This window comes from Anopheles gambiae, chromosome 2 (genome assembly GCF_943734735.2).
Source record: "Anopheles gambiae chromosome 2, idAnoGambNW_F1_1, whole genome shotgun sequence".
NCBI lineage: Eukaryota > Metazoa > Arthropoda > Insecta > Diptera > Culicidae > Anopheles > Anopheles gambiae.
In genome coordinates, this window is record NC_064601.1 from 76,017,696 (window position 1) to 76,243,133 (window position 225,438).

The window sequence follows — 225,438 nt, forward strand, 5'->3', positions numbered from 1 at the left end:
ATAGAAATACCTTAGTTTGTGATTATTTCATCAATGATAACAAGTTGAAAATGTTTGAGCTTTTTTGTGACTTAGGGGTAACTCTAGATTCACAACACACTTCGAAAATATGATATTCAAAGCAAATAAGACGTTAGGTATCATTTTTAAAATATGCAAGGATTTTGACCCGTTCTACATTAAAACGCAACACACTTCGAAATGTCAGTTTAGCCAGGCCGGTCTTAGAGTACTGTTCTGTAGTTTGTTGCCCTTATTTTGAAGTCTGGAATAATAGGATAAAACCAATCCACACTATGCTATTCGACACCTCAATCTGGAGCGACAGGAGTATTATACCTACATATCACGCCAGGTGTCTCCTATTTGGGATCGATACTCTCGAAAATAAGCGAGATTTGGATCAAGCCTTCTATTGTGCGAAAATATTACTTGGTGATATTGATGCAGCTGCAATATTCAAATACGCAGGATGGCGTGGAGGCGCTTGCAATTCAGGCCGGGATAACAGATTGGCAGTCGAAGGCGCGAGACCGTGAGCAGTCTACAAGACCGCAAAGCGGTTGTAGCGCCTTTGTTATTAGTTATTAGACTTCCTTTGTTATTAGTAGATCGTCAAAATACATGTTACGTATTTCACAATCCTATAAACTCCATGTCCGATACTCTAAATCATCTAGGAATGTTTTTTGACTTCAATGAATCGTTTGAGATGTTTTGATACCGAGCACTTAGGTAAGATTAGTATAAGTACATATTTATCGGCTACTAAATTACTAAATGAAACTTAAATTTAAGAACCTTATTGAGCCAATTAAGGTTGATAAGTTGAACGTGAAATACAAATACAAATTCTGCGGATTTGTATCGCAAGACTGCAACAAATTTTCTGGAGCACACTATTTGCACACCAGGGACAGGCGGTTTGACAGCGTGAATCTTAAAATTTCATCCACCGTTTGAAATTTGAATATCAAATCCTAATACCTTTTTAATTATTTGTGACCGAATTAATTATTGATGCGCACTGTTGGTTGATCATATTCATCTCAAAAGGGTCTATAGAATACAACCTAAATTTTGTGTTTAAATTAAGCGTTTGATGTTTAAATAGGGGCTATGTTTTAACTAATGAATTACTCAACGGTTGCATTACCGATTTTTTCCATCGAATAGCTAAGGATTGTACTTTTCCAGTCCGTTTTCCGTTTTTTTTATCACTGAATCTTTTTTATTTGGGATTAAGTATGTTTTTGATCGAGTGGTATAAGAATGGTCTTCACAATTTCTCAAACATTTTCCTGCCATTTCCTTTAGCTTGACGTATCCAGTTCCGAGAATGATAAAGTAAATCAACGCATCGTAAGAAATGATAAACGCTTATCGTCTAACTGATTACGACTGCTTACTCAGCATCATTAGTGCCCAGCATATTAGTGCCCCATTACCTAGCCATTAGTAAAACACGGTACAAATCACTGCTCATCAAACCGTCCACCCCGTCTGCCCATCGTACGCCGATAGTGATCGTGTTCACGGCTACCGTGCACCGGACGAACGACCATCGATTTCGCGCTGCAATCGCTGCATGGGCTGGTGCTTCTGCCCACTGCGGCAGACAACCTTGCTCACAACAGTAGCCACTCAGTGTGCATGCAGCAAGTTAGTGAGCCGCGTTTGCCGGGATGGGATCCACTGTTTGCCGTGATGATCATGTGAAGTGATTTATGAGTGCATGCAGAAAGCATACCGATGCAACAAACAGCTGTCATCGATGGTTTTCTAATGGTTCAGATCGGGCGGTGCGCGGATGGTCGTTGCTTAAGGTATGCCGGAGGAGACAAGCTGCCATTGAGCTGACTGATGGTGTTTGTTTATGAAGTGTATTTGCGCACGTAAAGGCCCTGTCAGTTTCGAATAGATAAATGAAAGAAGGGAGCAAAAAATCGTAATAAGCACACTGGAGAGATTAAGTTGTTTTTCGCAATAGATGCTTTGCTCTAAGACAAACATTGGGCGGAAAGTGTTTGATTAGTTTGCCTGCGCCATCCTTGGCGTGAGCACATCGATATGCAAACGCGACTGCAATGCAACGAAATGCATTAAGCTGCAAAACGAAAACACGTCGCAAAAATGTGCATTTTTTCTGCAAAAAAAATGCATTTCAAACAGTTACTTTGGGTGAAATACTTGATTGAACCGTTTTGCGCGAAAAGCACTTAGATGCAAAAGAATTGGCTCAATTAATACGTATCACATCATTTCCTGTACCCATTATTAACAACATTACAAAACCGATTTACCTTTCGCAGCAGTAGATAAGCCACCAAACATGCTGTTTGTTTTGCTCTCTGAACGATTTACGATTCCTTCCAGCGGTCAGCAGTCGTAAATCGAGGTCTTAGCGCCATCGTATCCCTTTTTGCATGCCTTGCGGAAAAAGGGGAATCATTTCCCATATGTTTCCTCACCGCCATTTGACTCTTTCGTAACGTCAAGAAGAAAACAAATTCTCCGAGCGTGCTGAAATGGCCGGAAGGAAGATGCACAAATAAATTCCCAGCTTAACGAAAGGCAGTGCAGCGGACCAACAGTATCGTCACGCTCGGGGTTCAGTGGTGTATTCTTCCGAAAAGCTGTCGATGGTGTAGAAATAACTTATCGTAAAAATCGTAAACAAATGAAGATATGAGGATTTCCTTTCTGCTCGTACCTTATAAAATATTGTGTAAATCAATTACGACCAAACGATAGAAGGGGTTTGCAACGCTTCGCCACAGAACGTTACCAGTTTGGTTCGCTGTTTGCCACGGCATCGTACACAAACGATCTGCTCCACACGTACACGAGAGCAGTGTGGAGCTGACGTCGAGCCAGTAATCATGGCACGATCATCTGCGCTATCATTATGGATTATTATTATTTTGTTTCGATTTGTTGCATTACACCTTTGCTATTGATGTTTGTGTGGAAGAATTTGTAGTTTTTTTTTATGTTCAATGGAAGAGAGACGACACATTGCATCGCCAGAGGGTTGGTAAATATTGTTTTGTCAAACAAAGCATAATATTGGTGGAATGTAATGATGCTTTAAGTTATATTTAAATAAGATTTCAATTTTGCTTTGAAACATGTGTAGGAATTGAGCAATATTTTCCATACAGCCGAATTATTCTTGAATTAAAAGAATGGATGAGAAGAAATAATATCGAAGCTTTACTAAATATTTCACAGATTCGAAGATGCACTTTCCTGAAACAATGCAAAAAGTAAGCACAAAACCACACGAGACATTAAATTGTAGGGTTTTTTTCTCTCTCTCGTGTGCACCAGCCATTCAGCCGGTGCACGTTCCATCCGGGCGCATGATGAAGATCGCAAACATCCATTTATTACGGCCCATAGACAGGACGCCGTCGATAACGATCGAAAAGTTGGCAGTGCCGTCGAGAAAGCGGCCGCCTTGTAGTGCAAGGGGGGAAAACGACCAAACCTACCAATACCTTATTTCACGTATGCTTGTGCGGTGAATGATCATCATAAAGTTGTGGCTTTTGGACACACGATGCCGGGTTTTGAGCAAAAACACAATAAGATCGAAGATCACTAATTGTTTATCCTTGTGCGCGTGGGGGCGGTCTGGACCGCGTCGGACCGAATGGCACCGAATACACCGGGGCAGAGTGAGAGGTCTCCGGGGTTGCGTTCTGCGACTACGATGTTGCGATATCGATATTGAGATGTAGAGATGCTGCCAGAATCATGAAGCGATTATTGCGGATGGAAAGTGCGCGTGGCGTTGCGTTGCGATCGTGCCATATTTCGCCATCGCCACCCATTTCACTCGGCCGGGCCGGATACTTTTTCACCAGCAGCAGGATGTGCATCGCAGTCAGCAATGATTATGACAAACATAAACCTTCGTAAGAGGAGAGCTGGGAGGGTGCTTGGAGCTTAAGGGTCAGCTTGAGTCTGTAAGGCCAGTCTGTGTGTGCGCAGTATAAGTGAATGAACAATTTAAGGCAGGAGGGTTTTATTATACCTCCGGGTGATGTGGAAACGTACCTTTTTGAATGTGATAGAGGAACTGAGGCATAACCCTTACGAGAATGAATGTCAGATCAGTTGTTTTTTGCCTCAAAGTGTATTTGTCCAGTAGAGCAGTGATGACCTTTTTCGATGCATACGATGAGAGAGCTTTACATGTGAGGATAAGTTTTAGGAACACTTACTTTATAAAATCCTATGCGTGATTATTTGAGGCATTAATAGAAAAAAAGTGTAATAGGTAAGAAATATTAATAAAAAAATGCTAGAAATTTCTTAACATTATGCACTAGTTTCAGAAGATTGATACATTCCGATTGCTAGGTTTTAGTTTGCACAGGTTTTAATTTGTATAAATATTGTTTTCTTACTTTTACGCCTCCTGTAGTAGAACAAATTGCATCTTTCTTTTCGATCGGAGAAACAACAATAGCTCTCATGTCTATGTTAAATTTTATATATGTCCAATCTACATTATACCAAACGAATTGATGAATAAATTTAAAGAAACAATGAGTTAAGCGGTAAAAAAAACCTAGGCGTTGCCATATTGCAAAAATGAAAAAGTCCTTGTTGTTTGAAAAAGAATAAAATTATTCTATTACCTTTTCTCAATGAAATTTGGTTAAGTACAATGTTCAACATGAAAAAAGTAGAAAAAATTATAAATCGATTGTCTGCAACATATCTCTATTTGAAATATTGGAGCTCGATACAAACCAACTGATTCCGGTTATGTCTGTTGCAACCATAATGTTTTGCGTAGGTGTGCTGGAAATTGTGATAAAACTTTGCTTGTTTTATTCAAATAGTCGTAATAGTGTGATATTCTCCATCTCATTAAATACTTCAGAGGCAATAAAGACTAAATAAAACACGTAAGTTCTTTTAAACATTTATATATTTGAGACAAAGTTGAAACATATTGCGCGACAAACGCTCTTCGATTCGTTTCGATTTACTTACACAGCTAGCTTATAAGGTATAGTTTTTACCAAGTTGGTTTTTGTTTACGCATAATACACATAAAAAATAGACAGTAAGCAATGAAGGATCAAACGTGTTTTGTTTAGAACAAATGAACGAAAAGTTGTGCTCACAATAATTGAAGTAAACTAAAACTATCCAAAGAACACTTACACAATAGCGTTGCATAAAGTATGATAGGGAAGCAAATCAGTGAAATAAATTTCAACTTAAAACGGTTCTTTCCGTTCCGGTAGTGTACTAGTGGCTAGCAAATTAAAACAGCAATAAAAAACAAACAAATAAACATACCAATAGACTACGTTAATCTATACATAGGATCATTACACACGGTTGTACGAGGTGATTAATAATACTATGATACTTTGTTCGAGGCCCTCGGCAGCAGAAGTGTTCAACTGTTTTATCCTCATTCGCTGTGATCTCTGTGTTGTACTTGATTGCTTTTTGCTATTTAAGAAAGATTGATTTTTTTTGCAAATTCCATTTTAAAAGAGAATATTGTTCATTTTGATGCATTAGTCAAGGTGCTCATCACGATTCCGTATCCCCTCTATCCACTAATGGCAACTTAAGAACACACAAATGTCGGTCTTGAACCGAAACGATGCACACTTAATTTGGGGAAGCATTTGCGTAAGTACGTTAATGCTGAGCCGGATCTGTAAGCCTATTTACAAATATTTACCGCTACGAAACTGTAATCATACTGTAATTTGATTTACCTTAATAGGATCACGCAAGTGCTGGTGCTATTCTGGTCGAACTTTAAAAATCGGTTTGATCGTCTTAAGTTAACAGTAGTACTTTAAAATTGTTCGATAAATAAAGTGTATGGTAACATTTGAAGGATGTTCTGCACAAACAACCTAACCTTTTGGTAGCACTTTTTAGCAAAGGAGTAGGTAAAATAAAACACAATTAAATACAAAGTAATTCTATCCTATCACTAACGCTCAGTAAGAAAAGGCCATGGATTGGGGGAAAGGTTTGCAAGAGAGCAAGAGATGCCAAGGGTAATAGAGAGACAGGATAATTTTGTACGATTGTTTAGGTTCGAAACGTGATTGCATTTGAGATCAGTTTGTATAGAGCGCTTTTGTTTTCGGGAAGTGTTGTTTAAAAAAATCATATTTTATGCATTAATAGTGACTGCTAGTTTGTGTCAGTGTTTTTGTTTTGCTAGCGTTGTTTTTTGTAAGAGCGCTTGGAATGTTTAGCATAATTACTACGCGTTTAAATTTATACTACAAACTATTAAGTACCGTTTTGCAGCTTCATCAATCAAATTAACTTCATTAGATTTGAAACGTTTAATTTGAACTAGCAAATACAAACCAAATGTGAATATAGTACTTTTTAGCACTGGCAAGGCGTTTAGTTTTTCGGGACATGTTTTATGTCATGGACTCATGTACTGAGTTTAGTTTGATGACTCATGTTTCTTCAAAGATCAATATTGACTTGAGAGAAATTCCATCCATTTCAATTAGTTACTTTTCAAACCTTGATATATTTGTGCTTCTGTAAACTATATTGAAATTTGAAGCCATTTGAGCAAGAAATTAACGATCCAGTTCTAGTTAATTGTTCCACAACCGATCTGTTTGCTCGCAGGTGTAGGCGTTTTGGACGCGAAATGCAAGATGTGGGTGATCTTTTATTGTTAAATTTCGAAATACGGTCACAGTGAATGGGTTCCGGTTCAAATTATACAACAATACGAATGTTACGCTGTGCTGTTAGTTTTTCCAAAAAATATTTTCACATCCACATGGAAAGTGTGCCAGCGGGTTCGAGCGTTGGTGGGTGTGGAAAATAAGTATTGTATTGTTGTGAAGGCGTTTTTACATGTTTGATCATTTTTTACCAAAGCTCCGAAGGCCTGTCCAGAGTTTGCTATTGTGAACGCAAATTTTGGGAACGCAAGTTGGGGAGGAATCCGTTAGGTATCGGACATGGCGCATCATTCGACAAATATTGATGCAAACTGTTATCGTTTGTCGGTTGCGAGCGGTATCGCACAGAATAGTGCGGGTGGCAAGTTCATTGCATTGCAGAAGAGCAACTTTAATTTGTAAATTAACAGACCATAGAAAGGGTGTTTGGTGAGAAAAAGATAATTAACACCGTCGGTGACTGTGTCAGTTACCTCATGCGAGAATCGAGCCGATGGTAAGCATACGTATGTGAGCTGCACTAACGGATCGGCTTGCGTTAATTCGGTGGAGGAGTCATACTAAAGAGGCATTAGCATGTTTTACGTACTCAAAAGTTGTTTGTTAACCGATTGACACAGTTGTTTGATTTTGGGCAGGAAGCTGCTCAAGTGGGTGGAAAATACATATGCTCTATACAGTTTTGTACGTTATGAAGAAAGTTTGCTCCGTCTGTTTCCAGCGGAGTCACCATCGGCAAGTTTGGGCCGAAAGAAATGAGAACTGACGGAGACGTAAACAGATATACAAACTTCTAAATCTGCTACGCTTATCAACTATTACTTATTTTTTGGTAAATGCCGCTTCATGTGAAGCGCTAAGTGATCACTGCGGGCGAAGCTGCGCTCACAGACGATGCACTTGAACGGTTTGGCGCCGGTGTGTTTGCGGTAGTGACGCGTCAGCTCGTCGGATCTTGCGAAACGCCACTCGCATTCTGGCCACTGGCAGGTGTACGGCTTCTCACCTGAAAGTAGAAAGGAGAAGGACGAAATGATGCATTAATTTGAATGGAATAACCCGGGGGTAGGAAATGCTAGGAAAGGAAACACAATAGAACTTGACATGATCACCCAATCATGCCTGCACTGATGTCTATAATTTCTAGCTTTATTATCAATGTCGCCTTCATCATCATCGTCGAAATACACAAACACATTGCGTGTCACTTTTACTTGCGGCTCGCAAGACATCGAGCTAGAGACAATCGATACGAATCATTGATTCGGGTTGACGACGTGATGCTATTCTTGATGTAAGAAGGAAGACTGCCGCCGTTGCACAAGCCCACGTAAACTTAGCGCTGAATGCAGACGCACGGCAAGAATTCAAATGGAGTATCAATGTTGTCCCATTCTGGAGGACAATTGCACTTGGTGTTTGCGAATGTTGTTTCGGTTTCATTTTCTCCGAAGAGATGCCATTCGCTTTGCCATTGGACCGATGACCCTGCACGGTACCGTATGCCAGGTACGGAGTGTATGCGGCACTTCGCTTGGATGTTGGATTTATGGGATTATTAAAAGATTGCACAGACCGTTAATGGTCGCTTGGACACCTTGGAGGGATCATTGTCCGTAGTTGGATGCTGAGAAGTGGCCCAAAGTGCACGTGGTGCGAATGTTGGGCAATCAAATGGTAATGAAGTGTGCGATGGGAATCGGTATAAAGAGGAATCACAGGTATTTAGTGTCTTTTGATGCTTTGTAGGGGTTTACTGTGTATAAATGGTACAATGCCATCTTTAATGATGATTTTAAGCTGTTTTAACAATTGTTTACACGTACCGTAAATAATTGTCTTGATGTTTAAATCTTTTTCTTTGAACTATATTTGCTATAGCATATCATTGTTAACATGCAATTTATATCACAATATCGGAATAATAATAACTACACGGTCAATATATTTTTACACACCGTGTTATTTCATTCAAAGACAAACTAAAACATGATTTTTATGCCAATCAGATGTGAAGAGCTCTAGGTTAATTCATCCTAAAGATGATCACCACAAAGTAATATTTTTTATTTGACTGTGTCATAACATTTATGATTAAATATTAAAAATATTAAACGGAAGAAAAAAAAAGTTTCCTCAAATAATTATTTATGTTCGAATGAAAAAAGAAATGAAACATATAATTTAACGAACCGAATTACTCGTAATCTGCCCAAGTGTAATCTGATATATCGACCAGCTAATGCGTTCTGAAGACATCAGCATACACTTGAATGTCATGTTTTTTTAGTTAAATATTAGTTCAAAAATGCATTAGTTTGGCTTTATGTTGTAATTTTAGATCTTAATTTATTTATAGACTACGATACTGACTTCTGTTATCGCATTTTAAATATTAAGAATCGACCGCATCAATGTTTATTTCACATTTAATGTGTTAAAATCGATACAATTTGCTTCAAGACCAGAGACACTTTCAAACCCACGTAACTCCGAATCCAAGTAAGTCGTGATCCCTGTAACTCAGCAATGTTTTAAATATTCCGCAAATCTATTACAGATCATATGTTTAAAACTATACAAAGTGTGTCAAATAGCTTATTTACAGTGAGCATCAGTGAGGATAATCCCAATCAAATTTATAAATATGTTCCTAACATGTTCAACTTTGACACCATAATCACCAAATATGAGTTTTCGTGTGATTCAAAGGCAAGAATAATTGAAAAGAAAATTATGAATAAGATTTAAAATAAACTATTTATTTCATTTCTTTAGAAACGAGCGAAATATCCCTTACTCTGTAATTGGATGTGCAATAAGGAATCTTTGTACAATTCTTTATAATGTATTTAACAGCACAATATCAATCAGCTGCTTCAGTTATATATTCGAATAAAAATTGTCAACGAGATACTCAATATGCATTCTTCAAGCTGGACCATCTATTGATTCGAAAATGCACTCAGCTACGATTGGTCGACGTGGAGGAACGGATAGAATCGATGCTAGAAATTCCAAGGGGTACTTAGAAAATGTTATGCGCAAAAAATCACTGCACAGTTACACGCGCCGATCTATGGCGCAGGTTCTGGTTCCTGGCACCGTCGCACAAGGTATTGCAACTTTAGCGACGAACCGAATTGATGATGATGATGATGATGATGATGGTGCCGCGATTATGCGCTGCACTGATGGAAGGGGCAGATCGCTATGCGTGTGAGTATTTAACTTATTTCAATCACGTCGCCAACTAATGCAAACAAAACACTCCGCGAATGCTGATTGGCAATCGCACGCCGCAGTTTTCACATGCCACCGAAGTCGCAGCGGCAGCGAAGAGTGGGGATTTAGGCAGGGAGCAGACGAAGAAAGAAGAACGAACGAATAAAAAATCACACACATACAAATAGGAATGTTTCGTTCAATAATTGAATAATAATTATGATCGCGATTATCGATTATATTTTGCGGCGATCGTTTGCGTGGTGTTTCTTTTTGTTTCCCTGCACATCGCAAAGCGGTTTCGCGTTATGACCTATCGTGGGGGCACGATTCAAAGTGCAACGAATTTTGCGGCACAAATGAAGTGCTGGAAACTACCGACCCTGCGCAGTCGGAACAGCTTGTGGATGCCAGTGTAGAATGGGAGTTTGGTTTTCGTCCGTGCGTTCATCACCTACTCGTTTGAACCTCTGATCACCCATTACGGCATTCGACTGTCGATCAGCGAGATCGAAGATTCTTCAGAATTTTTAGCGTATTATTTATGAGCAACAGTGTTACGGCGGGGGTTGCCATAGGGATGTGTCTGGCGTTAGATGGCAACAGTCTCCCGGTGGAGTTAGTGGCACCAGCGTGTGAGCTTCGTGGGTGACAGCATCGCCCGAGTGTGTTTTTCCTTCTTATCCGACACACCGATCATCCATCCACCGATCAGCCATCTGCAGTTGTTAGCGGGAGCGCTCGAGCGCCTTACCGTTTGCTGACGTGGCGTACCGCACGGTTTCGCGCACGAAGCGCATTCAGTCCAGATCGGCCCCCGGGGGCAATGCGCGTCTTGTACGGCATTGCATCATGTGCGAAAAAGTTTGTCAGAAATGCAGCAATGCATTCAGAGAAGCAAAAAATAAAAGACACCACCGTATGTGCTGCGGAACGAATTCGGAACGGCGCTCAACTTTGACATTTCCACAACAGTTTGTGGGTATGTACAACGCATTGCGCTTACGGGCTGGACGGCCAGAAAAGATGACAAATGATTTTCTAATGCAAATTCACGATTTCATCACTAACCCGTACAAAACCGCACATACGATGGACTGTTGTAAAAGTTACAGAATCCATCCCGCGACATGCTCCGTTGCGGGAGAAAATGGCAGGAAAAGCCGATCAGGAACCGCAAAAGGTGAGCTTATGGATATGAGCAAAGGAGTGTGAAATCTTATCATCCAATGCCATGTTTGCAGCAAGTTGGGATTAAAATGTCACTTTCCCATCGGCACAGGAATACACGCGTGTTACATAATGGCTTAAACAAAGCGCCTTATGTAACGCACGTTCTAGAGCAGGGGTTTCTTGTGCAACAGTTCATCGAAGATATGCACTTTATTCTAGAACATGTGTGTCGTATAATAACAGCTACAAAATATCGAGCATCTTAAGCCAACGGCTGCAGTGTCTGTGCATAAACTTATTGCAAGTTGTTGCTGAGACACTTTTCTTTTCTGCTAGATCATCTTAAGAACGCGCGTGGTGGAATAGAACGCGAGCCACGCGGGCAGGTACGTATCAATTATAGATGCAAAGTAATACAGAAGCTAATTTTATTTGTTCAACCTTTTCGTTTCCTCGACCGTGTGGCGATTCAGGCGGTAATTAATCATTCACTACAATTCTTAAGCTTGTACGACTGATTAATCATGCACGATCATGTCAATTAGTCTGGTGCTAAGGTTTCCTGTCCCAGCCCGAACCGAAGGCGTCCTCCGCAGTAGACCACGGCGTCATCACATCACTTGTAATCGATCAGAACACCTCGCCGATTAAAATGGTACCGCTTCCCATTCGGTTGGTACATGCGCTAATGATAATGATTAATCAATTATTTCATCAAACTATGATTGGAAATTATAACTCTAAACTGGACCACGCGAGCGGGGGGAGCCACCGTGCACGAATGCGTACGTCAAGTGAAGGCCCTTGAAAAGCCAGGTTGCTTCGGGGTTTGGTTAGGGGAATGGCTCCTAGCTCCAGCCGATCTCCACCGATGGTGTTGCGCCAGTGTGTGGTGCAGCGAAGCGGCCGGGAATGTAGGGCACGCCGATGTAGCCACTGGGCAGGGTGGTAAGGTGGACAAGGAATTATTGACTGCAAATCGAGCCACCAGGTGACCCGTCACCAAACGCTTTATGAGCCGGAGATGACTTGATTCATGTTCTTGGCGCTGTTGCTGGCTGCTGTGTTGCTGCGCAATTGACGCGCCAAGATCATTGCAGAAGCTAGTTCGGAGTCCCCGCTGTGGGGCCTTCGGTAGGCATCCCTGAATGTAAGGTTTGGGTAGAGAGTTGTGCCAGCGGGCAGCGCGTTGCTCGCCTTTGGCTGGCCAGGCACCAAGGAAGCAGACTGCGAAACTATCTTCCAGCACTGGACCGGTCCAGATGCGGCCCAGGCAAGAGGAAGTTTGATTTATGGCGGTGAGATTTTCATAGGATGTGTGTGTCTGTGTGTATGTGTCGATGCCTTACAGCTCTGTACAGGACAGGAATGTTTGCTCAGAAGCGGTGAGGTAGTCGACGCGGCAGACCCTGACAGCCTCGAGGCTTAGTAGTCGCACCGTTTGACATCGCGCAACGGCGAACGGGATCAATGTGATCTTGATTGTTGTTCAAGCATGTTTTTTTTCTGTTGCGTTCATCAAACAATCGCACTATGCAGACTAGAATTCCGTAGGACAAGGGAGTGTGTGAGTGTGTGTTGTAATACAGTGTGAATCGAGTGCTTCGATGATCAATATCGTCGATGATCGCATGCGCGCCAGTATTGTGTGGACAGGAGAGGAGCGGCGGTCAATACGGCAGAAGTGCAGGGTTGATGCAAGAAGCGGTACTCAAATGCGCAAGCCATCTAATAATAGAAAGCTCTCGACGACTGCACCAAGCTGTTAATGCCAGAGTAACACCTCTGCACTAACGCTGACTGTTTTCGCTCAAGAATACATTAGCACCGGAACTGTTTTGCGGATGGGTTTGGTGCGATAGCTAATAATTTGCCAGCGTGAGTAATCGAGTGGGAGATGGCTGTTAGCAGGAGTTGCGAAGATTTCGTCAAAACTGACATCGATCAACGCTTATGAGCAACACCCTGTCATCACTCAGTCTGCACGCCGGCTATCCTGGCATCGTTGCGGGATGCGTTTCTTCAGCTGAGTAAGACGTACCAAGCACATATCGAAGGCTGTAGGTGGTAGATCCTGCACCAAAACCAAAACAACCAAATCCCGAGACCCTTAATGCGTCGAAAAGACAATTACATGGGTCGCTCATTGTGGTCATATTTCAAATCGCAGCAGCAAGCATAATGGCGCAATGAGGGAACGTGTGCGTGGTTCCAGATCGACAACCTTACTCTCCCCTCCGCAACCCGGCCCCAGCTCCCCCTTTCGTACTGGTGGGAGGTAAAATCCCTGCTAGGCTTCATCAATCATCTTTGGGCAATGTGTAATCAACACGCCTCTGAGCCGTTGTTGTGGCCGTTGTTGGAGGCGACTCCACCGTCGTCCGTCTGTCGGACCCGCAACGTTGGTGATTTGCGGTACAGCCTACACGTGTGCACACCCCCTTTGCTAAATGTGCACGCATATCAGGCGCACACATCGGGCGAGGTGGATGGATATGTCGTGTGCTGTGCATGTGGTTTTATTCACCTAAAACAAACGCACTTCACCAACCACCAGCACACCAAGGTTACACGCGTGGAACGGGGTGATAGCAGTGCGTCACGCTAAAATCGATGAACAGTGAAGAAGGGAGAGGGGAGGGTGGTATGGGAAACGTTTGAAGCGTTAAGCCGGGCAGCCTCATGTAAGAAACACACGCATCAATCCAAGAATTAGCATTAGAAAAATCCACTTAGATCCTACGCAAACGGCTCGTACGCGAATCGATACGCGAATCGTGTCGATTGCGGTCGTGGTTCAGGTTGGGCTGAGAGGAGCGAATGGGTGAGTATCGTGATTTACGGTGAAAAATGTTCCACCCGGCTTCCTTGCCCTTTCGTCAAGTCGGAGCGAATAACTCTGTCGAGGTGCCAAATCTAGGCAGCACTGCTGGCCACGGTGCAAAAATGTGTGCGGTGAAGGTGCGAAAGAATGAGTGACGAGCTGGCAATGCTGGCTGCTATTAATTGCTTTTCATTGTTTTTATGGTAATTAATTCCGCGTGATTGAGGAAAAAAGCTTCGCAAGAGACATAAATGATGGCGGTCTTCAAAGTAGTACTATGCAAGAATGTGAGATTTGAAAGCTACATGAACTAAGTTAGATTATGTCTTAATAAACCAAGTTTTATTTGGTATCAGGAATTTGAGTTCAATTTCTAAAAATAATTGTGTTTCTTCAATATTCATATTTTTTACTTTTATAATATTTTTACTTTAGTAAAACGATACTTTAACAAGGCCAAGAAACACCAAAAACGTTTACCCTTCTTCACAAATAGCATTAATAGACACATTTTAAATAAAAATTTAGTACTTTTTCCTAATACTGTGAAGGCAGTATCAAAAAGTTAGCAAACCACTCGGATGTTTGAAACGCCCCACTGGTATTTCCACTATGTTCCAACACCTCCACCGGCTAGTAGCAAACGATTCTAATAGCCCCGGCAAGTGGAAGTAGCCACTGCAAAGCCACCGAAAGTGGGTCCACTCGATCGATATCTTGCTAACAGGCGAGGACACGGGCAGGATGGCAAAGAGATTTATGGCCAGCGTGTGGTTCTGCCGGCATACCGAAATGCTGCCCTGGTGGCATGGGGTACGGGGAAGGGCAGGAAGGCAACATGCAGGACGGCGGAATTGCGGCTCGTGTCGAATCGCGACGTGACCGGCCAGGGCTCCTCCTTGTGGAAGGTATGCTAATTGACCGTCATCGTCATCGTTTTTAGTAGGTTTATTAAACCAATAGTCACAGTGTGTCAGACAGGAACATGCGGAATAGGTTGAGTACTATTAATTGCACTTGCCTGAAGCCGAAAGGACTTTTGTTCTCATCAGCAACAGGGGGGGGGGGGGGGAATGAAAACGGTAAGCCATTTTGTTGCCCTCCTCCTGGTATGTCAATTTGTTCACAGACAGCGCGGCTCGGTCGTCCGGGTTAACGGTTCGGTTTCGTTCGATTTGCGTTGACGCTTCGCTTTGTTTACCTTTAAGGCTCGATATTATTGATTTGTCTTCATTTACGTATGCTAAATTGATTTAAAACCAAATAAATATTGCCGACGAGCAGTGGCCAAGAGCGCAAACCCCTTCGGGGGTAGTTTGTCTTGTTTTCGCTCTATAGCCGTGAGCAATGCCGGGGCTCGATGATGATGGTGATGGCAAAACGCGACTACTTAGCCACACGGGAGCATAGATGGCGAGATGTTGGGCAAGGGAAAGAAAATAAACAAATGGCCAAATGGTGCGCTGGGGGACGAGAAATGCACCCGGCACGGGTAACACGGTAGCACACCGGTTGAAACATGCCAGCCCTACCGTGGTGTCCCTGGCCATGGAAATCAAGAACGGTAACGCGGTAACGAGGCGGTCGGAGGGCGGTCCTACACATGGAGCAGTCGTAATTGGAATGGAAATTTATTCGCGAATATAAATGAATTTGAATTCTAGGAAATTTTTCAATTAACTTTTTTCCTGCTCAAATGCACGTATCGCTCTCTTTCACCTGGTCGCATTTTCACCCCTTCGCGGGGCTGTGTGACACCGCGGTGGTCCAGGGCGCTCTCTCTCTCGCGACTACGAGATCATCCGATCCCATTTGCCTTGGCGGCTGGTGTATTATTAGCCTATTCGCGTGTGCCACGGTTTGGCCGTCGTTTTCATTCGCTAGTTTTTATTGTTGCTCAGGGTGCTGCGGCTGCTACATTAACCACTAGATGCAGCTGCATTGCCTCCACTTCCCCGTTTCGCGAGCGGCTTGCTGAACGGAGCTGTCAAAATGGAAGCGTACATTGACATAACGAGCTTACTGGCCGTAGGTACGGGTTACCTCATCGCGATGTCCATCCTTGGAAGTGAGAAACGCCGTGAAGGAAGCGCTGATGGGTGGAAGACGCCATATCCCGGCTCGTACACCCGTTTTACTCCACCTTTAACGCTCACTGCTAGCGTTCGCTGCGAGTACAGTGAGATTAAATGGGTGGAGAAAACTTCCATTCGCGAAAGTGGACTATTGCCAAAATCGGAACACTTTTTCTTTCCCCTTTCTTTCCTGCCCGTACAGTAGGCCTTTCCCGGTAAGGTATCGTGGGGTTCTTTTTTGCAAAACGGTTTTTCATGCAGCAGCAGCAGCAGCTGCAGCGGATTCCCGGGTGTCGCGTACACATACATGGCATTTATTTGGTGGTCGCTTAATTAGAGCACCTCGTGGTCGTTAATTGAATCGACTAAATGTGGACAATTTATATCCCAATAAATCACTACAGTACCGGTCGTTTGGTTCAACCAAATTTATCAATTCCAGCCAGCAGCTGTGGAGACGCAGTGGCGTCTCATTAGTGCAAGCGATCGACGATGATTGGCTCATGCTTTGGGAGAGACATTATAGCACGTCGATTTGTCCCTGGCAAGAGTTTCTTGCTTTATGTTGAGAAAAATTGTTTTTAAACTATTAATTATATTTATTGTACTTCAAATGAATCTAGCTCCCTTGCTGCTAAAGCATTTCTATCGATATTTCAGTTAGTTTTTTAGTCAATACGTATTATAAAGCGCCTCATTAATCGCGTGTCTTGTTAGGAGGATTAGAGCAGACCTTCACTCCCTGGAACTGTAACAAATTGGCATAACTTGCATTCAGTGTCATTGGATGCATGCCACGGGGATAACGCGGGAAAGTTTATCACATGCCGGGAGCGTGTGTGAGTATAATGATATGCTAATGATTGCAAACAGCTTCCATTCCTTACGATTTCCTGGTTGGCATATTTTTTGCACCTTAAAGTTCCATGCATTTTTATCACACTCAAAATAATCTTATGCACTTTACAGATCTTGTTGAGCATTGATACATAACGTTTGAACGAAAGGATTTCACAACGATTTGATTGGTATAATTTACTTGTTTTTTCTTCTTTTGAAGCAAATAAACCCAACAATTTCCCATCACATTCCCTTTCATTGCATTGACCAGTCTAGAATCAGATGAGCTGCACAAGAATCATACGATTAAATGCTAATGTGCGTCACCCCGTCTCAAAAGGGAGAGCGCAATGCCAATGCAATCGATCTCTGCATCAACGTACTTGCACATGCAGATGGCTTGCAAGCAGAAATACTCTCAACCCCCTGCTTCCCTCTCTTCATCTCGAGCGCAAGGTGGCCTTGGTTGGGATTTGCGTGATGAAATTGTAGCAAATTCCAGCGCACGTTGGCCTCGCTTTCGTTTGTGGAACAGTTTTTTTTTCCTTCTCTATGACCACATTACATCCCGCTCCTTAGGAGCTGCCGGGCAACGCTGCCAAGTGCTGTCACTCATCGATTATTTATTGCCTAGCACGAGCCTCCCTGAAGGATGGCGGGGGGTTTTCCTTTCTGCTACCGCAGCTACACGCAGGGCCAGGGCCGGGAGGTACTATTCATCTATCCATCCAGGCGTTCATCCATCTGAATGCAACCTATTGATGGTGGCCGGATCGATGGCATCGATGGTGGTTGAGTAATAGGAAGCATCCAGCGAGTGGGGGCTACCATTTGGAAGGATTGCAGGCTTTCGGGAAGCTTTGATGGGTGGCAAGGTTCGCATATTCGCTGCATGCCGAGTGTGGTGTCCAACTGAAGCGAACGCTTGCCAGAGGGCCGTGTGCTACACGTCGCAATAATTGATCATGAAATTTAAATTAAAATAAATCAATTTATTGCAATGCCCGGATCACGGACATCAATAGGGAATTTCATGATCTAAGGCGATCAATAGCAAATAGGTTTCACTAGATTTTGCATTCAATTGTGCCGTGTTCAAGTGGGGGTGTTTTATTTGTATTTACTTTAAATACGACACTTTAGAAATGTGAACAATGCAGCAGAAAATAAATAAAGTGAACATTTATTTAAGTGATCATTAAGATGACGTGTGTGGCAAAATATCAAACGTTAAATGTATTCATATTAATGGCTAATTGTTGCACACTGCTCTTGAGTTCATTTTTTTACCACCCTATCCTATGTTACTCGTCAACTGAAATTCTCACCGATATTCGATTTGGTACAATTAACATACATCCAACATGTAGAGCAAAAGTAAATGTAAAACCAACCGACATGTACCGTTAGCGGAAAAGTGAAGGATTGCTTGTGTCTGATCTGCTAGCGAAAGTTATTCCACCGCCTGCACTATTAATTAGGCGAGCTTTTTTTCTCCCATCGATCCATCGTTCTGTAGCTCCGAGACCAATCATTAGGTTAATGGTTCAATAGCAGTATCGCGCTGAGTGTCGCCCAACTATCCTCGAGCAGCGCCTACCCTCCCGGGCAGCGATAATTTTCACATTTGCCACCCGGGCTTCCCCTTGTTTTAACTCCGTTAATGACTAATTACACCGATCAGTGATCGGTTTGCTGAGGAGACCCCGAAGCGTACCTCGGTCCGCCCACTGACTGATCGCAAACAATTAGAGCATCTGAGCGTCCCGTCTTTTGCCGTCCGCCAGCTCGAATTGTACGTGCACGAAACGTGCAACTGGCGCGGGCAGTTGGAAGGGAATTCTGAGGGGGGACGGAAAATTTCGAACATGTTCGAACCCGGCTATCGAAACACAATCGTGCCGCAGCGTGGTTCAGGAAATGGTTCACAGGATGGGGCTCGCGCACGGCCGCCCGTGGACAATTATTCAAAGCGGCCTGTCATAATTCATGCAATTGTGACAATTACTCTCGAACGCATTCAGACGCCCAACACGACCAAATCAATGTTTTCTGTCAACCTCTGGCTCCTTCGGGGAGCTAGTGGTTGGAGCGGGCGACCGATCCGATTGACAGTATTTGTCATAACAAACAAGAGTAACTACAGTGCTTATCAACGGCGGCTAGTCTGTTACGCTGGAGCTATGATAGGCGCTAGCTTTATGGCACAACATAAAAGCTAGCAATTGTTCCCGCTACGGCAATAGCTGAGAGTGATCGAAAACTTTGGCAGGATATGTGTAGTACCTTCTCAGCCCTTTTCAAACGTACTCTGACAGTTCTTACCGCGCTGGCGGGCAATCATGTGCGTGCGTCATGACGGGTCGGTTGAAAATGCTCACAGCTCGACTGTGTGCAGTGAGCTTTGCACAACGGATTAAGCTTGGGGTGTTCTCGGTTGTTATTATGGTATGTAAATTACGGTAGCTCCAGCGTCGGCAGGGCTGCGTCACTTTTTGCGGTGTCATTTGCGTGTCCGGGCGCTTGCGGGAGAAACAGGGGAACCAATCGGTATCGAAAGTATTTTTACTGCAATCTTTCTCAGCCTCGCCCCCGCGCGGAATTGGTGGAAAGGAATTTGTCGCGCATTTTTTGTTATTAGTGTGTGCCTTTTTTCTCTCTTCCACTGATGTATCCTCCGCCCCTGGGACGATGATGCCGGCGACCCAATACTTTCCATTGCATTACTGGCAGGCTGGCGACGGTATCGCTGGTGTGTCATTTTGCTGCAGACGACCATTAGGGTGACCGATGGCGCTAGTCGGCCAAGTCCTCGCGAACCATCGCCCATTCGGGTGCGGGACGGGAAGAGATAATTCATAATTATTAATTATAATGGCAAAGCAAAGAACTAATAATTCACGCAAGCGGTAATACCCGGTCAACTGATGGCGCAAGCGCAGTAGCGTCGCAGAAGCAAGGGTGTCTCCCTGCGCAAAGCGTCCCGCTCGTCCAGGCAGAGGCGAAAGCGAAAAAACTAACGGTACGGACTCGAAATAGGCGGTGACATAGTGTGCAGCCATTGCAGTCTTGGCAAACACGCCAGGACGGCGTTAGAACGTGTACCGGGCGCTGAGATACGATCTATATTTCGCAACGGCCCCTGACCTTCGCGCTGGAAGTGTGATAGAAAAGCTGAAACACACAACCACATGCACGTAGAACCCCGAGAAATGAACTTAATTCCGTATTTACGAACAATTTTAGAGATCGCAAATAAAATAAATCATAAGAGCTCCGCAGGGTTGCGCCCGACTGTTGTCCGGTTTCTTAGTCACAGCTTGTACAACCACACCGTCGTCGGTTTGCCGGTATGAAGGAGCGGTACCATGTCCAGGTTGGCAGGCAGAGAGGTAGGCAGGCTGGAGTTAACCTCCAATTAGAACCAAGGTTAGGTCGGTAGCAACTCGGCTGCCCATTGCTTCACTCCAGTCGGCAAGCCACACTTGGGCAATTTGCATCGGTTGTTTCGATACCTTCCGCGCTGGAAGCATCAGGGCAGCAAGGAAGGAACCTCGGGAGCCTACGAATTCTGTTGGCGTGCCAGCTGACCGTCGATGGTGCGATCGCAGTGTTGGATTTGCCGTACCATGCTGACCATGGTGTAGCTTACTGAAAATTGCGACCTTAAATGAGTGTAGTGCAGTTTGAATTCAATCTACTCGGGTACCGGTTTTTTTTTCGTCATGGTGATTATTTGGTGTCAACAAGGGAGGGGGAGGCTTTGGTTTTCATCGCCGTTTGGTTCAGGAGTATCGCGTTCCCTTTACATTGATGAATTGCGACTAATGGTTTCGGCGAGGTTTTCGGCTCGATAGCCTTTTGAAATGAATGGTATCAGAATTGACCTTTTGGGAAACAAATCGACCCAGAGAGAGATACCGCGGATTGTCGCCGCAATTGATCAGAGTGTGCGCAGAGCGTGGGTTACGATTGCAACGCAAGGGTTTTAAGCATTTTCGTCTGTGTATGTGGTGGTGGATTTAGCTTATGATTGGATATGACCACATTAGAAGATTTACTGTCACGAAATATAACGCAGCTAGTATGTAAAGTAGGCCCAACTGTAAGTTTATGCCGTCAAAAGTTGCTTTCAATTAAAAGCCCCATTAATGGGTCGGGACAACGAGCCTCCAACATACGTCAAGGTGAGAAGAAATCGTGCATGCATGCCACGCCACGCCACTGCCTGTATGCTACTTTCCATGTGCCAAAAAACACCCTTCCTACACTTCCCTATCGCTTGTCGATCGCCGCCGTTACTTCCTTGTACCGGTCCGTAGAAGGAAAAGCACGATCATTTATCAGATCGCTTTTATCAGTGACCGAACGGAGGAAGGATCGAGCTGCGGGAAAGGGTCTCTCCAGTTTAGCTCAGTATGCATGAGGCTGACTTGAGCGTGATTGGACACTCTACCGGGTGTCGACCGCTGGCTGGCCATCGGCAAAACCCCCGTCGGGCTTCCCCCTTTTCGGGACTGAACCGATTTGTGAAATATTGCACTGTCCTTCGTATTGATGGCTTCGATGACGTGTTTTGGGCGATCGGGGCTGTGATCGATTTAGTGTTTCGCTGTATGTAAACATCACTACCCGCTCACTACGGTCAATGCAAAAAGCCATACGCGCAGACATGTGCCGTGCGTCGTGCCCGTATGGTGGCTGTTTTGATGTTATGCTGATGGAGGCTGCCAGCATGCCGGCATTCTATGTACGACACCGTTCGCTACCTTTTCCTTCGATTCGCCATTAAACGGATCGAACGGGTGTCGGGGCCCATGGCTGCCCGGGCGGGTGTGAGTTTATAAATCAAAAACCCATTCAGCTTGTCTTTCGCTAACGTGGCCTCGCTTCTGAATCGATATTGTTTGCTACGGTAGAGCACCGTGGCGTTGTAATTTGTTTCTGTAACGTCCAGTATCACAGGGGTTACCCTTTTTTTCGTGCGTTTCTATTGACCCGCTGCATTCCGCTCTCAATTTGTGATTAATTTGTATGCTCTTGGGTACTGTTGGCGAAATAATTGCTTCGGAAGGTACGACTACAATTACACGGGCATTAAATTTGTCCGCTGTACAAGAGACGCAACAGGGAGGATGGAACGTGTGAATTAAGAGGTATGCTAGACCTAATGCCAAGGAAACATTTGATCAGTTTGTGTTCAGCTTACCGAAAATTATACATTTGGAATAATAATTCTAAAGAATTCTTTTGATATTTCAAGAGCATCAAGAGACATCGTCTGAACTTTGTGATGAACGACTAAAAAGACTTTACATTTGTTCCAATAACTGTGCTCTAAAGTTCATATTCAATTTAATGTGCGTTGGTAGTGGGGTCTCGGGGGTTTGCCTTTGACTCATTGGAATGTTATTGTTTAGTATCTTTTCACTGAAATTAATTTGAAAAATGTATTCTATTTTTTATAATTTTACGACTTTTGAAATGATCAGTTGCTAACTCAAAAGTGAGAATACTGTTCAATTGCTCAAAATATAACTAAGCAGATGTGCCCCAATATGTTTCAAGAGTGACCACTGGCAGAGCTTCAAGTCATGCAGAAGAGAATGCTTTTTGGTAAATGATATGTTTCGAAAGCAAATAAATGATATATCAAATGACATAATTCATGTATACAACCCGTTTGACAGTTCGGTCATTAAGCGGCACGGTTAATGATATCGCTGTCAATTTGCTCGTGGTCTTGCAGTTCGCTCGGCAAAAGCGTTGCAGGACGGAATCGACCCAGCTCCAGTACCGGCCGAACAATAATAATCGATGCTTGACAGAGTGATTGAATAGAACCGAGACTGGCTTTACATGTAAAATAATAATTTTCGCAAACGATAACGAAAGAGAGCAAATTGGCAGTCATGCCACGAAGGATGGCAAGTAGATGTAAATTACTTTAAAAAAAGAAGCCGGCATAATGGGACCGCGATCGATCGCACTGTTTCCAGCGCTTTCTTATGCTGTACTAGAGCGTTCTATTTAAAAGGCGCTCGCGTACTTTCGCCCCGCGTGATTAATGATAAACGGCTCAGTTTTGATTGAAGTGAGTTGTGATTTTAGTTTCCTTTTCTTCGATCTCTACCAATGTGTGAGTGTGCTAGTGTTTCCCGTTCCCCGCAAAGGTACCGGGATCGAGTTTGGTCAAGAGACGACTCGGGGGTGATAAAATGTTAATTATGTTCGCGGTTCAGCTGCAAATGGATCTGACGCTTGACGCGACTTGAGATCTTGCAATCATTTTTCTTCACTTTGCTAAACCCCCAGCCGTACGGTGAAGTACTTCGCTGTGAAGGTAAAAAAAAATTATGAACCCCTGCGCAAGGGATAGAAGCAGAAGTGAAGATGGAGATATCCACTTGTTCGTCTATGAATTAAATTTAACGATGACCGCAGTGAGTGAATGGAGCAGGCGGATAATATTTAGCGGAGAGCGGGACTGGGACGAGGTCTAAGCGACCAATGACGCCTATGATTAAGTGGATTTAATTTAAAAACGATTATGTGACCGCTGAACTAATAATCCGCACCACCGGCACCACAAGTGAGCATTAAACGATCACCTTTTCTTCCCGCCGCCGTCCGTGGATCGGGACGGGATCGACGGATCGGGTCAAGTTGAATGATGGCTTTGACCACCCATTGCGAACCTTAGTTTGGGGAGATTTTAGGCTGAGTGAAGCAGGCGGAAGAAGAAGAGGAGAAAAAGCACAAACGCACTGGCCCAGGGAGCAGAGTGACTATGGCAAAGGGTTGAAACGGACAGCATAAAACGGAAAGCAAACAGCGCGAAACACGCCGATTTGGCGGAAATGTAAAAACATCGTCCCAGAACGCTCACGGGAAGAGGGTATACACGGGATTTTGTTTCTTTCATTTTTGTTAAAATATTGAGCTGAAGAAAAAGTCTGCGTTGGACGCAGCGGTCTGTGACGGAGACGAATAATATCGTCCCTTAGTGTGTTCTTATCATACTGTAAAACCCATGGAGCATCGCGTCGAGTGTTCGTAAGCAAAAAGGACAATCGACATCTCTGAGATTAGGACACATAAAATGCATCATGAGATCATAATAATGTATTGTGCATCTTTACCCTATCTTCATTTTGTTGGTTTTGTTCTACTGGGAAAAAGGGCAACATCGAACGCAAGACAAACGCAACCACCGGCAATGACGACCATTATATGAACCGTGGCAAATTATATTCGACTCGAATGGGCTCAAAACGCTGTTTCTTCTACCCCGTATACCGTATCAACAATGGGCAGAGTCTGGGGCATGGAGAACAGCAAAACACAAAAGATGCGAAAGGAATCTTTAATATGCTTCTACAAGACACCAAAGGCCGACCAAAGGCAGACGAGGTACGATAAGTATATCGTAAAGCATGTTTCCCTGCGTCATGAAGCTATAGAAATGCTTTGCTAGCTGCAAGAGCCCACGTGGGTGTTGGAAGGATGATTGCCAAATGACTCTTTTTTATCTTTTTCGCATGAAGACATTGGAGCTGGACTTGACCCACGTAGCACGTGCGAGATGCGTGTGATAATCAAGAGGGCGTCAGGTGAAAGCAACCATTTTTGGAAAATTGCTACATTTCGATACACCAATGGTACACAGCGAAAAGAGTATGCGCAATGATTAGGTATCATTAAGGTTGATGTCCGAACGACTTTATTTCCGTTTCAAACCAATACAAAGATTTGTATTTTCAGTTTCTTGTAAGGATGTCTGGCATGTGTGTCTTCTTGATGTAATTATCATGTGATGAATTAATATTATCATCATTAAAACCCTTAACAGTATTGTGGGCCATTTTTTTGCATCAAAAAATACTTTTTTTTAAAGATGGTAAACAATTGCCGATCTTCTTTCTCTTTCTTGGTGATGGAAGTAAAACAAAGTGAACCTTACGCAATTTGGAGGCTTCTTTTCGCAGGTAATAATAGTACGTAGCTGCAGAAATAAAAAGCAATGAGAAATTTGAAATCACCTCGAAGCTTTTGCGTGGGCGCTCGGCTCGCCCATGCCCAGACCCGTATCGCTTAACAAAATGATCCATTCTCCTTAATCGCTTCGTGATCATAATTGCATCAATTGCCCGCCATACTATTGCTGGTCCGCGTCCGCGTTCCGGGAAATGATCAACCGCCCTTGCCATCGCAAGCTGAGCTGCGGAAACATTGCCCCGCTGATGTCGTTTCCGTTTGGTGTACACGCGCGCACATCGGCAAATAAAAACTACGTCAGAATGAAAGGATAAAAAACCGCACGAGCGAGCAATCAAGACAAACGCTGAAGCTTCCTGTTGCAAAAAATAAAAAAAAGAATGACGCGTGTAGAGCATACGACGCAGAAAATTCTTTCCCGTGTCGTTGTCAACTTGTCATCGCACAGCGCGATTTTCTTTCGTTCATTTAAGCTCATCCATTTGCCGTGGCCCGGTACGGCCGGGTACGGGTCGCCAGCAGCTTGCCTGAACATCTTCCGTGGGCTATGTCGTGCGATCGTTCCATGCGAGGAGACAAGTGCTCTGCCAGCGAACATAGTCCACGAGGCGTGACTTGAGAGGCACTTTGGCACTTGCTGTTGGTGCACTTGCTTTACGGTGGCTTGTTAGGTGGTGACTTGGATGTCGCTGCTGTCCATCCGCCGGGTCGTGTTGCTCCAGAACGACGGGCAACTATCACTGTAAAAAGGCTGCAGCAGGCCTACATCGTGATCGTTCTTGTGTTTGTACCTCTTGCTCACCTCTGCTTAACGCTACACATCTCCATTGACACAATCTAGCACGAGCTTCCGATCTAGAGATTCCCTAGATCTCGTGTCCTTCCACTGCCATGTCCGACAAGCAATCGTGACTCGGTGGCTTTCTGCAGCCGTGCTCCCGCCGAGCTAACAAGAGATATAGGGCTTATCGGAGCAATCGTTCATTAACGGCTACTATCGATCGCGCATCGAAGCAAATCTTGATTGCCATTATTTCACCCGATTTCGAGGCTAATGCCGTAGTTCGGCGCGGCCAAGCGGGCTTCCAATTTCGCTTTCCTTCGACGCGCCGCGTATCAGGTGCGCTTTCTTTTGTTGTCTCGTTGCACCGCACCGCGTGCACAGATGCTTAACAACCGTTGCAAAAAGTGGTAATGTTTGCTTTATCAGCAGGATCGAATCTGTGTCAACGCGCGCGGCTAAAGCAAACCGGTTACCCGCGGTTCGGGCCGCGCCATAGCCCATTGGTCAGTAGCAACGGGCAACAGGGTTCGGTGAAGGGCACCCGTGCACGGAAGAGGGAAGCTGCAGCACGGAAAACGGTATCTCGTATCTCGTACGTGAGATACTTAAGGTAATTTTATTTCGCAGATTCTCGACCGGGCAGACATGGCGATGCCCCCGGGGTGTTGACTGCGTGTTTTACTACAGTAATTAATTGTTAACGTTTGGCGGGCTCTTTCCCTTTTCGTGCTGAATGTTTTCGGCCGTTGTTGTGTGTGTGTGTTTTTTTTGTGCGCATTCTCTTCATCTGTGTCGTTTCCCATCTGGTGCTCGGTTAATTTGTCTACCATTTCGAACATTCAATGGAAAGTGACCGCTCGCGGTTGATTGCGTTTGGGTCAAGCGTTTGCTGAAGGACCGGGGGAGCCATAAGGGAAGGAAATAGTTTAAGATCCCCGAAAATGAACCATCATGATCTGGCTACTGAGCGGGGACGGTTCGTCGATCGATTGATACCTATGCTTATGCCTCAACCGTTCTCGTACGTAATACACACACACACACACGCACACACATACAAGCATCGAAACCACTTTTATGTTACGTTTCCTAGCAAACCGTACTCATTCGGCATCGGCAGTAGATCTAGTAGACGCGGTCGGGTCCGCTTGACATACATTAACACGATAGCGATCTCGCGGAAAACGGGCGTTTAATTAAGCTTCGAGAGCTAGGATAGTGGGTGGGTTCGGGAGACCCGTCAAGACTGTTATCACCCGACACATTCGCATGGCGTTTGTTTGCGTTGCGCCCCGAAGCCTTGTCGATGTGCTGTCAACGCGTCGAAAACTTTTGCACCATTATGTGAGTGTGTGGGCTTCACGGAATGAACAATTCAGTTCATTAAGGTGGACATGTTGCCAAGGAAGTGAGTGCAATTAATGGCAGGATGTTGAAACAGCCATCAAGCCGCAAATCGGATGTGATTTTGCTTAGATTTTGTTTTTTTTTCACTATCGCAGTCACCGCCCTGAAAACAAATCAATGCAAAAATGTAACATTTTCATTGCAAAACGAGTGTTGCAGTTGCATATCTTCATTTGACGAGTAATTTAAATCGTAATTTAATATCATATCGAGGGTGAATTGCTCACGGCCACAAACCAGCTTTATATGAACAAAATCAAACTTTGCTGCTTCTTGCGGTGGTGTTGGTCCAGGATTGGTTGTCCTTAGTGACTCACGAAGAAGTTTTTTTCAATGTTACCGGACTGGAGTCATTGGTTGCGTATGGGTTGATACTGATGAATGGTGCGATGGTGCGATTCTGCGTTGGAATGCGGTTTTCATTGGAAGGCACTCGACAGGGAACTGTTTTTTTTTATTCAAAATAGTTTGCTTGTCGTAATGAATAAGAGTATTTTATCATTTTTAACCATATTTACTGTTTGGCTTTGCATTTTGTATCGACTGTTTCGAAATCTATAGCCATTTAACTCTGTGACACGGTAGTGTGTTTCGACAAGAAAGAGAATAAAATACTATTAGTTCGTTTTGCCATGTTGTTTTCCATGGTGGCTTATTGAAGAGCAAATTTTGTTGTCTAATCTTTACACAATCATATTTAAAAATGCAATATAAACATATAACATTTTATTTGAAATAAAGCTACATGAGATAGTACTTGCTATTAGATAGTAACGTCATTTACTGCTTATTTTAATCGATCATTGTAAAACTGACTAAGAAATGCTAGAGTTAATTCGTAGTTGTTTGTATTTTAAAAGTATAATAATATATTAAAAAACATCAGCAGAACTTAAATGATGTTAAGCTCACGGTACGTCTCTTCTTTTACGTTCCATTTGGCCAAACGTGATCTAGGATTTGGAGCATTTTCGTTAAGGAAATAATGGCACTGGCAGCGAACGACAGGCCGTGGCAGCATAGTTGCAGCCTCTAGTAGCAACAATTTATTCGCTCTCATTCATTCAATTATTCAAAGTCCCTTTAGGGATAAGCACCAGCTCCACCTATACCTGTGCCTGTGCATCGAATGGCACGGGGCCTGCCCGCGCGATGGCGACCGCTCTTCGGTACATTCGGTTTTAATTAACTTTTGGCATGTCCCTCAAAGCCTTTGCCGCGGCCGCGATCGGCTCGCACATTCGCGGCCAGTCGCACGTTCACGAATCGATATTTATGAACTTGTTGAACGGTCGCTTTAGTGGCGGCGTGTGGCATGCGCGACCGGCCCGGGTCAGGCACTGTGCCAGGAAGCAAATCGGTCGAAAATGGGTAAAAAATGACAAACATGGGAACCCAGGGGCCGTAGCCGTAGCGAAATATGATTAACTGCATATGTTTAGTGCTTCGTATACTCCCTTACTACTCTATCGTACTGTCTCTTTCTTTTTCTTCATCTATCTCGCTCTCTCTCTCTCTTTCTCTCGCTCTTCTTGCAACTGCTTTGATATTGCACAGTACGGGGAAGTCATGGCGAGGATACCGAAGGGTAAGGAAAAAATGACCATGTTGAAGGTGTATACCAGACAATAAACCGACACTTGCATGCTGTATCGTCATTCGTCTAGGATCGTCAGGACCGTAGGTTCGGGGGCGAGGACGGTGGAGACTGAGGGAGTGGGAAAGCTAGTTTGGAATTTACAACCGCCGACACACACGCGATTTGTTAATGAGAAGCATAGCAATCGATTACGGGTACGACTGAACCGGAGTATGGATCGTGCGCAATAAATTTCAACTAGGAACTGGCAGATGAAAGCTTCTCAATGCTCTTTTCGCTCGTAATGTTACACGCAGTGAATATTTTATTTTCGTGTGTTACTCGTTCCTGTACCTTTTTTTCTTCTGTATCTTTTAGCAAATGCACATGTTTTGCGTCATATACATAGATGCACCAGTGAATGAAGAATTTGTTGCGCACTACATGTGTATCATTGAACACTAGTTAAATGAATTTATTTGCACCATATTGCACATGCTATCGATCAGGAACTTATCAGGAACATACTTTTTCTCTAGTATGTATCATACATGCATCTTAGATAAGTATTCAAAACGTGTGTGTATTTATGTTATATAGTTACACATAATTTGTCAACACATTTACAAAACCTTGAATTGTATCAGTTTTTAGCAGTAAATTTAAAGCCTATACCAACTGTAAATGTAAATTGTTCAAGATACTAATAAATATTTATACATCGAAAAGAAAAGATTTGAGCGATTAAAGTTTCGTTAAACGGATTAATTCTATTGCCGATTTTCCCACGAGCTGACGTACAGATGTTGCATAAAACGTAGCAAAATCAAGCTGGGACACCTGTATTTTCTATCGCGCAAAGCCAACTCAACAGATCACGGGCAGCTTTATTAACTTGACCCTACTTAAAGAAGAAACCAAAAGTGAAACCACCGACTTGATAAATGTACACCCCTTCGATAAGCATCGCCGATCGCCGAGAGGTCGTCCGTTTTCTTTCGCCAACTGTACAGTACACCCTGGTAGTACAAAATGATCGCCTAGCCAAAGGGTTGAGGATCTACCCGGGGGTGTCCGTAGCAAGACGAAGGCAAGAGAATTCGGTTTAGTGCTGAACGTAGCGCACTGGTCGATAGGCTACTTTGGGAAGAAAAAAAAATCCACCTCCACAGTTTATTTCGGTCACCTCTGGTTGCCACTTGGTGTCTCTTAGCGGGATACCTCTAACCCTCGAACACACAGTACCATAGTGGTGGTGGAGTAGAATCTGTAGTAAGACCGATTTATTAGTATTTTTGATTTATAAACACCGCTAACGGCGAGTGGTACACAACGAGCGTACCGTGTTTGTTCCCCTTCTAGTGGTTACTTGATATCGGACACTTCAGATCCACTCGGCACTCTGCATGTGTAAACGTAAGAGCACTAGACATGTCATTTTGTCACTTTACAGCTCCTCCAGCACCAAACGAAAAGGAACGCGTGTATCGAGGGACGCGATGACGGCGAAAAGTGGAGGTTTTTTTCCAGTCCTGGGTCCGTTCACCCGTTGCTAACGACTTCTGGAACAGTGCTTGTTGGAGGTGGGCAGGGATTGCACTGGATGAATGGACTGTGTCGTACAAGAGGGCAGCCAATATCTGCTTAACAGCTTTTTAGGGTATAAGGCAGCAGGGATGGCAAAACTTATTTTGACCGTTAGCGAGAAGAGTAAAAGTGTATTACAAAAATCAACATCGCCAGCACTTGGTGGTGGATCGTCCCGATGTGTACGGGGGTTATTGTTTAGCCACATTCGGGGTGTTTAGTAAAGCGTACCGACCCGTAGAGTGGAAACAGACAAAGTCAAACAGACACGTTTGCTGGCGTTTGGTTTGCCGTAATTCGTAATGTTTTGAGTCAACCGAGTAGTCAGAAGCTTCGGCACTTTTATGATTTTCACCTTCCGTTGGCGCCAGTAGCGGTTGAGTAATGTGGGTAGCTACGGTGGGTAAAAAATGTCTTGCACGTGTAAAATGTGTTGGAATTAATAAACAAAATTGAATAAAATGAATCGAATCAGAAGGAAAAAAGTAAAATCGCTATTTATTATCGCGTCGTATTAAAGTTTCCAATACGTCACTATTTTCTCCAGCAAAAGTGTCCCGTAAGCGAACACGTACAAACAAACAGATCATGAAACTGGTTTTTATGAAAATATGAATTTCATGTAGGCTGCGAACCCGTCGCCAGCCGCACGTCGCCCGATCAGGCTCGTTTGTCACCACCAGCAAGCTACTCTATCGCACCGTGTTGCCTTCGAGCATAAATATGATGCGATGCTGAAAACACAGGAATTAATAATAATAGAAAACCGATGGACAAATGCGACAAGATCCAAGTGGTACAAAATTAATGCGCGACACTAGCGCGGACCCGGTTACGATCGCGGGTACGCGGGAACGCGAGCGTCTATGAAGTTGTTAAATTTCTCACGCTCGTCGCCTGATGCTTGTTTGAGAACAACAACACTCGTTGAAGTCACTTGAAACCGTTGTCGCTCGATCGCTCCAGCAACGGCTGGTACGAGCTGCTGAGGTAGCACTGCTGCTTACATCGTGTTCGCGCTCTCGCGCCAGCTCAAGCGGTTGTCCGAAATATCATCATTCATCATAAAAGTGGACAAAGTACAAAGGCATTTAGGGGCTTTATTCTTTGGGGTAGCGGTGTTTTAGCTACTGGATTATTTCACTAAAAGCCTACGGTGCAGCACCGGTGCGAAATGTAGGACACCGAGTGCTATCGACACGATCGCTTTCGGAAACAACCCTGATGGAACCATGGGCAAACTAGACACACACCAGGCCTTCTGACTTCGTGTGAGGTTTTGTGTGATGAGGTCTCTGTAATGAGTCCGAAAAACGTTTGAAACAACACATCAGTGTAGTCTTTCAGCGTCCAATCGATTGAAATGATCTTTCCCTTTGAAAGATTCAATCATCGCCCGAAAAGTGGATCGGTTTAGCCTCGCCGAAGGAAGAGCGGACAGCTTTTGGGGAGGTTAATGTTTGTGCCCCATCCACCTCGCGTGGTGTCCATATATGGAGCGGTTTGTCGACGTGGCTGGACGTTGATTTATGTATTGCTCGTTCGCCAGGAAGCTGTTTTGCCGGCGGCGAGGTTAAATATCCTTTTATTCTAAATTATTGAAGAAAGGTGACACTGGCTGCCGAGCGGGGACGTAAATTAACAAAAATAATGATTTCGAGAGGTCATATGTCAGAAATCGCGATGCCGATACGTGCAGCACTCAGGCCAGGAAAGTCAAGTCAGGGACAGATCATGACCAACGGCTTTTAATGTTTCACCAAAGGCGGAGAAGTTAAATGCTGCCGGAAACAATGAAACGTGTGAAATGTTTTGAAGGAGTTACCGCGGGTAGCGTGTTGCATAAAGAAGGTTAATTATCGTTTTAAGACAATTCAACATAAACGCTATGTGGATAGTCCTAAGGCAGAGAGTTTGTATTTTTTATGTAAATTACATATTTTCTTCTTAAAAACAGTAAAAAATAACACACAGCACTGCTTTCTGAATGAAAGCAACACTAACAAAGCTCTGTGAAACAGGTTCAATATGAAGCTGGAAATTTGTCCTAACAGCATCCTTAAGTTATTCGTATGTTTGTCTACCTTTAACTAATTTGCCAATACACAAAATCAAATCAAACACAGCAGGGCGCAAACCGTACTGTGCGGTCCCTGTGCAGCCAACCTGCCAATCGACTGCGTTGTTTCGGTTCCTTTTCCTATTCGCTTCTCTTCAAACTACACAAACGATTCGACTGCTCACCATGACCAGCTTCCAGAGGATAATCAGAAGTTGTGATTTCAAAGTTTGGCCTGCGGTCCCCGACGTGGCGCACACGGCTGGACTCGGTGTGAGATAAATGGATTCAGAAGCGTTAAATAATAGATATGAACCTCGTCACGCTTATCACGCCCGGTGCGCAGGTAGACGTGGGATAAATGAGAGCACAACTAGCCAGAGGCGAGATGAAACTGGTTGGAAAAGAAATGCGCATCGGTGTCTTGCGGAACGCGACACAGACAAAAAAAAAACGGCCGGATTCTTATCGCGGAAGCATGTGGCAAGGTGTGCGGAGAGTCTTCAGTCACCCACCAACGAGCCTTGTTTTTTTTCGCTTAACCCCTTCCGTGAATAAAACGCGACCGCATGAGCATACTTTAAACGACTATAAATATGACATAATTTACGATTATGGATTCTTATTGAATTTTCTTCATCGCCTTTCATCTGCGGTCCCTGCGGTTTCTATCGAGCTTCCAGTTTGGGTGGTTCATTCAAGCGGCCGGAGCAGCAAGTGCGTGTGTAATCGTACGCATGTATATGGCTGAGTGTATGTGTGCACGCGAACAGCTTCTTCCAGTAAGGAGAAGACATCTACTTAACTAGATTTTTTTAGACACCTCAAACGCCGGCATCGGGCACGATCGGACTGTCGGTCAGTTTATGAGCAATAAAAAATTTAATTTATGCCTCGATAAGTTTGGATTTCTTCCTCCTTCCACCCGCGGGAGCCTCCCCGAACAGACGAGCGGATATCATGTCCAGGTGACGCTGATGACGATTTCCGCTGCCAGTTGACCAGATCCGAGAGCTGATCGGGGGCGCGAGATTAGAGGCGCGAATGGAATGTGCCAGCCGAGGTTTATTATAACGAGCCATGGACTTCTCTGCCCTGCGTCTCTCGCTCACTGGAGGCAGAATTTGACCTTACTGGTCATCGTCGGGTTTATGGACTGGCAAAAATGTTCGCCTAGACATTATCTATTTTTGAGCCGCGGAAAGTGGTGATGAGTAAGCGATCGTTTTATTTCTAATTTACCATAGAGCAAGGGGAAACTTTGTCCATTTTAAAATCGATAAATTGCTATCGGCAGGGTGACATAAATATGAGAATAAAAATGTATTCTGATGCTGAATCGTTGTATCAGTTACTAACGTGTGCTAACCGTACCTGAAGTGCAAACGATAGCACGCGCTATCTTGGGTGAGTTCACATTTAACGGCAGGAAATAGTGCGATCGCGTGCGCGATTAAGGAACAATGTATGCAATCGTTTTACCGACCGGTTAAGATAATGTTCATAATGTATCGCCCGTGGGTTTCTCCTTCTGACACATTACATATTGCACAGTTTTTCATCATCATGCGCAGGTAATTATGTTGCATGATATTTCGTTTCTAATTTCCCTCTGTGGGATTGACCCAAATCACCACCTCCCGCGAGCAATCGACTGGAAGCAGGAAACGAACACACAAAGTTTGCTTTGTTGATCATCTGCACAGGCGATCTATGCAGGTGGGTTGAACGTACTGCCGCGGCGGGCACTGTAAATAATAAATTAGTCAATCGCAAACCGAGACTGGTGCAATGCAAAATGGTTAAATTGTACGGAAAGGCACGGTATGAATCATCCACACGACGTTCGTAATATCTCTTCGAAGCGATCCAGTACGATCGCCTATATCCTCCGCAAACTTCACACGATGTCACTCCGGCGCAGAAGACGTTTGGCCGCGCATTTGAGTGTAGAGAAAATTCATCATCAATCTTTTTGCGATCGCGTAAATCTTCCTGATTTCATCACTGCCTCTAACGTACGAGGGCGCGAGGTCTCGGGACAAACTCGGGGGTGGGCACACCAACTATCCTACCGATCAGAACTGTCAACTGTCATCTGGATGAGTGTGCCAGAGCCCCAACAGTGGTATACAGTCGACGAATGCGTCCTAATGGCAAAACAAAACAAAATTCAGCGGGACTCGTCTGTGGCTGAAAATGTAGTGAGCGAGTAGCGCAGTAAACGAGAAAATCATCCACCACTAGCCAGATACCGCACAATCGGATCACAGTGGCTAGCCCCGGCGAATGGCGGGAGGAAAACACGTCTCCCTTTACTCAATTTCCGTACACATTGCTACCAGCCACTTCTCGCTGGCAACGAATCGAGGGTGCAAATGCCCACTGTAGCTACACCGGGGGCATTAGTTGCAGCAGTTTCATAGGGAATCATGAGAAGTTCGAAAATTGAAACACCTACGCACCGCTAATCAGACAGATCATTTTTAATCCATTTCCATTCCGTACCCCTAGCTCGGGTAGTCGCGAAGTTTCGTGCGTCATGTCTCGGCTGGTACACACTGTCTGCTGGTGCAGGATCATTAGTAATGCTTGTTGTCGTCGTCATTGTCGCCAACAGCTATGAACGTGGATATGTACTAAAAAATTGTGGATGTTCAGCAGAGTGTCTATCGCTTCTTCTTACGCCTGTTTCTCAAGGGAATGACAATTTGTGATTTATCAACGAGACACGATCATGATTCGCTTTTCAATCAGAAGCTTGCTGTAGTTTAATAGCTTTTTGCAGGATTCAAGAAGACTCGTGTTGAACGTCAAGTAATTTTTAAAGCTTCTTGCGTATATTTAACGAAGAAGCATAACACATTTTAATAAAGAAATGTATGTTATGATAAACTTTGTTTAAAATGGGATCTAGGCGTTTTTACAAAATATACGGAGAAATAAAAATATGTAGATAAATGTTCTATTTAAATCTATACAAATTCAAATTAAACTCAGTTGTCTTTACGCCAACTTTAAATGCATTAGCAGTTTACGCCAATCATTAATATAAACCACACAACAAACTGTAGTAAATTGCGTTTAAATCTCGTATTTAAGACTCTTCTTTTCTCATATCATGTAGTAAGAAAGCTCATCAAAGCAAGTGTAAAAATGACACCAAATATGAAGGAGATCTCAATTTTGACACTCTACCAACATCAAATTAACCGAGTAGCGATGCGATCGAGATAGTTTTCTTTCTCTCTCTCTCTCTCTCTCTCTCTCTCTCTCTCTCTCTCTCTCTCTCTCTCTTTCTCTTTTTTTTCTCTCTAAAAACGAGGAGATAACAAGATCACGCACTGAGCCGGCACATTGAACAACATAAATTTTGGGCCAATTATCGTGTCCATCCCCGGGGATGAACACTTTCCATATATAGCGCCGTGGGTACGCAGCGAAAATAAAACACTCGTTATTTCAGTGGGTATTATGTTTCAAAACATTAAATAAATTACCACCATCCTCCCTCGGGACTTCCCTCCTTTCCATCGAGGGAGGTATGCTTTTGGTGACACTTTTCGGGTTTAGGTGCACTCAAAACGGAAGAAAAACAGGTATCTTGAACAGGTCCAATCTGAACATGTTGCAATTTTGGCTCGACTAAGAAACGCCGAACGTGTACGGGATCGCTATCACGATGTGGTTGGGTCTTGATGCATCGGTAAATCGTTTAATATGTAGCACCTTCCGCTGTGTATGGCGTTGGCTAGTGCTAGGTGAAGAAACTGGCAACTGGAAATGGTACAGACGGATCGCCTCATTTTCCCCGACTTTCATCGACACTCGTGGTACGTAAAACGATCAGCGCTTGGGTGGGATTGCACAGAATGGATGCATTTAGCGTTTCTTGAATGAAGATGAAACCTGTTTGAAGCGTAATGCAAAGATTAAGATAGAAAGCTAAAAAAAAACCTACACATTTCTTCTCCCTGTTTGTCACCAAGTTTACCGCACACTTGGCACTACTATTCTCCAACGACTAAGCGTCTTTCACCTTAACCTGTGCCAGTGGCACTCCAACAAAATGTAAACTTTGAGCAGGGGGACGATGAGCCGGTTCGGTTTGGTGAAGGCGATGTTGGTGAATGACCACCAAATAAAAATAAAATAAGCTCAGCTCTGCATGCTCTGAACATGCCGCTACGGGTGGACGGGTATGCAAAGCGAGGAAAGACAACACACCACGTAGAAATCGACGAATGGGACGGAACGGACCGTGAGGAAATTGATGAAATCCCCCACAAACAAGTCTCGAACGATTGGAATGGAATGGATGATGGAACGAGGCACTGATAAGTGATGTGATGCTGTGCCTGCTGGGTGAGCTGGTCAGGAAGATCGATCTAGTGGTTTGAAGGTAGCTGGAGAGTGAGGAAGCGAGAGGCAGCAGACGAAGAACGAATGGGGAGGCGGGATGTAAGCACCCAGATGGTCCCCTTGACTAGGCGGCACAAAACAACGGAACATGGAGAGCCGCCTGGTGTAACCGGTGAAGCAGGAAATGTTGTACAAATTCATTCATTTATTCCATTCATTAAATCTTCGCTGAGCTTTTTCGCTCGTTCCGTTTTCTGTTCGTTGTCGGTTTTACACTTTTTTTCGTACTTTATTCTTCTTTTCTTTTCTTTGCTGCTTCGCTTCTTTATTGTTGCCATTCTCTTCATCGAATCGGTCACTTTCTTTCTCTCTCATTCTCGTTTTGATGTTGATGTCTCGGGTGTTCCCTATTTAAAGGTTTTATGTTTACGTTTTCTATTTCTTTCCTCGATGTGCTCATCTTTTGGCTTCAGGCGAAACGCAGCCGAGTGAACGCCCGAACGCTTCGAAGAGTCTCTGTACATCTTTTCCATTCTATGCCAGCATTCGATTTCTGCTCGATCTTGGTTTCGGCCGGCTTCCGGCACAAGAGCCTGCGCGTGTGTATGCGTGCGCGAGTGGCCACTTGAGTGACTCTCTCTCGTGGTTCTGCTTTATCGCTCAGCTAAGAGATGCGTTCAAGGCGTAGGGGAATTATTTATTGTGCGATATTCGGTGATCTACGGTTGACATTGTGACCCCTAAAGCATGTTGAACATGGTCGGCTCCGCTCACCCGAAAGGAGAAGGCGAAAAGCAAGCACATCTTTGGCATCGGGGCGTGTCAAGTGGTTGGGGGGCTTGTTTTTTTATTATTTTCGTATCTCCATTGCCTCTCTGTTGCTATTTCAGCTGATCTGATCCGGTCGGTTGGCGAATGACGAGCGTAGCATTTATGCGGGGGGCGAGTTTGCGATGGGTTTAACATTTATTTGATTAAGCGCGCGTTTCGAATCGGTGTGAGATTGGATGCTGATAGTGTTATGGAAATTTATTATCACAAATCAATTTAAAGCAACGCTAGCTGGTCGAGATTGCGGTGTATAGATGCTTTTAGCTGGGTCAATTATCATTTGCTTGACAAACAATGACACGCATAGTGGTGAGTGTGTGATACAAGTGTTCCAAATATTTACAAACATTGAACAGGACAGACCATTATTTGAGAAAAAACTAGTTCGTAGCTTCTCTGAGATATTTTTTCTAAAATGATTTATTAACCGCATCGAATGAAAACTTTTTACGTACATTCTATATTATTATTATTTTAGCTAATGTTTTATACCGAAACGAAAGATTTCTGCAAATAAAACTGGATGGAACTTAAAACACTTCTTTCTTAAACACTAAATACTCTTAATATTTTATGTCTTATGCGTTGAATATAGGCCCTAGTGTTATTTACTTAAAATCACCTACATTTTTAGGCATTTATGGCTAAAACTATTTTTTCTTTGGAAATAAACTATCAATGATTTAAGTTTTTTTGCAGTAGATGGTAAAAACTCAATAACAAACAGAAAAATCAGTAGGTTTGTAGTACTTTTCTCTACTCAACTAACTTGTTTATTGGATAGCTGTACCGATTTTGGACATAAGAGACCATCGTGACAAACATTTGACCCGGCACTCGAAAATGTCCCTTAGCGCCTCCAAATTTAAAGCGCGCACATCACTCAGAAAGTAAACTCAACTAGCGTCGGTTAATCTTGAGCGTAAGTGCAAACAAACGGAATCAACAAAGCTGACCCGATCGAAAGCAGATCAAACCCCTCGTCCCGAACGCGTGGGCCGTGGGAGAATGCGCCCATGCGGTAGAAAAAGCGATTGGGTTTCCTTTTTTTCGCCTCCCTTGCGTCATGCTAGCGTCGAGATGCTTTAGGAACAAATTGGCTCCGGGCAGTGCACTCGATAAACCGCTCGAAGAGGTCTCCGAAATGCTGCGGCAAAGCGGCTTAAAAGCCGCGACGCAAGGTCGGTGGAAGTTTTGGGGCCCGTTAAAGGCGCGTAACTTGAAATAGCTCAATAATCCAGCGCCAATCGATCGGCTGATGTGACCGGGAGGTGGCAATGAATGGTGAGGCGAGAGAGAAAGGAACATGAACGATTTAAAGGCGAAAATCCAATATAAATTATCGATTTCACACCTTATTGACATGAACGAGCTTTTTGTTATGGGTGATTTTGTTTTTTGCCTTCCAACCATCGTGCAACCCCCACACTGTAGGGCACTCAAAGTCGGAAAGCTTTGAACGTCCCAAATGAGGGATGTGTACGGCCGGCAAAGAAAATGTTACATTTATTGTGACAATCTTGTAAAGCGTCCTCTTGAGACTCAAATAGTAAAGCTTGAAGTGTTTGTGGCCGATTGTCGAACTTCGAATCGATAGCGCGAGAGAGAAAGTAGTGCAATGAGCAAAGTATTATAGATGGCTAGACGACACAGCGGTCTTCTTGTGAGTCTCGGTTGACTACACTGCAACACCGAAATGAATGCTAGTTGCATTAATTTGCACATAATTTACGATGCATTACCGTGGGTGAGCGTGAGACATTTACCGTGCGCCTCGCATTACCAATTATTACACAATTTATTGCTAATCGGACAAATTTTTACGACCAAACCGAAGCGCAAGATATAAGGCGAGATCAACCGTATGCTAGCAAACGTGGAAAAATTCCAAATAATAGGCTATTTCATAGTACAACATAAAAAAAAATCAGCGGGACCGATAAAACAGATCCCTGCACCCTGTGAGAGGAGAACCTATCGTAAAGTTTTATGGGGTGGCTTATGAGGTTGAAGTTCTGGAAACTGGTCAAGGCATTTTCGAGCGGACACGAATCATCGATACGGCTGGGAGTCGGAATAGGGCTAAGCTGGCGCGTAAATTGATATATAACAATAAAATTGTTTTTATCTGCTTCTTTCCTTCCCCCAGGGTGCTTGGGTTCGTTTTCGCCCGCAGCATCCTCGCTGGAGGTGAGCGTTTGGGAAAGATGGAAAAAATGTTATATGTTTTGATTGCATTGTGTGACGAGTAACACTCATAGCAAAAAAAGCAACTGAGCGTAAAGGGGCGTATAGGAGATTAAACATTTTATTGTCTTCGCTAGGTGTTGTTGGTCGAAGGTTAAGGATCAAACCTAGAAGGGAGCTAGAAAGGAGGATTAAAGAGACAGTTTTACGTTGCGTTGCAGGGAGAGGTGGGTGTTTTGGTGGGCTTATATGCTTCGAAAATAGTGTAAAATGGAGCTACCCCATAATTGAATATTCAAATGTAGCCTCCAACTAACGAACGACCGAACGAACAAACGGGGTGAGTATTGTGTTGCAGCATATGAAGGTATGAAGCTAGACGTGGACATAAATCATCAAAGGCGCAAGTCAAACGGTACAAATTAAGGGTTCACTGTTCGCAGTTACATTTTTATGATACCAGCAAAACTTGCAGTCATCGACTAGGATATTGGATTTGATTTTTTTTAAATTTTATTCCCGACCGTTGCAGGTTGCTGACTTGGCTTGTTGATGATCATGGCTTAAGAGCAAGACCAGCCGATATTTTCCTTCAAGCCCCAATATTCATCACTGTTTTTATTTATCAATATTTCTTGTCCTTCCCAAATTACTCACTTAATAGAGAAATTCTCTTATTACTTAGGATTTTTGCCAAATAATGCTAAACTACGTCGGTTTTGACACATGGATGACATTTTGACATATTACGTAAAATGAAACGTAAATACGTAAATGATCTTATCTTACTTGCTGATATCACTTTGTAACCATTAGGCTCACGTTGACCCATATTTGACTTTCTGATACTCTGATACTGAAAATACTCAATTTCATTTCCAATGGGGACCGTTTTAACATTTACAAGTGAAATAAAACGAAAAATCAGTGTCTCAACGATCAGGTCGAATCGGACCGTGTCGAAAGCGATCCAAATTGTTGCTTCTCTCCCCCCGAGGGTAAGATATCATTATTGCGCCGTGTGCCAATTTTATGGCCCATATTCACTTTTACCAGCCGAAAAAATGGAACTTCATTAACCGTGTATCTCGAATCTCGTGAGTATCCCTTTTTATCGTCATTCTTACATTTCCATCTTGTTGAACCAGCAGCATTGGGCTGCAATTTGTACTGAGAGATTTTTTTTTGTTTTTGTTTGATCTTTCTTTCTCTCGATCTCTCTGCCTTCACGGATGATGAAGTTTGAGTGTATTTTTTCATCGGTGTAAATTTTGTTTCCCCACCATTATGGCCCTACCCCACCCGGGGGCTGGTGAACGGCATGCAAAGTATTTGACGACTAATTAAATGTTGTTTTATTGTTTTTATAACTGCCCGGAGGACGTGTGTAGGTCGGTCGGGTTGGGTCGGTAGCACGGAAAACCGAAGCATTTAGCCATAAGGAAAGGAGCTAGATTGAGCGGGTCTCCATAGGTCACCGAAACGTAGGCCTAATTGATCGAGCCTCGTCAAAGTTGGCACTGGCCTCGACGAACCAGAGCAGCCGCGTGGCGAGGTGGAAACAGTCTCCCAGACGAATTGGCATATAGCCGGGAGCAGTGTTGAGATCGAAATTCCCTTTAAATCGATACCGATGGCTAATCGCGAGAATAGCTCCGGGGTGTGCGGAACTCTCAAATAACTGATCGCGATAATGGCGTCAAATCTTGACACCCATCGGGATTTTTTGGAGCTTAGTTTTTTTTTGTCTGCTTCACAAATCCAAGAATCAGCTCGAGCGCCCGGAAAGAAACCCTCGACTCAGGCCTGTTAAACAACAACAACGGTTGATTGTGAATGACCGAAGTCGGCAAAGGAAGGAAAGGAGGAGGGGATGAGAGAGAGAAAAGGGAACGGTACAGGCTTATGATACTTATGGTTGTCGAGGGCTGCCGGTGTTGCTGCGATACTGGAATATCATCGAACCGGAGACAGAATGCCTCCGGACAGCACGCGGCAGCGATCAATCATAATTCTTGAGTGTGCGGTCTGCTGAGTGTTGGAGGCTGGTTATTGCCGCGGGCATATTCCTTTCGCTTCCAAAATCACTTAAACATCACCATTCCTTCCCTTGACGCTGAGCATACTGGTAGGCAACTTGTCGAATACTTCTGTGCGTTGGGTTACTTTTAATCTCCTGCTTTCTTCTTCTAGCGTCAGCGTTCTTGGGCAGCAACAAAACATGCTAGAAGAACGATTGGTGTGAACTACAAAAATTGAATTCACAACTGAAACGATCGAATGGACCTTCTCAGTTACGCAAATGGTGGTGATATACGAAACGGCCATAAAGGGTAGAAAATGTTATGAATAGTTGATCACCTACGACCACCCGTTGCTCGTTGCCGTCCGCACTCAGGCTTGAAAGCAAGGATATGGATCTTACTTCGTTTCTGTTTGTGTTGCCTCGCACACATCGGTGAGCGATGGAAAAATGCTGTTGTGACGTAGCAGTATGTGTAAACCGCAGCTCTTATAAATGGAAGTTTTGCTCTATCCAGTCGGCTTCTCGGCATCTTAGATCCACGAGATAAGGATTTGGGTATTGGAGGGCTTTTATTTATTTTTTTACCATTTTTTTCTTTTTTCAAAGCAACCTTCACAGAACAGTACACCTTTTGGACTGTATCAGGTATACTTTTCGTTCGCTTTTCGTTTATCGCCATCACACGTAAGAGAATTCATTAATCTATCGGCTGCAATCGATTGCAGTGTTTATGCAGTGAAAAGACAGGTATTGCTTACTGGTAGTTCACACTGCACGCGCACATAACATACGCGCGTATGTGATCGCACACGTACAAACACTCACACACCGACACATCGTGGCCAAGCGCTAACTAATAGCAGCAATCAAAACGGGGGAGAATAATCGCTAGCCCTCTGAAACAGCCGCAAGAGGGCTGCTGCTCGATAAGAACGAACGAACGTTGGTCGGTGTTGGGCATGTCCTTCCTCCCGTTTCAGTCCCCGGGCTACTACTACTGATTGAAGCGAACGTGGAGTCTGAAAAGTGTGGCAAATTTGCGTAGTTAGCACTGGTAGCGTACGATCAGGGCGCAGAGGGAGCGGAGAGGATGTGGAAGGTGGCTACGAATTCAGTTCCGCATTCGCGCGGAATGGTTAGAAAGGGTAGATCACTCGATCGGTTTCCATTGGCGGGTGCGTGTAATGGACGCCGTTCGATTGTCGAGACCCCTTCGTACGGCGGTGAATTAATTATTGGCAACACTAAATAAATGTTCAGCGCTTTGATCGCGGAATGATCACGACGGATTGCGTACGAGCAAAGGGTGGTGCGTGATGTGTGCTGGACGAAAGTGTTTTTTTTTTAATTTCTTGCTAAAAAGCGCTGTCGATAAGTGTCTTAGGTGTTTGTTCCAAAAAGTGTAAGGCTTGTTTCGATTGTAATCTTAAAGGAGGTTGTAAATTCAACACAGCAGTGTGTTTCGAGTCTTGTTTGAAAAGTGATTGGGCTTTTCATTAAGCGCCGTACAGAGAAATGTGTATGCAATTCGACGGACAAGTAGAGGGAATACGTAAATTGAAAGATTGTTGTACTACATGCAACAAATTCTTCAAAGAATAAGCCATTGGGATAGGAAGTATTCTGATATTTATTGCAATGAGTCACTTTGAAATGGTTCATAAGCTATAAATCCAATTAATGATGTAAATGAAAATAATGAAAGAAGTAAACACAACATTTTGCTAATTTTTTTGCGATTGTTGAAATGGTTTTTTTCTGTTTGTGACATAATTGAACATAGTTAAATATCGATATTGAATATCATTCTCAAAATGCTAGTCGGATAATATTTTTTTCCTTCGCAATAAATGAAGAGCATGATGAAAGCTCATTCTCGCTATAAACTATGCTTTTCTGTCAACGTGTAACGGAAACTGGAAAATAAATTAAAAAAAACTACTCATAACAAACCTTCAAAACCGGATTGTAAAACAAATGGTTGGGCTCGATTGTTCACTAGCTGCCTTTCAAAATTAATGCTGTGTGATATATCTCCTGCTATCAATCTTCCTCTCGCTTTGAATGAACCCCAAGAAAAGAAAAAATGTAGCTCAGAAAACAAGAGTACTCTTCATCGCATTGCATGATTACGTTACGAGGCGGAATTTCGTCCAATTGCATTAATTTTTTTTCTTCACTCCGCTTTTCCAAAACATCTCAATCATGCACCTTTCGTGCTGGTGCTACTGCTGGTGAAAACATACTCCAGCACCGTTTAGGACACACCGGTAGCCGGCAGGAATGATGGAATCTACCTCATTTTTTGTTCGTACCTCGCTACAGCTCTCTTATCACGCACCGCGTCGGTTGGCGGGACGCGGCCGAGCTACAATCGCTGTTACTTTTGCTGGTGCGGAAAGATTTCTCTTTCCTCTTTCCCCTTCTTTCTCTCTGTCCATCAGTCGACCATTGAGTGCTCCATGGTTCTGACCATTTTCCAATGCCAATAGCTGTCAAAACCATCCGCTGCTACCGTCAATCATTTGCACAGCTCATCGAAGATAGCTCCGATGAAGGCATTTCTTTAGGAGGCGCGAAAGGCTCTCGACATGATCGGGTGGGGGCCCAATTTCAATGTGGCCGGGATGTGTACAGGACGTCGCGCAAGCGCAACGGGCACGGGATACCCCTTTTTGCGCAAAGATGCCGCCCGGGCACGGTCAAGCCGAGCGTGTGAAGCAAGTGAGTGAAAGACTGCTTTTATTCTTTTGTTGCCGCAATCCACCGTTTTCGCAACCGGGTCCCTATCGGGCCCGGCACCGAACAGGTACAATGGGAAGAATATACCGTCGGCTCACAATTGCGAATGACTTTCACTTGACAGACGAAATCGAAAATTTCGAGACAGCGGCGGACAGCCGCTCGGGCCTCGATTGATGGAGGAAAGTTTTCGATCGATGGCCGTTCGCCTTCGCCGTCAGAATCACGCAATGATACCCGCCAGGCCGCCCGGGATGGATGTAAAACCGGGACAAGAAACAATTCGTTCCTCTGACGGGGGTCAAGCCACCCGGCATCGTCAGAAAACGACTCCCTTCCGGCGTGCGAAAGAAAAACCGTTCGTGCTCGTTTACAATCGTGAGCGGGTGCGAAAATACTGTGATGCGTTTCGTAAGGGAATGGTTTCGTGCGAGACCTATTTTGGAGTCGGCCTGGATGTTTCTTTATGATTTTGGCAATGCATTTATACCTCGAGAAAAATGTGATGTAGCCAATCGAAGAGAACTGTAGAAATCAAAGTTGTAGTGACGGTGTTTTATTTACATCGGAATTGGAAAGCCAAAAATTGATTATCAGTCTGTAATGTTTGAAAACTTACTTCATGTAATTATTATATATTACGTATCATGTGTAAGCTTTATGTAATGAATGCTTCATGTATGAGTGTTATCGTTTATCGGTCACTGATTATACCGATCAAAGTGATTGGTGTACTCAGTCAAGGCTAACAAAGTTAATAAAAATTAGCCCACATAAACATGTAATTTTTGCTTATTGTACTCATATTCCCGAAATTACACACCATTACTCTTCTCAGTAACATATGTACACCTAAATAGCGGCTTCAAAAAGCGTAAAGTCTTTCATTAGCTTTGTACAATGGCCAAACGGACGCTAAATTAATTTCACTTACCGGTATGAATTCGTTGATGGGCCTTCAGATGCGAGCTTTTGGTGTAAACCTTTGTGCAGCCTGAAAATGAAACAACGTGAAGGAAAATGTAATGAAGCAAGTAGGAAATAATGCGTGAGCTAAATCGACACTAAGTGCTTGCAAATGATGCGCTAAATGGCGGTTGAATTGAAAAACGACTTCGACGCTGCGGCAAGCGATGAACGCGGCGCAATGCCTACAGCTGAGAAAGCCGTCATTTTCGCCAACCCAAGCGTACACTTTCGGTCAGGAAAGTAAGCCGGTAGCGATGTTTTATTAAGATGAATGACAAATAGCATTCCAATGCCGCAAAAGATCGTGTACGGTGTCTGTGCGCGCGTGTACCAGATTTGCCCATGCGATGCGTGCGTAGGTCAAGATGGAAGTTAATTAAAATTATAACTTTAATTACACCGCTCATAAAGTCACTGGCCACGCAGCATCAACGCCAATTTTACGAATCTGTGTGTTTGGTGTATCATTTCTATGGATCAAACGGATGGGGTGCAGATGAAATCGGATGCCGGTCGTGCCGGCATTTTCGGTACGGGAGCCGATCGTAAAGTGAGCAGTTTAAATGTCAAAGTCGTTCGTTACGAACTCCAGTGTCAGGTTGTGGACGCAATAGATGGATGGCCAGAAAAGCGACGTCAGCAGTTCTGAATGAGAGCGCAGTTTTATTTTCCATTTTTTTTTGCAGCATTCACGCTTGCAATCCGCCTGAGTGCACTCCGATATAGGCCGTGATTCTGTGGAGCAGGTGGCCAGAATGCTCTATACGCGAGGGTCTCAACGACTTAATTATCTGTTTCACGGCTCAGCATTAAATGGTTCACCGATAGTTTGAATTCGATAAACGGCAGCCCGTCCGTTCGGTACCGTTCGCTAAGCTGCAGTGCAGGCAACATCTGGTCATCTGATTTGCGATTCACCTCGTCGGGCTTGACACTGAGCAGCACGACTGACATCCTTCTTGATGCTCTCGATCGCTTGCGCTTGACGTTACCGGGCTGTGAAGTTCAAGGGCATCGAAAACGAAATGAAACAAACATAGCTCACACACAAAAATACTGCCGGCAACACATCCGTAGGACCGTGGACTATTTTTGAGGCGCTGGGACGGTAATAACTAAAGACTCCGAACACTCGAACGCCAGCATTAGGATGCCGGATAATTGCAGTGCAAGCCGGGTGCCTTTTCTTTACCCTTCCATCGTCGCGCACACACTCTGTCCCCTTTGCCCGGTATGTGGTGCGCCGAGGTGCTGGCGTCGACGTCGTCATGTTTACTAGTAATGATGGCCTTACCGGCTGACAGATAGATTAGACGCTAAAGTCAAGGATTTTCATGACCACGCGGCCCGCTAGAAGTGGCGCTCGATGCTAACTGCGAATCATACTCATAACTGTAAATATGATTCATGGCGTTCATGCTGAGATACGGGGGCAGAATTCAAGTGACGCCTGCGATGTGTCGGTAGTAAACGCTGTGAATTTGAGAAATGTCATAGCATTGGCCTCGGATCGGTAATTTAGTTTGTTTGGTTTTATGTCCATGATGGCAGTGTGCATCTTTGTTGGAAGTATTGGGACATCTTTTGATACTGGTGTCATACAGAGTTATCTGATCGGTGCGGATGTATAGATGATGGATCTATATACATTGCACATAACTTACGCAAAGTAACCTCGAGTTGAGCAAACTATGCGAAGTGATACCCTTTTATTGTTCAAACTAAATGTTATTTAAAATATTGTATTTTATTGCATGAAATTGAATGAAAAAATACAGATTTATTGATCCAATAGTTATGAGATAAGAAATGCGACCGTAACGAACCGTCCTTCCGTAAATAAATAAAATAATATATTTAAGAGCTGATGGTATTATAAGAACTGTTATTTTGTATGTCGGATGTAGACTGTGATTGGAGTGGTTTGTACTATTATCTATGCAATGGATAGTATGTAACATTTGCATTAACTAAATGGATGTCAATTTGTAGCTTGATTACCATCTCATCTGAATTACAAACACATTAAAATTAATTCCTTTGTAAATGCATATAACATACACTATTAAATTGTATCTAATTTTAATGCTATTATATTCGCGTGTATCAAATAAGCTATTTATACCTAATGTATGTAATATTAATTGCTTTCTAAAGCTGAATATTTATTCCTGTGTAGACGGATTGCTTAGTTCACTAGATTGTGCTAGTGTAACATTTAACATATTTAATTCTCGCCATATGAATGAGCAACATGGACCACACTAAAGGGACGCTGAACAGTCAATCGAGAATTCTGTTTGTTATGTCAAACTATTATTTTAACTCAATAGTAAGCTTTAAATTGAAAAATATCCTCAACTAATTTTGTGTACAAGATGGTTGGCAGGGCCAATTGTAAGATGCTGCGCTAATTAGTTGGCAAAAAATCGCCATCACGACGAGATGTGGTAGAATAAACACACCCAGCTTTCCGGATAGATTCCCACTTCCTATCGTGCCCTGACAAACAATATGGGGCGTGAGCTCGTAATGCACCTTTTGCCGCGGGTTGAGCAAGTGGACTCACGAACTAAATCTATTAACCTCTCGTGTCGAAGCTAATGGCACATGGACGATAAGTAATCGTGGCAGTAGAAAAAGCCAGCCAAACGGGGGATGGTTTGCCGAAGATGCCCTTCGATGAGCTTAGATATTTTCCCAATCACAAGGGCAAAAATTAATTCACCGTAAAACTTGACGGCGTGTAGCTGAGCTGGTAGAAAAACGGTTGCCCCGTACGGGGTGTCTATCTATTGATTGTGGTATTAATTATCAACGACTTGAAACGCTATAGAAAAAATAAATAGAGCAAATATCACTTCAATTGCAATTGTCTGCAGTGGATTGCAGTGGAAAATCATACCAAGATCCAGTATTAGTTCATCCAGACGATGTTTATTGCGCGCGGTTCGGTTGTACTTCCCCCCTCGAGAAACGTGTTTCTGTTTTACTCTTTTTGTCTGCTACTATCGATCGATGCTCACCTATCTAGAAGAGCAGAGCAAAAGCACCAACAGGCCAGGGCACAAAATAAATAGAAAAAAAAACACATACACACAGAAACGATCGACACAAAAATCTCGTCCATCGTTAGCGTCCGTCTGCAAGCATGATGTCGTGATCAAAGTCTGGTTTAGTGTGGAGCCAACTTTATCACCACTGGACATGCGGCCTTACCGAAGAGATCCACGCTAACTCGGTACAGTCGCAGACACTCCACCCAAAGAAAGGTGCTTTTCGCCGTTCTGTTTCCCTTGCCTGGCCCTCGCCGGCGCGCAGGAGTAACAAAATCGTGGCAAGTGCGCACAATTTGTTGTAGAAATGTTTCAGCATTGCTGCACCGGTGGCTCGATGCACTCGAGCGGCAAGGAATTTATACCTGTCGGCTTTTTTTCTCTCTATTACTTTGCTCCCTTCACGCCCAGTGCAAGTCTGGCAGGTTAGCAGCTTACCAGCTGGGTCCGTGTGTCACCGCACAGCCCCGGGGGCAAATGAGCAAAACTGAAGGCGATCTATATACCTTTTTTTTTCGGCGAGGAGGATGATTGCGCCTCTACTAACCGCAAGTAACCGGCTGAAGTCGGTCGGTTGGTCACTGAATTCAATTTACTTTTATAATTTAATTTAATTTAATGAAAATAGTTGTACCGGAGAAAGGAGACGATCTGCTGCTGCACGAACTGTGAGTGTATGTGGGGCTGCTACAGTGGGGCGGTATAAATCCCAATACAGCGTGCTCCCTGCAGCATGTCATGATGGCAAGCTCACACACGGAATTGCATTCGTAGCGACTGGGGATGGTGGGGAAGGACAGGGGCACTCGGCAGGCTATGCCGCGCACACGAGAAAGAGAGCACCAGTGCATAATACCTAATCAAAGTAGCATAAATGAGGGAAAATTATCACCAGCATACTATCACGCCACACGCGACAGCCGGCAATCTTCTTTGCGCGGCCGACAACAAGGCCCGACCTAGTGGAAAACGAAGAACAGCAGTGGAGAAAGAAAGCGATGCGGGGAAAAAATTGTTCAAGCCATTTATCCAAACATGGTGTTAAATTGTTTAGCGAACGTTTTCCCTGTTTGGCTGCCATTCAGCGCTTGCCTTGCTTTGGTGATATTTCGATCGCACGGGTCACCAGCATGCTGCGTGTCGTGGCGGACAATGCGGTGAATGCGAGCACAACTTCTTACTTCGTGCCATTGTGCTCTCGATTAAAGGAGACGTAAGAAAAGCTTCATTTGCTAATTGTGTAATCATGAACAGCCTCAGTGTTGCGATGCTGCAATAATAGAAAATTTCATAAAGTAACCACCGAGCTGAGTGACAGCTTTTTTTACACTAAGTGCTTATTAATCTTACAATTCAATCTTGTAGCTTGTAACGAAGTAACGAGGTAAAACAAGAGTAAATGCAATCAGGCAAACACCCTTAACTGTAGACCTCGGTTTGTGTGCTTGTTTGTAAATAATTTTTGGTCTTAGTTGAGTCAAGTTCACCCAAAAGTTTTATCATATTATTTAAATTTCAATTACACAAATGTCTTCTAAAGTTAAGCAACAATCAACACCGTGGTTTAAAAATCTTGATTCTGTATGACAACCCAATGTTTTCAACTTAATCAAACCATCCCTTCAACGGTATCTCCAGTAAATGCAACGTATCCGGAAAGAGTTTGGGCAATGCTTGTATTGCATCAATTACACAGCAGGCAGCAATTGTGCGATCGACCCAGCCGTGTTTGTAAATATGAACCCACATTCCAAGGAAACGCCCGTGACTGTGCAGAAAAAAAAACTCGCTGTCTTAGCATGTCTTAGACTGTCGTGGCGTCGTATCAACCCAATTTCGCAGCACCCAGCCCAGCGTGTATGATGCGGAACGGACGCGTCTAGCTTAATGACGCGTTGAAAGGTAATAGTTTACCAGATTCCAGATTTCGTCGTCGCGTCGACGGTGTAGGTACGCGTCCGGCGGTGTTTTCGGTTGATTTGGAGCTGTTTTGCTACCGCCATGACTGACGGTTGAACAAAGGAACCAAACGCGCCCGGCGAACGTGGCGTTCAGGGCGCTGGTGGCCGAAATTATGCGCTCCCCCAAGAAGCAGGGTGGCAAACGGCGACCAGCGATCAGCATGCTGGCTGATAATTAAGGTCACTCGTGCTCGGCTCGGAAAGGTGAACTATGGTTCACTTTCGCTTTCGTACACGGACGTTTTGCATCGTCGGCTGGGCCAGACGTATCGGCACGCTCCAAACGGTCATTATAACGATGTTGTCAAAGTTGGTAAAATCGAACCATGCATCCAACGCCGACCGCCAGTGGCCCAGTGGGCTACGATGTCTTAATTATGCCCTGTTGATCCATCAGCTGTTTTGTGCGAGGAACCAGCAATGGTGGTTTAGAGATCCGACACAAGTCCCGTTTGAAATGAAATTGACACTCCAATAAGCAGCAACATAATGGGATCGTTATGCGTACGATCGGGCCCTTCGCCGTGAGGATTCCGTACCCTCCTCGTTGCTCCCCAAAGCATTACCAAAATCATGCAGTGGACGAGAGGCGACGAAACGAGATCAACCCGAAAATATTTTAATAGCCTTTTGTGCGTCATGCATCCTTCGCCAACCTTCCTACCGGCACGATCGGACGAGCTCGGGGCGATAATGGATAAATGGTTTATGGTGCTGTGGAAATCAATCAATTCGCTCTTGTTTGCGGCCTGAGCGAGTCAAGCGGTCGATGTATGCATGACCGATATCAACCAGAAGTTCCTCTCGCATGACCGCCTTGGATCTGTCTTTTGCAATCATCTGCACGTCCCGGTCAGTACCGTTCCTCCCACGTGCCGCGTGTGCCTACCGTACAGCCTGAACTAGCGCGGGCCCTGCTGCGTGGTGCCCGTAGTGCAATCGCAATTTGATCTCAGTGGGATAAAAATCCAATAAACTACAATCTATTCATTACCTCGGTGCTCTTTTTGGCATTCGCTGGCCGTACGGCGTGCAGCGGTCCAAATCAGGCCAATCATCACATGCAGAGCAAACATGAATGAATAAGACTGACGGGGCGAGGCAGCTCTGGTCCGTCGTCGCCGTCATCTTCGTCTATGTATGTGTGTGTGTGTGTGTGTGTGTGTGTGCAGGACGTTTGAAAGGAATAGCGCACGTCTAGGGTGCCCTCTCCCCGGTTACGGCGAGTGGTGATCCAGTTTGAACTACGCTTTATTTAGTTGCAGGTACGATTTTTGTTGTTGCTGTTGCTTTTTCCTGCAAAACGTCTGCAAGCCACTACTCCGGTTTATGGTTTCGTGGCGGTTTTGCATGACCCATCGAAGGCTACAGCCCGGGCAGCATACCAGCTGGGCACTTCGTGGCCTCGGGACCAACAACAATGCGAAATAAAAATAAAATATTAAATTTTATAACTTATTCTGATCATTTATTACCGCCAAGTCTAGCGGCCGCCACCATAAGTAGGTCCAATGCGGTGACGCGTGAAAGCAAACGTGCCAATTCAAAGCCGATCAAAACCGAAATAGAATTGTATCAAAAACCTCCTAGCACGGTTGGCGCGACTGTTGATAAATGCGTACGATCATTGGAGCGCTGAAGATCATTTACCAAACTTCACCACTCGGGTACCGAATCTGTAACCTTTCACTTTTTTCACGCTTCCCCCGATCTTGCATTGCTTCGATACGGCGCCCATGGTCAGGGTGACTCAATTGGGAACGATTTCGGTGCAATTCGAACCGTTCAAACGATCCAATCGTCACCAGATTGTTTGGACGTTAGGCATGACGGGCGTGCAATTTGTGTCATTATGCGACTAAACGTAATCCTTCCATGTGTATGTGTGTGAAGGCCTTTTTTTCTTTACTCATTCCTCGGAATGTTTCCTCAACATTGAGCTTCCCCGGACCACTGATCTTTTTGCGCTTGAGACGAACCCGTAGCTCTCAAACGTCTTCAGAAATGCAATCGTATCCGATTGGACGCTTTTGCAGAATGTGGCAAGGTACGGCATGAGGCACCAGCGGGTGGTCGTAAACTGAAACGGTTATTATCAATTGGCCAAGCGAAATGTGTTTCTGTGTGTGTGTCTACGTGTGCAGAGTGCATCGTAGAGGGCGCCGTTTAGAAATGGAAGCTAATTAATGATTCGGTCATGAGCGCAATAAGGATTAATTAAATTTTATCTGATGGTGCCCCGCGACTTATGGGACACGACCGTGATTCGCCAGCTTCTTCTGCTTCCGGCAGATTTACTATTAGGCGGGCATTTGGACCCGAGCTTCGTGAGGATTACCCGAACCGTGGAAAAAGCAATCGACCCATCTGAGTCGTGATAAGGAACGTCTTCGGTACGGTCTGATGTTTCCGGCTGGCTAGTTGAGCTCGAATTTATAGCTGCGTTTAAGAATGAATCCATTCCCTGCTAGGTTTGCTCAAAGTGGCTTGCCTTAAGTATTTTTGATATAATTTTGTTCGACAATTTTATTTTTAAATCTTTTTCAAACAATAACCAATACAAGTGTATGTAACATTATACAGATGTTCTTCGAAGCAGTCAGCTTTGTAACCTTCTTGCTCTAATACGGTATAATGCTGGAGATTAACCTTCAACATTAACGAAACATTGTTTTGCGCTCAAGTTAACAATATCCGGTTTGTAGCAACAGATACGAGGTACCATTTTTTCCACTTTTCTGTACATAACAAAGCTCCCTCTGACGAGGGCAATGTGAGCAGCACAATTTGGTGGTTGTTGTAAATAAAACATGTTCCCATACGTTCAATTCCTTGTTCTCAAAACCATTGAACTAGAATCGAAGCCGTAGCGATCTGCTCCATGCCAGTGGAACAGATTAAGGGCCGTAGCAAACAAATCCGAACAAAGTCCCGGAGCCCCAGAACGAAACACTAGATCGATCGATAATGTTCGTCCGAAACCGTATGCCATATGCCACAGCGGGGTTGCCTGTCCGTCCTCGCCGATCGTGTCGCGTAAAAACTGTGTATCATGGCTTTTTGATTGATTGGTAAAGAAAAATCACGTCACACTCTCGTCAGCCAAGAATTTGATCTTGATTCACGATCATTCGTCAGCGGACAAAGCACCTGGGTGACGAGATCAAGATTCGGTTAGCGTTCGTTCTTGTACGTGTAAGCAAAAAAAAAAAGGTAGAGGTAAAAATAAGACACCACCCGGGCTGGACACCCTCGACCGGTTGCGGATTGGATTGAAGGAGAAAATCCGAAGTTCAGAAGTTCAGTAGATCCCCAGACCCCAAATGGTCCGGGTGGTTGTTTGTTTGCCCGGGTGCAATTGAGTGACCCCCGCTGATATGTCCTCGACACGACCGTAACAAACGAACAATTGCGACTGCCTAGAGCTTCGAACTAAACAGCCTACTGGCGGTTGGCCCGATTCCAGCGTATTAATCATAAATTGTATCGACAAATTCAATTGGATTGGAAGTTGTGTAAAGCGCGACTAATAACAGGCAGCAAGCAAACATTGCGCGTTATTAATGATTTTTCAATTTACGAAACCCAGGACCTGGCCCTATTTGTCCTAGGATGGAGCGCCAGGGAAGTTTGTACCGTTGACACGGAGTGTGTGTGTGTTGCGAATCACGGTAATGTAGTGTAACATGCCAAAAGCTACAACACCACCAAGCGCAACACAGACAGCGCTGACAGATGACACGATCCAAGGTGGCTCCTCGTACTGCGTCTACCCGCAGAGCCTAGAGACCCCCAGTGTCCCAGATCCCGGAGATCCATGTTTATTTCGGGCTCCCACCGCATGTCAGCGGGATTGTTAGTGGGAGCCCAATGATTATGTTGCTGCTGATCTAGCTGCCAATGGGTTCGAAAGATGATGTGTGTTCCCTTGCAGTGCCTGGCTGTGCGCTTGCTATGGCTGCACGTGACTGTGTGGCAGAAGATATGTGGAACTAGTTCGAACGGGAGTGCATCGCTCACTTCGCGCAGAGTCGCGCGTTTCTCACCACTCTATATGGAATTGAAACTGATTCGCTTCGATGACAACTTTTTCACCCACCTTCCTGGTGCGCGGTGCGCTTACACTTCTTTCCCAGCTGTCATGCCACGAGCTGGCGCGGGCAAGATGGATGGCGTGTGAAAGGGGAAAGTACAGCACGAGTTGGTTTAGAAGTGGCGCGTACTCATGCAGTAGCGAGAGAAAAACAAAACACGAAAAGGAATCAATAAATCATTGTTCCCTCCCGCCCTGGCACAGACTCTATTGGGACGCAATTATTAAATCTTATTATGTGATAAATCATGATTAAAAATTCTGTTCCTATGGCCTAGGTATCGTCCCAGGGGCTGGACACCGTTGGTACACCGCACGGTAAAAAAACCAACGTGATCATTGCACGAACATCCGGCAACGGGAGACGTGCTGTCCTCCTGCACCGAGTGGCTACCGATCGTCATTAATTGATTTAATTAGAGAAAATAATTACGCGCTTCGTTAGGACAATTGTTGCCCGCGGTGCAGCTTAAGGAAGGTTAATCAGAAAAAAAACAAGATCACCAATCGAGGTGCTCAAATGCACACGAGCTGAAACAAAAACTAGCGTAACATCTGTCTCGACTGTGTCGACTGATCGTCTGTTAAATGGACCACTTCCTAGTAATATTACAGAGCTCTAGTACAGCAAGGACTTGCGTACCTGCGCAGCTTACGAGGGGTTTCACTTTTGTCCGACAATAACTTCGCAATTCGATTTCGATCGCGCGAAATTGGATCAGGGTGAAAATTACGATTAATTGGCTGGGTATCGCTGTATGGGTGATAAGTTTTCCACTCAGCGATAACTTTGCACACCTTCTGGCTGTAACAGTTGTGGCGACGTTTGATCGACGACCCAAAGACGTTTGGTTCAGTCGGGCAGGGATGGGTGATGGCGCATGATGGAGGAATTATTCTGTCGCGACTGGTAGCCTGATTAGCTGACGAGTTGATCGAGATAGTGACGGGTCTTAATAATCACCAACAGGCTGTTCAATCAACAGCATAAAATATACGACTGGTAGGTTAAGCATTTACTGAAAGCGATTTTGTGCTGATTAATTTTATATTACATGGATACACTTTCATTCCATTCAACTAAACCTTCTCAGATTTTTACATTTTAACAAAACAAAAAAAAATAAATTGAACAAGACGTTTGGCAAAGCTGTTCAACGGTTATTGTTAAACAAAAACGCGAAACTAAATCAAAATGTTACATGATACTTATTTGCAGCAACGTGTTAGCTATGCTGTTCTACCCATGCCAGCACTAATTATCTCGCGTTTCAATATCGACGACTTTCCCGTACTGCCGTTCGAGCACCGCTGCCGTAGAAGGGTACCTTTACAGTGGAGTGTCGGCAAAGAGTACACCGTACGGGGCTGGGAAAAATGCGTGGAAAGTTTAGCTCACGCAGCCTGCATTATACATCCCTTTTTTGGACGTGGGTGAAAATGAAACTTTGCGAGTCCGGTAAGTTGGCTACAAATTGATTCATCAGTCGTTGTCGGCTAGTTGCCGTGAAAGAATATCGCACGTCCGAGCGATCGCGCTCGCCTCCTACTCTCTTTCCCGCGAGACGCACACTCGAATAAGGTAACTTCACGCTTAGTGTTGGCTACCACCCTTTACGCCCTGGATCGCGATCTGGGTGACACAGACGACCACAACGACGACGACGCCTAGGACTGAGAGAGTGATAATTATCGATTTTTAAATGGCGCGTACGCAAAGGAAAAACGAGCACGTCTCCGTAGCCATGGCTGTTACCCGCTCCTGCTAAGGGATCTCGCCCTCGAACATCATAATCAAAAGGGAGGAGAACTAATGAATTATCGCGTAAATGTCTTAATTTTATTGCGGCACCAATGCACACGCCTCATGCACGGCGAACTTCTCTAGGGAATGGGCGCATATCGGGCGCATTTCGATAGCTACCTGCCACTTCCCAGCGAGGGGCTGGTGGAAGAAAGGGTAGTGAAAAATTGACGGGTGATTTTTCTCACATTCCGTTTATGGATGGCACTGGAACCGGCCAGCAGGTCGCAGCCAGAAACGTTTACCAAGACATCCGTCAGGCATGGGTACGGTGCTGATTACTGTCGATCTATGTGCTGACGATGGCAACCTCACCTAAACGTGAAGCGAACGTAACGAAGCGCTTGTGTACAAAAATTATCCATATTATTAATTATCTGCAGCGTGCAATCAGATCAGCACGGGGGCATGCATCGGTTTGATACACTGACGACAGTGCACCACCAAAATAGCTGCATTTGGCAAGGGCTGTGATCAGTGGGACACATATGCTATCATTCCATACACATCACCCGGCAGTCGTGGTGGGTCTTAGTGGAAATGAACGACGCACAGCAAGACGGTACCGATTTCATGGGAATTAGTGCAACACGCATGAAATAGGAAGCGAAAGCCAAGACACGGGACAGTATGGTTGTACTTACCGATAAAATCACAGTGGTGTATTCGCCGTTTCTCTAGCTCCGGATTGTTGCGACGATTGTAGCGGCCTACGATGTGTTTCACTACACCAGCGCTGCTCAGCACGCTGTTGATGCTGTGTGCGGAACTCTGCCGCTTGGAACTAGAACCTCGCGAGGACGATCCGTTGCGTGTGGATGCCGATGATCCGCCCGTGTTGCTGGTGTTGCCGGAACCAGTGCTCGTACCGGAGGTCGCTGTTAGCGAACCGATCGCGCTGGGCATCGATGGCGTGAGAGGGTGAAGGGAACCGTTGGCGGTTATTGCATTTGGTTGCGTAGGCTGAGCAGCTAAAGCGGCGTTTGGCGGGAGCGGTTGCAGTAGTTGGGGCTGGGTTGGACCCGCAATCGATTGCGCACTGACCATGCCACCGTGCGAGTGATGATGGATGTGTGTTCCTTGCAGGACCTGCTGCTGTTGATGTTGTTGCTGTTGATGTTGTTGTTGCTGCTGATGGTAAGGAGGAGGTGGGGTTCTACGAGGAGGATTCTATGCGGAAGAGAAAAAAAGTTCACTTAAAACGCTCACAGAGGTGCATCGTTTGTTTTATGAAACGAGCCTTGGAACTACACCTACCTGAAGATTGTTCCCTGGACTACCGGGGTCGGAGTTCGGTGGTGTTAGAGGCGGGACGTACATTAGCCTGGAAATAGGCGTTGCACACACACTGGAACTCTGCGATGCTGCATATTTGCCGTGATACATCGGACCAGGAGGTTGATTCAATGTCGCTGCACCACCTGTCCCCGTAAGGCCTTGCTGGTGTTGCTGCTGAGGCTGCCAGTGATAGTAATTATTGTTTTGATTCACCTGCAAATGTTGCTGCGGGTGATGTTGGTGCTGATGGTGATGCTGCTGCTGCTGATGCTGTTGATGCTGAAGGTGCGTGTGTTGTAGTTGATGGTGTTGCTGTTGCTGCTGCTGTTGCTGCTGAAGTTGTTGAGGCTGATGATGCTGCGGCTGGTGTTGCTGCTGCTGCTGCTGCTGCTGCTGCTGAGGTGGATGATTAGTAAGAAGCTGCAGACTAGAACCACTCCCATTCGTTCCAGCAAGATAGCCATTGAGATTGTGCTGATTTGCATGACCATGAGCTGTTGCAATGCTGTGCGTGTAGCCGGAGCCATTGTTAGAGAGGAAATTATTGCTGCCATTGTTGGTCGCGTTACTATTGTTGTTACTGCTAGCGTGACAGCTTGTGACGTCGCTGTGCATATGGTTTTGGTGGATGCTGTTGTTATTGTTGTTGTGTAGATGGCTAAGGTTGTTGTTATGGTTGGTGGCGCTTTGCGCCAGTAGGTTGCTCTTTTCCGTTTTGATCTCAAGCGGGCTGAGCAGTGGCGAGGACAGCGGTTCCAGGAACGGGTCGTCTACGGCTTCCATCTTGACCTGCGGTATGCCATTCATGGTTCCGAGCATGATGGCATTCTCGGGGTCGATGTTCTGTATCGAGCTGGTGATGTCCTCCCACAGTGGCGGCCGTAGAAACGAATCCTCCGACTCCGCACATAGCATGTCGCGATGTTTGTTACCTTCGGGAAATAGACCGTAAGAAAGCGTATTACGAAAAACAAAAAGATTTGTTTTATTAATTAATATTGTATTCGATAAAACAAAGCTCAGCTCGAAGCGAAGTTGTTATCGATTTAAGCAAATGTTTTCCATTACAGTAGCCAACATGGAGAAGCTTTCGGAAAGCTTTCTGGAATAATTTTGACACACTGGTGGCGTCTTGTTTTTATGTCGACAGCCAACCGTGGGTGATACGTACCGAAGAAAAACTCCTTTCCATAATGCTCGTAGTTCTGGCTGGTGTAGCTGGATAATCCGGACGACGACAGCGGTGAGCTGGATGATGGATGATGCTGACTACCCGGTACAACGTCCAGCTCGACATCGGTTTCCAATTTATTTATGCGCCCCATCAGCTCATGCCGAAATTCTAATTCTGGTGACTGAAATTAATTGAGCAGATGATAAACGAAAGGGAGAAATTAATGAACGTTGTCCTGCTCGGTACTGTCACGGTGATTCGATGGCGGCGGCGGGGAGAACAAAAAAAGAACACTTTGCGTGAAGAATGCTTCGAAGGCCGTCTGTACATAATTTATGATAAGACGTTTCATAACTACAAATGCATTTAGCGTGTTGTCAAAAATGCACTGCTGACAGGATTATACATTAACGACGGAATGCTTTCGAGGAGGAGCCGTTAAGTGCACTGTTTCAGAAGATGAAACACTGTGCAGAACCTACACGGGTATTGAACCTACTCGTTAATATTTTACACAGCATTCCATACACAATTCACAGTAGAATTTTAATAAAATTTGTAACAAAAACGATTCCACCGTCGATAAAACTTTACCAGCATTTTTCGCCTAGAAAACATAGCAGCAATCAACTGTTGCCGTGTTACGATCACCACACAAGCAGATGATCGTTTCTCAACGATGCACCCCACAACGATCCTCGCGCGCTGTCAATCCAAATCATTGAGAACATTAATTTACATAAACACAACCATACCCTACCTCCTCGCTTGAAGAGGGGCCATCGACCTACAGCAGTTGTCTTGGCAGATGGTCGCTAGTGAAAGCTTACACGACCAAGCAACACCGAGCGGGTTGTGTACGGGTTGTTGCCGTGATCTATTGGGGCCCGCTAGAATCCCTGGTGAGACTGTGAGAAATCTGGGGAAGTGATTAGATCACTTGATGGACGCTAAAGTGACGGTCCGAAATGCTACTTGCCAGCGCGCACGGTGTTCGTGTTGGTTCGGTGCAAAAACAAACGTTTCCCCACTGTTTGCAGGAGCATCTATCGGGCAAGGAACGATAATCACCGAGATTATAGGCACTGACTCTGGTGTGATTGATTTATATAGTGCTAGCGCAGTCGTAGCTATTTTGCAATTAAATTCCCAGCGCTGAGATCGTGATGCTTTCGTGATGCCAATGTCCTCTCCCGCTCGTTCCCCACCTACACGGCAGAGGTCAGTGGTAGCAAGTGGAATCACTACCAATGAGGATTGCAATACGGATCGGAATCTTTGCAAGCACCATAAATTGCAGAGTTTTATAGCGCCCGAAACGGTTCGCATTGCAAGCTGAATCCATGCAGCTTTTAATATTCTAGATTACATTAGAGTTTAATGGTTTATGTAAATATCGTCGTAAACATGCGCATCTGCTGTAGTAACATATGTCCCAATTTGGCCCCCGCCAGTTAATAAATTCGCCGTAAACATGCATTTTTATCACGTTTGCAAATGATCGAGCGGACGTTTGCGTGATGTGCGCGAATGAAAAATGGTTCCTTTCGTGAAGCGCAAGAAAAACGGCACACCGGCCGAGGCGATTGAACTGTACGCAAAAGGGCACATTAAACACTGACCGAACGGCATGATACGTTAATACTTATGAGCGCGCTTGTGCTGAGAGGGTGGAAAATTGCAACTAAATAAAGCAAAATGGAGGCAAACAACTGCGGTGCCTCGGCTACATTCCGGTACGCATCCATTGCTTGCCCTGTCCTCCCGTCTCTTCCCCCATTCGCCGTCACATATTTGCATACAATTGGCCGTAAAAAAATTATCCACTCGGATATCGGCTAGGCAGCGCACCGCGATGCATGTGAAATGCTGTGCGGCGTTTTGTAGTAGAATTTACGATCGATTTTATATTATTCTTCGTCACCCTTTGCCGATCGGCACGCACGTATCGGTGGAGCATGTTGGCAGATTGAGGTGAGATGACACTTTAGCAGCGTCTATCGAACACTTTTATGCGATTCCACACGGTACAGAGGAGGGTGGGGGGGGGGGGGAGGGTATCGAGGGACTATATGGGAAGACAGTAGGGAATGGTGAGCTGCAGCTAGAATATTAACTTCATATCTCAATTGCTTAGAATTCGCGCATTACCGAATGCATCGCGCAAAGAGCGCGTCTGGTTGGAAGCGTGCGATATACGCAACGGTTACCTATATAGTTTTAGCGTTTTGCACTATTACAAACAACTAGCTTGCAATGGTAAAGAAAACGAAAAAAAAGAACAGAAAACATTGCTTACTATTTTGCAGCGTTAAAAACGACTCAGGTATTTAAAGCGATTGAACAGAATGAGTAATTCGAGTCAGGCGTAAGTAGTTTTCAATGCGCAAACAACGAGATTCGCTTTTCAAGGTACAATTCCATCCACCGCGTCTCGTGTCCGAACTACTGAACCGGAAGACTTGATACGTACAGCCCGCGTACAGTCGGTAAGGGCATCGCGACTAGCAGCCAGCAGTCTACTGACAATACAATGGGACATTTACGGTAGGAAAGCACACGAAGTGGAGTGCGCTTTATTATGCTGTCAAATAAGCGCTATCTAAGCGGGCACTTTCTAGAACTAAACCACCAATGCTCTCTTATACCATTAAGTCTCAACCGGTGACAAATATAGTCGCTTTTACAAATCTAACCAGCAGTGTTTGTGTGTGGCTACAAAAACACACAATCTTAAGCGAATGCCAACGGCTCCATCAAACAATCTGGGCGATTAATTGTTGAATTGATTGCAGCGTTTGTTTCTGCTATAAATTTGCAACGCAACAGTAAACGGGGCATTTTCAGTGTCACTCGATATTTGTGACACATTTAGCACCGGTAACCACTGGCCATCGTTTGGATAAACACACACACATACACATACACGTGGGTACGCATAATGCTGCAGGTATGTGTGTCACTAGGCTAAGAACGCTAGTCAGAACAACAACCAAGAGAGATTCTGGGTGATGGGTGAGTAGTTGGTGGGGGTCCCTGCTCTCCTCTTCCCCTTAGAGACGCATTAGAAGCTGAGCCACAGCTGAATGTTGCTATCACAAAACAAAAAAAAAACAACATCATACCCGGTCTCTATCCAGCTGTCCAGATGCGAGCCTCCGACTCAACACAGTACGGCCGGAATGAGGCCAACGGTGCGACAAAATGTCCATTGAAAATAGTATGTTCATCGATCGATCGACAATCTTTGTGCTGGTCAGTCGTGGTCCGGCGTGTGGGTGGCGATAGCGGGGGACTCGTCAGTCGGTCAACCAGGCCAGAAAGAGGGTTGGAAGCGAGCTGACACAAGGGGGCAAAAGGTGAGATCCACGGTGACGGTTGACCGAGATCAGATGTGTCACCACACGGGCATACGGACTAACTGCACGGAGCTAACGAGGAATGCCACGCCATACCGGAATGCCTGGCGGCGGAGGTGGCTTACGCCTCAGGGTAGGCACATAATTCATCTGATGGATGCTCGAAATCTGCACCGCTGCGTGTCAATCGTGTGCGGGCACAGAACACTCCATAAATAACAAGAGAGCCACCGGATTTAGCGTGTCGGGTGACAGTACCCAACAGTGCCGGGCTGTTTGGATTAAAATAATGGACAAAAGTGCGATAAAATTTGAATTGAATGGACGCTTTCGAGCTTTACATGAACGAGTGCATGCACACATACACAAACACGTAGGATGATGGTAAATTAACCTCTTTTTTCCATGTGCGGATCTCTCGAACATCGGTGACAATCGGCATCACCACAAGTGGCACTGTACCGTTTTCGTCGATGGAGGAATTTTAGGGTGGATAATTAAAGTTATTCTCCATCTTGTATTATAATCTGAAGAATAAAAATGTAATTTGAAGTATCTCAAAACCTATACATTGATGGGGGCTGTATTTGATAACAGTCTTTACTATAAATAAAACTTTATCAGATATTAAGACATAAATGTAGAATAATTTAAATCAGTTATTGTGTTTACATTGTATGCGAGATGAAGAAAAATCAATTCTCTAATATTTCCTGATTTTCCAATTAAGGTTGTAATAAGAAGCTAGTGTATATTTGCTCATAAAACAAGAGCTGTAAATCGTATTCTTCAGTGCGCTTGTTTTCATCAACTATGCTAACTCCTCATTAGAAGAGCATGTAGTAAGGATATAATGTTTTAGCTTGCCTGATGACGATGCGTAGAAACGTCTCCCAGTAGCTGCTTTTATCCGGCACGGTAGTTACCGCAAGCAGCAAGCATTCTGGATATAGGTTATGATCATTGGCTAACCGCTGACAGCCCAACCATGCCGTGCGACAGCTTTGTGCGAATGTTATGCTAAGTACCTACAAGGTACCCTAAACGAGCGTGGATAAACAGTCCGCGCCTGGATTTGGGCCGGTAAAATGGCAGCAATTTATGTGCGACTCGCCGATGATTTGATGCGATTGCTAGAACACACAATATTAGCATTTACAGCAACGCGCTCTCGGCAACGGCTCATAAACGATCAACCTACTAGCCGAGCCGAGCCGAGGTAGACAACAGTCCCAGGAGCAGCTCGGCGTAGAATGTAACCCGGGCCGGGCCGGGCAGAGCAGCGAATCACGCCACGAATCACACCGCCAGGACAAACAAATTGATTGTAAATTTAATTAAACCTACCGAGCGAACGTCCCAAATACCGATTGCGCCCTCCCAACCTCCTGGGGTGTATTTTTGCGACGCTAAAAATCCTTTTCCTATTACTCATACCTACCGAACGGATGGAAAGTACTGCATAATGCTCTACTGCCGGTACACTCGCCGGTCTACCATTCCGCTCCTTCCAGACCTGAATCCGCACGATCGGAAGATATTTTTCCATGCCGGCAATTGGCAGAAGGGTTTTATTTTTGTTGTTGATCGGGTAACAAAAGAACACAAAAAGCAGAAAGTAAGACTGTCTTTGAAGGCACTGCGAGACCCAAGAGCATTGAGTCGCAGTTAGGTAGTTTCGCAATTCGGGGGATCGAACCGCTCGACCGCTGCACGTAGTGGTGGATTTCTTCCCTGCCTGCCCGGTTCCTGGACTACAAAACGGTCTTTGGGTTTCTTGGGGCCGTTTGTTTGTTTTGCGATAAAAAGTATGTTTGCGCTGATAGGTACCTCACGGTCTCGACGGTTTCTTGCAAATGATGGACACAGGCGCACCAGGTTGGTTGGTGAAGACGAAACCGATCGCAAAAGAACGGCCACCATTGTCGGTTGAATGAAGTTCATCCAAGGGGAGCGGGTTTGAGTGGTGGTACACTTTTGTTAAGCAAACTTGTTGATTCCCTTTTGACGCAACAGGTCAGCCATCGAAGGGACCGGCAGCCGATAGCGAAGCAGCGAGATTCGAAAACAGAAATAGTTGATGTACAACGAATAATACAAAAAAAGTCATCAGTGAGAGTGACCAGCGACGCGCCAAGGTATAGGGCAAAGATTACGAGAGAGTGACTCTGGTAAGATCACGCGTATCGCAGCCGGGATCCAACACGACGGCTAATAAGGCCGGTGGACCAGTATTGATGGGAAGTTGGTGCTGGGGATAATATTTGCTTTTTGATACGATACACAGCCCGACACAATATGCCACAATTGCACCGCGATGGGGTCCCGATATGAGCTGGCCAGGTTAGTGCGGTGACGGAACATTTTAGTGACCAAGCGAGCCGCTCACGTCCGGGTCGTCCTAACCTTGGATTTGCACCTATTTGACTTCGGTTTTCGCAACATTCGACCACGATAAGATTACTGCAAGTCAGCTTATCACTGTTTTCTCATGAAGTGTGAACTTATGCAATCACATCACGCTTCACAGCGCAATTGCTGTGAGGAGTAACATGTAAAATGGACGGAACATTTACATTCAATATCGTTGCTTCTTTGGCGCATGCATTGATATTTTTTGGTTCATTTTTAAGACACCTCCAATAATGTACAAACTAGAAATTACTAAAAAGTAATTTAAAATTATAATTGTATTTTAAATCTGCAACCGAATGTTAAAAATATCTTATGTGTAGTTGTACCATCCGACGAAGCAGCACCATATCAACAGTGCCACCGCCATCAGCTGCACGTTTTCAATCACAATTTCACACCACCCATAAAAACAACCTTACTATTTGGTCACCTGTCACCTAGAATGGCAATATTTTGTCATCGGTGTCCTGTGCGGTTGTTAAGCAAATTAATAACCTGTCTACGTGGTAACGAAGTTCGCGTCCCTGGGAGGGACATCGTCGGGAAACTTCGCCGACATCGGTCGGACAGCATCAGCACCGGAGCGGCGGGACGCGAATAGCCATACGGACGGACGGTTTGGGGGCAAATATTGACAAACGATTCACAATTTCCGAACGATATTTGCACAATGATTAGGAAATTAGTCATGCGCACCTTCAAACGAGCCTGCCAGAGGTGCGAAGTTTTAGCTCCGTTCGCCTTAACCTGCGCACCGTGCGCGCACGCGTGTGTTTGTGAGCAGACCGCGTGTGTACGTGTTATTAGACGAGCGTGGAGCGAAAACCCGCACAAGTTGCAATGTTTTTGTCACTAGCAGCGTGCAGCACGTTAGTGAAGACGCGTCGATGCCAAGGGTATTGCGCATTGCGCAAATGTTAGCTCGTCTCGCATCCCATAAGGCCGTAAGGTGTGGGCCGGGAAGGCTAAGTCAGCCCACAATCCACTGGCACTGAGGGCTCGCTGAACTGCCCGAAGGGAGAATTTTCCTGCCCTCGACAGGCGAACCACGAGCCGCGTGTGAGTAATGTTTTTAGCAACGGTGTACGCAAAGTCAGCTTTAGTGTGGCATGGCGTGAAGAAAATGACACATTTCGGAACCGAACGTAGGGCAATCCGAACCGTGGCATAAAGCTGGTGAAGTAGACATCGAGCAGCCAGAGGGTACGTGTTAACTCCTCCTCAGCGTTTGGTCTATAGCGCATTTGGTGTTTTGAATCTCACCCTCCGTCTTGAGTCAAAAGCTTCTGCCAGTGCCTGTTGGCAGACTACATCGAGTGTCTGTGGAGTCGCATTAGTATCGACCGTATGGAGAACACACGGTACGCGCGTACAGTTCCCCCCATACTCACTATGCTCAACTCAGGTTCGCAGCGGCTGCTTGTCACCGGAGCGGAGCCTGAGCTGAGTTAGTTTTGCTTTGTTTTGTGGTTGCTCTTTACAGCTGCCTCTTGTTCGGCGTTCACCACGTCTGTTGAATGAAACATGCAAATTTAACATTTAGCAACGGGTCGTACGAAATCATGCACGGAGCGTCAGGAGGCTGTGACTCAATCGGTCGTTTTGATTACGGTAACATAAATTCAACAATTTACATACACGAACATGGACACTGTCTTTCTCACTCTCCAGTGCCTGATTGGGTACGTACGCCGAGTCGAGGGCTGTATGTCTAGTAGCTGCGAGTATCTATTGCTGTTTATGGGAATTCTAGAGCAGAGGCGGTGTTCTTAACATTACTCTGGAAGTCGCTGATGACGTCGAGCAATGAAGATCGGACCAAAAGCAAATCAATCTCCACATGGTCGATCATTTGCATATGACATGATTGCGTTCTATTTTCAGTGTCGCTCAAGTAGGTTAGAATACACTGCAAGGGAAGGAGCACCAAACAAGGAAAGAAGAAAAAAAAACGTTCCTGCGGGTATCAGAAAGACCATTTTGTTGAAAAATAATAATCTCCAACTTTCCCCTCAAGCAGGTAGTTATTAGGCGAAGTCCAACGATTCGAGTCTTTCATCCGCTGTATGATTAACAGCGCGTCATTGTCCGTGTCGCGCATATGGGTAAGCAAATCGTCCAAATTGGTCAATGATTTCAGTATGATTGTACGAATATATAAACACATTTTTCATTCCGCTTGTGTGCTGTACAAGTGTGTCACAATCTGGTTGATGGTTTCCAATATTCCAGCGCCTTATGCTAGTGGTATCCGGAAGATTTATGCCCCCGAAATCTTGACTCATCCAGCATGCGTCGCTTGTCGGGGATTTTTTTTCTATCGCTAGTTTCATAAGGTTTTGTCGGTTAGTGTCTTACGATCGTTCGTTTCTCCATCGTCCTTAACGAAAGTGTTTCCGTGTTAGGAGAGTTGGAAGTTTTGTGATTCATTTCTGATTTCCTCGCGGACTTCAATGGTTTCGTCTGCGTGGTGTTGTGGAACGTGCGGATTCCAAATTTCCATCCCGCCCAGCGTCTCAGTCACCCGAATGGAGATTAATTGGATAAAATTATTGGAACATCATTTTCTTAATGCGACACATTTTTCACATGGTTTTTTTTTTATCGTCGCTTGGTTAGCTCATTTGATAGGCCCATCGTTTGTGTTGGTGAATATCTGCGTATGATTACGTGTGTGTGTGTTTCTCTGGGATGTGTTATGCTCGAGGACACTGAAGTTGCGCGCGTGTGTTTTAAAGCGCTTGCAAAGCGCGCCATTTAAATTCAAATATTTCATCGCTAAATGCCTAAAACGTGATATCGATTCCCCGGGGACCGCTTGAGATGAAGAAGGGTGTAAGTAAACAAACGGTGCGCCCGCTAAAATCGTAACGTACGATCGCCGAAGGAAGCGTGTTATAAACATCGCCGGAGGGATTGCTTTCGTTCGAAGTCCGTAGACCGTATCCGCAGGAGAAGGGGGAATGGGGAGAAGGTGAGTCTGGCTCTCTGGTAACGGCGAATTCCTTCGAAACTTGAACTCTGCGTCTGTCGAGCTGCTGCGACTGTGCATCTGACATTTTTGAAGCTGAGGAAGCCGATGATGCTGTCAGTGATAGTGATATTCACATGAATTGGGAGGATAGTGTAAGATGCACCCGGTGTGTACTAGTTAAATGAAAGATTTTCGGTTTTGAGTGTTAAAGGATGCTGCACGACTTAGACATCGATTTGCACGACTGTGCAAACGGGCGATAAAAGCTAACCAAAGACAAACTGGTACTCCAAAAAGGCATTACACTTCACGGCACGGGTAACAACGTGAGAATCCCTGTATAGGTTAGCGTTCATTGCAACACTCGACGAGCGATCTCGATCGATTACAGATCAATACATCGGCAACCCCTTATTTTAATGGCTCCGAATAGTGTAGCGCTCGGTAAATTGGATAGAATATTGTGTTGTTCGAAGCAACCATCAAAAACCTGTCGTCCACCGCTAGCAGTAGCAGGTTGTGTACGGTACGCTTAACACAGGTTTTCGCTTGTCGTCACCAAATCGTTTTCACTTTCGTCCGTCCCTTACAATCGATGCAGGCCGTACATCAAGGGTGACGATAGATTGGTTCGTACCTGCAAACACCCCGGTCCCGCGTAATAGCTGCGTCCAGCAACACGAAACAACACATGCCTGCATACACATGTGCCAGCCCACCATCCTTGTGCTGCCCGATCGTACGCTTGAAGTAGTAGCGAGCAAGATGTTCACCACCGACACCACCGATGTGTGTGCGCCCGGGCTTCGTAACTGCACGACGACAGCAAACACAGTCGACGCGTACACATGAAATTGGTCACGATTCTGATATTTTGTTCTGAATTCCGCAACATTCTTCATCGTAGGAACGGTATCGTACCGACGATTTTTCGCTACCGCACGCTACGTATGCAGTGCCTGCAGTGCCTGCGCACTGGATTAGTGATTTCGAATTGGCGAACCAGTCCGAAGCAAATGCCCAGATACTCACCGCAACGCAGCAATCCTCTTCTCTCCTCTACCGAGCCGCTGCCCAAACGTTGCTTTTGCCGTTGCATCATGCGATAGAAGAAATAAAGGGATAAAAGATTTTACTCGCCAACGTCTCCCACGTCCTCTAGTCGACACTGCCGACCGCGGGAGTCGTGGTCCGTTACCGGCATCATAATGCCAACAAAGAACCAACAATGGTGTTTAGAAGTGTTTAGAGTGCACCCCGGCCACTATAATCAGTAAGAGCTGCAGGGTGGAGCAGGCGGCAAAGCTTGGACACGAGTAAGTACGTGAGGTAATTTTACAATAATGGAGCTCCGCTCCAGCGAACACCCACCCGGCCCTTTGGGACTGGCATCGAAAAACCGAAAGCGCTAGGATCGAAAGCAATATGGGCATTGTATCGGTTTGATCGTTTGATATGAAAGTGCTTAAAAGTTGAACTATTGACAGGGTTCACGGGGTTGCCCTGCGGCCACCGTCAGCCTTTGGCGGTTCGGCAGCAGCAGCAGCCATGCAAGCACATGCGCAAAAGCGTCCAGACGTCCCGGTCGGATCTGGAAGCACTGGCAGCAGCGCACGGCAGCGCAGCAGTAGGCGCCGAAACGAAACGAAACGTCAACGTGTCAATATTATGTGCCCCTTTGTTCCCGGAGAGACCCGGGAAACGAGTGGCTGAAAGTGCGAGCGACCTTTGCTTTGCGAGCGAAAGATTTGACATCTGTGCGTGTCTGACGTGATGTCGAGTAGTTGTCGCTACAGCACACTTTTAGTAGCACATTGAGCGGTAAGCGGTATGAGTGTTAGACACCCTCAGACTAAGTTAAAATTCGCACCTAATAAATATTCTTATGTGATAATAATAAAGCTGCGATGCGATCGTGCGGACAGCATTATTGGTACGAACTGATGTAACCAGTCGGTCGCTGTTGCTTATCCCCGTCATCAACATTTAAATGGCGTAAATTATCTCTAATTTCTTGATATTAAAATGAAACAGAGCAAGTGCTCGGTACGGGCACATCGTAAACAGCGTGCGAGGAAACGTCTAAGCACATTGCTGCAAGCAATAATAATTTTCAAGAGTGCAGCTTTGATTTATCATTCGTGAAAAGCCAATTAGGCCACATTTACATTGAAAATTTATAATTTGTGTCACAGGCAGGCAAATATGAAAATATTTATTTCACACCGCTGCGGGCCTCATACGTTTATGATTATTACTACACAAACATTATGAATATTTATGCCCTTCAGCTGACCTCATGCCGCTCACTTCCTGCAACACTTAAGCTGTCAATTACGTTCACCCCATCGATCGCCGGGGTCGGTGCGTATGTCGAGACCGCGACGGTACGACGGCGTTCTTAAAATCGGCCGCGATGATAGTCACCGTAGATCGACGACCGTTCTTTACCGTTCGATTTCAATATTCCCGAGCGCGTTTAGGTCTGTTGGCGGGCGGTAAGTTCGCTTTAACACGACCCAACACACTCTGCCATGCCAATGATCTCCGGATACATATTGATGGTGGCCCCGCGTGAGCAGGTCAACAAGCGTGCTCGTAAACCGCGGATCGACGTTTAATGGCCATGTGCAAGACAAATTTACCCCCAAACAGAGAAGCTTGCGCAACCTGTTCTCGCTGGATGTGTTTCATTCAGCTTCCGTAAGGCGTATGACAGAATGGAAAATTTAATCCCCTTATAAACGGTGCGGAGAATAGCATAGGAAAATAAAGTATCGATACAAAAAAGAAACCAAAAAGAAACGAGAGCTCAGCTCACTCCCACCTTGAAGCTCCACAAATGGAAGCTGCTACAGGTAGGGGAACAACCGGTGGGCTCGTAAAGTGAGGAATTAATGCTATTGAAATGGGCGAAATAAAGGGATTCAAGAAAGGAACAGGGAGGGATCGAAAACGTATGCGGTTGCAGAGTGCGAGCTTAACAAGTAACGTCCCCACGGAGACTTCAATCACCGCACTCTAAAACGATAGCCCACGGAGCACTGACGTCGGGAGGAGGTCGGGCGCAAGGAAGACTCCAAGGAAGTCAATTTTTCAAACCACTACTCCAAAAGGGACTGCTCGGTAATGGCTCAGTGCTAAAATAGGCCAACAGCGCGCATGGCAGGCAGCCAGTGCTTTTGGATAAAGTAATTATCCAATACTTTGCCATCGTGTTTGCATCGTAGTAAGCAGTGAAATGAACAAAAAAAAACTAAAATCACAGCTTCTTCGGAACACCCAAGGGGAACGTGGAACGAGAACGCTGGCTGGGTATAACGGGGCCTGTGCGAAAGCTCAGCCGATGCCTACTCCATCACGCTAATTGGCCCAATGAAATTAAAAGACGTCAGACAAAACAAAACCGTGTGCTGCAGCGCGCAACGGTGAACGTGCGGAAGCCTGGCGCAGCCAATTTTCCGCACGGTTGAGGCTGAAAATGGCACTTTTAATAGACCGGACCAACTTGTGCATACGTGTGTATCGGGTATGATACGAAGCAGACTCTCGCGCGAGACACCAGCTAGCGAGCTGTCGGGAACGATTGCTCCCGCGGTCCACGGTCGATGCGGCGAATCTGCGACGACGGAGGGTCTGCAGTCTGGGCTATGCGAGGACTAGGCGCTCCATCCAAAAGAACTGGTGTTGCCTTGTCCGATGATAAGAGAACTATAGGGGAGCTACAGTTTCGCGCACACGGTCGATGTTGCTGCAGTTGCTCGCATCATCAGGTAAGTGAGTCTGGCTGTCTGCAGTCGCGCAGAAAGGCGCGGGATTTCGCTCCCGATGGGAATACAGTTGATGGACGAGAGCAGCAGTGGAACAACAACAAAAAAAAGTACAATGAGAAACGTAGTTAGTGAGAGGGTTTACAGTGCTACTGCTTGGCAAAGTAGAGCCGTAATCTGCACAGCAACCTAACGAGCTTAACGTGTATGGGATTAATTCTATCTGACATGCTCCTGTCGATCGGATAGTGTAGAGTTGTCTCCGTACTGCAACCGGTGATTACTGGATTTGATTACCGAACAAAAGAATCATCGTCACGTAAGGTGTCGAAAGTTGCATAATTTATTCGAAATTATCCTAATAAGCTAAATGTCACCCTTTGCCTGTTTTGGCCTGTTAGGAAATATTTGACACTTAATAAAAACAAATTTGCATGTCCCAAAGTAAAGAGAAATAAATTCATTTTTTATGTTTAAGGTTGCTTAAAAATGTCAATATGTTTACCTCGTTATGCTTGTTATTCTTTTAAAAGGACTTCTACGACTCGGATGACTTTGGGTTTAGAAGACACCGTTCAAAACTTTGTATAAAATACACCCAGAACAAACCCCTCTACGATATTCCAAATATTCATTCGTGCAACCCCGAGCACTGAGTGTAAACAATTTGCCTTTAGCAGCTTACTTTTTAATGGACATCTTTCACGCTTTCGAGATAAGTGCACTTCTTCAAGGAGATTTAACAACGCGAAAACGACCGCAATAAGGCACCGACATGGATTCGATCGGCGGTGTTTCATAACCCATATCCACGCGGCCCAACGACCAGCAATGCTACCCTTGCTTCGCCGGGTTTTACTTTTCCGAGTGGCGAGAGCAACACCGAATGCAGCCTGCCCGAGCAGTTGGAAACCTCGGGATGAAATCGAACGAAAAATCAATATCATAGTTCATTTGGGTTATGTTTGTCACGAAGCGCATTTGTAGCGTCGCTTCGCTTCTCCACCGCAATCGTGGCCGCGTCCTCACGTCCAGCGCAATCGCGCATTCATATTAATGTCGTCCTATGTAGCCGAAGGGAGTAACATCACTTTCGTTAGCGAGACGCTAGAAAGGGAAACTCGAGGGGCTCCGAGCGATTCAGGTTTCATTCATGAGCTGTGAAGAGCATAATCCGTGGAATTAGATAAATCGCGGGAAGGAAATGTGCCGCGGTAGTGTTGCTCGCCTGGAACCTTGTTCGAGCAGCAGCAGAGCAAGACTACCAGCGAGCTAGTACACAGCCGAGCTGATCGTGGCCGGATTGGGCCGCTGCTTGACTGCGGCTGGCCTCGGTGTACCCGCCATGCTCACCATTTCCCTTGCAATCCAAGTGCAAACATGCGGCTGCATGCACCTCACTCGCAATCGTGGCTGGAAGTCCTGGTGCTGTAACAGTATGACCATTAGATCGGTGGTGCTCCTCAAGGCACCTATGTTGCCTATGTGTATGTGTTAGTGTATGTTTTTTTTGTTTCATTGAGTGGCTGAAAAACGAGGGAAATGCATTAAAGAGTATAGGTTACCAACGCGGGTATAGATGAACGCTAGGCAAGAATTGAAATTAGGAATTCACTCTCGCTTTCAATACGGCAGCCAGTTCTCTCTTCTGCGACGCTTTTGCACACCACCGGTTGTCTGCTTGGTTGTCTACGGGGGTTTGATATAAAATTTATTTTAATTATGTAACTTCCCCGTTGCGGACGAAGGATGAGATCATGCGAGCGGCACGAACGGGTGCGCAAAGGGTAAAGTGGAACGCACGAACAAGAAGGTATTCTTTGTTTCTACCACCGCGGTGGAACGGGTCGCGCGCTGAGCTAATCAAGAACCGAGCGGGCGGGAGGCAGGAGCCAAAAAGTACCCCTGCACGGTGTAGTGTGTTTATTGAAGACAGTAATGAGGCAATTTGAGCGAAATGCCCATTGAAATTTGTTTTGATCTTTTCCCTAAAGGTCAGCACGCTTGGGAAAGATAGCATTAAATGGGTTGCGATTTGTTTTGTTTTGCTTGTTGTTTTTTTTCTGCACGTTTTCTGTATTTAGCTTTCTGCCTGTGAAATACGATCTAAACTTTCCAGGTGATCAGTTAGCAAACCAGTTGATAATCAAAAGAATCTCGATTGTTGCGAACGATGGAAAGCTGGTTAAAATGTCGAGCGCTTTGCTGGTATACACTACTGTTAAAGGGAGGAAATGTTTGAAATGTTGTAAAGAATTGGTACATTGGGAAAAATTCGAGATTGATCTTGTGAATCATTCAGCTTTCAATGTTCAGTAAAACATTTCCTTTTTGCTGACGTGTGGCGTTATATTATTATTATTGTTTCACATTATGGTATAACCAAACAACGTGAAAATCCAGGAAATAGCTTTTATTACAAAAATTCATTAAGATTCCATAGATATTTCATTTTTCATACCAATCATGTGTCCTAACGAGACATCTATTCGCTAAAATGTTGGCAGAAGTTTGTCGTAAAATAAACCACGGTCCATGCCAAAAAATGTTTCTTCATTTTGTGATTTTTAACACTCCCGCCCATTAATGTTGATTTTATGTGTGAAATCACTGTTTGCGATCAAGGCTATACAACGTACCTCTCTACGCACACGGACTCAATCTCTGTCCATCTTTATGTTCACGCAACGGTGATGATCAAAATTAGGGTAAACATAAAGTGCAGCAAACGAAGGTAAACGATACCACACACATCTCGATCGACGCAACCAGCAACCCCTTTCACTCATGATCGAAAACGAAACACACCCTCACATCACTAGCACTAGGTACGATCCGACACTGGCACAATCCCTCAATTCAATGGTAATAAATTGATTGGATAAATAAATGATCTGCTCGATTCCCTCTTGCCTGTCTTCCGCTGTCTCCTTGCCCCGTTGGTGACACGCTAGCACCAGACCCTGCTAGCTAGCGAACGGACCATTCGGTCGTTCGTTCCTACACCGATGTATGATGCTCTCTGGCAGTTCGTCATTAAGGTGTTTACGTCGATACCTTGTAGAGGTTGATTATGAGAAACACAATCATTATGTGCCACGTTTAGCTTTCTTCATAAACCAGGAGGTCCCTCGATTGGTCGCTGCTTGCGTCTCTTTCCAATTCACCCGCCTCGCCGCCTGTTAAGGGAAGGCTCACGTTTACCCCCTACTGCTGCCTGTATGCTTGCCGATCGCGAGCAATGCTGGCAAAGGGACAGCTTCAATCATTAATTAAAGTGGTAAGACATTTTTGCTGACATTTTTTGTTCACCCCGAGCGAAGCGATCGCGTTTTGCAGTCTTTTTTTTAGAAAGTGTTTCAAAGGAAAGACTCAACATCTCGGGTTGTTTGGGATTCTCGTACGCACTCGTACGCCGTTGTGTCGGCAGGCAAGAGATGCAAGGGAGAGAAAAAAGAAACATTGATCTTGCTGCGCACGGCGGTGACGAGAACGTGGGAGACGTGAGCGAGAGTGCGAAGAAAGCATTGTTCAATGAGGGTTTCTATCAGATGGAAAAGAAGTACCTTTCCTTCACTTCAAACTCGCTAATAGAGATTGACCACAGGGATTCGCAGAAGAGGAATACAAAAAAAAACGCTGTATAACCGTGGTGTTTGTTTTCGATCGTTGGATGCTTTTTTTAGTCGCTCTGTTTTGAATTTATGAGCAGTGGCTGATAATTGAAACGAGACTGGCTAGAAACAGGATGAAAATTGTGTTGATGTCAGCTTAACCGGTTCGTCGTTTGTTTTACACACATCACCCGTTGAAGTCTCTTGAATACTATTTTTTCCTGTCGCGCTCTCTTCGAGCAACTGTTAATCAATAGGCTTCATTTATCGATGCAGCGAGGTGTAGTCGCGATGAAAGTTCACCAAGAAGAAACAAAAACACACACACGCGCGGTTATATTTAACCTGTTGAGTACAAGCGCCCCGTATTGATTCGACTATTACAAGCTGTTTCCGTAAGCTAATTCTATAACCTGCGAAATGGAGGCTGGATGAGCGGCTCGCGCCTTGCTGAGCCACAGCATTTCGGGGAAGGAAGGCATCCTTATGCTAGGCCCACCCCGGTGTGCTGAACACGGTCGATTCAATTATCGATTGGGGCAAAGAAACGGTGTTGTTGATGTTTGTTCGAATTTGATTGAAGCGATGATTTGGCTGATTTTCAATTATCACCCGCGGTCCGCAGCGTGTGCACCGAAACGGGATTCCCTGCTGCGGATGCGAGCGCGTAGCATCATCCACCGCTCGATTTGGGGTCTGGGGAGAAGAGCCGCAAAAGGTTTATCGATTTGCCTGTCGATCGGGCCGATCGTGCGCCAGTCACTGCGAGGGTGGTAGAACTTCTCGAGAGTTAATCCGATTTGTATACGGACTGCGGGATCTTCTCTGCGCTCAACCGCACCGTGGTGGTTGAGTAATCCGCGGGTGATGATTGCCATTCTAAAGCGTCATCATTTTTTCTCTCTCACTTTTGTTGAATCGTTTTAATTGAATGAATTGTTATGCGATTGCAAAGAAAATTTAACAATCAGCAAGGGGGGTGGGTGATGGTGATCCACCAGCAAGGCTAACCGTGAAAGGTAGTGTAAAGGGGTCTAGGATAGGTGACTCGTCAGAAAAGGGAACTGGAGATGGTGAAGTTTGTCAAGCTGTTTCATGAAGATTACCTCTCATCAATGGCCATGATGCTAAAAGCTTACCGACACAAATCAGAATAGGAAAGCACCGCGAAGGAGGGATCTTAAAATTTAACACCGGAGCGGAAATAGTTTGACCTGCGTGAATATGTATGCTCCGGGTTAAATGGGGAGCGAGTGAGTGGAGCGTGATGACAAAAGAGCCACCTTCGAACGGTGGATGATCTCGCGGTAACGATGGGCCAAACTTGTCGACGACGGTCGTGGTTGATGCGAGCTGACGGATACCGACCAACAGTCGCACTGGATGGGCGGCAAAGGAGCCAACCAGAAACAGGGGAAGGGAGCCCACGAGGGAGCCGAAAGGTGTTATAGAAATAATCAAAGTGATTCAGATAAGAAGATGTTGAAATTTATTATTATTAAGGCAGGAAACTCGTGTTTATTGTTATTAATTTTATAGCCACTTATTCACCTTCCCGACGAGATACACTGGTTGCCTTTTACAGCGCCTTTTTGCTTGCTGTTGTCGTCCTGTTTTCACAAAGAACTGAAGTGCTCATGTTCACGGGGCTCATTTTCTGTCGTGCGAGTGGTTTTTGAGCAAGAATAACAAAAAGGCTATGGTAAAGGCAAACCTGATAGAACTGAAACACACAACATCAGCCACATCATCAACAAGAACAACAACAACAAAAACAACAGCAGAAACCCGCGTACTAAAGCACCTCACCAAAAGTGTTGTCCACGCAAAAACAAAAAACGAAAACGGTAGAATGGAATGAAAAGAAACATGATAAAACTACACACATATTGTAGACAACGTGCTGCAGCCATCTTTGCGTCTACTTTTCATGAATGAACATTCCTGCCCTGTTGCCGGTTGGCTCGGTACAAACGAGAAAGATAAACAAAGCAGATCGCGGTAAAGGGTTCGCGGGACGTAGGACAAACGATTCAGCGATCGATTGCCGTTGGATCAGGATGCGAAGGAACTGCGCAAAGCCAGGCATGGTGCAACGGGACAGAGAGAGGCGATCCAACAGTACCACAAACTAGGACAAACTCGAGAGCAAGGCAACGTTAAGGTACCGTGCCATTGAAACGGAACGATAAGCATAAGAATGTGTTGCAATGCGTGTAGTGTGTTCCAGTGGGACACGCGCGTCTCGCTCCCAGGACGGTGCGCAAACAGGAAAAGGCTAATATGCGATCGAGAATTGATCGTAAATTTGGTAATTAGTGTTTTCGCAACATTTACTCACTTGCGGTGCGAAAGAACATCGTTTGGTGGGTAGGCGGATTTTCTGTTTGTTTTGTTTGGTTCAGCGCGATCGAGAAATAGTACTTTTCATCCTCAACAAATTTGAAGCAGTTGCAAATGGAGCGTCGTAAATTCTGCTATCTCCTGTGAATTGCAAGCCGTTGTGTTATGAAATCGGTACACGTGCAGAGCGAATCCGGTGGGTCGAGGTAGCGATCGGTGTGGTGCAATTTTCCACAACAGGTGATCCGCCCCGGAACAGTGAGGTGATCGTGAAGATGAAGCTTTTAGCACATGACGGCCCGACAGGCAAAACAAACCATACACATGAAAGGATAGTAATTATTTCCATAAATAAATGCTAACAAACGATTTGCCGAGGCGCATCCGAGCACTGTTGGTGTGTGCTGCCTTATAATCCAAAACCGCGTATTCGTGCACAGTGTTTGCCTTTGGTTTGAAAAGAACGGACGGGCGGGTAGAAAGCTGGACAATAGCTAGAAGTGCATGTGTGCTGCGCTGTAATCTAAAATGCGTTACCGTGGCTAGTTTCTTGCTAGGGAAGGGTAAGCTTTAAATGGAACGGAGGTGGTGGACGGTATTTGCAGTAAGGCCGAGAGAGAAAAAAATCATCCCGCACGCGTCGCTAGTGCAGCGGGAAGGCAAAGCTTAGCTGCATGAAATGAATATTCAATTTTGTTCATAAGCTACGGAACATTTTAGCGGTGTGTCGAAGCGAATTATGACCGGTTAGGGTATTGATTTGAAAAGGCTAGCAGGGGAATAACATTGTGCGATCTTACGAAAATAGGTGCTCGTACTACGGCATGGTAATCAGTGTACGGTTTGCAGTACTGCATTGGTGGGAGCAGTTGTATGCGTACGAGGTAAGTGTTACTGGTAAACTTTATGCATGGGTAAAATTGTACAAATTAATTTTAGTTACTCAGCTCTACAAGAATTTATGCATCCAAATGCATTTTATGTTGTTTGAGTTCAATTATGTAGAATCTAGAAACACACATAACAATCTTCACAAAAGTGGATGATTGAGCTGTCCAAGTTTCATAAAAAATATCTCATTATCGGAGTCTCTGTACTACTTTCTGTTTTTCATTGTATTTTGAGTTCAACTATGAATTCATAATTTGTATTTATCACTGCAACTGATTGGAAGATTAAATAGAACTGAAGGTAACCTTATAAATGGGTATAATATTGTTTTACACTAAACATCCAACCAAAATGTTCTGCTTAGTTTTGACTTCACCGATTATTTCTAGAATAAGGTAACTACAATGAGGAATTGTCTTGCAAATATTATCTTTATTTTTGATAGTCACTTTAATGTATACAAAAATAACATCTCCAGTTTTTGAAAACGTATTCTTGTTAGAAAAAAAAACAAAATTCAAGAAGATGTAAAGAAAATCAATGCATCAAATAGAAACGATAGTAAAGAACACTTCAATATGAATGTTCGGTGGCTCATTCTTCTTTTACCTTATCATGTTTTTTGTACAATCCAGGTTTTGCAGTATTTCGTTTTCGGGTATAGAGTAAGTATGTTGTATGTTTTAGAAATATGTATGTATGTTTTAGAAATATGCAGTAAATGTGCAGTAAATGTTGTTGTTTTCTTTAAAATTCATGTAAAACCCCAAAAATAAACACACACAAAAACTCTTTGTTGTATCTCTTTCACCATTGTTTCCTCGACATAGTTGCATAATTTTGCATTCTTTTGCAACTTTCTCTTTTAGTATCGAATATTCCATCAATGATATGCAAGCAATTGCAAACATTCGTCCTGAGCTACATTCCAAGCTTTATTTCACTTCGGTGCATCATTCCGTCACATCCATCATCGAGCTCGTCACATTACCGGTGTGCGTACACAAGCCATCGATAATTTTGTTAGTTGTTTAAGCACAGCACATTAAGTCGACCGTTTATGTGTTATTAAGCTGCGGTACGTAGGAGGTTGGCCACATTATCTACCCTTCGACAGTAACTGTCTGCAGTATCGGCACCTTTTGTCGCTTTTGAGCCAAACCCGTAGCGGAGAAAATTGGTTGCGAAGCTGAAATGCAAATATGATTATCTGTACGGCATGCATGTTTCTGTGCTTAGATTTGCTTCGACCTGTCATTACCTTTCCACGCACAATTTAAATACAGATGAGAGGAGTCTTTTAACCTACCATCTTTTCAACGGTTGACAAAATTCATCATTCAGAGACATAGTTTTTGACAACTTTAAATCGTTTGAACACAACACTTTAGGAAATATATACTTTTTTATTTTAGTCATTACAAAGTGAGTGTCTTGCAAAACTATTACTTTGTTTTGCACTGAACATCCTCAACTATACATATGGATTAAAGACTATGCTCGCAATAATGTACTGCACCGAATGATTATTTTCAGTCGTAAAACTCACAACAACACTTTCAGCCTCTCGACTAATGGAACACGAAGGCTAATCCATCATTAAGATACGTTCTGTTTGTTGCTGTTTGCTGTTCATAAAATGCAACAACTTTGCAGAAGAACACTGTCCACCGCACTCGGGCCCATGGCAAGATGTTCCGGTGCGTTTCGGTGTTGGTAAATCGGTCGAAGCTGTAACAATTTTAAATCATTTTCTGCAGGACCACCACCAATGTCCCGTGTTTCGTCGTGTACGCATTCTTGCCCAGTGAAAGGCAGCAGTGTAACGGGTGAGAACGTGCGCCGTGCAAAAAGTGTTATCCAGAAGCCCAAAGTGTCTTGTAGCCGGGAGCCCGGGTGTGCAGCAATAAATTATGCTTCTCTCAAACATTGCTATCGGACATAAATAATTAATAAAGTTGATTAATTTTGTCCGCTTTTTATGACACCACTTAACAGTGTTGCAGTGTGCCAGGTACGGTCTTACTGCTTTTCGGTCCATTTATTTCTGTTTGCACAGCGGATTGGCAGCAATCAGGGCTCTTTGAGCGTTTGAAAGCAAGTGTGTGTGTGTCCTGGAGTCGGGTACTGCCTAAACCGGATCGAATTGATAGGCGGATTATGACGCCGGACTTGTGCGGTTCGAATCCACCTGAGCGGCCGGCTGAGGGTTTCAACGTGACGTCGGGCAGGAGATAATATCACGATAAATCGGCTCATAACGAGTCAACAAAACGAACCGATAGATCGATGGCTTAAACCGATCGATAGACGCTCAATCTCGCGCTGACCGAAAGCGTCGCGCGTCGATAGTTGTTATAACGCCGGACGAAATGCCGGACTTCACACGACGCTACGATCGTTGGTCCGCGGGGGCCAAAAAGTTTTGCATGTTAATCCGGTCTTCAGGCGGGACGGTGCTGGGGTCACCCGTCGCAAACGATCGTTCGATTCGGCTCGGTGGGATGGCAGTAAATTTACATTAATTAGCATCGCTTAAGCCCGGTGAGGCTGTCGCGTCCGGGGGAGGCGTCAAGCTGTTGACAATAGTGCCGAATTTCGATTGCTTTGTTTTCGGTGTCTGGTCGCGACCCGTGCGGCCGTGCAGTGAACGAATGTTTACGTTTCCCATCGGTAGGGCACGTAGGGTGGTAGATCGCGCTAACTCTCTTTTTACGAAGACGATCGGCCTCACAGCGGAACGGTATGGAAAAGCAAACAGCTTAACCCTACTGCAACCGGTTTATGAGCCTTTGACATTGGGGTATCATCATTCCAACCGAATGGAATTGCACTTGATGCGCCTCGAACGTAAAGTGAAAGAGAAAAAGTGCAACCAGCAACGGCGGACAATCAGGTCATGTCTAAAAAAGATTACCTCCCATGGGTATACGTTGTCGATTTGTAAACAAAACGTTTAGGAATCTTTGTCAATAGGATTTTCATGCATACCGCACTGCTTTGGGAATGACAACAGAGCTGACACGTTTTATTATATTTAATGAAGGCTCGATATGGGATTTAATTCCACTCGGTTATCATGAGTGATGCAGTGAGGTGGATTGTACTCTTTGAAAGCTAAAATCAAACAATAACGATTATCTACAGTCTAACGACCTGTTGGAGTTTATTTTTCCCACCCAACGCATTATGCACCGCATGCACCACGCAGTAGCAAACATACAGATACTCGTAGCTTTTGGGCTTGGTCGTTCCTTTTTCCCAACATATTTCACGGTTTTGTGTGGGCGATCAACATAAAGCACCACAAAATATGAACATTCGTTATAATTCAGAACAAATACTAACCTCAGCTCAGCGTGGGGCACAACTAGTACAGTTCTCTATGACTAATTCCTATCCTGGGTCGACGTTCGGTCTGAGATTTGTTCTCAATGCACTTCAAGTCGTTCAAGACTATATGGTTTTAGAGCGACTTATATAAAACCTATCATAGAAACTTCGGTCACTCAATAACAGGTGGCTCCAGTGGCGCAAATTAAAGTTATTCCAACTCACAAATACAAACAGCAGCAAGCAGCTCCAATGGTAAATCATTCGTACCGTTCAAGTTTTGTTTATGAAGCGAAACGAACCGGTACATGGTCAGCATTTTATGACACCACTAACTTGTGTGTCATCTTTGGCGACAGCTATAAAATTAATCCTGCCTATGAGGTGAATATGATTTCTTCTCTTTAAGCAATATCATTTTACAGGCCGAAACGAAACGAAATCTTCAAGTAAATATTTACTATGATCGAATAGCACAGATTATAGCGATGTGACCAAGCGGTTTTTCAAGTTACATACATTACGAGACCGTTTGTACCGTTTGATGATATTGCTTCAAGGACAGTGTAGACCAGAAATAGGGAATAAAGCATGACAAACCTCGCATGAACCTGCATGAAAAAATACTCTCGTATCGGATTGGCGAAAAATAATAATATAGTCAATATGTTTATATTGTTTAATAATAATGAAACTATTTCAAAGTATTTTAATTAAGTTTAAACTTGCATAAAACGACGTACAAATTTACCATTTCACCTCGAAACATGTACTGCTCCTTGCAAATTGTATAAACCTAATCCACTTTGTGTTGGCTGTAAACCGTACTAAAACCTTTACAAACGCCCCCCAGCTCGTAGAACGGTTCCGGGCGAACCATTCCATTCCGTGGAGGCGGTCATTCCAGGCAACCACGCACCAGCCTGGCATTGCATGTCGCACGGTAATATTTAACAATAATTCCTAAATTAATCCGATCCATTAGTCACAACGGTAGACGAGTGTTGTGTGTGAAGGGAACACATAAAAAATACTGGGTACAGGGAGTCCCCGGTAAAAAGGTACCGTGGCGTTAGCTAACGTTCTAGTCTGCAGAAGAGCAATCGTCACCTTAACAAAACGGGGCGGGCGAACCAAATGGGAAGAGTCTACCGTGACTTATGTGCGTATAATTTCTCTTTCATTGCCTATTAGTATGAGCACGGACCCCTCAACCGCATTGTGCTATGGCTACGGCTGCGGCCAAAAAGACAAAATGACCATTAAAAAAAAGCCGAGTAACTGAGTGTGCCCGTCTTGGGTTTTTACTGCTCCACTCCACATTGTACCGGTGGACCAGCTTGCAATCTAATGAATCAACATGGGTTGATGGGTGAATGATTACTTATTTCGAAGGATGTTCCCCCAATTTCAAATGGCCCGGTGTGTGGTTAGGTCTGCTTTTTAGCTCAACGTAGAGCACACCGATCGCTAATGAAATGATGACCTGTAAATTGAGCGCGAAGAGGGTTGCTTACTTTGTTTCAGAGGTGACTTCTAGCAAGGACCTTTCCGGCCCGATGTACGCTGCCGCACCATTTCAATCCGCCTTTCGTGACGACGGTACATAACAGCTGGTGTCGAGACACCTCTGCGGCGTCACATTTGAGCAAGGTAAATCAGTTTAATGTCGAAAACTGTACATCTTTAACCTACTTATAGTTCGCATAACATTTAAACCCAATCCTGCAGAACACATGCGAAAAAATGTGCTTTCGATGGTGTGAAAGTTGGGCCCACTGCTCTAACACTGCGTACCGTATCGATGACAGGGATCACAGCAACTCCGCGCACTGTGCCGATCCTGCCAACACGGCATCACGGGTGGGCTACGATCCATCAGCGTTAGATTATGCGCAAGCAATCGCGCTTCTCCAACGATTCCTTTCACCTTCCAAAAAGTAAAACCCCGAATCGACTATCGACAAAGAATGTAAATTGATTATTGACAATAGTCGTTGCACAAACAGCAAACAGTGTCTCAGCTTGTGTTTTACGTTTCACTGAGCAAAAGCCATGGCGTGCGTTTCCTTTTCTGTCTTTTCCTGACTTTACACGAGTTTGTGTGTGTGTGTGTGTGTTTGTGCTTGTGTGAGTGACGCGTTTTTTAATATGTTTAGATGTTTATTATGTTTCTCTTTCTAGCTCTGTGCATGCTGCCCAAAGTTTATTTACACACGTGACCTTGTTTGACACGCTTCCAATAGCTCATCGTCGCATATCGTGCGCGCGGTAGGTTTTGGTATTTCTGCCCCTTTGGAGGATTTGCGGTGAATTCTGAATTGTTTCCCAATGCTTGCAGTCGGAGCTAGAAATATGAGCTGCGTTAGGGGTTGATGCCGGGAGGTCGAAAACACACGAAAGTAGGACTCATTTTTATTAATCAATTTACACACGTTCATCAAATTTCTCACGGCCGCAGGCAATGGGAAGTTTTTCTTGTGTTTTGTTTGTTTGTTGTTGTTTTTTTTGGTGATGGCACACAGATCATAATTTCTCGCGATCAACGATAATTTGAGATGATGGGATCAAACATATCAGCATAGTTGAAATTGAATAGACGGGTTGGTAATAAGGGATAATTCCATGGTTACGTTATGATGACAATATTTGTGTTTATATTGCATTTTATCTTATCCTTTTCATTAGTGTACTAAAAGTAAACTTACTTAAATTATTGTACTAGAAGCCCAATCGTAATTAATTTAAACTGGTTGCATACTAAAAGAGCTCTTTATTACGATGTATTAGTTGTGCATTTGTTCAGGGTAATATTATTTTAAATACAGATAAAAATGCCGAAGGTGGCATTTAAACAATGTTTAAAAGTGGTTTTAGGAGCCGCTGTGCCAATATATTGCAACTTCATGCCTTTTTTGTGACTTCAATCATGCATCTTTTGTGTTCAATATCGAAAGTGCTACAGGAAAACAAAATGTTTATACTAAACAAAACGAAGGCACCTCATTGCACCTCTCTTCTACCATCTAATCATAAGAAAGATGGATTGAACGCAGCGCAAAAAAGTAACTTCAACGCCATAAAGTACACTGTCCGGCACGCGTCACTGTTTAACATTCATTTAACATCTGACATCGGTCGATTCCGGAGAGAGCAAGCGATGCAAGGAAACCCACCCCGCTACCATCCAGCCTGTACAGACAGGAAGTGTAAAAAAGAGCGGATCCAGGAACTTTGCTTCCCCCTTTTTCCTGTGATCGTAGGTGATGTTTTCTGAAAAGGGGAAAACACTAAACGGACCTGTGCGAGGTGTGCGAGCTTGAGCAAACAGCTGCGCCATGGGGGGAAGGAAAGGTGCAAAGAACGGCAACACGAGAACCGTGTAACAAAATATAAAATAATAATAACGCGGAAAGAAACGACGCGACCGCGCCGCCAAAACGATGGACCGCCAAAGGCTAAATGATAGATTAACACCGAATGACTTGTGCTTAATGCATTCGTAATGGAACGGTACGGACGCGCCGCACGAGCCACATAAAAAGCGAAGGATCTAATGCTGCACTGGTCCTCATATTTCAAGGAGGATTCCCATTACTAGTAGAAGGCCACCGGTGAAGATGGGGAGAATTTGGTTGTTGTGTCTCCCTGTACGATGCATTCTTGCCACGCCACCCTCACAAAGGCTGTGTGGGTAATTTGGACTGTGTGGCTAGGGTTTTGTTATTCGTCACTCCTCCACTCACCGCTGCCCGATGCCGATGTTGGGCGGCTTTACATGTTCTTCATGTCACTTTTTCATGATTTTATTAACAAGCCAACCGTGCGCTGCACGCGTGAGGTGAGTCTGTCAATTACAATGTAGCGTGAAATTGTTTCACCTTTACGGGCCGCGACCGTGAGCAGCCTGTACGGTATCGAAAGTGTATTAGCGTTCAAGGTACTGGCCATGTTGTGTGTGTGAAAACTGTGAAGAATGTAAATGCGCTTGTTTACTTCTTGTTCAAAACGGCATTCTTGATTGAATTCTAAGATTAAATTCATTTTTTTAACGAATCAAAAAGAATCATATTTTACTTTCAGGTATCGTGTGAATTAAAATTATCACGATAAAGCGCTGTAAATAAGGCTATGTTTATTTACGTTTAGTTAAATTTTCTAACCACCCCAAGATACACTCTTCTGGTAAAACCTTTAATTTCCACTCACCATATACATTCGTACAAAACATTGATCTAGATAACTAACACAAGCGGCAATACCTTTACGTATACCTTAATGAACGAAATAGGTCAGCAATAAAACTATACGAACAATTTATGAACTGCTCACAACGTATGACTCATCACCTCTCAGAGCGAAACCCCATTGAACTCTTGGGCGGTGAATGGGAGTGCTGCCTGCCAGCATTAAATGTGCAACATAAATATCAAACACTAGTGGATAATTTACTGCGAACTCTGCTTAAACGATAATAAATCTGTCCAATGCGAATCTTAATTACTCGCCCTCAATCCTTCTGCACTCGTACCTCCCAAATAGTGCTCGCGGTGGAGGGAAAATCTCGTCCCCGCCAGCCACCAGGGCGACATGCGGGATGGCAAATTTATCCCATAAACATTTCACGAATTTCTCAACCATGTATAACCACGCTGCAACTGGCGGATGCCTTACCGATGGATGGAATCTTGGGCGATCAACCCTTCGCCAGCGCAACTATCTGGCGATGGATATCTTGGTGGCAGTTACCCGATTTGAATGTGAGATTAATTCTAGTACTTTGGGCTGGGCTGATTAGATGCAATCGCTACCGCCAGCAGCACCGCTTCACTTCGATCACGTTGGTGGGTCCTTCACACGAGGATCGATTAGTGTGCGGGCTCACATATGCAGCGGACCTGTTGGACGGCACCGGTCAACATGATAGCTCCTCCAGGAGCGTCGCACAGTGACTTTCGAATCCAAATTCGGGTCCGTTCGGTTCGCGGTGCCAATCGCACACAGCTTTTTATGCGGGCGAAAATGAATCAAAACCGGTTCGACATTTTGTTGACTTAGGTCCACCACGAAGCACCACCCATACGCTGTGAACCGTTGCCGGAGTGGAGGACGCTCGTTGGTAAAACTTTATTAAAATTTTAATTAAATTATATCACACCGTGCGCTTAGCTGGCCCGATTCCATGGTGGCCTCTGTGGTTGGCGGTCGATCTGCGAATGGAACCCGTTAATCACCTGGCCAGGTTGGAGCCAAGCCTCGAAACGATCGCTTCAAGGCGGTAGTGCGCGGTATCGGATGCTGGCTGGATCGGTTCAGTGTAGCGTTGCGATTTATGAATTGCCCTCGATTTACCCCTGCACTGTAGCGGGTGTGGAGCGGAGCAACAGCACAGCACGCTGGTGGAGAACCCACATCAGGTCGGGCCACGAGCCGAACCACCGTTCCGTGCCACAATGTAGCAGCATCAGGCACACACAGGCTGGCACTGGGAGACAACGAAGTATCATTGTTGCACAGAAATCTTCATTGAAATTGCGTGTAATTAAGATCGCCGATGTTGGCGGTCGCTGCCACACGACGGCAACAGGAAGGGCCACACTTGCATTAGCATATACCCATTGACCATGGAATTAATGCGCGTGTAGAGGACGGCGGAGTGCGCTGCACGCTGCCCCAGGACGGTGCTTCGATGCGTCCCACTCGCTTCCCGGTCCGGGCAACAACCGCGCCGTGAACGTGTGGGAGCTTCCGAATGTGTGAGACGAATTTTGACTTGCCAGCGAGGTCAAAACACGTGGTCTACCGATGCAATCTAAAAAGCCCTGTGAGTGTACACACCTTCTTTCGTTCTGAGATAGAAGAGACTCGCCGAAAGCGACTTAACAATGTCACAACAGACGTTAAGTGACACTTGCATTTATTAATTGACGCCGATAGTACAAAAATCGACTCACTGCTGATGGAATCTTCTTAGCTGCATGATCATTAGCTCATGACGGTGATCATGTGCGTGTCATCCCAGGATGTTAATGTGCGACACGACATCAAGACTTGTTGTTGGCTGGGAGACGAGCTAAAATTATAAATTCAAATCCGCGCATTTGCGTAGCTGCAAGACACCGTGCAGCAGCATCGTTTGATGAGTCTAAAATTGCATGATTCATAATTGACGATGCATCCTTCGATCATGTCTGTCATCGGATGTTGATGCAGACTGGAAACAATGTTGCCGAAGGAAAGTTGCCGCGCAGACAGATATAGCATGCGTCTTACGTTACGAGTGGCGCATGTCAATTAATATAACACATCTTTGACAATGATCACAAAAAACGAGACAAATGGTGCATTGCAAATGCCAATGTTGAAGAGTTTATCGGTATGAATGTCAAAAGATGTGATTTACAAAGTGATCCGGCACAAACTACTAAACACTGTACAATTATGTGCTTTTCATCGAATCATTTCAAATCTCGGTGGCCGTGCTTTAATGGCGTCTACCTTGGCAAAGCTTCGACCGAAAATGACAGAAACTGTGTGAGATATTGAATCCAAACAAGTCACACTGTTGTTCCGACGCGTCTGACAGCTTGACTTTCGTTGCGGGTGGCTGTGGCAAAGAGGGGAATAGACATGGGAAAGGTAACGATCCTTCACGAGCGACATCATCGATGCAAATTAGGCGTAGCAACAAATTATTGTGATTATAAGCTGCCTTGGATGATTCAACCGATCTTTATGGCCTTTTGTGCTTAACTTATTCTATGGCTCCACTTTGTTTACGAGCTTCACACCATCAGAGCATCGCTTCCATCATCTGAACATTTTGAGCATCTTTTCAATTGCTCGTCTTCACGCCTTACTCATCCGTAGGAGCAGTAAAATTTACAGAAGAAGCAAGGAGGCAGCGCGAGGTGATGAAACTTTTTGGCAACATCAAAAGGGACGAGAACCTCTTCAAGTACGGCTGGGTCATGTCAGCACACGGCGGCATTTTCAATCTTCGAGCGTCATTGAAAGGTACAACGGTTTTCGTGTTTTTCGTCGATGATCCTAGTTACGGCTGCGGACAACAAAAACTATTTTGGCTTTCTAACTAAATGGAGCACCCGGGCAAACGTTTTGTTGTGAAATGTTGTGAATAGAAAATTTGGGAACCTTCAAGCATCGGCGATCTTTGCTGGAGTGTGCGGTACGTGATGAGCGCAAGGTCAATTGAAAATGTCAGCATTTCTGTATCGCACCGTGGGGCATCACAGTACGAGATGGAATTTGAATATGAATGTGCACGATGAGATTCACAACCAGGCGGTGCTTATGAAGTGTTGATCACTCGAATACTATTATCGAATTATGCGAGGTGACACAATACAACCAAGTGGTACAACAAAACAGATCAGCTCAATGTTTTCACTGCTTTACAGAAAAAAAACGATGAGCATAATATGTTTGATGTAATGCCTTCCATGCACATCCCCATAGTGTACATTCTGACTGCTTGATATGCATATAAAGCATCTCATTATCATCGTTTTCAATCATCACGATGATTTATAGATTAATAGCACGCGCGAGGATGATGTTTTCCCTCATCTCATCATCCCCTGCCCGCGGGGGTTTGAAAACCACCCACCTTGGACCGTCATCAGCCACTGTCAAATACAGCCCAAAAAGTTCAGCCATCTCCCTCGTGCTCTGGTGCTTCAACCAGGTAACCGAGGGGTGATAAAAAGATAGACCGAATGACGGCGGCACAAGATAGGTATGTAGGTGACCATAAAAGCTAAAACAAAAACACATCCCGAGATCCTATCACACTCGCCACGGGCGCCCCATATTGCCGGGACGCCTCGGAACGAAGGGTCGAATTCATTAATTAATGGACACGGCACAACTGAGTGCCTCAGGGGGTGTATGGGACATGGAAGACACAGAGAAGGACAGGGATCACAACCAACGTGCGACCAGGCGTTTGGCCTTCTGGTTCACGGTGAAGGCGAAAGTAAAACTGTTTCCGTTATCGGTACGGCACAATCGGCCACAGGACAGGAGGCATTTCAATTCGACGGTTGATTTTTATGTTATTCGATTTCGATCACAACGCGGAATGGAAAAGAGCTACCACATCCATGTGACGGCATAGCCTGAGCAACAACAGTTGCACACCACCATTGGAAGATGCCTATTAGATGGACGGAGAAACTCGTGCAGTAGCGGAATAAATGACTCAATGTTTGGAATATAAGAGGTCTGCCGGCGCTAGAAACAACTCAAAACCCAAATGTCAACTTGCTACTGTGCCCTCGCGACCCAAACCCATGGCTGAGACTTGACCTTTCTTGTGACTCTTAGGCTATGATCTTAAGAAACTGCTGACAGCTACGTCCGTTTTTCATTCCATTGACACAGATCCGCCAAAAACACAATCATTCCTTTCCGCAAGTTGGCCGAATTTAATTCGACGAGTGAACCGCGCCGTACCGCGCTACATGATCAATCATCACTGGCACACACGGGTGTACTACTTATGCTTCCAATCATAGCCTATCCATTCTATTCCCCGCGGAATCGTACGATGTTTATGCAGTTCCTGACAATGTGAATGCAGCCAACAATTTGGAGCAAAACTGGCAGAAAACGTTCGTCGCAACGGCGATTTGTACGCGTTCGAATTACACACGAATCGCCGCCAAGGGATCTGTTGGAGGTTCCCGCAGCATGTATTCTGCATGTATGGCACGAAGAATTGGCCCGCGCTGAAACTTACAGCATAGCGCCGTGACGTTTAATTATTACTCACGTAGCGCGTGCACAAAACGCGTAAGCACAACGATCTAGCGACCGATCAATCGAAACCCGTATGACCCAGCAAGCACATACGCGCAAACACACAAACACACGGAGTGCGATTTGGCGCCTACAAGATCACAGAGATCATTCACAGGCAAGGAAAGAAGGGCACGTGGCAGGGCAGCTAGTGAACCTTGAAATATTTTCTGACTCGAAAACAAAAAAAAAACAACTACGCGACTCCACACACACGGTAAACCAGTCCACGTTCCTTCCCCGGCAGGAATGGGTCGCGATTCGTCAGCACGGTGCGATCGTTTTCCAAGATCCAGATGTCATCGGTATACGCAAACACTGCGGATCGTTTGCAACGGAACAGACCAACACGCCGCCACTGCCACCTTCTTCCCAAAATACAAACCCTGGTCCGGGAAAAGACAACTAAGAAGCAGCAGCAAAGACAGCCGTCTAAATTGCTGCCAATTTGGCGCTTACGGTACGCGATGCCTACCTAATCGCTATCCTATGCTAGATCGATCTGCGTTGATCAAAGCAAGGGGAGAAAAAAAAACTGGCCACGAATGGGTAAGAAGCGAATGGCACCAGAGACAGGATACACACACTGCACACACTCACATGGGGCAATGGCCAAAAACAAATCATGCGGCAAGAATGGGAACATTGCCGAGGCACCGGTACGGCACATTCCAGTACGAGCTGTGGCGCAAAGGAATAAATCTCAAGAGACAGTACGACCCCATTGTGGCGACCCTTGTGCCAATTTGCAGGTATTTCTGTTCTGAACCGGAGCAGTAAACTTTACTTTCGATGTGTCGCCTATTTCTGACGACTTCACACATGGAGATTGAATATCTAAACTTATACTTTAGTTTTTGGGGTGATGTTACATTCTCTATTACATGCTCCAGGGAATGTCAAGTGAAACGAAATTCCCATATGGTTGTTGCTAGGAAGAAGGAAGATCCATCATTATTTGAAATCCTTAAATCATGACTTCAAATGGCAAAAAGAAAATGTTCCCTAAGATACAAATTTTTGGGTAAATATGAAGAAAGCACAGCTTAAATAATATTTTCACAAAATACCTAATAACCTCATGCATCTATCTAATTTTGTATCATCCATTTTTTCCTGTACATTTAAGCAAATGCTAATTACTAAGCGCCATCTTTCAAAGCTGCCTGATGTGAAAAGGAAACTCAATCGATTGCCCATTAAACGATTATTAGTAACTGATATGCCCGCGTACCAATTAATCGTTGATTGATGGGGAATCTTTCGCAAAATGTTCAACCCATTCAGAATACCCGTTGCTGCTGCAACTATTAACGTGTCGCACATAGCCAGCATCGGCCCGGCAGCTTAGGCAAACAATACAGAGATTAATTATCTGCTAAAGCGATGCAATTATGCTAGCGGGCCGTCGTGCTGCCTTGGCGGACCGGATAAATCCCCTACCGGGAGTTCTCCCTGGTTTCTGGGCCGTGCGGTAAAAGTGCTACGGTGCAGCGCCTAGCGACAGCTGTCACCCATCTCGTGCACTAAATATTGTTATTACAATTATCTTGCGCTGATCGAACGAAAATAAATCAATGCAAAATTGCAACGAAGTACAGTTCGGGTGGTAGGAAAATGCGTGCGCACACGTGGATAAACGACGGAGGTGGAGAGCTAGAGTAGATAGGGAAGAGTTGTGGCAGGGCTGAGATCTGTCGCAGCTTATCGAGCGATCGATGTGAGAGCCTTGCGCGAGCCCGATGGAGAGATAATTATGATTCATTATACGAAATTGTAGTGCGTTGCGTGGATCGAATCGCGTCCAAGCCGCCGTAGCTGTACGAGCCGGATCGTGCGAGTGGCGGGTCGTTCTGCTGCTTGTTTTGGAAGCGTTTAGCACGGTTACACTGGTAAGAAGCAAGTCAACGTTGGTAGTATCGGAAACTGTCATCCAATTTCCAATCGGCTGCAGTTCGTTTGATGTTTGAAATGTAGCCAACATGCTGCATCTGATCCCTCCGCTAAGGTTGGTGGCCAATTGCACGCACGCACTACACGAAATGAGTGATGTTTTTCGTTCGTGTTTTACTGTCCAACCACCGTTTGTCCCGGCGCACTGTATCAAGCTGTCAACTCACAGTCGGACGCTTGTGGAGACAAATTTATCTCACTGCTATCTGACACTCGCCACTCTGTAGCACCTTTTAGGCAAGATGCGTTACAGTACACCGACATTAATCGGCAAACACTTTAGTGTTCTCCACCACAATTCAATCCCGAGCTCAAGAAACCACTTCTCTGGTGCAATTCGTCACTCGACCGGCCGCCACGATCACTGCCGGTGCTCTAGTTACGCGTGATTCTTAATACCTTTACCTTCTTTATGGTGTTTTTTTCTTCTTCTTTCTTATCCAACCATTCCGCTCCAAACTCAATCCGGGCGTATGGGAGCGAGGTTGTCTTGTGATTGTTGTGATAGTTTAACGTTTGTTTTTGCCTCTCCGCCATCGGCTATCTATAAATGTCAACCATCCTTTCGTGGCAGCCAGCCCAGCATCAATCCGCACAATCGCACAACAACATTATTATCGCAGCAATCGGGCACAGGAATTATATCGTTGACGCTTACGTGCGATTTTCTGCGCAAACACGGGCGAGGCAATCCAGACTTTTGCACAGTTAGTTTCAACTAAGCCGTCAAGAAATTGACAGCCATAGCTTGACTCGGATGGAGAACGGATGAACTTTCAATGGCCAATCTAGTAGTTTGTGTCATTAAGACGTCATGTATGACTATCGGAGAGAATAATTCATTACTTTAAGGTACCTTTCAGAAGGTGTGTAGATATTAAATAATTGTAAAGTTACCTCCAAATAATAGAATATCGACATACTAAGATATTCCATTGAATGGTCTTGATGCAAGAAAATGTTAAATGTAATTTAATTAGAATCCATTTTAGATATTGTTTTAGAATATTTGCCTCGCTTTTATTGAATCAATTAGAAAATCATCAAATTTACCAATTTTCGGAACAACAAGGACAAGATTAACAGGTTGGTTCTAATAATTTTAACATAATTTAGCTTAAATTACATTTCATGTAACCTCCTTAAAAACGAAATCCAAATGAATCCCTTCAGTGCAATCAACTTACGTTCTGTGAACATTACTGTATGTTGATGTATTTTTAAAACCATAAAGTTTCCTTACAAGTTTTTAAATCCTGTTTTCATAAACACTCTCCTATTTCATTGTTTTGTGTTGTTAACGTATTTTTAAAATAATAAATATATAAATAAAATTACACACAGCAATAAACAGTTTTCCATAAAACTATGTCTACATAAAAAAGCGCAAACTCATTATTTCATCGACTTTTGCCCCCCTCGCCATGATTCAACAACAAAGTACGGCAAATCAATAAACCACCGGAAACATATCTCTTCTCGGTGCTGGCATGATAATGGAAAACTGCTTCGAGCAACATGCCACCCTATCCCTTTCCGTAGCCATTTTGTGGTAGACCAATTTTTCCCTCCGCACTCCAATGAAACGCTCACCGGCGCTGCGGCAGGGAAAATGTTGAAAATCACTGCCTTTCCTATTGGCCGAGAGCGATAGAAAGCCGACACGCTACGTTGAGTCTATGATGCGCCACTACCCTTGTGCGTTGGTGAGGGTCTGCGAAAAGTGTGGAAAACTGATTCAAAGATACAAAATGGCCACTGAGTTGGCAATTGTTTGCCACGGTTGAAGGTGGGTTTCGATGAATGGCTCTGGTACGGAAAATGGTGTAGAAATGGGGCTTCCTCGAGCTTCCTCGTACAGGCACGCTGGGGAGGTTTGCGGTCGCAACAGTTCACCACCACTACGCAAATCTGATCCAGTTGCGTGGTGTATATGAAGCAGGATGATAGGGTATGGGGTGGTAGAAAAGGAGAGGTTTCTCCACCCGCAGTCAACCGTGGAGATCGAACTACGGACGCTTGGGTACAGAGCTTCGAGGGACTTCCCCTGCTCCCCGTTTTTCTCCTCCTGTGTAAAGGGTCATGAACGCGCTCATTTGCGCATGAGTGAGATTAATGACGATGGGGCTCCCCATTTTGAGACATTGTTTGAAGACAATATTGGATGATGACATAAAAAAACCAGAACAAACCGAACCGTCGACTAACCGAGCGGTGCTACCGGTGTACAAAATGTCGGCCGCATTTGTTCAGCCATGCGATGCCTTTTTTCCCGCACAGTGCTTTTTTCCGCACGACAAGTACAGCAAGGGCTCCATTTTCACTCGCACCGAAATGTTATCATAATCTGTGACTTTTTGGCTGTAGTGGGAGGGCACCATCGCTCGGAGCTCTCTTTCCGGCCATTTCCGGCTGAATCGATTCGATTTTGGAACGCGTTCAAACGCGGCGAACAAAAATGTCATAAAAATTCCAGTTCATGTTGTCGTTCTTTTATTGTGCTCTTTTTTCAGGAACCGGTGACGACAGTCAGAAAACTCACCCTCACTTCCTGCCAGCCAATCACAAAATATCACCACATCAAGTAGAGAACAACAGCGGCCACGACAAAATAGAAACCCACCTACCCTCCCCTCACACACGCACTTACACCGACGAACCGTAACTCGACGATGATGCCACGCAACTTGATCATATGTCACCGAAGCGTACGATTTTTCGGTTGTTTGTGGCTTGCTGTTGTGTTTGTGTTTGTGTGTGCTTGTGCGTATTTGTGACTCTTTGTAAGCCTCTCGACCGATGCGTACTGGGTGATTGCTCTTCCGACTTTCCGTCGGACTACGGAAGAGTTTTATTTGTTAGTCCAGTCGAGCGCATAATAACACTGTACCGTTCGGTTTATGCGTTAGTGCGAGTATCGACCGACGTCGGAATGGGGCAAGGACAGTGGTAAACCTACTGGGGAGAATGCAAGAGACGGTTCTGCTACGGCTAGGAGGGTGAACGAGAGAAAAACAAAGGGAGAGAGAGAATGAAAGAGAGAGAGAGAGAGACAGCGAGGAGAGAGCGAGATGTAGACAAAAAAGGCTAAGGGTGGCCAAATTCCATCGTGTCTACAAAGTAATGGCTTACTCCCACCACGCTGAGAGGAAGTTGCCAAACAGACAGGCGCACACAAATGCTTGTTTGCTTCACCATTTCCTGCAACATAAATATCATCTTCCTCGGAGCATGAAACAGCACCGGTAGTAGTAGTAGTAGGATGAGCTACATTGCTTGCTTACTTCAAGGCAATGGAAATGATTGTCTCATTGTTAACAATGAAGATAAATACATTAAAATTAGTGAAAAATATTCTTTTCAAACTATTGCATACACTTTCTCTACATTTCATGTTACGAAAGCAATCGTGACAGGAAGGCCAGCAATGAAAGCTTCATCGATCCGACGGCGGCCATTTGCATTCCTCGGCATGCGCATTCCGAGCGGCAAATTTTTGTACCGTGCGCCTTGGCGAACAAATTGAGGGCCGTAGCGTAGCTGTTTGTCAGTCCGCACCAGCACTGCACCGCACAGGGCCGATACTGATATTTGCCCATCACCGCGAAGTAACGCAAACATCCGATGCCGGTATGGGGTGATGCTCCATCACGAGCCAGCGTGCTCTCAAACACACTCGTTTTGTACCTTAAAATATCAACTTTCCGCCCCAACATATCGGTGTCGTTGAAACTTTGCCGAAAAAAACAACCCACCAAGCGCACCATTGATGTGACGGTTGATGCTCCCCTAGCGGATCTTTTTTCAGCAAAGTTGGCGCTTTGCGGAGTTACTCACACGGGAAGTACCGGTTGTTCGGTGCTGTTAGATGTGTGAACTTCCGCTTTCGTAGACTGTTGTGCTGTCGTCGAACCCCAGCTCAATACTTTTTTTTCGTATCCTCCATGTATAGTTTGGATGAGCATTTAGATAGTTTCCCTTGCTTTATAATCGATTTATGTTTTTTTTTTCCATCCACCCTCTTTCGGCAGCTCATAAGTGCAATGATACGCTACATGAGCTTACTATTTTCCATGACATGTGATCCGCCGTTACAATGCCTGGTGCTGTGATGGCGTTTTGAATATTAAAGCTAATTTATTCCTTTTACTGTCGAAGCATGAATATTTTTCGCTTCACTGGCCATTCCGGTGATGCGTTCAGTTTCTTTCGGGGAATTCAACCCATTTCGTTTGGGATGAATGCACTCGATGGAAAGCTTTCCGGTCAATGGGAAAACAGGCCAAAATACATTACCGATCGAACCGGACCACAGCAAACGCAACAAAATTGTATTATGCCAATCAATAAACTTTTCAGTACCTGAGCAAGGGTACTCAGCAGTATTACGAAACAATGTAAGCTATTGGGTAGGTTTAGCACAATCAATGTAATTTTGCTCATTAACATCACATGTGAACAGCCGCATAATGAACACGATGGAAATATACATACATTAGAATAGTTTATATCCTTGAATATTATATAAAGGCAATCACCATATTTCCAATGAACGCACAGGCATAAAAAGATTCAATATGTAATGAAAACTGTGACAAGGAATTGAAGATATAATACAAACTTCATAATCTCCCAGCATCCATTGAAATAAAGGTATCTGGTTAGCTCAATTTATTATATCAATTTTGTCAGTCCTGTCCGACAATATATTTGAAATAGAGTAAAGCTACATACTCATTACTGTCAGCGCAATTCAACAAAAAAAAACTTTCTGGTAGCCTAGGAAAAAATATAAACTAAGGTTATCGATCCTCATTACGCTTTATGCGGTATGATTTAAATGGTAGTCACAGATTCAAAAATGGCCAATTAGTTGCCATTTAAAATGTATTCTGAAATAATCAAACACAAATAATCAAATAATAATTCAAAGAATAAAGTTAACCAGAACTTAAAGGCAAAATAATAGAAAAGATGGCACTAAACTTAGGAACCATCCCATTAGTTATATTGAAAAGAATGAAACTCAGCAAGAAACGGATAAAAAGTCGTAGAACATTATGAGTAGTCGAAAAATGACTGTGTAAATTTGAGTATTATTGTTTGAATTAAATAAAAACACATGCCTTGTGTAAAACTTTTGCAGAGATGGAAGAGCTGTACTCTTTAAGCGGCAAAATAGCCATATTAGGCACACATCAGAATATGAATCCTTCAATCCTCTTTTTAAAGATAAATACATATGCATACAGATACATTCAATCTTATTTTTAAAGTGCAAAATTTCAATTATCACTAATTTCTTGCCACATTTACAATTTATTTTGTATGTCTCATGAAAAGCATGCTTTAGTACCCAGTTCATCAATCGAGTCTTCTGTATATGATGGTTTGTGATAACTTAGATATGCGGAACTACTTTTGTAATTATTGTGATTAATTTGCAAAATATTGCAACAATTTATTGGCGTGTGTGAAAAATGCACTAAATAACACTTTTTTTCGTACATATCGTTAAGAAAATTGTTAGAACTTCATTACTACTGAACACGCTGTGGCTTATAATAATGTGACTTTTTTCTCACTCTTTAAAAACCATCAATCTACCATCCATGAAATTACATTTACAAGGCGTCTCAAAAGATCCACTGGCAGCACTGTTTACGGATTGATTCGTTCTGCCGGATAAGTGACAAAGGCTACGGTGCGGGAAAGGATCGTATCGTTTCGTTCTACCGTTCATGCAGTTTATCACTTTCCACCTGAAGCCTCGCCCTGAACTCTAAATCACCACCAACGGGTACATATTTTTTGCTGCAAGCTCACCCTGTTCAGTGAGTATCCGCTCACTGCCAGCCTCATCATCATCACCATCATCATAAGTCGGTTATTGGTTTTCACAATTACCCACGTGCAGCGGCTTAGCTGTACCGCGTTCCAATGCGCCAAAGCCGAAGGTGCCGCATGCGCCGCCGGGCGAATGCGCGGATGAATCATCAACCGCCGTCAAGTTGCACGGCACGGCTGGCTGGTGGACTCGGCGCACGGCAACCACCGCAACCAGACCAGCACCAGATGTGGCAAAGGAATTAGCGAATTTTAATTGCGAGATGTCTCCATGCGCTCGCACACTCTTGCGCCCCCAAACGGACGGATTTCCTGCCAATCAGCTCGCCGACTCGGGGTCGGTTCCATTTTTCTTTCTGCGGCCCACAGGACCCCTTGGGGTGGCCATTATGCACCGATGCCCGTGTTGTTTCGGGGTGCCCACACTGTTTGGTGTGCCACACCGCGCACTGGGCGCTTTTCACGCTTCCCGAGCTTGCCACTGCACTCTCACGCCGCACATGATGGCATGATGATGCCCCGCAAGGCGCGTCGCCAGGCATTCCGCGTGGGGGGAGCAGGCTAGCCGAATGGATGTTTATGATGATGATCGCACCGTACCGCATGTGTTTTGTCTACCCCCCGGTACTCACAGACTGTGCAGACACCGTAGCTGAATCTAATCTCGCGACTTGCTTTGCCGGAATTGGTGGGTCCTCGGTGCCAGGAATTCGATTCGTTTTATGTACGATCGGTATGGAAATGAATTAATACATCACCGTTCTGCACTGTAAGTGCTTGCTCGTTATTGACTCCATTTAGAACCGATTCGACTGGTGCTTTGAATGTGTTTTTTTTTTCACCCTGCTAGTCGTCATTGACTGTTGCACAATTGCATCTTAACCCACAGCCCAAAACGCGTGGTTTGAATGCAATTGCGATCGGGTAAGACGCTAGACGAGGCAAATGATTTTGTTGATTCCTTTTTTTTGTTTGGTCGCTTGCCTTTGAAACACATTTTATAGTTACGACTCCCTAAAAGGTGATAAATTTTTGCGCTCATTACGGTGAGCATCTAATACTATTTTACTTTTGTTACCCGTACTCGTTCCATAAGGAACCGTCGCATGTGGGTCGTTACTACTGCCATTCGTTCGATGGGAGTAAAAGAGACGGCGCGTGTGTGTTTGGTACCAATCGCACGTTTGCTTGATTGCAGAGGGAACCCCATATCGGGTGTAAGGCTCACACGGTAAGTAGCGAACGGTGGTACGCATCGAATAGGGCATTTCGAAATCCAGCGCTACGCTTCGATGCACCCGGTGCAGTTCCATGCATCCTCTCGCTGCTGCACGGAGCGGAAATACATATTACCCGCGTCGTTTACGTACCGTTTTCATGCTCACTGAACAGTCGGGCATTATGGATGGATAAGCAAAGAGCGGTACGTTCCAATGCGAATAAAGATTCCACAGATTCGACCAATTGCGATCGAAATGGAAAGCCAATAAACAAACAAAAATTATTGTCTTGTTTTAATGTAATCGAAAAAAAACCGTTCAATACAGGCTATTTGTGAAGCTTTCATTCGATACAGTGCATTATTAATATTGTTTTATGTTTATTAATAGCACTAAAAATGTTATTCGAGACACAATTTTGCTCATTAAAAACTACGCACTACAATGAGCACACGTTACACTTTATTTTAAAGTTGTGACATAACATCCACGCCAAATACACGCATCTAGTTGAAATACACGCATTATACTATTTTTAAACGCAAATAGTAAATCCTATTTCAAACCGGTAGTATGGTTACCACTGAACGTTCTGGCTGGGGCAACCATTCTAAAATCTCATTCCGGGCATGCATTTCGGCCTGGCCCGGACAGAGACAGTCACCCATACCGGACCACCGTTCTGCAGCACGTTCTTGTACCAGTTTTCATTCATTCGCGCACCAGTTGCACAATTTTGCCGAGGGATTTTGTCGCTTAACGTATGCGCAATAATTTCCCTTCTATGGCGAGACCACGACGTGCGCGGATCGCTTGCGGATGTACCGTAAAGTCGAGTCGTGTTTGTGTGGGCAGCAGTAGCAACCCGCAAGGAAGCATCCACGCCGCTCTACCGTATTGCGATGCGGTTGATTAATTATGAGCGCGGACAAAAGCTAAGGATCTGTTCCGCAGTTCCCGGGCACATTGCACTGATCCCGCGACAGGAGGATGAAACCACAAGCAAATAAATTTAAAAAAAAACACGGGCATGCACACAGGGTTGCACTTTAACCTGATTCTTCGAGGCCAACGCCTCCAATGTCGATCGGGCATCGGGCGCTTCTTCGTCAGCCACACTCGTTCAAGCCACCCACTTTCCATAAATTGGTTACCACCAGAGGAACTCATTCGCAACAGTTGTCCGCCAGCAGCGGCATGGCGTGAGTTGGCTGTTAAAGCAAGCGCATACGACTGGAGCGCGATAGAAGGGACGCGCACAAGAGCAAATCGGCAAATTTTCCCATGTCGCTTTCAATTAGACCCATCGGTCGCGGGGTGAATAGGGAAATCGATTTTTCACATGCATTTCACGCCCGTTGACTCACAAACGGAGTGCATGGGGTAGGTGCATTGTTTTTCCCGAGGCCGAACAGTTTCGGCGTTAATGCAATGCAAAGCGAGGGTGTTTCTGATCGAGTTGATAGATCGATCAATTCCCAATTTGACCTGTTGACTTGCCCTTCCCCGGTGTCTCCGTCGTCGTTTGCGCTGCAATATGTTACGGTGCCTGGTTAAAACAAAAAGCCCCTTCGAACGCCACAAGTGGTGGAGAGCAACAGTCGGTGGGAACCCCTTCGACCTTTTTTTTCGTGCATGGTAACAATAAGAAGCAAACATAAAACAACATTTATGAATAAAAAGAGCCGTCCACGTATGAAATGAAGGGAGGTCAATGTGGTGTGCACCTGTTGAGCTTTCAGTTTTGAAGAAAGAAGTCAATAAAACTATAAACCGGCAAAGTAATTTCAAGTTCGCTGACAGCATGAAATTTCAAGGGGTCGAGCCTTAATTTCGTTACACAAATGCTTCAAAGAAAAAAATGATAAGAAAATTATTGTTTTTAATTTTTTCATTTCACTACAGTATACTTATTTGATACTTTGAACTACATCGCTCTGACTAATACAGGCGGTTGAGGTTTAAATCAGAAAGGAATTTCACTAGAGCATACTTATTTGATACTTTGAACTACATCGCTCTGACTAATACAGGCGGTTGAGGTTTAAATCAGATAGGAAACAGTAAAACGTGTTTATGTCACTTCACATCCTTCGATCCTTCAACTCCGTCACCGTGAAGCAGTGCGAGAAAAAAATATACAACCCCCGCAAGCATACATCATTACAAGGCGACAAATCGTTCCCTTCTGATTACTGCGTGCTGTTCTTGGCAGCAAAATAAATAAGCCCTCCTCAGACAAGCCGGCCGAAACACAAACCGCACCACATCGTGGCAGAAGAAAATCGTGATTCAATTTATTAATCAGATTGTTGTACAACCGCCGCCTATTACAATCCCGTTCCCGAGGCATGGGCACAAAGCTAACCTGAGCTGGGAGCAGATGAAGGGCTGCAGGAAGCCCCCGGGTGAAGGAAGGTGAAACGGTGAAAACAGAACAATTGACGGTAAGAATTGAATCATTTGCACAAAATTTAATGCAATTATTCATGTTTCTCTGCAGCCGCCTCAATCGTACCGTTGCAACCCGTTTGCAATTGTAACAGGCCACCAGCATCACCACCCCCTCTCTCTCCGGCCACTCCGATTGAGGTCGTTCGACTTGAACCGCTTGGTTGCTTTGAAGCTTCGGTAGCGAAACGGAGGCAACCAAAGGTAAAGACACCGGTTGACGCTATCGCACCGACATTATCTGTAATTGAATTTGTTTTAATTTCCGCCCTGGTTGCTGGGTACAAATTTTCGCGAGCACTTTATTATACATAGGAATTAGTTTTTGCTATTCCTCATTGCCCAGTACTAAACTATGCTGGACATCTAGACATCTAAAATGAATTTAAGGATACAGGTATTTTAAATGTTATTGAAATCGACTATTCATTCGCATTGTTGTGAGGCACAGTACATGTGAAAGTAACCTCTCAGGCCGTCAACTGAACGTGTCAAGGGGTCACGCGTTGGGAATCGATTCGTGCGCTTGCGCATCTGGAAGTAAATCGCAGAGCTAACTAACTCGCAAAAATTGTCAACCCGTAGTGGAAAGAATTGCTAGACGAGGTCACCGATTGCTGTATGTGCTGTGCGGGTGGAACAATACAAAGACATGCCCTAATAATATGTCCCACGAGGACGGCAATGTGCTGCTACCTTGGTCATCGTTTACCGAGACATCGCAATGGGAATGGGACACAATGGACGGTAGGAACTGTATCCAAACGGCAGCGCATAAGGTACCCCCCTTCGACATGTTTATCATGCTAGTAATCATGATCTTCCAGTCGATCTTAACCGTCGCGCTGAGGTTCGTAGAAGAATAGGCAAAAGAATTACAGCAACAACAAAAACATCAATGCCTCTGGCATGACAAACACGAAGCACTACAAGACGAGCACAAGGTGGAAGTAGGGTTTTGTAGAGGAACACACAAACAAAAAAAAGAAGCATTTAAAAACGGGTAATGTGTCAATGGTGTGACATTTGACTAAACATCGATGCATTTGTTGGTCTTTTTTTGCCCATTTCGCTGCCGAAACGACCGGAGGCTGGTTCCCGCTTGTTACCGCGCTGTGCCCGCTGCTGGTGCCGGTATAGTGTAGCAAATTGCAACCGACAGCGCAAACGATTGCATAATGCGCGCCCGATGCAACGGGATTGGATGTGGAAAATCATGAAAAAGTGCGGCCTGCACCTGCACCGTGTGCAGTGTGTGTGTCTGCAGTGCACAAATCGCATCGCATGCCGTATCGAACGACTGACATTTGGAAAACGAACACGGAAAGTATTGCAATTGCAACACCCTTCGTAGCAAACGTGGCGGCGGGCGATCGGTAGCATCGTTCCGTCCCCGCGCAGATATCACGACGCTTTGTCCCGGGGAAAATGTTTTCACTAATGTCATTATGCATCGCCATGCTTGCGCAGAAACAGGTTTTTCGGTGCTGCCGGTGCTGTGAGAGGGTTTTTTTTTATTTTCGCAGGTGAAACTGACATTTGACCTTTTGCGTCTTTTGCAGTGCGGAACGGTAGCAAAGGTGTGTGGTGTAAAGGTACACATTTGAACACAATCTGGCAGCGAATGCAATTGATGTTTTGGGAGAAAGATTTCCAATTTAATTTGGCACCTGGGTGCAAGAAATACTCGTTAGTGTTGTTATAAAAATAATACAAAACGAATTTAAACCCTAAATCAGGTTATAATAGCGATAGACATAGACATAGACACATATATTTTAAGATGATGTAAAAAGAAAGTATAAATAAAGGGAAAGTAATCACTACCACAATCAGAAAAGATGAAGTTTCCTCATTGTCAAAGCAATTCTTCACTATCTCAAACTGAATGATGGTGAACTCTCTGCACTTCGACGCATATAACCAACCACACTCGATCGATCACCGATTATTTCGAGCACACCTGACCACGACGGGCACGAGCAGACGATATGGAAATTCGCTCACGGCTTGGTCGTCCGAAAGCAAACGACACCGTCATCATCATCATGGTCATCGATTTATTTGATCGATCGGCGAGGGGCTGTAGATTCGCATAATTTATCCATCGATTAAAACCACCCAAAACATCATCGTCTACGGCAACAAAACACTACCCACTACCAATACCACCCGAGCAGAGCGCACTGCCATAGCTCTATCTTTCACTTTTATTGAATCCGACACGTTCTAGGCGCTTCCTGTGCCACCTTCGGTACTGGTCGTATCTGCCAAGAGTCTTTTTTTTGTTACTGTAAGCATCTACGCCGACGACCTGCCACAATCGTGCCCCATTTGCCCTGGTTTCGCTGAGCGTTTGCCATCGTCTGCTTCATCCTCTATTTGCCAGACGATCAGTCTGGTAGATTTGTGTTCGTACAGCAACCGGGAGAAGATCGTGCGCAGGTCGATGGACAAACTAATCACCATCATCAGAGGCCCCACTCACCGAGCCGCGGCTCTCTGTAGGCTTAATTTATTGATGATCCACCGACACAGTGCACGTTCCTCGCGAAGGAATTCCTTCCTAGGATGACGGGTGGCACACGCTACGCACCGTGTTCGCCGGTTGGACCTTACGGACGCGGTGGATTATTGATAGAAATCATTGGTTTTCCTAGGGCTTGCAGTCGCTTCTTCCGTCTCTTTGCACGTGCCTCTCCTTTGCGCGCTTCTTTCATTCATTTTTTTTTGTTTAGTTTTGCTCAAATAGGTCCAATCATTGATAATTTATTTTACCTATCTATGTGTGGCTTTTAACGCGCGTCCAAAGCTAATAATTAAATGCGCGCAGCGTATGATCGGGTGAACGAAGGACTAATCTACCAAAGCCGTCGGAATTTCCATCTTACTGCAGTCGCAACACTGACGGTAGCGAAGAGTGTAAGCGAGCCCGGGTGTAGCCGTTCCATAGCGCCCAGCCCAGTGGCATCTTTTGTCAAATATTTGTGTAGAAAGTAAGCGCTTCTTCAATCGTACTGTGAGGCGAAGACAGTGGAACGGGTCCATGAAAAGGGATTTGCAAACCTAACGTTAAGATTTATGGGTGCTTGAGAGCTTGTTGACAAGTGCACCATAAAACATTTAAAACTTGTGTTATAACAATTCATCTAGTTTTATTATATAACATTCATTACTTAATCACCGCAATTTGTTGCTTCAATGCGAATAATAATCGTAACTTAAGAAAAAATACATTTTTAAATGAAACACAAAACAATAAATAAAATAAGCAATACGGATTTTTTTGACCGTTCCTACTGAACAACTATTAAAAAAAATTCAACAATTTAATTTAAACGAAGAAGTATTTAATTTTGCCACTGTAACTGTTAACCATGCTTAATTGATATGACATCCTAGCTACCAAATCAGATCTCTCTTAATTTTCATAAGCTGTCGTAAAACACGTCGTAAATAGTTTTGCCACAAACTCACCTGCATTACCCAAAAGCTTGTTGACGGTACTATCTGATCTCCTGCTGTATCCATAAAACGAGGCCCACACCTTTTACTTCAGTCGGCGAGATCGCGACGATCGAAGCAGGAAGACGCGCTGGTTTTGGTTTTAAAGTTTACCTCGACAAATTTCACTCACTTTGCATTAATGAAAAATGATATACACGACATTACACGATCAACACCATTATGCTGTCATGGTGCACTTGTAGAAAAGTATTCAGCACACAAGCTACTCTATCACTGTCTAGCACGGCTTAGCTGAAAGGTACATCGAACTTATTAGCATGTGCGATTAGGAAAAGGGCTCGATTTGCACATCCGATAACACAATCAGCTTCCGTACGGCGAGCTCTGGTGCCTGTGTTTTGGAATGGCATACGCTCTCGATTAGTGTCGGAAATGTGAGAACATTAATCACACGATCCCTGCGATATGGAAGCGGCTGGCACGATGTGAATGGATGAGTTACGACCCTTCGAAAACATGCACAAAATTCCCGAAAATAGGTCTACGGTATCAACATTTACAAACACGTAACCATATCCACCAGTTATCACTAATTATTCACTTTTTGATTTGGTGATTAGTTTGGCATACAATAAGCAACACTCATAGAAACCAGTAGCAGACTAAAGACACGAAACGTGATACACTTGAGCGCGGTTTTTGCTGAACTATCATCCATCACACTAGCTGATAACACGGTCGATCAGGTTCCTCGATAACACTACGCAACTTTTGTGGTGCTGGTGCGTGGCAGAACAGCACATTTACACGACAACATTAAGGGGCAAAACACCTTTCATTAAACCTTAAATTAAACCTTTCAACTGAATTAAGGAATCACACGGAGCTCTGAGCTATAACTTCCAGTGCTAGATGTACACTTTCACTTGGTGCCGAATTACGGCGGCAATGCGATCGAGATATTACGTAGTCCCAACATACGCCGAGCATGTGGAGGACTGGTTCACGGAGCGATTGCGCGTACGTCTTGTTCGCGTGCTGGTTTATCGACACATGACAGAATTCACCCAAGCCGTGGCTGAGCCGCGTAAAAATGCTAGATAGTGGGGACAGAGCCGGCGAAACACCATGTCCAATTGGGACCTAAGGTAAAGCGTGCTCGCAGTACGATGAAATCGATTCTCTCTCACTGTGTTTGAGTTCATTCTCTCTCAATGAACACAGTACTTCCATGTTAGGACATATGCTTGAACCAATACATTACATTAGTGTTTGAAAAAACAACGATTTATTGAACAAAAATCAATAAACAAATTATCAAACAATTCTACTTTTTTTTACTTTAATCCCTAAAAATAAATTTACGCACGAAATAACACAGCATCTTCACCATATTTTAAGTACAATAGCCATAGGTTTTTACACAATGTATGCCATAGCAATGTTAGCTGTTCATCGAACATTTTGAAAATATGAAGTTTGACATATGAATTATGAAGTTAAAGAATAGATAAATTATTTGCGAAAGTACCCCACCGGAGCTCTACTTAACAGTTAACAGTTTGAAAAAAAAACTCTGAGAGCGAAGGAACAAACAGCAAAACAATGAATACATTTTATGATCTTCTCTCGTCTTCAAATCGAATCTGACGAAGTTCATTCACGCACACACCTTTATCGAGACCTTTAAACCAGTTTTATCTCCAGCGTGTACTATTGTAAAAAGTGGGCGTACTCGTAATGGTACACGTGTGTGAAAGTGTTCATTAGAATATTGAGTTCACTGTGGTACGTTACTGTGCGTTACAAAAGGAAAAGAATCATCGATTCCTCTTTTTCTTATACTTTTCCTATCAATCCATAGTATCTTAAACGCGACAAGGAAATCAAAATACTTGTTACCTTAAGAATATCATTTAAGAATAATGTTTTTCTATTTTGGATGGAGTGATAAAAAAATGTATATACACTATGTTACTAGTACTTCAAAAATGTAATTGAAAAGTTACGGAAAAGAAAGAAAAGAAAGCTAGTATACAATAAGTTCAATTAGGGCAAGTGTACCAACACAATTTGTAGTGATGCAATGATATCACTACTCCACGGAATGGTATTATTATTTTATTTTTAAACGCAATGTAAAATACCACAGAACATCACAAAAAAAATCACAAAAAATAAGTAACATAATGCAATGTGATCAATGTTTTACGAAAAAGAGTCTAAAATATGTGTATTAGATTTTTATTCATGTTTATCATTTAAACGTATCTGTAAATGGAAGTTGGCTCAATATTTTAGATAGAAATTAGAATACTATAGATCAGGCAATATTATCCTTTTTCTTCGCTCGAAAGCTTCTTCAATGTGCCCTCAATATGACAATATAGACTTTTTTTTAAATCAAATATCAAAAACCTTTCCTTTTAAAAGATTCCTATCTCTCTCTCTATCTATCTCTCTCGCTGTCTCTCTCATTCGCTGTCTCTCTCTCTCTATTTCTCTCTCTCCATCTCTCACTCTCTCTCTATCGCTTTCTCTCTCTCGCTATCTTGTATGCCTCTTGATTGCCAATGTTCGGATGCCGATGCCAATGCCGATGTTCGGATAGTCCTAGACTCATGTCGAAAGAGAACCACCGGGCGAATCAATTTGCGATATATCTCACATTTCGAGCGGTCTTGAAGTCTTCTGGGTCTTAGCAGTTGGTGAAGCCCATAGTATGCACGATTCCCTTGCACAATGTGTCTTCGGATTTCGCTACTAATGACGTTATCCGAAGTAACTCCTTTACTACATCGAGATTGTCGCTGTCAACTAATATACTGGTTCCCAGTTGACCCTATCACCGACTGAGCCTCCGGCAAGCAGGTACTTAGTCTTCGTCGCGTTGTTTTTCAATCAAATTCTTGCTGCTTCGCGTTTAAGTTGGGTGTACGCCTCATACACCTTCGCTATCGTGTTGGCGATGATGTCGATGTCATCCGTGAAGCCAATAAATTGGAGAGACCGGTAGAATATCGTGCCACGGATGTCGTTGAAGAGCAGACAGGAGAGTCCGTCACCTTGCCTCAGACCCCTGTGAGATTCGAACAATTCCGACGGCAAGTTCGATACACTCACCTTGCACTGCACCCCGTTCAAGGTGGCTTCTAACAGCCGAATCAACTTCCCAGGGAAATGGTACCGCTGCATAGCTGATTCCGGTCTATGGTGTCGTAGGCCGCCTTGAAGTCGATGACCAGATGGTGCGTAGGGATCTGGCGCTCTCCGCACTTCGGGAGGATCTGCCTCTAATAAACCCAGCTTGGTAGCTGGCGATGAAGTTTGTAGCAATAGGCCGAAGCCTGCAGAACAGAATCTGGAAAAAGATCTTGTAGACAGCATTAAGGACTTTGATGGCACGAAAAATCGAGCATCCCAGTCTGTCTGGCCGTTTTTCCACTCCTCTGGTAGTTCTTCCTACTCCCAGATTTTCACGATCAGCTGATATATTTACGCTGCCAGCAAATTTAAAACTTTGAAGCTAGTTAATGGCATGTCGAACCATTCCTTACGCTCTCCACGTCCTAAGCAGTCGATCTTCTGCTCAGCTACAATGTTCGTTTCTCGGCACGTTTCTCCGTAACCATTCATTGTTACCGTCTGGATTGCTGAAATTTTAGTCTCTCTCTCTCTCTCTCTCTCTCTCTCTCTCTCTCTCTCTCTCTATCTCTCTCGTTGGCCTGCTCGCACGTCGTCGAGACCTGATCAACAATAATTTGGAAGATGCTTGATCCCTGGCTGTAGCTTCCCATCTAGATAGACACCAATTTATATTTTAGGCCACATTTTCACCCAGCTGGTCAAATTAGTTTGATACCACTCGTTATACGTATGATGCAATTTGTATGAAAAGTGAAATAATTAGTTCCAGGACCGCTAATGGACTGGTAAGTTTCTAGTGGCATCTACAGTGGCCGGCAAAATAAAGTGCCCACTACGTACAATTTTTCATTTTTTACAATTGTTCCTGACAAATGAAGTTATGGTACCGCTTTATTTTTTGAAACATTGTTCATGATATGCTTAAGAGTGTGCAGTACCATACCAAGACAAAAATGAGAAGTTTGCTTTGAGAAAAATTATTTTTTTCCAAAATTGATCAAAATCACTGTGCCAAAATAAAGTGCCCACTTTGTTCATTCTACAGAAAATAATTTTCTGAACAAATAAAACGCCAAACTTATAATTTCTATGTGTTTCTCTCGCATTCTTTACATGTTCGAGGATCTTTGACATAATTTATTTTGTTTTTGTTTGCACATTTTTGGCATTGGTTTTTCTTAAGAGTATTTCAGAGCTTTAACATATCTTGTTTTTCCTAATCACGTCATTTCCATCACATTTACATCAAAATTTGCCTACGAAATCTCGATATCATAAAAATTAAGATTAAGTGGGAGCCATTAAAGAAGTTTTATTCGATTCGATTGATTTTTTTTTAATCTTCGTGTATAGCTTGTCTCGTCTTCCTGTTGGAACATTAATTTATTTAATAACTCCGTATTTTTGACAGAAAACAGATAAATTCACATATGATGCTTATATAGGTATAAGCTTTCATTATGCCGTCGATTCATACCATTCTCCAAACTTCTCGCATAGAAAACCCCTCCCTGGTCATCACATTGCACCCTTCATACATATAGGGTTGATATTTTTGAACATCAGTTCCAATTTTGGACTTATCTGTCCAAATACCAGTTTTTTAACAATCTAACGATATATCTGCATGTTCTTGATCATAATGAAGCCAATTGGCTTTGTTAGACTTGATGTAAATCAGGCGACGTGTTTGAAGGATGCCACATCTAACAGACAGTAAATTAAGAAAATGGCAATGTGTGTTTATCTTTAGGAGTAGCGGGAAAACTGGTGTGAATCGAAAGTACAACTATGGCTGATATATATTTTAACCTCCTTCATCAATTCTTTGGGATATGTCTTTAATAAAAAAGGGGTTTGAAGACTAAAAACATGTTCCTACAGGCTAACATCTCAACACAAAAACAATACAAAAAACATTTCTCAACTCGTATCATATAAATCACCTTGCATGTCCTCCATAAAGTATAACTCTTGGTGTCATCGAGAATTTTTGGCAGATTATAAGTTCGAAGGTGGATACAACTGGTGTAACAAACAAATAAATTTAAATTTATTGCTCTGGATAACACTTGAGAAGAACCACATGCAAAAACTAGATGTAGAACTAGATAAACCTTTAAAATTTAAAAAAAAAATCACACCAAAGATCCTCGAACATGTAAAGAATGCGAGAGGAACACATATAAATTATAAATTTGGTGTTATATTTTTCAAAAAAATATTTTCTATAGAATGAATAAAGTGGACACTTTATTTTGACACAGTGATCTTGACTTCTCATTTTTGTCATGGTAACCATACCATAACCATACCAACTGCACACTCTTAACCATATCACGAACAATGTTTCAAAAAATATAACGGTACAATAACTTCATTTTTCACGGAAAAAATGAAAAATTGTACGTAGTGGGCACTTTATTTTGCCGGCCACTGTAGATGTATGCATTTAAAAAACTTAAAAATGTCCTCGCAATACTAATATTTGGGAAGATATTTGCAATTCACTTTGGCTTTATTATGATTATTGATTCATTTTCTTCAAAAAGTGGTCATATCATATTGACATATATATTTTGACATTCATATTTCTTGAACTTGACAAATTCCATTGTTTCATACACGTGATTTGTTTGTAGAGCCACTACATCGTCCGCATGATACTTATGGATTAACCGTCTTGTGTACGACCAAAAAACTTTACGTAATCGTTCAACCGTCTACCCGTGTAGGCCATACATTTTGTATAGAAGAATTATGTTTTTCGTGATTAAAAGAGTATATCTTTTCAATTTGTTGTAAGATTTGAATGAAAACTGTCTTGTAGGTTAATAATAATGTTTTATAACATATAGTTGTAAAATTAGAATTTTCAAAATCCTATTAAGATTTTTGTCAATCAAAAATATGTTCTAACTCCACTATCATAACTGGCCAGGCCGCATGTTTAAAGTGGATGAATAGTCTTTTTCTAAATTTAACTTAGGTTTCTTTCAAAAGTTATATACGTTTTTCAATTGTTTTGCTTGTTGTATAAAAATATATGATGACGATCTATAAAATATGCTCATCATGTTTTATTGAAAACCGGCTCCGACCGGCTCAAGACAATTTCGGAACCTCCTCCACTTCAACCCAACGTAGCCGGCTCCGCACCCACGGCTCTGAAGCTAACTCCGCTCCAGCTGCTCCGGAGTCAGCTCCGCACCAACGACTATGCACTCACGGCTCCGGAGCCGGTTTTTACAGATTGCACCAAAAAACAACATTTTCAATAAAGTTTCAATCGGGAAGATTCATAATTAGCTGAGTAAATAATGTTGAAAGAAATCTATAAAAAAATCGATAAGTTTTGAACATTGTTCAACAATCACTCAATCACATCGGGTGTTAGCTTCTACACTTGCGAGAAGATAGATTCGTTTTTTACGCTATCATACAATGCCGTCTCTATTAAAACGTTAGTCCAGAGCCGTTGGTTCGGAGCCGTTGATTCATCGCCGGCTCTGGAGCCATTGATTCGCCGCCGGCTCCGGGGCTGTTGGTACGGAGCCGGCTCCGGAGCTGTTGTTGCGGATCCGGCTCCGGAGCTGTTGGTGTAGATCCGGCTCTGGAGCCGTGGGTGCCATTGGTGCGCTCCAAAACACCCATTCCTATTCGGCAGTAACACTATGACAAAAGTATGAATGTATGAGTTAACTTTCAGCCAATTATATTTCGTTTGCCTGTAGTAGTTGGTATAATTTTAAAAGAGATGATTTCAGTATTAATTTCAAAATATTGTTACACAACATGCAATAAAATTTAACTGCACACAATTGTAATAAAACATTTGAAAGAAAAGAAAAAGACATAAGCATCCTCTCGAAACATGCTGCAAGGCCGGTTGGGGTGTTGGAGTTACAGCACATTTTTGATTGAAAAAATATTGATAGGATTTTTAAAATTCGATATGTTATAAAACATTATTGTGACCCTAAGACAATTTTTATTCAAATCTAACTAGTAATTCAAAAGATATACGCTTTTAACCACGAAAAACATTATTCTTCCATACAAAATGTATGGCCTACCCGGGTAGGCGGTTGTACATGTGAAGGGTATATAAACTTAAATAATGAAAAAAAATTTTAACATTTTTGATATTTTTTATTTTTTGCGCATGGGTAGAAAACATCTTTTCTGAGACATTTTTAAAATTTGAAGTCGATACGATTTTTTAGTCAAAAGTTATTTTGGAATACAGATGCGAAACTTACCCGGGTATGCGGTTGTACACATGACGGTTAAGGACACAATTCCACCTCTTGCAATGCTGCAAAATAACTATGATAAACGATTCAGACTAACCCAATCTGAAATCTCGGATAAACGGTAAGCTTAAGCTGTAATTATCATAATAAGCCGATGTGCGAATCTCAGTTATTTTTAACCGATACTCAGCAAAAAAAGAGTGTACGTATCAGGCAGTCCTACGGCACGATCCATTCAGGACTTGAAGTCATGACGGGTGTGTTCTGCAAGCATCACTAGATTCGTTAAATGAGTGATTCTCCAGTGATAAATTTAGTCTCTTTACAGAAATATGTATTGTAATCTCGTTCACTCAGGCCCGCGTACCAGTTAAATATATATTTTTCTATAGGTGGGCAAATTCTAGGAATAATTATGGATGATAACTTATGTTTCAGATAGTTGTATGACGATATGATTCGGTGTACAAACAGGGCGTTAGGATTAATATCGATATCTATGCACCATCCCGAACACTTAGGTCTAGAGAAACTCTACGGCTCGCTCAACCCCGTTCCAGCGCTGGTCGGTCTGACCCTATGTTCCGCATGTCGGCTGTCTTCAACACTGTCTCGGATTGCTTCGACTTCGACATCTCAACTCAGTGCTTCAAGGAACGTCTCCGGCTTTTGCCATGGCCGCAGTGAATTGCGCTGCAAATCATGTTTTGTTATGTTTTTTTTTTTTAATGAACTGTTACATCTTAATTAGGCCATAGGGCCCGTTGAAGATTAATAAATAATAATAATAATAATAATATTCATTTTGCAATAGACTTTGATGATACTACGTGTATCAAATCGTTACATTGTGCCCTTGTTCGACCGACATTAGAATACGACAGTGTCGTAGCCAGTGGCGGATTAACACCAGTGGAGGCCCTAAGCGGTCACACAAATGTAGGCATTTTTGAAGTGTCGAGCTAGAAGTTGTGTATGGACTTCTAAACCAGAGAAAGGTTGATGACATTTTCTCGATGCTTGGGGGTCACAAACACGGCTGCATAGTTTGCGTACTGCTTAATCCACCTCTGGTCGTAGCATATGCAGAAAATTGTAAACATAGGATAGAATCAGTATTAAAGCGGCCTTTCCGCTTCTGCTGACATCATCAATATAGTTAGGATTGGGGTAACTAACGGCTTCTTTGTTCGATATCGATCAGTCGATCGATTCACGATCGTATGAAATTAAATTAAAGTTTAATTTAAACAGATTAAGCCAAAAATCGGTGGACCAATTATTGTCTATTATTATCGAATTATCAATCATTATCAAATATACAACAAATTTGTAGTCACACGAAACTCATCTAAGTGGCAGCGATTGGTAGATTATGCGTTAATGTAAACTTACTATCGAAACATAAGAAACATTCGTCAATATACCACTTGTGCACAAATATACGACACTTGCCAACAATTTTACATTGAACGATTCTTAGTATGGCATCGTAGTATAAAAGTCTGTCTGAGCGATAATCAAAATGAAAAAAAAAAAAATGCTCTATGTTAACAATTTAACATTGGTTGCAAAAAATTTATTAGAAATAGTCATGCGCGTTGCGTTCCAAACCTGCAAGGTGTGATCCGTTCCAGCATCCGGAAAGCGATCCTTAATTTTAGCCCAAGCAGGTTCAAACTAAACCTTTTGCTCTCACCGTTCTTTGCGATACGACCTGAATCGACTGTCATTAACGTACTTATCGGTCCGATCTAAACGGCTGCTCTCAGCGTTCTCTGCGATCTGTACTGAACCGGTTGCTCTCAGTGCTGTTTGCGATATGGCCTAGAACGCTCGACATCTTACTCTCATAAATTTAATGGGCCAATTTGATGTAAACAAAGCATCCAGGTTCAATTTGAACCTGATTCTCTCAGCGTTCTTTTCTATCCGGTGCATAACGTCCTCCTCATCTCTTTTACTTATTTTTAGTATGGATACACAAACAAACCCTGTGTATGTGATTGATAACAGCGCACGACAAACACTATCAGTCACTGCTACAACGGTACAACAACTATGCTATGAGGACAAAAAAGGACAATGATTTCTGTAGAAATGAGAAGCTAATCGCTAATTGGAGACAGTTCTGCGCTAGTGGTAAATGCAATGAAAAAACTACTTTTTTCCGCTATGTGATTGTCATTAGTATTTGTATGTTTTACTAGTCAATTTGGCCCGGTTGCAGGTTTCGCAACAGAACTTAAGACGTGTATACTGACTGCAGGGCATATTTAAATGTTTTCATGCAAACATGTAGATAAGCATTCCTGCTCTCTTTTGATGTCTTTTTACTGATACTTTTTATGACCGTGTTGCTATCTTGGTACAGGTTTCCATCGAATTCTTATCCCGGTTTATAGCCCTTCCATAGTTTTGTCTTATTTACTTATTCAAATGTTTTATTTACAAATGTTAGTGTTTCCGTTACATTAGCAATCGTGGCCCTCTTTTTTTTCAATATGTTTGACTATCGGCTGGACTTGTGGTACAGTCGTCAACTCGTACGACTTAACAACATGCCCATCGTGGGTTCAAGTTCCAATATGACTGACTATTATCCTGCTATAGGTTATCAAAATGTCACTAAAAACCAAGCCCCGATGTGGCGCAGGCAGGCCTTGGCCGACAACGGTTGTTGTGGTAAAGAAGAAGATGTTTGACTATTCCGCTATCATTGACCATTTTTACAACCATATAGGACATACGAAAATTTAATTTAGGCATGCTGAACTTATGGAATAGCATCTATTAAATGTCATGACATGTTCATATGACATATGGGTCTTCCATCCACAGGGCTCACTGTCACGGCTTATTATTGACCACTACCCTATCTTCTGCAAGACTATTTGTGTACCAAGCAGCAATGGATATCCAGGAGTGCTAAATGCAAATAAAATCAATTAAACTAACTTCATTTAACTTTGTTGCTTCATCATGTGCTCATATAAAAAAAAACCCATGGCCCAGGTATGTCCTTATTTAATGTATATTATTATTGTATACTATTCCGTGGGAAATATAAACCCGTTATATGCATGTTTTAAAGTTGTTCACTTAGACCTAGTTATGCAGCTCCGATGGTTTCACTATTTTGCATGGTACCACGCATTTTTGGGTTAATGTACAGTGAAAAATTGTAATTGTTAAACGTTCATAGCGTACGATTTGGCAATCCTTTCAAGCAAGCATTTGACTGCATTTGGATGATGGTACAGGAAGCAAGTACATGATAGTTCGAAGCAAGTCTTTTTATTTAAACGTTTTGAACTACACAAAAAAACACTACTACGCATGATAAATCGGATGGAGCATGTATCTATGCATGTATGCATAAGAAAGATGAGAATTTCAAAAACTGTTGTAGTCATAGAAGGAAAATCAAACATAGTTATTTTGATAAAACTGAGCTTTCAATTCCGCACATTTTAAGTAAAATGGTTAAAAAATCAATGTAAATTATGTGATACCCTTTACGATGATTGAATTTGTTAGCAAAACATGCACTCATGTTTCAACCTCATATGTCTTATTCATCTGTATGTAGTTTAGGAACATAACTTTTTTATAAAGCCATCAATCATGTCACTTGACGATCAATTAAGCAATTTCTATAAGAAAAAATCTTGTACAAATTAACAAAATCACTCAGTCAACAGAAATTAAACACGTAAGGTCTCACTTTTACACTATTGTTACTATTACAAATTGCTATCACTGCACTTTTACAGTAGCACTCACTATTACAAATTGTTTTGCAAAAGTTCGAACTTGAATTTAGTCGAATAAACTAAAGATACTAAAGATAAAAACTGCAAAATGTTTAGAAATCAGATGAAATCAGATGTCAGCACAAACACGTTACATTTGATAGAATGTTACAAACGATCTCAAGCTTTCCATCAGGCATCCTACCAAGATCAATGTGATTAAATAAACTACAGGTGGGCTTATGATTCTGATTTTGGTCGTCATAATGAATAAAGATTTCTCATTTGAATAAAGAGATTGGCAGTAGGGGAATAAAGGGTACTAGGAACTTATATGTCACCTTACACTCCTCTGTAAAATGACGATCTGAACTGGACTGAACGACATGTTGTAATTTATGGACTTTAGACAGCATCAAAAGTAAGAATTCGCTACTTTAATTCCAGCTCAAAAATATTGATAATCAAAGTGACACCAATATCAACTTTGCTTTACAAAATTCACTGCTCTGTATTGGAACTAACGCGTTAGTCATGGCCAGTTTTTACACATTATTTTTGCGTACTGAATCTTGCTAGTTTCCTTAAAACTATGCAAATGTTGGAAATATCAGAGGCATATGACCAATTGAAAATAATCTGATACAGCTATTTTTTTTTTTTTCAGTTAGATCAAAGATTTAACTTTTGTAACATAACTATCATCCCAAAATGAAATGAAAAGATCAGCTTACGATCTGATTTTTGTATCATATAATATCATGTAAAAACTAGGCTGAGATCCATGCTACTATTTTCAGTGGCATTTTGGCCGGCGGGGTCATATGAGTTTTACATCGCTGGTATAAACATCGAAAAATGATGAATTTTCTGTTAAATTATTAATGTATAGCGTAATGTATTACGTTAAGCTGTTAGTAGAAGAATAGTTTTGCTCATTGGAAAATATAAGGTGAGCAACTGAAAAGCGTAAGCAGGGCAAGTTATCTCGAACCTACGTTCCGCGTTCCGTTTTTTTTCTTCAAATTAGCAGGATCGTACCGTTTAGAAACACAAACGATAATGCTCATTATGCGAGATACTAGTTTGGAAGGGTTTCTCTGTACAGTATTTTCCCGATTTATTCGAACAATGCGTTCCGTAGACATTCGCGTAACTCGTATTTCCCTTAAGTCGAATATCACGATCAACCAAAATATAATTGATCATTAATGATTAATAATTTATTTAATTAATAATTGTTTAAATTTAGTTCATTTATGTAATATATTACTTATTCGATGCAATTTGTGTGGAAAATTCTGTTATTTGGGTATTTTTAATAATTTAAAACTCTTGGAAAAATTGTAATTTTTGTTATTACAAAATTGATGGAGAAAATTGTACTGATTTGACATATGAACTGTCTAAAATAAAAATTCGCTAAATTCAAATTCACCTAACTGAAAGACTGTATTGCAATGCAACCAATAATTTTAATTAAACATGCTATATACTGCATAAGTGTAAACGATGTTCCTTACCCGATAGTTTAAATGCAATGAAAAAAAAGTCCTTCTAGAGTTCATACTACTGGGAACATTTAGTGTTTTTTTTTTGTATATTTCAACAAACTATGCGATACACGAAACAAAGAACCGCGTTAAGATTTTAAAAATCATTATTTTTATTGCTTTCAATTAAACTTAAAGTCAATCATAATTCCACCAGAATGTTCACTCATCAGTAGAAACGGCGCATAGGCGGATCAGTGGATGGAACCGTGGTCTCCATTGTTGTCTCTGGGGGCATGGTAGTTGCTTCAGTCGTTGTTGTGGTTGACGTAGAAACCTCGGTTGTGGTTGTCGTAGTACCCTCGGTCGTGGTTACCATTTCCTTGCGCCTCAACATCATACGACTCTTCTTAAGACTGTAGTTAGCTCCGCGGAAAGTCTCCCAGAACATACCAGTGGTACCACCAGTCAGACCCTTCAGGTAGAGACCGTTCAAGTTGCTAAAATCACAGAAAATGTTCAAATATTAAATGATCAACATTAGTTAAATACACGCCGGTGCTAACTTACCTCATTCCGCAACCTGTGTACCACCAGGCACCGCGGTTAGAGACGGCACAGTTGATTTCGCTGTTGTCTAGATCGAGATCGTACGCGCTGAACAGCACACCCTTTATTGCTCCTAGCGAATCACCGGCATTGCCAGAGTATCCGCCCAACTTGGTAATAGGGTAGAAGTCCGCACCGCTACCGATGGCGAATTCATTGTAAGTCGCGGTAGTAACGTTCTTTTCAAAATCTTCCAGCACGATGAACAACTCGTAATCTCCTGAAGCAGTCATATTGTAGATGCGATCCAGACCCAGCCAGTAATCGCCACCATCGAACTGGCCGAAACCGCTACGGTAATCGCTGTATGCACGGTAGAAATCGGTCGATCCGTCCTGACGGTTCTGGATAACGGTGTATCGTCCCACGCTGAAATCAAGCACGCAAACCACCTTGGTAGGCTCAGAGAATGCATCCTGCACCAGGTAGGTACCAGTCTGGGTAATGCGCGAATCATCACAAGACGTAAAGATAGTGTCTTCCTCTGGTGCCGGAGGTCTGTACTCTCCTTGGCGTCCTTCCAGATCCAGAATAGATTCGGTAAGGAACGTTTTTGTCACCAACCCCTGCTGGTTGATGGTAAGATCTCTGCAAGATAATTGTGGTAAAATTAAGGATAAAGAGAACATATTTAATTAGAGCAAGAAACATTCACGATGAAAGTTTCGGTCATACCTGATTGACTGCATGATCTCGGACAAAGCAATCGAAGATTTAAATAGCTGATCGTTGATGTTTTCACCCGTCTTAGACGTTTGACCGACATACCAGGACACACTCTTGACGTTCTTCTTCATGTCCTGCAGCTCACTGTACACAGCACCGTACTTGTTGCGCAGGTTCAGGATGAGTTTCAAAAGATTCGACTCTACCTTCCTTAGCTTGTCCACAATATTTTGGCAGCCACATTTATCGATATCACTGCCACCCTGCTGAATGGGTGCAGGGGTGGTGGGCGTCGGTGGCCTAATTCCATACTTTGGAGCGATTTCGGCGTAGCCCAAGCTAGCCGTACAGCCTACTGCCAAAACAAGCACGATCAACTTCATCTTGCGAACGCTTCCTAGTGAGCACTGACAGTCGTCTTGCGAAAACGCTGCCTTAAATACTCCTCGGCCATGGTCAGAAGATGAGTCCAATGGGACCGCGATGCGATACCGTTAGAAGACACATGGATGGATGCGAAGATCACCCGTGGGGCGAACTGGAGGCAAACGGAATGAGAGTTACCTAATTCACGATTCTTCCTATCTCTGGACTTTATTGTTCATTTTCTGTTTTCGTATGTCTATTCTAGGGTTTCATGCATAAATGAAATAGGCCTATGAATATGATTATCCAATTAGATTTTTTGGAAAAGTACAAAAATAATAACAATTATGTTTTCAACTAGACTGTGTTTTATTAAGAGACTAATTGCTAAATGAATTAAATTAAGTCCAGTTAATTTTTACTAAAGACTTATAGATGCATTTAAAAATTGGTGTCGGAATTGTACATACACTTTAAAAGAGACACTTATATTTCTGCAAATTAAACACATTTTTCAGTTTTAAAAATAGGTATATCTCAACAATAGTTTACCAAAGTTTATGCTCTCAGTACTCACCACATCATATAATCTTATTCCACTTAGAGTGTTTTAATCATTTGGTAATTTAATGTTTTTAATATGTAACCATAATTAACTTTACTTGACGCTGGTTTTGAAAGCAAATTAATTATGTAATACTTAACATGACAACTACATTCATATTATGAGTCACCAATTCAGCTCCGCATATCGCATTAGGCATTAGATTGTTAGAATTAGAATATTGTTCGCATACTTTTGATGAATTGCATTATTACAACACAGTAAAACACTTTAATTGAAATTAGATTTAATGTCACTGAGTGGTCATGGACACAGATGTAAACTACAATTTATTAATTTTAGTATTTATCAATCGTATTGCAAAGAATTCTATATCGATTGAACCAAAATATTTCGTCCACTTACTATGGTCAAATATTGAAATAAATTGCCCGTCTGAGCCTATTTGTTACCCTGAGGGAATGCAAAAAAATATTGACCTTAATTTTACATTTTACCTACGTCAATCGATGTGCATTTTAAATTGCAAATATATTTGCTACAAAATAAAGCGCAAAATATACCGTTAGCTGTGATATTCGCTAACTTGTCACTCGCGTCCTGGAGGGTGAGTGTAATTATAGGCCTCCAAAAAGAGAAAAAAAGTATTGTTATCTTGCCAGTGTTCCCATTAATCTGAATGTCACTGACCGCATATAGTTCGTGTCTCAGGTAGAAAGGTTCATCAAAAATAGAATACCCAAAAACAACTGAAGCTATCTTTTGCGTGTAGTTTGTCGCATTTGTTGATGCTCCCATAATGTGCTAACCAACTATCTCTAGTGAGCTGGTTTTTTTGTTGTATAATGTGAATCGAGCACAGCATGCAGCGAAACAGATCGAGCGGATTTGGTTTGCACTACTATTTGGTAAGTTCGCGGGTTTTATCGTTTTTTTTTATTCTACATATTGAATCGATTTTAAGGCGATCGAAATCAAACACCAAACGAAATCCATGCAAAAACAAGTTTTTTTTTGCTTGTGTACATTAGATCGACGAACTTGATCCCTCCTAGAACCAGTTCTTGCTCTAGGCAGATTAGACGTTGCTATAGAGGAAATTTGCATATTTTGGGAAGAAATGGGCCAATTCCTGTGCCTTTAACGGTCAGCTGGTCCACTTGTGTAGCGGCGCGCTAATGAACACAACTGGACGCTGGTGTTGGGGACACATCATGGGGCATAGGAAGATGTGAATAGATGAACCAGTAGGTTGCGGAAAGTTTGAGCTGTACGTGTAGCGGCATTCGCCAAAGATTTTGGCAAAGAATATTAGCTAGCATACGTTTTCTTCCCGCGTGCCTATTCCTGTCCGATCTCGCTATCGTAATAAATTATCAGCTGGATGTGCTAGCTGCGTGGAGCCGATAAACCCTCGGGATTTGTCTGGTCAAGTAGACCTGTTTGTGGTGGTATGTTCGGAAGATGTTTCGTAAGTAACGGTACCAGCTGATCGCAGAAAGGGACGTTGAACTGCCAAAATTTGCTATAAATTGAGCCTGATGGTGGTCAGACTGTATCAGTTCCGTCTGGAGTCTTGTTTGGCAGAGTCGCAGTGCAGCATGAGAAAGTTCTTACTAGTTTTAACGCTGGCGCTGGCGCTAGCTAGTGCCGAAACGACCGAGGACAAGGAAGATGCGGTTCCGGAAGAGATCGTCGAGGAGATCAAGGCGAGCGACGAAATCCCTGAAAATGATGGTGGTCTGCGCAACTTCGAATACTACAATACCGTTCACGGACCACATCGAGGTAACTCCCACGGTGATTACCGTCCACCAAACTTCGCTCCGTCCAATATCGGTTACGGAGGTGGTGGCTACGACGGCGGTTACGGCGGCGGCTATGGAGGCTCGTACCCCAACCCTCCTCCACAACCATCAGAGTCAGAGTACGACTTCCCAAAACCGAACCCTCCGCCGAGTTGCAACTGCAAGGATATCGTCGACCAAATCGACGATCTGGATGAGAAGATCATCAAGTCGCTGCTAGATTTGGAAATTAAGGCCGATGGCATCCAGAGAGACGTTGGAGACATCCACAAAGAGACGGAATCGGTTGCATTCGTGTCATCCCAAACACAGCTGATCGCAAATGCTGTCGACAATCAGCTAAATATCGTTCGCCAGAATCTTACCATCATTAAGTCTGATGTCGAGTAAGTATTTCAAATTACAAATTATCCACAGTTCCCATGGTAAATAAGTCGTTTAATAACCTTGCCATTTTATTATGCCATCGCCAGGGAATTGACTCAGTTCCAGCAAAACATCCCTGATAGAACTTATCTGACCGAGGCTCTGTTCGGACTGAAGTGCAGCTATGCACGCAAGAGCAAGCCGCTGGATGACAGGATCTACTCTTCTTGTGAGGATCCTAACATCAAGAAAACGGGCACCTACTGGATTAAGGCCAACTTCTACAAGCCGGTAAAAGTGATCTGCATGCTGGACTATGGCGGCCGATGGATGGTCATTCAGAACCGTTTCGATGGTAGCGTTGACTTCTACCGTCCATGGAGGGAGTACAAGTATGGATTCGGAAACAACGACGGTGGAGAGTACTGGCTTGGACTGGATCGTATTTACCAGTTCACCAAGAACGGTGGAGCCCAGCTTATGATTATGTTGGAGGACTTTGAGAAGAACGTTACCTACGCCCAGTATGATCAGTTCTCAATCTCCGATGAGAACGATCAGTACAGGATCCTGAAGCTGAAGGGCTTCCTCGGCGGTGCTGGCAACTCGTTTGAGGCAGAGGGCATGCGCTTCTCCACCTTCGACTACGACAATGACAAGTTCGATCAGAACTGTGCTGCCCACACCCACGGTGCCTGGTGGTACAAATCTTGCGGGGACAGGTACGTATAGCGTGAAAAGATACAAAAAACATGCTTACACATTTTTCCCCCATTCACAGCAACCTCAACGGTCTGTACCTGAACGGACCTACGCTAGAGAAGACCGGTATCTACTGGAATTCGTTCCGCGGATACAACTACAGTTTGAAGAAGACCCGAATGATGCTCCGACAAATTGGTGGTGGAACGGGCTACTGAACGCGACAAACTTGACTTTTTTAGCTATAGTGAATAACAAGCAAACACAAATCGTTCAATAAAGTTTGACACGTTTTTGGACAAATGTGCGAGTTTTTATTTTATTTTACACGTTTTTATTGAAGTCGCTTACTTTTGGCTTTGAAAATGCAACGCTCATAAAATCGCCGTGTTATGCGAGCATTATTCTCACCAAACTCTCTCAAATGCACTTTGCGCTCTAGATTGCGCTCTTCCCTGTTTCTATTCGTTGCTAAGGTGAATTTTGCCTTCTTTCTCTATTGCAGTTTATCTTTGTCTCTCCACATTGGATGTGGCGCAGTCTACTTGAAATGATCCAAGTAAAACCATGTTCAGAAACCCATAAATGTTACCACATGGTACAATGTCTGATGATGTGTAGTACACGAAACAAAAATTAAAAACACGTTTAAATGCACTAAAATCAAAAATAAATTTGCCTTAAGAAACAGGTATTTAATTTTTATCTTTATTTATTTCTTTTATTTTTAAAAACGAGCTGATAGACAGTATAAGCTACAGCACTGAGAATTTCCAAATGAATGTCAACGATATATCATACGCTCTCTCTCTTGTTAGCCTGCTCACGATAGAGCACGTCGGTGAGACATGGCCCGGTCCAAAACAATTCTCCAGGATGCTCGGTCCCTGGCTGCAGCCTCCCATCCATGTAGGCACCTCCGACCATCTCCGACAGGTCTCGCTTCACCTGGTCCAGCCATCGAGCCGCCATGTCATCACGCGTCATCTTCATCTGGAAACCGAAAAAAATGAACATTTATCGGACTAGTTGTGAGAGGAAACTTATTAATAATGTGCATACTAATTCTTCAACAAAAATTAGTTTGGTGCACATTTGATTTTTATTGTTTTTGTAAAATAGAAAGGACTATTTACTTTTTACTATTACTTTTTTGAGCATTTTAATTAAAATCACCTTAAATCTTGCTACGTCTCACTACCAAAGCAAATCACAATTTTATGTAGTTACTCCTTTGCAAAAGCAATCCAAGCTATCAATTAATTACTTTTCAGTAACCCAGTTAACCAAGCAATAACAATAAGCAAGCGGCAAAAACATGTGAAATGTTACAATGCTTCAAGAAATTAAAAAAAAGGGTAAAATCAGAGGGGCGGTTCCGTTGAACAGTCATCAACTCGAACGACTCAATAACATGCCCGTCATGGGTTCAAGCCCACAATGGACTGTGGCCGTAGCAAGGATTGACTATCCGGCTGCGTGGCAATGAAGTAATTCTTGAAAGCCTGTACAGTTCGGCATGTCCGCGTTGTGGGCGTTATGCCAAATAGAAGAAGGTAAAATCAAATAACTCAGATATGAATCTTATCTAGCTTAGTTTCAAGACAGAAACGGCAGTGAATAAAACAGTAAATATAAACCGAATGATGGCGTGCAACTCGTAGCCAGTCTCGTAGTACAGTCGTCAACTCGTACGACTTAACAACATGCCCGTTTTGGGTTCAATCCCCAAATGGACCGTGCCGCCATACGTAGGACTGACTATCCTGCTATGGGGGGAAATCAATCAGTCACTGAAAGCCAAGCCCAACAAAAGCAACAAAAGCGTCGTAAAATATAGGATTAAATAACGTCAACTCATTATCAACCAACCTGCACAGCTTGTCAATCTGCTTTTTATTTAGAATTTAGAATACAATTACTTACAAACCGTTTAAAGATTCAAACGTACTAGCATGTAGATAGCATCTAATCATTAATATAGATAATCTTAACTTAAAATTAATTTTTAATTGATACTAATATCTGAGCTAGTGGGCCAATAACTTCTGAATGACAGAGCAATTTATCAACAATTATTTTGCATTACATATTACGTTTTATACACATTTGAAGCGTTAATATTTAAGTTTGTGAACAAAATAACCTACAATAGTATCTTATTACACGCGTGCTAGTGTGGCTGAAGCTGGTATTCTCCCAAGCAAATTGAAAACTGTTTTTAAATAGTTGACCAAGCGCAGCGTGATTTATTTCACTCAATTTGTCCACCGAACAAATCGGTACTCTTATATCTGCGATACACTTTACTACATGTTCTCCCGTGAACACGTTTGTTCTAGCAGTAAAGATCTTACAGCAACGAATGACTGCTCACGCGCTCCTTCTATCGCAACATAGTCCATGGAAATAGTTCATTCATAAAACCACGCAACAGTGATCGTACCTGCCATCCCTCGACGAAGTCTGAAGTCAAAGAGCAAAGCAAAATCCTCCCATTCCTTTGGACCGTTGGTTCCGGCGCAAAGAATGATATATTTGTTTCTGGCGGGATTCGTTTCCGTCACAAGTGGATACAATTCAATAAACCAGGGCTTAGGAGGAAAGAATTGAGTAATCTTGTAGGACGTATTCTGTATCGTTCTGGCTCTGTTTGTTATTTATGTTCTTCTTTTCAAGACTCTGTAGCTTCGATGCTTGATAATGATGAGCCAGGTAGCTTCCGAATTGAGGAGGGCATAATACCAAACCGGGATATGTTCTGATGTATATTTCGTCTTACGGATCTTCCATCAAGCTACGGAACTTGTAGAAGATGATCAATGTCAATGCAATGAGAGCAGCTTCTCAAGATAATCGCAGAATAGTCGGCAACAAAGTACAAACCATGGAAGCTCAAGATACTGCGGTTGAAATTAATCATGATGTATGAGCCTGCAATGATGATGCTGTTGTTGCTTCTTCTGTTGTAGTCTGATCCTCTACGTCTGATTGTGTCACTGTCCCTATGGGCCACCGGTTTGATTTACTTTTTCATTCACCTTACGGGAGCAAGTGTAGTGACAAATCACCTCCTGCCCGGGGTTGGCGGCTGACGGTTGACAGGCCAATCGAGTGGAATGTGGTCCACAGCGGCCGAAAGTGAATGATTCAATTTTTGTCGTTTTTTTTTTATATTTTGGACAGGTTTAATCCAAACAAGATCCATATTGTATGTTGTGTATTTTGTTTTGACACACGGTGGCTATAAAGGATGAATGTCTCGCTGGATGGTTTGGACTCACGGACTTTGCACCTGAACCGATAATCGTTTGTAGAAAAACACTGCAGAGAATGTAAAGTGTAAGGTGTATAAGGTGTAAACAAATAAATATTTGCAAACTTTTATTAAATCATACTTATTCTCTTAGCAAAATAATCATTTGAAAATTTAACTACATATTGAGACCGAAAAACTATAAAGCGTAATGTTTTTACAAATAATGGTTTAGACTTAGGGTAATATAAATTCGAAATATATAACATATTTACAAACGAATAAAATGTAAAATTTCAATGGCGTATAAAATAAACAGCATTTTTTTCATAAACAGCAGGAACACTTGATTGCGTATAATAAAGTATAATTAAGACAAAAAACTACTGTTTTTTATTTGAATTTTATTTTTTTAAGCTATGTTTGGGTCAAATGTTATCTCACAGGTTAATTACATTGGAACCATGTACTTTAATCATGGTAAATAAATTTAAATTGTTTAAATAACCTCTTCTTAGTGATACGGTCAACTAGGCCATTTCTATGAAAAACAAAAAGTAAATAAAAAAACTAAGAAACAATCACGCCTTTTATTTGTTCGTCATTTCTTGTTTGTATATAGGGTAATTTTCCAATTGTTGCATACCATCCAATTATTGCTCACTGCGTATAAATTGTTATTTTTTATTTATTTTTTAATTCAGGAGGAACGGTCCAAAGAGGCCGTATTGCTTAGTTGTTGTTTATTCAAATAATTATAAAATTTTGATTAAAGCTAGCCTTTTTCTTCAGCATAGAGCATTTTGCCACATGTTCTACTATTTTATATTAAAAAAAGTACTTTTTCGATTTTTTAAACACAAATGAAAATATTTCGGCTGATTTCGATCAAAACGAAGTGATTTCTTGGCAAAACTGCTAAGAACTGTGACTCATAAAATAAGGTTTATTTCGCCCTGTCAACCACTTAAACTTTATATTTTGATTGATATTAAATAAAATATTGTTAATTCTCTGGATAGTCTGGTAATGCAGTCGTCAACTCGTTCGACATAATAACATTCCCGTCATATGGGTTCAAGCCCTGAATAGACCGTGTCCCTCTATGTAGGGCTGACTATCCTGTTTTGTTAAAAAAAATACACTTATATTTATCCACTGTTTAATAATAATGGAACAAAGAGAGTGGTTCGATCCTATTTATTGCACACTCAAAAGACTCCTTTTTCCAATGTGCCATTATTTTGACAGTATTTTGTTTACCATCTTCGCGCAGCAGGTGCAAGTTCGCTACTTAGTTTTGCGGAATTCCAGCTATTATCCTAAACACTATTCGATAGAAAAACATCCAGTTTAGGGCTCTTTTCTGTCTATTTCGGTGTACAGTCAGAATTCAATAGTTGAACGCATTTTAGTTAGCATGCATTTTCTTCTTCTTTTTGGTTCAACAACCGTTGTCGGTCAAGGCCTGAATGTACCATATGTGGGGTTGGCTTTCAGTGACTTTTGAATTACCCCCCACAGCAGAATAGTCAGTCCAATGTATGGCGGCACGATCTATTTGGTGCTTGAACCCATGATGGGCATGTTGTTAAGTCGTTCGAGTTGACGACTGCACCATGAGACCGGCATGCTTTTTAGTGTAAACAAAAATATTGGCAAACATTTTGACACAAACAAACTCTTTTTAGGTGCAATCGTGCATTTTCTGCACAAAACCTAAAACAACTAAACATTTCCTTCTCATGAACGTGACATGGGAGTAGTTTTTTCAGTAATTCATCACTTACAAACGCTCACAATCAGGAAACTAGACTCTTAGCTGTGGTCCTCTTGAGCTATACATAATTTCGTCCTAATGTCGGACACTGATCTTGTTATATTTTAGAATTCCACTGTATTCTATATTTTCTTGATGTTTTCAACTTCTTTAAGTACAACACTATGAACAAACGTTGTAAAAATGATCGAAATTGCATCCTGACCACTGCATGCACCCCAACTAACACCTCAATGCATGCTGTGATGAAACGATTGAAGCTGCTTCATATAACTCTCAAAACTTTCCCACGCTTTTTGATCAAATGTTCTGGATGACTCGACGTCTGTCTGATATAGATAGACCAAAGATTTCAGTTGTCTTTAGTGACCGAACACTTTTTCACTTTCACTCTGTTTCAGCAAAACACTGTATAGCTAGAATATTGTGACTTTTTTCCATCTGGAGATCTGGAAATATATGAAGTACGTTGGCTTTTCCCCTAAGTGTGCAACAATTGGCAAATTACCCTATTATGATAAACTGCGAGTTTGCTTTAAAAGTAATGACACGTCTGAGATATTTCGACTTTTAGTCACTTTTTTCTAGCACAAAAAAATATGTGATACACGTTTTGTGCTTTTACAGCAATTTGTAATTTGTTTGTGATGGCAAAGTTAAAAACTTATTAAATAACTTTTACGTATTGATGTTGGCAAGAAACCCAGCAAGAAAACAAACATCAATCCTTTGACCACACATGTGTATAAAGCTAGAACCGACTTTAAGATAAAAAAACCATTGAAATCTATTCTAAGCACAACGATCTTATGACAATTATTTTCCAATTGTCATTTCTTCTTTTTCATTTATTCAAGTCATTTTTCTTCTTTTTTTACAATACAAACAGACAAGGCTTCTTCTCGGTGATACTTCTTAGAAAAAATCTTGCTAACGATCAGTTGATTAATTGTTTTTTGATCGTTTAGTTTGGCCCGACTTTTGCTCTCACCAATCGAACACTTTTTATTCATGTGTGATGACTGATGTTCCAAAAACGTGTAAATATGATAATAGATGTATTAATGTTGTTTATAGACCCATCCTTTTCTGTTATTTTTTAATGGTTCACTTGCATTTTGGTTTTTATTACGTATGCTTACATAGTAGATTTACATATTTACGTATATTTACACGTATTTCAATTTCTCATTTAGTGATAGACGTTTTTTGCCTTTATAGTTTTTTTACTCTGGAGGTATGTTCTGATAAGGCCGTATTGCTACCTATACAGTATTTATAAGTTTCAACTGTCTACATAGAGCAGGAGCCTCCAAAAATTTCAATTCGCGGGTCGCATTGCTTTGCAAAAATCGTTGAGAAACATTTTTAAGTTTCCCTTTGCTTATGGATGACTGTTTAAATCTTCAGTGGAACTCTGCCTAACGAGTTTAATTCGTTCCAATGACTCACTCGTTATGCGCAAAATTCATTATGCTGGAGGTTCTTTTCTATATAATTTGTAAGAAAAGTGAAATAATTGTTTCCAAGTCAAGAAATGTGCAGGTATATAGGGAATATATGCATCACAACCGTACGGAACACTTCTAAGTAGTAACAGTAATGCATTGATCAATTCTTAGTATCGATATTCTCGCCTTCACGAGCAAGTAAATAAAAAATGCATGCAATAACACGCTCATCAATACACTTCACACTTGTGAAACTCACGCTTTTCCCGGCTTTTTCCGATTTTTGTATGACCTCGTGAGTTTTGGACTGGCAGTGGGTGTTAATGTGTCACCTCCCGTACACTTCCTCCACACATATACCAGCTTCTTTTGGAAATAGCTTGATATTTCAGGAATTCTTAGTATTGAAACTCTCGAAATGATGACGATTTCTTATCGGGAAAAAATTATTAAATTGCTCGTTATGCGAGATTTTACTCGTTAAGAGGGAATAAACAAGTTAATTTAATCTTTACGGACTTTTGAAGGCTGCTTGGGAAGCTTTTCAGGGCCGCATTGCCTTTAGAGTAAAATTTTGAAAAAAAAATCATATATAACTTAGCTTCAATCATAGAACGTTTATGAACCATCTTGCCTAATATATTTAGGGCCTTAAACTACCAAATTCAGACCCAAATCCAGCCCTCCTTACAGGTTAAGTACGAAAAGGTGAACGCATTTTTGAAATCGTCCAAAGCTTCACCTATCTCGAGCCAAAAGTCAGCACCGACAACAAGGATTACATGCAAGGATGCTAGCTGCCAACTGATCATTCTATAGCGTGACAAAACAGTTCACCTCTGAAGAAAATGTCACGATGGACAAATCTGAGACTATATCGTACCTTTACACATATTTAGTAGCAGTGCTCACATACGCTTCTGAATCTTGCACTGTCCAAATCTCGAAATGTTCTTGGTCGCGTTTAATAGGCAGACGCTAAGAAGGTTTTTTTTGGCTCCCTATGTGTAAAAGGATAATTGTAGAGCCGATAAAACAACAAGCTATACGAGATATACGGCGATCTCACTGTCATGCCGCATATCAAGCTCCGGTTCCATGCATATGATATCAAGCAGGTCATGTTATACGCATGGATCCAGACGACCCAGCCAGTAGAGTCCTTTCAAGCCGTCCACATGGACAGAGAGGGAGAGTGGTAGGTTGTTGAGATGGTGCCGAGGCGCTCAAGATGAGATAGTGCCGAGGTGCTCGCCGTTAAGGCCGGGATAACCGATTGGCTGACAAAAGCGCAAGACCGTTAGCAGTTTTGGACACTTCTGCAACAGACCAGGGCCGCAAAGCGATTGTAGTGCTAGATACGGTAAGTATGTAACTTATCAACTTCAATCAATACTTACAAACTTTACATGATGACGACTCTCTCGGAATGTATCTAACAAGTTTCTTGGATACAGATTGTGTAAATTACATATTTTTATGTTATTACCGCGGTGAGATGAGATATTAGTGAAGTATTTCATGTCTACCGTAGTGAAATATTTCCTATACCTGTGAAATATTTCATGAGCTTTTTGCAAGCTCAAGTCAAAGCATTACCTTTGTTATACTGTTCGAATTTTATACTGCTTACAAAAAATCGATAAATTTGTCATGTATTCAATATTATAACACTAGACACGTTAGACCGAAGTAGGTGACATCATTAAATTATGCAATCCACTAATCCTGCTTAAAGTATGTCTGTTATAGTAAAAGCCATACTATATATAATAGTATGCTTTTGCGATGCAATTAAAGATTGCGGGAAACACTTTCGATTCGATACGTTGAAGAAATTCAGAATTACGGTTTTTTTTCATATATCTATCATACCGCTAGTGCTGAAGTTTGGTCTCGAGAATGTGTGTCCCAGTCATGTGATCGTAATCCCGGGTATCAACGTTTTCTATCATCGTGTCGTAGACATGGCATTGACTCACGACGAATTGAGAAAGTATTACCCGGTCTTGCGTTGAATCGCCAAACCCTGTATCATCCCTTATTAATGTTGTACTGCCGATGGAACATTTTTACTAACACAACTCTATGGCCATGTTCTGCACCCATTATAACACTATAACGTTTACGTGGTTGGTTGGTGTTGACTATTACATTCAAGGCTGTTTTGCTAAATTGAATGCAGACGCCAGTGGATATTCTCAATTTTGCAAATTCGAAATTTTATTCTATTTACACATTTAGGTTAGGGCAATGCTGTACCACTTTTTACCTTTTCAGCTGTGCAAACAACTAGACGGGCGAGTTTGTCTGCAACATTCGTGGTACAGAAACGATCGGTTCAGTACACATTCACAAGGCATTACAGAATGTGGTTGACCGCTGCGCTGCTACTATTGGCTACCATCCATGGAGGGATCGCAGCCACGTGCGATTTTCCTCAGTCGCTGTGTTTTGATTCAGAGCCCGCGTTAAAAAATCTTGACCTGTTGGAAGCAGCCATCAAAGGAATTGGTACTTCGCCTTCTTCCTCCACCAAACCGGATGATTTGATCACATTGATCAATCAAATAACCAGCAAGTTGCAGGAATCCGAAGATTTTGCGCCCAGCAGCTACAAATCCTGTTCCGATGTGCCACCCAATTCTCCGTCAGGAGTATATAAGCTAAGGGGCGAGTTTGGCAGCTCGCAGAAAGCATATTGTAACATGAGCTATGCTGGTGGTGGCTGGTTGGTGTTTCAGAATCGGTTCAACGGCTCTACCGATTTTTATCGTAATTGGAATGACTATCAGAACGGCTTCGGTGATTTGGAGACTGGTGAGTTCTGGTGGGGTCTAAACAATCTGTACCGTGCGACAAACTTGGCACCACACGAGCTCGCCATTGTTCTGGAGGATTTCACCGGAAATAAAACTGTAGCAAGGTACAGCGCATTCCAGATAGGCGACGAATCTGAACTATATCGCCTAAATGTACTGGGAACGTACAACGGAACGGCGGGCGACTCCTTGCGACGGCACCAAGATATGCCATTCACTACCATCGATAATGACAATGACGAATACACGTTAAACTGTGCCGTACAGTTTACCGGTGCATGGTGGTACAGGAGTTGCGCTGACAGGTAAGCGTTGATAATCCGATTTTGAGTTTTAATCTAACTTTTTGTTTTTTTTTTTTCAATATTTTTCTGCCTTTCAGCAACCTTAATGGTCAGTATCTTGGTGGTGCTACTAGTCTATACGGTAAGGGTATGATATGGACAACTTTTGGAGGAATGAGTTACTCACAAAAAATTTCACAAATGATGATTCGTCGATTGGCGTAAGCTGTTTGGTGAAAAAAGTCATTTGAAAAATAATAAAATAATTATATTCTATCAAATAGACTACCATTTATCTCATTCGTCCTTTTTTTTTTACTTTTGTTGAAATATTTTTTAGTTGAAAAACATAATATCTATAGTACTGAATACCGTTTATTGAGTATAAATAAAATAATGAATTATAGTTATTACAAACAATGACTATATAAAATCAATTGATTCATTTTTTCCAAATCACTGTGACTTAGTTTGGGTGGTATGGGGAGGAGGGGGGCGGGAATTAAACCTTAAAATTCAAAAAGCAATAGCATATTAAACACCGAACTAGATTTAAAGTAAAATAACTCATATACACCTCGTTTATAATTCGGACTATTTCCTCTGTTTTATTGCTATCGATTGCATTTGTTCCATAGCAACTTATGCCCTCTTTTTGCGAATAAGCATTATAGAACTCTTAAGCGATTGAAAACTTCCTTTAAAGGATGTCCACACCATCGATGTCCTTGCAATTGTCGTTGCAGTTGGACCATTATAAAATCCGTTAAGATTGCTGCAATAGAGATAGACACATTATTAAAAAGCTGCCAGTTTGTATCTTCCAGGCATGTTACGAACCTGTCACCACATGCACCGAACCACCATCCTCCTTTCCACGAGTTAGCACAATTTGAGAGTGAAGAATCAGTATCTCGATCGAAGGTAGAGAATGTCTGATTAGCGGAGCTTGACATTGAGTTTCCAACACCACTACTGTATTCCAGCGCCACTAATCTAAATCCGTCAGAGGCGGGGCCAACCTTGAAGTTTGTGTATCGAACCGACGCCGTGGCACCATCAAACGCGTCCATCAGGATGATCAATTCGTACTGTGCCAGCGAGGTTATCCGATTAAGACGAGTCAGGCCGATCCAAAACTCCTGGTCGGGATGCCCGAAACCATTTTGATACTCGTTAAAGCTGCGCGTAAAGTTAGTTCGACCACTCGTTCGACGCTGTATCACAGTCCAGCCACCACCCAGCAGTTCCGTCTGACAGAAGTAATGGGTCGGCACGTCATTTCCGTCCCGCACACGGTACAATCCCGGGGGCCCGGTGACATCATCGCAGGATTGATATATCGTAGCCAATTGCAACAGGTTTTGAAGGCTGGTTTTAACCTCTAGCAATGGATCATTTGCGACCGTTTGATTCGATATCGATTTGGTAAGGTAGGCAATTGCGTCCGCAATACCTGAATACCCGGCACACGTTTGACGCGGTTCACTGAGCAACGAAAATGATCCCTCACACAGTCGAGTACTGAATGCTACGAGTAAAAGCGACAGGATCAACGTCATCTTGGTACAGTATCCCTCGATCGACTAACTAACCGGTGCTGCTAAAAGCAGTGAGGCTTCAATCAAGAACATAACCCAGAAACGAGCGATAAGATCCAACGCAGTTGCTTTGAATGTGTGCAAAAAAAAAAACAAAATTTAGGGTGGGATCGTTTTGAACATATGGCATATGTTTGAACAATTTGAATGTACTAAAAACAACTTACAAAATCGCTAACTAGATCATTTCAGCAATACCACCCACCACAGTCACACGATCGTGATACCAACAAGGCTAAATTATGCAATTAGTTGATACTGTTTATGCAAATTCGATCACTTAATCTTAACTTATGCGGATAAAAAATGTTGACGTTTAAATATAACGGAATACTGTTATTGCACCCTGCCAAATTTTAGGTTGAACTCAGGAATTTAATTAAATTTGAATAATTTAGATGAGCTTCATTATATGTTATTTGTTCAAACTTACATACATTAACTTTACAAACAACTCAATTCAGCAAATCTACAAATTACTCTTTTATAATAACTTCATAATACTCTTTTATAATCCCAACAAGGCAGACTGTCAACCGGTTAGTCTCGTACCTCAAAACATCTGTTTATTATGGTGCGCCTGTACTGCACCTGTATATTTCGGATAATTTTGTACATCTTTTAAAAATCTTCTTTACTTTTTAATTAACGCTACGACTGTGGTTAGTCTTGCCTGCTTTGTCAACCTAGGGGTTTGGCTGTTTTCGAATCATTCATATCTTATCAAGTCTCATGAAATTCTTTAAGCCCTCTGTATTTTTTTATTTATTTACACTGTATTTTTTTATTTATTTGGAAGTTATCAAGGAAGATTGAATGATATGTAAAGTTCCATTCAAAAACAAAAGTACCGTATTTTATCATGTATAACAACCCCCTTTCAGATCGAAAATGACCGCAATCCTATTCATGCGGTCGTTATATACGGGTACTAACTTTTGGATTACATCTGAGACATTGCATTAGATTACATACTAAGAATGTTTAGTGCTTGGGTATGCACAAAGATAATGTTGGAAAAAGTAAGAAGTGCTGCCAAGAAAATGCATAGACAAAAAGGAAAAAGTTAAAAACTAAAGCTTCAAAAGAATACAAAGGTAAACTTCAATTTCCACGGCCTTCCGTTTGCTTGTTCTAAAAGCATAAAAAAACACATATTAAATTTTATAAATTAAATTGCTAACATGGACAAAACTGTTTTAGTTGATTTTAAATTTTGTAAAAATAATAATTAATGTTAGTATTGGGCCGGTCTGATGGTACAGTCGTCAACTCGTACGACTTAACAACATGCCCGTCATGGGTTCAAGCTCCGAATGGACCCATACGTAGGACTGACTATCCTGCTATGGTAATAAATAAGTCACTGAAAGTCAAGCCCATTAATGTTAGAGACAGGCCTTGATGGAGAAATGCCTTGAAGGATAGCCACATTTTAACATTTAATTGAAAACTAGGAAAAAATAACTCATATTGATATGTTTTTAATCAGTTGATCCTCCATTCAGGTCAATCATCTGAAAATTCCGTTTTGGCATACTTTCAGTAGGTTTTAGCAAAGCCTGAGCAGGTAAGGTTCACCAGACATTTGTAATCACTAATTCCAGAAGCTGCACGGTCTGATACTGTTTCCCATCTTCATACCCTTATCGAAGTAACATAGAGAAACGGCTGGCATAGTATTGATTTCCATTCTATTCAGGTAATCCTTAGTTTTCTCACTAATATGTACGGAAGCGTTATCAATATTAACTGATTGTTGTTGAACATGATCAAGTAAGGTTTCAAATTATTGTCAAGGATATGGTTGTTCTTACCACTGTCCTTCATTGTTAGAACGATCGCCAACTCGTTTTTCCATGGCTGCCAAATGCATCCTACATCATTACAGAACCACATACCATAAATGTCACCAGTAGTCAAAATAACGTTCTGGCCTATCAAGATTGATCCATTGTTCATTGCTTCAAATGACCTACAGTCAATATATAGTTTAAAATATGTTCAATATTACATCAATATCACATTGATTCATTCCATTCACTTTTCCGGGTCATGTGTTCCGTAACAAATTCTAATTTGGTGGTTTTGTGATACAATTTAAGATGGGAAACTTGCATCATTTTTTTCTATTGAGATTTATTGAGTGTCCGCCACACTGTTGTTTTGCTTACATTCATTCCTAAGTTTGATTGGAAGACTTTTTTTTTGTTGAGTTCGAAACTGCTCTTATAATTCTTCGTTTATCTCTCACGGATAGTTTTTCTCGACACCCAGATGACTTCCTTTGGCCATAAGCACTTGGATCATGAAGATAATGCTTATCATGAACATGGCAAATCTTATCGCATAATTGGTGTAGCAATTTAGCCTATTTTGTACTCAGTGAGCTGTTTTCCCCGACCGATACTTAATTTGAATAACAATTTTAATGTGAGACAGTGGTAAATTAAAATGGCTAGATAGAATGCAAGAGAGTTCAATTACAAAAAGTTAAGCTATTAAAAGTTAAGTTAAAAAAATGTTCAAATGATTTCGAAAACGCAACGAAATTGAGGCTATCATTATGAAACGCACTATACACGCTAAAATAGGATATTTAGAAATTAAGTATTTTAAAAGTAAAGTAAAAATCAACAATAAAACAACATACACCATTATCGCAAGATTTTATTTTAGTTTATCAACACAATCCAAAAGCGTAGTAAATTAAGAACAGATATTTTTTGTTATAATGTTATTAATAAAAGTAAATATGATAATCGTTGCAAAGACAAATGCAAAGTATATTTATATATGACATATTCATTTAAGCAATTGGTGCGTTCCTTAAAAAAGTTTCAAACGAATGCTCATTTATTTTTGGGGTTATCTATATCGTTGCTATTTTTCATCGACTCTTTAAGGCTAGCAATTTAGCTCAAATCAAACTTTTAATGTGAGCAAGTAGTGGTTGTTTTCATGGACAATTGCGATCGATGATGTGGACAATTTGTCTATCAATCAGCAGCATTTTCATTGAAAAGCGCACCGCTATTTAGAAACACGCAAAACATCTTATTATACTGTTGCTAGCACTGCTTGGTCGATGCTGTAGCATTTGTGCTGTGACATTGTCACGAAGAAGCAGCTAACGTAATGGCTTCGCTCCGTATCGTCGGATGTGTTGTTGTGCTTCTATTTGCTCTTGCCATCGATACGTCGGCAGTATCGAGTTTCACAAAAGAGCTGAATGAAGTCAAACTATACTTCTTCTCACCGTGGAAAGTATTCTTTTAAGATGCGGGTTTCCGATGACTAACGTGGTTTGTGTTTCTATCCTTGTGCCTTATACAGAACGCTGAAGCAAGAGATGGATGTGGAATCGTTCGTGACGCCACCGCAACTGGACCTACGTCGACAGCTGAAGGTTCTAATCCATGGCTGGAACGCCGATCGCCACCACGTATCGATAATGCAGATACGTACAGCATACTTGGTGCAGGATGCTCACAACTTACTGGTGGCCGATTGGTCTCCCGTTGCCGTACTGCACTATCCGACCGCTCGTGACCTAGTACTCCCGGTGGGGAACCATCTAGGTAGCATACTAGCACGCTTCATGAAACGGTTAGGCATCGAGCCTAGCCAGGTGCATGTTATCGGGCACAGTCTCGGTGCGCATATCGCTGGCAACGTGGGACGGTACTTGGGCGGAAAGGTACGCCGAGTGACGGCACTGGATCCGGCCGGGCCACTGTTTGCTCTAGATTCGAAAGATGCCGTCGGACCAGACACTGCCCAGTTCGTTGACGTGATCCATACCGACGGGATGACGCTGGGCGAGAATATTGTTCGCGGACATGCCGACTTTTTCCCGAACGGTGGCACTCCCCCACAGCCCGGTTGCGAAACGCTCGACGTTTTCACACTGCGTACAGTATCCCGGACATCCGGCATTCGTTATTTAGTGCACAGGAGCGGGTTCAAACCTTTCTAACGTTTCGTTCGTCCACACAGATAGCTGCAGTCACGCGCGGTCCACCGGATTCTTTGCGGAATCAATTCCGCTACCGAACAGCTTCGTAGCGTGCGCATGCAGCCGGGATGAAATTTCGAGACAGGCCGATATCTGTTTGCCGGACGTTCGTGACACATCCTCGCGTGAGTGTGTTGCGATGGGAGAAGCACTTGAGCTCAGGTAAGTGTGGGGAATAGAAAACATGATCAAATGTAATTTTTATCTTCCAGCACATAAGCGCATAAAACGCAATAAAACAAATGGCAAATGGTAGCAAATATAGAAGCACTCATTTTCATGCTGCCTAAAAGTGGGTTTTCATTATTTTTTTGTTTTGTTTTTCCAACAGTGCCCGTGGAACATTTTTCACTCGCACATCGCGTGTGCCTCCGTTTGGACTGGGCAATCACACGATGAGTGCGTCCAGCATCTAACAGAACAGTGGCGCTAGTGACACGTGTCTTCAATACGTTCGAGTGGCCGATTTCATAGAAGCATCATGTAACCAGAGACACGCACTCACATAAACTCACATAAACACACGTGCAAAGAACCATCTCGTGTTTGTACACTGAACGCTGTAAACGTTGAACCACCGGTGCTTTGGATAATGCTTGGAATAGAAACACATTAGCTTCACCCGAGCTCATCATGTAGCTAATGGAGGTATTATATGCATGTCAGGTTATTTTCATACCTTAACAAGACATAATGTTGTCAATTTGACTCATCAATGAACCCTCGCATGGTTTACAATTTTTGTCTACCGCTTTCGTTGTTGTCGCGGAACAAACGTTTTTCATACTTTTTATTTAAAAAAAACAGTAAGAGCCCTGTGAGTTGCAGACTTTTTGTGTGCTACAAAGTGCTTTATTGAGAAAAGTTTAAAAATTATTATTATTATTACTAACAAATTAATGTTTACAAATGTAACATTTTGACGAACCATCTGAACACGTGTTGTATTCCAGCCCAGCTCAATTTGAATTTCCTGTCTCATTTTTTCAACGCTACTTCAGATCTTACTAAGAGGTCCACGCGTAATGCCGTTTCTCTATGTCAATTGTTTTACAAGTCGCGCATCCCTTTGCTTTGTTCGTGAACAAATCAGATTTTGGCTCAAAAGGCACCGGATAGATAGAAAGCCCAAACGGCAGTCAAACAATTTCATTGCCTTGAGAACAATCATCTTACCAGTCAACCAGTTGAGTAGCAACACTGAAAGCAATATTCTATTCCCGGAATTTTGTGTACTTCGCTATGAAATGGTTTGTATGTGTGTGTGTGTCTGTGTGTATATTTCAAAGTGTGTCGGTAGCAGTGATCCGGAAAAACCATTATGATAAGAAAAATAAAGCAATAAGTTAACTTTACCTTACAATCGAGTCGTCACTACAACCATGTTTGGCTATTGCCTTGTCCTTTTTTTTTCATTTCGGATCATTTTCCTTTCAAGTTCATCGGGTTTTCATGTTTCAGTAAAAAGTATAGCACACACTCTGTTTATTCCCATCGATATCATCGTTCACACAGAAAGCAACACAGTGCTGTTTGCTAACACATTTCCTCCCAATAATAGGTGACATTCCGCCTAACTGTTCAGTGTAGTTTTGTGATGCACAAATATTGTTGTTCCTCTTGGGAGCGATGTACATAATACTGTCAGATGCATGCAAACACTGTCTCAGTACAGAGAGTACACACTTTGTTGAATTATTTCGTCTCGTAAAATGCTTATCTTGATAAAAAATATGCTAATCTGCTAAAATATACCACTTCCCTTCCCTCGTAAGTTTGGAAACCGATATGAATTTGTCCGTCCCTAGCTAGGTCTTTACGTCATTTGAAGTTTTTGCGGCAGTTCTAAGAATCAGGGCAGGTTCATAACCGGTGCGTCGGCATAATCCTTCCACAGTATCGTTTCTGCTGTACGGTTCGTGGTGGTAGTGGTTGTGGTAGACAACATCGGAGTGCTAGTACGTCTCAGGGCTAAGTTGCCGTATGCTCGCAACAGTTCTATAAGATGAATTAGAAACGCACAATTATAGTAGTACATCTACTTTCCAACCCCTCACGCTTTACAATGGCAAGCAGTTTGGAACGATCGACTCATAAACTACTTAGTAAAAGCTTTTGTTAACACACTGATTGCTTATTGCGGCTCGGTAATTGGCTGGCACAAGCATGCAATCATCATGTGGTGATGCATTTTATAGCGTTAAGCTCTATACGTAATCTATAATTTACAAATGGTTATCCTTAGACGTGCTGTAAACAGCGTCTTTTCTAGGTATTCCCTTTCAAAGTTCATATTACGACTACACAAAAGCCATGCACAATAGCATCAAACGGCAATAAATTAGCTAACACGAGCAACAGGGAATGAAAATGCGTACCCTTTGCTACATAATACCTGATTGAGTACCGCAACCGCTGTTCGGTTCCTGGTTCACCCGGCTCTTGCGATGTCGGCGGAACATTTCTATCACAGCTTTCCTGGTGAGATAAAAGTAGAACGTAGTGAGAGTAAATGTATATTAATACCATGCATAAGCTCCAACCCACCAAGTTGACGTTCCAGCGAAACATACCTAAAGTTTTGTCCACTAATACAATAAAGAATAAAGTTGATGCCAAAGTTGGTGATGAAAAAGAGATAGCAATAGTACTGCACCAGTATGGTGAGATACGAATGGCCCGTCTGTGGAAGAGGAAACAAAACATCGTCGCAAAGACACGAACGCAAGGACATTGCCGTACCAGATTTTTCTCAATTAATAACTGTCGCACAAGGCACGTATGAGTCGGCACAAATTACCAACAAAGAATCTTCTGGTACTGTGTGTGGGCTTCTTTGGAACGGCCCTACTCACCTCCACGAATGCACGGACGCGCATGACGTAGCTCGGCAGATTGAGACAAACAAACACCGAGGACACGATGAGCAGCATTTTGGTGACCTTCATCTGAGAGTGCAGCATCCGGTTCTCTCCTGCGGTCCAGTATAGCAACGGCGATATCGTAATGAAAGAGTAAAAAGTGCAAACAAGGGTATGTTAATGAAGAACTGTACCGTAGAAGCGGGCGAACGTTCCTATCTTTCATACTCATGCTAGATCGCCTCAGAATGCCATTGCGGCCGTTGGGATGGGTCGAAAAGTATTGGAAGCTCAGCTGTCGGCGGATTTCTAAATTCGATGGTTTCCTGTTCATGGAAGGGAAACGAAACACGAAAAACGTATGTATAAGACCTACAGTATGTAAACTGAAAATGCTACGGCTTCCGAACCATTTGCTGGGAGGTGGTGGGAAAGAAAGCACATTCGTTACCTTTTCGGCAGGGTCATGTTACGGCGCAGTCCGGCAAAGCGCCACACGGTGAAGCTGGTGACCGAGTTGAGGACGACAATTATGGTGAACGGTACGACAAAAACGATCACCGTATCGATGTAGTTGAAAATTTCCATTTGTGACTGGTAGAAAACGTGAGCAATGTAAACAATAATTTGCTAATTATGCAGTTGATAGGAGGAGTGTGAGTTGCTAAATGAGCAATGAATTTGAAATGTTCATATGTATGTCTTGTGTTCATTTTGATTAAGGATAGAAGTAATCATATACACACTGCACATTGTACTGCCGTGATAAATCGATTACATGGTGTTTTAAATTTATTGGTTTCAGAGGATAAACATAATATATACAACAGGTTTACCATTAGCCATAGGTTTCAGCGATTTCCATACATTTAGTTTCAATTTCAGTTTAAATAAACGACTGAAGACCGGCTAAATGTAAGATATAATGGATAATTACGTTCAGACGACACGATTGATTTTATGCCTTGACATCATTAACAAAAAAAATGGGTTGATCTTACCACACTTACGCGAAACGAACTTTTCTCGGATGTAAATGTACCTATTGTAATGTTTATTCAACCAGTGATTCGCCGAGTAGGGCTTCCCGAGTCACTTTTCAATGTATATACCATTATTCGCCATCTACATGTGGGGTTTCAACAGCTGTCAATTGTGGCATTTTCATAAAAGTAATAATTTAGTTCTTCCCCATGATTTTCAACAAATAACTGTTAACATAAGTCCAGCTTGTGGCACATTAGAAAGTGACTTGGACGACCCTGTAATAAGGTGTAAATTACTGTTAGTTTGCTCGATGGATCCGTCACAAAGTACTTTTTTTTAACAAAGGCAAAATCGAGTTAAACTATTCTTTGGAAATTAAAAAAAAAGCAAACAATATTTTCATCATCTGTAAATTCCTTAGTATTTTATTAAACACTAGCTTTACGGGTGTCTCTCATGTAGCACCCTTCAATTTGACGGATGGATAAAAATACCTATTTTGATTGGTTAAAATCATGAAAAAAAAGTTTTAATAAAATTTTTCACGGTTTAACAAGTTTTGGTTTCCATAGAAATACGTCTGCACAATGCTAATTTATTGTAATAGTCGTTATTGTTTAACCGGACACTTGAACCGATATCTTTTCGATGCCACATTTTGACCGATGTCGGCGGAAGTTTCAAAAAACACGAGGAATAAGTTGATTAACAATTATGTTTGAGGCCACATTAGCTATATCATTTTAAAGACTTTTATGATAATGGGTGATATATAGTTCTTATTCATTCCTACATTTACTTTTGTAGAAAAAAATATTACAACTAAACTTGTAATGATTATCGCTTTGCCTCGTCAATTTTATAAATCGTCAATATAAATCGGAAATCACTGTGCTAAGGTAATACCAATGTAGTTAGTGATTCCAAGCGTGAACGAAAAGCTTGTATGAAAATTAAAATCATTTTTTTTGTACGCATTATAATTTTAACACTATGTTTACTGAGCCCGTCAATTTTACGGAATTTAAACCTTGAACTGAAATGTCTGTGAAGTGAAAAACTGTCAAACTCAATCCAGCTTGAGTCATGTTGAAAATCATGCTGTAGAAATTTAAAATTATTACGATGGAAATGAAATGTCATATCGATGTGCAACAACATTTTGCACGCGGTGAATAACAACGTTTACGTTCGAAGCTGTTATGTAAAACCCTGTATATAGGTTAAACTTTAACTCTTTATTTTATTCTTCTCCAAAATACTAACTTTAAATGCCCTCTTCATTTAATTCCTTTCACAGAACATGCGTCTACTACGATGGATAGGTTATTTCAGTTAGAATATATACCATCGATATAGGGTAAATGTACCAGTATTGGACAGGCTAGTGCAGTAGTTTCACAACTGCTGGTACACTTACATTTTTTTTATTTTTCATGAAAGTGTCATTATTTTATCATGTCATTAGTCATTAGTGTTATTATCGTATTATGTTGTGATATTTTTTATTTTCCGATTTAAATGTATTTTTTAGAATTATTCTTGAAATTGCAAACACTGGTTTTGTTCCTATTTTCGGCAGTTTGGTCCTATTTTCGACAGGCTGTGCTCCTATTTTCGGCAACACGAATACGGGTCGGAAAATGTTTTAATCAATGCCAATAGATAGACAAAAATGTTTAAGACAGTTTTGCACTCTCACTTTTCTGCGATTGGTGTTGAAAAGTACTTAAATTATTAATTATTAATTTTATGTTGTCCATTTTGGGCATTTTACAGTCATTTTGATTTGAGTTACAAACAAAGTAGGCATTGGAGAAATGAGACTGCCTGACGGCTATAGAGTACGGCTCCGACTGGCTCACAAATTGTTATTTTCCTCTCAAGTTATTGGATTATTTATAGTGAAATTGGTGATATTTGATATAAGAAATGTGGTTTTATGTGTCGACATACGTATTGTAGTGTTCTGATCAAATGAAAGTTGAAATTTGAATCAAATGAGTTATAAATGAGTTTCGGCAGGAGCCCACAGCATTGATCTGTCAAAAATCAACATTTACCGTGTACTTTTTTTCGGCAGCATTGAAAGAAAATAATTATTTGTTTTTGGTGATTTTAAAATTATAAATGTGCTAGAATAAATTCTACAACCATATAATCTTTCATAAAAACCACACTTTCAATGTGTTAGTGCTCTGGTTCTCTTATTAATGAAACCTACCGATCTGTTGGCTGACAGCAAATCTGCCGAAAATTTGTGAAATCTGCACATTTCGTTTGATATTTTAAAAAATATGCAAGGAAATAATGTGATACTTCATATATGAATAACAAATGAGTACATCTGTATTTAAAAAATATGTATGGAGACTATTTTCAACGTGTTTTTGCGTACTGTTAGTTACACGTTTACACGTTTTCAGTTACCCTGACAAAAACAGGTACACTGCCGAATAATGGTACAGTTACCCTACTGCATTTCGACATAAATACATTATGAACATATTTCCTTGTTTTAGTTTCATTCTAGTTTTCTGAAAAAGTAACAATACTAATAAATTAATACTACACATCAAACCAAACGTGCCAAACAGCTGGAACGTATTTTGACCTTCGTTCTACCAACAAATTGATCTCCAAAGCTATGAATGATTTATTGCCGTTTTAAAATCCATTCCTCCAGTGTACAGGACATGAAAAAATGTGTGCGTGTACTTCAGAAAATTGGACGGATCTCGTTTGCCGAGAGTTAAGTACGCGTTGCTACAGAAACGAAAAACTGAAAATCTGCTTCCACTCGCTAGTGGTTTCCGCTCGATGATAAACCACTCAAAACTGCTATCCGGTTCCCAATACAGAGGAGGAATGTCTCCTACGCATCTTCGCACTGTGTAGCTCGCCACTTCCGCCTCAAGTGCCGGCAACGCCGGTACACGAGGTAGATTATCCAATTATAATCAGTTTTCCAACGCATAATACGAGAAGACCAGGTTTTAAATCATATTTGCGAATTGTGCGTCCATTCCCAACCCGTGGCAAAGTATCTGTGTTGTTTTTTTTTTTTACAAATGCGTACGCTTTCTTGTCGTACTTGCTGGTGCAAAAGGTCTGAAATGATGAGTCAAAAAGCGAAAGTTTTTACCAAAGGAACATGAAGTGGGTTTTCTGCCATGAAAAATTTTCTTCGGTATTTTTTTTCCATCCAATCTTTCATTAGGGATCCATTTCAGGTGCCGTGAAAAGGTTTTTTTTTAATTTACCTTAAAAAAGCAGATGGTTTTATGCGTAGGGTTATACCCTGTTTTGATGGGATGGAAATAAAGAGCGATAATGAGCGCATACTGTGACCTGTTTGGAATCTGTTTTATGTCATTGAATCCTGCTGAACAATGCATTCCAAATATTTACAACATATTTGCGAAATGTTGTGTTGTTGTTTAGAGGTCAAACAAAAAACCATCTCAAAATAAGATAATCAAGATAAGTTAAATCAATAGCACAAATCTGTAACTTTAATGACTACATTTATCACATTATTGATTGATTGCTACATTTTTTACATATTTAAAATAAATGTGATAAACAGCCAATAATTCAAATTTCATAAATTAAACATGTATGTACACCGACACTGGTCGAGTGTCTGGAGATTAAACCATACGCCCAGTGACTTAGTAGTAGAAAGCCAAAAACAAACAATTATTTTAATAAGTTTTTATGGTTTGTGTCGGTTTTTTTGGTTGGCTGTAAAATAAGAGGCTTATTAAAACAAGCCAATCCCGTGCAGCAATGTAAATGTAGAACTTGTTTCTTTCACTTCGTCTTACTACTGCTACCGATACTGCCCATGGGTTCAGAAAGTCAGTGGTGATGTTTCTGTTTGTCTTTCATATTCACAGATCACAGCGAGCGGCTCGTATTCGACCGGGCAGCCGGCCGACACAGAGTGTTGAGCGAGGAACTCTCGCGACATGATCTAATATTCTGCAAAATCGGCTTTGTGTGTTTGTGTGTGTCGGGGTTGAATTTTGTGTTTGCCGGTGGCACAGAAAAACAAGTTTCCGTGCCGCATTTGTGATGATTAAAATAATATGCTTCAAGGCAAGATTTCGTGCGACATTGGTACTAGAACGCGTGTAGGTAAATTCAATTCTCGTCCACGTATTTCCCATTGCAAGCTATGGCAATGTTCGTTACGTATCAAGCTTTAAATTTCAATTATAGCAGAATTAAAGTGCTTCATGGGCATCAACTGTTTTGTGAAACATGAATCTATTACGAAATTAAATGGTTGTAGCTGGTAACTCTTTTGTAAGGATTCCACAAAAAGACAATACTTTATCGATTCTATGCTGGATACCAATCGGCAACCCATTAACGGGAGCATTATATTTTTTTTTTTGTTAACAAACGGTAACAACCAGATGCTTAGCTAGGGAATATAGCCCCTGCAGGGCAGCCTCTGTTTCGAGATCCACCAGACCCGATCAAACTTTAATTGTCATTTAATTCTGTTAACAACGCAAGCTCAAACGGATGGCAAATAAATTGCATTAAACATTCATCTGCCCCATGCGATGCTCGCTTTACGCCGGACACAAACGGGCTCTATCGAATGAATGGACACCACACTCAATCGCCCTTCGGTCACATTATCTTTCTGGGGCGGTTGTCAGTTGTTCCGGTCACACTTGTTAATCCGCTGACTGACGAGCGTTGAGCTTATACCGACGTTGGAAAACTGTCCTTCTTAAGGGCGGATTTTCAACGTCTTCTTGCCGGCGACAAAATTGATACCACAAAGCTACCCAGCAACGCTCGAGCAAAAAAAAAAAGATTAATGTTTATTCAATAGCTTAATGCTTACGGGTCCATTTATAGAGCACACAAAGCAATGCTCTGGTGTGTTGGGTTGCGCGCTGCTGCTCGAGCTGGTTACAATTCTGAGCCATTTGTTACCGTCCCGGAAATGTCATGTAAGGTGGCAGATTGAAAATTTTACAATTTCAACGGCAGAATCGAAATATTGGAAGACGTTTTTGCCGTTGCTTGTCTTTTTTCATCATCCCCTCTTTTTTCTTGTTACATACCGTGTACTCCTTTCGCATATCGCAGATGGTGACATTGCTGCGCTCGGAGTACTGGGTGCCGGCGTAGAAGATGTACGGCACGCTGTGTACACTGCCGACCATCGTGAGACAGGCGATGATAGTTTTCGCCCGCCGGACCGTACACCAGCTCTGGCGCTTGAGCGGATACCGCACGACGATGAACCGCTCGAACGTGAAGGCCACCACGTACCAGACGGACAGGAAGCTGCTCACCCCGCTCGTGTACGTAAACAGCTGGCAGTACGGTTCGCGCGTGTAGATGTGTACCTGGAAGAAGCTAAGCCAGGTGACAAACAACCCGACCAGGTAGCACGTGTCGCTGATGCCCAGCGCGGCCAGATAGTACGAGGAGGACAGCTTCTTCAGCTTCGTGTTGAAGAATACCAGTACGGACAGAATGTTACCGATGCTGCCGACCACCACCAGCAGCGGCATATAGTAGAAGTTGAGAAAGTTGCCAATCAGTTCCATCACCACCTCCGTTTCGGTCAGATTCAGCGCACCACCGTCCGCCTCCATAGCGACACGGGCATCCGCCAGCGGAGGCTGCACAGTGCTTGCGTTTAGCATGGTTATGGCCGCGCCACGCGTAACCGTCACTTGCCGGGAAAGTCCTGCTCAAACACACACGCACACACGCACACCGGACGAGGAGTGTACTAGTATCATCTGCATTCCGGATCCGATCAATCGAACCGCACTGTCTGCTTGGTACGGCCACAAGCACGATCGCGCACTGTCGTCTGAGAGGATGATAATGATCAGTTCCACCTCCACCGCGCAACCGTTTAGCATGATCACATGCCCACTCACGAACGGGCGTGTTTGCTGCCAAATTCGAGCCCGGGTTATCAGCAACTGAAGCGCACCATCCTATCCGAATGTGTTAAATGGATAATAGATTCACGCTTGTTCGGTAGCGGCCCCATCACTTGGCCAAGGCAAGCCAGCGAGCGATGAACACTGGAACAGTGGAAGGGAGGATTGGCACGATATGTGCGCAGAGTCTGCGGTCATCCCTTCTACCGGATTTTCCTTAACATAGTTCATCCGAAGCTCATGCGCATTTCATAGTCCCGAAGCATGGCAGCAGAAACGATTCATTCTGATAAAGAATCTTCCACATGGATCAAGCTGATGACAGACAATGCTTCGCCAGTGAAAGATGAGCACGTACGTTCTATCCACGAGTACAAATATTTCCATTTGTGTGGAACGAGTGCATTTTAAAGATAGAAAGACAGACAAGCTTACTGAACGAGCCGCTTTCCAGTTTGAAATACTTTGATTCAATTATGTTTCATTATATGGCTACACTCGACGCTGTTGTGTAATGCGCTAAGGATGTCGTTTTATGCTCGTTTCGTTCTTTTTAAAGCAAAACACTTTCTCGAACGTATGTCTATATCCGTCTGTATGTTTGCAGCGCAAGCTATCTATCATTGCGCTAGAGTATTTGCTGGCAAAAGAATTTATAATAAATGAATGCTAGCAGTGGGCAGAAACCCTTCCCAAAATAAACAGATTCTTTCCACCGCATTTCACTTACTTGGGCAAATGTTTCACGTTATTGAAGTCTTGTTTTTTTATGTTAGGCTTAACAAAAAAGCTTTTGACCAAACTCAATCTCGTTACAAATGAAACGAAAAACGCACAACTTTCTAAACAACTTGTTTGAAAAATACCTGTCTTCCCATGATAACTGCTATCACGTGGAGTTATTTTTAGCAATTCATTTTTGCCACATCTGCATCACCGCCATCGTACCATCAGTCAATCCGATTACATTTATGGTTCAGACGTCCAATGCACCCCTGGTTTTTATATTTTTCAACCCACCAGTAGGGTTTTTTCAACAATCCCGTGTTACAGACATCAAGCCGAACGACATAAAAACATACACGAGATGAACTCAAATCTAGTATGGACCGAGGCTCACATACGCTGGAGTGACTTTGAAGCTATAGATAAATCGATTCGAAAACTCAGCTCGTTAATGGATAAGGCTGACCATAACCAACCACGGTTGTTGTGCTAAATAAGAAGAAGAACATTATGATTTTATATCCTCACTAGCTACTGCTGCAACATTATCAGGCGTACATGTTGTACAAGTGTTTAATATTTATGGTTCACTTTTGTAATAGAATTAATAAACATAAAATATTGATAAATAATTGGTGAAATTTGAAAAAAAATGGTTAAATTGGCAGCATTTTGAAAACTCCTGGCGTAAACGATAGGATTTTTTTAGTTTAAAACGTACTGTTTAAATTTTTATCAGTTTATACGAGAGCGAAATAAGCGAGCAATATTCGTTAAGTAAGTAAAGAAAATTAACAAACTACGAGTGTAAATAAATTTCGCTATGCAATTTTTTGCCTAATTCTTTGAGTCGAACTATTGTTGCTTTTGCAATAGTTTTAAAGCATCAATAATGATGATGGTCCTAATTTTGGTTGCAATACATTTTATGCTTGTGACATGTTTTAAGAAATAAAATTATTTCGGAACTTATCAATAAATCAAAGCCATAATCTGCAGTGCTATTTATACAATGCTACATTCACTATTTTGTCAGCAAAAGTAAACATGTAAGATGATAGAATAGTATAGCAATTCGTAGCTATGTGAGTAATGATATCTTTTCATATCAAACATGCTTCAAAATTTAGTTTCATTCCAATTATAATAGCATAGCTATATTTTTTTAGATGTTATGTTGTATAACTTCTTTTGGAACACGATATCACGATTTTATGAACAATAGAACCAAAGCGAGAATTATAAGTTATTAATTATAAGTACATCAGTCGGGCGGTCCCGTGGTACAGTCGTCAACTCGAACGACTCAATAACATGCCCGTCATGGGTTCAAGCCCAAAATGGACCGTCCCCCCGTAGAAAGGATTGACTATCCGGCTACGTGGTAATGAATTAAGTCTCGAAAGCCTGTATAGGCCGGGCATGTCCGCGTAGGACATTACACCAAATAGAAGACATCAGTCGGGAAATGTATTTTTCTGAGTGATTGTTGTGCCGTATAAGCTCTGGAATAGTAATAAATAATGGAATAAACTGGAAATAGTTCAATAAAATAACAAAATGTCAATATATCGTCTAATTTATCTTTATACTTTTAGTTAATTAAATAATTGATTGAAGAAGATTGAATTGAAGATTCTTTTTAAAAATCCAGGCAAAATATAGTTACATTATCTGTATATTTTGTCCAAACTTTGGAGTTTTTATGTTATTTTGCTACAAAAGTTTTTTGACTCCATCCCAATCAAATGTTTTGCCATGTTTTTGGTTTTATTCTGCTGCATTTGGTTTCTGGTTTGTGTACTTTGAGATAAGCTCTAATCACGTCGTTACATTGACCTGCCCCGCTTATTGGAATAAGTTAGTTTAACGAAATACAAAGATGTTAGTTTCGTCATATCCATTCACGATTCAGCTGTGAATGTTGTTGACCTACGGTACTGAACGCATTGAAAGTTGTTTTCACGTGTCGCCATGGTTTAAGATTATTATCAAACTAAGGCTCCTTTTGTGGTATAGGTTAGAATGATGAGTTTTCATCCTTCCAGAGGAACAATATGCGGGTTATAGTTTTTTCGTCCCCAATAAACAGTTAATTTGATAAATGTGTACACACAATGATATATTTCAGACTTTTTGTTTTCCTTTTTTTTCCATTTGAAATTAGTTTCAATATTTTTAATACATTAACAACGTTTCAAACTATCTTGAACCTTACTCAACAAAATAAAGTATGTTTCAGCAAAGAAAAAGGAAATTTGTTAACTTAATTAAGTGTGTGATTTACATGACGGGCATGTTGTTGAGACGAACGAGTTGACGACTGTACCACAAGACCGACCAACTTTTCACACATTTAGATTAATGTATTTTGATACACCATGAGTATTATTCTCACTTTGATGCTATTTTTCTATATTCATCTAGGATATTGTAAAAACAAATCCACCAACCACACTGTATGAAAAATAAATGATTTTTAGTGGTTTTTATCAGTTCTAATTAATTATATTCCCATTCACAACATCAGCATTACATCTTACCCCACCATAAGCCTTACGGGGTATAGACTATTATTCCATTTCTTTCGAGTGTTCAACGACCGACCGACGAATCGATCAACAGATTTTCACCTGTTTCATCACAGCGTTCTAGATTTTTATATTATCAGGTGTCTGCAGAATGGAAACTTCACTTTCCATTCCAAGATGTTTCACATATTTTCCTTTCTACAGTGCAATAAGATAATTGATTTTAAAATAGAATAAATCAATCGTACTATCGGAATAAAAATATAGCATAAATAAATAACAACAGTATGTTATAAGTGTCGTTATAATTATTATTTGATAATTTTGAAAATCAGCCCACTATGAAAAGCATATGCTGTCATTCATTAAAATAAAAAAAGTTAAGTTATTAAATTTACTATCAAGATATTTCTAGATAAACAAAATATAAATATTGTCATAATGTAAATCAATATTTGTTTGTTTTTTTATTCCTCGTAAGACGGCCTGGTTGTATCATTTAAACATTTGTTATAATTCACCCAAAATTGTTCAAACTTATTGAGAACATAAACAAAAATTAAACTAGAGTTTTACTTCTTATTTTATTCTGGACAACAAGTGCTGACACATTTACATGTAAACAACAGGTTCATAATTCATGCACAAATACCATTATGCAGGGGTTTGATTTCCCATCCCACATCCTTACCTGTCATTAATGATTGCGGATTTCGGATATTCTCATTGCGTATGTAGAGTGTTTATGATAAATCCTTCAATTGAACGTGTAAAAAAATAAGGATGTATATTTTACCGCCTTGGGAAAGCACCAGTATTTACACAATTTGTAATATGCCATTTAGCACTTAAACCTTAAACAACTTTCGCACGGAGAGTGTTCGTTCGCTGTAAATATCACCACATTACCAGCACTCCTGTCACGCCATTCACTATTACACATATTTAAATGAGCTTAGCTATGCTAAGACAACCACAAGAGACTACTGCTACTTAACAAAGTTGGTAATTTCATAGTCGGCCAACTCTCGCCACGTCGTCGCATCTGCGGTGTCTGATATGGTGGTGTTTCTTCGCATCTTGGAACCATTGGAGCGGAGGACGAATTCTGTGACACACCATAAACAATGCATTAAGAAATCATAACTCAATAGAGAGACGTTTCTCGTGGTTTCGGTGAATATTTGTTTGCGTTACCTGTAACCTGAGTACCGGAGGTATGCTCGAGATTTATTTGCCGCTGGCTACGCTTCTGGAACATACCAAAAATCGCCTTCCTGTGAATGTGTAGAACGCGGAATAGTTAAAACTTTCAGTCGCCCGGAACACCACACTCGCACACACACTCACTCACACACACACATGCGTCCCATAACATAGCTTACCGAAAGTTTTGCCCACTAACGCAGTACAGAATGAAGTTGATGCCGAAGTTCGTCATGAAAAACAGTTGACAGCAGTTCTGCACCAGATAGATGTTCATGTTGGTGTGTTCCGTCTGTGGGGAGCGGCAACGAGAGAAATAGAAATCACAACCGAATCCAACAATCGTAACTTCTAAATTGCGTTTAATCTACGCTTCTTCGAGTTCAAAGAAATCACAGTTCCATTTAATGCTTGGGGGTTGGGCAGTGCTGGCTATTGACATAGACTGATAACTAATTAGAGCGAGCGGATATTCATCAGTTATGGTATCTACGGAAACTCCTGCGGCATACTTGCCAAGTTCACACTTCAAAAGGTTGATAGAAAAACATGCCCCAAACTGTTTGCAACGTATCTTCGCATGCTGGGTCTCGCCACAGGGTACTGGAATAGTATATCTTGTCTGTGGCTAGTAACCTAACCGAGAGATGCAAAGTTTTCATCAAGAGCATACATTCCACTTACCTCTAGGTAGATCTTTACACGCACAATGTAGCTGGGTAGGTTCAAACAAACGAACACCGTTGAAACGATAAGCAGCATTTTAGTAACCTTGATTTGAGAATTCGCTACCCGGCTACGACCTACGGGATGGGCAAGATTAGACCGAAAACAAAAGTTTGTATAACGACATTAGTAACTATGGCATCATTGTACCGAAGTGCCCCAAGAATGTGTAGCCCAACTATCTGAACGTCACTATCTAAACCGGACGAAACTTGCTTCCATTCGTTCGCTTTCGTCTGTGTGTGCGGATGCGGTATGTAAGGTATGTCCACGTGCCGGACATTCCGAACGTTCTATCGCATGGTAACGGTCCGTAGCCATACTTACTGTAGAGTTGTATCTGCTGGACGGGGACAGTGCCGTTGCCAAAGAGCTGGCTGCTCGAAATGTTCAGCTGTCGCCGGGATTCGCGCACGTTTGTCCCGTAACTGTAACAACAAGGATATGGTGTGTCATTCGAGGTTCGCGTCCGGTTGAAACGCTTTCACCCTGTCGGTCACATTCATAATGGAGCGATGTGTAATAATAGCAATCGTGTGCATTCGTACGTACCTCCGTGGTATGGTCATCGTGCGTCTAATGCTGGCAAACTTCCACACCGTCAGTGCTGTGATCGTGTTGAGCACGACAATTATCGTAAACGGTACCACAAACACCAGTATGAAGTCGAGAAAGTTGAACATTGCCGCCTGGTCCTGCAACGGAAAAGGAAGGGGAGAGTGGGAACAAACATTGAAAGGACAATGGGACCATTGTTATGCATTCGAATATTTGCCAGTTGTTATAAGGCCATGGCAAGGCAACTAACTGGTCGAAAAACTGCGTGAAATGTTATTCATTTCAAGTAATTTTCGTTACGACGGGGTCGATTGGGGCAAGAATAATAATCGCTAGAGGAATGTGTCTGTTAATACTAAGGATAAATATACATTAATGAAACCATTACTACAAAATATTTTAATAAACAATATGAACGATGAAATATGCGTAACAGTCTGGTGTGTGATTTATTTGTAAAAAAAAAAAAGATAAAAATCAACCCTGACATTAGTTTTACAATTGTGAAATAAAAGGATTTTATAACAAGCACCTCTCTTAACGTTTATTTTGAATAACGAGCTAATCTGGGTGCCTCACAAATATCCCTGTTGGTGAGTAAAATTAAGCAAACGAATAACACATTGTTGCGTGTGCACATTGCGAATAACAAAAGCTTGGATGTTACGAATCAATCAATTCGTTGCGAATGTCAGTTAGAGATGTGTCGTGTGGTCGTTTTAGAATTATTTGGACCTTTGAAGTGTTAGATGGATGCACAAATTGGCATGTTATATTAAATAAAATATATAAAGCGCAACGAAGCTACAATGTTTGAACTTGTGAGTCGTTTGCAATAAAATATAGCCTAGAGAAAATGTTAGGAAGGGTCGGTGGTCTATCGGATAGTCACGTCGTATTTTATAAAACCGGAAGGGTTTAATTCCCACAAGGTTAAATTCCCACATTCTTATGTGGCACTAATCAGTCTAGAAAGCCTTGCGTAGGTAGGCACGACTACGTAAGTTTTTACACCATGATCACGAAGAAGAAATTTAGGGAAAAGGGTAACCATCAAATTTTCAGGTATAATGCTGTTTTTATAGTTTTAAGTATAATGTTAAAAACAAAATAATATTAAATTAAATTTAAAATACTTCAGATAAATTAAGTAGAGAAAATATAAATGAATTTTCAATAAATGAATAAGTGAAATAAGTTAAATAGAAGCAATGTATACATTATTTGCCATGCAATCATCAAACATTCCAACCTATTTTCTTTTGATAACCGGAATGTACTGAACATACGATGGAAATCTCTATTTATTGATTCATTTATGTACTTATTTATTTGTTTATTTATTTATTCATTTTTTGAATAATTTTTTTTTAGTTATTTATATATTGATTTATTTATTTATTTATTTATTGATATATGTATTTATTTATTTATTTATTTGTTTAATCATTCATTTACTTTTATTTATTTATTAATTTTTATTTTTATTACCTTGTTTATATATTGCATTTATTTATTCATTTATATTTTTCTATTGAGCAGTTAAAATCATAATAAATTATGAACATATTTGAAAAGCAGATATAGGCGCAGTATGATGACTTAATAAACTTGAAAAAATAATCGTTTTTGTAATAATGTTTTCATTATTGATAAATCATCAGATTCCCCTAGTAATCTAAAAAAAGCTCGTCTATTTTCACACATACAGTAGAACTCCGTTTATCCTCATACCTTTTACTTAGCTGCCCTCTTATCCGTGCTGCTGAAAAAACTGACAGCTTAATACAAAGGTAGTATGACGCGCCGAGGAGGAGGTTTGAAAAATCTGTTCTTCTTCTTTGACACTAACCCGTTGTCGGTCAAGGTCTGCCTGTACTACTAGTTGGCTTGGCTTTCTATGACTTATTGATTACTATATCAGGATAGTCAGACCTACTTCTCGGGGCCATTCGGGGCTTGAACCCATGACGGGCATGTTGTTGTAGTAGTAGGAGTTGAGACCAGCCCTTCAAATCCGTTATCAGGCAATGATATCGTACCAAAAAACATTTAAATTCAGGACAAATTTCAATTATTCCCTTTAACAAAACATGTACTGCTACATGCTCAAAAATACCATGAATTTTGTTTAAAAAAACTAATTAGGTTAAAAAACAAACTCTTGGACCAAATATTCGTGTTATCAGAGTATACGGGTGGAGTCTAATCTTGATAAACGATGTTTTACTGTATCGCAATTCGTCTTCAACAATCAAATATTTAAAATGCTTTTAAAATGCCACTTTAAACCCTTATCAAATGCTCAACAAAATGCACTTTTTCAGTGAAAAAGGTAATCTTTCAGGAATTCAGGATTTTTAAAGGATATCGTTTTATACTCATCACTTCTTTAATGATAAAAAAGCCAGTTTCATTGAAAATCGCTGTACCCATTGTAATCCTTGGCATATGTCATTCTTCCCGCGAAGCTGCATTCTGATGGCATCACGCATACTGTTTCGTGGTATTATTACCCGTTTTGTGGTGTTTCAGAGAGACATTAATTACGTTAGCTTACCTTATCACAATTTCGTTAAGTTTGATCGTATCCCTTTTAATGCCAAATTAAATTATATTAAACTGGAGTTTTTAAAATAAATTTAACTACGTTTTCTGTTGCCCTTATTGAACAAACATGCTATCACGTTCCCCAATGTAACACAATCGAAGCGAACAACAGAAAATCTCTCAGCCGTATGGGAGTTCTACTGGCGCAGTTTGCTGCCAAACATGAGATAAATTGTTTACTTAGGACAAACAAAGGCCATCTCTTCCGAACAATTTAATTGAGGGTAAATGAATCTGTTATCCTTCCGTGCGAACGGGTGTTACAAAAGGTTTCATTCTTCTGCAATCTGAACAAATCTGCAAATAAACACCAACCTAACCCGCATGCCAGATGGACAAAAGGGCGCAATTCTCAACCATGCAATAATGATAAATGAAGGTTTTCTTTCCTTCCTATATTTCATTCGCAGTCGCTCCGGAAGCAATTATCCTACGCAACAAATACGCAGGTGTCCACCATCATCACCTCCCCGTGCTCCGAGCTTGGACATGGGAACCCTGTACAGTAAACAATTGCTTGCAACAACACCATGGTAGGGTAAAAATCCAGGGCGGGAGAAAAAAAAAGTTGCAATCACTTTCTTTTGTGTAGGAAGTTGGGTGAAACAATGGCCAAAGCCACCGTCACGCTTTCATTCTCCGGAAACACCACTAGCTGGAAGCAAAGTACGTGTGCGCTATGCTAACCATAGAGGTGAACCAATTGTTATACACTGTCGTGCTGCTGGCTACTAACGCTACTCACTTTGTACTCCTGCACAATATCGCAGATGGTGTCGTTCATGGAAGCGGAGAACTGCGGTGAGGCGAAGAAAAATATCGGCAGGCTGATGAAAATTCCCGCAATTGTCAGCGCGAAGATAACAATCTTCGCGCGCCGAACCGTGCACATGGTCTGGCGCTTCAGCGGATACAGCACGGCAATGAACCGTTCGACGGTGAAGGCGACCACGAACCAGACGGACAGGAAGCAGCACAGAGAGCTGGAGAAGGTGAAAAAGCGGCAGCAGATTTCCTGGATGTAGATTTTCAGGTCGACCAGGTTCAGCCAGGCCACGAACTGGCCAATCAGGTAGAACGTATCGCTGAGCCCGAGCGCGGCCAGGTAGTAGGACGAGGAAAGCTTTCGCAGCTTGGTTTTGAAAAACACCAGCACCGACAGCACGTTCCCGATACTGCCGAACAGCACCAGGGCCGGGACGTAGTAGAAGTTGATCACACTCAGCACCTCCGCGTAGTACACGAACGTTTGCTGATCGAACTCCTGCGCCGGAGACAGGGTGACGGCATCGGCCGGATGATGGACGGTGGGTGGCGGCTGGTAGTGGACGGAAGAGTCGTTCCCTCCCAGCGGCAGGCCGGGCAGGCCGGCCGAGGGTACTGTTGGCGGTAGCTCCACGCCGTACGAGCCGTAGGAAGTGGTCATCAACAGCACGCTGACTGTTGGGGCACTCATTAGTAACGCCTTATTCGCGTTGAACAAACCGTCGGCATCGCCCAAAGTACTGCCGTTTTGGCGACCGGCCAGAAGAAGCATCTGCTGACTAGATCGCCCGTAACCGTAATCCTCTCGCAGGGCGGTCCCACTCAGATGATCTCCCACGGCACTAAACATCGTGAAACCTGGCACACACTGGGACTATCCTTTCAGCCGGTACGCTCCGCGTTGTCAAGGACCACGGTAAGACGGCCCAATGCTTGAGCATTCTTAATTTCACCAACACACGCTACCAACACCATCATCATTACCATTATCACTACGCCATGATATGTATCGCCAGTGAATGGCGTATTTTTTTCCTTTCCTTCGTTTTACTATAGCACAAATACTTTTAGAAAAACTTGCACTATTTTTCTACTCGCTTTGCGAATAACAACACATAGCCTAAACGTGCACAAAATTTAATCCTTCTGGCTCTTGCCCTTGCCCTGAATGCGAAAGCTTACTAGCAAACACTACACACACCGACAATACGACAGAATACCGACGGACTGAATACTTCCGCTACGTAATTCGAATTAATTTCCCGAAGTACCAAGGCTTGCATTGAACATTGGTCCGGAACTGGTGTACCATCCGCGATATCCGATAACCGACTGGCGAGAGTGGCAGCCAACGGACGACCGACGAATCCAACGGCTGATGAACACTCTCACTTCGTACGTTCGTCACGACTTCAGCTTCGTAGCTGTTCATTCGCTTCAAAAACGAGTCAGAGTGGGGATACGCTTAGCCCGAACTACTAGCAGAAACTCCTTTTCATCGCTTTCTGCTACCTTTCACGAACGGCTTAAAGCAAACGTTTGGCCAATTTGTTACTACACGTACTATTTTTTTTGTTTTGTTCATGATAGAAGCAGAAGAGTGATAAACACTTTAAAATTCCACACAGTTTGCCATTGTGCAGCAGCGTGCGGATGCAATGTTCATGTACACACGTTCAATGATACGTCCACAGCAAGGAGTAATTTCATCGGAGTTTACTCATTTCCATTCGTATTGTGTTTTGGATCAGTGCGATTGTTACACCTTTCTGGAAACGAGCACGAGTTTCTGGGAATCAGTATAATACGTTACAGTTTCCAAACAAATAGTAATGAATGTACTCCTAAAACGTGCGCAACGAGATTAACGGAAGCTCAAATAAGTTTATAAAAACGGTGAAGTTCTTTTTTTTATTACTTCATATTTTTAATGATTACACTTTAACGCTCAATATAGCTATTTACACTCACAGTCTCGCGCCAAAGAACACCTAGTACGGTTATATTTACTTTTATTTGACTCAAGAAGGAAGAATTACGCACTAGAATATCTCGCAAACCTTGCAATGTTAATACATTTTGTTATTCTTACAGCATACAATAAAAATTAAGAATAAATCCTGTACATCGAAATTTACCCCTAAATTACACAGCAAGGTTATCGATTCGTTTAATTTCGCAATTTTACATCACCTGTACCAAACATTGCTTACTGCTAACGGTGGATCGTGCTTGCACGGTGTGGATCTGGAATCTAACATCTGACCCGTCACGTCGTGCCTGCCAGAACATCCATCACACCGTTGACAGATAATTTAGAGCGACACGGTCGCCCGAAGCCTATCTCGCAGCCAGGCACGTCAGCACCTAGGATGCTGAACGCCTAGAGAACCAATGTCGCCACAACGACCAAACGCGTAAGCCGACCTCATGCGTACGAGGCCAGGATGTCAAGAGTGGAATGCAGCAAAGGTCATTACTGAAGGGAGATTATCACACCTCGCGTTGTACCACTCGAACAATCATTGCGCGATTGCGACTGCCACTGGCTATTACGCGCCTACGGAGGCTGTTGCTCGCAGAGCTAGAAACTACTAGTAAGGGGGAGTATCAACGTTAAACAACAGGTAGGATTATTCGAAAGCAATTTTCATAATAGCTTGCTTGGAAAAGTCATACAGCACGTTGTGGTAAAAAAAAAAGTTCACTTGTACCGTAGGAATGTACGTGTGAAGGGTAGAAGAGTGGAGTTTTAATTCAACACAGATAATAGAAATAGTTGGTAGCTACTTGAGTTCATTCAGCTAAGCATCAACTGCGGAAGCCTGGTATAGCCTATGCGAGGAAGCATTCATGTGATTTATTTTTATCTATTGCATTCGTAATTGTGCGCGATGCTGGAACGATACATGTAAAAAACCATTGACCTGTAATATAATGTTGATTTATGTCAATATACCTAGAAATAAAATTAATATTGATTTAGGTATAGAAAAATTTAGATAAATCAAATACTGACAAATTTTAAAGGCTTAAAACAAATTAGTAGAACTAACCAACAATCATTTAAATTAATTTGTATTCTAATAGAATGTGTTCCACCTTTTTTAAAGAAAGTTAATAAAGTTGAAGCCTTAACGGACCATTCATAATTTTCATAAATCTTGTAATTGTGTAAGCTGATAAGTAAAAGAAATTTGTACGCCATGGAAATATCTGTAATAAAATATGTATAATATAATGCGAAATATCCTCCAGTTTTAACTACGCGTTGACCACACTAGACGATATAATCTAACTACCACCGGAGGGTAGAAGGTGTTCAATCCCACAACGCATCGATTTATTCTTATCGTATTACAATCCAAACGGATGTTATTTCAATCCATCGGCCACACCTTTACGATATGTGAAACATAACTGTATAGGAAAAATACAAAAAAAAACGAATCCAAAGACGCTCGTTTCGAAAGACACTCCGCGTGTAACGCATGTCGTCAAGTCGACCGTTTTGCGACAAGAAAGGCGTCACGTTTCCTGGATTGCTTTTCACTATCATCGTTTGCATCATTTGCTAACGATAGTCGTGATTGGCATGTGTCAAATTAATCCCTTCGGGAAAGGAACAGCTCAACCACACCGATAATAAAGTGACGCGGTTTCGATGACTTACCACGGCATCCTTGCTCCTGTCTTGGTTTTTTTAACGAATCGTTGACGGTGATTTAGACATAGTGATAAGGGAATATGTGGTTGATGACGGATGGTGACATTTGAAGCTGTTGTCGGAATTATCAGCTAACATCAGTCGTTATGTGCATCGGTGAAGTGTGCAACGTGTACCCGTGCCTGGTAAGACGCCATAATGCACAACAACCAGGCGTCTCCATTGTTAAGGACAGTGTGGTTGTTGTTTTTTTTTTTTAATTTTGATATTAAGATAACGCGCAAATGCCTTTATAGTGGGCGTTTGCATTAAATTATCACACTCGTTGTTTGATGTGGGTGTCACTCACTTACTTTCTTATCCAGCGCTACAACCGCTTTGCGGTCTTGGCCTGCCTAAGGAGTGTCCGAAACCGCTCACGGTCTCGCGCCTTCGTCTGCCAGTCGGTTATCCCGGCTTTAATGGCTGAGGCCATTGTCACTAGACATTACTAATATTACAATTATGTTTACATTATCAAAGATTTAGAGATATTTTCTGTTTAAAAATGCTATTAGAATAGTTTGACTAATTCAGAAGATGCAACCTTATTCCCAATAGAAATATGATCTGTATAAAATAAACTAAAGCAATGTGATTTTACAAATTTCATATCACAGAAAAATTTAACAACAGCAACTACTAAAAATTACTATCCATGATCATATGGGTTGCTGACAGTTGGTAATTGTTTTCTTTGCTCATCTTAGATCCAAAAGCATTATTTCAAAATAAAATGCTACCGAAAAGTGTTCATTTTTATTCATTTAATCAGGGACATTCATGTTCAACTACCATTTTATCCCCACCATGCGTATTTTGGATGAATTTTCGAAACTAAAACAGTTAATTCGGTTATGATTCATCTTTCATTCATTCTAGTCCTTGCACGCTACTGCGCAGAATCCGTTCATTTTTTATCCCTACTCCTTTCAAATCAAATTCATTCTCGAATCATTTATCTTTCCATGCGTTTGTTGTCACCTACCATTGTTCATTTTCATCTACGCAAGCAGGATAAACAGCTTGTTACGAATATAATGCCTGCGATCTACGAACATTGTGCCACACTTTTACTAAATCAGATTGAAACCATCCACCATCATCATATTTGACTACTTTAAGTTATTGTTCAACAAGAATTGTTTGTGCGCACTTCAATGTACACAATATAAAAGCTTCCTTTCGAAGCAATCCGTTTGATTACAAAACCATTTATTTGTGTTTCGCGGTCAGAAAACGATTGAAATGATATTTGAGCTTTCGATTCTTTCAACGTTTGCGAGTTTACAGGACATTGGTCAAAGGAAATGATTCATGAACTCAAACACTTGTGCGGAAGTGTGCCCTCGATGGGAAATGTAACGTGAGTCAAGTGAAGCATTCATGCGGATAGCCTTATTTATCCGTTCGAATGATGGGCAATATTCTGGAAATTCCATTGCACAAAGGAGCAGAACAATGAGCGTATTGGTGGTGTAATTGAATAGATTAATTTAAATTAGAAGCAATAATATTGGTCGGTATTTTCCTGTTATTTTCTTGTAACCATTCATGGCTATTGGAATTTAAAGCGAATTCCGGGTTTATAAAGCGGTTCCAGGTTGTAGGAACTAACACTATCGTTCCTAATACCGGGAAGCAATTACTTCGCTCCACTTTTGCTCAATAGATCTAGATGCAGTTAGTTTTTTGCCTTTTTAGTACGTACGCTTGACTGTTCCTTTGTCTTTCGCTATAAATTAGACACGATGGTCAATTATAAATGACTACTAACAAAAAGCATTAATTTAATCCGCTAGAATTTCATATAAACCATTTAAACAGTAATCTAAGATGTTTTTAAAACTCCTTTATCTTGAACATATGGGGATGTTCTAGCTACGTTTTACTATGTTCGGGTGCACGTATTGAATTTGCTTGTAACTTGCTTGGTGGTCACTCGTAGAAGAAGTTTTTATTTCTAACGTAAAATATAATGCTAATCCTATATCCTATGGTATTAGTGCAGTCGTTGCTATTGGTGGTGTTAGTGAGTGAAAGAGTGTTGCACGTAACGCACGATGCGTTCTGTATGTGTTCTATGCGTAACGCGTCTTAAGGAGCGGTTACACGTTGTGTCACCACACTACTTCCCCCTTAGATTTTAATAGCGGATAGGAATCACAACACGACGTCCTGAGCGTGTTTTGTACGGAGGGTTTACAATTGGTGGTGATTCGGAATGCTGATCACTTTTCGCGGGTGAATCTTCATCTTCTGTCTGGGTAAATGCTGCTTTAAGGCGGTCGATGGAAACTGGGACGTTCTTTCCGTTTACTTCGACGATAAAAACCTTTTTCTTCCGTCGAACCACTCGGTATGGTCCATCATACGGCTGCGTTAGAGGCGGTTTGATTGCACCCACTCGGATGAAAACGTGTGTGCATGTTGCTATCTCCTTTTGGATGAATGGAGCTTCTCGTGTGTTGTGGTTGCTGGTTGGTTTTGGTGCTATTTTCGACATTTGCTGCTTCAGCTGTGTTACAAACTCAGGTGTTGCTCTCTTATCTTCGCTTGGCACGAAAAATTCACCAGGTAGTCGTAGTGGTACGCCGTAAATAAGCTCAGCAACCGTTGCATTTAAATCTGCTTTCAGAGAAGATCGCATGCCTAAGAGGACGATAGGTAGGACTTCAGTCCATCTCGAGTTTTGGTGGCACATTATAGCTGCCTTGAGCTGTCGATGTGTACGCTCCATTTGTCCATTTGCTTGCGGATGGTATGGGGTAGTGCGCAAGTGTGTTATGCCGAGCATACTTGTAAGGGTACGGAAAAGCTCTGATTCGAATTGCCTGCCACAGTCGGTTGTAATATTCGTCGGTACACCAAATCGCGAAATCCAACCATTGATGAAAGCACGCGCTACGGTGTGTGCGGTCATGTTAGGTATAGGGTAAACCTCGGGCCACCTGGTAAATTTATCGATGATGGTAAGACAATATAAATTGCCTTCAGATGGCGGTAAGAGTCCTATGAGATCCATATGGATGTGTGCAAATCGGCGATCAGGCGTTTTGATTTGGTCAATTGGCGATTTGTTATGGCGTTGTATTTTTGACTTCTGGCATGGCATACAATTCGTTACAAATGCTTTGCAATCTCGACGGAGAGAAGGCCAAATGAAGCGGTCAGATACCAAACGAGTGGTAGCACGTATACCAGGGTGTGATGTGCTGTGCATTTTTTCTAAAATCTGCTTTCTAAATTGCTTTGGTACAAAAGGGCGAATCGCTTTTGTAGATATATCGCAATATATGGGCGTATCGGCTAGAGGAGATTTTAATTGTTTAAGATGAACGCAAGTATTTGTTGGTGGGTTTTCTAGGAAATGTTTTAGATCTGGATCGATTTTCTGCTCCTGAGCCATGCGATTGTAATCTATTGTTTCTATTGCAGTGATGGTGTTAATGCGGCTCAGCATGTCGGCAACTTTATTAGCATCGCCCGCTACATGCCGAATATCGGTTGTAAATTCGCTTATGTAGCTAAGTCTGCGTTGCTGTGTAGGTGTAGCCTTTTCTGGACGCTGCTGAAAAGCGGTGACGAGCGGTTTATGATCTGTATAAATACAGAACTCTCGGGCTTGTACGGTATCTTTAAAGTGCTTTACTGCTTCGTACATCGCGATTAGCTCGCGATCATACGTGCTTAGCTTTTGTTGGCTCTCACTCAGCTTGCGTGAAAAGAATGCAAGTGGTTGTAGTCCCTTTTCGGTGATCTGATGAAGAACGGCACCGATGCACGTATTCGAAGCATCCACATCAAGGGCTAGTGTTCCTTCAGGTGAAGGGTGTGCAAGCAGAGTAGCATTTGATAGTTCCTGTTTGCACTTTAGGAATGCGTCGTTGGTAGTGTCATTCCATTCGAGGCTAGTCGTGTCGTTTTTTATGTTGCCTGATATCATTGCCTGTAGGATGCGTTGGTTTTCAGCTGCGCGTGGTATGAATCGGCGATAAAAGTTTATGGCACCTAGAAATCTTTTCAGTTCCTTGGCGTTAATGGGTCTAGGTATATCAATAATGGCTTGAACTTTGGCGAGTTTCGGTTGTATACCCTCGGCTGTGACTCTGTGTCCGAGAAAATCCACAGCTTGTTGGCCTATTTGACATTTAGCTGCGTTTATGACGAGACCATTCTGTTTCAAGCGTTCAAAAACTTCACGAAGGTGCCTTTTATGCAGCTCTATGTTCTCTGAAGCTATGCATAGATCATCTACGTAAGGAAAAACATAATCGAGGTCGCCTAAGATAGCGTGCAAATGCCTTTGTAGAGTCTGTCCTGCGTTTCTTAAGCCAAAGGTCATGTATTTAAATTCGAAAAGTCCGAAAGGGGTCGTTATGGCCGTCTTTGGGACATCTTCTGGGGCTACGGGAATCTGATGATATGCCCTTTGTAAATCTATACATGAAAATATTGTTTTGCCGTGCAGGATATTCGAAAAATCCTGAATATGCGGTACTGGGTATCGGTCTGGTATGGTGATCGCGTTAAGATTCCGATAATCTCCGCATGGTCGCCACTTGCCGTTCGATTTTTTTACAAGGTGTAAAGCGCTTGCCCAGTTGCTTTTAGAGGGTTGACAAATCCCCTGTTCCATTAAAAATTGGAATTCAGCCTTGGCTTCTTTTAATTTGTCGATGGGCAATCGTCGTGGTCGACAAAAAACGGGTGGTCCGTTGGTGATTATCTGATGAACGGTGTTCGCCTCGGTTGGTTTGTGCTTCATGTTTAGAACAGTTATGTCCTTATATTCGGTAAGAATGTCAGAAAACGGTGAATTCATGTCGAACGTGGTAATAGCAGGTTCGGTCACTGCGTTAATGTTTTCGATTTCAAAACGGGTCGTGTTATCGATCAGTTTGCATCGTCGGAGATCGACAAGGAGATCGTAATGTTTTAAGAAATCGGCACCTATGATTGGCGACTTTACATCTGCGATGACAAACACCCACACAAAGGATCGTCGTAGGCCGAGATCGACAGTGATACGCTTGGTACCGTACGTGTGTATTGGGGTACCGTTCGCGGCAAACAGCTGTTGTGAGTGTTTTGGTGAGTTACGTTCTCTTAAGGTTGGTGGGACAACAGAAACGTCCGCTCCGGTGTCGATAAGGAATCGATTCGATGTTTTCGGGTCGTGTATGTGTATGCGTTGTAAACGATTGTTGTCGCTGCTGTCATTGTCCGTGGCGGACGCAGGATTGCTGGCAGATGCAGCAGCGGCGTGGGCGGTTTGCGGGTTAGCGCTTACATCGGTCGCGGTCGAGAGTACACCTCGATCTTCCCGTCGAAAAAAATACACGGTACGTTCGGGTTGTCAGCCTTCTGTTTTTCACACTTGCGAGCTTGAGAACCGTGCCGGAAATGAAACCAGCAGATCCAGCCACGTTTATTTCTGGCTGGCGTTCCATCCCGTCGGCTGCAAGAACGAGAACGTGTATTAGTAAAACGGTTCCGTCTGTGGGGGTTACCTGTTAGTGCTTCATCTAAGCGTTGCGTAAGGGCTTCGATACGTTGTTCCAGCGAATTTATCGTAGCTCCATCTCCTCGATGTTGAATAGCGGAAATCTGCTCGCGGGGTGCCTCCAGAATCTTGTCAGCAACTTTTGCCTGATCGTCCAGTGTTGCGGTTGGCATGGCAGCGATGATGGCACGAGTTGTGTTGGGCAGGGCTCGCAACCATAAGTTGGTCAGGATGTTGTCGGTACAACCTGCTCCTCCTAAGCGGCGCATCTCGGACAGCAAGACGCTGGGTTTCTGGTCTCCAAGGGACATGCCGGACAGCAAACTGCTCAGTCGCTGTGTTTCCGATGGTTGGAAATGAGCGATAACAGCTTCCTTTAGGGTTTCGTACTTGTTGCTGTTATTTTCGTTTTGGCACTGCTTTATAACTGAATGCACGTATTTTGCTCGTGAACCAAGAGCAACGATCACTGTGTTGAACTTAAACTTGTCCAGTTTAATGCCGTTGACGTGAAAAGAGGCTTCAAGGCATATGAACCAGGTTTCAATATCCTCTTGGTCGAAGTCTGGGAAATTTATTTTGGCAATCACTGTAGCTTCACTTGCCTCACTTTTCACAATCAGCGCACCATTTTGTTCAACTTCGTTGTTGGTTGTCATTTTGTTTCGCACGCGGTCGACACTTGATGGTCAATGTTCGATTATTGAACTTAAAAACGCGGCGAGCGAAATGCAAATGAAAATCGGTCACTGTGAAATGATCACTCGCGATTGCTACGTTACGTTTCGGACAAACGTATTTTGATACTTGTTCAGTCGGGGTCACCAGTTATGGGGATGTTCTAGCTACGTTTTACTATGTTCGGGTGCACGTATTGAATTTGCTTGTAACTTGCTTGGTGGTCACTCGTAGAAGAAGTTTTTATTTCTAACGTAAAATATAATGCTAATCCTATATCCTATGGTATTAGTGCAGTCGTTGCTATTGGTGGTGTTAGTGAGTGAAAGAGTGTTGCACGTAACGCACGATGCGTTCTGTATGTGTTCTATGCGTAACGCGTCTTAAGGAGCGGTTACACGTTGTGTCACCACAAACAAAATATTAATAATCGGGAATGTTATAACTATCGCAAAAATTTAATACATTCGCTTTATATATTTATTGTACACGGTTTTTGCAAATAACTAAGGACTGTTCTGTTGGTTAAAGTTGAAGACTGTTGAAGACGCAAAAAGTTGATTCCATTCGGTAGAAAATGTTTCTGAGCATCGACACAATTTTAAAAGTTAAATTAAAATTACATTTATTCCAAAATATAAAAAAATAAATATTTGAAACCAAACAATTGTATTTAAACTATGATTATGTGAATGAATATACCGCATTTCAGCATAAAATTTAGTTTTCATGAGCGAAATGAACTACTAATTTTGATGGTTAAATTCAAAAAATCAAAATGTTTGTTTTGATCAATATGAGTTCCATAAAACTCATTAGAAAAGATGTAACGGTAGTTTATTAAACATTAACCTAAGTCCACCTAATTTTGATGTCCAATATGATCAGGACATCTCCATTTTTCAGCTTCTTCTTTTTCTTCTTCTTTGACGCAACAACAGTTATCGGTCAAGTCCTGCCAATACCACTTATGGTCTTGATTATCAGTGTCTCGTTGATTATCCACAGCAGGATTATTAATTATACGTATGAAGGGAACGGTCAGGATGGAGTTCGAACCTATGACGGGCATGTTATTGAGTGGTGCAAGTTGATGATTTTACCACGGAACCGGTTCACCCAAAGTCTAAGTGGTAGAAAAAAACCCCTGAAGTATTCCATTTGCCTTCTTCTAGGATATCTAATGCGTATAGTTACGGGACTCCTAGACAAGCAGGTCAACTCGCCAGCGCTTCTCTCGAAGCTCTCGAAGCTATGCCCCGCCTAAATTGCTCCGAGCTAGATCGCTACTTGACGTGGAGGGGCGTCGTACACGCTTGGGCTCCTCTGATCTGTTTCTTCGCATGTGCCGTGAGATCAACTGAAATCGTCATCAAACCGACAATATTCGCGCCGTCCGTCCTTCTACGTCCTAATATTAGTGACAAATTGACTGTATGTGAATGTATACATGTATTTTGTGAATGTAGTGTAATGTTATGTACTGTATTGAATGCTTTACGAGGGCACCGTGACCCGTTGAATTTTAAATAAACAAATAAAAAAAATCATCATAACTAGTCATTATCATAACAGATATCCTAGTTCCCTATTAAACTCACCTTCCTCTTGAAAAACCATGCGATACATTCAGCCCAAGGGGTAAGTCCAGCATAAAAAAACAGTGAGTACTGAATAGTGATGGGTAAAATTTGTCGACTCCGATTCGACTCCGATAATTTCGGAGTCAATTCCGGAAGGTAGGTCCGCCCAGCATTATCCGGAGTCGTTCTGAATCGTCTGGAGCCGTCCTGAATCGCCCGGAGTCGCCCGGAGTCGTTCGGTGCCGGAGTCGTTCGGTGCCGGAGTCGTCCGGAGTCGTTTGAAGTCGTCCAGAGTCTCAGACTCCGGTCGGATCTAGTGGTTCCCATTTATCCGGAGTCGGAATCGTACTAACAATCTGAGTCGCGGATGCGCTCCAGAGATCACTAAGACTGAAGTCTCATCAGGGTGCCTTCACTGCTCCATCGCTTAGGGCCCCAATTCTCGCTCTAAATCCGCCACTGGTGACGGGTGGAATTGTGGATACTCTCGAGCTCATTAAAATCTAAACGATTTTGGTCTGATCCTAGCAACTCCGGACAATTGTAAATCCGAAAAATCCTGGGAGATTTAAGATCGCTTGGAGCGGGTTTAATAAAAAATAATTATAATAAAACAGAATAAAAAACGCGTTAGGCAATCCAATTTTCCCCTAAATGCACAAATCCCTTAAACTCATTCGGATAAATCTTTACGAATGTGAATCAGTGCCATACATTTATGTTTTATGTGTATTTCTTTCTTACAATGTAAATATGAATTGTATTGTATTGTATTGTATTGTTTATTGTATTAAGTGATTGGCAAAACAAGCGGCCTTATCACTGAATTAAAACTAAAACTTAAATAACTAACGCAGTGTACAATGACAAAACGGATCAACAGAATCTAGTAGGTAGGTGCCAGTCAAATAAAATGTAACGCTGATTAAATTTACGGGCCATCGCAGTCATTGGGTCGTTCTCGCTGTATGCACGTCTTGTAAGGTCAGTTCTTATTAGTGTGTAGTTACGGAACACTCTAGGAGGGACATTTATGTTGACTCTAGCCAGTAGTTCTGGCGAATCTATCTCACCGACAATAAGTTTGGACAAAAACGTACATTGGGCATTATCACGTCTCCTAGCAAGTGTGTCCAGACCAAACAACAAACAACGAGTATGATACGATGGACGAGGGGTTACATTACGCCACGGAGTGAAGTGTAGAACAATACGAGTAACTCTCTTTTGGACAGCTTCTATTCTATTGGACCAAACACTAGAGAACGGACACCAAACTGTAGAACTAAACTCGAGGATGGAACGAACATAGGACTTATACAGAGTTAACAGGCAGTGTGGGTCATTAAGTTCTCTCGAATGTCGACGAATAAATCCTAGCATTTTGTTATCTTTGTCTAAAATATCACAGTAATGTTGTCGGAAATCTAGTTTGCGATCCAGGGTGACTCCTAAATCCCTGACCGTATTGCACCGCGGTAGTTGTGTCCCTGATATGCTATAGATATACCTTATCGGACTAGCTATTCTAAAGAAAGACATTGACGTACACTTATCAACAGAAATTAGCAGGTCGTTATTGATACACCAGTCAGAGAAAACATCAATCGATCTTTGCAGAGAAAGAGAGTCGGAAGTGTTCCGTACGAAACAGCCTAACATCATCCGCATAAAGCAGACAATCTGCTTCCGTAATGGCCAGTGTGACGTCGTTAATAAAAAGCGAGAACAGCAGTGGTTCCAAGTTGCTGCCCTGAGGGAGAGCAACCAGAGATCTTGTTGAATCCAACTCTAACTTGCACCGGAATCGGAACGACCCAACACCATCAAAATTTGCGATTTACTCTTCACAAGTTGGAAGTTTAGTTTAGTTTCTTCTTCTTCTTTGGCTCAACAACCGATGTCGGTCAAGGCCTGCCTGTACCAAACTTGTGGGCTTTGGCTTTCAGTGACTAATTGATTCCCCCCCCCCCCCCCCCCCCCCCATAGCAGGATAGTCAGTCCTACGTATGGCGACGCGGTCTATTTGGGGATTGAACCCATGACGGGCATGTTGTTATGTCGTACGAGTTGACGACTGTACTACGAGACCGGCTCAACTTAGTTTAGTTTAGTTTAGTTTATTAATCGATGGACTATGAAGCCCTCTCGAGTCAAAATTTGTTTACAATACACATTAGATAACGAACAGAACATTTATATATTGTTATTGTTGAACGCATTCCGAACACTTAAAAGTGAAGTCAGTTCCGTTATCGTCATTCCAGGCTCGTAAATATCGTCAGCTGAATTTAATAGACGGCACATACAAAGAAGGGGGTTGTTCGGGTTTCAGCGACTGCCAGCATTGGTCGGCGACGGAGTATTCTGGCAGAAACATAGAGGTGAATCCTTGAAAGCAGCTCGGGACAGTCGATGGTTCCGTTTAAGATTCCCGTGATAAATGCCAGTCTGGTGTGCTCAACACGTTCGGCGAGAGGCGGAATCCCAAGCAGCAAACATCTAGTTCTGTAGTCGAGACGACGCGGCCAATCACGAAGGGCGAAGCGCGTTGCCTTCTGTTGGATGGACTCTAGCCGCGCAAGTGCCCGAGTAGATGCTGGCCACCAAACAATGCTAGCATATTCCAGCAGTGGTCTGATAAGTGCGCAGTACAGTGTCTTGAAACACATAGGATCACGAAGCTCGCGCGTCATGTTTATGACCAAGCCAAGCAGATGATTGTCACTAGCGACTACTTGGTCTATCTGTTCTTCGAAGGAGAGTTTAGCATCTAGGAGGACTCCTAGATCCTTTACACAGTTCACTCTTTCGAGGTTCTGACCATCAAGCGTATAATTAAACAGCAGACGGAGCTCTTGAACGGCTGAATGAGATTATGGCGCATTTATCGATACAGACGCTTAGTGCGTTACGCTTGCACCAGGAGACAAATTCAGTCAAAGTGGCTTGAAGTTGAAGATGGTCCTCGGGCTCACGGATTTCACGATAGATTTTAGCATCATCTGCGTAGAGTAGGCAACTATTATCCGGGAGTGCCGTGCACAAGTCGTTTATGTAGAGCAGAAACAACAGAGGCCCCAGGTTGCTGCCCTGGGGTACGCCGGAAGAGGCACCAATAGATCTAGATTGGTGGGAGCCCATTCTAACTGCATATGAACGACCACATAAATACGATTTCATCCACTTTACCAAGGGTGGTGATAATCCAAGTCTATCAAGTTTTGCCAGAAGAATGTTGTGGGACACACTGCCAAAAGCCGCCTTAATGTCCGTGTAAATGGCATCAACCTGCATACCATCATCAATGGACTTATAACAGCCGCTAACGAATTGCATCAGATTTGTCGTAGTTGATCTCTTAGGCATGAATCCATGTTGGTTGGTGCTGATGTATTTATGGAAGTATGAACGTATATCCAAGTCACACCTACGATCTAGGATGTCCAGATGCGAACCTGTGATATTCCCTGAGTGAAATTGAATTGTTTTTCTTCGGAAATATATTTTTATAATTTTCTTTAAAAATGAGTTCAATCAAGCTTAAACTCCTTATTGAAAATTTTAAACTAAAACGTTGAAACGCAGTGATTTTGGTTGTGTTGTTTTATTTAAAAAATGTTCTTTAACCTATAAAGATTGCAGTGCAGAATTATGACAAACTCAACAGTTTGTTTAGGCTATCGTTTTTTTATGCTATAAAACTTGTTGATATGCAGTATTCATTTCGCTGAAAGAGTAAGAAAAAAAATGTAGAGTTCCTCATTCTAATCAGACGGCACAAAAATGCCACCATGCACACACACACTTCTACTTCTGGACGGATAAACGTTACTGTGTAGATCACTTATAAGAAAGAAGCATAATACATCATATTTTATGTAAAATGAGAAAAAGAGCTACAGCTAAGCTACTAAATCGAGGCGCAAATGAATTAACAATTTAAATTTTCAACTGCATATAGAGATTCGCAAAAGAGTACTGTACAAATAGATCAACACGAAACTAATTAGTTGAGTGGGAGTTTCACATTATCGTTCGAGAACCTTCGCACTGGAATGTTCAAAGTATTATACTGTTGCGATCGTTTTCCTGCAATAACATGGTATAGCTATCTAAATTGGACGGAAATTACTTTACTTAGAAAGAATCCGACGAGGTGGGTAGCAACCACACCCGAAGCTTAAAATATGTTTGTTGGCCAGAGCAATACCACTACTGCAAACAACAAGCTACTGAAGGCACTGATCTTCAAACTACCCGCACCTGCATGGCAATCGGTGATGCGCCGTGCGCGCATAAAGTTCGGTCCAAGATACGCATCGAACCAGCGCTTGTCCGAGTCGACTACGCGCAGCCCACGGGTTGCATCGGAAAAGATCAAATCGTGGTACGGTGGGATGGAGTAAAACATGCTGAAGCTGTAAAAAAAAAACAAACATTAATTAATCAAACGCTTGCTCCACGAACGACATTCTTCGTATCAGAAAATACCTAAACTCGTCGGAAAATTTCCTTCCGTAGAATTGCTGTGCATAGGTAAACAGATTGATGTACGCGTTCAGCTCCGTCCCATTGTATCCTCGTCCTCCGCGAGCTACGATGGCGTTGGATTTCACCTTGCCGAGATTACAGGTCTTATACTCGTTGACCTCCGCTCGGGTTCCGTCCGGACAAAGCAGCTCAAAATCGTCGGGCAGCGCATCGCGAGCCCACCATTCGCGCTTCTTGCCACCTGTATTTTCAATCACCGTCGTGTGACGTACAAAGGCAACGTGTCCACCGCCCTCCACCAAACACCGGAAAGCACCCGAGTTACCGTAGTAGTCTTCCGACGCGTCACGCCGACAGTACCGGAAGCTGCTGCCATGGCACAGATCGCACATATTGTCGTACGGGATGCCGGTGTTGTACTCCTTGCTGATAGCTCCCGGCACGCAAGACTTGGTAAAATACTCCGCCGCGGCCCGTATGCTATCACAACCGTACGGGCGTATCCATCCGTTCGATATCAAGTACGCCATCGGATAAACCCACCCAGCAGCGGTATTGATGCCGGAATGACAGGTATTTTTACCACGCAGATAGGTGAGCTCAGTGTCCGGATCTTCCTCCTTCGCTACGGCCACCACGTAATACTCTGGCAGCCCCAGGTCGTACACTTCGGACATAAAGGGCATTAGTTCGTAGTGCAATCCTGCCGTATACACGTCGCTAGCATCCAGCACAGTCACATCAGCCGTACCCGACTGTATGTGCTGCATGCAGGTGATGTGGGAGTGCGCTTTCATGCACAGCATGTCTGGCTTGATGAGTTGAGCCTTCAGTGCCGTGCGCATTTTGATGCACTTTTCGTACTCAGCGTCTGAGGTGACGCACAGCATCATTCTTCCCACTGGGCACGACCGTGTTTCATAAATCTGGTCCAACGCTTTACCCAGATACCTTTGGTAGTTTTGCTTGTCATCGTTAATCGGAGCTAAATGTCGCGTCGTGTCCTGGAACATCAAATTCAACCGTCTTCCGTAGCGCTTCGACTCAAACAGATCGAACGTTTCGTAAGGCTGGCTGTCATTGAATGCAGCCTGGTCGAAGTTGCTGAAGGGTGAATAGGTCGTCGTGGAAGTTGACGTGTACGAACTTTGGTATGGTCGGTAGCGGTCATCCTGTCGATCGTACCCTGCACCGCTGGTACTATTATAGCGTCGTTGTTTCGATGCGTACAAGTTGACGGCTTTGCTGAAGAACTTTTTGAGCCTTCGCCGGTCAGATTTGGACGTGGCGCTGGACACTACAAGCGCATGGGACGGTACATCACCCCAGTCACACTGGCGGTATTGCGAAACGGGCTGGCGCGTTCCATCGCGACACAGCAATTCGAACTGATCAACGGTAACGCCCGGTATAAAGCCACTGTCCACCATTTCTTCCACCGTAGTGTGCTTCAAGAAGGCTACATCACCTGCCTCCACTAAGCAGCGAAAGGCGCCCTCGAAGCCGGCGTACGGATCCGTCGGCGTACATTTGCCCCCCGGCACCACGCCCGTACACAGCGAACACAGCTTATTCGAGTTGTCGCCGATGGGGTTGTACTTGTCGATCAGAGCATTCACCGCACACGACGGGCCGAAGAAATCGGAGGCAGTTTTGACGATGTTGTTACAGTCGGTAATGGCCATACCTCCGTCTCGTTGTAACTGCAAGAGCAAAAAGAGCATTTTATATTGATTGCAACAGACTTTCAAGTATTTTTTTTTTTAATCGCAACAGCCAGAAACCGCAATACTTACGGTATAAATCGGAAGCGTCCAACCGGCATGGCTGCCCACCCATGCGAAGCACGCCTTCTTGCCCCGCAATTGTCGTATATGAGTTACATCCGGTAAGGATCCTTTCTTGATCACAGCTACGGCATGATACTGGGTAAACCCTCCCTCGTACCCTTCGTGCATCAAGGGAATGAGCGAATGGAACCGGCCACCGCTAAATACTTCTCCCGCGTCCAGCGTCATTACGTCCGCCTTGCGCTCGTTAATCAGCGCCATACACTCGTCATGGTCGTACCCGTGGTGACAGGATACGTTCATGAAGAAATCGTTAAACAGTGCAACATCGCGCTCGAGTGCTTTGGTAAAGTTCTGGCACTTGTACGTTTCCTCCTGGCTGGTCGCGCACCAGACGATGTTGCTTTTTGCCTCTTTTTCCTCCTCAACGTAGTATTGACCTGAGGAAAGAGAAAGGTGAGGGATGCCAATTAGCTGCAGGTAAGAAGGAAGAATCGAGTGGTAATGATCTCCGTACGAGATAGCTCAGGGATTCTTTCGGGGTAGCTTTTGGGCTCTTGCCATCCTTCCCCATGTCTATCAATTTGTTTGTAAACATTAGGGGCGTCGGTATTTGGGAATGCATTCCACCATAACCTGTCAAACAGTTGAACAAGCCCTCGTCGGCTATGATTCATTCATTCACAAAGAAACCAAAAACGTAAACAAATTAACTTATCGAATGATCCAACTAACGAGCTAACATTTAACAAATAATCATCGAACATGTTATCGAAAAAGAACTGTTTGAAAATTAACGCATCCGCTGCACTGTAATTCGTTCAATTGCCATCCCGTGGCCGCACTTGTTGACCAAGCCCAAATTGTACTCCACTTCGCCACTTACCTGCAGTCAGCGTGGCGAAACATAATATTGCCGTGCCTATGCACAACCAGCGCTCTGCTTTGACCATTGCACACAGAAGAACATAAAACTATGAACTTAAAACGGAAATTAAACGAAAAAGCTGGAATGTTATGCTGGGGAACAGGTGAACACGCCCATCGAAAATTGGAATCTGATTGACAACTGTTAGCGGTGGCGTCGTGTCAAGGTGTATAGAGATGTTGTTTGGTATTTTTCTATCTCTCTTCAGCAATTCAGCGCAACTGCTGAATAGCGCCGTGACAATCGCAGAATGACAGCAACTTTATTTTACCGATTGGCAAAACATGCATTTGCCCAACCAGAGAAAAGTGTCCCGAAATTATTTCGTTCCGCAACAGCAGCAGAACAATCGACCTGCACAAGTATGGTAGCCCGTCGGTAATGAGAATTTTTCAACTGCTCGTGTACAAACTGCTGGCACGAGCGATCGACACGGTGAACAGGTACTTTGACGTGCGAAGACTGCACTACATCCGGGAGGTGCTGGAAATAAACATTGGGACACTGGTACACCAGCTCAACGAGAGCAGCCAAACGATGGCAAAGCGCAAAGCCATCTACGCGTTTCGGCCGTTCGAAGTGTGTGACGTTGATTACCGGAGCAGCAGCAGCAGCAGCGGCGGCAGCACCAGCCTTACCAGCAGGCTCGGCACTGGCCGACACTTTCCGAAGGCTCGCAGTGGCCATCGCATCGTGTGCAGCGACTCGTCGGTCTACTGCTTCGGAGGTTTTAATCCCAACAACTCGCTCGCACGGGATGGAAACCACGATCAGCGCGAGGACATGTACTTGTTTCAGGAGCTGTGGAAGTATGATATGATACGCAAGGAGTGGACGCTGCTACTAGACTCGAACAACGATTTGCCCGCAGAGCTGGCCTCGAACGCAATGCTGTTGTGCGGTGAAACGATTATGGTATGGTGGTGTATTTTTAGAACCTACGCGACATCATCGCTAAATCGTTCTTTAATTGTGGTACTGTCTTTTCTGCTTTTAATGCGATACTGACGATTGGCTTGTATCGCTTCTACATGGCAGGTTTTTGGCGGCACAGGATATCCATTTGGCGTAAATTGCTCAAACCGACTGCACGTGTGTGTGCCCCGCCGCAGACCGAAGGATCTGCTAGAGGTAGAGGTGAAAGGAGACCCTCCACCGCCGCAATACGGCCAGGCAATTGTAATTAACGACAATTACCTCTACTCCATCGGCGGAACGAACGGTTTCGAGTATACGCTTGATATCCATCGGTAAATCTAAAATGATTCGTGCATACCACCAACTCGCATGCTAATCGCATCTCACTGTTTATTCCTCTGCTTTTAGGCTACATCTGCCGAGCAAGACGTGGGAATGCGTATACGAATGCAATCAAAATATTCGCGAAGACCCGTCGGGCCGATACCGCCACGAGCTAGCGCACGATGATTCCAAAATCTACGTCATCGGCGGCGGTACAAGCGATGCAGTGTTCATCCTGTCCAATATTCCCGTGTACGACATCAAAGCCAACAAGTGGGAGTACATGGTGACGAAACCCGACCCGCTGGCCAACTCGCCCGGCATACCGACCGCCCGCAAGTGTCACTCCTGCGTACAGATACGCACGGACCAGGGGCTGGAGGTGATCGTGGCGGGGGGCTACGATGGCGTCAACTACTATAACGACATCTGGAAGCTTAGCCTGTCCACCATGCAGTGGAAGAAGATGCAGAAATCGCAGCTACCGTATCCGCTGTTCTTCCACGACGCGGCCGTCACGAGCGACGGCTGCATGCACATCTTCGGTGGTATCCGGTACAACAATAACACGAACGTTCGCACGGACACGCTGTACAGGATGTGGACCACCATTCCGCGGCTGAGCGTGATCGCCTGGGAAGCGCTGCTGCATTACATTCCGAGCTTGCCCAGCAGGACAAAGGAAGAGCTGCTGGAAGCCGGTATTCCTCGCCAGTTTGTTGACAGGGTACACGAGTGAGTGTTGGTATGTATTTTATTTTTCGTTGCTGTAGAAAACGACTATTGGGCTCAAATCTCAGTTTAATTTAAATCACAGTACAGTACAACCTCACTGGTTGGGTCTTCTAATGGGGTTGTTCACTAGTTGGTACCTCAATAGTTGGGTTGCCATCGAACCAATGGGGTAGTTTTGACCGAAAGAAACACCGGCAAGGTTTTCATCTAGCTATGAAGTATAGCCCTTGCGATGCGGTTCAGTGCAATAGATGCAATAGTTTATGTACGAAATTTGTCTACATTGTTTGCAACCAAACTCTCCAATGCGAGGCCACTCTCCTCCACTATCCCAATCAGTGAGGTCGTACTGTACCTTGGCAAAAATAAATATCGTTTTCTGTGTGCATCTATGGAACTTTTTAAAAAAAATACTAAAAATACAATATATGACTGCAGTGAATTTGTTGTCAATTTTGTCATATTAAGAGAACTGATCTAGAGAAGGTGGTTTGGTGTGATGTTTCAAATTTCCAGGGCAAGATTGCCTTTTGATACTGTCGATAAATATAATCACAATTCTCTTTCTGCGGTTACTGAAGGGGAAAGAGAATATTTTAAACAAGTAAATGATGATACTGTTGAAAGTTTAACAAAGGCTCTTTACTTTTAGAAAAACGAAGCACGAACATAAGCTGATACATTAACAAACAAATGGAAACTTTTCATTTGAGCCTAATTAACCGTCATCTTATTCAACGATCTTCAAGATCAAAATTTAAAAAAAACTTATGCATATAATGTATAGCTTTTTCATCAGCAGGGACCTGAAATGTCAAACGAAGTGTAGCTTTTTTTTCCTATCCCGAAGAAAGCCGAACGCAAACGGGCGATCCGAACTTTGGCAACTACACCTTGATTACATCTGTCACGTCTTTGCCATTTGACTTTTGTGTGTGCGATGAGCGAGTTCACGCTCTGACTGGGGGGGAAAAATTGCGCCGCGTGTGTGAAGTGAAAAAGCCGATAAAAATGTATATATTTCAAGTGATTTGATAACAAACCCGCTCCGCGTAAGGCGTACCAATTGCTGCAACTAACACCAGTCAAGCCGCTCAAGTTCGGGAACCGTAGCTGTTCGTACAGCAGGCGATTGAAATACCACGCCACAGCGCACCTTGCCCCGGCACAATCGGCGAGGAGCATCGAAGGATATAGGCGCCTTTTGCGGTTTTACATAATTGCCGTCGTAGCTGAGACACCCGGAACCGGACTGTTGTGATCATCAGCGCGGTGTTGGAACCAAATCTCGCTAGCCAAAATCATCGTCATCACCATAGCAGCAGCCAGCAACGAGCAACAGCATGGACGCGATAGAGGAACGCAAGGTTTACCGCTTGGTGCTGACGGGAGGTGAGTGTGGGGGGGCAGTGAAAAATCTTTCAGCAAGCGATACGAAAACGGCATAGAAAAAACAACACACACACAGACTGTTTAAATATAGCTTTCGGAACATGTGCTTCTGGGTGTTTTTCCTAGGGAATGTTGGTTAGCACACCCTTCCCGCTGGGAAACACATACTCGAGCGCGCCCGCACACACATACACATACTCATACACACACACACTGATACGTATATTTTGCGGGGGTGCTATTTCCGGCGTGCGCGCTCTCAGATGTATCTCTCGCCAGCGATCCTGGTGGCCCTTGCCCGAGATGTTCAAGGTTAAGGCCGTAACAGGGCTGCCCCGGGGTAGCCCTGCTACCCACCGATAGCCCAGCAATCATGATTTCCTGTTGGGTGGGAAATGCATTCTCAGGCCTACCCACCGCTGGTTCCGGTCCGTTGTTCGCCCCACATGGCCGTTGCTGGCTCGCTAATTGCATTAGAGCGATCCTGTGTTTTGCATGTTCTTGCTCTTCTTCTAGTCACATGTTGAGCTTACTGACGCTCTTTCTCATTCTTCCTTCCGTTTTCTATGGATGCTCGCCCTACCGTTGCTTCCCGCGCTCATCACTCGTCCTCCTCGTCATCCCAATCACGTGTGGCACAGGACCGTGCGGAGGCAAAACGACGGGCCAATCGAGACTGTGTACGTTCTTCGAGAACCTCGGATGGAAGGTAAGTACTTTGGCAGTGAAATTGCGGGGAGCTGTGCATTTCCACCTTCCTGAGACACTTTTGATTTGAAAGCGCGTGTTTCAATCATAAGTAGCCACAGTTCGGAAACTTTATCATTTGATCCTTTGATAGCACAATTAGAATATGTTTCATGGGTCATGTTTTGATGTTCATTCGATCGAGCAAAACAAAAAAAAAACAATATACCATTCATTTGCCGATGGCCGTTGTCCCAATAAAACTGTCATGATTTTGTGTCGCCCATGCCTTACAACTTGTCGTTCGATTATTATTCGCTCATATAGCCGACTTGATTTATTCATTTTTAATAGGCCTGCTGGCAATGTAATTTGTGTTGATGGGTAGTTTCATTAGTTTTCAACGCAAATTTATAGTAGCATGAGCATTGAAAGGGTTAACGATAAAAAGTTACGTTTATTTGTTTTATTTAGAACGTTCGATGGATGTTTGTAAAATTGCTTGTTATCACAAATTCACAACCATTTTTAACTGTTCTTGATGCATATTATAATTATTTATCAAAATAAAATCAGCAATGTTAGTTAGCTATTTTTCAGCTTAAACTTAAACATAAAATGCTCTTTTTACAAGTTTCCATCTTAACATGTTCGTGTTTATCCGTACGCAGTACAGTCACATTCATTAGCAATAAAAAAAACCCATCTCAACTATTCGTCTAAAGGATCAAATAGTTTCTTCTATAGAATGGTTTTGTTCCATTTCTTTTTAATTTTTGCAGGTTTTTCGCGTGCCTGAAACGGCCACAATTCTACTCAGGTACGGTTTAGAAACGTATCAATATTTTTTCCCCTATGACAAAGCTTCCGCTGCTGCTCCTTGAACCGTTACAAATCTGGCATATAAAAATAGCATAAACACATCTTTATAGTGAGAAATACCACTCACCTGTTTTCTGTGGCTGAAAAACGTAAAATTTATTTGCTCTAGCTGGCTATAATTTATGTCAAAAATTTCACACGAATTTGCTTATTTATTGCGTCATATCGAATATCATTCAAATCGCTCAAACAAACATACAAATATATTAAGAAAGGCTTGCGCGCAAATTCAGCCTCTCGGCGTAGCCTTTTTTGTCATTGCCACAGCTTTTTTTTGTGAATTTTACTATTTTCAACTAGCATCTTTCCAGTAGTTTTTAATTTATAATAGCAGCTATTGACGTCTTATAGAGAAGCCGGTACTAGCAGTTGCCAGTGCGTGAAGAAATTCAATGCAGCCGTGTATTGTTTAAATTTTCAAAACAAAATCGATTGATTGTTTCGTTCTGTCATGTTCTCGTTTTACAGCGGTGGCATCAAGTTCGCCGATTTGGTTGCCGAAGAAGGTAAGAAGCGATCGTTTCAATGTTTTTTTTTCAGTAATGCGGGGGATATGAGTTCCGGAACCACCGTGTACGAACAGAACAGCGCACAATCCCATCGCTTTCGCTTTCTTTGCTAGTGACACATGTTCGTGCTATCGTTAACATTTCATGTTCAATTCGATCTCACAACACGATGAAACAAATGCGTTGGAAATCAGGCTTGGTTTGATTGCGGAAAACGCTTTACAAGTAGTGCTGCAGTATAAACTCATTAAACATAATACATATTCACGTTTCACTACCATCAATCCATCGGCGCCCTGAGCTGTGGATCGATCGAAATGCAAGGACAACTTTATTGAAAATATTTATCCAAAGTTGGCTCTTTCAAATTGGTGTAGAAAGTTTTAACAACCCTTGTTTTAATGGGCATGCCAAATGCCAACCGATCACGATAATGAACAAGTTTCTAACCGCAATAATTCAAAGGTCACGCGATCTCGTTTGACAGCCGGCTGTCCATTTCCCTCCGCTTCGTTTCGGGTGGGAGGAGAGAACGTTCGTTTCATTTGGAACGATGAATTAGGGAAGCTCACACAAACCACCCCAATAGTGGCATGCTATTCGTTACTTTAAAACCTTAGATTGATCGATGGAGTTTTAATAGGAGACGTTATCATAAGGTAAAGCTAAGACAGTAACGATTTTTCGAAAAAAGCTCTAACAGAAAAGAAAGAAATAGAACCAAGCTCATCGTATCATTAGATCATGGCAAAAAGGCTCACCCTTTTCGTCGTTTCGGGTATGCTTACAACATACTAGCACACGCACACCATATACCGCAAAACAAAACATTAAATGGCAAGCATTGTGCATTTCGCTTTTTGGTCGCTGAGAGAGAAAGAGAAAGAGAGAGCGAGAGAGCCCCAAACTAACGCCAAGTTACTTGTTTTACATCAGATCGAAGCAAAAAGAAGGCACACAAACCCGGCACATCCGCAGGCACCGCCGCCGTATCCGCCTCCTCCACTTCCGACGCCACCAAGCCGGCCGTCTTTAAGGATGGCGTCCCGGAGCATAGCGTTATTGATATTGACAAAATTACAACATGTCCCCGGTGTATGGCCGCCGCCGTCGGGAAAGTAGGCGATGGTGAGTTTAATGCGCGCTGGCAGTTTGTGTGCACAACACAGCACAGCACCCACGAAACCACCAGGCTCCAGGTCCGGGGTCCCAAATGCAACACACACACACACCCCCAACACAAACACCACCATCTCCTTCTGTGTCTATGTGTGTGTGTGTGTGCGTGTGTTGGAGTTCGCGTGTTGTGTTTATGCTCTGTTCCTTCCTTGCCCATTGATGCCGCGATGCCGCTCGTATCACATTTGCTTGCGCCGTGTTGCTCGTTATCATTGTGTGAACCTAGCGACTAGATCGTAGTCATATGCTTTTTAGCCACTCTAGCGAGAAGGACTAATGGTCAGCGAGTAGCTAATTAACCGCCCCGTTTTCGCATTTTATAACAATTGCATCTGTGTGTTCAGTCATTCGAATGTGTTTCGCTTTGCCATCGTGTCAGCCATCGTCTGTAGAAAGGCGGGACATTGTATGTCCCTATTGGCACGCTTATTATCATGGGTGACCGTGACTAAAGGATTATTGCCTTTCATTAAACACTAATACGCCTTTTGGAGCATTTAACATGCATGCTCCACGCATCAAACAGCTGTTGATAATATATCTGCACATTACTGCCACCAACTAGTTTGTTTTGCATTTGTCGTCAGGCTTAGAAACAAATCTTATCTAAACTATATGCACATTCATAAAGGAGAACATTATAAACCACCGAGCTCTGAGAGCAAGGTGCTGAAATTGCGTCAGCGTTGTTTCCCATTTGACAGCTGCATAAAGTACGTAACAAACACAACGCACGTGTTGTCGACGTACGACGGACCCGCAGCAAACAAACGTGTTTGTAGCGTGCTACAGCCAATCGATTGAGTTCGATGCAAATTAAAATGATTGTTCAATTACTATCAATATCAGCTGACCGCGAGAGTGTGAGACCTGCTACCCGACCCCCGGCGTAACAGGAGCGACATTCTTTCTGGGCAGAGTATTCTGCGTGAATGTGAATCAATTTTACTTTCATTCCGCACAATGTGAGCATGTATATTGTGGTGTGAGGAAGTGAGTGTAGGTGTGTGTGTTATCAAAATGCAAGCGTGCGCGTCACTTTACATGCTACTTCCTATCGCATGATCCATGCACCCGGCGGAGCTTTGCCGGGGGTGCCTACACTGCACACAAACATGCAACAGGCCATTTCAAAGCCAAGGCGAAACGTGATAACTAAAGCGTTAAGTGGCGGCTAGCCGGGTTAAAACACACGTGGTGCGCGCGCCATCGAAATAGCTGCCGATACCACCGCGGCGGACTGTTTGTATATTGACCATGATCGCTTCGAACAGCTTCGAGCAATGATTTGCGCGCGATCAATAGCGTGATTACTACTGCAAACTGGTCGCTCTACTAGAATGGAAGTGTACCAGTTCCAACCGAATTGGTTTGGTTTGGTATAGCAAAACATGTACGTCACCGATCGTCTTCGAATAGGACGCGGAGGTTAATCTCTGCGGAAGTTTCATACCAACCCTCCGACATTGTGTTATCGCGCGCGCTCGGCTTTTAGTAACGGCGGGAAGCTTACTCTCTTTCTCTCTCTCTCGCGCGTAGCAATGGTTACTGCACCACTAAGCGAGTGTGGCAGCAGAGAAGTGGACAGTGGACCGCTTTTAAATCGATGCTGCAATAAATGACCCACGGCAAGGACAACTGGGCGGCAGAAATTGTTGTGTAATTACGACGACGTCATTAGAACGATTTTGCTTTCCTCAGCCAGCTAAGTGGTGGTCAGTGCTTTGTGGGGGGGATTGTTTTTTTTTCTTCTTCTTTCTGTTCAATAGAACAGAGCGATTTGCGCTGTTTTCGTCACCGAGATGAGCATGTGACCGACACAAGCAGGCGTGATTCGTTCAACCAGTTTGTGATGAGTTGTGTGTTGTTCACCCTCTCGCCTACGAACAACAAGCTCTCCTCGGGCGGGCGTTGTTTGAAGACGGTGTACTAGTAGCGAAATAATTATCGTGTACCGCGCGGCCCGTCTTGTCTCGTCCGTCTATGGCTCTAACGCTTATCAGCGGCGCAACGTTTTGAATATTTGCGTCTTGTGAGGAAGATTGATTATTTTTATCTGGCCCGGTTCCGTTTGAATTAAGGATACAAATTATATCGCGTGACGGTTTTGGGAAGAGGATACAGGCTTAGCGAAGAATCACAACCATCCTCACCATTAATCAGTCCGAATGTTGTGTGAACATGCAAAACGTAGCACATCTGACGAAGAGGGGGGGTAAGATGTTCGCCTCGGTTGACAAGTTGGCAATTATCAGGTCCCTTGCCGCCGTGCGCGCATTCATCCATCTTTTTTAGCTCAGCCGAACGCCGACGGTGGTGAGCACAAGAAGCTGTCTTTCATTTTCATCTTTGTACCGAGCGAGCCAACGCGCCAAGCGGGGAGCAACAGCGCGCCTTGGCGGTGTATATCGGATGGTTCGAGAAATAGATGATGCGGTTGTTGTTTATTTGGCCAACTATATTTACCAATTCCAATTGTATTTTCTTTTTTGTTTTGCCCCTGCTTTCCGCGCTCGCGATGATCGTGGCGTGTCGTAGGGGACCCATATGCACACCGAAACACACACACAACGGGTGAAAATGTATCGATTCTGACTGTTGATGATCATTCTATATTTAAAAGAAGCCGGTACGATCGTTCAGAAATTTCTATGCAAATGTGTGTTAGTGAGTGTGTGTGTTTTTGCATCACATGCACACACCACATTATCGCCACGCTGTTTTGAGTTTCTTTCCCGCGAAAAAAGTCGAACGCAAGGGACAGCGTGAGATGAGATCTGGGTGGTGTTGTTGTAAAGGCAGATGTGTTCGATATAATTTGCAAACATTTTTCCTGCTACCGCTAAACGCAGAAAAGTCGATGATGGATGGAATTAATCTACACGTCGTGTAACACACTCTTCAGCAAAGAAAGTCGGTCTTCTCGATGCACAATCGTGTTGCAGACCATCGCTAATGAGCCTAGCCACTAATATTATCTAATCATTTCATTTGATTAATCGATAATCGACCATTAGACGATAATGCATCTTCAGCAGGGCTTGCTTTCATAATCATTCACCCTTTTTTCCAACGTGTTGTTTCTCGTGTGTCGTTAAAATACGCATTGCCTTCGTGCGACTGTGCGTGTAAGCGATGGCTTTTGCTCATTGTGTAGAATTGATTTGTGTTTACTGACGACGGTCGCCCTTGTATCGCTTGCAGTGTACAAGTTTCAGGAAAACTTGCTCCGTACGATGATACAGATCGAGAACACATACTTTGAGCTGGGCAGGACGAGCAACAAAAACTGTTTGATCATCTGTGACCGTGGTTTTATGGATGCGAGTGCATGTAAGTATGGTGTTGCGCTAGAATCGAACCAATCCCAAACGAACTCGAGCAATCACATACACGTTATTTTCCATCTCCTTTGCAGACATCTCCAAGGAAAAATGGGATCGTATGATGCGTTCCAACAACTGGAACCCGGTTGAGCTGCGCGACAATCGCTACAATCAGATCATCCACATGGTGTCGGCCGCGAACGGTGCGGAACAGTTCTACGCCACCGAGGAACATTCGTGCCGGTCGGAAGGCGTCACACTGGCACGCGAGCTCGATTACAAGGCCGCGTCGGCTTGGATCGGCCATCCGTACTTCGATGTGATCGACAATTCGACCGACTTTGAGAACAAAGTGAACCGCATGATCGAATGCGTCTGCCAGAAGCTCGGCATCGATATTGGCGATCGGTTATCGATCACCTCGCGGAAGGTCAAGTTTTTGGGTAAGAGCTTTAGCGATGTATGCCTGCGTTTTTCTTTCTTTTTTTTATATAAACATCCACCAATACCGAAATGTTGCTGTCTTTTTCAGTCTCTGGCCCAATGCCCCCCGATACGTCCTTCCCCGCGTTCCAGGACTTCGAGGTGGTGCATCATTATCTGCAATGCGCTGGACCACGCGTGCAGGCCCGTTTGCGCAAACGGGGACAGAACGGTCGCTGGAGCTACATCCACACGATACGCCGGCCGCAGCAGCACGGCCAGTCGATCGAGGTGCGCACGCAGCTATCGCATCGCGATTATCTCAACATGCTAACGCAGCAGGACGATGCGCACTTTACCATCTACAAGAAACGGCGCTGCTTCCTGGTCAACAACCAGTACTTCCAGATGGACATCTACAAAGAGCCTAGCCATCCGAGGTAGATATACGTGTCCCATGTACACATTGCGGCCATATTTTCACACACACACACAACCCTGGACTAATGGCTCGCTGTGGTCTTGTTTTTACAGATGCAAGGGGCTGATTCTGCTGGAAACGTACACCTCGCTAACCGGGGACAAGTTGAAGGCGATTCTGCCGAAGTTCTTGAACATCGTGAAGGAAGTCACCGGACAGCCGGACTACTCGATGTTTAACCTGTCGCTGCGGGAGGACTGGAACAATACGAAGAAGTTCTGCTACTCGCTGCACGGTAAGAATACCTGTTGTCACCGTACGGCGGCCAGTACTACTACCAATACGAACACTACATCTACCACTACTCCCACCATTGCTACTGCCACTGCTACCACTGATACGGGTGTAGACAAAGCCGGTGAAGATATCGATGCCGCTGAGTAGGATACTTTCGATGCAGACTACATAGAGAGTGCTTAGTTCCTTAAACTCTATCCCCTCCCTCCCACTACAGCAGTAGTCCCTCTACTCCTCAGTATGGTAGAAATAAGAAGAATCGCTCGAAAATAGCAGGCATGGATCGTGTGTAGCATTTGAACCGTTCCTCCGTTCTCCGTTTTGCCCCCCAACAACTACCTTTGCATTTTGTGGTGGTGATTGTCCTAACCCTTCGCTAATTACTAACCTCTTTTACTGTGCTATGTTTATGTGCATTGTCGGTTGTTGACTTTGCTTCGTCTATTACTGTGTAAACCATTTTCCACCCCCTTTCGTGTATCATTATTTCATTTCAATGTTTGTTTTCTTGTAATATTACAACGATTAACAATTTTTACTTTAATTCTTTGCAATTGGGACTGATTGAATTGGACGATCTGAACACTATTTGCCTCTGTGTTGTGGTACTGCCTCTTGTTGTGTAAATCGGTTGGTTTGGCTTTGCTCAGTTTGCAAAAGGTTAATATTTCCGTAATATGTATTCGATTTTTCAAATTTGATTTTATTTAGATGGCGTGTGCATCGATTCCTAATGCTCCTCTAACCTTTATAAGATACTAATGAAAAATGGTTAGTTTCAGTACTTCAGCATCTTGTTTTTAAGATCTGGTAACAGTGGTGTTTGGTTGTGTTCTCTTTGCTTTCTCTCCGTTTGCTTTTCGTTGCATACCAAATCAAAGCTCTCATGTGTATCGAATCTCTCAGCTCCTCCCTTACGTACACTCCACCCACCAACCAATCAGACGATACGAAATTTCAGCTAAAACCATGCGTACAAAATTCACCAAAATTTGACCAAAAAATGTTTGTTTCTTTCTCTTTTTTCTTTTCTCTTCTATTCCATTGTCCACCTTCTTGGTCTCTGTGCTTTTTTGTCTCTCTTTCTCTCTCTCTCTCTCTTTTCCAACATCGATAGATCAAGATGATGCCGAGGTGAAAACGAATGGTCATTCGCAGAAGATGATCAATGGTAAAGCGTAGTAGTACTAAAAAAATGCGCAAGTACGACAGTGCTTGTGCGTTTTTCGTTGCGATGGAAAGTTGGGTAGAAGAAGCGCGAAAGTATGCGGGGCATGAACGTGTTTGCTTGAGGTGTGTGTAGGTGGTGGTTGCAGAGAGCCAGAGGTACTGTCGGAGCGGCCGAACGTGTTGTTTTTAGTGTGACTGATGAGGAACGAAGGTGAGGCGACAGAGGGCAGAGGGTGCAAAATTACTGATGATACGCGAGGACATTTGAGCCTGATTAGAGTATGTTTTAAAAAAATATTGTATTAATTTGGTTTAACCCTTGAAGGAGGATGCCTTTATGGGACAAATAATTTGTTGAGCAAAAGCTCGTTTTAAATATTTTTCTAGAAAAAAAATCCACAATCTTGTTTCAAAACCGTCATGTAACACTGATATTTATTCTCAAACAGCCAAAGCCATCGTAATATCAATAGAGTCACGAACGTGTAATGCGTAAACTTAACCGGTAACATGAAACTTACTATTTGTTTATTAAACGGTGTGTACTTTCAAAGCCTGTGCCTCCTCCTATTGCCTGCTACCTTGTGAATCGGGTATCGATCACCTCACTGAAACCCTGAGTTGTTTGAAAACATATTTGTTCCTTTTTTGCCCAATATTATAATCCTGTGCCAGTACTGATGAAAACTCAACCCATTTGCAAGCTCTTCTGAGTGCGAGATAATAGACTATACTAATTCCCTAACCCTCCAAAACAAAGGGTACCAAACAAAACACAATACTACCTCTCTACCTACCACATGCTGATACATCAATTTTGCTTGCCCTTCTTTAAATATGCCATAAAACTACAATTCTTCATGCAGCAGCAAAAATAGTGACCGCGCCCGTTCCATTACTTAGAGCTGCTGTTGGTTAAATTACTTGAAATATGTGCAATTTTGCTTCGAAAAACGGCATTTTATATACATACACACACGATGTCGTTTCTTTGTTGATTTTTTGTCGAACATTTATTCGATGTATTCTCAATATTATTTTTTAAACCAACACCGCACGCTACTAATTGTGAACAAATGATTTTTTCGTGTTTTAAACAACCAATTCAATAACACGAGCGGGTAAATGCTTGTTTAAGAGTGGCCGATAAGACATGGTTTATCTTTTTGCTTGAGTCAATCGTTAGAAGATGCCAATGTACTTAAACAAAGAAATAGCGATGTTTCCACGATAAACCCGACACGCAAACGCGGTAATTAGTTTTACCCTCTCTGTTCAATCAGTACGTGTTGTGCGAGTGGTTATCTAAATGATTTTGTATCATGTTGTATGTGTTTTTCCGGGTTTTTTATTTAAATCTTCTTGTAGTCGATGAGAAACGCTTAGATCAATAAACAAGAATAATGGCCAACTGACATGATGAATTAACAATGTACTTATTCACGAAGGCTTAAGGGAATGGGACATTGTGCGAAATGGTTTTTATGTAGGGTCTATAGCAAAAAGAAAATGAGTATGCTGTCTGTAAAAGTAAAACCTGCAGGTGAAGACAACCAAACTATCATGAAATGCTGATGGCACATTATTTTTGTGTGAATGTACACAAAACCGTTTTATCTCTACTAGCGAAATTAACAACAGCGCTGGCAACTAAAGGCGACTACAATTGGCCATCAATGTTTTGTAGTAGATTTTTCAGGAGCAATAGATCAGCGCATCACCATGTTTAGAATTCGTAATGATAATACAGAGAGAGAGAGCAACACATTGCCTCCAGACATCAGAATAGAGATATATAAAAAAAGAAGATGATAACAACGTGTATAGAAAGAAAGACCACAAGAAACAAGCAAAATTAATGAAAATTCACAACAAAACACTGTTATTGATGTATTTTATATTAAAATGTAAAACAGTCCTGTAAAACCAAATCTTTCTGAAGGAACCACCAGCAGCAAAGCTATATTTCAGAAGAAAACGTATAAAAAATCAATATTGATGGTATTAAAACTATTAATAAACTATATGCAGTTCTAAAAGGCGATGGAGTTTCTATTACGGCTGATGACTGAAATGAGTTGCATTGCGAAGAAATCGTACAAAAGCAAAACCGAAAAACATTTACAGTGGAGCGCCGTTTATCCAGGTACCTATTATCCGGCTGTCCGTTTATCCGGGCTGTTGAGAAATGACAGTTCAATACAAAGGTGACATTACGTCGTGAGGAGGATATTTAAAAAACGGTTTTCAGAGCACATTTCATAATATAAAACGCTATAATTCACGGCACTTTTGGAATATTCTCATTGGATAGTATGATGTGAATTAAAACTGGCTAGGTTTTATTAAAACAACACAAATAAAAGAAATACATCTGAAATTTGTGATTAAATATATACTTTGACTCATTATCCATGTTTTCGAGTATCCGGGCGAGGTCGAGTCCCGATAAGCTCGGATAATCGGCGCTCCACTGTAGCTCTGTTGTTTTTTTTTTTTAACAAAAACCTCCTTTTGTGGTTTCTTATATGTTTTCCCTATTGTTACTTCTCACCTTCTGTTAAGATATTATACAGATTCTGCTGAAGGAATATACTGAGTGATTTCGTTTACTTTTTATACTTACTTACTTATCCGGCGCTACAACCGCTTTGCGTTCTTGCCCTTCCTCACGAGTTTCCGAAACCGCTCCCGGTTCCAAGTTGAATAGGAGACAGACAAGTCCGACCCCCTGGCGCAGACCTTTGGTGGTAGCAAAAGATCCTGAGAGTTTTCCATCCACCTTCACCTGGCAAGTAACGTTGGTCATTGCCATAATAACTAATTATTATTTTGTTACTACAGTGGAGCGCCGTATATCCGGGCTTCTCGGGACTTGACCTTGCCCGGATATGCGAATAAAACGGATAATGAGTCTTTTTATTTTTTGTTTAAATGGATTGAATGGTTTCATTCAGTAATAATTGTAAAGAAACAAATTAAACTACAAAATAAACACGCTGTTATTGCATGCATAAACAACAATTCATTATACATAATTTTGTATGAAAGCTAATGAGCCAAAGCGTATCCCTATTTTTGCTGAATTGTTTACGCTCAGTATGCAACTTTACCCGGCGCTCTAGCAGCAATCGAACACGACATCGAACATGAAAAATATATGGGATTTGACATGTTCGATTTGATAACCAACAAATCGAACATGTCAAATCCCATACATTTTTCATGTTCGATGTCGTGTTCGATTGCTGCTAGAGCGCCGGGTTAACTGTCAGTTTGAGCTGGTTGGAAAAGGTACCGGTGATTTTCAAGCCGCTAGTTCAGCGTATCTGTCTTGCCTGAACCTTGGTTCCAGGTGACAGTTCAATGACAGTCCGTGAAGGAAAGAAAAAAGAAGAAAAAAATCGAAGGAAAATTTATGTTTTCAATCATTTCGGCTCGCTCCCGTTGTCTGCGTCGCTTGTTTCTTTTTCGGGAAAATAATAGGAAATAATCACCCGCAGACAGAATGGGCAAGCGTCCGATGTCGCGGAAGGAAATCGAAGAGCAAAAGAAGCGGGAGGACGAGGCGGCAGCAGCCCACGTAAGTGCAGACAGGCAAATTCCAATCCTTCCTATTTCTCCTCTCAACACACCATACCCTACCATTTATGCGAAGACGCAAGAAAACCAAGGCACACACGGCGTAGCTGTGTGTCGCGCGATTCGCTTGACCCAGTAGTAGAATGAACGAACCGCAGCTAATCCTAGTTGACAATTTAAGGCTTTCAAAGAGTTTGTGGAAACATTTCAAGAAGCGCCATCCAAAATATCGAAGGTATGGGTAAAGGCCGGAACGTACGATGCGGGCTCAAGAAGTAAGTATCGCATGGCAGTAGTGCACTCGGCAAGAGCTACGGCACTAATGTTACCTGTCGTCACTTGTAGAGGAAGACACGAAGGACAGGGGCAAGCTTTACAAGCCTCAGTCCCGTCTCGACATGGATCACGAGAAATCGATGGACTACGTAAAGATGGTTGCCAGCGAGAGCCGCAAAGATTCGTCGGCGATGGGCAAGAAGCGAAACCAGGAAAAGAAAAAGAGCAATCTGGAGATGTTTAAGGAAGAGCTGCGCCAGATCCAAGAAGAGCGCGAGGAACGCCACAAATACAAGCATATGGCCCGGACGATGCTCCCTGGCACGAGCTCCACCGAATCGGATCCCGTGTACAAGGAGACCGAATCCGGCTCGTTCGATAACGGTGATCCAAACACGACGAACCTGTACCTGGGCAACCTTAATCCCAAGGTGAGTGAAAAACAGTCCGTAAATTGAGGGTGGAATAGGCTAGAGTTAACCACCAATGGAATTGTTTTTTAGATCTCGGAACAAGCGCTGATGGAACTGTTTGGCAAGTATGGACCGCTGGCGAGCATAAAGATTATGTGGCCCCGCTCGGAGGAAGAGAAGATGCGCAACCGAAACTGTGGGTTCGTGGCGTACATGAGCCGGCGCGATGCGGAACGCGCTCTGCGTGCGCTGAACGGGCGCGACGTGATGGGGTACGAGATGAAGCTCGGTTGGGGCAAATCGGTCCCGATCATGACGCACCCGATCTACGTACCACCGAAGCTGCTGGCGTACACACTGCCGCCACCGCCGTCCGGGTTGCCGTTCAATGCGCAGCCACATCCGTCAGATTTGGACAATATTCCCAAGATGACGTCCGGCGCCTACATGGCGGAGCCGGAGCTGAAGGAACAGATGGACGCGGTGCTGTTTAAGTCGGTGGTGAAGGTGGTCATACCGACCGAGCGGCCGTTGCTGATGCTAATCCATCGCATGGTAGAGTTTGTGATCCGCGAAGGTCCCATGTTCGAAGCACTGATCATGACGAAGGAGATGGATAATCCGATGTACAAGTGGGTGTCTCTGTGTACTGCCTCTCGACTCCGACACATTCACATTCACGTTCGCTACTTTTAGGTTTCTCTTCGAGAACGAAAGCCCGGCACATATTTACTATCGCTGGAAGCTGTTTTCGCTGCTGCAGGGCGACACACCGGGAGACTGGAGGACGAAAGAGTTCCGCATGTTCAAGAGTGGCTCCATATGGAAGCCTCCGCCGATCAACTTCTACACCCAGGGCATGCCGGACGAGCTGCTTGCGGACGAGGAGGGCATTGAAGCTAACAAAGGGAATCTTTCCGTGGCGTAAGTAGTAGGATGATTTAATTGTTCAGCTGGAACTTGTTTCTGAAATTCCGATTCGCCGTACATTCGCAGACAACGCGACCGGCTGGAGGATCTGATACGGCACTTGACGCCGGAGCGGCAAAAGATTGGCGACGCGATGATCTTCTGCATCGAGCACGCGGACGCGGCGGAGGAAATCTGCGAATGCATCACCGAGTCGCTGTCGTCGAACGAAACGGTGGTGAAGAAAAAGGTCGCCCGCATCTATCTGATCTCGGACATACTGCACAACTCGGCGGTGAAGGTGCAGAACGCGAGCTTTTTCCGCAAGGCGATGGAGAAAAACCTGCTCGACATCTTTCGCAACCTGAACGCGTACTACATGCAGCTGGACAGCCGGCTGAAGGCGGAGGGGTTCAAGAGCCGCGTGATGGGCGTGTTCCGGGCGTGGGAAGAGTGGGCGATCTATCCGCGCGACTTTCTCGTGAAGCTGCAGCACACCTTTTTGGGCATACAGATGGTAAGCAGTGCAGTGGTTGTGTGGTTGTGTGAGTGTGCCACAAATGACGCTTGTTTTTTCTTGTTGCAGACGGAAAAGCAACCGGAAGAGGAGCCGGAAGAGGAGAAGGAGGACGAAGATCTGGACGGAGTGCCGCTGGACGGTGCGGCACTGCTGAAAAGTGCAATGATGTGCGGTATGACGAGTGGTGGAGGAGGAGGAGGGGCGGGCGAGAACCGGACACCGCTGCTAAAGCACGACATCTACAGCGATGAGGACGATATCGATGGGATGCCGTTGGCGGACGATGATATTGATGGGATGCCGTTGGAAGCGGCCCACGAAGCGGGGGGAGGTAGCGGCATGTTGGACGGAGGGCGACGTATGGGCGGTGCGTCCCTTTCCGGCAGTGAGGGAGGAGGACGAACCGGTGGAAGTTCGTCCCGAGGTATGACGCCGACTCCGACAACGGATGGCAATCGTGTGTGTGTCTTTCTAACTTTCTTCATTACTTATCAGGTAAATCGGCTGGCGGTTCTTTTATTCCCTCGAAATGGGAATCGGTCGATGCGGCACAGATCGAGGCACAAGCCATCACGACCAGCAAATGGGACACGCTGGATCCAGTCGTACCGGAGCCGCCGAAAATCAGCCTCAAAAACGAGGGCGTAGGGCTGATCAGTAGCAAATATGGCAACTACACGGACGAGGACGACGATGACGACGATGAGGATGAGGATGGACAGCGTCCGGAGGACGATGGAGTCGGGCGTGCGGCATCGGACCAGGACGAACTACGACGGGTACGGTTGCGTGAGATTGAGGTGAAAATTGTGCAGTACCAGGATGAGTTCGAGTCCGGTACGCGGCAGGTGCGCACCGGCTGGACGCTGCACGAGGAGATCGACAGTTACCGCATGAAGCTGCTGAAGGAGATGGAACAAGAGCTGCGCCAGAAGGGACGCGAGGAACCGAGCTGGGTTGCCTCGGACGAGGACAGTCGTGGTGGCCGCAGGGCCATGAAGCGTACCGGCAGTGCGGAAAGGTAAGTTGTTTGAGGAGAAAGATATGATATGTTGCTTCAATCGTCGTAATTCGTTTCGTTCCGTCGAAACCAGCTCCCGCAAGCACAAGCGCAGCCGCCAGTCCGCTCGCTCACCGGCCGGCAGCGGGTATGGCGATCGTTCGCCGGGATCGAAATCATCCCGGCGGCGTCATTCGAGCAGCTCCTCGGACGAGGACGAGCTGGCCAATCGTACCGAGTCGCGCTATCGCTACTCGTCCGAACGTTCGGTTTCACCCGCCGGACCGGCAGCGTCCGGATCGTCGCGCACCACCAGCAAGTACGATCTGCTCGGTTCGCCCACCCGGCACGGTGGTTCGGCGAGCGAGTCCAACTACGACAAGTACGAGCAACAGCGGCGCGACGCCCGCGACAGCCGGGAAAGCCGGCGAGAGAAGAAGGATGCGCCACGGGAACGGATGCAGCTGTCGCACGAGCGCGACCAACGGGACCATCACCGTGAGCATCGGGACCGGGTGCGCGACAGTGACTCAGCTCGCAGCTCGCATGGACGCGAACGGGAGCGGGATCGGGAACGGGAGCGGGAACGGGAACGGGAACGGGAGCGCGATCGAAGCACCCGGGAACGCGAGCGGGATCGTGACGTGGAGGGCGGCGATGGTGGCTCCTCCTCGTCACGCTATCGTGAGCGTGAGCGAGCGAAGGAAGGTTACGGGGGCAGCGGAAGCAGCCGGAAGGATTCCTCCACCAGTTCCAAGTATGACGACAGGGCGCACACGAAACGGTACAGGTAAACGGGATGTGTGAGAAGGAAACCGCTCAATGTAGGGTGCATTTGGTGTCCTTTGCTTCCGTGGTGATGAAGCAGCAAGTAGCAGCAAACTTTTAACGTCTCAAAGTCATTCGTGTATGAATGTGTATCGCAAAGTAGGGCTTAATTTTTCCTCCCTGTGAGCAACAAATAAAGATTTAAAACGTGTAATGTAGCTCAGTCTCGAGCGAATGATAGAAATAAATGTAATAATTACCATGTGACACATTTCTTTTTATTCTAAAAATTACGGAATAGAATACGGGGTTTTCCGCGATTTATTGGTTGGTTCACATAATTTTTTTGTTGGTTCTCACGTTTTTTTTGCGTTTCCCAGATTTTTTGGTTCAATTGTATTGGTATAGAATATGACGATACCAATAAATAAGTCGGAGTCGTCCGGAGCCTTTCGAAGTCTTCCAGAGTCGCCCGGCGTCGTTCGGAGTCGGCCATAGTCGAAGTCGTCTGGATACATCAGGAATCATCCGGAGTCAGTGGGAGTCATTCTGAGTCGAAGCCGTCTGGAGTCGTCCGGAGTCGTCGGAGTCGTCCGGAGTCGGTCGGAGTCGTCCGGAGTCTTCCGGAGTCGTCCAGAGCCGCCCGGAGCCGTCCGGAGTCGTGCGAAGTCGGCCGGAGTCATTTGGAGTCAGTCGGAGTCGTCCAGAGTCGTCCGGCGTCGTTCGGAGTTGGCCATAGTCGGAGTCTGGAGACATCAGGAGTCATCCGGAGTCAGTCGGAGTCATTCAGAGTCGAAGTCGTCTGGAGTCGTCTGGAGTCGTCCGGAGTCGTCCGGAGTCAGTCGGAGTCGGTCGGAGTCGTCCGGAGTCGTCTAGAGCCGCCCGGATCCGTCTGGAGTCGTCCGAAGTCGGCCGGAGTCAGAGTCGTCCGGAGTCATTTGGAGTCATTCAGAGTCAGTCGGAGCCGTCCAGAGTCGTCCAGAGTCGTCCGGCGTCGTTCGGAGTTGGCCATAGTCGGAGTCGTCTGGAGACATCAGGAGTCATCCGGCGTCGTCCGGAGTCGCAAGGAGTCGTCCGGAGTAGTCCGATGTCGGCTGGAGTCGGAGTCGTCCGGCGTCGTTCGGAGTCGGAAGAAGTCGTCCGGAGTCGCCCGGAGTAGTCCGAAGTCGGCCGGAGTCGGAGTCGTCAGAAGTCGTCCGGAGTCGTCCGGCATCGTTCGGAGTCGTCCGGAGTCATTCGGAGTCAGTCGGAGTCGTCCGGAGTCATTCAAAGTCGAAGTCGTCTGGAGTTGTCCGGAGTCGTCAGGAGTCATCCGGATTCGTCAGGAGTCATCCGGATTCGTCCGGCGTCGTCCGGCGTCGTTCGGCGTCTTCCGGAGTCGACCGGAGTCATTCGGAGTCGGTCGGAGTCGTTAAGAGTCGATTGGAGTAGTCCGAAGTCATCCGGAGTCATTCGGAGTCGAAGTCGTCTGGAGTCGTCCGGAGTCGTCCGGAGTCGGTCGGAATTGTCCGGAGTCGTCCGGAGTCATTCGGAGTCGGTCGCAGTCGTCCAGAGCCGCCTGGAGTCGTCCTGAGTCGTCCGAAGTCGACCGGAGTTGGAGTCGTCCGGAGTCATTCGGAATCGAAGTCGTCTGGAGTCGTCTGGAGTCATTCGGAGTCGGAGTCGTCTGGAGTCGTCAGGAGTCATCCGGAGTCATCAGGAGTCGTCCGGAGTCGTCCAGAGTCAATCGGAGTCAGAGTAATGCGGAATCTTCTAGAGTCGAACGGAGTCGAGCCGTCTGGTTTAATGTGCTTGTGATCAGGCATTTCATTTCGTTGTGTTTTTTGTCTTTCACTTTTCACGTGCACTTCATATACAGGTCTTTGTTTGGAAGGCCGACTCCGAACGACTCCAACTCAGAATGACTCCGGGCGACTCCGAACGACTCCGAATAATACAGGGCGGACCCACCTTCCGGAGTCGAATCGGAGTCGACTCCGGATTTTTGACAACTTTACAAAAACATATGGGAACCAACGAATAAATCGTGGGAAACAGAAGAATCCCGGTAGTTACACCATTTTAATTCGTTTATTTTAGCTCAACACATAATACAATTAAGCATTTATTTTTGTTTTTTATTTTCATTCCAATTAGTTTTCGGTACGGTCGGAATGATGTTTCGTCCGCTTCACGAGCTACTCCGTTTCCATTCCAGACGAATCATCCTCCGAGTCATCATCATCGTCGTCATCATCATCATCATCATCGTCGTCATCATCGTCATCATCATCATCGGAAGAATCTCCTTCACTGTCCGAGCCAAGCCATTCGTTCGAATTAAAGCTGTTGGCAATTAATGTTTTCCACACATCCAGCTTATGAAGATCTAAGAGGAAAATGGTATTGGTGCAGAATTAATAAACTATAGCCCTTCCGTTTGCAGCTGGGAAGGAAAAGACACTTACCAAGAGCATAAAGATCGCTCAGTGTGAACTGCCTGGAGCCGGATTCGTACAATCCACCGTACACGTACAGTTGCCCTTTGCAGACGACGATGGCCGCATTCATACGTGGCGAGGGACCACCGAGATCAAGCGCCCCTGCATCCCCTTCCTCTCCTTTGGCCGCCCCTTTCGATGCCCCTCCACTGGCCCCGCTGCCCCCGACAGTCATCGTGAAAACTCCATCATCCGAAACGATTTTAGCCGACTGCTGCTGCTGCTTTTCCTTCTCTTCCTCGTTCATTTGCACATCGGCCAGCTTGCTTTTCTTTGCCTTGGCCGCCAGCTCGAGCTTGCGCCAGGTGCACGCGCCGGTATCGAGCGCATGCAACTCGTTGCTAAACATTCCCCGCACGTCCTCCTCATCCTCCTCCGTGTCCATCACACCACCGAACGTGTACGCCTTTCCGTTCGGTGCAATTGTCACCGCCATGCCGCTGCGCGGGGCCGGCTTTTTGCCGTTCGGTTTGACGCTGGTCCATTTGTAGGTCGGTTGTGCTGTCGCCGCTCCCGTCTTGCCGTCCTGCTGCTTGTCCGGCACCAAGGCGAACATGTCCGTGTGCGTGGTGCCGCGATCAATTTCCTTCTTCACGCTGGTCTTCGAGTATCCGCCCCAGATGAGGATTTTCCCGTCGGCGTTCGCCACCATGCAGCAACCGGAGCGCGGGGGAGGGACCGGCCCGGCCCCCTCTATCTTCGTCCAGGTGTAGCTTTCCAGCGAGAACGCGTACAGATCATTAAAGTACCGGTACGAGGCGTTGTTGTCGTGGAAGCCGCCAAACACGAATAGCTTTTTGCGCGTCACCACCATCCGATGGCCACTGCGAGCGCTCGGACCGTTCGGGGCGTTGATCTTTTCCCACTGCTTCTTTGCCATCCGGTACACCCACAGGTCGCGGAAGTGGTAAAACTGCAGCTGGGAGGGCGACGCATACTCGCCCCCGAACAGCCAGATCTGGCCACCGTCCGTCGCGACCGGTACCATCTGATGGCCGCTGCGCGGTGCCGGACAGATGGAGGATTTCAGCGTTTTCCACTCATTCTTGGCCACATTATACGAGTAAAAGTCACCGTAGATGACCGTCTGCTGGCCGTTGAAAAACTCTCCCCCATGGATGAAGATTTCCTCCCGATCGGCCGGATGGGCGCAGATGCCCACGTTTACCCGGGCCGTTGGCGGCGGGCAAACGATTTCGGTGAGATCGGACGATTTCGTGTCCTTCGTTTCGTACTTGGCTACAATGTTTTCGATATCTTCCTGAAAAAAAAAACGTCGCAAACGAATGTATCGTACTTGATCTGGACGGAAAAGTGTCGCTCGGAATGGCCGCAAACGGAGCCACTTACCTCACCCAGCTTGGCGAGCAGCTTTTTCTGCTTCGCTACAAGCTTTTTGTCCGTTTTCATGGACGTTTTTTCGGCTCCTTGGCCCTTTTTCTTGTTCTTATCCTTGCGGCCCATTTTGGGGGGTGAAAAGTGTGCAAAAAACTGTCCTAACACCAAAGTGCGTCTCGCAAGGAACACAACGTGTTTTTTGTTTTGATTTTATGCCGCATGTGTAAACAGCAAGGTGCTTAAAGTCAAGCTGGGACAAAACGATACAAACCTCGGCTTTTGGCTGTCATTTTTATGGTAGGTGTTGTCCGGTGAAAAAACTAAGAACAATTTGAATGTGTTTGGAACTTTGTTTTCAAATTAGCAGTTAATCCAAAGAAAGGACGAAAGAACTGTTGATTACGTATCAAAGGTAATCGTATGTGTTCTAAAGAGGGGTTTTTTAATACAAATTTTAGTAGTTAGTCGTTTAGCTAATACTCTTCATTTCCTGATCTGGATTGTGAAGCGCATAAATAAAAAATTTACTTTCTTTATTAACCGTTGTCTCAATGACCAAATTTATACCTTCATCTGTACGACCGCATAAAGAAAACTAATTCTGCAACACATTTCTATTGTGTATGTAATATGTTTTAAAATTGAAATATGATTAGAAGAGAGCACATTTCAAGAAAAAGTAGAACATAATGCATATACAAATAATATACAAAGTATTTTATACGGTTGATTTTTTCTATGAAAATTCTATGGACAAGACATTAAATAACCAAAAATATAATTGAAAAACATAGTTTTATGAAGAATTTCAGCTTTTCTATTCATATTCAATTAAAATAACCGGAATGCTTCATGAAGCGCATAATAACTAATCAATTTAATATGGTGCAGCATTGAAGGCTGCGAATGAAAAAATTGTTTGTCATATACATATTACATAATATTTTAAAAATAGTAAATGAAACTTTCAAATTCCCATTTATCCTTCTTCTTTGGCTCAACAACAGATGTCGGTCAAGGCCTGCCTGTACCCACTTGTGGGTTTAGCTTTCAGTGACTAATTGATTCCCCCCCATAGCAGGATAGTCAGTCCTACGTATGGCGGCACGGTCTATTTGGGGATTGAACCCATAACGGGCATGTTGTTAAGTCGTACGAGTTGACGACTGTACTACGAGACCGGCCCATTTATCCAACCAAGTAAAAAGGCTAATACCTTTAACTTTAAACCAAATCATAATTTTTAATATTTTTTACATCAAAAGTTATTAAAGTTTTAAAAAAAGTTTTAAATTAAAAGCTATCACTTCCCATACAAAATGTATGGGATACCCGGGTATGCCGGTCGTAGAGATTAGGAAAATATTTTGGAATTTTTGAAAAATAAGTTCAGCATGCGTCCTTCAATAAAAAGTTATATCAGTTTGAAAATGAAAATCTTACCCGAGTATCCGGTCGTAGAGTTAAAGGATAACCGATCGTTTAGTCATCATATGCGACATGCATTGCAAAATAATTACATCAAATCATTGCTTTAAGTAATCTTCTACAGTGTTCCCCTCAATTCCATCAAAAATCGAACCCGGTGACCGGATGACTTAGATTCGTTCGTCCGTCAACTTCGATACATTTCCAGCATGGTTCTCAGGCTTCTCTACCTCAAATGCTGGCTTTAGCAATACATACCGCTTGACGACATCAGACGATCGTAAATCTATTTTTTCGACTGAATGTACCGACAAGGACTTCGACATCGGTTGGCTCGATTTCCATAATTTCGATGATACCAGCAGATGTTGTTCCTTCCACCAGTATGATTTCGAGAAGTGGAACGCGATCGCCTGCAATCAAACTTTGCTTTCATTCGACGTAGCTCTGCTCCCAAAGCGGCAACTTCATCTGCCAGCTTTCCCAGCGTATTTTCAGTTGTGCAAGTTCTTGCATTTTCCTCCATCCTACTCAAAGGATGTGCAGGACGAAGAAGGTTTTCTAGACCGTACGATAAAAGTAGCGTTTCAATTTGTACTTGTATCGTAGGTTCGAATCGGGAGATGAGCCGTTCCTTAATGGCGTCGTACTTCCCTGTGGCAGGAGGCTGCTTCTGACTTGTTGAACTACAGTAGGTGACCGCTAACTGGATGTGTTTTAACTGGAGTGCTTTTTAACTGGAGGTTCGCTAACTGGAGTGATTCTCAGTTAACGAACACTTAAACGTCAAAACATGAAACATCCGGAATCTCATGAAGAGAAATTTGTCGCAAATGTGCATTTTTCAAACAAATTTAGGATCTCTTGCCTACGTTTGCTATCAGTTTATGTTATTACACGAATTACTATACTTTATATCAATATAAATGAAAAAAAAGTTTGGTATGTTTATTCCAGTCAACACCGATCAAAACAATCAATCCATAGAAACGTCACTCCAGTTAGCGAACATTGTTCGTTAACTGGAGCTTGTTTACCTCTCAGTTAGCGGTCACCTACTGTATATGACTATATGACGCATCCCGGATAGGTCTAGTTTAGCGACAACATGAAGATACTTAATTTCGTCCTTATTGACACCGGCGAACGCAAAGAGGGATCCTGTGTGTGCGAACCAAGTCGTTGGATCCGACATCCAGAAGTCCGGAAGATCAACTGCGATGCGTGTAAGAGCAACGGAAGCTTCAGCTTTTGTTTTACTAACAGCGTTTACGCCCGACATGTTTTTTATGAATTTCTAATTTACGAGAACTTCGGGGATAACACGTCGGGGTCACCGATGCGAGAGCGTATAAATCACGATGTGAAAGGTGCTAAGGCTAAAACTATTTCTATAGTTCGTTGCTAAGATTGCTGAGATGCATGGCAACACGATTTAAACAATTCGCCTCGAGTTCAGTTGACACTTTTGCCCCAACGCCTGTTGACTGTCCGCTCTGTCATTTTTTCCTGTTCGTGGTTGATGGACTCATCCGATTTTTGTTTATTAAATATCAAAACAATTGCTGCTTTGCTTTTAGCTGTTCTAAAAAATATCTGCAATGGTAGTAGGTAAAATAAATATTCTCTAGTTTACTGACGAGCAGCATAATTTCGTATCGCAATTTGTTCACTATACAAATTCATGCAGCGACTAGTGAAAACTCGAGTTCAAACTACTCGAATTTCGCTGATGGTTGGTTTGTGTATTGGATAAATTATATTTCTTCAAATTTTTCGTCGATATTGACGATTTTTCTCTTAAATGTGTTAAAAAAGGTACAAACAACGAACCGTAGAATATGTATTTTGAGTAAGCAGTTAGTTCATTTATTATTTCAATGATTATTTATCGTGTCAACATAGGAAAATAAAACCCCTCTAACAAGTAGTATACATTTTGATACTAATGTACAACAACAAGTAGGTCGTTCGAAATGATAAAAAAGTCTAAATGTAGGTTGGTCGCCAGTTGGAATCAAAACCGCAGGCCGTATCGGAGTCGGAGTCGCCCATCGATTCGCCATCGGGATTTTCCGACAGCGGGCCAACCGGCGCCCGTATCTGGCTCGGCGTGGTCGGCACGCTTTGGCTGAAATGATCGTTGCTCGGATCGTACTCGATGTCACGCTTCTGACGCCGTTTCTTCACCGGACCATACTTGGGCGGTGGCATTGCGGAATCTTCCTTCTGAAGGGAAGAGAGGGTAGAAGAACAAAAAATAATACATCGAATAAGAATTAGATTAAAACTATTAAAAACCATGCTGCTCAATGGTGCCAACCTGTATGTTATCTGCCGAGCCCCAGGATTTGTGCAGCTTGTCAATAAACAGTGTGTCCGGTGGTGCGCTCGATCTAATCGCTGTCGGCGGAATTCGCGTTTGGTTGGTGCCCACTCCCAGGAAGTTGCTGAAGGCTTCGGTGGTTTTCTTCACCCGTACGTTCAGGGAACCAATCCTCAGGAAGCCGGAGTCTTTTTCTACACGCGGAAAGGGAGTAAAACGAATATTAGTGTGTCCGTGCGAGAAAAGCTTATTTAAACCGTTTTGACTTACCTGAATGCTTTTTCCGTGCCTTGATTTCTGCATTGAAAAAAAGGAAAACATTAGTAAAACAAGAACATTTTTATATTCGGGCGCGGTTGGTTGTTTTTAAGCGAGTATTAGGCGGGTTCCCAACATTTAAGCAAACAAACAAACTATGGCAGACATGCAGAAGCGTATTTACTAGCTAAAGGAAAGCTTTCCTGCAGACGTATAGCACATGCAGAAACAGAGACAGAGGAATTAATTTTACAAACAGCTCTTACAACAACTAAACTACAGGAATAACAGAAGAAATTTTAAACAAAGTCACAACTCGAAAACATTGAAACATTTAGTTTGTGATATTACCATTTGGATTTTCACTTACTCTTTATGTGGGGATCGTTGTTAAATGAAGGTTAACGGCGGCATATAGTAAAATTGTTACATTTTAAATCCTTTGGTGAGTTTTCCCATTTTAAACTATTTTTTACATTAATATTTATCCAACATACTAAGTATATGAACACATCTCTATAATAAAAATCTAGTAAAGGCAGATCAGCATTACTTTAAAGCAGCTTCTTGGATACGTTTTGTTTAGTTTAATCCATACAATGGCAGCGGGATCTATTATGGAAAACACAACGCCGATTCAGTTTTTAGTGTTTGAAAGGTAAGGAGACGAACAATACAAATTACAGTCAGATTTCAATAGACTAACGTTTTTCCGTGGTTATTTGAGTTTTTTTTCATATATGGGCCTAATTTTTATCGGAAAGCTAGCTAAAGAATGTCATCTACAACATGCAAGGAAAATTTTCCAAAAGGTGGTCTAAGGAACTTTTCCGGAAGCCTCAAAGACAGAAAATAGCTGTCCTAAAGTAGACCTGGCCGCCACTGCAGGTCCGGGTACATGGAAATGTTGCGACAACATTTCTACAAAAAAGATACTGCAACAAATAACCTTCTTTTAGGGGTAACGGGTCATGCCGGCCTATACAGGCTTTCGACACTTATTAAGTACCACGCAGTCGGATAGACAATCCTTCCTAAGGGCGACGGTCCAAACAAGTCTTCACACAGGAAGAGCATGTTGTTAAGTCGTCCGAGTTGACGATAATATTGCGGGACCCCCCAATGCAAATACCAGACTGGATAGCGCCATGACTGAGGCAGGTGCAGATACTATTTTTGGTCCCGCCCGAATTGAAAAGGGAGTAGTATCAGGGCCTGCAATGGAGCATGCAAGAATCTGTTTCAGCACCGATATGGAATCTTAATCAGTTCAAGAACCAGTATGGGTTTAAGATCCGATGACCGTATGACCATTACCGCTAGGTACCTGTTTCAAGATGTATATGGGGTAAGGATCAGTTCCAGCACCGGTATGGGTTCAGTCTAACTTCTGGTATGGTTTCGAGATCAATTCCAGGATCGGTACGGCTTTGAGAGCAGTTCCAAGAGTAGTTATAGAGTCAAGATCAATTGCAGGCCTGGTATGGAATCGCGGTCAATTTCACGACTGGTATGATGTCAAGACCTGGTAAAGTTAAAGGACTGGTAATGGATTAGGATCAGTTCCTGGGCCAGAGTAGGTTGATGGCTTCTAACACTTATATGCGACTGGAGTCAGTTCCAGCATGCGTTCGGGATAAGTCCCAGGATCGGGATAGGCTCTGAATCAGTTTCTTTTAATGTGTACCTTTACTTACAGTCACCAGGAATTGACGTTTTCTTTTCAAAAATCATTTGCCCGCATTCTATCAATCTATTCTATGGAATCATTGGATGTACAGTCACGGTTAAGGAAGCTCGCCTCTCTTATCGCTGTGATTGAATTGTAGCATCATAATTGGCTTCAGTTGGCACCATTTTTTGTCTTCTGTTTTGTTATCTAAAGCTTTAACGTCCATCCTATTTGTTGCGAGATTAGTTCAGCAACAGTGGTACAGGAGATTAATGGCTGCACACCGTGCGCTACACTGAACATCTCGCCGCCTGCTAAGCGACTACTACTAAGCGAAACCGCAGAGTAGTACGATATTCGATACGATTGGTGTAAAAACGCTGATGCAAATGGCTTCAGTCCATTGCAATCTGTAGTCACACACCACTCACTGATTTCCCATCACTCGAAGCGAAGCTGGTAGCGCTGCGTGCCAACCATTAAGGCCGCTTATCCGCTGATAAGCGTACGCGATTGGAAAAGGTTTACCGTTTTCTTCTCCACCACATCCCTCATCTTATGATCCGTCTTTTCCACCTCTTTTGCACGTTGCAAAAAATGGAAGGTGGTGGCGTGAGTGTGGTGCCTTGTCCGCTTGAAGAGACTGTGGATTAATACCCCCCACAAACACCTTCTCTTTTGCGAAATTATGTTGCACACGCGTACCGAACTGAATCCAACCCAACCCTGTGTCTCAGCGCGACTGGGAGGGAAGAGAGAGAGAGAGAGAGCGTCCATCAGAGGCAAGCAAGTAAATAAAAAGCTTCAAATCACCTCCTTCGAGTGGGGTGGAGCGAACATGGGCACGCTGTGGAGGGTTTTATCCGAGCTTTAATCTACTTATTAATAACCCTCCCCCATCCGTTTTACACGTGCGTTCGCACACAACCACACTCAACACCACACCACGAAGTGTAGTGCACGCGAGTGAAGCTTAAGATGGCCGCCTTAAACGGGCTTGCTTACGACGGGGCAAACAAAAAAAAAACGCAACGTTTTTTTGCAGCGATGTCAATCTGCGCCAACGGTTTGAAATGCAATAATTAAAAATCGCCACTTACGGGAGGGAATGGAAAATGGATAGGGTGGGGGAGGGGTCGGTTAGTTCATCGCTATTGTCCCGAAGCTCCCCGTAGTAGGTCCCCTTCTTGTGGGCTTCTTGTGAGGGGGGTTTTTAGCTTCTTTTTGCTGGGCTTCGTTTCATGTGTGCACTACCCTTTACCGTTCTTCACACCGTGTTTCGATTTTGTTTTGGATTGTAGTATTTTTTGTTGTTGGTGTTGTTGCTGTTGGTTTTGTTTTTGTAAACGACTACAACTGTTACAATTTGTCCAACATTCAAGATGCTTTAATCGCAACCACACCACCACGCTGCCATCTGGATTGGTAGGGCGCTATTATGGGCGACTTGGTGGAACTCACTAGACGAAGCGATCAGGTGTTGAGTACTCAGATTAGTATGTGTGTATTTTTTTGGGTTGGCATTGTTTATTTAAGTCAATGTTTTGATAATTGTAAACTAAATGCTGATTAATTGTCAGTAAGAGGGGGAAATAAGGTGTTTTTTAGACTGCTACCATTTTAATGCATTGATTATGACATGGTTTTGAGGTACGATTATATGAATCATGTTTCAAAATTTAAAATACAATAATGTTAGGTTTATATTAAAACAAAAAGATAAGTATGAAGAAAAAAGTCTGGAGTTAGATTAATAATTTCTTTAACCATAATCATATTTCATTTAATAATAAACATGTAATAAATAAGTACACATTTGATAACACGATAACAAAAAACTAGTGAACGAGAAGAAAAAATACAACATTATACTGACATTACAGTCATTTTCGCTAAATTTTGGCTCTAACTCACCTATTTGTGTCTCTAAAGCACCAATTGTTGACAATTTTTGAATTTTTATCGCAATTTTTGTCTCTAAAGGATGAATTTTTGAGAGTGCGCATCAATGTTTGTCTCTAAGGCATCAATTTTTTAGTGTAGTGTATTTTTAAAATTTAACTATATGTCTGAAACTGTGGGTTCCAAAAGCAATGAATTTAAGTTAAGAAGTTAATTATTTATTTGATAGAATTCGAAATCAGCCGGTCTCGTAGTACAGTCGTTAACTCGTACGACTTAACAACATGCCCGTCATGGGTTTAATCCCCAAATAGACGGCGCCGCCATACGTAGGACTGACTATCCTGCTATGGGGGGGGGATCAATTAGTCACTGAAAGCCAAGCCCACAAGTGGGTACAGGCAGGCCTTGACCGACATCGGTTGTTGAGCCAAAAAAGAAGAAGAATTCGAAATATAACAATTGTTATGCCAAATTTGAAAGATTTAATGCAAGTGAAAAAAGTTGGTATGTATTTTCAGATGTAAAACAATATTAAAACAATATTACAAAAAATAATCAAATTACACGGTTTTTGAAGTGTTTTTGTAATTCTGAACTACAGTTTTCATAAACCTGCACGAATATCTTGTAAATTTATGATGATTCCTAAACGAGTCAAGCAATGTTGCCTTACAGACAGAAATAGGTGCGATAGGGTAAAAAACTTGATTCCTTAGAGCCAAAATTTGGCGGCAATGGCTATAATATTATTACAAAATATAATATTATAAAATGAGTGAAAAATTTAACATGACAAAAACAGCACAGGAACTTACGGGTAATGCAGGTATTTGTTATGTTTTGTTTTGAATAGGATTACATCGATAACCCAGATTGTTTACAATATGTGCTTGTCACAGCCATAATAATTTTAATAGTTTTACAGAGTTTAGTAAAAAAAAGAATTCAGTAAAATCAAGAATCACAAAATAATTGGAAATTTACGTCTATTATTTTATGAATTATCTTTGTATTAGCTTACAACGCTATAACGATACAATGTTTTAAAAGCGAGTTATAGAACAACACTATTGCCCATGGTAATGTAACAAAATCGTTCCGAGCCCAAATTGGTTATTTTAGTTCAAAAGTCCATATTTTAAATATACATTTCTTTGGGATTTTTTTGTATTTTAACGTAAATATACACTTGTGCATTTAATGAATAGTCATGTTATTGTAAACAACCTTGATGTAATTTTCAATAGATCATCAGCATAAAACAGCATTCTAATAGATGTTTATGGCCTTATATTTGTTCAAAATTTACTTATTCTGTGTATCTTAGTAAAAAACCTGATCAATTAAAAAACATATAACAGTTGCATTTTCTTATGAACAACAAACAAGGAAGAAAGCAATGCAATTACGAAAGAAATCCTAAAAGGTTTGGGTAATTGATAACGTTTCAGGGTTCTCTATGTACAATGTATGACAACCTTCGATAGAGCACAAGCTTGACCTTCTAAATTTAGCGCACAAATTTACACTCATGCGTATCCATTGCAGCTCTCACAGCTCATACTCACAAAATAATGCTCTTTTCCAATGCTCTATGATCGGTGGGAAAGCCGCGCTTTCGTGTTACAGGAAGGGGACATGATTTTACACTCGCGAGACAACAACGCGATGGTGCCTTCGGCGCGTTCGCTACCAGGTCGACGATTACATTCGACACCAATCGCTACAACCATTAGCGTCTTGATGATACGTTTTACGCGTAAGCTGTTGCAAATGTAAGATGTCATAATTTTGCACATTCCAGTCAACACATGTCGTCGCGGTGGTGGTCAATAATGTTCGACCCTGCGTCCCTGAGCTGCAATGTGGCTCAAAGTGTCAGAAAGCACATGTTCGACTGCATGCCAGTCAATTGTTTTCATCCCTGCTGCCATCATCATCATCATCATCACCCGAGAGTCGTTTTGGCGAGCATATCTCCCTCACCCCTCAGCCCTCCGTTACCTGTCGGGAGGGGGGGGGGGGGGGGGAGACGATCGAACGTGCAACACCTTGGCGCGCTAGCTGACGTGTGTTTACACCGGTTAGCCATCGATCAAGCGGAATGTGTATCGAAGGCAGAGAGCATCTTGGCGTTACGATGACATCCACCATTAGCATCGTTCTCGATGGCCCACTGTCCCGTCCCGCTTTTCCGTTTCGTTGTGCGCTAGGCAGAATCGGCAGTGGCCGGGGCACATTGGCATAGATAGAGATATGTTTGTTTTTACATTAATTTCTGCACGTGCCCATTACCGTGTGCGAGTGTAATCGGCAGTCGGAATCGATCATCAGTGTTGGCAACGTGGCGTGAAACCGTGGCCACGATCGTGCCATCGATAAGGGACTGCCTTTGCTGCTGCTGCTGCTGCTGCTGCTGCTACTACTGCTGATGCACCATATCCAATTGAGCGTAAAATTACCGTTCTCAGTGTAAGTGGAAGACGGTTGGTGGTTTGAGATTGTTTTTTGTTATCTTTCTGTCTTGCTTTAATGCTATCGCATCTCGCAGAGTGTTGGAAAGAATTTACAACCCAACCCGAGGTGAGCCAGATGGGGAGGGAAAAGGAAACATAACTAGGAATTAAGACATACCCCCTTGCCATTGCCATTTGGCCCTGCTCTGAGGGTTTAAGTGTGCTGGTTAAGTGTTTTTGCGTCGTCAACATGAACTTTGCTGTTCGAAGTATGCACATACAGGAATGCGTTTCGACTTGCCCTCTACAGTATCCCGCCGCTCCACCACCGTTCTTATCACTCGAAGGCAAAAGGAAGGCAAAAAGTTTAAACGGACCGGAAAAGCATTAATTGCATATGCAAGCGATCTTCGAAACTCACAAGGAGAGAGAGAGAAAGCAATCGAGGGTATGAGCCACAGAAAGATATGAAATGATGGCAACAGACTTGCAACGGGCGTAATTGGGCCCGACGAATGTAAAGCCCTTGCGCCGTACGACATCCTCCACCACGAACTACAACCGAAAACTCACGGTTCACGGTTCCCGGAGGACATTTACATATGCGTCGTCGGCTTCGTTACGGTTTGTTTTTGCGCTTTCCTACTCTCTCGACCTGTCCACCTTCTTCGAAATGCCTCTCACTTTGCAAATTATTATGAAGCGTTTCTTCCCTTTACCGGTGTAGTGGCACCAATTGGTGCTTCTGGTGATAACGTTTCAAATAAAAGATAAGACACAGCGCTTGGCAAAGGAGGAAACACTCATCTGGGGCATCTGGGTTCATTCATTCGCCGGATCCATTTGCACGTCTGCGACAGATAATTGGCTTTGTGAAATCGGGTAATGCTCCTAACTAGCTTCTTTGAGGGAACTCCCTTTTTGGATCCTCTTTGCTCCTGCTAGGATCCATCCTTGAGAAGCCAGAAGGTCACGATCGTTAATGTGTCATATGTCATAGGCATACGGTTCCGAGTAAATTGATAATGAATATCCGCACAAAATAAGGCCCAGGCACGCACCCAACACCATCGAGGATCCCAGCTGACGGCCGTTGGCGAAGATGATCGATGGGAAGGAGAATAGAAGCAAGCGATCGCACCGTCGTTGTCCGTGTTCGCGATGGAATGCCATTTGACTACCGAGCGCTTCGCGAGCGAGGTGAGACAACTGTCAATCATTATGGAGAGAAAGCTGCAGCAACCTGCAGTTTTGCCGGTGCAGCAGCCGTGTATTTTGCAGCCTTACTTTTCTTGTTTGGACAAGCACAAACAAAAAAACGCGATAAGCAAAACACCGGCGGCAGCGGGCGCATATGATTGTTTTGTTGTTGTTGTTGTGTGTCTGTATCCTTTTATCAAATGGCAATGTATGGCTATCATTACGATATGCTTGCTATAGGTCCCAAGGGATCTCTCCAGCAGGAGACGCGATACCTACACACCTTTTTGCGCTGTTTTTACGCAAGCTGGGCGATGCTTCTTGGTGATTAACAGGACCAGACCATGTGGTGGAACAAGGTGGCACAATTTGAATACGTGACAAGCTGGTATGACACGCGCGAACGCGATAAATTCACATCGTTCGTTAATTGGAATAGTGGAGCAGAGACATACACACACAAAAAACAACATCAGTCAAGAGCAACAGACGTTGCGATCTCCTTGTGAAAATATAGTCATTGGTGGTTATGTTCATCTGTTTCGCTTAAATTGTTAAATTTAATCATGCTTATGATGCATGCTGCTCCGCTGCTCGTAAGGAATGCGTTGACAGATGAACGGACAAGTTTTGGGTGGTGTGTTTGTATTGGAGCAAGACATGTAATGATGATCTTGCAACGATCTAGTAAGGCTTACGATAAAAAAACCTAGCGAGCTTTTTTAAAAACATCTGGAGCTTATACGGTAGCCACGGGAAGTGTCGGGTTTTATGTACGCAGCAGTATGTATCTTCTTACATTTACCTGTAATATAACTATATCCATTACTATCACACTAAACATCATTACAAAAATCATTACAAAAATTTTAATATATTTAGAAAAAGATATCGTTAAAATCAACTTTGTCGAAAACATTGTTAGGTAAATATAAAAGTAATGATTTAAGATATAAAAAATTCAGAAAATACAAAACAATTTGTCGACTGAAAGACAATGAATTCAGGCAATATAGATTAGATTGAATGTTCTTGAAGCTTTTACTTTTCAACAAAACAATAAAAATAATAGTAAAAATAGGTAATAAAAAATGAGATTTAAAAAGCAAAATAGAAACTTTCTTTGTGAATAATTAAAAAAAAAACATAATTCAAATAATGAATGATATAAATGTAAAGAATTGTCAATAAATTGGTTGAACGTATTTATAAAAAAAAAACAAAGAGGTTAATTCCAAAAGTATTAACACACACTTATTACGCGTTAAGGAAAAGATTAATTGAAGCGCGTAGAATTTTACAAACAGTTGCTCAATAAATTGATGGTACAACTGCATAGAATTTTCATATTAACATAACATGTGCTGTTTGTAAAATTTAATTAAGCTGTGTCCTTTTTGCGATATTTATGGTGTCATCGCCTTTGTTAATTGATTGATTTATGCAATTTAATATAAGTATTAAGGCATGAGTTTGGCCATATTTTGGTAGAACTGATAATTTTTTTTTTTATTCACGAGGAACGGTTAAAATAAAATTATGATGGCAAGATAAGGCAGAATTAAAAGCTCTAAATGTTAGATATCAATAGAATTTAAAATGATTTATTCCAGTGCACATCTTCTATACACACTGTTGATGTTGTTTACAAATTGCTCTCGAATAAAAATATGCTCTGAGTGTACGACTAAGCACACATTACCATAAGTTATTTTTGGCTTCTTAGGACTATTTCATAACTGTAATTGAACAAAACAGATTATTTTCCTTACTTATATCTTGCCTGAGAAGGCGAGTAGTCTTCGCTACACTAAATTATGAAAACTAAATGAAACTAAACTTCAAATGTGTTAGTTTTGTCTATTTAATTTTAAGGCCGCTTTAGACCTTGCGTGAAAGTGAATGTGATATTTTTGTTGTTGTTATATATCATTGAATATTTATCAGAATATGGCTCATTATACACCAAAAGAAAGGATATTCAATTCCCCAATTATTGTGACTATTAATAATGCTAAAATAATAAATTTAATGTATTTCCTTAACATTTCTCGATGACCATTATTTTTTCATCGTGAACAATGCGGGGAATCAAACAAGGAAATGCATTTAATTTATTAATTCCATATTTTTGAAAGTCTAGAAGGTTGGAGAATTGAATAACATTTCTTTTGGTGTACGATAAGCCATATTCTCGTAAAAAAATATTGAAATATATTAAAAAAACCAACATTTCACGTTCAATTTCACCGGGGCTTTGAAGGCCGCTTTAGGTTGGCCATGTTGACATGTTGGCCAAATTTTGAAAATATTTCACTTTATACCGATACTCGATATTGGCAAGAGATTCAAGATATTGACATATTATAGCAAAACGAGTGTACCATCAATTTATTGAGCAACTATATGTAATTAACTTGTATTGCAAGACTAGTTAGTTATAAGATCATTTATCGATTTTTACTTGTTTTCCAAAAGACAAATTTGAAAAAAATACTATAGCAATTCAATACAATGGTCAGTTTTTTGTTGTAGACAAAATAACAATTCAGACGAAATCTGGACCTTTTATTGACTCGAATTAAGATATAGAACACTGATTTGTGCGAATAAAGAGAGTTAAAAGTGCTTAAGAAAAACTTGCTTAGCCAACAAGAAAAATAATGTAAATAGAGTGTTTCGTTTAGTAGCAAATTTAGTCTAAAAATAAAATAAAGTTTGCTTCTAACAACGAAATAGAGGCAGAAGTTCGAAAGGAGTTATAGAAAGTGCTAAACAGTGCTGTAATGCGTGATATAGAAACATAATCAAAAACGTTGCTTAGAACGGTGCATCATAAGGAAACTAGCAAAAGCGTGTGCAGGTTAACTTCCCAAACAAAGACCAAACTGCGCCTATTAAACATGTTTCAAACGACACGATAAAGGCAACAAAGAAACATTAGAAAATCATAGCTTAAACTTTTTTTTCTTTCACACGCACACAAACACACAAACAGAACACAGAAGAAAAAGAAAACACATGGTTACGCATAGGTAGGTACGGACAGATCAACACTTGCCTCCAGGACGACGATAGGGCGTGCCAGGTGGAGAAACCACTGTTAACTGCCTGTAATCGCATGGCTTTAATTTCTTCGCGAAAAATGCAAACGATTCGTGCGACGAGCGACACAGCGATCGGGGGCACCCGCGGTGGCGCGGAGGTTTATGCGAGAGAATGTAAGATTATAAGTATAATCCAGTGACGGGAGGACGGGCAGCGTAGCGAGGGGGGCCGCATCGTTTCCCGATTGGACCAGGAGGTGAGTGGGGGTGGGTGGGTGTTTTGGAAGATGGAGCAGGTGGTGTCCCGGAAGTGCCGCACATCCCGCGGATTACATACGTTCGTTGTATTTTTGCGCGAACGTAGGCAATAGGGCGCGCGTGTCATGTGTGTTTGCGCACGTACACCAGGTAATGATCGTTGCCCGGAACGGAGGGACAGAAGTTGGAGGCCCCAAACGGGACGGGAGGGAGTTGTTGAGGTGAGGTTGATAAGGTTGCCAAGATCGTTGTGTTGTTGGCGAAAGGTGATTAGAATGCAAATAAGAGAGAAAATAGAAAGAGAGAGAGTGAGGCGTATGAATTTTAATTAAACATTACTGGTGGTCCTTGGACCGTTGATAGGGCGTTGCCGAAGAGGCCCTGAAACCTGAAAGCATCTAGATTTTTTTGTTTGGATGTAGTTGCTGTTTGTTGTTGGCACTGCTGTAATGGCCAATATTGGGCGTGGAGGATTAGGCGATGTAATGCAATGCCGCGTGTGCTCGGTGCGGGATTAACATCGAGTGTGTGCTGGAGGTAGGCGTTCGAGCGTGAAACAGTCGAAGGGTAAGGATGAAATAAAGCCAATACGTTACGGGGCCGCCAAGCCCAACGGAGTGGAAATGAAATCAGAACAAAAATGACTTTTTAATCTAAGCACAGCTACAACTCATTACGCTTTCTTTTAAAACATAATAACCATATTTATCGTCCAGCGGCACGAACAACTGGCCCTCGGCCGCCTGTGCACCCAGCATGCCGATAGTGAAGAAGCAGAAACAAAATATTTAATCGAGTTAACAGCTCGATTAAGTGGTTCGTCCGAAATCGACACTAAAAGCTACTGAACTGCGTACAAAGTGCGCAGCGGCCAATAACAATCGAGAGTAATGACGTGACGCAACGAGTCAGCACCCCAGCAGCAGCACCCTTCTTGCCGGCCACGGAAACTGAACTGTTTCCCGCGCGAGTTTCAGTAGCGTTTATGATCGAAACAAATTGCATAAAATGGGTAGGGGCCGCAAGGCCTTTTGGTACGTGTTTTCGTGCAACGCTGCAAACGTCCGCTAAAGTAGAGCACTGGTGCAGAATGGAACAAGATGATGGGGCATGATTGTGCAAGACGTCGTTATCATCGGGTCCGATAGTGCAGCTGCTTAGTATGCATATTTTAAGTGGCTACTTTTCGCTGGACATTTCAGCGCCCGTTCGTGTGGTGGTTCTGCAATAGGCCTTCTTAAACAGCGAAATGTGTGTGTGTGTTGTGTACTTTGAGTAGCGATGGCAAAAAATATATATATTTATATGAATTAAGAACATTGTTGTTTCGCTGCTTCTTCTGCTAGCTGTGCTCGGTGCGTTTGCTAATTATTGCACCCCTACAGCGTTCGCTATCTTGCTCCAGCAGGAACCGCACGCACACACACACCACCTCGAACGCTAGAATGCAATTAAAGTGCAGCCAATATCGTGATGTAAACGACTTTGACTAGGTTTCGCTTTTTTGCTCTTGTTGCCACGCTACATACTATTTGTGTGTGTGTTTTTTGTGCTGGTTTTATGGAACGATTTTAATTAAAAACTGATAAGCGCACTCTTTTTGCGTATGTATGTGTAGATGTGCGTACCGGTCATGAAGTGGTGCGTGTAATGTGAAGTGCGCGAAGGGTGCATCCATATGGCGATATAAACCGCAAGGAAATAAATACACGAAAGGTGAAAGACACAACGCGGATCCTTCGTGTGCGACGATGATGCATTTTGGAAGGAATTGAAATGAGAGTAGATAAGGTGGAAGAAGAGGGATAGCATGCGGGAGGGTTTTGCATAAAAATAATAATAAAATAAATAAAAGCATAATATTAAAAGAAAAAAAACGACTTTACAAACCGATGAAAAGAAGGAGAAGATCAAATAAAAGTAAAAGCATGCAATTAAAATGTTTATTTATAAATAAATACAATAGAGGCAATGAAAACGAGATAATAGGATAGCATGCAGTAGGCAAACAAGATGAAACCAATTCCCTCCAGTACTCGATGTGCTTGGTAAAACTGCATTAGGTATAGATAACAAATCAGCACACCGAGTAGCGGGGGTTTTTCTTTTTTCTTTTTAAATACACAATTGCTTGGTTGATTAGTATTAGTATGAAGGATATCGGCTGTTAAACGGCATTGGTCGCGTTTCGCTTCTTCCGGAAGAAGCTCTGATTAGACCGATTGCGACGCTCTAGCGAGGCACCCTCCGCCGGTGGTGGGTTCGCCGTGGCCGAAGCCGTGTTAGCAGCGCTACTGATGGTGGGTTTAGTTTTGGCGGTGTTACTACTGCTGATACTGCCGGGACGATTGTTGTTATTGGTATCGGCCGCACTGCCGGCCGCCGCCGGTGCCCGCGGACCGGCGGGCGGATGCGGAAAACTGTCTACGAAATTGCGCAGTGTCATTTGGTCGGAGGTCGCGGGCCGTTGGCGGCGCTTACGGCGCATGAACGTGCCACCGCGGGCCAGCGGTGACAGCGTCTTCGAGGGAAGGGTGAAGAATTTCTCATGCTTAGACACTTTGCGTTCATACTCACTGCTGAATGTCGACTCGGACACGCTGGTCATCTGCTTCTGGTACTCGAGCGCTTTCTTCCCGCTCCAGTCGAGCAGGTCCCGGTCGGCCTCTGCAAAGTGGGAAAGAGTTGTGAGAGCTGATGTTAGAAGATATGCTTACGGTTATGCGCTTAAAAGTAATATTTTTTCTTTTTCTTCGTTGTATTAAATCGGATGGCAAAATTAAGATCAAAGCAATTGCGATTCAGTTGGATCGTATCATTTAGATAATTAGCACAAAATAACGAACAAACGACAATGTACATTATGCATCAAATCAAGTCTGAATCAAGACTCTGGCGTACAAATCGTACAACTGTTTCACAAATTTGGACAGCATTTCGCTGCCCAAAGCACCAACCACCTTCGACGACCACACATCATCATCCTTCCGGCACAATAGCTGGCATGCCCAGTTGGCGTTTGAAATGGAGCTGACAGATCCATCTCCATTGGCACTAATTAATTCATCACCTAAGCCAAAAATAATTAACCAACGGACGCCGAGGCAACACACACAACCGAGTCCGTACCAGCGCTTTGCTTTGTGCGCTCCGAGCCGTGCAACCACCACCCATCACAGTCAGTTCAGGTTAGGAGAGATGGTTAAGCGATAATTCCATTCTCGACTGTGACTGCCACAAAGCACAAAGACTGCTCGTTTCTTCCGCTGCCGGTGGTGATAGTATCTATTGATGATAAATTTGTGGCCCAAATGCTTCATTAGATGAGCGCCCGAATCTGCGAACTGGAGCGCTTACGATGCCGCGACACCGACGCGATCTGTCAAAGCTGTCCGCTGTCTGTCTGGTCCGCACGTCCCCGGTCGGCCCGCTTAAGACAAGTGGAAGGGACCGGGGCAAGGTAGGACCGGGTCGGTCGAAGCGCGAAAGATGAAGCACACACATTCGTCGAAGCGATTAGACACTTTTCCCGCGTGTGTATGTTTTTTTTCCTCTTCTGTTTGTTCCTCATTGACAGCAGACGGCCGGTGGTGGCCGCCTCAAACCTTTGCCCCGTTTCTCTACTCTATGGTAGTCGCGTGGACCCGTCCGTTTCGAGCTAATGATAGGGAATTGGGAAAAAGGTAGCAGTGGAGTGTCGGAAAACGGCCCCAAAACGCAACCAACGCAACCAAGGAAATAAGATTGCCCGGCGACGACATTGTAGCCGTGCCCGAAATCACCTCTACTTCCCCAACCCTCCCCGGTGAACGTCCCAGTGCCACCAGCACAAGGAGGAGCGCAATTTGTGAATGTGAACCCGTGGTTTTTGGTGTTATCGTCTGTCAATCAAAACTTATCGATCAATTTATTTCCCTTATCATCTGCGCTTAGGTAACCTTTACGTGGAATCGTGTTTTATTTTTTTGGGTGTGTATTTTATAAGCCGGTCAGTGAAGGTACGTGGTACGTAGCTGGTCGACGTTCTTTTCGACATCCTGCACGGTGTTGTTTCGCTGGTGTGCTAGCGACTGATGAAAGCCGTGTGACAAACGACACGTAGAGAAGAAATTGGGTGCGCGTCCGCACGATTTGGTAATTTGACTGACTGAGAGGATAGTACGAGCCGGGTAGGGGGATAGATGCGGGGCTGCTTCTCTCTGGCGCTTTAGTTTTCGAGAATGGCTAGAAAATGGATAGCTTTCGACACACAATCGACCCGTAACTGGTCGAGGATCACAGTCTGCAGTCAATAGTTTAAGGCAAACGATTTATTGGATTGAACCGGTCACGATGCATGACTCTCTTTTGGGCCTTACCGAGTTGACAAAACTCTAAAGGGGATGGCCATTTAAATATTCTACTCCTTCTATACAGCCCCTGGCAAGAAAGCTCCAGAATAGAATAGATATCGTTTTTTTCTCCTTTTTCCATTCTTGCCCCCACCAATGGCTACCGATCATTCTACTTTCGGCGGAAACGATCGATGTCACGACGGTCGGCTGTCGTATTTGACAGCCGCCGGACGCGCATCACAACTCCAATGTCCATTCATGACGCACGCTAACCAGGCAGGATATCAAGCAGTTTGACTGTGTTTACGCTGCGCAGTCAAACAAGAATGATTTATCGATCGTTCTCACTTACGCTTGCCGCTTTTCAGAATGCCGCTGCAAACTTTCGGTGAAAGGCGGTTTCTTTAACAGCTTTCATCACCTTGTCTCAATGAAGCGGACAGTGTTTGATGAAATCATTCAAGATCTGATCAATGCCAAGAGCAATAAACAAAAAAGGTTTATGAATGAGATGTCACTGATGGGTGGATTTGTTTAGCCACTCAAAAATCTATCAAACAGAACCGGTATTATAACAGGAAAAAATCAAACCAATGAATTAATATCAAATTTAAAAAAAAATGAAAACCTATCATCTCAAACAAGGATCTTGAGTAAGTTTAATTGAAGTGTGTAGCTTACATCAAAGTAACTTTTATTGAGAAGCCATCTATTGCAAAATATCAGAGTCAATAGGATCATTGAATCATTTAAGTCATCACAGCAGATATTAGAACACAATTTACAGAAATAACATTGAAGTTCTACAATAAAATCAAAGTACGAAGAAGTACGATCAATCAGAAAGAATAGTCATACGATTAAGACATAATTCGAAATTGTGTGTAAAAATAAAGAGGAAAAACTGATTCAGTTACTAGCTTTTCTCAACAAAATGCTTTAAAAAACAGTAAATAATCAAGAAACTTAAGAAAATCAAAAAAGCATTTAAATAAAAACTGCCAAATGACGTAAGTTTGTGTAAAATCAAAAAAGTAAGCGAAAGAAAAGCTTTTTAAAACAGATTTCAATGATTAAGAATGTCTCTTTTTATAATATTCTCAAACAAATAATTTGTTTAGAAAGAAATTGCAGCGTATAACTCTGTAATATGTTCTATAATACACACATACTTCGGACAGAATATACGATTATTCCTCTACTTTATAATGTAACACCTCAAACGGATCTAATTTGGCTTAGGAAAACTAAAAAAAAACTATGATAAGAAAGAACATGCACCGTAAACGCATATTATACTCACTGTAAACGTTGCACAGCAGCTCAAAAATGTCGTTCCGGCCGAACTGTGTGGCAATGTGAAGCGCCGTATACCCCTGTAAATAAAACGAACCGTAGAGAAATGAAATTAGAACGACATAATTAGAGGTAAATTGATCGTACATCGTCAAGCGCGCATTGCTGCCGTAATTGATTTGTTCCACCGTACCCGGATAACCGTGAAACCTCCGAGGCAAAACAACGGTCGACGAGCGACACTTTAAGAGATTTTGAGCCTTGAAGCTTGAAGTTTGTATTAACAACGGCCAGACCAACCCTTGGCGGCCGGTCGGGACGGGAGCTGTAGGAAGGGTGGGTTTTAAACATTGACTGACAGATGACAAAAGTTGCTCGGCGAATTTCACAGCCCGAGTAATTTATGCCCGAGTTACTGATTGTTGGGCCACACAGCAAACAGGGCAACAACAGCAACAACAAAAAAGCGTAATTATTATTCCACCGGAAAGCACTCGCGAGCAGTAAGCGCTTGCAAAAAAAAAGAAAACGAGAAGAAAATGTGCATGAAAACACGCAACACTGGATGGATCCATGGTTATCCCAGAGGGGTTTGGATTGGGAATGCATATAAGTGGCCAGTGTTGATGCAGAGCAGCCAGTACACACGGGAGGCCTCACTATCTTGTTCTATCAACTAAAAGCCTCACGCTTGTGCTTGTGCACTCCGCGGACAGTGAACAGGGAAAACTTTCACGTGAATTGGCACACGGTTCATCGATCGGCGAAAACAATAAAAAATAAAAATCGCCATGTGGAATCGCGCACGCGGATCGAAATGGACCGAAAATTCAATACACCCTCCAATATATCGTCCCGCTCCTCCCCCGTGTTTCGGTACGCAGCGCATCCGCCTGTAAACATCAACATATGCATCAAATGTTTATAATGTTGTCACGTATCCTTTGATAAGCGGAACTGATCTGTCGCTGTTCTTTTTTTTTCATTCTCTCCCCATCGTTCCTGGTGGGCCTAGTGTGAGCTCGCGCGCGCGCCCTCTCGGTGGAATCGACTCTCTTTGTTCTTCCGTCCCGAACTGTCTAACCCTTCTCGAGGAGTGCAGGCCGGGCGAGAGTTTTCCTGCGAATGCTGTCGATGGTTCGTACCCTTTCCAATTTTTTGTTTCGTGTCATTTTATTCCATTTTAATTTGAACGCAGCACTTTCTCACCCGGCTCCGGCGGCACACCCTGTGTTGTCACCGGTTATGGTGACGGCTGGGTGACCGAAGATTGGCTGGCGGCTGCTGTTTGAGCGAAATTAAAAACTTTAAAAAAAGGTACACACGAAGCAAGAAAAAGGGGTTCGGATGGGTTTTTGGGTTGTTTCCGCGGGAAGGTGCGCGTACCAGCGCGTCCCGGGTGCAAAAGGCAATCCCAGTTCCAATCAACGGTGGAGCTATTGCAACAGTTCGGAAAACACATTTTCACACAGCCAGTACACTGTAACCGGGGCCAAACCGGGGGATGCGAATGGCGGCGCAGGGAGGTACAGGAGAGTTGATATGGATGGGTGCCCTGCGCTTTAAATTCGTTTCGTTATAACGACCACGATATGGGTTCTCATGTGTTACGATTTATTGATTGCGTTCTGCAAAGATGCCACATTCAATAAGACACGTTATGACGGCCAATGTGGTGTGAACACATATTGGAAATATATTTCTTAAGCTGACACTTCGTCGTCCTACTCCTCTGAAAAAAAAAACATTGCTCAAGCACAAACGTCTTTAGGAAATTAGACAAATCAGACATTAGAAACTAGTCAACGTTGGTAAACAAAAACCTGACCTGCAGATCCTGCGCAGATGTAGCTACACGGAACAGCAACGCTCGACACTAACCACTCCGTCCGACGGTGGGTTTCGGACAATCGGATGAAAAATGATACATCCAACATTGTACGGCAATTAGCGGCAATGTCTTGGGGTTAAATTATAATGAAATCTTAAATTTCAAATCGATTGCCCGACCGGGGCCATGTTTCCGCCATGTTTCCAGGCTACGTACGCACCCCCGTCCCGGCTTGCGCTTTCTCGCATTCGGACAAGATTGCGGAAAGCCGATACCACATACATAATACACACCCGGTTTGGTGTGCTGAGGGCCAATTGAATCCATTGCCCATTCTCAGCCACTGGCTCTGTCGTGCATGGGACTAAGGCGGCACAACAGAGTCACTCTCACGTCAGCAGGAAAGGAGTCCACTGTCTTGGACAACAACCTATCGAACCGTCCAAGGTGTGGGTGGTGGATCTTTACTATCATTAAAAGATGAAGCTTGCTTTTTGCTTTCCTATAGACCTATAGACCCATCCATTTCCAAGCGTTTGTTCTTCACCCTCGATTCGGGTGAAGACGTTGCTGTTTCCGGATCCGGGCAAGGGTGGGAGATGTAGCGGATCCGAGTATGATGGTGTGCTAGAGATTTATCTAAACACATTCTTCGTGTACCATTTCGTCACAACTGCAACGGTCCGCAACGCGGCGCTTCCACCGGTGTGTCGGCACGTTCGAGAGCGCTATTCAAACATAAATAAATAAACTCCAACATCAATTGAATCGCTTTCCGAATGTTTCTCCTCCGCCGCACCGGCACTGCTGCTGCCCTGCGGCGAAGGACTTTCTCTCACCTTTTCTTCGAGCCGTATTTTCATCAGGCAGACATGTTTACCAGTGCCCGCGTAAACAACCGCATGCCTCTCCACGGCAATGCTGTACTCCTACCTCTCCGCCATCAGGCGCTTTTGTCATCGTTGGCCTTTTTGATTTGACCCAACACTTCCACCTACTCTCTCCACACATACCTTTGGCCCTTGTGGAAGGAGTAGAGCACTATTTGAACTCGATGGGAGATCCTGGCGCACATCGCTTCCCAGCGCAAATTGTTTCCCTTTTCATCGACCTGCTGCAGAGTGAACAGCCACAGCAAGCAGCAGCAGCCCGTCAGTCTGCGATGATGGCTGTCCTTGTTGGCTGTTGGCAAACAAATTCATCTAACCGTAGATTTACATGAAGATTCCGTTCTAGGGTCCTTTTGCCTCACAGTGCTTTCATCCTCAGATGGTTCGCTGTCAACTCCAAATGAAGGTGGAAAAGCCCGATTCGGAAGGAGGGAAACCTTTCGTTTATAATAAATGAAATATTTTATGTATGTATCACCCACAACACTATTTGCATTTGTTGCGTACACAGCCACAAACACACACACATACACCTATATGTATACATTTGTGTTCTCCACAGTATGGAAGGAAGGGACCTGTACATCATCGAGTGGCAAAATAGGAAATGAAAATTTTCAATCAAAAAGCTTCACTTTCCCAACTACAGACGCCTTTGATGAGTGGCCGATCGCATAGCCGGTTACGATTGCAGGACGAAAGCTTCGGTACGGTTCGATTGCAGCCTGTTTACCTTACTTGTGTTGTTGGAAACAGATTGGTTTGCTAAGCAAACAACCACACCAGAGCGATGGTTAGGTGCAATGATAGTGTCGTAAGGGACAATGTTTATTAAAACTGTCTTCGTGTGATGTAGCGCGTGTGTTATTTGAAGTGGAGCAGTTCGTGTGTCGCACAGTAATTAAACTGGATCATTTACGATACCACTGATGTTTGAATAGAACAGGACAAAACACAGCATTAAGTACACGAATTTAAAAGAAAGAAAATTAGTTCTATAGTATTTCTTTACGATCAAAAATTGACAAAAAAGTAAACATCACATCCCCTTTGGACCCTAACACCAATATTTCATACTAGACCATCCCGATCTCGAACGCTGACAGACTGCTCCGTCCCGCCCTGAGCCGATAGAAAGTGGAAAAAGCGACCAAAGTCGTATTGCAATATCCAGCCCACGGTTGTGGTTATTGTTTGTGTGTGAGAGTTTTTTTTTTTATTTCGCGATGCCCACCACCATCGTATGTGTACCGTTTGCTTGTTTTTTGTTCGTGTGTGGCAATCTTGTAAAAATGTAAACCAACAATGAACTGCAACGGGAGGGTCAAACCGCGGGAAGGTAAAACACGCTTCGAAAAATCGAATACGTTATGAGAGACCGCGAAAAAAGAGATCGTGCACACGGCCACAGTTATGAAACTTTGTGGTAGGTAAAATAGTACGCTACCAACGCGTTTTTCTTCCGTGGCCGCCCTTCCCTGGCTAGGGCGGAATGGCTGACGCATTCCTGAACGCGCGCCCTGAACGCTGTTATGGGTTTTGGCGGAAGGATTTGCCGCGGTAACCCGTGTGGGAAGGACGAGAAACAAGAAGAGCGAACAAAACAAAACAAAAAACCTTACGAGTGTGTCTAGCGCACTCATGACGCTTGCCAATCGGGGGCGTTTTAAAGAGAAGATAAAATAATATTGTCCTTGGGCAGAGGAGCACGGGCCGAACAACGAGCAACCTGTTAGGGACGAGCGCAGACAGTGAGCGAATCCTGCTCGTCCGTTCTGGAGCTTCCTTAGGGGTTCCTTCGTGCCAAGTCGTTCAAGTAGCTGAACCACGATCACTTTCCACATTTTGCATGTTTATATTTATTTCTTTCCCCACTCTATTGGACACGATCGGGTTTTTTCTTCTTCTGAGGTTGATGTTAAAAAGCGCGAAAAAAGAAAGAAAAAAAAACTTTACTGAAGACGATGACGACGTGATCAGAAGTCGCTTCCCTCGATGGTATAAAAACCTTCGCGCTATCAGATAGATATTGAATTATTTGGTCACGACTTTTTCCATCGACGAAAACAGTACGATGCGGACGTTAGCAAATCCGTAGAGCGGTGGTCTCGGGAGAGTGGGAATACGCTGGGATGCCGAAATTAAGATTCCATCCCTTAGCAAAAAGGAAAATAATTAAACAATTTTATTCAACAAATTAGTTTTTAATTCTATCTGTACCGCCGCTCAAACGGTACGGGGTTTATACCGACCGGGTTTATCCAGTCGGCGATTGGAGCGAAGTAATATTATGCCGAACGATTTTGCCACAATCGTTCGGTATGGTAGTACCGTTTGTGGACAAACAAATAAGCACATAAACAATAGTTGAACATGACACACCGTAGTACCGTAGTGGCCGAACCACACTGGACACCGTTGTTCGGTTAAACGGTTTTGCACATAAACATGCAAAATGCACATTCGAAGGTCATGCAGTATTGCGTTTTCACCCAAGACAGAAGCAAAGAATGCGAGAATGTGATACTATTCAGCTGATCTGCTGCTTGCCGCACGTAAAATGAATAGGGAGATCCCACAGTGGCCATGTGAGCCAACAAACATTCAAACATAAGCTGCCTTTGTCCTGGGTGTGTCGACAGAGTGGGTGACGGAGGGAGGGGGGGGGGGGGAGGGCACATATCGCTTATGTGTGTAATCGTTTTCTAGCGCGAACAGCCACTTTCCTGGCGAAATATTAGTGTAACATCATGTCGAAACCGGACCGGTCGCTGATGCGCCGCGTAATGGATAGGAGTCAGGGCAATAAAAAATTATTAATATGCATGCATAATTTTTCACTGCCATTCAAATTAGTCGCACATAAACAATTACGGTGGGATGTGTGCTGGGTGCGACCAGAAGCTCCCGGTGGCACTCAGTCGAAGGCTCATACTGGTAGGCTGACTGGTGGTGGGCTCTGTACTCGCGCGCTCACACAACCGAGGGGTAGGCACCATCTGCGTGGAAGTGCTTCTCGAGCGCAGTGCATTTGTGGCAAACGTAAAAAACTCAAGATGTTGATGGTATGCACGTATGTGGTAGTAAACAATGGCCAGAAAGAAGGAACCATTATTTAGCGCGAAACATTATGTGTGAAACATTACAAACTTATTGCATTGCTTGGTTATGGGAAGCCAAATAACAGTTCAGCAACCTGGGCTGTCTCGCCTTAAGACAGGTATTAAAAACATTAGACCAAGAAACG

The 225,438-nt window shown here is 43.2% G+C and overlaps 15 protein-coding genes across 20 annotated transcripts; 6 read left to right on the forward strand and 9 right to left on the reverse strand.

Annotated features, from left to right (window-relative positions):
- Positions 1-4,930: 4,930 nt before the first annotated feature.
- Positions 4,931-106,280, reverse strand: LOC5667313 (dendritic arbor reduction protein 1). Of its 2 annotated transcripts, XM_061644775.1 has the most exons (7): positions 106,190-106,255; positions 105,218-105,499; positions 58,745-58,928; positions 57,553-58,505; positions 56,940-57,465; positions 45,347-45,406; positions 4,931-7,719 (listed from the first exon to the last, which is right to left on the reverse strand). In XM_061644775.1, exons 2-7 carry the CDS (start codon positions 105,269-105,271, stop codon positions 7,532-7,534), a joined length of 1,965 nt encoding a protein of 654 aa, XP_061500759.1. In that variant the 5' UTR covers positions 105,272-105,499; positions 106,190-106,255; the 3' UTR covers positions 4,931-7,531. The 2 variants fall into 2 exon arrangements, with proteins under 2 accessions (XP_061500759.1, XP_061500758.1); XM_061644774.1 differs by having other exon boundaries at positions 105,218-106,280.
- An 11,728-nt stretch (positions 106,281-118,008) lies between these two features.
- On the reverse strand, positions 118,009-119,541 carry LOC1275821 (ficolin-1-A). The gene is made up of 3 exons (XM_315100.5): positions 119,144-119,541; positions 118,430-119,056; positions 118,009-118,359 (listed from the first exon to the last, which is right to left on the reverse strand). The coding sequence occupies exons 1-3, from the start codon at positions 119,515-119,517 to the stop codon at positions 118,089-118,091; spliced, it is 1,272 nt and encodes a 423-aa protein (XP_315100.5). The 5' UTR covers positions 119,518-119,541; the 3' UTR covers positions 118,009-118,088.
- A 2,050-nt stretch (positions 119,542-121,591) lies between these two features.
- LOC1275822 (fibrinogen-like protein 1) lies at positions 121,592-123,244 on the forward strand. Its single transcript, XM_061646455.1, has 3 exons — positions 121,592-122,259; positions 122,347-122,961; positions 123,021-123,244. Exons 1-3 carry the CDS (start codon positions 121,607-121,609, stop codon positions 123,157-123,159), a joined length of 1,407 nt encoding a protein of 468 aa, XP_061502439.1. The 5' UTR covers positions 121,592-121,606; the 3' UTR covers positions 123,160-123,244.
- An 8,515-nt stretch (positions 123,245-131,759) lies between these two features.
- On the forward strand, positions 131,760-132,829 carry LOC4576303 (ficolin-1). Its single transcript, XM_001231041.3, has 2 exons — positions 131,760-132,555; positions 132,633-132,829. Exons 1-2 carry the CDS (start codon positions 131,798-131,800, stop codon positions 132,757-132,759), a joined length of 885 nt encoding a protein of 294 aa, XP_001231042.3. The 5' UTR covers positions 131,760-131,797; the 3' UTR covers positions 132,760-132,829.
- A 286-nt stretch (positions 132,830-133,115) lies between these two features.
- Positions 133,116-134,134, reverse strand: LOC4576304 (angiopoietin-related protein 6). Its single transcript, XM_001231042.3, has 2 exons — positions 133,375-134,134; positions 133,116-133,309 (listed from the first exon to the last, which is right to left on the reverse strand). Exons 1-2 carry the CDS (start codon positions 134,094-134,096, stop codon positions 133,177-133,179), a joined length of 855 nt encoding a protein of 284 aa, XP_001231043.3. The 5' UTR covers positions 134,097-134,134; the 3' UTR covers positions 133,116-133,176.
- A 3,081-nt stretch (positions 134,135-137,215) lies between these two features.
- LOC4576302 (pancreatic triacylglycerol lipase) lies at positions 137,216-138,974 on the forward strand. The gene is made up of 4 exons (XM_061646746.1): positions 137,216-137,395; positions 137,472-138,049; positions 138,135-138,315; positions 138,485-138,974. The coding sequence occupies exons 1-4, from the start codon at positions 137,274-137,276 to the stop codon at positions 138,567-138,569; spliced, it is 966 nt and encodes a 321-aa protein (XP_061502730.1). The 5' UTR covers positions 137,216-137,273; the 3' UTR covers positions 138,570-138,974.
- An 87-nt stretch (positions 138,975-139,061) lies between these two features.
- Positions 139,062-148,007, reverse strand: LOC1275825 (neuropeptides capa receptor). 2 transcript variants are annotated; one of them, XM_061646743.1, is made up of 7 exons: positions 147,095-148,006; positions 141,466-141,608; positions 141,243-141,340; positions 141,009-141,127; positions 140,727-140,836; positions 140,549-140,631; positions 139,062-140,151 (listed from the first exon to the last, which is right to left on the reverse strand). In XM_061646743.1, the coding sequence occupies exons 1-7, from the start codon at positions 147,683-147,685 to the stop codon at positions 140,006-140,008; spliced, it is 1,290 nt and encodes a 429-aa protein (XP_061502727.1). In that variant the 5' UTR covers positions 147,686-148,006; the 3' UTR covers positions 139,062-140,005. The 2 variants fall into 2 exon arrangements, with proteins under 2 accessions (XP_061502727.1, XP_061502729.1); XM_061646745.1 differs by having other exon boundaries at positions 140,011-140,151; positions 140,532-140,631; positions 147,095-148,007.
- A 3,945-nt stretch (positions 148,008-151,952) lies between these two features.
- LOC3289882 (growth hormone secretagogue receptor type 1) lies at positions 151,953-158,404 on the reverse strand. The gene is made up of 7 exons (XM_061646825.1): positions 157,037-158,404; positions 153,676-153,818; positions 153,451-153,551; positions 153,082-153,200; positions 152,577-152,689; positions 152,389-152,468; positions 151,953-152,299 (listed from the first exon to the last, which is right to left on the reverse strand). The coding sequence occupies exons 1-7, from the start codon at positions 157,904-157,906 to the stop codon at positions 152,181-152,183; spliced, it is 1,545 nt and encodes a 514-aa protein (XP_061502809.1). The 5' UTR covers positions 157,907-158,404; the 3' UTR covers positions 151,953-152,180.
- Positions 158,405-166,051: 7,647 nt separating this feature from the next.
- On the reverse strand, positions 166,052-166,927 carry LOC133390980 (uncharacterized). Its single transcript, XM_061640492.1, has 2 exons — positions 166,302-166,927; positions 166,052-166,223 (listed from the first exon to the last, which is right to left on the reverse strand). The coding sequence occupies exons 1-2, from the start codon at positions 166,925-166,927 to the stop codon at positions 166,052-166,054; spliced, it is 798 nt and encodes a 265-aa protein (XP_061496476.1).
- Positions 166,928-172,120: 5,193 nt separating this feature from the next.
- Positions 172,121-175,891, reverse strand: LOC1275828 (transferrin 2). The gene is made up of 4 exons (XM_315107.5): positions 175,700-175,891; positions 174,820-175,253; positions 173,024-174,726; positions 172,121-172,950 (listed from the first exon to the last, which is right to left on the reverse strand). Exons 1-4 carry the CDS (start codon positions 175,764-175,766, stop codon positions 172,713-172,715), a joined length of 2,442 nt encoding a protein of 813 aa, XP_315107.5. The 5' UTR covers positions 175,767-175,891; the 3' UTR covers positions 172,121-172,712.
- Positions 175,892-175,931: 40 nt separating this feature from the next.
- Positions 175,932-178,155, forward strand: LOC1275829 (kelch domain-containing protein 10 homolog). Its single transcript, XM_315108.5, has 3 exons — positions 175,932-176,656; positions 176,780-176,991; positions 177,068-178,155. The coding sequence occupies exons 1-3, from the start codon at positions 176,123-176,125 to the stop codon at positions 177,720-177,722; spliced, it is 1,401 nt and encodes a 466-aa protein (XP_315108.4). The 5' UTR covers positions 175,932-176,122; the 3' UTR covers positions 177,723-178,155.
- A 355-nt stretch (positions 178,156-178,510) lies between these two features.
- LOC1275830 (TRPL translocation defect protein 14) lies at positions 178,511-190,043 on the forward strand. Of its 4 annotated transcripts, XM_061649688.1 has the most exons (10): positions 178,622-179,110; positions 179,752-179,819; positions 180,580-180,617; positions 181,148-181,185; positions 182,125-182,316; positions 185,572-185,700; positions 185,786-186,136; positions 186,226-186,556; positions 186,651-186,832; positions 187,952-190,043. In XM_061649688.1, exons 1-10 carry the CDS (start codon positions 179,062-179,064, stop codon positions 188,014-188,016), a joined length of 1,443 nt encoding a protein of 480 aa, XP_061505672.1. In that variant the 5' UTR covers positions 178,622-179,061; the 3' UTR covers positions 188,017-190,043. The 4 variants fall into 4 exon arrangements, with proteins under 4 accessions (XP_061505673.1, XP_061505671.1, XP_061505672.1 ...); XM_061649687.1 differs by having other exon boundaries at positions 178,620-179,110; positions 186,651-190,043; XM_315109.4 differs by lacking the exon at positions 182,125-182,316 and having other exon boundaries at positions 178,624-179,110.
- A 1,331-nt stretch (positions 190,044-191,374) lies between these two features.
- On the forward strand, positions 191,375-195,739 carry LOC1275831 (U2 snRNP-associated SURP motif-containing protein). The gene is made up of 9 exons (XM_315111.5): positions 191,375-191,587; positions 191,768-191,861; positions 191,932-192,293; positions 192,366-192,907; positions 192,972-193,199; positions 193,272-193,701; positions 193,771-194,128; positions 194,200-194,725; positions 194,799-195,739. Exons 1-9 carry the CDS (start codon positions 191,513-191,515, stop codon positions 195,496-195,498), a joined length of 3,315 nt encoding a protein of 1,104 aa, XP_315111.5. The 5' UTR covers positions 191,375-191,512; the 3' UTR covers positions 195,499-195,739.
- A 1,775-nt stretch (positions 195,740-197,514) lies between these two features.
- Positions 197,515-199,537, reverse strand: LOC1275832 (kelch domain-containing protein 4). The gene is made up of 3 exons (XM_315113.5): positions 199,303-199,537; positions 197,920-199,213; positions 197,515-197,840 (listed from the first exon to the last, which is right to left on the reverse strand). Exons 1-3 carry the CDS (start codon positions 199,414-199,416, stop codon positions 197,650-197,652), a joined length of 1,599 nt encoding a protein of 532 aa, XP_315113.5. The 5' UTR covers positions 199,417-199,537; the 3' UTR covers positions 197,515-197,649.
- Positions 199,538-202,560: 3,023 nt separating this feature from the next.
- On the reverse strand, positions 202,561-219,634 carry LOC133392239 (uncharacterized). The gene is made up of 5 exons (XM_061651862.1): positions 219,478-219,634; positions 216,418-216,507; positions 203,315-203,341; positions 203,042-203,238; positions 202,561-202,947 (listed from the first exon to the last, which is right to left on the reverse strand). Exons 1-5 carry the CDS (start codon positions 219,617-219,619, stop codon positions 202,708-202,710), a joined length of 696 nt encoding a protein of 231 aa, XP_061507846.1. The 5' UTR covers positions 219,620-219,634; the 3' UTR covers positions 202,561-202,707.
- Between the last annotated feature and the right edge of the window lie 5,804 nt (positions 219,635-225,438).

Excerpts from the sequence above, each read along its gene's own strand:
- LOC5667313 (XM_061644774.1), bottom strand. The coding sequence starts at position 105,271 with ATGGATACAGCAGGAGATCAGATAGTACCGTCAACAAGCTTTTGGGTA. Across the intron at positions 57,466-57,552 it reads GTCCAGGGAACAATCTTCAG|AATCCTCCTCGTAGAACCCC; the intron begins GTAGGTGTAGTT and ends TCTTCCGCATAG. Across the intron at positions 7,720-45,346 it reads CCATCAACGAATTCATACCG|GTGAGAAGCCGTACACCTGC; the intron begins GTAAGTGAAATT and ends TTCTACTTTCAG.
- LOC1275821 (XM_315100.5), bottom strand. The coding sequence starts at position 119,517 with ATGAAGTTGATCGTGCTTGTTTTGGCAGTAGGCTGTACGGCTAGCTTG. Across the intron at positions 119,057-119,143 it reads GAGATCATGCAGTCAATCAG|AGATCTTACCATCAACCAGC; the intron begins GTATGACCGAAA and ends ATTATCTTGCAG. Across the intron at positions 118,360-118,429 it reads TACACAGGTTGCGGAATGAG|CAACTTGAACGGTCTCTACC; the intron begins GTAAGTTAGCAC and ends CTGTGATTTTAG.
- LOC1275822 (XM_061646455.1), top strand. The coding sequence starts at position 121,607 with ATGGTGGTCAGACTGTATCAGTTCCGTCTGGAGTCTTGTTTGGCAGAG. Across the intron at positions 122,260-122,346 it reads ATCATTAAGTCTGATGTCGA|GGAATTGACTCAGTTCCAGC; the intron begins GTAAGTATTTCA and ends TGCCATCGCCAG. Across the intron at positions 122,962-123,020 it reads TACAAATCTTGCGGGGACAG|CAACCTCAACGGTCTGTACC; the intron begins GTACGTATAGCG and ends CCCCATTCACAG.
- LOC4576303 (XM_001231041.3), top strand. The coding sequence starts at position 131,798 with ATGTGGTTGACCGCTGCGCTGCTACTATTGGCTACCATCCATGGAGGG. Across the intron at positions 132,556-132,632 it reads TACAGGAGTTGCGCTGACAG|CAACCTTAATGGTCAGTATC; the intron begins GTAAGCGTTGAT and ends TCTGCCTTTCAG.
- LOC4576304 (XM_001231042.3), bottom strand. The coding sequence starts at position 134,096 with ATGACGTTGATCCTGTCGCTTTTACTCGTAGCATTCAGTACTCGACTG. Across the intron at positions 133,310-133,374 it reads TTCGGTGCATGTGGTGACAG|CAATCTTAACGGATTTTATA; the intron begins GTTCGTAACATG and ends TCTCTATTGCAG.
- LOC4576302 (XM_061646746.1), top strand. The coding sequence starts at position 137,274 with ATGGCTTCGCTCCGTATCGTCGGATGTGTTGTTGTGCTTCTATTTGCT. Across the intron at positions 137,396-137,471 it reads AAACTATACTTCTTCTCACC|AACGCTGAAGCAAGAGATGG; the intron begins GTGGAAAGTATT and ends TGCCTTATACAG. Across the intron at positions 138,050-138,134 it reads GCTCGACGTTTTCACACTGC|ATAGCTGCAGTCACGCGCGG; the intron begins GTACAGTATCCC and ends TCGTCCACACAG.
- LOC1275825 (XM_061646743.1), bottom strand. The coding sequence starts at position 147,685 with ATGCTAAACGCAAGCACTGTGCAGCCTCCGCTGGCGGATGCCCGTGTC. Across the intron at positions 141,609-147,094 it reads ATATGCGAAAGGAGTACACG|TCACAAATGGAAATTTTCAA; the intron begins GTATGTAACAAG and ends GTTTTCTACCAG. Across the intron at positions 140,152-140,548 it reads CGGTTGCGGTACTCAATCAG|AACTGTTGCGAGCATACGGC; the intron begins GTATTATGTAGC and ends TTCATCTTATAG.
- LOC3289882 (XM_061646825.1), bottom strand. The coding sequence starts at position 157,906 with ATGTTTAGTGCCGTGGGAGATCATCTGAGTGGGACCGCCCTGCGAGAG. Across the intron at positions 153,552-153,675 it reads ACGATGACCATACCACGGAG|TTACGGGACAAACGTGCGCG; the intron begins GTACGTACGAAT and ends TTGTTGTTACAG. Across the intron at positions 152,690-153,081 it reads GTGTAAAGATCTACCTAGAG|ACGGAACACACCAACATGAA; the intron begins GTAAGTGGAATG and ends CGCTCCCCACAG.
- LOC133390980 (XM_061640492.1), bottom strand. The coding sequence starts at position 166,927 with ATGACAACCAACAACGAAGTTGAACAAAATGGTGCGCTGATTGTGAAA. Across the intron at positions 166,224-166,301 it reads CAACGTATCGAAGCCCTTAC|CCGACGGGATGGAACGCCAG; the intron begins GCAACGCTTAGA and ends TCGTTCTTGCAG.
- LOC1275828 (XM_315107.5), bottom strand. The coding sequence starts at position 175,766 with ATGGTCAAAGCAGAGCGCTGGTTGTGCATAGGCACGGCAATATTATGT. Across the intron at positions 175,254-175,699 it reads TTTCGCCACGCTGACTGCAG|GTCAATACTACGTTGAGGAG; the intron begins GTAAGTGGCGAA and ends CTCTTTCCTCAG. Across the intron at positions 172,951-173,023 it reads AAATTTTCCGACGAGTTTAG|CTTCAGCATGTTTTACTCCA; the intron begins GTATTTTCTGAT and ends TTTTTTTTACAG.
- LOC1275829 (XM_315108.5), top strand. The coding sequence starts at position 176,123 with ATGAGAATTTTTCAACTGCTCGTGTACAAACTGCTGGCACGAGCGATC. Across the intron at positions 176,657-176,779 it reads TGTGCGGTGAAACGATTATG|GTTTTTGGCGGCACAGGATA; the intron begins GTATGGTGGTGT and ends TCTACATGGCAG. Across the intron at positions 176,992-177,067 it reads TATACGCTTGATATCCATCG|GCTACATCTGCCGAGCAAGA; the intron begins GTAAATCTAAAA and ends CTCTGCTTTTAG.
- LOC1275830 (XM_061649687.1), top strand. The coding sequence starts at position 179,062 with ATGGACGCGATAGAGGAACGCAAGGTTTACCGCTTGGTGCTGACGGGA. Across the intron at positions 185,701-185,785 it reads TTTTATGGATGCGAGTGCAT|ACATCTCCAAGGAAAAATGG; the intron begins GTAAGTATGGTG and ends TCTCCTTTGCAG. Across the intron at positions 186,557-186,650 it reads AAAGAGCCTAGCCATCCGAG|ATGCAAGGGGCTGATTCTGC; the intron begins GTAGATATACGT and ends TTGTTTTTACAG.
- LOC1275831 (XM_315111.5), top strand. The coding sequence starts at position 191,513 with ATGGGCAAGCGTCCGATGTCGCGGAAGGAAATCGAAGAGCAAAAGAAG. Across the intron at positions 191,588-191,767 it reads ACGAGGCGGCAGCAGCCCAC|GCTTTCAAAGAGTTTGTGGA; the intron begins GTAAGTGCAGAC and ends TGACAATTTAAG. Across the intron at positions 193,702-193,770 it reads CCTTTTTGGGCATACAGATG|ACGGAAAAGCAACCGGAAGA; the intron begins GTAAGCAGTGCA and ends TTCTTGTTGCAG.
- LOC1275832 (XM_315113.5), bottom strand. The coding sequence starts at position 199,416 with ATGGGCCGCAAGGATAAGAACAAGAAAAAGGGCCAAGGAGCCGAAAAA. Across the intron at positions 199,214-199,302 it reads TGCTCGCCAAGCTGGGTGAG|GAAGATATCGAAAACATTGT; the intron begins GTAAGTGGCTCC and ends TTTTTTTTTCAG. Across the intron at positions 197,841-197,919 it reads GAGCGATCTTTATGCTCTTG|ATCTTCATAAGCTGGATGTG; the intron begins GTAAGTGTCTTT and ends TTTTCCTCTTAG.
- LOC133392239 (XM_061651862.1), bottom strand. The coding sequence starts at position 219,619 with ATGTACGATCAATTTACCTCTAATTATGTCGTTCTAATTTCATTTCTC. Across the intron at positions 216,508-219,477 it reads GCTGCTGTGCAACGTTTACA|AGGCCGACCGGGACCTGCTC; the intron begins GTGAGTATAATA and ends CCCACTTTGCAG. Across the intron at positions 203,342-216,417 it reads GTCCGAGTCGACATTCAGCA|AAATCAAGGCACGGAAAAAG; the intron begins GTGAGTATGAAC and ends TTTTCAATGCAG.